A 288,358-nucleotide genomic window follows, 5' to 3' on the forward strand; every position below is an offset into this window, starting at 1 on the left:
CCTGGTTCTGGGTCAAAGAGAATGCTGCTATGAAGGTTTCCAAGATATTTCTCTTTGAGATCTGTAGTAAGGACTGAGGCAATAATGTCTATCTCAACATTGCACACTTAAGATCATACTTGAATCCATGTCTCTTCAGACACATCTCTGACACTGCACCCCATATTCTTCATGGAGATACATTATGATTGTCATAATCATATTCTATTTTATGCAAGATAAGTCATGTGGGGTGTCATTGGAAAAGTTATGATTATCCTATTTATATGCATGTATTGTTTTTGTATCTGAAATTAGGAATATTGACTATGTATCTGTATTATAAATGTGTTTACACCTGGGGAACACCCACTAGGCAAAAGACTCTCAGTCTAGATGGCTGTCTGGGAAGGGCCTATTCAGGTTAATGAGCCATTCGGAGAAAACAATAGGCCTTAGAAGAAGCTTATCTCCCACTGGGGAGCCTTCCTGAGGATGTTACGGGCAGCCTCTGAGTTATGGCTGCTGTAACACTACAAGGACATGTGAGCAGGTTACCTGGTGCTGGACTCCATCTTGGAATATCAGTATTTTTTTCCACTGACTGGCGTGGGAAACAAGCTTTGAAACAAAAGGTTCCCATCATATGCAAAAACTATTTAAGGCAGGGGTGTGACATTATTGTGATTCTTCACTGACTCCCCACCCAAGAGACTCCTTGAAACATCTGAGGAACAAAGATTGAACTGGTGGAAGTGCTGGACCCAGGCTAAAGGGATTTTTAGCCTGTGAATAGAACACCTGAGGTTTCTAAGATGTAAGCCAGTTCAGATTGCCCCTTAAACTGCAGCCTGCTTGTATCATCACTTACAGTGAGGATTTGCTATTAATAAGCAATCTCTGTTCTATATTAAGCTTAGTTTGCATCTTTTGTGTGCTTGGTAATCTGTTTTGATCTGTTTGCTATCCCTTAGATTAAGTGATTATATCTTTTGTAGTTAAAATAAACTTGCTTTTGCTTTGTCTAAAACCCATGTGTGTGGGAGTCATAACTCGGGGCAGAAGATTGTTGTATATTTCCTCTCCACATTGAGAGAGGGGGTGAACTTCACGAGCTTGCGCTGTATAGTTCCATTTTCAGTGCAAAATGGTATAATTTTGGGTTTACATTCTAGAGGGAGGTGCATGCCTGAGTAGCTGAGAAGTTCCTTAGCTGGAGCCTTCCCATGCAAAGATGATCACAGCATCTGCATGTAACTGCAGCTGGGTGTGTCCCTACCTGTATGTGTGCTGGTGAAAATATAGGCTGGTCACAGCAGTACAGTGTAAAGGCAGCCCCGGTTGGTGGGTCGGGGGGGGGGGGGTGCTCAATGGTATCCAATTGCAGGTGGCACCCCAGGGCAAATCCATCACAAAATCCCCCTGCTCCGCCCACCCCCCCCCCCTTTTTTTTTTAACTTTGTGTTCTTGAGACTAAAGGAGAGGACATGTGGGAACTGGAAATTAAATTTTATTCAGTGCAGGGTTAGGCCTAGTATTTTTCCACTTGTGGCACCCTTGTCCCCACCCCTTGCACTGTCTCTGCTGCCTATGATGCCAGGACATGAAAGATCAACAGCTCAGTGCTTAATCCCATTTGCTGCCTTTGTTCACAGTGGTAATGGAGTTGATTCATCATCTGGACCCATGGAAAAGAAGCCCTTGAGGAATTCCACCATGATTTCAACAATTTCCATCCCACCATCAACCTCAGCCTGGATCAGTCCACACAAGAATCCACTTCCTGGACACTACAGTGCTAATAAGCGATGGTCACATAAACACCACTCTATACCGGAAACCTACTGACTGCTATTCCTACCTACATGCCTCCAGCTTTCACCCTGACCACACCACACGATCCATTGTCTACAGCCAAGCTCTGCGATACAACCGCATTTGCTCCAACCCCTCAGACAGAGACAAACCCTACAAGATCTCTATCAAGCATTCTTACAACTACAATACTCACCTGCTGAAGTGAAGAAACAGATTGACAGAGCCAGAAGAGTACCCAGAAGTCACCTACTACAGGACAGGCTTAACAAAGAAAATAATAGAACGCCACTAGCCGTCCATCACCTTCAGCCCCCAACTAAAACCCCTCCAACGCATTATCAAGGATCTACAACCTATCCTGAAGGACGACCCATCACTCTCACAAATCTTGGGAGACAGGCCAGTCCTTGCCTCCAGACAGCCCCCCAACCTGAAGCAAATACTCACCAGCAACCACATACCACACAACAGAACCACTAACCCAGGAACCTATCCTTGCAACAAAGCCCGTTGCCAATTGTGCCCACATATCTATTCAGGGGACACCATCACAGGGCCTAATAACATCAGCCACACTATCAGAGGCTCGTTCACCTGCACATCTACCAATGTGATATATGCCATGATCTGCCAGCAATGCCCCTTTGCCATGTACATTGGTCAAACTGGACAGTCTCTACGTAAAAGAATAAATGGACACAAATCAGATGTCAAGAATTATAACATTCATAAACCAGTCGGAGAACACTTCAATCTCTCTGGTCACGCGATTACAGACATGAAAGTTGCGATATTACAACAGAAAAACTTCAGAAACAGACTCCAACGAGAGACTGCTGAATTGGAATTAATTTGCAAATTGGATACAATTAACGTAGGCTTGAATAGAGACTGGGAGTGGTTGAGTCATTATAAAAAGTAACCTATTTCTTCTTGTTTATTCCTCCTCTCCCCCCCCCCCCCACAAATGTTCCTCAGACGTTCTTGTTAAACCCTGGATTTGTGCTGGAAATGTCCCACCTTGATTATCATACACATTGTAAGGAGAGTGATCACTTTAGATAATCTATTACCAGCAGGAGAGCGGGGTGGGGGAAGAGAAAACCTTTTGTAGTGATAAACACACATTTTTTCATGTTCTGTGTGTATATAAATCTCCTCACTGTATTTTCCACTGAATGCATCGGATGAAGTGAGCTGTAGCTCACAAAAGCTTATGCTCAAATAAATTGGTTAGCCTCTAAGGTGCCACAAGTACTCTTTTTTTTTTTTAGTGGTAATGGAGTTCAACAAACTTGCACCCCTTCTGCCTGCAGTGCAAGAATTAGCAGATCAAGTCCATAATAACAGCCCTTTGATGTGCCAACTTGACACTTTACCCTATTAGTTTTTGCATGCGTTGTAACGATCAGATTACCACTGTGACAAATGGCAATTGGTTTGTGTAGACTGCATTCTGGAATGCTTTTGTATTCACATTTCTCCTAGTTCTGCATCAACATTCCCACACAATGTTCAACAAAGATTATCTTTTATGCAAAGCAAAACTATCCTATTTGCAAAGCTTGTTTCTGCAGTGATTGCTTTTGACATTATCTGGCTGACAGCTAAAGTTCAAATGAGAAACAAATTGTCTTGGGAAACAGGTGGAGGAGGAATAGAGTTCAGCGAGAGGACTGAAAAAAAATGTTGGTTATGGATGGGGGAGGAAACCACCATATTACAGTAAGGTTATGGCCTTGGTTGAAGTGTTTGGATTAAATGGCTATTTCATGTACAAATAACACTACTGCAGTTAAACTAATCCTGGCTCACCCAAGTTAAACACTTTCCAAGGATTTAATCCTCATCATTCATTTTGGTAAATGATTGTACCATATAAATATTATTATATCTGGCTCCAGACTGCAACTTACCCAGGGTTTCAGTAACTCCACGTGTACCCCCTGTTTACATTATTGTCAACACCAAGCATTCAAAACTCATGAAGCAAGCCCCAAAATGATGAGATTGGCTAAAATCCATGAGATTTGTTAAAATAATATTTGGGGTTCTTCTTACTTGCTTTCTTGTTTGGGAGCCTTTAGCTTTCACATTTGCTCTGCAGCCAGGGGCATTAGAAACTTTTTCAATAAAAGCTGAGATTGTCATGTAGTAACATGATTCCAGCAGCTAAGGCTTTAAGAAAAACCACAAATAGTGTGATTCACAATAAAACCACAAGAGTTGGCAAGGCTGTGTTTAAGGCTTGTTTCTAGCTTATTGTAGAATCAATGTGATGTGCCCAGTTTATAGCAGTTTTAAAAATATTCCAGCCAAGACCTAAATCAGATGTTTCCCTGACAGCTAAGTATAAACTCAACTCAGTGCTAATAATTATTCTAAATTTTTAATGAAGGTATCAGAAAAAAATAATTACCTACTACATAGGGGTGTTGTGAGTCTTAATAAATTAATGTCTCAGAGATCCCTGGAAGAGTTGTTATTGAAGTACAAAATATTACTTTAAGTGTTATCATTGCTACTATTACTCAGTTTGGAGTTACTTAAATACAGCCACAATCTACACTCCATTTTTCTGCTTGCTAATTTTGCAATAAAAGGTCTGTAAGGCTTTATTAGTTAGATTGCCTGAACCTCTTCTTCTGAGAGTTGCTCATTTACACAACAGGGATTGAATTCGGGCTTCAAAGCACATACTGTTCAAACAGAAACAGATATAACACATAAATACAGGCACAAAATTGCAGCTAAAATATGGCCTAGCGGCACGAGAATTATTGTATATGTAAAATCTGGTGCTTAGAAATCCACTTTCCCCTCCCCTCCCACTTTCTATGGATTAACTGAAGATATAATTTGAAGATAATATGGTTGTTCTGCAATCAGAACGCAGTTAACAATTCTGTGGATGACGCATGAGCCAGAAAATAATCTAGTTTGTGCTCTTTGAACTTTATTGGCTCTGTAGGGTTGCCAGTTGTCCCTAAAGTGAATAGATATGATTCTGACTAAACACATGTAAGAGTTTGCTAAAGGGCCACTTTTATATCATTACTTCTTAAGCCAGTTCTACACTATAAACTTACATCAGTATAACCACGTTGCTCAGGTGTGTGAATAATCTACATTGAATCGACAGCTGGTGCATCAATCACCGCATCATCGATCCTCGGTCAGTGTAGACATGCCCCTAGTATTAGAACATCTGTTCTCTTTCTTATACCCAGGCAGGCTTCTAACAGGAATTGAGTTGTTTTCAATGCTAAACAATAATTTTGGACTTACTTTATTTGGGACTCATGGCCTCAGGTCCTCACCCTCTCAATGTTTTCAGTGTTAGCATGCACACAGCATAACTATATATAACATATACACAAACTTTGGTAAGGACCTCTCCCCTGTCTTGGCCCCACTCACATAAGAAGGTTTTCCATACTTTCTAATGGCTGGCTGTTTTAAAGGGAGCTGTACTTATGCCAATAGAATATATCGTACAAATGGCATATAGCTGAAAAGCCAGAGATACATATGTCCAGTTGAATTATGGCCTTTGGCCTAAAAGATTTTGGGAGGGCACATCACAAAAAATTTCTTAAAAGAAATTCTCTGAATCAGAAAATCTACCTCCACGCTCCCATACTTCTTTGAGAAAGTCAAGTGAAAACCCCTGGAAAACTAGCTGGGCAAATACCACACAAATATGTCTATGGGTATTCATTCAAATGTAAATATGAACCAATCGGGAGGGTATCGCTTTTGTGCTTGCTTTCTGAAATCATTCAAAGGATAGTTTTCTCACATGGATGTTTCCAAAAGACAAATGTTAAGCTTGCATGCTTGAGTAATTGTAGGTAGTGAATGTTAAACTCACACATACGAGTATTTGCACCAGGAGTGGTATCTTTTATATGGGATGGAACATCTTTGTTGTTTTATATTGACGTTATGTCGGGTTCTTAGATGATAAAATCCTCTAAATTAGGAGCATGTCTCCTCGCTGTTCATGGACAGTTCTTAGCCCTGTTTTGCACAGGTGCATGGAGCCTTTTCCCTCCACCTACATTCAAACACAGTCAGAGAAGTACTGACTCAGAGTTTTGCTCTAATGAGGGAAAGTTTCTTCAAAGGAAAGGGTCAACTGAAAAAGAGAGCTCTCTGGCTTACAGATAAACCATACTTATTCCATTAAAAATAGCCTTGGCATTTTATCCAAACTGCTACTTGTGTAAGTTAAATCTACCTTCACAAACATAAGTTACATTTCAGCCCTTTATAAGATTCTCTCTCTTCTTTTGCTACTGAATATAAGTAAGAGTTTTTAAACCAGATATGGACATAATCCGTTTTTTAAAAAACTTTATCTGAAATTCTTTACTGTCAGCCCAACTGATATATTATGTGAAGTTGTGCAATTTTCCCATTGTTTGGGGGGGAAAAAAGCAAAAAAAAAAGCACCAAAAATTGGATCCAGTCCTGCAGTGATTGTACAACATGGGCTTCAGTGGGAGCTTTTGCCAAGAACTATGCAGGATCAGGCACATTTCCTGGCTCTATCTTTTATGCTGCTTAATCAATTTCGTTATTCAATGTGATCAGGTATTGAATATGCAAAGATTATTTTCATTATCTTCTAGAAGTGCACAAAGAAAAATTGCTGCAGAGGTCTGTATTTAGGGAAGGAATGGCAATTGCCAGAGATAACTGTTGTCTGGAGTGGACTCTGTATGGAGAATGAAACAAAATGACAACTCGGCAATGAATAATGCAATCAAATCTTGGATGTGGAAAAGTGATTTTCTAGCAACCCCCACTGCACAAAAAATAGGCAAGCTTGCCCTAGCCCACATACTAGCAGGGCCTGCAAACAGCTTCAGCGAATCAAATGTGTAATGGGAACTGCAAAGTCAGTGTGGAAATTCACATACAAATTCTATCTTGCTTATTACTAAGATACTTTTTATCGTTAATCTAGTCTTACAAATGCAGAGAAAATCCCTACTCAGGACAAGATCATGCTTAGTACCAGAGTATAGGTGCAACCGGCCCACCCTTCACATCCATTGCTTACATCCTTTAAGTACCTCACAGTGCTCTGATATAGGTGAGGAGGGCAGACTTCCCCCTGCCCTTGCTGGCTAATATGGAAGGGATTAGCCACGGGGTCGGCAACCTTTCAGAAGTGGTGTGCCGAGTCTTCATTTATTCACTTTAATTTAAGGTTTCGTGTGCCAGTAATACATTTTAACTTTTTTAGAAGGTCTCTCTCTATAAGTCTATATATTATATAACTAAACTACTGTCCTATGCAAAGTAAACAATGTTTAAGAAGCTTCAAAATGTTTAAGAAGCTTCATTTAAAATTAAATTAAAATGCTGAATTTACGCCACCGGCCCGCTCAGTCCGCTGCCAGCCTGGGGTTCCGTTCACCTAGGCCGGCTGCAGGCTGAGCGGGGCCTGCGGCCGGGACCCCGGCTGGCGAGGGGCCAGCAGCCAGAACCCCAGACCAGAGTGGGCTGAGCAGCTCAGCCTGCTGCCACTCAGCCCGCTGCCGGTCTGGGATTCCATCAGCCGGCTCCTGCCAGCCAGGGTCCCGGCTGCCGGCCCTGCTCAGCCTGCTGCCAGTCTGCGATCCCGGCCCAGCCCACATAGAGTGGGTACCTACCTTCTCCCTGGTTCTAGCCTATTCTCTTCCTCTCTCTCTGCACTGAGCTGAGGGTGGGAGTGCACTGAGCACAGGGCTGGGGGTGAAGGAGGAGGCTGGGGGTTGGGGTATAGGGTCTGGCCAGGAGCTAGAATGAGGGAGGGGGCTCAGGGTTGGGGCAGGAGGTTTGGGTGTGGAGTGCGTATCTGGGCAGCTCCCATTTGGTGCGAGGGTGTAGGTGGGAATGTGGGGGAGGGCGTGCAGGAGCTCCCGTTTGGTGCTCCGAGTGGGAGTGGAAATGTGGGGGGTGCAAGAGTCAGGGCATGGGGTGGGGGGGGCTGGGTATGTGTGGGGGTGGAGGAGCCAGGGCAGGGGGCTGAGGGTGTGTGAGGGGGTGCAGGGGTCAGGGCAAGGGGCTGGGAGTGTGGGCTAGGGTCGTGGGGGTGCTCCGAGCCCCCTGCCCAGAGCAGCTCACAGCAGGGGGGTAGAGGGGATATGCCCTGATTCCACTCCCCTTCCCCAAGGCCCCGTTCCCACCTCTTCTCCGCCTCCTCCCAGGAGCAGCAAGTGCGCTGTGGCTCTGCTTCCCCCACTCCCTCACAAGGGCCATCAGCTGATCGGTGGCAGGGAGGGAGAGGAGGAGGGGCAGGAACCCAGCGTGCTGGGGGAAGAGTCGGGGAGTGGGGAGCTTGCCTGCCCTGCAGCAGTAGCCGGCAGTTTGAGGAGCAGTGGGTGCTGTCCGGGGTTCTCTGCTCGGTGTCCCCGTCTGGTTCCCTTCATTTGACCCTTTGACCACACTCCTGTCCCTGGCATTTCATTAGTTGTCCCCCGTAATCATTTAGTTTCCAGGTCCTGTGGGTCCCCCTCTTAGGCTGGGGGAGGATCCTTTAGCAGTGGGCAGGCTTCGTGCCGTCTTTGGCATGCCTGCCATAGGTTGCCGGCCCCTGGATTAGACACTGTGCCCTGGAAATGGTGGTACTGTGTTCCCTTGCACTCTCAGAACTCTGGAAGGCACAGTTAGGGTTGCCAACCCTCCTGGATTGGCTGGGAGTCTCCCAGAATCAGCTTCAATCTCCCAGTTGCTATAAAAAATAATCCGGGAGATTTTAATAGCCAAAAGTCTTGTTGGTGGCGCAGGCTCCCTACCCGCCTGGAAGCAGCCAGCATAACCCTGCATCTCCTGGGCACAGAGGCAATCAGGGAGGCTCCGCATGCTGCCACTGCCCCAAACGCTGGCTCGGCAGTTCCCATTGACTGAGAACTGCGGCCAATGGGAGCTGTGGGGATGGTGCCTGCAGGCAGGGACAGTGCGTAGAGTCACCTGCCGCCCTTGAACCTAGGATCTGGGCATGCTGGTCACTTCTGGGAGCCGCCTGAGGTAAGTGCCACCCGGCCAGAGCCCACACCCTGCACCCCCTCCTGCAACCCAACCCCCCAGCCCTGAGCCCCCTCCCACACCCAAACTCCCTCCCAGAGCCTGCAGCCCTCACCTCCTCCTGCACCTGAACCCCCTGCCCCAGCCCTGAGCCCCCTCCCACATTCTGAACCCCTCGGCCCCACCCCACCCCCCAGCCCAGAGCTCGCACCCTCTTCCGCACCCCAATCCCCTGAGAGGGGGAGAGCCAGCGATAGAGTAAGAAGGGGCAGGGCAGGGGCGTGGCCTCAGGTTTCGGGTTTGTGTGATTAGACAGTTGGCAACCCTAGGCAACCCTGTTCCTGGGCCTGGTACAATGCCCTCCATGCTATTGTACTTTGAGCCCCTTCCTCCCAACCCTCCAGGCGGGGCTGTGATTCAAACACCTCAGTTAGTCAGCAGCAGGACTAGGGTTGCCAGAGTAAAATGTGATGAAAACCTTGTGGATTTGGGGCACAGAGAAAGCACTTTTAAAAGTAGAACATTTAATGCCAAAAATAATATCCGAAGCATGGAGTCCATATGGGGTTTTAACTCAGTCCTCATTCAAGCAAAACGCCCAGTCAGTACTTCTTTGACTGTGCTTCAATGTAGGTAGCGGGAAAAGGCTCCAAGCATCTGTGCAGATCAGGGCAAGGTATTTTCACTAAGTGGGCTGTCATTGATTTTCATATGTTCATAGATGTTGGAGATGGAAAAGACCTATTAAATTATCTAGTCCATGAAGCCAGTGCAAGACTATTCCCTACTGGATATTTACTGGTGGTTTGTCAAGTCTAGTTCAGGAAATTGAGGTGTAATGTCCAGTGTAATGGATCCTGAATTTCCATTTAATATAAATTTTCTTTGACTTCTGCTTTTATATTAATGCATTGATGTGCTCTGTATTGACTGGCTTTCCCTGGAGTAATGAGAACAAAATGCCACCTATTATTTAAGTAATTTATATCAGACAAGCTCCTACCAAGGTAATATCATAAGAGATACATTAGATAGATGTGTGGGTATATGTAGATTAGATAGATAATTCTGTAAATGTCTTTATTTATTTTAAAACAATGATACAAAAGACTAAACTCTACGCAAGCAATGAATAAATGCTTTACCAAGCCAAACTCCTAGGTAGTATCCCACTTCATTTCTACCACGCTTTCCTACAGATCTTGTGTATTTTGCATTCTCACAGCTGTCTCCAATTAAAGAGAGAAAATCACATGAAAGTCTTCAAATTTGTCATTAATCCTGATCTTCTTAGTCCTAACACTGGAAATATTCCTACTGAAAACAATGGGAGTTTGCCTGAGGAAGGACTCAGGGAAAACTAAAAGACTAATTCTGCTGCTCTTCCTCATATTTAGTAATACCTCATACGCCAGCAGCCCCATAGATTTCAGTGAAGTATGCAATGGAAGTACAGATGCCAGAATTAGGTCTTGAGTAAAGACTTCGGGGTTTTGGACTCTCATAAATAAAATGCTGATATGAAGCAATTGTTACCATCATGTGTACATCCGCCAATATCTACTTTAATACAAAAAATGCATTTATTACACTATAGCTGCCCAGTATCATGTTCCTATAACTTTAGAATTTTAATCCAGTCCAACTATTCTACAAATGTTGCCAAACTTTCAGTCACTGAAAAAGCTGTGTCTAAACACCTGTAGAGTGCAGATGTTGAACAGTGTAAAATATAATTGAAAGCTGCCAAAATGCAATTAAAATCATTGTTTTTCTTAGCAACACACTCCTGGAAACCTTAAACTAAAGCTAGATTCACTTGTAACAGTTTTTCAGACCTGTTTTGGAAAGGGAAATCAAGTTGAAATTATTGTGTTGTGATAAACTAGGATAATAGAAAGAATATAATAATAATAAAGGGTAATAAGACTTTCCCTCTCTCTGTATAGTATGCTGTATAGTATGGAACATACCATAGGAGATCATTATCAGCACAGTTCAGTTTGCCCTAAATTTCTCCATTGTGTTTCAACCCAAAAAAAGCTATAGAAAGGCAGTAAAAGGACTTTACTTTAACCCTACCAGTACCAGCACATTTGTTCATGCTCTGAGACAAATAAAGCTCATTGGAGATGGACATCTTCACAGGGAAGCTGAAATGTGCCATCCTAGTGAAAGTAGGAATGCCATCAATGTATCAGGTGACGAACAAAAAATGTTTCCCATACCTTCTGGCTGTTCTCCTGGAAACATGTCAAATACTGAACTAATGAAATTGTGGTTGTGAGCACAGTTAAGTCCAACTCACCACCTTCCAGAGCTAATTATAGTATTTACATATGGCTGCTTTCCAGATAAAACAAATCTAACGATGCTTCCTCCATCCATCTTGCCTCATTCCAGGTGTAGGTTTCAGAGTAGCAGCCGTGTTAGTCTATATTCGCAAAAGAAAAGGAGTACTTGTGGCACCTTAGAGACTAACACATTTATTTGAGCATAAGCTTTCGTGAGCTACAGCTCACTTCATCGGATGCATTCAGTGGAAAATACAGTGGGGAGATTTATATACATAGAGAACATGAAACAATGGGTGTTACCATACACACTGTAACAAGAGTGATCACTTAAGGTGAGCTATTAGTAGCAGGAGAGCGGGGGGGTAGGGAGGGAACCTTTTGTAGTGATAATCAAGGTGGGCCATTTCCAGCAGTTGACAAGAACGTCTGAGGAACAGTGGGGGGTGCCAGCAATGCCACTCTGCCATGTACATTGGTCAAACTGGACAGTTTCTACGTAAAAGAATAAATGGACACAAATCAGACGTCAAGAATTATAACGTTCAAAAACCAGTTGGAGAACACTTCAATCTCTTTGGTCGCTCGATTACAGACCTAAAAGTTGCAATTCTTTAACAAAAAATCTTCAAAAACAGACTCCAGCGAGAAACTGCTGAATTGGAATTAATTTGCAAACTGGATACAGTTAATTTAGGCTTGAATAAAGACTGGGAGTGGATGGGTCATTACACAAAGTAAAACTATTTCCCCTTGTTTATTCCCCCCCCCCCCACTGTTCCTCAGATGTTCTTGTCAACTGCTGGAAATGGCCCACCTTGATTATCACCACAAAAGGTTAACCACTACCACCCCCCCGCCGCCGCTCTCCTGCTGGTAATAGCTCACCTTAAGTGATCACTCTCGTTAGAGTGTGTATGGTAACACCCATTGTTTCATGTTCTCTATGTATATAAATCTCCCCACTGTATTTTCCACTGAATGAGTCCGATGAAGTGAGCTGTAGCTCACGAAAGCTTGTGCTTAAATAAATTTGTTAGTCTCTAAGGTGCCACAAGTACTCCTTTTCTATTCCAGATGTAGTTCCTAAATAACCCCCCAGCTACCTTATATTATCATAATAAAGCACCATCCCACTTTCACTTCCCTTGTCAGCACTTGTCAGGGATGGTCTACTCTAGATGACCTCTCAAAGTCCCTTCCAGTCCTATGATTCTATGATTTTCAGTACATAGGAAATGTTTTTTGTTCAAAGACTAACCTTTGAAGTTTTTTTTTTTTTTTCATTCTGAACACTTGTTGTTATAATTTACCTTTCAAGGGCAGAAAGTTCATTATTTAAAGTCGTTTGTGGCTTCTGCAGAGTATTTGGTTAAGTGGTTCTTATTATATTGCATCAAATGACTCCTATGAAACAATCTTTGATGTGTGAAAATTTAATCTGTGCCTTGCATAAATACTGGTGAGTTTTTTGAGGTATGAAAAATAACAGGAAAAATAAGTAGAGATGATTTTTCTGAATTAAAAAGGTTTAAATGCCTTTGAAAAATATAAACTGCCCATAATCCTTTCTTCTGAATAATTCTTAACTTCATACATTAAGTCCAAAAGCAAGCAATGGACATTTCTCTTTGAATTATAAATTAGCAATGGAGAACAAAATGTTAGGTTATCCAGTCTTCCTCTTTGCCAGTACCGGATGGTTCCCTATTATATATTAACTAGTGTTTTGTCTAGCCTAATATTATTCTGGAGCAAATGTCCTTGATTTTTTTATTAACAATGACAAACTGTGCATCAAAGAAGGTAGGAGTTGGAGGGGCATGTGGTGGCAGAGCATCAGCAAATCAGGGAGAGGCATAGCCAGAGGATTTGCTTCTATGATGATCCTCTATTTCCCATCCCCCACCATGTGGAAGAGGGGCCGTGTAAGGGACTGCAGAGGCTCCCTCAGCCATCAGGCCACAAGTTACCTTCACAAAGAGGCTCCAGAATGGCTCCATAGCTTGTGAAGGAGGATTTCTTTCTTCTCCCAGATACTGTTTTTAGTAACTTCCCCTTAATGCTTTGATTCTCTGTATTCTCTGCCATGACTTGCGTGATGCATAACTAAAATGTTTATATACCATTCCTTATACAAGTTAGGCAACTCTTCTATATTATTCAGGTGCCCCCTCTCCACAAGTTGATGAATATCTCAGATAGACTTTGTACTGTTGTCAAAGTGGTATCCAGCCTTAGGAAGAGCGTAAGAATCTGAGCTGTACAAATATAATCTTCTCTTCTAAAACCTAAGCATCAAGTGAAATGTCAGGTAGGTAAATTAAGCCTTTCCTTGGGCTGTGAGAGTTCCCTGATAATAGTCTGCACAAACTACTGGATCATTTTAGGCAGGCCTATTCATTACCTCATGGAATGAATATAAAATGGAAAATGTTTTCACAATATATAAAATAAGATGGAATACAAGTCAGTGGATGGTAGGGAATGGCGCTTAGTCATTAGGTTATTATGCAAGACTAGAAGCGAAACAAGATAAGCAAAGATTACTAATGCATTTGGGGATGCCATGTTAAGTAACCATTTGGCAAGCATGCACTTCATTGGAATAGGGGCCCTCTTATGAAATATGCAGGCACATTAATATTTTCCCATAGTACAACTGTAACTGGATTCAGACAGGCAATAAATGGCAGCTCCTCAAACTCACTGCTGCAAAATGCATCTCAGCATCACCTTGTTATTCACCTTGTTATCTCTGGAGCTCTGTAAGGGGTTCTCTGAACACACTGTTGGGAATACAACCAGATGTATTAGCAAATCCTGCACTTGTACATATACTCTATTGAATTAGACATATGGATTCTATTAAGTAAAAGTTAGTATTACCCACTTTTCCACAATTAGTGTGATTTTTAGGATGACTAGTCCTGGTACACTGGCTAAATTCAAACATAAGTATTTAAATACCCTCTGTACCATAATTGCAACTAGATACGTTATTATTCATGTTCCCTTCAAAAATACTATTGTGTAGTGTTACTGGAACAGAATGGCTGTGTGTTTCCACCTCTGAGATGACTGCAAAATAGTGGAAGTTGATGTGAACTTTCTACCAGTAGACTATGAAGTACTCCAGGATTTTTCTGTCTTAAAGCAGCTACATAAAAGCAAAGTATTATTTTACATTATTGTACGTAAACTCTAAAGTGCCTGTATGATTATATATATAGGGCCCTACCAAATTCACAACCATGTAAAACGTATCACGGACCGTGAAATCTGGTCTCACCCGCAAAATCTGGGCTTTTGAGCACTTTTGCCCTATACTATACAGATTTCACCAGTGTTTCTCCAACTGGGGGGGTCCTGACCCAAAAAGGGGTCACGGGGCGGGGGTCGCAAGGTTATTGTAGGAGGGTTGTGGTATTGCAACCCTTACATCTGCGATGCCTTCAGAGCTGGGTGGCCGGAGAGCGGCGGCTGCTGGCCGGGGTCCAGCTCTGAAGGCAGCGCCCCACCAGGCCACCCTTACTTCTGTGCTGCTGCTGGCAGTGGCGCTGCCTTCAGAGCTGGGCTCCTGGCCAGCAGCCGCCGCTCTCCGGCCACCCAGCTCTGACGGCAGCGCTGCCAGCAGCAGCAGCGCAGAAGTAAGGGTGGCAATACCGTGATACCCCCACCCCGCACAATAATCTTGCAACTCCCCCCCAAACTCCTTTTTGGGTCAGGAGCCCAACACTTACAGTACTGAAATTTCAGATTTAAATATCTGAAATCATTCAATTTACAATTTTTAAAACTCCTGTGACCACAAAATTGACCAAAATGGATGGTGAATTTTGTAAGGGCCTAATTAGATATGCATGAACTCCCCAGATCCAGACTATTGTGGGGGGGAGCAGGAAGTGTCTTTGAGTTTGAGTTTTGGTCAATGTCGCTCACTTGAGGTGCTGAAGCAGCACCAGGCTGTAGCCTGTGAGTGTAACCCTTGTCCTTCCTGGCTGGCAGGGGAGGACTGGTTCCCTTGTTGATAGGAATGGTTAGCATTTGTCTGTGGATGGACAAGATGCCAGTGGTTCTTTAAAAAGCTGTTGTGCAGCCTCTGATCAAGAAATCAACACCTGATGCGGGAAGTATTGTTAAATCTTTTGGGGGGAAGGTCACAGAGATGGTTGTTGTGAAGCAACTCTGGCATTTGCTTGAGTCCAGTTACTCGCTTGACCCCAGGATTTTTTTGACCCTGGAAAACTGGGTATTAGCCATGGTTATGGGATTGAAACTGCACTGGCTGCATTATCTGATAATCTCTTCTTAACAGTGGATGAAGAGAAAGTCACAGTGTTTCTTTAAGATCAGTAATCAGTCTTTTAATACAATTGACAATGAGGTTTTTAGAGGCATCTGTGGACTTCAGCTTGGGTGAATAATCATTCTTTAAAGGCTCCAGTCCTATCTTTCTGAAGATGAATATAGTTGTAGTATATAGACCACTGTGTGGGACAGATTGTAGTCAACTGAAATTAAGGGGACAGATCTCTGTAGCAAGCCCTGCACTCGGTAGTGTTTGTGGGATCAGACCTTAACTTATTATAGGCTAAGGTAAAAGCTACTATTTCCTGTGCGGCTCTTGAATTCCTTGTATGGATTTTTTTAGAATATCTATATGATGCTCACATAATTATTCTTTTAAGCTTCAGGCCTGGTCTATCCAAAAAAGTTTTGCTGGCATAGCTATGTTAGATAGGAGTGTGAAAAAAATCACACTCTGGACTGACATAGCTCTTCTGGCAAAAATCCTAATGTAGACACAATTATACAGGCTCAAAAGTCCTTTTGCTGGTATAGCTTATTTAGTTCAGGGAACTGGTATAAGCTGTATTGGCCAAAGAAGTCTTTTGTTGGTATTAGCTGTATTTTCACTAATTAGGTTAACTGGTATAGCTATACCTGAAAACCCTTTGTAGCGTAGAGGCCTAAATTATGAACAACCAAATTCCACATATTCTACTCTGACTTTCAAAGGGCATGTATATACCCCATGTATATCACAATGTCTTTCAACAGAAATAAAAAGAAAATATCACGATACTGTCAACCCACTTGCTTTAGCAATATTTTTAAAACCAGAGCATGCAAAATTGTTAATGAGAGATGACAGAAGAATAATCCTTATCATTTTATTGTTAATATTCTCTCCCTGCCAAAGCATTTAACATTCTGTCTGAATAAGAAATACTCCTCCTACTGAGCTTGCTCAACAGTGTCAGATCATCGTGCTCCTCTCATCTGTTGGTAGAAAACTGATCTCTCATTTTTGTCTGCTCTGTAGCCATGCAAACAGCACATTTTCCCTTAACTGGCTGCTATTCACTCTACTCATACCAGGCAATTTAATCCATCATCTTTTTGCCAATGTCACATATTTAATTTAATTTCTTTCACCATGGCTGTTTATCCATTTTGATTTAGTATCTTCAGTCTTCATTGTTCTGTTTGAACTCCCTCCTTTGAGTTCAGTTCTAAACATTGCCAGTGTTCGCTGGCGTGGCAGTGGTGGTTGGGGGTTGTCTGGTGTATCTGTTTAACCTGAAAACCCTTTAACCAGAAAGCACATGACACCCCCTGGGAATGTGTCCTTTGGCATTTGAATCTCCTCATGTAAGTGTGAATCAAAGCATGACTGCAGAAAGTCTGCATGACAGTATTCTCTAGATTTGCAGATGAAAACTTTTATCAGATTCCATCGTGGTTTGGAAGAACAGCAGTACAAAACTACATGCAAAAGTTTATAGACAGGGAAAAATTGAATTGGACAGCAACCCATTGGAAAGGGAATTACAGTGGAAGGAAAAAATGTAAACAGAGTGAATGCAGATAGGAAAGCCCTGGCAATCTCAGGAGAAAAGGCTGTAAGGGTAGGAACAGGAAGGCAATTTGCTAGAAGACCAGGGGCTACATTCTCCACCCTGCCCAAGCTCCATTTGGATGCAATGGAGAGTGGGGAACCACAAGGAAGTGATGGCTACTCCCTGATCCCATACTGCCAGCCTCAGAATAAATGAGAGCTGATGAGTAGCTTTAATTTATATCACTGGCATAAGGTCCTTCAGAGCTCCCCTAAGCAGGACAAATTCTCCACTGGCCATTTTGGGCCAGTTTAGGTCCACTTTGCACTGCTCAAGCAGCACAAAGAGTATATAGCAAACAAGAAAATCCAGTCCTTTGGTGCAAGGGGCATGCCCTGGTGCTGGAAGACAGGGAATTAATTGCCTACTAAACTCTCCTATTGCCTATCCCCTAACCAGTTGGACAGTGGCAAGGCAACAAAGCAGAGCACTGGAGAGATGGTTCAAGCAGTTGCTGAAATTTTATAACTAAGACCTCTCTTTGTGTATAAATTCCACTGGGCCTTTTTATTTTCTTTTTGTGGTTCACTGCAACAGCCTTCTCTGTTTCTTGGTGAAAAGAAATGTCAGGGTGAGTAGGAGAAGTGATAAGTTTGGACTCTTGAGAGTGGGAGCTGGCTGCACTGCTCTTGAATAGCCATAACCTGCTGGGAGTGTGGGAAGGAGAAGAATGCTGCTCAGGGCTCCTCAGCATGCAAGACATAATTATGGAGATAGCAGTATTTTTATCATATTTTTTTGTGGAGATAGGGTCCATAGCTTTGTCACAACAAAAGTCAAGCACTCTAGTAAAGCTCATGGAAAATCCCTGAATCTTGCCAGGGCCTCTTCACATAAAAATGTAAACATGTTGTGACAGAGTGCAGGGAGTTAATAGGTGAAATTGTACTCTGATCATTCTGCCACCAATTAGTTCCCCAGAAAAGGCTGATTGGGGTAATTGAAGTTAATTATGTAATCAGGTGAGGGGAAGGGCTGGGTGAGCTCAAAACTGATAAGGGCACAGGAAAGAAGTGAGAGAGAAAGAAAAAGAATGAATAAATAGGGTGTTTTTGAGCTCTGTCTTATAGTGCTCTTGGAAAAGAAAAATCTCTGCTCCTTTTAAGCTGACCTGAAAGGGCTGAAAGCACAGGGGATACTGTAGATAACACTGTTGCATGGGTCTGCTTCAAAAAAAAGTGTTGGTGGAGGGAACCTAAATAAACAGCATGGTGTGGATATCCTACCAGTGGTGGCTGAGCAGACTTCTGTGGTGCAAGAAGTAGGGACAGACTATGCCTTGCTATGGTATGAGTTTCCGTTATAAGGACCTTACTCTGAAGCTAATGCAAGGAGGACAAAAGGTATTCCTGAGAGAGGTTTTACTGGACTGTGGATCAAGCCCAATGGAAAGATTCTCATTGATCTAATGGCAACAAAACTACAGGGCCTGAACCTGAGATACTAGAACTCATGCAACTCAGTGGGAGTTGCAAATACTCAGCACTTCACTTGGACTGATAGCTCCCCCTATGACGCAACCACTTATGCCCCTAGTTAACTTTCTGAACCTGAATATAAAAATAAGCACTTGTATAAATGTTTACATGGCAGTAAATGTAAGTGTAAATGTTTACATGGCCGGATCGGCTACTTTAACAAAAGCAGCATTCAGCCTCTAGTACTGTCAGTTAGGCACCTTCAACGAGTACTAGAAGGGTTACCCCAAAATGCAGCATCCTTGGCCAGGGCTGCCTTTGAAAATAAACTTTTATACAATATTTATCTTTAAAATTCATTTTAAATTGGGCCTTTTTATAACTTTTAACCTATGTAGAACAATCAAAATAGAATGTGTGTGGATATAAAAGTATCAATTTTCCTTTTCTTGGTTGCTACATAGTTTACCAATGTTCAGAAAGTGGATTAATCCTATTGTGATGGGGGTATATACCCCACACAGATGACAAAGGAGTTAACTAGAGCTGCAGATCTCAGTTAAGCATCTTGCTACACCTGGAGGGTGGGCCAGCTCTAACTCATATTGAGTCTCCTCTGACAAAGAAGTTAGATGGTTATAGTTTAAAAAGAGGAAGTCTGGAGCTGTATGGGGCTGAAGGGTGAAAGGGAAGAACTCAGAAGCCACTGTCTTGGTAGTAGTGGGTGCAGCAGGAGGTGATGATGAAGGTTGTGATGGACTTGATCAAATCGAGGGAACCCTGATGGAAAGATCCTGTGAGATCCTCAGGTAACAGGGAAAGAGCGAGCTCAACCAGGAAGAGGCTGACCCCAAGAGCAGGAGGGTGGTCCTGGCGGAGCTACACAGAGGGTAGGACTTGCAGGCAGGGAGACCTCAGGGAACCTGCTCACAGGAGTCCTAATGTGAGGGTTGAAGTGGATTGGGAACACAGCTAAGGGCAGGAACTGGAACTAGGGAGAATCCCTAGGAGGCCTGGCTCATCACAAGAGCTTGGAAAGAGTCTGAGGAAAGGCTATGGTAGGAAGGAGTCCATAAAGGCAGCAGCAAGGAGTTGGGTGGAGTGTACCTTGGCTGTTAGTTATAGGATCCCTGAACTGGAAGCTGGCACAGTGGGAGCGTGGGGATAAAAAGTACTGGGCCCAGCATTGGATGCTGGAGACCTGATGAGGTCTTGGAATTATTTGGACTTTCTGTTACGATGGGAGAGAGGAATCCCAACCTCAATGGAAGGTAAAGTCACAAGAAAAGGCTGACTACCCTGGGAGCAGATCAACTGTCAACAGGGGGCTCTAGACAAGAGAGCTGCTATACCTAGCCACATGGAGGCACAGCAGCCATGAATCCATTCTTCTACAAATATATATTCTCATTAGCTCTGTTGTGCTTATGTGTATAATGTATCTACATATTTGACCAAATATTGGCCCAGTCTTACTCCCACTGAAATCAGTGGCAAAACTCCTGGTCACATGGAAGCAGAACTGAGCTCTCCATATTGCTGCTGTAGCTGTAATACTTTCTATGGGCCAGATACTCAGTTGGTGTGCATACTATATAGAAAGTGTGGCTCCACTGAAGTCAATGGAGCTATGTGGATTTACACCATTTTAAGATTGGGCCCTATATATTTCTAAAAGGGACTAATTTTCACACACTTAAAAATATTTAATGTTTCTTTTCTATATGTTGTAAAAAATGTAATCGGTTAAAAGCATTCTTTGGTCTTAACCTTCACCAAGATGGCTGAGGGCCCAATCAATATCTTTGAATTATCTTCATTATTAATAAAAAATAAGGATCTAGTTATGTCGATAGTCCCATGCAGGATCCCTGGAAGATGCTGACTTCAGTCTGGGCCTAAACAGTTTCATAGTGTCATTTTAATATTATATTCGCTGTTTGTATCCATTTTATAACAATAAGAGCTTTGAGAAATTGTATTTATACTTTATTTTTGGCCAGAAGCACTGAAATTATTTCTGAATGAAGCCAGAAATGTGTTACCCATATATAGTTAAGTCCATCTGTTCTTCAGTCCTGCACCCTGAAGATATATCTGAATTGTGATAGAGTTGCCTGACTTGCATGGGATTTGAGCTGGAACCATCTTGCTTAATTTGACTGGTCGTCTGGGGTCTGATCCAACTCCCACTGAAGTCAATGGGATTCCTTCAGTTACTTCTGCAGAGCTGGGTTGAAATCCTGTCGCGTATAGGACATAGTAATATACACAGTACCACTTTCAGATTCCATGAGCCAAACCACTGCTTTCTACAGACTTTTCTGATCCTGTAGAGATTTGTCTCAGATGGTTGCATTTGAATGTATATACAGGAATAGCCTGTGTCTGGAACACAATGTGTTGAATGTATATACAGGAATAGACTGTGCCTGATCCAAAGCCCCTTGAAGTCAATGGAAAGTCTCAAACTCAGCTTGAGAATGTCAATGTTCTGTTGTTGTTTTTCTCTGGGAAAAGTTCAGTGCAGAGGGAAGACAGCCAAAAGGTGGAATTAAATTCCAGTCCAAATAAACAGAAGATCCTGTACTGCACAGATACTAGTTCTTTATGATGGCCCGTGCTGATCATCATAACAGTTCATCTGCTCAGCATAGTTATTCTCAAAGGATGAGGAACAGCAAAATTCGTGTTGCATAATGATATACAATGCAATATTTTTTTAATTCTGAGCTATTTGGTTCCCTAACTTTTCCCAATAAAGAATATCTTAATCAAAATCCTAAGCATATGTAGTCTCTTCCAGGGGTGGCCAAAATGACCGACCCTCAGAGCTGCATACAACAATCTTCAGAAGTTCAAGAGCTGGGGCCTCAGCCCTGCAGGAAACGTCCACCGGGGTTGGGGCTTCAGCCCTGCTCCTGCTGAAGCCATGAGCCCTGGCAGGTGTGCCCTGTGGGGTGGAAGCCGTGAGACTCCCCTCCCCACTGGGCAGAGAAGCCCTTACCCCACCACCCCACTGCAAAGCAGAGGTCCCGAGCTCCCCACACACATACTCTGGTAGGTGGAGAATGGGGGTGGAAGGCTGAGCGTGCTGCGAGCTGCACTTTAACTGTAAAAGAGCCACAGGCAGCCTTTGAGCCACAGTTTGGCCACCCCTGATCTATTCTCTGGTGTGAGATCACATTTAACTCTAATAAATAATTAAAGATAGTTTTACCAGGATGGCTGTATTTTTTTTTATTTCAATTGCAATAAATTTTTTTTTTTTTTTTAAAATGTGAAAAGGAAGATTTTTTTTTCCCCTGAAGAGTTTTATACGTCGTATAGATAAAATAACATAACTCCACAGAATCCCATATGCATTCTTTAGATGTGTCTATTTGGGATTATTGTACTTCTTAGTTAAAAACCTTCTCCCCATATAGGGGAGTGTAAATTCCACAAGTGATGATTCCTGGAATTTCCTGGTAACTCTTATTTTGCTCCTGTGCACCATGAGCTGAAAGTTCCACACACGAAACTTGCAGATCCTCTAAGACTTGCACTCAGCGGGGTGTGGCTGGGGGTGGAAGAGGAGTTCAACTGGAGACAGGGCCTTGTCTGTGTAGAAGGTTCCTTACCTCTGCGCAGGCTCCCAGCCCCTCTGGCTTCCACCAGTCCCTAGAGAGCTTGACTCCCACAATTGCACCTGACCTCAGAACCTCTGTCTTGATGGTTCCAAACTGTGGTGGGGAAGCAATCACAGTTACCATAGCATGTCTGCTGTAACTTGCGCTGGCCTCCCCTTTTGCGGGGAGAATCCAGGAAAACATTTCACGCATTCTACTTTCTCCCAGCTGGGAGCCTAGGTCCCATAGAGACCTTGCAAAGTTAGGGGGGAAACAAGCAGCACTTCCTCCTTTGACACCTTCCCCATCCCCAGCAATGATCCTTGGGCAGCACTCATCCTCTGCACTCATGGAAGCATGGGGTGCTTTTAAAAATTGATACACTTCTACCAAAGGGATTAACTGACAAACCCTTGTGTGGGTGGAATGTTAAGAAATCCCCCAGGGCAATGAAGACTTGTGAATCTTTCCTATACTAATTCTTTTTTAAATTACACCTCCACATCTTGAGTGTCCAGCTAACATTTGCTAAAGTAAAATAAGATAGCATACAAAACTGTTAAAAGAACACTAAGAGATTGCCCAGTGAAGCACTCCAAAATCAGAAAATGCCAAAGATGCCTGTACAATATTAACTTTATGTATACATAATAGCATATCATTCTGGTCTTTTCCAAAGGACCCCTACATCCTTCAAGATAGATAGTAAACTGCTACCTCCTTCACTATCCTTTTAAAAAAAGAAAAGGAGAACTTGTGGCACCTTAGAGACTAACCAATTTATTTGAGCATAAGCTTTCGTGAGCTACAGCATGCAAAGAAGTGAGCTGTAGCTCATGAAAGCTTATGCTCAAATAAATTGGTTAGTCTCTAAGGTGCCACAAGTACTCCTTTTCTTTTTGCGAATACAGACTAACACGGCTGCTACTCTGAAACCTATCCTTTTAAACTCACTGTTCAGTTAATGCCTTGTTCACTGCATGTCTCCAAACAGTGTACTGAAGGCTACAGTAGTTCTGCATGAAAACAGAACATGATTAAAGTTTGGACCATCATCCATACACAAATGGGGACAGAGAATCAAGTGTGTGTTCTCTATTTTTAATGGAGTTAAAAATTAAGGTATTTTTTGTTTTGTTCCTCTGTTGTCTTTTTGTAGCAGTAGAATGTTGTCCTGTATACAATATAATGGGACAACAGTTGTCTCAATTAGTGCAGTTGTGTATGTGTGTGTGTGTGCGCTGAATGTGTACTTAAGATACCATACAACAAGGCTAGGCTCTGTCTCAATTCATACACACTTTCAAAATATATAGACCCCTTTTATATATGCCACCAGGGCTCTTACATACTTGTAATACACTATTGGGTGTGTTCCTTTTTTAAGATCAAGCAGGGACATACAAAGTGCTAAACAAATTGTTTTGGGGAGTTAACCGGAATTCTAGTTTTACTACTTATGTCAGCATTATCAAAAATGGCTTTTTCATCTGCACAAACAGGAAAAAAATCATAATTCTAAACAGCAGAAGAAGAACAAGGTCCTTCCATATGTCTGCTGCATGCTTCCATGCTTGCCAGAAGTGACTACAAAAACTTTCTGTGAACTTTTGCCAGCCAGACTCTGTAAAAAATTAATCAGGAGAAACATCGTGTGACACAGATGAAAATGGTGAATGACTCCTACAAGCAAATCAATCAGTGTGTAAGAAATTGATCATGATGCACATTGTCACGTGTAACAAAGCAAATCTCTGCTCTGTATCATGATGCCTGGCAATCTGTAAATGTGTCGATAACAAATCATGGAACACGTTGTGTGACATCATGTACAAAACTGTGGACTCTGACAGGAGACAACAGCAATCAGCATGTGGCAGTCTGTGAAACTCTTTCTGGACTCTGCCAATGGGTCAAGCTACAGCTAAAAATTCAGACACTAATGCAGCTGCCAAAGATTGTAAGGATTAAATTCAGCTGTATTTAAGCAATAGAACTTTACTATTATGGTTGTGCTGAGCCAAAACAGATATCTTAATGGTCCAAATCCAATTCTTAGACTCTCTTCGCTTACTGGAATCATAATTTAAAGTCCTACCATGGTTAATTTAGCCTTCCAAAGCAAACGTTAAGGTTATTTGCTCTATGCGGACAGTAAAGATTCCAGGGCACTTCTTTTTTGTAAGTGCTCTGGTATTCACTGTTGGCCATAATTTCCATATTGGTGTGTTATATGGTAGATGGCTGCCAGCCTCCGCCCTAGAGCTGGTGGGATGTGTGTGTGTATACATTAAGTCAACTGGTGTTTTTTTTAAGTTAGCATTGCAAGAATTGGCTAACAGTTTGAAAAGTGCTTCAGGATCCTTCAGATTTATATCAATGTAAATATGTGCGTGTGTTTTGGGCACATAGTAAATTCTACCAACACATCAGAGAACTACGTTAAGCAGCATTGCTGCAAGTTTGGAAAGGTCTTTGTGATTATAAAATCTTAGAACTGTACCTTAATGTGATTACTACAAGGTCTGAAGAGTCTTTTTGTACTTTCTTGTAATTACTTCATATTTTCAATTTAACCCACTACAGTTATAGCAGTAAAACAGTGCCCATACAGGGATTATTCTGGTATAAGAGTGGCTTTGTTGTTGTTTGTTTGGAACGGGGTTTATGCTAAACTGAAAAAAGTCACCCTAAGTGGATACACATTCCAATATGAGTATGTCTTCATTGCAGTTAGTTCATGTTTTTACCCTGGTGTTTCCCTAGCCTATCTCCCATCACTTCATCAAAACCTCTCATCCAAGTGTAGTTGTCTTTCAGCCCAGGCTAGCTGGCATAGCTAGAGATAAGGGTTAAAGCCAGGGTTCCATTTTCACTTGGGCTGTGACGCCGCAGGCTAAATCCCTTGATTGCTCATAGTTTTCCAATGCCTTCCCACAGTTCCCCAAAAGCACCCAGAAAGACAAGCAAGTTCTCCCACAATTCACTGGGGAAAAATTCAGAGAGCAGCTCATCTTACTGCAGCATGAAAGAACAATAAGATGTGTCTCCAAATGTCTTGGCAACACACATGATGGACACAGTACCAGTGAAGGCTTAGTAACTCGCATATGGGTTTGTGGTGTGGCTACTCATACATGACCTGGTCTAACCTGGGTGCTCGGACCTAGTTGCCAATTACCCAGGTTACCTCTGCAGAGAAGACATACCCAGATAGGCCCTCATCACAGACATCCACAATCTCGACTGATACAGATAGTGTCATCCAAACATCATTTCATACACACCTATAATATACATATATAGACTTTCTATGTTGTACATCTTCCATACTCCCAGCTACACCTTTGCAAGCATATTTTACCACTCCCACACAGGATACCCCCACAGTTTGGGAAACACTTTTTGGGACATGCAGTAGGAGATTGCAGAATAATGCTTTGAGTGTTGGAAGTTGGAATAGTTAGTCGCTATTTATATCTGGAGCAGAAGTGACAATGTATCTAAAACAGTTTGAAAGTGGTTTATGGGGCTGGAGGTTAACAAATGATTCTTGTTTATCCCTGCTAATTTTGGATTTGCTGCTCTTCACCAGCAACTGCTATCCTCTGACTCCAATTGGAAAATGCCCGCATTCAACATATGAGATCCTAGATGTACTACTTCCAAGAATTCAACCACTGTTGTTCAAATGAGACCCTTCTATGCTGTGGGGCAATAGGAAACATAGTGGTGATGGCATCTGTCACTTCAGCAACTATGAAGATAGCAGATGCTGTAGCTAGTTTTATATTAACAGCTAATGTGCTTTCTGAAATAAAGCACAAGGGCTACATTTTTAAAAGGGGAAGGTCTCATCATTCATGAAAAGAGATGTGGACTGTAATTTAGACTGTGTACCCTTTCAGGCAGAGAATATTTTTGTGTATGTGCGTAAAGCACCATGTTAACCTGCAGTACTATTAACTGATTAATGATAAAGCACATGAGTCTACCACAACTGTATGCACAGAGTGGGTGGTCAGAACACGGCACCTAATTAGCCACTTGTACAATCTGTCCTATTTACAAATGTAATCAAAGTAATAGCACATTCTCTTGTACATAGACTTTGTGCCTCCAATTTAAAAAAATGTGATCCAAGTACCTTTGTCTCAAGTGCACTTTCTGTTAATATAGTATGCTCTGATTTTTGTAGGTACTGAGCACCTGCAGCTCCTATTGACGTCGCTCAGCATCTCTGTAAATCAGGCCAAATAGCTTCTAACATGGTAGCTACATTTGCAAGTGCAGATAAAATATTCCAAACACATTTCTGTTCACAAAAATTCCTCACTTTTGGAAAATGCCTTCCCTTTCTCAAACATATAGCCTCAAGTGAGAGACTTGCTGCAACATAACTAACCCAAGCAATTACACAGATAGAAGCAGGGTGGATAAAAATCAATGATTTTTAAAAAAAATAAAAAAAATCGATTTTTTAATTTAAATCAGATTTTTTTTTGATAAAATGCTTTTTGAGGAAAAAACCTATCTAGTTTTAATTAAAATACATTATAGCTCAAAGATATCTCATCATGGAATAGGGATTATAAATTCTAATTCTATAGTATGAGATAATATATTCATGTAATGTTTAAGAAAAGTTTTGTAAATGAGTTCCAATAATTCATGGATTAGGGACCCAATCTTATGGGGTTCCAGGTAGGGTTACCATATCTGAACATTCAAAAAAGAGGACACTCCACAGGAGAGGAGGTATTTGCTTGTGCCCCCCCACCCCCTGCCCCAACTCCACCCCTTCCCCACCCCCATTCCAACCCCTTCCTTAAAATCCGTGCCCCAACTCTGCCCCCTCCCTGCCCCATTGGACCCCTTCCCCAAATCCCCAGCCCCACCTCCTCCCCTGAGCGTGCCGCGTACCCCCTCCCTCCCAGCCGTGCGAAACAGCTGTTTTGCGGCGCAAGTGCTGGGAGCTAGGGGGGAAAAGCGGGCACTCTCTCGAGTGATCAACATTCACTCTTTTTCTTGAATGATCAACTCTTCTTTGGGGAAAAATAATAATGGCAAAATCCCGGACGTTTTTAGATATTTAAAAATTCCTCCCAAACGGCGATTTAAGAACCAAAAAGCCGGACATGTCCATGAAAGTATGGACGTATAGTAACCCTAGTTCCACGGGCTTCTGTATAGATTATTTAGGTTAATCTTTCTATCTCCCCAATGGGACTCAGTGCTCAGTCTAGAAGATACCATCAGAGATTCTTAGTTTTGCAGTTCTCAAACTGTGCATTTGTGTCTCCAGAGTTAACATGCTTGTTAACAGCAAAAATGGTTTAAAATAAATAAATAATATATAGAGGTGAGAAATAACAGACCTCTATCCAATTGTCCCTCTGCAAATTTGTGTACACAGTCAATCCCTTACCTCTCTCTAAAAGTGCAAAGTTTCAAAAAGTTCAATGAATAGAAGATTGTTGGGGGTGGAATAGATCTGGACAAAGAGAAAAAGTCTGGCGATAAATGTGAGAAGGGAGGGACAGACAGTAGAAACAAAAGCGAAACTGTTTGAGCAGCATATTCCAGAAGTCTTGAGGTCTTTCTGACTGTAGCCTTCATTGATTTGATATCTACATACCATTCTCTCACTAGAAGGTAAAACCTATAATGGCAGCAGGCCATAAAAGAGAACCAGTGTGGGAATATTTTAATGAATATTACAATACCGGTGAGTAAGATAGGCATGCGTGCAAAATGCAAACAGTGCAACAAAGAAATGCAAGGCCTGGTTGCCCGAGTGAAACAACATCATGGGAAGTGTTCCTTTTCAGGAGGAAGCTGTGTTGAAGATGATGAAAGGAACATGTCTGAACATGCAGGATCTTCAGGTTGGTAACAACCAACAAGAATGCACTTTTATGTAAAAATCCATGATTAAATTGAGTCTTCCTGACTAATGATTTAAATCATGATTTAAATCAATTTGATTTAAATCAATCCACCCTGGATAGAAGTGAGGGGAAACTGGTGTATATTTGAATCTATACCTAAGGAAGCTTTTAACTACATTTTCAATAGCTGTATTTTTTTAAGTGCCCATATGTTAAGCAGAGGAACAGCACAGGATCTTACAAATCTAATCTTCACTTGCCCATGCCTGCAATCAACAATCCTACTAAATTGGATAGGTCTGGTATTTTTCACTTTATTTTATTACATTTTATTTCATTCATTGCCCCTTCCCTCCCTCCCCCCTTTCCAGGACAGTGCTTTATTTGCAGCCTCCTCAAGGTGGCAGGCAAAGTGGCATAGATATTCTGTCATCAAAATTCTGATCTCTTAGTGTCCACCTGTCATGTGTACACCCTGAACAAACTGCACCACCCCACAGACTCAATAGCTAAACTCCTTATAGTGGATGTGTCAGGATTATCAATTGTAAAAGAGGTTATTTTTGATACAAATACTTTTACTATTTTCTTGAAAAAGGAGAATGCATTAAAACATTTTCACCTTACAATTACTAACTCCATAACATTCAACATATTGTAAAAATGCTGGAAATCATTCAGAAATATAGCAACACGCTTAAAGTTTACTTGCTAAAGAAAAAGTGGATTTGGGCCTTATGGAGGGAGGCTTATACAGAAAGTAGAAGTTGTGGGGCAGGGGGAGGGGTTTCCCCTCCATGCTTCTTCTTTATAAATACCAGAAATTCAAGTCTGGGATTTCCTTGTTTTCCTGGAAAACCCCTTAAAGCTTTCAAATGTGTACCGTGAGCTGTCACAACTTTTTATTTTATTGAATTTTTACCAAAGATTTATATTCTCTCACATGTTTTTCAGGCTTTTGAGTTAAACAGGCATTAAGAAAACCAAATTTTAAAAAGTTTTAGGCAAGCTGATTAAGTTTCTCATTCCCTTCAATTCCTTGTCTTTCAGGCTCTTGTAATTTCATAATCCCACTAGTCTTCCCGTCATCCATGGAATTTCCTGTGTAATCAAGACCTGAATTTCTAAAGTAAATAATCAGATGGAAAAGAAAAAGCAAGCAAGTATACAAAGACTAGTAAACTTTTAAGACTGACCTCATACATCATTTAAAAAAAAAAAAATGATCCAGGGACACAAACCTTTTTTCTATATCACCTGTACAGAAGCTATAAATCACTGCACATCCCCAGAGGCAAAAAGTTCTACAGGATTATGCTGGTGGAAAGTCAACAGAATTATGCTTTTCAGATTTTATTAGTTTCATAATATGACATTAGGTTTGAATGTAGTCAAGCACGATAGTGGGACTATACGAAGGATGGTGTATCATGAGTGTGTGAATTGACAAAATATTTACTTTAAAGAGCTATTTAAAATATTCTCTTCATGCATTGGATATATATATCTTAAATTTTAGAAAGGTCTATGAAAACGTGCCATGGTCTATAAACATGGCTGTGCAAATGTCACCTGAAGGCTCCTAAACATTTTAGTTACTACTGAGGCAACAGAACAAACAGTTTCAAGTGACGTTATGAAATACAAACATCTGGATTTTATTTCAGAAATGTTCTATAACTTTTACAGTCCCAGCAGCTAAAACATTTTTTTTCTGACTCAAAACATGTCCACAAGCATTCACTTCGTTCACTTGCAAAACTCAAACCATTTCCATTCATGTTAAATGGCTCAGGGAACCACACATAGCAGCCTCCCTCAGTATAAGAGAAGTGAAAACCTCATAATGAATCCCAGAACTGAGAGCATGCCCTTGTGAAAAAGGTCCTTGAGTGAACAGAACTATTCTTTCAAAACAAAAATCAAACACAGAGAATAATGCACTTAGATTAACAACATAGAAACTACATGCCCTCTGGGCAGTCCCATGCGTACTTACACAAAAGGAAAGGCACGCACTGAGTTTGTCCTACTTGTACCCCTTGCTGAGACCATTTTAACAGCACACAAGCGCCACGCAAGGCTCTTGCCCCACACACAGATTAAATTGATGGCAGAGGAGCGGCGCACACACACACTACACCACGCACACTGCGCTGGGATTCATGGCACGCGGGGACGTGCCCTAGGGTTCCCCCAGGCCGCCGAGACACAGCGGTGGCACCGCAGCAGCAGGCACCGCCCGGGTGCCTCCCCCCGTCGCCGCCGCGGGCAGCCCAGCTGCGAAGCCTCCTGCCCGCCCCGGCGCTGGGACGGATTCCGCGGAGCGGAGCCCGCGCAGCCGCAGGGCCTGGAGCCAGACGCACCAGGATCGCGCTGCGGGACCAGCCCCGGGACCCCGCCCTGCAGGCAGGGGCTGGGCCCTGCCGCTCCCGCGCGCCGTGGCCTTCCGCGCGGCGCGCGTCACTTCCGGGTGCGAGCGGGGAGAAGATGGCGGCGCTGGGGGAGTCTGTGCGGCTGGAGCGAGGTGAGCGCGGCTCCGGCCCAGCCTCGCCGCCGTTTCCCCAGGGGAGAGCGGCCACCCTTGGGGAAACGGGAGCGGCGTGCGGGGCTCTGCCCGGCTCCCCGCGCCGGGTGACGCAGCGGCAGCGCTCGGTGCCGGCCCGCTGACTCCTGACGGGGAGCGGAGCCGGGCCGCGCTGTTGGGCGGGCGCGGTCCGAGGGGGCGGAGCCCTGGGTGGGCCCCTCTCCCCACCGTCCCCCTGGCTGCGGCAATTCCGTGACACGTCCCCACGGAGTGCCAGAGCAACGTCCCTCTGCGGCGGCCGGGCGGGGCGAGCCCCGAGGTGCCCGGCGGCCCCAGGGGTTGGGCGCATTGGGGTCTTCTAATGCGTGCCCAGCGGGGCCGTGTTCTCCTGGCTCTCGCTTCGCTGGCCCCCTTCCCTCTCCCGAGCCGGGTCCTCCCGGGGCCTTTGAATTTTCCTTGTACATCTTCGAGGCGAGAAGTACTGGTTGGAGCAGCAGAAACATTTTAACCATTAGTCTCTTCTTCTTTCTCTTCCCCACTCCCCCCCCCCACACACACGTCTGTGGGTTCCTCTAAGGCAGAGGTGTCTCTAAGGTGCCACAAGCACTCCTTTTCTTTTGGGGTTCCTCTATTTACCCCAAGGCAGGAAATTAATTCCTTCTTATCAGGCTCCCGCGGATGATAATCTTAGACACAGATTTTCCTTTTGGCTTTCATCACTTAAGTGAGTGTCTGCAAGGCTGAGTTTGGTTTTTCAATGGGAAAAAAAACTTTTTTAAAAATTTTTCCCTTTACAATTTTGTTAGAATTTCCCCATCCACTCCATCCTGGATTTGTGTCTTACTGGATAGTGTTTTGCACACACCTTGTGAGGGATAGCGATAGTAGGAATTTTACACATAGAAAACTTCTCAACTTTGAGTTAAACTTGATAGATTGTCAGAATGAGTGAAGGAGGCAATAAACAAGGAAATAGACATTTACATCATTTAATAAACCATCTATTCAACTTTAAGTAATTCTCTCCTGTTCTCTCCCACCCTCCCCAGTTCATATTATTTCCACTCATCCTGACCAACCAGGCTAGGATGCAACCTGAGCACTGCAGCACCTGATTTATAGGCACCCTGTTAAGTGGAATTAGGTGCCTAGGCCTATACAGTACATGGGGAGAGTTAAATACCTAAGGTTACGTCTACACTACCACTTTTGTTGGTATAATTTATGTTGCTCGGGTGTGAAAAAACCACACCCCTGAGTGATATAAGTTACGCTGCCAGAAGCACCAGTATAGACAGCGCTGGGGGGGGCTTCTCCCTCTCCCAACATAGCTATCGCCGCTTATTGGGGTGGTTTAATTATGTCAATGGAAGAGCGCTCTCCTGTTGACACAGAGTGGCTACAGGAGAGATCTTACAGCAGCGTAGCTGCACTGGTACAACAGCTGTAAGCTCTCTAGTGTAGACATAGTCTAAGTGTGGGATTCATAGAAAGCTGTAAGCTTATCGGGGGAAGGAGGTGGTGGTGCTTCTGCCTGTACTCCACCTTATACCTAATAGTCCAGTGCTTAGAGCACTCACTGGGATGTGGGTCCCCTGGTTCAAAGCCCCAAGTCAGAGCATAGGCTTGCCCCCATCTCTAACTCACGTGACTAGCCCAACCACTGGGATATGGTGGATTCTGGGATGAGGCTGTCTATCTCTTCTGTTGAAGCTGTTCCACTTTGTAGAAAATACTTAAATAGCCATTGGGTCAACAAGAGAGAGACACCGTTTGAGAGAGTTTGTAGCATAATGGTCAGGGTACTCACCTGAAATGAGAGACACTTAAGTTCAAGTTCCTTCTCTAATGACTATTTTCAGTCTAGCACCATGTCTGTCACATCAATACAAAACCCTGTACAGGTACAGTGCAGTTTTTGAAAGTCACATCAACCCCACACATTAGTATGTTCAGTTGAGTCTCTGAACATACTAATGCATAATCAGTGGTTGGCATTAGGCTGAATATTGATTGTTTGGGATGCAGTGGTATTTTGGTGATGGAAAGGAGGTAGTTAAAGGTAGAAAAGGAAATGAGCAGGAGTGTGGATAACTTAACAGCCTATTTCATTGCTTTTTACTAGTGTGCATTTATGAGATAAAAAGAAAAGGAGTACTTGTGGCACCTTAGAGACTAACCAATTTATTTGAGCATAAGCTTTCGTGAGCTACAGCTCACTTCATCGGATGCATCGGGTTATGAGATACACAGTCTTAACTCAAAGTTAATGTATTTGTGTGTGTGAGAGTAAATGCATATATTGTTAGTTCAGATATGTTGTCTACCTCAGAATGCAGCTCTTGAAACTTTCTGATTATTTTCTTTTCTTCTCCCTGTTCCACAAATAAATCACTTGTAGCGGTTCCCCTCCCCCAAAGCTTGCGAATTAGAGCAGCTGCTTTGGCAGTGGGATTAGCTGCTCTTGGTAAAACCTGGGGCAGCATCCTCCTCCACCTCATTACCCTGCCATTGTGCTTTATCCATGAAAATAAACAAATCTATGCAGAGTTGTCTAGTAGGAATCAGTGGAACAAAAGAACTGTTTTATGTTTTCTTGCATATTGGTCTTGCCTCTTAAGAAAGGAGGGGGGGAAAGAGTACTGTATAGTTGTGTGTGTATTTATGACATCTACTGACAGGCAGCACTATTTGCAGAAATAACCAACCTCTGTTAATTGTGGTAGTGTTGACTTTGGATAATTAAATGATATTATCAAGGTAAGGGAATAAACTGATTACAGAGAGTTGGTATGTAACCTAGGAAATGAGGGAAAATGTTTTAAAAAATTACCACACGTTTACTAGCAACAGGACTAAATCTGCTAACCAGAGGCACATATTAGAGAGACAGGGTGAGTGAGGTAATACCTTTTATTGGATCAACTTCTGTTGGTGAGAGAGACAAGCTTCAGGACCTGAAAAAGAGCTGAAAGCTCAAAAGCTTGTCTCTCTCTCAGCAAGAGAAGTTGGTCCAATAAAAGATAGTACCTCACCCACCTTGTCTCTCTAATATCCTGGGACCAACATGGCTACGATACTGCATACAGAGGCAAATATAGAAGAAATCTCTTCTCTCTTGCTTGAATCACAACCAACACCCTTTTTAGCAATTTCACTGGAGGCCAAGGATGAGCGAGTAACCTCTCACACCTTGAGGTTATCTTTTAGAGTGGTGGCACTAGTAGAATAGTGTAGAGAACCTTGCACTGCTAATGTCTTTAAGATACCTCTGTTCTAGTTAACTTTACCTCCAGGATTGTCAGTCTAGTTCCTACCTCAGTCACCAAAAATTCACTTTTAAAGTGCGTGTGATAATCAGTATATCTGCTTGCTGCAAATATAATCCATCCTTTAAATAGTGTGGTGTGGGTTTGGTTGCTTTTGTTAATTATTTTAATTTGCTGCCTTTAATGGCATTATCTCCAAGTGTGTGAGGTTTTTTCCTTAAAACCCCTCTTGAGTCAGTTCAGTATCCAGTTTAGTCTCTTGTTGTTTTGAATAATGGCCCAAATTGAGGCATACCTAGTGTAGCAGTGAAAGGGAGCACAAAGTGCCCAGTTAACCACATCATGGGTAGCAGTGCAGGAAGGCTCCATAGAACTGTTGTATCTCCCCCACCTCCTCAACCTCATGCTGGTGGGTGGGAGTGAATGGGGCAGAATAGGGCAGGATCGGAGTGGGGGAGACATAGCTACACTTGGGAAGGCATGTTGTTCCAGTTATAGACGTAGCTCAGTTTACTCCCTCTTCAGAGCACCAGGAGAACCTGGAGAGAGATTGGGACTGAGGCCTTGTCTATACACAAGTTGTACTGCATTAACTGTATTAGTATGAAAAAAGATATGCCAGCATAAAAGTGCTTATATTGGAATATCAGCATTCACCCTCTGGATACCAGTTACACCTGTATAACTGTTTTTGTTTTAAAAAATCACGCCCCCTAACTGGACGAAAGGGCCATTGCAATCTTTGGATGCGTAAACATGGGAATCTCAAGTAGGAATAGAGAGGTTGTTTTACTTCCTCTTTGGCATTGCTGTGACCCGTGCTGGAATATTGTGTCCAATTCTGGTGTCAACAAGTCTAGAATGATGTTAAACTGAAGGAGATTCAGGGAAGAGCCAGAAGAATGATTAAAGGATTAGAAAACATGCCTTTTAGTGATAGATGCAAGGAGCTCGATCTATTTAGCTTAACAAAAAGAAGTTAAGGGGTGCCTTGATTAATTTATAAGTAGCTTACTTTAAGTACCTACCTGGGAAGCTGGCATGTGATGATAGAGGACTCTTCAGTCTAGCCAAGAAAGGTATAACATGATCCAGTGTCTAGAAATTGAAGCTAGACAAATTCAAACCAGACATAAGGTGTGAATTGTTACGTGAGGGTAATTAACCATTAAAACGATTTACCAAGGGCTGTAGATTTTCCATCACCGGCAATTTTAAAATCAAGATTGGATGTTTTTCTAAAAGATAGGTTCTAGGATAAGGGTAGTCAATAGGCAGACTACAGGCTAAATCTGGACCTCCAGACGCTTTTGAATAGACCCCGAAATGTTTTTATTTACTCATCATAATTCTTATTTTTTATTATTTTTCTCTGGAGTTTGGAACTTGACTATATCTTGACCAAGAAATTTGAACCTTAACAAAAAATAATCAACTTACCCCTGCTCTGGGAATTATTTTGGGGTAGTTCTGTGGCCTGTGTTATACAGGAGATGCGTCTAGATGATCACAATGGTCCCTTCTGGCCTTAGAATCTGAGTGCATGAAATAATTATAATGGTACAAAATTTATGCATCAACCAGGCTTGAGCTGCTTTTGGGGCAATACAGTTATGTACTGCCCCTTACACTGTACTTGTGTAAAAGACACACTGGATCTCAAAATTAGTGTCTGAAGGTTCTGAGCATTCTACAGACATAAATTAAATCCTACTCCACCTTATATAACGCAATGTGTGGCCTCTCCACTCTTTTGGGGAACTTACAAGCAAAAGAACATTACATCAGTGCCCTGTACCTTCTGTTGGCTCCCTATTTGCATCCTTAGTTTAATCTTTGAAACACATTTTGGGCTGGGGCCAGGGTCCTTCAGAGATTGCCTTTTTTTGACTGACGAACACAGTTTCATTCAGAGGGATATGGAAATTGAGTTCCTAGGATGAAATTTCAGGGAGCTGGAGGCAAGGCATTCTCAGTTCCAGCTCCTAGACTGTGGAATACCTTACCAGAGAAGATCTAGTCTGTCTTCTGAGCTTTTTGCAAAAAAAAAACCACAACCCCCCACCCCTTTTAAAAAAAAAAAAATAAAAAACCTTTTATCAGGTTCCTGTCTTGAATAGTAGAAACTGGAGAATGAAGGGGAGGTAGTCAAACCCTAGCATGATATCCATTTGGCAAAAAAAAAAAAAAATTGTTTCAAAGTGGAGTATTAGGCATCCAGATATTAGTAATCTGATTATAAATGCTTTAGATGGGATGGACAGTTCAGTCTAGTTCAGCATGAGGTGCAAACAATGGAAGACTTGCTACAGAAAGGAATGTTAGACTCCACAGCACATGTAATAGTACTACTATTATGGTTATATAATGTAATTATTTATGCTCACGAAAGCTCATGCTCAAATAAATTGGTTAGTCTCTAAGGTGCCACAAGTACTCCTTTTCTATTTATGCAGTGTTTGATTCTGGTGGGAAATTTTTATTGCGTCAGAGGAACATGTTAACAGAGCCTGATTCGATATTGAAAAAAATTTTACTAAATCAACTTTGCATTTATTAAAATATATATGTATATATTTCCAGGCATTCTAAGACTTGTTCTGCAACCTTAAATGTTCACTAAAAGAGCATCACACTGTCAGGAGTGGTTCACGACTGAGAGTGCCAACCTCAGGGCAAATTGTCAAAAAGCAGGGCAGACCCCCCAAATTGGATGTGTGTTCTATAATTCAATAGCCCTGAGGGAATTCTGCGCTACTGCGCAATGCAGAATTTTGCAGAAATCCCCCCCACACCCCAAAATGGGCTACAGAGCTGCTACTAGGGGCCGCTGAACCTGGCATAGCCCAGCTTGCAAATAAAAGACAAAGCTGAGGGGAGGAGAAGGGAACTGGAGGGTTCCCAGTAGCTACAGTTCCCAGCACTGAAGGAAGGAGATGGCAGCACGCAGAAAACTCCGTGCAAGCCTGGGACCCAGCAAAGGACTGTTCCTTGCTCTGGATCCCTGGTCTCTGTGGGGTAGGGGATGTGAGTGTCTTGGCGGTGGGGGTGGCTGGGCTCTGGGGAGTAGAGGGTGTGAATGTCTGGGCCAGGATGGGGGGGGCTGCAGCTGGCCTCTGAGGCTCGGGGGTCTGAGTGTCGGGGGGGGAAGGGGGAATGTGCAGCTGGCCTCTGGAGGGTAGGGAGTGTGAGTGTCTGGGCTGGGGGCAGGGAGGAGGCAGAGAAATAGGAACTGGGTTGTCGTAGGGGTTTCTTTAACTTGTTACTCCTGAGGGAATTTTTGTGTATGTCTGTATTGTTACAGACATACTTGCTGATAGGTATTTTGAAATAAATTTCCAAAATAATTGAAACTGGTGAGATGATACAGTATTATTTTGACCAATAACATTTGCAGAATTTTAACTTGTGCACAGAATTTTTAATTTTTTGATGCACAATTCCCACAGCAGTAATTAGATTTCACCAACCCAGTAACAAATATGAATCCCTGAAGCTCTGTAAAGTCTTATAATAGAGTCGCAAACAGTCTCCTTGGGCACTCCAGTCTATCTTGTCACCCAGGCAAGTTGGATTCAGTGATAGTTGGTTGCCATACACCAAAGATCACAAAAGATTTCAGGTTGCTTCCACTCCCCAGAGATGAGTCACTTATCCCAGGTTAATAGGTAGTTTAGATATCACACCAAAGACAACTGCTTATAGCTAATCCTAAAGTAAACTAAGGATTTATTAACCAGGAAAAAGAAATGAATAGTTAATAAATCCTTTGTGTGTGTGTGTGTGTATAATATATATATACATATATATACACACACAAATTAGTTACAGTCTAGGGGTCCAAAAGGTGACAGAGTTGTACCAATTTGTTGGCACTGAATGTCTATTAGGGGTAACCCAGGTTGACCATGGGGGATCTCTGCATCTGTTTCCTAGCTCCAGCCCTGTCAGAATTCAAACAGCAAAGAGATGACAAATTTTCTTGTTTACTCTCCTTTTTTCCTTCTTCCAGAATTCAAGATGATGGGATGAGCCCTTTTGCACATAGCCTGTGCAGGAACAATTAGCAACATTTTGTATTGTGATGTTCCACAATGGCCCATTTAGTTTTGATAGTCCTTCCTGATGGGCAAGAGGAAATCATCTTTCATAGGGATTTAGTACTAAGTGAAGTTTTTTCTTGTTTGGTGGGTTATGTTCTGAACTATATAGCAAATACTTAAATATCATCTTCTAGCATGGGATACAGACATTATAAGAAGGATTAATATGTTTAGCAATTTACTAGTAATTCATAAAATCCAGACAGATAGTTTTAAGTCCAATACTCATCTTAACCATACTAACACGCAGGTGAGCTGGACTGGTTTCCAGCAATGACTTTGTCAGTGCTCAGCTGCAGCCTAAAGCATTGGCAAGAGCTGGCATCTGGTCTGCCAGTGTCACAAAGAGAATAATCTAACTTTTCAGGTATTCTTTCACACTATGCTGTTTAAGCTTTGTTTGGAAGAAGTGGAGCTATCAGCTGTCCTTAAAAATAAGTTTTATCATTCTCTGCCTAATTTCTTCCTATAATTAAATTCCTTTAAGCCTGTGCAAAAGTTATTGCATTTGTGGTTGAATGAACAGTTTATAAATAAAGCTGTAATGTATTGTGTGTATATGTAGATTTGCATGAGGGAAAACTTCTGATCTTTGCTCCCCTGTGGTACTTGTAAAACTGGAAGGGTGTATGCGTCCTGTGAAAGCAGGGTGGATTTGATTTAAATCAAATTGATTTAAATCATTAGTCAGGAAGACTCTATTTAATCATGGTTTTCTACATAAAAGTGCATTCTTGTTGGTTGTTCTAATCTTAATACATATTCTTCACAACTCACAGATAGATGTAGGTTTCATTTTTAGAAGGTCCACACTATATACATTTTTAAACAGTGATTTATTTTGAAAACTTTTCAGATTAGTTTTACAGCTATATCAGAAAATGAATGATTGTTTGGCTATTTCATTTACTAAAGGTAATTGAAGCAGATATTTATGAAGTCATTGCGAGGTGAACTATCTTCCATGTAAGAATTTCTTTGTGTAGCATCTTGCCCCCAGAAAGGAGAGAGAGCTATTTTTTCTGTCTCTGGCCCTAGTGAATGGTGCTGTATAGCAGTAGTAGTCCACAGAATTCATGATAAAACCATGATAAAACGTTCTGAAACCCTGAAGTAAAAGAAGGTTGCAGTCCATCAGCTCTTCAATCCCATTCGAAGGTCATGATTCCTAGGTCACCCATCTGAGAGTCAGTAACCACTTTATCATGGTTCATTCAGCTGCTATTCCAGGGCCCTCTTCTCCAGGTCTTCTGCCTGAGAGTTCCAAGGCCTGCTTCCCTCCCATAAGTCTCATCCCATAGCCCTGAGACAGGCTCCTGCAACAGAACTCCCCACACTGTTCTACTCAGCCAAACCTCCCTTTCTGTGAGTCATAACCCAGCTCAGGGAATGTTTCTGCATGACAAACCCCTTGTTTGGAGCTCAGCTTCCTGCAGCCCTCCACTCAAGCCTGCTGCAAGGAGTTCTTCCCACACATCCAGGCCTCTTTGCTTATGAGTCCTATTCCTGCTCTGAGATCCACTCTCCAGCATCAACTCTTGTTTTGGGCTCAGCTTCTCCTAACCAGGATGGTGGTGGTTCTTCCTAGGAACCTCTGACAAGCTCTCCTTTAATTTGGCAGGTTTTCCGCAGCTCTGGTCAGTCCTCACCATCAACTTTTCGCTCTTCTCAATGGCTTTCTACCAGCTCTCCTCTGCTGCTGCTTCTCTTTCCTGGGTCTCTGTTCCTCCTCAGACAGCTCTCACCTGCCCTTCTCTATCTCTTTGTCAGTGCTCTCAGGCTGCTCTGACTCACCAGCTTTCTTCTACTCCCCCTCTCCCCCCACTTAAGCCCAGTTGAAGTGAGCTGATGGCACAGCTTTGGCCCTGCTTCCTCTTAAAGGGCCAGTGTCGCCCAGTAACAGACCTTAGCTGTTTTCCCTTCTTCTGTCCATACCTGCTTCCTATGAAGTGTTTAAGCTTAGTCAGCTGTACTCCCAGTCAGTTGGACCAGAACTCTACTCAGAAAATCCATAGGTGATTCCACCACCTGAAATAAGCAGAGCAATGAACTTTGCTTTTTCAGACAATTTTCCTGTAAGATTCTCTGCCACCTCTGACCATGTTTCAGCCTTAACAATGTAGGCAAGTAGTGTGGGAGGCTTGTACAGAGTTGCCTGGCAGGTGAAACTTGTAGCTCTGCTATGCAAGTAATTCCTCCATATAGCAAAGCCCTGGTGGTTTGTCACAGTAGATCTCAGATCTGCCAGACAGGAGCACCCATTGCCAATATTTATCATGGATGAGGTGGGTGGGTGTGACATACCAGGGTACAGTCCAGACTAATGAGCAGTTGTGTTACCCCTGCCCTGCAACCTTTGGTGCCTTACAATGTCTTGGTGAAGTAGCTCTCACCTGGGCCACTCACAAATAGCCTTCTAGCTTGCAAGCCACAGCCTGAGCATCTACATGTAACTGCAGGCTGCCAACCACACTTGGGTTACACTTTTGCTCTCACCAGCCCTGCTTATACTGCAGGGTCACCCCCAACATACCCCCAGTCTCATATTTCTACCAGAAATCTATACTGTACTGCCTGGTCCTCTCTCAGAGAGTACACAATATTGTAAGTCCATTATTCCTTTAAGGGAATCATATGCACATAACTTGTCACCCCAAATGGCATTACCCAGGCACTTCAACTTGAGCACACTGGATTAGATAAAACAAGTTTATTAACTACAAAGAGAGAGAATACAAGTAATGAGACATAAAAGTCAGAAATGGTTACAAGACATGCCTTGTACAAAAATTATTACAATAGTATGTAGGGTGTGAACATGGGTAGATTCTGTAACAGTGGATAAATATGGATTGAAGGGAGGCATAGAGGCAACAAGACTCAGAGGTTTGTAGGGGCTGTAACTGGGAAGGCAAGTAGAGCCAGGAAGTCAAGGAAGTCAGAATATGCAGTGACCAGGAAGCTATGTGGGGCAGTGGGTCTCCCTATAGATGGAGAGTGGATAAATCATCAGGGTAACTGAAACAGTGTGCACTGTTACCCAGTATACCCATACCAGCTCTTCTGCTCAATTCTTTTTTTTTTCCTCCCTGTGTAGTTGCTTTCCTCATTCCATGTGTGAATGCTGATATTGATCAATGTTGATTTTAAACAAAGTAGAATAGAGAATGAGACAGGGATCATAAAAAGCACACATTGGTGGGGCATGGAAGGTGGTAAAGGCAGCTAGGAACGGGTTCAAAGGATCAGAGGCACAAGTAGATTTCAACATATGAGGATCTTGAAGATGAGATATGCAAGGAGTCATTGGAGGAGGGAGGGCCTGGATGTTGATGCATTAACTGGTGTCTTCTCAGTAGTATTTAGTGATTGTGTTAAAGGAAACACATTTAAGCATTTTGCGAATACTGACTAACACGGCTGCTACTCTGAAACCTGTCATTTAAGCATCCTTAATTCTGACTTACAAAGTGGTGTGTATGCGTGTGCATGAATGCACTAAAAGAACGTTATCTGAGTAAAAGTCAAGTGTTCATCGTTATCAAAATTCTATCTTTCTCAGACATCTGCAGAGCTATTGAGTTGCTGGAAAAATTGCAGAGGAGTGGAGAAGTACCACCACAAAAACTGCAGGCTTTGCAAAGGGTCCTTCAAAGTGAGTTCTGTAATGCTGTGAGGGAGGTAAGTTAACCTGGCATAAACAAATAGCTACCAAAAATACCAGATATATGCCGGCTTCTAACATATGTACTGTTGTACCTGCCAAGCAGGAACAAAGCTAGCTGCTGCAAGAGTTTGTTTTGAATTACTTTTTAATTTGACCTCAAATCTGTTATCTGCAAATTTTGGGGCTTAATTCTTTATTTAAAAAAAAAAGTAGGGAAGGATTTAAAACAAAATGAACAATTGTCTTAACATATTTAGATTTAAATTTTGCCCCAAAGTAACCTAGATAAGGATATATTAGCTTAGGTTACAGAAAGCCAATTAATAATTCATACCTTTCTTGAAGAGAGAACTTGAGAGTTTGACTTTCCTGTCAGCTACAAGCATCTGTACCCTACAGTGCAAGTGAGGGCTTGTCTTCACTACTAAAAAAAAAAAAAAAAAAGGCGGGGGGAGAGGGAGGGGGCTGTGTTTTTTACCTTAGGGTAACTAACACATGAGCTATCACAAGGCAAAGACACAGTGAAGACAAGACACTTCAGTTTTACCACGAGGTAAACTCACCAGAGTTTGACCTCAGTGAGTTTACTTTGCAGTAAAATGAAAGTGTCTTGTCTTCATGGTATTGTTATGGGATAGCTCATGTGCATTAGTTACTCTGAGGTAAAAAATGCATCTTTTTTTTTTAGTAGTGAAGACAAGCTCTTGAGTCAGTACAGATCTGCACGCCCTTCTATCTCCGCCTTCTGATTAACATTCTGTTCTAGTATTAATTATTATCTCCCCAAGGCTCTCACTCCCTTACACTGCACTCGGAATGGTTCTTCCAAGTGTGTGGGCATGGGTGGCAGTAGCTGCAGATCCAGCTATTGCTTTTGGTTTTGGTGATAGCAGTGCTATTTTGTTGTAATGGTAATATTCACTGTGCTTTAATGGCCCACTCAGTAGGCCCAGGGGAAGGTGTGACTTACTATCGCAGTCCTGTCTCAGGCTATGTCTACAAAACTTCTTGTTCAGGGGTGTGACTATTCCACCCCGAGTGACATAAGTTACACTGACATAAGTGCTCGTGTGTACAGCACTATATCTGCAGGAGAGCTTCTGCCGCTCGTGAAGGTGGGTTTTTTTATGCCAATGGGAGAGCTCTCCTGGCAGCGTAGTGCGTCTTCACCAGATGCGCTGCAGCAGTGCAGCTGTGTCGATACAGCTGTGCCATTACAGTGCTTTACGTATAGACGTGGCCTCAGCTAGAGGTGACTTTCCAGTAGGGCAGATTCATTGTCTTTCAGGCACATACCCTTTCTCTCTGTAAATTAGGAAATGCAATTTTGAGAGTAGCAAATCGATCTCTTGTCACACATCTAACACAGCATATTATTTGTCACACCATCTAAGCAGAAAACCTATATATTCATTTTTCCCATTAAATTATGTACCTACTAAATAACTTTGTCCTAAAGGTATATGAGCACGTGTATGAAACCGTGGACATCAGCAGTAGCCCAGAAGTCAGAGCTAATGCTACAGCAAAGGTAAAAGTCTTACTATAACTAGAATAGAATGTAATAGTTTGTCACAAAAAGTGTGATATAGATGTCTCCTCCTGATATGACCGGTTAATCTGTAAGTTGTATGAACAAGATATGAAAGACTTGTTATTTAAAATGACATTCATTTTTATTTTATTCAAAACGCCCCTTAGTTTTCGTATTCTGATGTTGGATACACATTATGTTTACTTAATTGTCTGTCTCAAAAACCTTGTCAAATGCTTACCACCTCTGACTATAAGAGATGGAGACTTTCTAAGATTCTGATTTTAAGAAAAATTAAATAGTTTTGTTTCTTATAGGCCACAGTTGCTGCATTTGCTGCCAGTGAGGGTCATTCACATCCCAGAGTTGTTGAACTGCCAAAAACAGAAGAAGGTCTTGGATTCAACATTATGGGAGGCAAAGAGCAAAACTCTCCAATCTATATCTCTCGAATTATACCAGGCGGTATAGCTGATAGACATGGGGGACTGAAACGTGGAGACCAGCTTCTTTCTGTAAACGGAGTGGTAGGAATTGGCTTTAACTTTCAGTTGTAGTAACTACGTGTGTCCACTTGAGGGTGTATAGAGACTGTAGTCTGCATAAGCCTGGTGCCTTTTTTCAGTGTTGGCAAAGTGATAGAAATTTCATCCTGCTGTTTGCAGTTGATTCATAATTAGCAAGACTAGAATATTGGACAAAAACTTGAGTACGACAAGAGTTCTTGGACTATGCTTTGCTATTGTACGTGAATTCACTAAATGGTAATACAAGTATACCATTACCTGAGGCAATATTTCAGAGCATGGGAGGATAAATAAGCTCAGATGTTAGGTACTCTATTTTGAAGCAAACTGTATTATTGCCTTATGAAATAGTTTTACAGTTACCGATGGGCATAATTTTTTCAACCAATAGTAAATTTGCTGAAAAATGCTGTTTTGGTGCAACCAAAACTATTTGCAAATTGGGGTCAAATCCAGTGAATAGTTTCAGCTGAATAAAAATTGAAGAAAAAATTTCAAAAGTCAAATGGTTTGTTTTGAAATTTTTGAAACAAACTATTTGGAATCAGCCTGTACTATTTCAAAATGCCATTTTGAACTGACCAAAGAGAGGTTTTTTTGCTTTTTTATTTCAGCAAGAAAAATGGGGTGGGGGAATCAGTTTTAGTTTGTAATTTTTTGGGGATTTCTTTGGCTTGGCCACCAAACCTAAAAAGCAATTATTCATTAAGCTCTAGTTACAATGGTGTTAAAGTGGTTCTGCTACATGTGTCCCTGATGTTGCAGACTTTTAATAATGTGAATTTTTGCAACTTGTAAGGTAAGTATCAAAACCATTCAATCTAAGGCAAGATAATGTGACGGTCCTTTAATGTTGTCATTGTCCTGATAAAAATGCTGCTGGAGACTGAAAACTATGACAGAGTGCAAGCTATGAAGTAGTTTTTGCAGGGACTGTGATTTTTTTCACTTAAGTGCTGAGATTTTAAAAACCATTCCTCCAGTTTCTTATAAAAAGGAGCATGTACTTTAAACTCAGTCACTGATTTTTTTAAATTCAGCCACAACACATAAAATACCAACCTGCGGCCTTCTGGGTGATGAGAAAAAGGTGACTGCTAAAGGGATTTTAAATTATTTTGGTGTATATTTTTATAGAACAATTCTTGCTCCTCAGATACTGTCAGACAGCTCTGAGTGAACTACACAAGTTTTGATTGTACTTTCAAAAACTCTTAATTTATATGTACTAGTTAAAATTCAGGCTCTAGTAACTACTTGTACATACCTAACCTTATTTTATGACTTAGGTTTTAATTCAGTCATGTAGTCTGTAACCATAGCCACGCTTGTGATGCAAAGGTAATTGGAGAGCTATTAGATGTCCCCAACAGGCATAGTCATCTCTTAAGCCACCTGGTTCTGCAGTCCCCAGCATATGGAATGGGAAGGGGTCATGGCCAAAGTGCTACAGTTGTTCTGTGTTGGTACCATGGTTCCTTGGGCTAGCCAGTGTATATAGAAATTCCCAAGTTGCTCTAAAATATACTGAGACTAGTATGGAACTGGCACCAGAATCCACAAGCCTCAACTGGCTTCTTCTGCCTTCTTCACACACAGACACTCCAAAAAAACAAAAAAAAAAACCAAACCCACCCTGCTTAACAGACAGTGGGCATAAATTTAAATATATATTTATAACAATAAATAAAACTGGGATGTGTGTGTATGCACATGCAAGGTATGTTGGTTGTATGTTACCAATTTTAAATGAAGAAATAGTCTTCTCATGCCTCTGAGCATGTTCCTAACATCTTAATATATATAATATGCAAAAGACTTGTTTTTAATAACTGTATTCAGAATTAACTTAGTGTCACAGTTTCAGGAGTAACTGCACCTGTATTCCCCCTCCGTGGTCCCTCAAGGGTGCCCACTTACCATTTCAGGCTCCTACTAGTCACCTTTCTTGGATGGAGATTCATGGCTCTCTCCTTTCTGATGAGGAGTTTTAGGCTGTACAGTTGCCTGCCTTACCCTGTGATACCTCCAGCAAGCTAATTTGTGTAAGGTTCTGCCCTGTGCATTGCTTTCTCTCTGATGACAATGGCAGTGTTGTTTTGCTTTGGTTTTTTGTTTTGTTTTTTTTGTTAACCAGTGACCATGCACTGTAACATGCAAAATACATTTATTCTTAGGTCAAAAGTATTGCAGAGAAAACATTAAAAAAGATCCCCAACAATAAATAGATTTAAACCCCACACTAAACATACCAGGAATTGCTCATCTGTCTTATGGAGCACCAGTAGACCAAAGTCTTTCCAACCTTTCAGACCAAGGATTGAAATTCCCCTGGATCCAAGTTCCTGCCTGTTTGTTGAATCAAAAAGAAGACCCCAAGTCAGTTCAAGCTCATCCGTTTATACCAAAAGGCCTTTCTTTGTTTCTGGAAAAATGCAGCCTGGACCAGTATATGCAAACTGTTTACAATCTCAGGAACTGTAGTAATCACACACACGCACACCCCATTGCTTTTAGTTCCTGAAGGACCTGTGGTAACCCTCTCCTCATAGAGTTGCATACAGTCTCTGGCTCACAATAATATATACAATATTAATAAATTTAATGCAATATGCTCACCAAAGATACTGCATGTGGCTGCAATATCTGTCACACTTAGCACTTACAAGGCTCAGTATATTGTTGCAAAGGCTTTAATGTTTATGCCTTTGCCAGAACCTAGCTAATAGAGAATATTTTGAAAACTAGATTCTTGTCCATTAAAATATTTTTAATGGACATTTCCAGAATTTTTATACTAGTAACATTTAGTGTATATTGTTCGTTTACAACAGAATTCAAATATATTTGTATAGACATAGTTTAGAAACTGTAAGCAATCTCACATTATTTTGCAATTGATTTTTTTTCAAATCTCTTACTGACACCATATATCCTTATAAGCTTCTCATGTGATTTTTAAAAAGAGAACGACTTGTGCATCCAACTGAATAACAAAAAATGAAAATATCCAAGCACATTTTCTAAATCTAATAGAAGAGAAATAACTTGGTGTTTTTTTTTTTTTTAACTGTTGTCTTTCTTTTTGTAAGTAACTTTATAGTAACGGGGAAACCCTCCAATCAACAGGTACACCACCTGCCTTCTAGCTTCTAATAGCAGCAGTGGGAGGTAGGCTTGGGATAGTAATGTCATTGTGTTTGATAACTATAATAAAGTTGAGAGAAATAACTTTTGCTGACTAATGATAAAAGATATGATGCCTGGATCTTATAATGGATGCAGTGGTGGGGAGAAGTTGCTAAATACTATTTGTCTGGAGGGAAAATTTCATAAATTCTATTAAATGTAGACTTTAAAACGTAAAGGACCATGTTTTAAAATGTTTCTCTTATTGTGCTTATTGTGTGTGTAAAACATAAAATCTAGGGACTCTCAGTATGTCTGCTTGTTCCCTGTCTCCCATGATAAATTAGTTGCTTGGCACCCATTTCCACATTACTTTTTTTTACACTAGTTAGAAAAGAAAACACAAAGTCTGCCATCACCATTTGTTCGGTGTCTTGTTGAAGCTTCAGGTCTTCAACTGGGTGATAGCGCCCCTTGCATTACAGTTTCAAAACTGTCATACTTCTAGTTTTTTATTATAATGGAAATATTTTGTGTAACAAAGGAGCTAAAGAATCTTCTGCAACACTTGTATTCTTTGCTAATGTAGTATTTAATGGTTTATGCTTTACAGAGCGTTGAAGGAGAACACCATGAAAAAGCAGTAGAACTGCTGAAAGCAGCTCAAGGAAAGGTTAAGTTAGTTGTACGTTACACACCAAAGGTCCTGGAAGAGATGGAGTCACGATTTGAAAAAATGAGATCAGCAAAACGCAGGCAACAGAACTAATACTGTACATTATAATTTATGGAGAAAATTATACTTGGTTTTACAATTAACAGTTTGATTTGTGACCTAACAACATGAACTGCCCTAAACTATAAAAGATGCTATCCTTTAAAAAAAAATCTGTTTGCAATTTTATAAATGCCTTCATTACTAACATCGCTTAGTTCTAAAACACCCAAATGCTTCTTGAAAAAATAGTTTACACAAGCATTTCTATCCAGTTGTTCTTACAGATCTTTTGCAAATAAATCTTTAACTGTGAGACAAATTTGTAGACTTTTTTAAATGCATTTTTAATAAGATGTACTTCTACATTTGTAACATTCTTTTTTCTAAAGATTTTCATTTGGCATTACTTTAAAATTGATGAAAGTCTTCTTAAAAAAATTTGTGCTTACTGATTAAAAATCAAAGACTTTTACCTATGAAGCTTTTGGCACTTTTCTTCTTAAAAGCATACTGTACATCAGCTACATAAAGCTAATCATGACTTATTGTGTAGTTGGCAATAAGTACTGGATTTTGTAATTTTTGATGAGTGCATTGTTTTTACATATGTGGTAGGTCATAACTCAGTATGATAAATACTAACTTGGAAATTTTGTTACCTCGTCTGTAAATAATTTACAATGAACATTCACTTAGTGATTTTTTTAATAATTGACATCTAAAAATCTGGAACAATCATTCCTATAATTTATATTATTTTATACTAATTTTTGAGCAGTTAGAGAAAAATTGTATATTGATTGCTGTTCATCTTGATTGTATCCATGTCTATTCGTATTCAGAAAAAAAGTACAATATATTTAATGCAATGCAGAAAGAATTTCATATGTATTTCCCTGACTTTTCCACTTCTTGTTTTAAAAGGTATTTGTCCTAACTGGAATTTGAATTTATCCAATTGCAATCCTATCATTTATAGAGATGAGTCACACAGGATTGGGGGCAGTTAATACTTAAATTAATAAAGATTTTCCCTTTTGCGAGACTAAACAGTGGCGTGGGATATCCTGGTTGACAGCTACAGTGACCTGCAAAAGTTAACAAACCTCACAAAATTATCTGTAAGATTCCAAAAGATTCCAAAATGATAACATTGTATTTTAACAAAACGTGATTTACTATTAGCTACTTCTAATCTAGAGAAATCTGATTCTTCTAGTTCCTAGTCCAGAATGAGTAGCATCATAATATACCATGAATAGAGAATGTGGTGTTACCTGCTTTGGGGTAGGAACGAGAAAATCTGCAGATCAGATGCCGCCAGATGCGAAGTGGCTAATGACTCTCTGTTGTGGTGCAGTGTTATTTTTAAGCACAGTTGAGATGATTACATTTTTGAACAGCTACATATTTCTTGGAATCTGCCAAGTTCTGGATTGTGCCCTTTCTTGTAATGACTTCACCTAGAGGTAGCTTGACAGTACACTGGGTGTCTGTTCAATTGAAAGGCAGCTTTAAGTGCATCCTACTGACTGTAAACAAGTAAGTTCTTAGAGGCTTAAACGGAAAAGTGCAGTTCTGAGTGTCTGGCTCATCTCTAATCTGTGTTCACATGGAACAATATGAAGTCAGTTGTAAACTTAATGCCACTGTATGAAAGATGGTAAAAGGTTAAAAATTTTAAAAATAATGGCATGAAGTTTATGCTTAGCTGGCCCAGTGTATAAGTAATAACACTTGTATGGTTGCTACAAGCAAGTTAGAAATGTGAACCCTTTCTGGATGTTTGTAAGCATTGTAAGACTTTAAAGATAATATTTTAAAGATTTTTGAGAGTAGAGTCTGAAATGCAATATGAATATTTATCAATTAGATGATATTGAGCACTGAATTGCATGGTTGAGTATCGTTAGCCTGTTTCAGAAGGCTGCGTCTTACTGGTGGGACCATGTTTTGAACTGTATATTTTTATGGAATGGTTAATGTTTAAAATATTTAGACCAAAATCAGTAGTTAGGCCAATCATGGAAATGTTTTAATTTAATTGTAAAATAGTAGAGAATTGTTTTTAGAGCTTTATATATTAAAGAGAAGTATGAGTACAAGTAAAGACAGTAATATGTATTATAAAACTTGTATACCTTGTGTTACTGGGTAAAGCAATGTGTTTTGTTACCCTAAAGAAATATTTACTTTAGTGTAGCTGGAGCTGCTATAGGTAAATGCATTAGCATTTCCATTATAAACTATGGCTTTTGAATTCACTATATCAACTGTTCCAAAACTCTTTGGGTTGAAGCCTGGCATACATGCTATTGTATGTGTGTGTTGGGGGATAGGTTAATTAAAAAAACAATTGAAATTACCTTTTTTTTGTTGTTGTTCTAAAATTGCAATTATTACATTAGCAGTTTGTCGTCTTGCATGGTCTGAAAACTCTCTGTAATTTTTAAAGTAAGGATGGGTTAAAAATCACCAAGAAACTTACATTCTTAACTACTACTGAGTAGGTGCAGGGGCTGCACTGTGTTAGTACACAGTCCCTACACGTGCAATACTTGGGCACACCATCATGAGGTAAGGACAGAAATAATTTCTGTGGATGATGTTATGCATCTGTTGCTGTTGAGAGTCCCTGGATTTTAGGAACACAGAAAATAAAGAGGTGGAATTACACATTTTTGTGTGTAGGTTTTTTTTGCTTCCTCATTTGCTACTCTACTTCCAGTGAGCCTTATGAAAGAGTGTGTTGTGACTGGCTATTCCAAAATTTCACTACCTGTGACTGGCAATTCAGAATCGCTCCTGGAGCTGAGAGTATTCATATCAGGAGAATACGGCTATGCAAATTAAAATGCATGTGTGGAAGTTAATCCTATCGAGTTTACATTTTGGTCGGCTCTCTTAACAGCTGATTGGGTTGGATTGGTGTGCTCTCTTAACAGCTGATTGGGTAGGATTTGAGGGTCTCACTTTTCCCCCTTATTTTGCCGTCTGTCTGGAGTTAATAGAAAGACTAGCAAAAAATTCTTGTGATTATAGAGGTACTACTGCCATCTGTCTCAGATGAGTATCTGAATTGTTATGACCACCTTGTAGGTTCATTATCTTCTTTGATAAAATATGCCTGGCTTGGGATATAATACTTCACTACTGAACAAAATGTTGATTTTTAGTGTTCAAACTTATTTATTAAAAGGATATTGTGTTTTACTAGACTGGATTGTGTATTCAAGTAAATACACAAGTCCTTAATTTTCACTTCTTGTATCGTTGACGTTCTGGCTGTTAATAGAGAAGATAATGTCTTCATCTGAACAGCAAAATAGCATGAATGGGACATAGATTAGCACAGTTGCAAGGAAAAAATGGGGGAAGATTGCTGAAAGATCAAACGTATTCTGTAGTCAATTGTACTTCCTGAATAAACATTTCCTTATCACTTTATTCCTGTTGAGTCATGTTTTAGTCATGCAGCCTGTAATCTGAAAAATAGACTTAATAGCTAAAATAGCTTCTCTGCTCACTGATCTATCTATCTATTCATTACTGTCACGGTGGTCCATAATAGAATGTGGACAGGAGATGCTGTTTTAGTTTCCTCTGACCTACCAAGACTGAAGGTAACTTTTCAGTTTAATGTAAGTTAGGTTACTATTAAAGTAACATTCTAATTCATAGCCAACATTTGGCTTAAGGCTGTTCTAGAATAAACTCTGAAAGCCTGCCTTTTATGAGACTGGAATAATTCATATGGAGCTAAATGGGTTCTGTAGTATGTCTTGAAAGCAGCATAAACAGCTTTGTATCTGCTTGAATTCTTGAGCTAATATGTAATTTCAGTTTTGTCATAATGGAAAATTACATTCCCAAATATGATCCATATTCATAAACCATGAGATTTCTAAATGTGACCATACCCCACCTTTAGCAAACAAAACAATTAGCTGTACAAAACACATAGCACCTGATTCAAGGCCCACTGACTTCAGGGGGGATTGGATTAGACCCGGAATAGATATATTTTCTCTGTCAAAACCTAAATTAATGCATATTAAATTTGAGAATATAACCACAAAATACAGTGAACCCCTTAAATTGCAATACCCTTATCCTGTTGTGTGGCTTTGCAGAATGCACCCTTATTAAGTAGAATTTTTGTTTAACTCCTAACTAAGCAGAATTCAATCGGTGTCATTCACCATCGCTAGGATAAATTGGTTCCCTGAGAGCCATCTTGGGTTGGCTGGCCTGATTGAGTATTAGTGTAATTCTCTCCCAATTCCAAGTTTTGTCAGATGCTCACACCCACACACTTACAGATTTGTAGATCTTTAAAATACTTAATGGACCAAAGCTGTATAGTTAATATTTATTTAAAATTAATTGAAAGGGACTTCTACAGTGTTTGCTGAAAATTATACTTATTTTTGCCTGAGCTTTGTTTAAGACTTGAATTCAAAAAAAAAAAAATCTTAATTCAGCCCATGCCATGAACACCTCATGGGCATGAAATGCCACAGTTTGAGGTTAAATGACGAGTGCTGAATTCAGGAAGCCTGGATGTTCGAATCATAGTCCCTGGGTCCCATCCATTGGATGGAGGAACATGGATTTCTGTACTATGTTCCGTGGGCATACTGATGCACGTATCGAAGGTAAGCAGTGTATTTTACAATAGAATTATCACTGGCACTTCTGAACCTGCTGTTAAATGACATCTGCTACTGTACACTCATGATAATCTAGCAGTCCAATGAAAGGCTGTCTGAATTGATCCTAAACATAGTTTAAAGTTATTTTGATTTATACTACCGTAAAACCACCCATCCTAGGGTCAGCATGCCCTTGACAATCTTGTAAATATACAGTTTAAATATTTGACTCCTCCACCCCTTCCTGCCCGCTGCTTCCTAAACAGAGTACTCTGATGAGCAGCAAAGTGTAAACAAAACCTAAGCCCTGCAACAGTCCTTTCCCCTCCCTACTGGCCAGATTCTCACAAATCTCGCCCCCGTGCTCCCCCCCCCCCCAAAAAAAAAAAAAAGTGGAAGGGGAATATATATATGGGCTTTGCAGTTTAGCCTGAAGGTCAGCAAACATGGGCTATGAATTCCAAAAATAAAGTGCTCCACTGAGCAGAAGCCCTTTATACATACACCTTTATATACCTGCATAACTATAACACTAGCTGTAAATGTTTGCCATGTAGACAAATCAGGGATATTAATATAAAAGCAGGAGCAAAGCTGATTTTTTTTCTCAATATTACTGGACTTTCATACTCATAGTATCACAAAATCTCACTTTGTAGTAAAATGATGGCAACCAGTAGAAGGCTGAAAAATTATTTTAACTTTTTTTGTGTGTGTGAATTCTCTCCTTTGTTTACACTAACTTTCCTAGAGTTTGCTTTCTCCTCAAACTAGCAAGTTCAGTTTGATAAAGTGGAAGACAAAGGCATCTGCCCGAAAGGTGTGGGGGCTGTAATTTTCTCTCTCTGTTAAATTACATGCTAACTCTGGATGTGTTTGTCCACTGTATGACTTACATGTAACCTTAGCTCTCTGCCATGGGTTCTTCCGTGTCTTGGTTCCAGCATCTTCCACTTGATGAAATAGACTGGGGAGAGGGGAATGAACTTGATGAACAATATAGAGCAGGGGTTCTCAGACTGTGGGTTGGACCCCAAAGTGGGTTGCGACTCCCTTTGAATGGGGTTGCCAAGGCTGGTGTTGGCCCTGGGCCCCAGCAAGTCTGAAGCCCAAGGCCCACCGCCCAGGACTCAAGCCCAAAAGCCCAAGCGCAAGCCCCATCGCCCACGGCTAAGGTTATATGCTTCCTGCCCAGGGCAGAAACCTTTGGGCTTCAGGTTTGTTCCCCGCCCCCCCCCCCCCCCCCGCCGCCTGGGGCAGCGGGACTTGGGTGGGCTCGGTCTTTGTTCCCCCCACTGCTGGGGTCATGTAGTAATTTTTGTTATCATAAGGGAGTCACGATGCAATGAAGTTTGAGAACCACTGGTATAGAGCCTTAACTTGTGTACTCTAAGTGGTAAGCAAAACCGCCTGTGTGTAGCTCTTATCTAATCACAGCTCAGGTTCTCCTCTGCATGAGCAGTACAGTAGTGTGGTCTGAATAGAATCTAATCTGTATAGGAAATGGGATGACTGGGGCTGGTAGTAAGTTACTGAGCTTTTCACCTAGTTTGAGTGGTGGATAAAAGGCTAAGGCTAGTGATATATTATTTGTATTGCGGTAACACCTAAGAGTCCTAGTCATGGACCTGGACCCCACTGTACTGTGCACTGTACAAACACAGCAAAGTCAGTTTCTCCACCTCTTCCCCCCCCCCCCCCCCCCGCAAAAAAGCTTAAATCTGTGACACGGGGATCACAGATACTAATATTTGTATTTTGTAGTAAGATGGGTGTTTCTGAGTGTCAAAAAATAAATTTAGTAAATGAACACTAGATTGTCCCCTTGTGGAGTTTTCCCTCAATCATTTAATCACAGGCCCAGTCACTTTCCATCTCACCTCCCCAAAATATGAATGGGTGTTTTGGGCCCCTCAGCATTCAGAGACTGCCTGAGATACAGGCACAAAACCAGTGCTTCTGTATTCTTTCCTGCAATTCTCCCTTCCTCGATAAAGTACAGATTTGGTAGAGCTTTACTAAGTGCTTCTCTGAACAGCCACTCCCTTCAGAGCCCCCTCTCAGGGGTGGTCTGGTGCAGAAGGGAGTCCACAGGAAAGGTAATACGCTTGGAAGCTGTATTGAGCAGCTCAGGGTTTTTGTTTGTTTGTTTTTGGGTTTTTAATGACCCATGTTAGATGTGTAAGGGCTGATTTTCAGAAATGCTGAATGCTAGAGTTTTCAGGGCCAGGGTTTTCAGTCATCCATGGCAGTTAGAAGCCCAAGTCCCACTGAGTTTGAATGGGAGTAGGACACCAAACTCCCTTACGTACTTTTGAAAATCCCACCTTAAGTGTCTAAAGTTGGCCATTCAGAAACCTCACATTAATAGCCAATTCAGAAAGTTTGAATTTTTATAACTGGTCAATATTGCTGTATTTACACTACTTCACTACAGCAGTTGAATGCAAAAGAGAGGAAAGATGGAGGGCTACACAGCAGATAATGAGGAGTTACATACCTATAATAGTGTGACATTTTAGTATATGAAAGTTCAGTAGCTCTCAATTCAACCTACAATAGGGAAATTAGCCCTTATGTAGCTACATCAATGTTGTTCCACTGTTGTAAACAGCTAATGTAGATATGCAAAGCAGGTCTTACATAAGTACAGCCTCTTTTGGTATGTTACTGGATTAAGTTATACCACTGTAAATTCCACATTGAATCTGGATGGCTTGTCTTTGTTAGGGATTTGCAATGGTGTGACAACATTGATGTAATTACAGCAGTGTGAATTTCATTACTGTACAGGGGCTTAAATAAGGGCAAGATTGTTTAACCTGCTCTCACCACAGAACCTATTTTAATTGAGGTCTTGCCTGTTCACTGAGTTATACACTCATTTTCTTCAAATCTCTGTTTTATGCTATGCTTCTCATCTCTGATACATAGACTGCACAAAAAATTATTCTATATTATATGAAACCTCTATCTCTAGGAATAAATTTATTCATAGTTTACTAGAATTCTTTAGGTCACATAGGCCATGAGTGATTTTAACCATGATGGTTTTGTTGTTGAGGTAAAATTCACCTCCGGGCACCACTTAGGTTCCATTTTAAATCTTCAAAAAAGGGCTTAATTTTGATTTGTGCTACATAATTCTGGTGTCAGCCCTATGTGCAGGGGAGAATTTCGCCCTTACAACATTTAGATTTTAAATTATCAGTGCAATTTCACTGTGTTGGCCCTTGACTTCTCAAAGTCAAACCCAAAGGCCTGGTGTCTCCTCCATGCCCTTGGTAAAGCAGTACCTATAGCTTACAAACTCCTGCAGGTGAGCCAAGATGCCGTAGTCAGTCAGACAACTAATTGACAACTCAAAAGTCCCAGCTGACAAAAGCACCGGCGTAAAGTCCATGAAGAACTTTATTGCCCTCAAACAATACCAACCATTTCCCCAATTTTCTGTGCCTACTAAGTGGAGAAGGTGGACAGTGACATCACCCAAATAAAACCTGGAAAAGCAGCAGGTGTCATGTTCCCTGAGTTCTTAAAGAATTTGGGCCCAAGAGCAAGGAAATGGCTAGCTGCTCTCTTTACAAACAGCCACCCCTCAGGGAGAATACTGAAAGAATGGAAAGGAGCAAAAATTATACCAATTCTTAAACCAGGAAAAGAGGTAGCCAACGTGAAAGGTTGTCAACCTCTAGCACTTCTTAGGGGCTGCTATAAGCTGATGGAGCAGCTTCTACTTTGCAGAAATGAAGCCATTGTTGGAGGAGTTGGTTCCCAAAGAACAAGCTAGCTCCAGAATAGGCAGAAACGGTTGTGACTAAGTCCTTGCTCTGGCCAGCTATACAGAAGCTAGCTACCAACACCAACTTAAAACAGCAACAGAACTTATCAATCTTAGTTCCGCATATGATACAGTCTGGTGAAAAGGACTTCTATAGAAACGTGCAATAGCCATGCCCTGTTGCCCTACAATTTGGCTCACCGTGGAAATGCTGAGCAACCACAGATTCATGGTGTACCTCGGTGAGGCTGTCAGCAGACCGCAAAGGCTGAATAACAGACTTTTCAACCTATGTAGCAGAGATATTCCACCAACATCTTCCCACAAGTTAATGTATGCAGATGACATCACACTGGTTACTCAGGCTTCCTCATTTGAAACCTCAGAAAAGGTTCTAGAACAGGACCTAAAAACACTAGAAACCTATTTAAAGGCATGGCAGTTAAAGCCAAATGCCTCAAAAACAGTAGTCTCAGCTTTCCATTTGAATAATAGCCAGGCCGAGATGACATTAAACATCAATTTCTGTAGGCCACCATTGACACATGATCATAATCCATGATACGCAGGGATAATTCTGGTCTGCGTGCTCAGCTTCCATTGCCACCTTGAACAAACCAAAAAGGAAAATGAAGGCCAGGGTCAACATCATACAGAAGCTTGCAGGAACATCTTGGGGAAGTGATGCCTGTAGATTCTGAATGTCGACACTAGCCATAGTCCATTCCACAGTGGAATGCTATGCCTCAATATGGAGCGGAAGCATACATACCATTTTAGTGGACACCAAAATAATTTCCTCTCTTCATATAATTAACGGCACCCTCACATCAATGCCACTTCCATGGCTATCAGTATTGGCTAACATTGTGCCAGCAAATATCCGATGAGATGCTGTGACAATTAGGGAGTACATAAAGATCTTGGTAAATATCACACTATTGCTCCACCGTGACCTAGAACATCCGCCTGGCCACAGACTAAAATCAGGAAAACCTTTCTGGTCTGGTGCCACAACCCTGCTTGTGGAAGTTAAGGATGTTTCAGAAGATGGTCTGAAGCTTGGACGGCTGCCAATTTACTGAACGAAAATCTCACCGAAGACCCAATTTTGCAAGTGTTGGGCTTCTCTTCCCCATGGTGCATATGGCCAGCTCTAAACTGTATCCGAACCCAATATGGAAGATGTGCATACTTACTCCATAGATCAAAAGTGAGGGAATTGCTGAACTGCAACTGTGACATAGTGTAACTGTCGGACGCTTCATGGACAATTACCCAATTTATGCTCATTCTGGAGGTGTTGCAGCCATTCGCATGACCTACCCCCTCTGCTCTTGCCTGGATAAGAGACCTTAAGATCCAGCTGTAGCCACACCACTGCTTTCACTGCTCTACTATTGCCATATGGAAGAATTGCAATTTCTTGTCTTCATTACTAGGCTGATCTACTTGACTGTGCCTCAACTGCTAGAAAGAACAAAGGATAAAACAAAGTTGGTTAATTTCATAAACAAGAAAAATCTTCTCTAATTAAAAACTAGAGCATAACTTTGAGGATCTTGCAAGAAGAGAATTGGCAGAGCAACAGTTCATTCAGAACAAAATATATCTCCAAAGCATATGCAATCTTTTGTTACCTTTTGCCACTAGGTGTTGCCAAAGTGCTACAGTGTGGATTTTTCAAAGGCTGCCAGTAATAATCTAGTTGTTAATAGTGAATGCTGACAATGTTTATAGAATTACTTATTATTTTGGCATTCTCCTTGATCTTTTACTCCTCTGCCTGCTGCTTTTTTCCCCTCAGAAGTCTATTCCAACCTTTTGAGAGTTGGTTCAATAAGTTTCAAATTGTATGGCTATACAAAGGTACATAAAATATATAAATTGCTCTAGAACATCGAGAAAGAAAAAGGATAGGCAGTTTTTGTGTCACCATACTCTACTGTTACAGGTGCTTGTTTTCCACTGGTCATAGCGATGATGAGCCCTCCAACCCCTTCCATCTCTCAGCATTGGTGGCTGTATGTCAGAACTAGATTAAAAGTACTTTTTTTCTTTTGCCACCCTGCTTTGTTTGATTATCTACTAACTTTCTGGTACCAGCTAAAGATTCTTTCCTTTTGGCTATCGTGTCATTTTTGTCTCCAGTGTCAATTGATTTCATACAGGAATAGGTATGTAAAATCTTTACAATTTATTGTTTGGAAGTAAGTTATCCTTTAAAAGAAAAGAAAGGGGGGATTCTTTAAGAACATAGCCAGTTAAGTGTACATTAGATATTTTCAGCATGGACCACCCCTATTTATTTTAAACCTCTGCAACACCATAAGAAAGATCAACAAAATCTTCTCAAGACAAATTGAGCATAATAGTTTGAACACCTTGTGCAGAGGAAGACAGGAATAAAGATGACTTAGTTCTACACAAAAATAAGACGTTACTGACTAAACATTATGCAAATTGTATATTTCTTTAAAGTTAAATTGTAATAGATGATGTAGCTGCTGATAGCAGATGTCTCTTCATCTGAAGTTTTAAACAAAAGTTGCAGAAGGGCCTCCTAAATGCATAGCATGAGCCAAAATTCTAAAAAGATGATGTGCATTAACTGTCCATCAGAAGGTATCAAATGAGTATGGGGGGAGGGATAGCTCAGTGGTTTGAGCATTGGCCTGCTAAACCCAGGATTGTGAGTTCAATCCTTGAGGGGGCTATTTAGGGATCTGACCAAAAACTGGGGATTGGTCCTGTTTGAGCAGTGGTTGGACTAGATGACCTCCTGGGGTCCCTTCTAACCCTGATATTCTATAGAAACTATTTGCCACATACATGAAGGAAATAATTTTCCATCAAAGTGGTATATGCAACAGGGGTATTACCCCATAAATACAAGCGATCTGAAGAACTACAGTCCAATCATTTTATTGTCAGTATTACTAGAGAGCTCCACTGTCACAAAAGCATCAGTGACTAGACAGTGGGGATTTCTGGACTTGTGATCAGAGAAATGCCTGAGAAATTAATCAGTTCTAAAAATCTGGAGTAGAAAAAAGGGACGGATTTCAATCTTGCTCTAGTGTAAATTTGAGCAACTCCACTGGAATCTAAGGATAGCTTTTGGGGGTCACTGATCAGAATCTGACTCAGTTAATCTATTTCTGAAAAATACAAGCCTTTGCACACAATTTAAGTGATAAAAAGCAACTGATACTATAGAAATAATGCTGGAAAATGGAGGCGGTAGGAATTGGAACTGTTCACAAGTATACTATATATGTATAGCGGAGTAACATTTAACTGCGATCAGGAGAGTGAAGAGATTAAGTTTATTACAAGGTGACAGTTGGTACTGATTGACAATTTTCTCACAAGCTGTTCTTCTGCCTGAAAAAGCTGATTAGTCAAAATCAAAAAGGTTAGGATGGAATATGTCTATTTCAAAGAAATTTCATTTTGAAAAAAAAACTGAAATGAGATATTTTAATAAGGTTGAAGCATTCCATTTGACCCTTATCAGAATGAAATATTTGTTTCAATTTATTGTGTGGAAATGATCCACACAAAAAACTGCAATATGTCATTCTGATAAGGTTGAAACAAAATATGTTTTGAAATGTTGGAATTTCATGCAGACCAGACACTGAGTTTCAAACTGTTGTAGTTAATCTTGCTCAGACCCTTCAGTTCTTTCCTGTAGAAGGTCTTCTGAAACTTTGAATAATAATGAATGCATTACTAGAGTTTGTGTCTCCTTTTAGACTGGCATTAATCATTTTTGTGAAACCTATACACCCTGAAGAAACCCTAAGATACCTGAATATAAACAGTAAAGAATTCAGAAACAATAGTCTGAAGACTAAAAATTGTGGTCATTGCAAGGATGAAAAAGAAAAGTTCACTGTGAGGAAAATAACTGAGACCTGATAAGGATTTATGCCTAGCATGGCTAATATTTTATCTGAATCTAGGGAAGCCAGCTGAAGTGAAGACTTAATGGTTCCATCACAAACTCTTTGCAGGAATGAAGAGCAAGCTATTCCTCAGAAGAATTTGGCATCTAATGTAGGGCCAGTAGCAATATACAGAATAAGGTGGAAAGAGGAATTAATGGGAAGATGGAGTAGAAGCTAAAACCTGGACAGTAAAATATAGATGCATACATGATTGATATTGTAAGGAGATAAAGTTGATTAAGTGGGTGAGGATGAAAGCAAACAGGATTATTGCAGTGGATACTGCTAAATGCATTTCTCATTCACATCCTACAAAAATGCTTCTGTCTTTTTTCTTTTTAAAATACATTGTCGGATACTTTCCCCAGTTTTGTCCAGTACTGAAGTCATATTTCCCCTTTTCTTCTGCTGCATACTGTCTTCAAGTTATTGTTCTTCTCACTGATTTTTTTTGAAAGGGTCAGTGTCCTTACTGATCTCTGACATCCTTTCCCTTATCATATCAAAAAGGTTTAAAAATATGCCTTGACATTGCTCTCGCGTTCTCTCTCTCTCTCTCTGAATTCTCCTTGTCTTAGACAGTTTTTCATTCTTCTAACAGAGCTCTCTGTATATGGAGTTTTTTCAGTTTAGCCATTTTATGCAAGACTACAAATGTGTCTTAATTTTGGCTTTGAATCACAGTTTAGATCTTCACACACCTTTGTGGCAGGGCAGGAGTAATCCCCTTTAAGGCCCTGCCAAAATGCTGGCTGCAGCCTGCCCTCTGGCCAGGAGGCCAGGGCGAGAGACACAGGTATTCAGCAGGGAGCCCAGCTGCAAGCCCTAATGAGGCCTGGCTCCGAGGAACATGCTGAGCTAAGTACTGACAGCTGGGCTGAGGCACAAGAGGACTATAAAAGTCCTGGGCAAACCTCAAGAGGGAGGCTAGCCTGAGAGGAGACAAGAGGGTGGTACTGCTGTCTCCTTACCAAAGAAGGATGCCTTAAAAGCCAGGAGACCCTGGGGAGGGTCTGTGGGGCACTAGCTGTTGGGGGATCTGGAAACTGCATGAACACTGTAAAGAAAGACACTTGGGTGATCCAGCAAAAGAAGGCATGGAAAATTCTTTATTATACCAGCCTAAACACAGGGCGCAGGCTCAAGAGGGAGGAAGCCTGCAATGACCTTGTGACAACCTTACAAAGTTTTGAACTAGTGTCAAGCTTCTCTCTCTCATTGGCTATTCATTTTTCTTTACACGATTTCCAGATCTAGTTCAGTTGTTTGTAAGTTGTAGCTTTTTTTCTGGGTGTTCAGGTTGGTGTATGTTTTTGTTATCCTCTGGTCACTTCCCATACTCACGTTCGAGAATATGGTTGTGTGATTGGAAAGAGCTATGCTAAAAGTGTCTATAATGTATACTTGCTTGACCATATTTCAGAGGGAATTTTTTTTTTTAAACTACAACTTCATCCCTTTCCTCCGCACTGAGGTTTAAAATGGTCTCCATTCAACTTAATGGTACAATTGTATCTCATCTTGAAAATGGAAATAAAGTGACTCAAATGGCCCTTCAGATTCTATACAGCAACTTTTGGACAAATTGCATTTCCTATTGTTGTTAGACTTCTATATAATCTAATTTAAAGCCCTGCTTAAAAAAAAAAATCAATCATTTTTAATGGCTCTCTAAGAAGAGTGGTCCAGTGTGAATTGGATTGGGAAGGAGATTATGGAACTTCATCTGTTAGATTACAGATCTAGGCTAGAATAGAGCCAGCAGAGACTAAAAGCCCAATCCTCGGTGCAAGTTTTAAGTTCCATTTGGGCTGCTCTAGTGCTGAAAAGGGGACTAAAATTGACTTACAGTCATCGTAGCCAGCTCTCCACCACCCAATCCCCTTGCTCCATTCTCTGGGGTATGAGTATGGGCCAGGCTATTCCGCAATTCCCCAGCCAGCTGAAAAATCTGAGATCAAAACAGTCCCCCATCAGCCTTAGGATAAAGGTGAACAATAGACGGCCTACAAATTCAATCACCTCTCCCACCTCCCTCCATACTGTGCTGAACAGGAGAAACTCCAGAAAGTTGTTCCTATATGATGTCTGTCTGTTGGTGAAATTGCTGTGTGTAATTGGCAATGGTTTTAGAGACAGGTGTTCACAACTCAAAACCATCATCTCTGTATAGAGGCTTTTTGGAGCTATCTAACACCTTTCATGAAGCTACAAAATTGAAGAACATTAAGAATTTGCATTATTCTGACAGCAGCTATTAAATCTATAGGTTTCAGAGTAACAGCTGTGTTAGTCTGTATTCGCAAAAAGAAAAGGAGTACTTGTGGCACCTTATAGACTAACCGATTTATTTGAGCATGAGCTTTTGTGAGCTACAGCTCACTTCATCGGATGCATCCGATGAAGTGAGCTGTAGCTCACAAAAGCTCATGCTCAAATAAATCGGTTAGTCTCTAAGGTGCCACAAGTTCTCCTTTTCTTTTTATTAAATCTATGCATCTTTCATTACACCAACCAGCAAAATCAATAGATGATGCAAAAGAAATCCGGAGCATTATATTGTTGGTGTGATGTAGGTACAACACATTGTCTTTGACATTTTGTCATTTTCTTTGACAAACAGTGAGAAAGAAACCTGCCATGCAGAGCAATTTTTGTGTAGTGTAGGCCTTACAGTATCCTGTCCTGCCTTTATGAGACAATTCTACTTTTGAGGAATGTTATGCTTATTATCTAAGTGTAGATTGCTTTATATTTTTACTCCTTTGCTTCATGTCTTTAATTTGTCTGTCATTTGACTACAGATGCCCACCAAATACAAATTAAATAGCTTTTTTCTAAGCTGAATTTTAGTTAAGTCCAGGAAGTGGGTTTGCGGTAGGGGAAGCAAAAAAAATCCCATATCAAGATTTTTGTCATTTTTTCCTTAATTTTCCATGGCTTCAAAACTCTCACTAATGCCTTCTCAGAGACCTCCTGGCAAATGCTTCACAGGTAGGATGACCATATGTCCTGATTTTATAGGGACAGTCCCAATTTTTGGGTCTTATGTGGCTCCTATTACCTCCCACTCCCTGTCCCAATTTTTCACACTTGCTGTCTGGTCACCCTTTTCACAGGCACATTCTTTACATATTGGACTCTAAAATCCTAGAGTTCTCATTCAGCTTTCTGATAGTTTCAGGAAAGTGATTGGGGTTCCCCGCGAGGATCTGTAACCTGTTCAGTGGGTCATCCCAAGTAATGCCAACCTCTTATTATTTCCCTCACCTGACTTATCAACTCATTGTCTCTGTCCCTCTTTCCTCCTTGTCTGTAGGCCCGTTGTTTGCTGCTTCATGATTTACTTCCAAAAATGCACCTCAGAATTCTTAGTCTGTTACAGCAAGACTTTGGTCTCAACCATTTTTGCAGCAGCTTTTCAAAGCCTATGGGTACAATTTTCAGCTACTTAACAAGGCAACTGCTAAACTGAATCTATACACTTTAATTGTTGAAAAAAACCCTTACCTTACTTACCCCTTAGCTCCACAAACCACCATTACAACCAACACAAAAGTTTCTGCTACTTACTTTGAGGGGAAAAGAAAAATAGTTGGTAGCTTAAAAACAACAAGGAGAGGTGGGAGCCTGAGTGGGTTGTTGATATGGGTGCAAGGGAAGAATGGGCACTGGATCTAGAACAATGCTATTGGAGGGGGGAGTGTTGATGAAATATGGTAGGAGGGAACTCATGCTATGTTGCTGAGATGAGTAGTAAGAATTTAGGGAATAGCATCAGAACCATTGTCAGGGTAGTCAGATTAGGAAATTACTGAGTTGGGTGGAAGGGACAAGATGAGCTGAGGTAGATTGCTGAGCTGAGGAGGAAAGGGGAGAGATGGCCCTGGAATAATGTTGGAAGAAGGAACTAAAATTGGTAAGATGGAGAGGAAAGAAGATGAAGAAAGTGGCAGAAGGAAGGAATGTGAAAGTGTAGAAAAGGAGAAATTAAAGTAGTTTCTAAAATAAAGAGTCAAAAGTTGGGTTCCTTTATTTTGCTTTTGCTAGAAATATTTTGTTGACATTTTTCAGATGAATAATTCTCTAGGTATTGCAAATGAAAAATTCACTGCAGTACAAAGAATATATTACAATACTGTTGAACTTCAGAACACCATGCAGATGTTAAGGGCCTTATTCTCTTATGCATGGAGAGTAAAGTGGGACTACTTGCAGAGTAAGCAACTGCTCAACATGAGTAGAGCTCATTGAAAAGTGGTAGAGTTTTCACACACAAAACTCAAAAATTGTGAAATATTTTTGTTCCACAGGTTTCACAAAGGAATGATTTTTCATTTATGTGATTCTTTTAAAAGGGTTTAGGATTTATTCTCCCCCTCCCCATGCACACTTTTTCCCTTTTTCCATTTTGCCACTGCGGGGGGAGGGGGAAATCTGACAGCCCATAAACCAAAAAAAGCAGAAAATTTTTTCAGAATTTTGTCATAAAATGGACAATTTAAAATGTTTCATGAACATTTTCTTTTAAAAAAAGGACATTTTGGGGCCAAAAAAATTTTTTTTGACCCTTTCTAAATGGATAAGAGTGACAGGATGGGAGATAAATGTTATTCTCATTTTACAGACAGGAAACAATCCTTAAGGGCTCAGAGTCTCGGGTGAGCTGAGCTTTCTGGTTGGTGTACCCCACAACAGCAAGAGAGGTGGTGTCAGGGAGCTAGTTACAACTGGGTGACTCAGCACTGCCTAGAGCCCTGGCAAAGGTTAGAGCATTCCTGTTGGATACACTCCCTCCCATCTCCTGCACCAAAGCTGAGGTGGCACAGGGCCTAGCTATGCTGGCTCGGTTCCACCTCAGAGCTCCTCACGCAGCACCAAATTCAGCTACTTTCCAGTCCCTTTGCATTCTTCTGGTAGCACAAATGGACCAGAATGCAAATGAGAATCTGGCCCCCAGAGGTTAAGTGACTTGGCCATGCTCACGCAGTGAGGCAGTAGTAGAACTGACGGTCTCCTACACAGCGAGTTAGTATGTGGCAAAGCATGGTGTGAATCTATGATGCACTGGCTTGCTGTGCACAAATGTCCCTAGGGTCACTGCTACAGTTCAATGAGAGTCCCAGAGTGTGGCTTACTTAGTGTACCGATGTTTCAAAGTCTCCTTGTTTTTTTTTCCATTTGTTTTAATCTTACCAAATATCTATTAATAATCTTCCCCCAAAAAGTCATTGCAGGGTTTAACCAAACCTCTGCCTCATACATGGTGTAAGCAAGTTCTATCTTTCAATCTTCCTGTGGGGATTATGGGGCATTGGAAGAAGGTGAGTATGGTCTAGCTAGTATTTAGAGAACAGAACTGAAATGCAGGATTCCAGTGTTTGGCCAGAGCCAAACCCATTGAAGTCAATGGGAATCTTCAGTGGGCTTTGGATCAGGCCCTAAGGCTTTGATCCAGCAGTGAGATATGTGGAAGCAGACCACTACACTCACAAATAGCCCCAATATAATCAATGGAGTTTTGTGCAGAGACAGCGGTTCACCTGTGTGTATCTTATTGGGCCTAAGAACTGGGGGCTACGTGACCATGGCAAGTCACTTAACTTTTGTGCCTCAGTTTCCTGGTTTGTAAGATGGATATAATGATATTTATCTACCGTAGAGAAGTCTTGTGAGGCAATGGACTCTGTGGGCAGATGGCTGTGTCTGCACAGAAGCCCAGTGATTTCAATGGGGCTCCACAAGGTTGTAGGGTCCACTTGTCCAGTGTCCATTACAGGATCAGGGCATTAGTGAGTGAAATACTTTGAGATTTTTGGATGAAAAGAGTAAAGTAGCATTACAGTGCTGTCACAATCTTTATTATTGTTTTAAATAATATAGTGAATATATATTGTGGTGTACAATAGGTGAATTGAGTTAAACGAGTAACAGATCCCCACTCAGCCTGAAGGCAAAAAGACAGTATGTAAAAAGTTAGTACAATGCAGAACACACACAGAGTGACATATGGCTATTACAGAAAGAATAAATGGGGTTTTAGAAGTTTTTGAAGGAAGTAAGAAATGAACAATACAGGACCCCAGCCAGTGCAAACTTGGCCAACATTTGTAGGTTTTATAAAAACAAGCTACCATGCTTTTTTTATGCCAAAGGACACATTTATTATTTTAAAATTCTTTACAATGTTTGTAACCCAGTCCTTGCAGTCTGGAAACTAGAAAGTGAAACTGACTAGAAATTGGCTATAAGCAAAAGTGAACAGGGTTTATTTATTTCCATGCTGCAAATAGAAAGTAAGAAAACAAACTGCATAAAAATAATGATTTATTTGTATTTGTTCAGGATGCCTAAGCAGAGTCAGGACTCTTTTGGACGAGGTGCTGTATATTGGAGGTAATCCCTGCCCCTCAGAATTTATGATCTAAGGCGCCAATCCTGCACATTGTTCAATGCAGGCTCAAGTCCCTGCATGTGGAGCTCATTGCAGAATGTGGCTTAATTCCGGGCCAGGGAAACCAACCAACCAAGGGAACAGAGAATGGAAGACAAGTGATAGACAGGTTTCAGAGTAACAGCAGTGTTAGTCTGTATTCTCAAAAAGAAAAGGAGTACTTGTGGCACCTTAGAGACTAACCAATTTATTTGAGCATGAGCTTTCGTGAGCATCCGATGAAGTGAGCTGTAGCTCACGAAAGCTCATGCTCAAATAAATTGGTTAGTCTCTAAGGTGCCACAAGTACTCCTTTTCTTTAAGTGATAGACACATGATTACACAGACTAGTAATGTGTTCAATTATATTACACATCCCAATGACACCAGTACCTTAACATTTAAAAGGACACCATAAACTTAAAATACAGTCAATTAAAAAAGAAGAGTTCAAAGTAATTTTGGGTATTAAACCTGCCCCTGAAACTCCCTGCCAATTTTTCTGTTTTATGATGACATTTCCATATTAAAGCAAATATTTTATCCTGTTGCCCTATGAAAGACCCACACAAATAATAAAATGAGTATTTATACAGGGGAAAATTCATGGGGATTGCTCATGGAAGTAAAGTTAGGCCTGGATCATACACAGGAGGGCTTAATGAGGTAAGTCAGTGTTTGGAGGAGTGGGCTTCAGGTAGTACAGGACTCATGCATGGTTTTTAAACAAAAATTGAAAAAATCAGATTTAAAAACAGTTTTTGGTTTTAATAGTTAAAGTGCCTTGTCATGCAGGAAATGGAAACCGATGTTTAAAATATTAATTTTAATGTTTCCCTTTACCATAATTAAGATGACTCGAGTTTCTATGAATTCACTTCTGTTTCAGCGCACTCCTCGCAGCTTGCATTTTCCAGTCACCCCCCCCCCCCCTTCACCTCTGCTGCCTTGTGTGCAACCTTGAATCACCAATTCAGCCAGCTCAGGGATTCCACTTGAACCACCACCTTGTCACTCATCTGTCGGGGTAACTCCCACCAAGTGCTCCACTTACCAAAGAGGCCAGGGCGCCCTTCGCCCGTTGGCTGCTGCTAGGCTCCTCTTTGCATATTAATCAGCCACAGATTTCTTCTGCACCAATGCGGGCGCCGGCTTCACTCTCCGCAACCCGCACCTAGTCGATTTGCATAGAGCAACCGCCGGAGCCCCGACACTGTGCAACCCTAGAAGGGAAAAGGAGGCTGCGGAGCTGGACTGGTGTGTCTGGCTCCTGGCAAGCAGGGGAGTGGAGCAGGAGAGGCAGGCAGGAGCTAGAATGGCTGCACGGTTCACTTCCTAGGCATTGCAACACGGCACGGCACGGCAAGGCACGGCAGCAGCAGCAGCAACAACAACAACAGGGAGAGCGCCACGGCGGAGGCAAAGCCCAGCGCACGTTACCTGCTAGCTTGAGATGAGCCCCGCAGAGGGAAGGGAGCTGCTGCCTTTCAATGGGGCGGGAGGGAGGAGGGAGAGACGCTGAAGTGCTGGCTCCGTGTGCACGGTGTTGAGGGGAAACCAGAGGGGGAGAGAGGGCGAGACACGCCGCTTGCGCTGGGCACAGAAGTGGGGAGGGAGCTGCGGGAACAAGGACTCAGCTCAGCTCCGCGCGGGGCCAGGGCAGCCGGAGAGGCGCCTTGCCGCGGGCGCGGGGAGGACTCGTTCTGCAAAGGGCCCGAGCCGAAGCGTCCAGCCCGGGCAGTCTCGCCGCTCCCTGGAGCGAGACTCCCGCACGCACCGGAGGGGGCTCGCAATGCGGTGCCTGGCTCTGCTCGGCTTCTTCGCCTGGGGCTTCGGGAGCTCGGCTGGGCCCAGCGGCGGAGCTTCCCCTCCTCCTTGCCCGGCTTCCTGCAGCTGCGATGGGGACGGAGGAGTCGATTGCTCCGGCAGGGGGCTGATCGCCCTGCCCGAGGGACTCAGCGCCTTCACTCACGCCCTGTAAGTCCGGGGGACAAGCAGGGGCTTCGCCGCGGTGCGGCGGGGGGGGGAGGGAAGAAGCTGGAGAGTGGTTGGGGAGCTAGAAGGGGTCCCTCTTTGCCTCTAGACTTTCCCAAACAGGTTTCCCAGGTGGGTGCGTTGGCAGCATGGCCTGGGCAGATGCCTGCCCTACCTGTTAGTGTGGCAGGGTACGGAGACCGTCTGGGCACTTGGGGTTGGGCTAGGTTAATGCCAAGGGCTTTCAAAAACAAACAAACAAACAAACTCGGGAATTTTTTTTTAAAAAGATTTTTTTTTTTTTTTAGAGCCCAGCCCGCCCTTCCGCCAGGCTTTTTGGTGATCTTAATTCCCCTGGCCTTGCATCCCATTTGACAAGTAGGTGGGAGAAGGGTGGGCTGTACCTTATTACTACCTTATTCCGCCCGATGGTGGAAGGGGAGAGGAGATATTGTCTCTGTTTTAATAGAGCCCCTTCCCCCGAGAAATAGACCCCTCGTTGTGTCCGTGTTTCCTTGTCCCCATCCTACAGGCTTTTAGTATCTTGAGGCCGGGTATCCGCAGATCTGGGTAAAAGTTGGACCTAGACACCTTTTTAGTGTGTGTCAAACAAACAGAACCCGAGACCGTGCTGGTTGGTGCATGCCCATTCCCAGTCAACAAGCAAAGACTATCAACTGAGCAAGGCAGAATCAATGAGACAATATTCTTGTGCTGCCAAATTTGGGCATGCTGGGTGAGGAAACACCTGGATTCAAGAATAATCAGTAAAAAAACAAAAACAAAAAACAAGAACAAACAAACAAAAAACCCCATTGATCCAGGCACTGTTACTAAGCAAATACTTTGATTTTGCTGGCTCTAAGGTCTCAGGACAGCAAACTCTGACCCTTCTGTCTGTCAAACCAGCCTTATGAAGTGGAGACCATATTATCTAAGAACAATAAAAAATGAGCAGTGCTATGTACATTTAATTTTTTTTTACTTGGGAACTCTCTATCTTCAGTGTTTCTAAAGTGTGTTTATCAACTTGGTATCTAACCACCTGGGGCGTTCCCTTTGAATGTTTGGGTTGTAAGCATTTGGGGTTACAGAAGGATTTCCTAAAAAATTGTTGAAGAAATCCATAAGTCTGTTTGTATCAATCAAGAGCAGGAGATGACTTTCCCCAGTTGGCATTTCCGAAGCAGGTTCATTTACTTACTTTGCCTCTGCAAGGTCCAAAGCTGAAAAAGGAAACAACAAGAGATGTATAGACTTCAGGCAGTGAAGTGCAGATTAGGTATCTAGAATGGCAGGAGACCGACTACCTGCAGAATATGCCAAGTGAGAAGGCTGGAGGTGAGGGAGAAAAACAATCAATTCTTACATTTGAAAATGGAATTATGTAGCAGTATCATATTGCTCAAAGGAGCAGAGAAGTTCAAGGGTTAATGTTAATTGTTGTTCAGGTATGCAAGGCCAAGGAGGATTAGATGGTTTGCATACAAATGAGGAAAAAGAATAGGATAATAGGTAAATGTTAAACATGAGGTAAATATAGCAGGTAACTACATTACCTGCCTTAATTCAGAATTCCACCTTAACATATGGAAAGAGGTCAAGTATTGGTATCCTTTGCAACATCCTCATATTAATTCAGAGTGTATTTAACTAGCTAGCAAGTGAATTAGATGTGCTGCTCCCAGCAAAAGTTTTAAGCTCTTTTTTCTGGAAGGTAAGTTAGGTAGTCCATCCATAAACAACACTAACCATTCCTCTGCCAAAATACCATTTCAAGTCTGTAGTGGAGGTAGATGTTGTTAATTAAGTACAGTAAATGTTAATTTGTTCAAACTATTGCGTCTATAAGGTGAAACGAGAAAACTTTTATCTCTGATACAGCTTTATTTACTTTGTTTTAATAGTCTCGTGAATTTGGCTAATCAGTTTCCTTTCATATTAAACCTTAGGTTGTCTCTTTGATCGTTTCTTTAAAGTCCTGCATGAAAGTTGGCACTTTAGGCAAGATTTGCTAGTTGGCATCTGTGTTAAATATTCAGTAATTTTATTATAAACTTTTAATTGTACATTTCCCTTGTGTAGTGAGATGACTGAAGAGGGATTAGGAGCTTTCACTATGGTAGACTTTTGCTAATCCACAAACCTGTTAAGTTTCACAGTAAAACATACCAGGCTTATCCCACTTCTCAGCAAAGATTTAATAGCAGAGGGCTGTAGTGAGATTTTATATTACTAAAGCTTCACTACTGTTGCAAAATGTATTACAGTGCACATTATAGGAAATTATGATGCATACTCATAAATCAATACTGAACTACACTTTGATGAAATTGTCTTTATTTTTCTGTGTGTTCATTTACTTTCTTATTCATGAAATTCATGACTATGTAAAGAGTCTCCTGGTTCTTAGCATGAATTATCAGGGTTTCCCAGTACTTGTTCATCAGTTTCTACCTTAGCAAAAGATGTCCCATTTCTCTCATGTACCAGGTATGCAGGTATTTTTATCATTTGGGTTGCGTAGAGCAGATTATTGAGCCTGAAATCTTATGAGTCTTTTACTTGTTAGCAGGAAGTTGCATATTTCAGTGAATAAATATTATTTAGCAATTACTTTGTATTGTACAGTAAGACCGCAAAGTAGTACCATGTAATAGTGGGAGCTGGCTTTTTCCTTGCGTTTCTCTTGCAAAGGCAGTGTTTCTCATGATTAAGAGCAGGGGACTGGAAGACAGGAGGACCAGGATCTCACTCTGCCACTGTTACTGTGCAGGCGTGGGGTATGTCTACATGGCCTCAGACTATGGCAGTGTGAATAGCGTTGTGCAGCAAAGTACTGTGCTGTAACTCCCCTAATTGCTGCAGGCCAAACTAAAAGGTTCCTACTTTGCGTTAACATTAGTGTAGTACTGTTTGAAGGAGGTCTACATGAATGTGAACTGTGAACATGTTAGTTCGCACTCGCAGTATCCACTTGGGGGAGTTATAGCGCAGCACTTTGATGCGCAGTGCTATTCACGCCCCAGTAGTGCGAACTGCAGGGCTATGTAGACATGCCCTGAGACTTGCTAGTAAGCTCCCGGTGCCCTAGTTTCTCCGTATGTAAAATGGGATCTTGCCAAACTTTGTAAAGTGCTTTAAGATTCTTGGGAGAAAGGTGGTCTGGGGTTACGATTATTAGGCTATCATCCCTGTATATCTGTGAGACTGCCTTTATTGTCCAGAAGTGGTTATAAGCCATTAAAACTAGAACCCACTATAGATATAGTTGCCAAACTCTTTCAGTTGTAACTCCCTGGTTTCATATGCTGATAAGATTCCGGAAATTCACCTCTGGGGCTGACTTATTCCGTACTTTGTTTCTGTTTGAAGGTGGGATGTGATACAGACTGCAATATGTGTTGGTGTTTGGGCAGTCTACATCTGAGCAAAATCCTTTTAGCTCTGTTGTTCTGCAAGAGTTAAAAATGCTCCCCACACGCATGCCAGTTATTGTCCTTGCTTTTGATTTTTTCAAACACAGAACTCAACAATGGCTGCTTTTTGAAACTTTGCATTTAAATACGTTTTGGAGCGTAGCTATTCCCAAGTTTTGGATATGGGGGGAAAGGCAGAATAATAGTTTTATAAGACATAGAAAATTCAGCACACTTGGTAAGCATCATCTTAGCCTGATATTCTATGAGTTCTAAACTTTCATTTAGAAACAAAATTAAGTTTGCATTTTTGTTTTGTCCAAGAAACTGTCATCGTGGTGTGCTGCTGCCTTATTGACCCAAGCTTGGAGAAAATGGTCTCTCTAGACAAACAATGGCCATATCCTTCGCCTGCCCTGTACCCTGCAAGAACGTAAAGTCTTCCATTTCTTGATGTTGGAGAGGCAAGGTGGGAGGGGTGGTCCAATATCTTTTATTGGACCAACTTCTGTAGGTCTCTCTCCTCACCTATCCTGGGACCAACATTGTTAGACCTACACTGCATTTCTTGATAACTTTTAACTGTGTAATCTTAATACTACATTCTATCTGTATAAAAATATACTGATGTATTCCCTGATCTTCCATATCAGGTTAGCTTGAATAGAATCACAAGTGGATGTCCATTTGTATTCCTGTCTCTTCCTATTTCTGCATGTACTGGTACCTTACAATGGTCAATTGAGTAACCTAGACTGGATACTCCTCTTGGTATGTTTTGTTCACAGTTCATCCATTATTTTACTATACTTAATTATTATTGTACGACTCATAAAACTGTATTATTTTTCACAGAGTCTAATGGATTTATTGAGTCCCTTGCCATGGAGTGTCTACAGTCTAATTTTACATCTGACAAAATCAGTGAATACCACACAGTGGTAGCAGTTGGGGATGAAGGAAGGAAGGACTGGGGTTTCAATAACAAGATCATCTAGTTACTTAGGCCTCGTCTACACTGCCGCTTTACAGCGCTGCAGCTTTCTTGCTCGGGGAGTGAAAAAACACCCTCCTGCGCACTGCAAGTTTCAGCACTGTAAAGTGGCAGTGTAGACAGTGCACCAGCTCTGGGAGCTACTCCCCTCGTCGGGTGGTGGTGGTTGGTTTGTTTTTTTTTAACAGCGCTGAGAGAGCTCTCTCCCAGCCCTGTGCCGTGACCACACAACCACGTTAAAGCACTGCCACGGCAGCGCTTTAACATTGCTAGCGAAGACGTACTCTCAGTTATGGTATGAGCAGAGCAGGATGTTTCCATTAAACATATAATGATAGGGTTTTGTTTTTTTTTAAAAGAGGATAACTCATGGCTTTTGGGTGACATGGAAGTTTATTATTATTCTTGTTCTTGTTGTTGATGATGCATTTGAATGAGGAAGGCTGGTATTTTGATGAACAGGGATTTTTTTTTTTTTGGATGATATTCCATGAACAAGGCAGCCTGGGGGGGAAAAATACAGAGAAGGGAGTGGAGTAGAAGTATATGAAGAGAGGGGATTAGAGTAGATGAGGTACGGGTGAATCCAGTGGGTATCAGGAGGAACAAGAGAGGAGAGAGACTGTTGATACAGTTACTGTAGGGAGCCATTTTTTGGGTAAAATATAGTTGGGTCCCGAAGTCAGAATTATACAATCGGCTACATGTTTTTTTCCTGATCATAGGCTTTGTGGCTTTGCTTTGTTGCAAAATAACTGTTATCTAGCAAGTTGATTATGCCAAAGCAGAAATGTTAAGATGAAAGCTAATGAGGAGGATCTGGATGACCTTGTAAACTGGAGTAATAGGATGAAATTTAACAGTGAGAAGTGCAAGGTCATGCATTTAGGGATTAATAACAAGAATTTTAGTTATAAGGTGGGGACGCATCAGTTAGAAGTAAGGGAGGAGGAGAAGGACCTTGGAGTATTGGTTGACCACAGGATGACTATGAGCCGCCAATGTGATATGGCAGTGAAAAAAGCTAATGCGGTCTTGGGATGCATCAGGCGAGGTATTTCCAGTAGAGATAAGGAGGTGTTAGTACCGTTATACAAGGCACTGGTGAGACCTCACCTGGAATACTGTGTGCAGTTCTGGTCTGTCATGTTTAAGAAGGATGAATTCAAACTGGAACAGGTACAGAGAAGGGCTACTAGGATGATCTGAGGAATGGAAAACTTGTCTTATGAAAGGAGACTCAAGGAGCTCGGCTTGTTTAGCCTAACCAAAAGAAGGTTGAGGGGAGATATGATTGCTCTCCATAAATATATCAGAGGGATAGATACCAGAGAGGGAGAGGAATTATTTAAGCTCAGTACCAATGTGGACACAAGAACAAATGGATATAAACTGGCCACCAGGAAGTTTAGACTTGAAATTAGACGAAGGTTTCTAACCATCAGAGGAGTGAAGTTTTGGAATAGCCTTCCAAGGGAAGCAGTGGGGGCAAAAGACCTATCTGGCTTCAAGATTAAACTCGATAGGTTTATGGAGGAGATGGTATGATGGAATAACATGATTTTGGCAATTAATTGATCTTTAATTATTCATGGTAAATAGGCCCGATGGAATGTTAGATGGAGTGGGATAGGAGTTACTACAGAGAATTCATTCCTGGTTATCTGGCTGGTGAATCTTGCTCAGGGTTCAGCTGATCGCCATATTTGGGGTTGGGAAGGAATTTTCCTCTAGGGCAGATTGGAAGAGGCCCTATGGGTGTTTCGTCCTTCCTGTATAGCATGGGGCACGAGTCACTTGCTGGATCATTCTCTGCACCTTGACGTCTTTAAAGCATGATTTGAGTACTTCAGTAGTTCAGACATAGGTGAGAGGTTTATTGCAGGAGTGGATGGGTGAGATTCTGTGGCCTGCATTGTGCAGGACGTCAGACTAGAGGATCATAATGGTCCCTTCTAACCTTAATATCTGTGAATCTATCTATGAGGTTTTGTTTTTTTTTAAATTGATGCAGTGTGTTCTTGTTCTTTGACATGATCTTACTCAGTGGTGTAGTGGTAACCAAAGAAGTGGATAAACTAACTTAAACTTAACTCCATATTTCCCAAATTAGAAATGGATAAACTGAGTTTACCCTGCACTACACTACTGATCTTTTGCATGTTGTCAATGACCTGGCAATATGTTATGTAAAAGAAAATATTCTCTCTGTGGTCAAAGCAAGTTATGCTGAGGGAATCTTTTATATTTCTGCTGGTATTCCTTAACCCCAAATACTATACTTTCAGGTCTAATCCTGGTGCAAGTCTAGGGTGGAGACACATTGACTGAGATTTTTGATTAGTGATTAGTGGTCTTTGGGAACTTGGATATGTGGATTCCCCACTTCAGACACTTTAAATAGGTCTGATATGTTCACAGGGTGGGTGTTTGATACCTCCTGAAAATCAGGCTCTTTTGCGGTGACTCAGTTGGGCTTCTGAAATCACTAGTTATTTTTTTAAAAAATCCTAGCCCATTTAAATAATAAAATATAGTATTTAATTAGTATCTTAAAAATGAAAAGTATATTACCTATCCATAAATATAATCCTTATTCTTGCCAATGATTGTTAGGATACATAGCATTATGTTTCAAGATTTGCCGAAAAATTTTGAAAGCTTAAAATTGCAAGTAATCCACTCCCTTTACTTCCCAAGAACTTCTTTCAAACAAAATTATTTCCTGACAGTGTTTGCAATTTTGGGGGGATTGGTTACTTTGCTTTAATTTTACTGTTTTTCAAATTTTTGTGTGTATGTTTTCAAGACCATAGGCATTCTAGTGTCCACATGATTCGGCACAATCTTCATGTAATCAATAGGCAGATCGTGGGCCAAATCCAGAACTCCAAACACCTTTGAATGGACTGTGAAATCTTTTTATTTACTTATTATTATCATTATTGTTGTTGCGATGTGAAAAATGTTTCTCTGGAGTCTGGACCTTGGGCATATCTTGACCAAGAAATTTGGACCTTGACAAAAAATAAATGACTAGCCCATTTCACATGTTTGTTTGCATTGGTTTTTATTCTCTACTCTCCTCCCTGCATGGCGAAAACACACAATTGCTGACTAATTTTGTTTTAAATGCACTCTATTCTTACTGTGCATATTTGGTTAGTCTTCCCTTTCTCCCAAATCTCCCATCACTTCACAAAAGAAAAAAAATGTCTTTTTTTTTCCTAGTAGACTTTCAAAAAGGAAATGTTAATTTTGCTATTTGCCAAAATCAGGTTAAATGACTTTTTAAAACAATCCGTTTCAATGCTGTATTTTCTACAGTTGTTCTGCAGCTTCACAAAATCAAAATTTTTTTTTTAAATGAGCAAGGTCTAGCTATTTGATAATTGGTGTCTCTGCATTTGTAATGTTACTGTACCCATCTCGAAGAAGGTGTTGCACCTGAATCTGTTCCAGCTGGGCTTTTTCGGCTAAGTTACTATAATCCTGCTGAATATATATAATCACTTGACTGGTCCTGCTGGATCCAACAAAACTTGTGTGTTTTTATAACTGAATGTCTTTTTTTTTTTTTTTTTTTTTTCCCCTCTCCCCTCCCATCTGGAATTTTTATGTAGCATTTTGCTTAAACCAATGGTAGGTAGCATGTACAAGGCATTGCCTTGTAACTGATCCATAACATTACTGTTGCATTAGAATGGTGAGGAGCCAGCTTAGGTGCAATGAACATTGTCTAACAGAGGGAATATGTTGAAAAGCAAGGATGGCCAGGCATGATCTTCAGTTTGGAAAATGTAGCATAATAATAATTTTCCTGAGATAGAAAAGCCTTATCTCATTATAGGTTTGAAGGCTTTGCAGTTTAATTTTTCACTTGCCTGTGCCACATACTGTGATAAGTGATAAAGTCCACTTTTATTCATATAGTAAAGACTCATTTTTTTCTTTAAAAGGGGTATGTCTGGAAGCTTTCTTTCTTTTTTTTTTTTAAGGCTTTTTTAAAGAAAAAGACAGACCACACACATATAACAAATAATTTTGACAACAATAAAAACACTGTTTTGCTTTAAAAAGAAATATTTTCATCTCCCCACCTTCAGGATTCTAGCATTGTTTTAATGGATGAGAACCAAGAGTGAAACTGAAATGAAACTGACTAATCTATTTTTCATTATTCATTAACAAAAATTAAAAACAGCATAAACAGCAAAGTGTTAAAAGGACTGTAAAAATAAAACGAAACAAAACCCTGTCAGAATACTTCTTGATCTGCTACCACGGAGCTCTGCACCCAAGCAGAGTATAAGACTCTTCGTGGGTCTGGGCTAACAACACTGGAGTGGATACATCAGCCCAGATCCTGCAACTGGATCCAGGTGAGCTGATCCTTGTAGCTGTGGAGAGTGACACTGAATTCAGTGAGGGGTCTCTCAAGCTGATCTGGTTGCAAGATTGGGGCATTTAAAGTATATAATTTTTCGTGTGTCTTCTTTCTTCGATAAGAAATATGAAGTCCTAGGTATTACAGGAGAAGGTAGAGATTTTTTTATGGTTCTTAGGTGTTAAGGAAAAAAGTGTAAATTGTGAAATTGACAATAAAACTCTTGTGTGCCTCTCCTTCTCCCCAAAAATCAATGCCCTACCACAGTGTCTAATTTGTCAGGCACTTGACACTTATTTTTGCACCTTGAGTTCATTATTGTCAGCCATATGTCATTTCTTGTTTGATGCTGACTAGCAGAGGCTCAGAACCCTGACTTCAGGGAGCATGGAAATCAGTTTGCTGTATGAAAAATTTCAGGACGTTAATTTAAAACAAGTGTGTACTGGTAAATCATTCCCTTTAACCCTTGATAGGCTTTTACTAGTAAATATGTGTTTAACATGAAAAATACTGGAGTATGCAATTCAGGCATTCACAAAAACATTCATGAGACACTTCCCCTGTTTTTTTTATGAACACAGAGAAAGTTACTGACCTAGATTACAGAAGGGCAAAGCATTCTTACCTTCTTGTAAGGTGAAGGAGAGCTACTGTGTTCTTGGTCCCTTGGGAAATCAGACTGAGCGTTTCTAGCCTTCATCAGTGAAGATTGCCTTCTTACTGGGAATCAAATGTAAGCTGGTGCAGTATTTGTATTGTGGAGGGCCTACAGACAGCTCCAGTGCCCCTGCTGCTGCTCATAGTTTTCCAAAGCCTCAACAGAGTGAAATTAGCAAGACTGAGCAGCTTTCACCTTGCCCTCTGAACTCTGTAGGCAGCGGTGAAACTGTCAAAAATCATGTCAATTCTATGCTGCTGCCACCTGGAAAAAGCTCGGATATTGGATTTGTTCATAGACAAGATAAAGAACCTGAAAGAGAAAGTAGGAGGGCTAGAATAGCAGAAACACTTTCTCCTTCATTACCCTCGCTGTGGGGGAGGTTAGAGAGAGGGAGGCTAAAGTATCCAGACAGTCTTTCTACACCCAGGAGGCTGGGCTGACAGAAGGAGGAGACAGAAAACTCCTTCTCTCTCCTGGAAGTTAGAGAAGAGATGAGCTCCAAACTTAAGACACCTATTAGCAGAAGGCTGGTATAAGAGAGAGACCCCAATTTGAGTTTAATGGGCAGCACTTTTCTAGAAATCCCAGCCACCTTCCCAGCATCTGGGCTGGGCACTTCATCTGCATCTGGACACTGTCCCTGAACCTTGCGGGTGAAGCCTACCTACCCTCATCTTTCATATCTGCCTCTTGGCATTCTTGGTCCTCTCTCCCTCCCCCCTCCTACAAAAAACCAACAACCCTGCTGCTATTTACTAATGAGAAGTTCTCAATCTGTGATCTGTAGAAGGGTATCTGGTCCCATGAAGTTGGCTCTTCATTATTTCCAGCTGCTAAATTGCATTACAAGTCAGCTAAAAATGGATTAAATGCTTTCCTAATCTCTCTCCTACTGGTATGTAAGCAATTGCTTTAGCTGCCACTGGATTTTATGTCACTGTGAATGAGAGAGGAAGGTTGTCCATACGATTTTGAATGGGAGGGAAGGTTGTCCCTGTCACGATCTAGTGTTGTCCTCACTCTGGAAATGTTTGAGAATGCATGTTACAGGACTTGATCCAGCTCCCATTGAAGTAAATGGCTAAACTCCTGTTGCTGGTGCGATATCAAGCCTGTGTAGAATGTCCTGTAGTTAACTGCATACGTTAGTGCCTGGTGAGACTAATGCTGAGATGGCTGGTGTGCTTGGCAAAAGAAGTGACCTGATTTTTCAGAGGTGCTGAGCTACTGTTACTCCTGTTGACTTTCATGTCAGACACCTCCAAACTTATAATGATTTTACATTGTATTGCTAATGCTTATTATTACAACTGAAAGATTGGAAAATAAAATGTTTCTGTATTTGTTTGTTTACTGTATGCATGTGACAATAATTTGTGTGTGTGTAGTCCATCAATATTCCCTATTGTATATAAGGGTCTTTTGTGCAGACTAATGACAACATTATATACTGGGGCATAGCAATATTATAACATATGCTTAAAAAAACAAAAAGGAGTTGTTTCTGAACAGCTTATGGTGTCGGCATATTTTCTGCAATTGGCTGGAGTATGACATCTGTGAAAGAACTTGCTTTTACTTTGACAAAAACAATATCAAGTGATTTTTTTTTTTTATCTCATGCCTCTGGTATTTTGTATTTGTCTACTTGAAATTATAGATAAGTCATATGTTTTCTTAGTTGTCATTGTCCTATACCTGCACACTGATATGGTGTCCTGGGGCTTAGTAAAACCACAAAAAGTCAGTTGAGCTTTAAAAATGAAACCAACCCATTAAAGGAGTGTTTTGTTCAATGCATTTTGGCTGTTGAGAAAACATTAGTTGAAACATAGACTGACATATTTGAAATATTGTGGACTCCATGTAATGACAGAGATAAAGTGAAACTGCTTTTTTTTTTTTTTTTTGGGGGACTTCTACTTGGGGAAACTTATGTTAATGAGGACATCTGAAAAGTAAGGTATATTATACTGAGAGCTTAGAGCAGTATATTATGCACAGTTAAAAATATGAACTTGTCGTTTCATTGCACTTAACTGATCAAATGCAGTTTTTGATACAACTAGATAGAAGTATTTTACTATAACATGGCATAACAATTGTGGAAGCTTGACGCTTTAATATGTAGCGAGATGAATTTTGTAATTCAGATCTTGTCTGTATTTTAATGGTGAGGGTGAAATGCTGTTGAAGTGCTGCACTGGAGTAGTCTTTCAGTCTTTGCCCTGTCCTAAATTACTGTGTACTGTTAATTGTCTGCTGTGTACACCCATCTCTGGAGTCGTATCTGTAAAGAGCTTTGGGATCCTTCAACATGGCATTCTGTCAATATAAATGTGGTATGGATTTACAAACAGTAAGACCGTCTATGTGGGATCATCATCAGGTTACATCAGTCTGTCAACTTGTGCCTCACCCTCTCCCTTCCAGACTCCAAGAAGGTCCTCAACACCTCAAAAATCCCCCACTTAAGTCTCTGACTTGCATCAACTCCTTCCTCCTATAAAATAGGAGCCAGTCAGTCCCACATTCTGAACTCTCCTGAGGAGAAAAATAGGTGTGATGTATTTTTTTGTTTTGAAGCTCTCCAAAGTTGGACAAATGACTGAGGAAGAACTAAGTTTCAGGAAGTGTTTGATAAGGACAGAAATCAGTGGTTATAACTACATTAATAATGACGTCTGTAGGATCTACTAGTTCTAAGCAGTCTCCAGTCATTTGTTGGTTTTGAGAATTGAGCCGTAAGATTTCTGCGTCGTGAAGGTTAATTTCCATTTTGAAACCACTATTTTGCATCATCTGATGTGCAGTTTAAAATACTTGGGACTCGATCCTATCTTCAGGTACTGCATGTAAGTAAAGTGCTACGAGTCTTGTGGAATTTCACCTTTTTAAATTAGTAATTGGTTCCTACGTGTTGTGTATATAAAAATGCAGGGGAAGGCTCACGCCATAAAGACCCAGCATAGGGCTGAGCACCGCCTGGGAGGCACAGGGCACTAGCAATAATAGGGTTGTGTCTTTGTGGTGTTTACAGCACTTGCTAGCTTGTACATTTTTGTTTGTTTGTTTTTAATTTTGTGCTTTTTCCCCATGAAGACAAGCCCAAAGGTGAGGCTGCAGTTGCTAAGCCCCTTCTGGGAGGGCTTATTGCCTTGAAGGATCAGGCCGTAAAGAACGAAATAGCTGTACACTGTGTTCCAATGGCTGTTCAGCTAAGCTTTCCCTTTTAAAACTTAAAACATCTTATTTTAAAAACTGAATAACCTAACAATAGAAAAACAATGAGCCTGCTGAATGTCTCCCCATAAAACTTCAAGAAATTGTGTTCTGACTTCTAAATAATACACAGTTGGTACTGAATCATAAAACATTGTGTGACCTCAGAGCTACTCAGCTTAATTTAGTTTAATTTAATAATACTGCCAAACCTGTTTAATTTAGCTTAATTGAATGATGCTGCAAATGGAGTTGTGCATTTTGTAACCTCGTTCTGTGAAAATGTTTTTTGTTGAAGAATTTTCCCATTACTTTCTTGACATCTGCATGGTTACACGTGAATAGCATGACCCAGTCCCTCAGCAGGGAGACTAATGTGGCCCTGCTTTCGATAGCCCTGTTACTGACAAAGAAAACATATGGAATATTTCATTCCTGTCTTTGCAAACGGGGCGTGGGGCTGTAAGGGCAAAGGGCTGCAAGCTTCAAACTTCATGGTAAATTGGTAAGTTAACCACAAGGTTTACTGTTAGTAATCAAAGTGCTTTTGCCAAAGTCCTATTATTTCACATCACACTGTGTTGCTGTGGGAATAGAATCCCAGATGTAGAACAAATCCATTTCAGCAATCCAATATTAATAATTTAGGTAAGCAGCAGACTCCTCCATGGTCTCATTTAATCTTTAATGACACATGATACCAAGTGACAATTTTCCTAAAATATTTGGACACTGTAGTTGTCAGTGTTTGATGTTTGGTATTTGCTTGGCAGATACACAAGATATGAACACAGATGCATGGTTCCCACTGGAACAAGTCATGGGGGCTGTCTCCCCTTACATTCATTATGTCCCCTTTCAAGCCACAAAATGGGACCAATTGTTTCCTATCATCCGAACCAAACACCGCACTGTGTTGACTCTAAAGTTTCTATTGTGTGGTAACAAAGTGAGAGTTTGCTGTTGCATTCCACTCTAGCCAGTGGGTTAGTGCTCAGTCGTCAGGAGCGTAGCAAGAAATCAAGGCACAACACTGCTGTTTCATCACCAAAGGGAAAGAAAAGCCATTGTAAGGCTGGGGGAGGAATGAAAAAAACGCTTGCCACTGGAATATATGAAATAGTTCAGCGGGGATTCAGGGAATTTACCCCTCTCGTCACTTCCAATAATTTCTTCCATGTTGTTTGTACTTGTGTACTATTTTGAATTGTTTAAATATGATTTTAAAGTAATTCCTACTATGGTGGTGGTTCTGCTGTTTTTCCAAATACAGGTTTAGCAGTGTAGAGGATGGACAGGTGAAGAGCCTATTTAATCTGCAGCTTTGGAGTGCAGACCCATGCTGGAACCCCAAAACTAATCCCACTTGGATTGCTGGTTCTAGTCCCCCTTCTAGACTCTTTTTAGATTAGGCAAGATTTAGACAGATCCAGTACTTATTCCCTTAGAATTCCTTTCCTGCACCCAGAAACAGGAAAGAAGCTGTCCTGTTTCCCAGGTTACATGATTGCAGGATCTAGAATTCATATTGGTTTCTAATTAGCAAAAGCCCAAAATCAGACCAGGAAAGGGCCTATAGTTCTATTAATCTGAGCTGATCCTTGAACTCACTGAGTTGAGTCTTGCCTTAGAAGTTGAATGAGCTGAGGTTCACACACACAAATTCTCTCAGGAAAGTTTGGGGAGTCTTGTCTGAGCTGCATCCTACAAAACCCCCTGCTAGTCTTCCTCTTCCCTCACCCCACCCAGATCACTGCCCCTTCCAGGCCAGGGACCCCACCCTCTAGAATGCTTCCCTTGGAGAGCTTGGAACTCTATTTCCAAGCATAACTGGAGGGGTTAATTCGTCAAGATGTCCTGTGAAGTGGCTTCTTTTCAAGTTTTGCGGTGGAGGTTTATTTTAATTTCAAACCTTTCAAGTCCATGTTAATTGTCTGAAAAGTTTAATTTTAAGGGCTTTTTAGCAGGTTGTTTTAATTATAAGCCTAGAAAGCCAGAGACCATTCAGTAACCAAAATATTGCAATATTTTATATGTCGAACTTCAGCTTCCTAAAAAAGTAAAATGGCTGACAGCTGGATGGGGCTGCCATTTTGTGCCAAGGACTCCCATTGAGGAGTTTACAAGGGAATGATCACCTGGTCTCATAGCTACAAAGGTAGTGGTGGGCTCTCTTCTGTTCATGTTCTGTAGGCAGTTCCTTTGGATAGCTGAACTTACATATACTTAATGGTATGAACAGAGAAAAATGAGGGCTGGATATTGGCAGAAAATGTCCCAGTTGTATGATCTTTTGGGTAGTGGGCCTAAAAGTTGTCAAGAGAAGTGATGGAAATCTGTTGCTAGAAGGATTTATTAAAATTACACAGGGTAAATCATTTGGAGAACAATTCTGTGACATTTTCCAGTGCTTGGATTAAATGATATTGGAGTCTCTTCTGTCTCTGATTTCTAAAATCAATACACATGAATGTCTGTGTCTACACAAGACTTGTCTTGCCGGCTCTCTGCGTGCACACTTCCCATTGAGCTCAAAATTTCAGGGTCAAGATCACTGTCTGTAATTTGCCTTAAAATTAAATTATTAGGAATTCTTGAAATTGTACAAAGCCCATTTCCCCCATAATGTCTATATTAGTGTTCATTTAATGGTGCTGCTCTTGCTGATTCCTCCAATAGATCATGGTTCTGTTGATTTCTTGGGGAAAATAAGTGAGAAAGGGGGGAAAAAAATCCATGTGTTTTTTTTTTTTTTTTTATAATTTGTTTTTACTCTGGAAGAGTAGTGCTTTGTAGTTTAAGAAATGATTAATGTATGGTTGGCTGTTTGAAAACTTTACCGGGGTCTTTATTTTTAAGAGTGGCTAAGTCCCATTTTCAGACAAGTCACACGAAAATGGGACTTAAACACTTTTTGGAACTTTTACTTTAAGATATTTTGAAAAGCAACTGTTTTAAAACTGGCATAACAACTACTCTTAATATAGGGCCAGCTCTTGCTGTCCTTACTTGGTCCCAAGTCCCACTGTCCTTTATGGAAGTTTTGAGTGAAAAGATCTGGTAGAGAGAGAAGGATCTGATGCAGATTTTTATGTTCCAGTACTGTGGGATTCTACTATTGACACGTGGCAGCTGGAGATTTGGAGTTGGACACAGTCCTACCTTTTGATACTTTCTTACTGCTGTTGATTTTAACACTTGTTTTTTTGTTTTTTTTTAAAGTGCTAATATTGACCAAACTGTTAATATTTTACAGAACTAGTGTGTTGAGTCTCGTAAGGTGTAGAAAAGTCATGTCTGTTCCAAGGGCAAATCTGCTGGCACGGTAACCGTGTTGAGTGTTTACTGGAGACACTAAATCCCTTAGATATCCAGGTCAATTAATCATTTATTTTGATTTGACATACTCTTGCTTGAAATATTTCATTTTAAGAACTTGAGCTAGTTTACGTATATACGTTTATACCCACTTCCTCCCAAAAATGTGGTAAAAGGGAGTCAATGTGCCTCTAACTTCCAGGCCAATAGTGTCTAGCGTCCTGATTTTCAGACATTTTATGTAGGGTGTGGATTCACTGAGAGGAAAATTAGTGGATGTAGTAGCCTCTGGACAGTTTTTAGAACTTCAGCTAAAGCATCCATGTTTACCATCAAGAGTCAGCTTCTCTCTCTTACAAACTGCCTCAGGACATTGGGCCATCAGAATAAATCCAGAGTGATGCCACAAGTTATTGCTGTGGCTTTGCATGTCAAGCACCCCAAATCCTGGGTAAGAACGTCTGCTTGGACAGTCACTATCTTCATCCACATGAGAAACTGCGGGACAGTAGCCATCAGCATGTTCTTCCAAGCACTTCTGTAACACAGTTCATGTTAACTCACGCACATACAAATATATGTGGATGTTTGTGTCACTACTTAACAGTGATGCTTGCTGCAAGCAATGCTAACCCCCATGGCAATCTCCACTAATGAAGTTCCAGTGTGCATGGGGACCAGTGGCATAATAGCACAAACAATGCAAACAGTCTTCCCAATACTACCTCACAATAAACTGGGTGCTGCCTAAATGGCTTGTCTCATTCGCTTTCTGAACGCTACACGGGGTCGTATTTCCCAGAGGCCACTTACCTGTGCAAATAATGCTGCATGCACTGTGGAGCTCAGTTTTGTGTTATTCTCACAGAGATCAATGTCGTTGATTTTGTTTTCCTTCTGTCACCTGCATGTCTCAGAGGAGGCCTTCCTCACAGCATGCTGCCAGCTGGCCCGAGGCTGATATGAAGGCACTGGTGTCCTGCTAGCTTGTTTGTATAGAAGGTACTTTCTGTGCAATTTGTTCATTGAACATACCGTTCAGTATCAATACAAAAGATCAACTTGTGTCCCCATAAATTCCCTTACCATAACTAATACAAATAACAAAGCAAGAGAAAAATAAATGGCTATCAAAAGCATCATAATAACTTTTAATCCCATTTAGTAGCACAAGTTGTCAGTGATTACTGCCGTATCAGTACCGCATGAAATCCCTCTTCCGTGAACTCCCTCATTGTACAAATGAAGAGATTGTTATAAATGACTCCTAATACAGGAAAAAAGGGGGTAATATTTAGTTCTGTTCCATCTCTGTTAATGGTTTGGAAAGGTGTGCACAGAATACTTCTAATTTGGGCATCATGCTGATCTTGGATGGATCAGCTTGCCTGTCCCAAATTACATCTGTTGCTGTAAACCCTGCTGTCTCCTCACTTGTATTCTTAGAAGACATTGCCTTTTCTTTCACATATGCGACCTGCAAAATGCAGCATACAGTGCTGTAATAGCTAAGTTAGTTAATGAGTTGTCATTGTGGATGAGTGGACCTCTCCACCTTGCTTTGTCTGCCAAAAACTATATCCCATACTTATTGAGCGTACCATTGGATCTGTATCTCTTTGCGTAATCTGGGAATGGTTTAATTAGACAAGGCAAAAGGTAGGTATACAGGGTCACCTGGAATCACAGTGGAGATGAAGACACCATTAGTATCAATGTTGTTTGGTTGAAAGCCCTTCTGAATTCTCAGAGAACAAACAGTCTTTGAAAATTCCTGCATTTGCCTGTCCACCCTTATGTAATCATCCAGGACTTGCATAATTATTGAGCAGTTATCCCCTCTCCTTTATTATATTCCCTGGGGATTCTTTGAGGGACACAGAATAGATACAGGGCTTCCAGCCGCAGTTCCTGCACAGGTGTTTAAATCTTTCAGGGATCTCTGGCACACTGCTGATCCTGTGTAGGCATTTTCTTGTGGTTTGGTCTTTCTGGGAAATTGCTTTAATAAAAGAAGAAAGGAAAATATGATTATGAAATTCAGTAAATTGGAGGGGAGGTGTAGCATTTGCAGGGTTTTTTTTTTTTTAAACCTTTTTTTACAGACCACATTTCAAATTGTGGTGTCCCTTAAACTACTGCATTTTGAGACCATAGAGGAGTCAATAATTCTGGAGATAGTCACCATAAATATGATCGTTTTCAGTGATAGGCCTCTTCCATCTTTGATCTCAAACAGTTGCTTAGGCCAGGGGTTCTCAACCTTTCTCTTTCTGAGTCTGCTCCCCCTTCCCCTCCCCCCCCCCCCCCCCCAATATGCCATAAAAACTTCACGGCCCATCTGTGTCACAAGTACTATTTTTCTGCATATAAAGCTAGGGCCGGCGTTAAGGGAGAAAGCAGGGCAATTGCCCAGGGGCCCATGTCAGAGCGGCCCACACGAAGCTACATTGCTTTGGCTTCAGTCCTGGGTGGCAGGGCTCAGAGCCCTGGGCTTCATCCCCATGCAGTGGGGCTTTGGCTTTCTATCCTGGGTCCCAGCTAGTTTAATGCTGACCCTGCTTGGAGGACCTCCTGACACCTGCTTGCGGCCCCCCAAGGTGTCCCGGATCCCTGCTTGAGAACCATTGACTTACAGTACATTCTAGTCCACTTGGGCTCTTTCTGAGTGCTCTCTCCTTAGTGCAGTTTTTGGAGGTGGGGTGGGGGAAATCTTCATCCTCAGCACAATGGTGAGCAGAGAATTTTTCTGCCTTTGTCTGCTGCTTGTCCAGGAGCATGTCTGAGATCCCATGGAATATGAACTCCATTGAGTACAAGACAATCCTCATGTCCTGGTTTATAGTTCTGTCTTTATATAGCAAGAGAGGCAGTCTTGAGCATTAATCTGTACCATTAGCAAATTCCTTAAAGCTGTTCCATTTCCTTACTCAGTCGCTGCACATATTCAGTTCCATAGTTTCTCTGCTAAGAGTTTTAAACCTTTCGGTTTCTGAATGATACACATCTGCAGAGTCTCTTTTCAATAAACACCTTGCATAACTTCTGAAGTTTGATCGAAAGCCATTGACTTTGGTAGGCTTTGGATCATAGTCCTTATGAACACTCTTATAGTCTGTTTGCTTGAAACTCTGATCAGATGCTTAGGACATTAGAAATATGGAGACGTGTTCCTTCTGCCTTGTACATTAGCAACATTTTGCACCTATTGCTTGTTTTTAAAAAGAATATTTACCGATTATCCCAAAGCTGGCATCTGGGACTATGAAAATAACCATGAACTACTTGCTATGGATAGTGTATTGCTAAATCTTTTAAAGATCTCTTTGCTCCAGAACTCTGACTCACTTAAAATGAGAGACTCCTATTCCAGCTATTCTTCAGGATCTCTCCAGTGTTGCGCAAATGCCTTTTGTTAAGTTTCCACACTGTAGCCCGAGGCATTGGAGGAAGGAGTGGACTAGAACTCAGTGTGTTTATTCTCATGTATTGTATTTAATTAAGCAAAATAACCCTCCAAATACAATTGTGGTCTGAAAGCATAACGTGCATTTTAAATGCTGGAAAGCTTTGGTCACATTTTATCCATTTTTAACTGGAAAAAGATATCTGTAGAGATTAATGAGCAATAAGTAAACTATGTTGGATCTAGAATTGCAGAATGCAGTTTAACCACTTATTCTTCAGCAATTTCGTTTCACAAAGAATAGTGAATGAAGTTTGGGGATCCTACTTTTGTGTTGCTTAGACAACCATAGTCTAGGTTACTCACTGCCTTAATTTCCTTTCAAGAGTTGTGTAGATAGGGTTTTGCCATCATTTACACCTGATTACTTCATTGTTAATGTCCATGATGTGATTTAGCATTCACAGGTTTAATTATTCCCTTTTGGCCTAGTGAAAAATTTCCTTCCAATAATTACCTTCACTGCCCTTTAGCCTCTTGCACATTAGTTTGTTTGGAGAAACATTGTTGCTCAGTTAGCAATTCCAAACAAGGCAGTGCCTGAAGCTGTCTTGGAAACATAATTTATACCTTTGACATAGTATGTTAGGCCTCAGTGCCTGAAACACTTCTGCTAGATGTGTTGAATTAATGCATTGTAGAATTTCTGTGTTCTCTAAAGAAATTAGAGATGGATGTGAACTATTAGCCTGTATCACACTTTGGTTTATTAATCTATAGCAAATATGCTGCAGTACTATGAGCAGGGGAGGATTAGGGTTTTGTGGGGCCCTGGGCCATAGCAAGTGGGGTACCGCCCCGGGAAGTGGGGTTGGGGCTCAAGGGCTTGCCCCTCTTCTGCCGGGGAAATGGGGTCAGGACGTGGGGGCTTTCCCCATTCTGCCCGCCCGGCTGGCTGGAATGCTGGGCGGGCGGAGCGGGGCAAGCCCCCGCACTCCGACCTCTCTCCCCATCAGGAGTGCTGGCTGGGCAGAGCAGGTTGGGGAACTGGGGTGCCCATTTTTCCAGGCCCCCCCCAATTGGGCAGAGTCCTTGGGCATGGGCCCTGTTGACCCAGTGGCTAATCCGCCACTGGCTATGAGCAAAAATGTTGGTGGCTGTGCTTAGCCAATAAAAATTCATTATTTTGCAAGCCTCTTCAGTATTGTAATTTCCAATGTTAACTTTTTTTAGTCCTGAATGTATTAAGACAGAATTACCTAGTTACAAGATGAAAAGGGCTGGCCTTACCATGAGGCGAACTGAGGTGGCCACCTTGGGTGCCAGACTGGGGATGAGGGGGTGCCACTAGGACCCAGAGTGTAGAAAATTGTCTGCTGCTGGTGCATGTGTATTCTCTCTGCTCTAGATGCACAGAGATGGTGAAGTGCTGTGCTGGAGGAAGGAGGGCACAAGAGACATAACAGGCAGGCAGGAGAAAAGGTGAGAGGGAATAACAGAAAGCAGCAGGAGCTGCAGGGAGAGAGAGGAGGAGGGGCCTCATTAGCACCCCCCAGGAGCCTGGACTGATTAACACCAGCTTCTCAGGGAGCTTCCTGTCTGTCTCCTGCTGCTTCCCTGAACCCACTTGAGGAGAACAGGCAGTCAACTGAAGTATTAGGAGCCAGTTAGGCCCTTAAGATGCTGATATCTTCCCTCAGTCAGGCCCTGCTACCAGCCTGCTTATTTGTCCCGTTCAGCTGAGTGTTGAGAGCTACGAGAGTTGTCACAAAACAGCAGTCACGAATGAAAGAAGAAAACGCCCCTCTGGGGCAGCATTCGGAAAAAGAAAGAAAGCAAAGGAAGCTTTTCTACCTAAGCAGGAAGGAGCTCTCCTGAGATACATAGATACAAATGTTCATGGTGCACCTTCCGGCCCCAGTGAAGATGTGAGTGATGAGGAGATGCCTGATCTTTCAGTTAGTCAGAGTGCAGGTGACCTGGCAGCTACTGCAGCATCCATATCTCCCTCTCAAATGGATTAACCATGCACATTCCTGAAAAAAAGTGGAGCTCAGAGAAGAGTGGTGGAGGCGCAAGAAACAGCTGCTGCTGAGTTTAGTTCCTTAAGTCTAGATGATCCAGGACTGTGGACCCACGTGAGCAGTAGCCTGAGGGACTTCCTTGTACTGCCTGGGCCACAGCAAGTGAAAAACTTCATGTTCCCCAAAGACAATGAAAATAGAAGTTTCCATCCAACACATTACTGGCGTGAAATCCCCAATGGTGACAAAGTGGGGAGGCCAGGGCTTATGTACTCAAAAACCCAGAATGCTGCATACGTTTTTGTTGCAAACTCTTCCAGTGTAAAGTTCCAGCCACATTGTGTTCTACAGGAACAAAGGACTGGAAACATCTGGCTAGAAACCTGGCATGGCATGAGAAGGCAGCAAATCATCAGAGGGCATTCCATAGGTGGAAAGAGCTTGAGATGAGACTAAAGTTAAAGGCCACCATGGATGATCTGCATCAAGAGAAGATTTCATCAGTCTCTTTACTGGCAAAATGTTCTCAAAAGCCTCATTGCCATTGCAAGAATGCTTGCTACCCAAAACCTAGCACTGCGTGGCACTTTAGATCAGCTGTATGTGCCAAACAATGGAAACTTCCTTAAAATTGTGGAGCTGATGGCTGAGTTTGATGCTGTACTCCAGGATCATCTAAGAAGAGTCACCACTCAAGAAATGTACACACACCACTACCTTGGAAAAACCATTCAAAATGAGATCAACAAGTTACTGGCAACAAAAGTCAAACAGATGATTGTGGCAGATCTGAAGTCAGCAAGATATTACTCTGTTATTCTGTACTGCACACCTGACATCAGCCATACAGAACAAATTACTTTAATGCTGCATTTTGTAACAACAACAACCACCTAGTGAAAATGTCCCTGCAATGGTGACTGTCAGCATTTTCTAGAATTTGACATTGATGATACTACAGGAACTGGTATGACAAATGTGCCTCTTAAAAAGCTGAAAGATACAGGAATTGCGATAGCTGACATGAGAGGTCAGGGCTACAATAACAGTGCCAACATGAGAGGAAAGAACAGAGGAGTGCAGACACAGATCCAAGAGTTAAACCCTCGAGCTTTTTTTTTTTTTTTCTTTTGTCCCATGCAGTTTTCATTAATTGAACTTGGTGGTCAGTGATGCAGCATCAACTTCTAGGGAGGCTGCTGAATTTTTTAATGTAATTCAAAGCATCTATGTATTTTTTTTTTTTTTCTGCATCAACTCATCGATGGCAAATTTTGAAGCAACATCTGGGACCATCTTCTCTGACACTGAAACCACTGAGTGCCACACAATGGGAAAGTTGAGTGGAGGTGATAAAGCCTATCAAACACCAACTTGGGAAGACAGATGATGCCATAGTTGCCATTATGAGGATAATGCTATGACAGGTACTGTTCGGGGCAGAACAGTGGCAGAGGGAAATGGAATCACCAGAAACATACATAACTTCAAATTTCTGTGTGGCTTAGTGTTGTGGCATGACATACTGTTTGAAATAAATGTTGTAAGCAAGAGACTCCAAGGTGTTGACCTTGACATATCTGAAGCAATGGAACAACTGGACAAAGCAAAGTCATACCTACAGTCTTACCGGTCAGATGAAGGATTTCAAAACCTTCTGAAGAGTGCACGGAAGTTGGCAGAGGAACTTCACAGTGAAGCTATTTTCCCACCCATTCAAGAATACAAGAGTCACCGAAGAAGAAGACATTTTGATTACGAGGCATGGGATAATCCCAGAAGAGACCCCAAACAACAATTCAAAGTTGAATTCTTTAACCAGGTGCTAGACTGTGCAATATAGTCAGTTGAAGAATGTTTCATGCAGCTCAGGGAACACAGCAGCATATTTGGGATGTTGTATGATATTCCAAAACTCCTCACTATACTTGAAGAAGACCTACACCAGCAATGCAGGGCACTAGAGACAGTGCTGACACATGATGACATGCGCGATATTAATGCGAGTGATTTAGGTGATGAACTGAAAGCCCTTTCAAGATACATTTCAGCAGGATCAACTCCAAAGGCTGTTCTGGAATATGTGTGCACAAGTAAGATGACCACCCTCTTTCCAAATGCTTTTGTTGCTCTGCACATACTTCTAACACTTCCTGTAACAGTTGCCAGTGGAAAAGGCAGCTTCTCCACGGCGAAGTTAATAAAAACACATCTGCGCTCCACAGTGACATAGGAGAGGCTGGTCAGCCTTGCAACCATCTCAGTAGAGCATGAGCTGGCCCAGACTGTGGACCTTCAGCAGGAAGCAGTTCAAATCTTTGCAACAATGAAGGTACGGAAAGCACCACTTTGATTATTCAAACAGATAAAAATGCCAATGTTTACTGTACAGACAAGAAAAGTTACATTTGCTGTTCAGGTGTTTGAAAGTTAAGTGTTACTTACAAATTTTGAACAAGGCATTTTAAGTTGTTAGTTCTCCTTTATTGGGGTAGGTAGCAAAGCAATACCATGAGAGGAGTAGAACAGGAAGAAGGCAGAATTAAGACCTTTCAAAGTTTTGGCCCAAGCGAGGGGGCATGGGGCCGTCATTTGAGCTCCCCACCTCAGGTGCCAAGATGTTGTGGGCCGGCCCTGAAGATGAATGTCATGCAGTACTGCCAAGTTGGTTGTTCATGAAACAGCAAAATTCTGTATCAGTTCAGTATCAGAGAAATCACTCACTGGGACTGTATTCTGCCCCTGTGAATATACTATGTGCTAAAATAACAAATCCAAGGCTTGCCCAATGTTAGGGGGCCTGCCTATTTTGTTTGTGTTTTTTAAATAATAAAGATGGTTACATTTGGTTCCCCAAAATATTTTTTTTAAATTTACACTATATAAAGGCGGTGTTCTCAACAAGGGGTACGTTTAGGTCTTCCAGGGGGCACATCAACTCATCTAGATAGTTGCCTAGCTTTACAACAGCTTACATAAAAAGCACGAGCAGAGTCAGTACAAACTAAAATTTCATACAGACAAAATGAGAAAGTAAGCAATTTTTTTCATAAATGTGCTGACACACTTTTTTTTCTATTTTTATGTCGGATTTTGTAAGCAAGTAGGTTTTTAACTGAGGTAAAACTTGGGGTACGCATGACAAATCAGACTCATGAAAGGGGGACAGTAGTATGGAAAAGTTGAGATCCACTGTTATAAGCTCTCCTTATGATGAAAAAGATTAATGTGCATCACTTACAGTTCATAAGTTTTTGGAATTTTATTATTAAAGTTCACGGTTGGGAGGCTGAGTCAGTAATGTCTAGCAAAATTTGCTTGACAGCACAACAAATATTGTGTGGCATTTGTACATCTAGACTACATTCAAACCAGTGGCTGATCCCTGGATATAATTAGCCCTGCGTAATCAATGTGTACCTCTTCCCTATACAGTTTTATGAATGGATGATCTAATCATGATATGTTAGCTGCATAATTCTGGACTTGCCAAATCTTGCAGTTTTTATCACTAATAGTGAGAGATTTGGTGCTTTTCTGCAAGCCCTATTTCTTGAAGGTATACAGTTGTGTGTGAATCGCCTTTTTATTTTAAATATATTTCTGTGTTTTATCTCAACTCACTGCACTGAGTTAAAAACTGCTGGTGCCCTGTCTCGACTAGGGTCTTATATTGCGAGAGTTAACTTGAATGAGCAATTCTGATGTAAAAAGAGAGCCAAAGAAACAAAAATTTGTTCACAAGGCCTTTTTCCTCACTCTTTGCAGTCAGGGGCATTACTTGCTATAGAGTATGGGGGGGCATTTGCCGCTCCTCAGACCTTGGTTCCTCTCCCCTGATTTTTCATAGGTTTGTAGGCTCCATTTTGTCTTCCACTCTTTGCCCCGCACCTGTCCTCCAAAACTTTGCAGGATAGAACGTAATCATATCTAGTGTTCTATATGGTGATACAATTTTGCCCCTCTGAAGAATTTTTCTGAAATGACATCCCTGTTTGCAGATCACCTTTCAAATACAGCATATTTGTAGTAAAAATAAAAATTTAATTTCAGTGACTATCTTTTGTGGGTTAGTTTGGGCTTTTTTTCCTCTCACACATATGCAATGGGTATGTACATATGAAGTACTGCTACTATATACCTGATTAAACTTGTCAAGCCTTAAAGTCCATCCCTAAGAGAACAGAGCTGAATAGTCACTGTATATCTTCTTCACATCAATACTTGTACGAAAGAAGTTGTTTTTTCGACTGTCTAGCCATGAAAATTCATTAGTTTTAAGGTGTCAGTTGTCTTACAGCCATCATATAAATTACAGCGGTGTTAAAATGAAGGGGCAGCCTTACCTTTGAAATAAAGGTAATAAAAAGTGCTTCTTTGACACTGCTTGATTTATAACCACAGGTGAAGGCTGTCCACTGTTGTGGCTGAGGGTTTGTGTTGAAGTTGTCAGACTTTACGTACTGTTCTTTTTTAAGAATCCAGTAAAGTGCACTAACTGTTCTTCATTGTTATGCTTCTCAAGTGCAGATCTGGTGGTTGGCTACTGGCACAAATTTTAAAGGTGTGGTAAATGTTGTTGCTTTCCAAAACACAATGATGGTAGCCTATTTGCCAAGTGTAGCCAAATCTTGCAGCAAGAAGCTGGGTCAAACTATGGCCTGGTCTACACTACAAAAGTTAGGTTGATATAAGTGTCCTTGTGTTGACCAATTAAATGCATGTGTCTATGCTCAGGTTGTCTCTGGCCAACATAAGCTTCCCAATACACCTCCCTGAATGGAGTAGAACCGTGGTCGACCTACTTTGGTCAATGCAGTGCAGGTGTATACACAGTGCAAGCTGTATTGACCTGAAGAGTCCTCCAGCAGCTGTGCTCCTGTCTCTGTGACAGTGACCTCTTTGCTCAAAATTTTAAGTTCCACTACGTAGGGGTCCCAGAGTCTGGAAGCTCCCACTCCATCCTGCCCCCCCCCCCCAACCAATTAAACCCTGCCTGTTTTGGAAATGCCATTTTTTGGTTGCCCTCCTGGGTGAGCACCCAGAGCTGCTCAACTGCTCACTGTGTTATCAACCATGCTGGCGCCATGAATACATTACAGGTATTAGACACACTCCTGCCTGGAGTAGATGGAAGGTATCTGATCTCCTTGGCTGATGCGGGAAAGACTGTGCAAGCACAGCAGAGGAACTGCCATATATCTATGGCATATATCTAGGCATATCTATGGCATATATCTAGGCATCTACGAGTAGATTGCACAAGGGGTGCATGTGAAAGGGTATGATAGGGATCAACAGCAGTGCCACGTGAAAGTGAAGGAACTTTGCAAAGGAGAAACACAAGGCAAGGGAGGGCAGCAAGAAGTCTGGTGCTGCCCTACAGGCTGCTGATTTTACAATGAACTGCATGTCATATTTGGTGGTGAATCCACCAGCATGCTGTGGGTCACTGTGTATACTTTGGAGGAGTGTGAGATGGAGACTCCTGCTGTAAACAGTGAGGAAGAGGAAGGAGACATGGTAGGGGACTCCAACCATGCCATTAGCCGTGACCTGTTTGAAACTCTGCAGGAGTGTAGCCACTCTTGCCAGGCAAGTGCAAGTGAGCCCGCTGATGAAAGGGAAAGCTCAGGTAAGTGTGTACACACAACTTTCCTTGCAATGTTTTATTTGCCTTTAATTCTTCCCTATCTTCTCCCCACCATTTCAAGATGGTGCTTGGCCCATCATCAAGTGTAGAAGACAAGGGGTTTGAGTGGTATTCTGTAGAAAATAAAAATGAGGAAGTAAATTCAAAACAAATTCCTGAACCAGTACTATGGCAGTCTGATTGCACAATCCACGTTGGTTCAGTGTCCCGTGCTCACATAGTCGTAGAGTCGGCATCTGCTGTTTCATTCCCTTGCTGGGTTGGGATGGGGGGTGGGGGAGCTTGTTTATGCGAATAGGGATGTTCCTTTTATCTCTCCTGAGAGATCTCAATGAAACGTTTATGGAGATATTCTGCAGTCCTCTCCTGAAGGTTTCTGGGGATGAGTGCCCTTTTTCCTCCATGAAAGGACACTTTCCTCTGCCACTCAGCAATGAGTTCAGCTGGCACCATCGCAGGAAATCAGCTAGTGACATGCGGGTGCAGATGGTTTCAGGGTGCCAGTAGCAACTGTGTTCTCTGTGCCTTTGTGACCTTCAGGAGTGAGACATCAGTCAAAATCACTACTGCCTGTGAAAAACAGTGCCAGTATTCACTGCCATTGCCCTGAATTCATGCCCTTGGAATAGGGGCTGGAATTTTGTAGCTTCATACAACAGAATATCCTCTCTCCCCACTTCCAGCTGTGATCACCATGGTTGGAACTGGAGATTGGTGCTGTGTCAAGGCACGCCAAAGCTGAAGTGCCAATAAGCATTTCTTCTTAAAAATATGTATAGGAATAAGGGAAGGGAATTTTTCAATGTATTTTTCTTTCTGATGGGACTGTAAATCTAATGGTCCATCTGTATCTTTTTTTTTTTTTTTATCAGCAGCTTCTGGTGTGGTGGCTTTGAGGGGCACTCCATACACACTTGCAGAATGCACTCCATAAAGGCAACTGCAGAATGCCTGCTCCCGATGAGGAGGAGAAGGAAGAGGTCTAGGGAGGATAGCCTCTGCAAGATCCTGCAAGCCGGTGCTGCATCAGACCATGAGCAAAGGGCTTGTAGGGCCAATATACAAGAGCATGGAGAAAGACAGAGTATAGGCAAAAGGCCCAGGTACCCCCAGCAGGACAAGGAGCAGGAAATGCACTAGGACATAATGGATCTTCTCAGGCAGCAAACCCAAATGCTGCAGACATTAGTTGACCTGGTCTAGAAATCCTGGACTTGTCAGCCTTTTCAGTCCGTGGAGAACTCCATGGTCACTGCTCCCTACACCTTTTACCATATACGTGGTATCTCAGACTCCTATCATTCCATGCCAGGGTTCAGCCAGGAAAACCACAGCTTCACATACACCAGTCTGTGGTTTTCACAGGTCACTGTGGTCTACATTGAAATATCTTTTTGTTTATGCAAATGGACATATGTGTTTACTTTTCAATAGGTATTTTATGTTTCACTTCAAGTTCTGTTGAAAGTTTGTATAACATAGTATGTGTGTGTGTTTGCACTTTGATTTGGTGTCCTGATTTCTTGCACTCAATAAAGTTGTATTTTTGGAGAGTCAAACTATCTTTCTTTTTTTTTTTTTAGTTCACAATAAATATTACAGAATGCAAAGCAGCAATCAAGAAATCAAACTACTTATAAATGGAAACCAAGCCCTGTAGAACTCCTTGAGGGAAAACACCTAGCCGTCTTTATAAACGTATATAAACGTACAGCAAGCACCACACTGTTCATAGTGTCAGGAAAAGCTGCAAGCCCAGCAGTATTTATAATTTGCAGCAGGCACAACAGAATTGAGACCAGTCGGCAAAAATCAAAAAAATACATGATTTAAATTACACAAGACAAACATCAGAGCTACTACTGTGGCTGACTGTGAAAATAAACCTTTAAAGCATCCCTCAAACACATAGCTTCACGTTGGGATCTTCTAATAGCACTGCAGTCTGGCTAGTCAAATTCAGCAGACAGCCGCTGCACCTCACCCCTCCACCTTGGTGGCAGCTTTTCTCTCTTCGCCTCACATGTAGTATGCAGGGCACAACATGCGGCCATAACCATTGGATGTTTTTCTCACTGAGATCTAATCTAGTGAGTGAACAATGCCAGTGACCCTTCAGTCTACTGAAATCACCCTCCAGTGTACCAAAGTAATTCTGCACCTGCTGAGCCTGCAGCAGATGTTTTTCCTTGGCACTGTCCGGATGGACAGTGTATGGCTTTATGAGCTAGGGAAGCAAGAGGTAGGGAGGGTCCTCCAGAATCACCATGGTCGTTTCCTCATCACCCATGTAAATCACCTCTCGGGAAAGAATGTCCCTGCTTTCTGAATAGTCCTGTGTCCTTAGAGATGCGAGCATCATGTACCTTCCTCAACTAACCCAGACTGATGTCAGTGAAGTATAACCAGTGATCCACTAGTGCTTGTCTAACTGTGGAAAAGTATCCCTACTGGGAACTTGACCCCTAGCTCCCAGAAATCCCTGTGCAAATTGTTACTATCCCACAAAACACTGTGAAAATGTTCCAAAAGGCATTGTGCTGGAGAGTGGTACATGGTATACTGGGATACTTACCTGTGGTGCACTGCACTTTACATTGATGCAAGCACCCCTGGTGAGTACATACAATGCTGAAACAAGCAGCCAAGTGTTGGCATGCATGAGCAATATGCAAACTTTTCTGGCTGTACGCTGTCATGAAATTGCATTCACCAAAGTTTGTAGTGTAGACAATGCCTATTTGTTGTTCTTATTTATTCATATTAAAGCAGCACCCAGAAATCCAAGGCCAGGTTTACACTACAAGTTCTTGCTGGCATAGCTAGGTTGTCAAGGTGTGAGGAGGACCGACACAGCTGTGCTGGCAAAAGCTCATAGTGGAGGTGCAGTTATACTAGCAAAGCTGTGCTTTTGCTGGCCTAGCTTATGTTGCTCAGGGGAGGGAATGAAATAAGTTATACCAGCCAAAGTCCGCAGCGTTGCCCACGTAAGCTGCTTGCACATTAGGAGTGCATATAGCGAGAGACAGCCCACTCTCTTAATCGTTATGTGTTATGATACTTCGAACTGCCATTTATTTATTTTTAATTGTATTGCAAGAGCACTTAGGATTCACAGTCAGAACTCAGGACCCCATCGTACTATGTATTGTACATGTACAGATACATATACATGTACTGTACACCCTTTGAACATTTCTAGTGGGGGTTGTGTTTTGAAGCATGTTATATCAAAGTTACTTAAGACATTTTATCGCTTAACACTATATAATATTTGACTTATCACTTATTTGTTAAATGCACTTTGTGTGGCAGTGGATTAACTTCATCCTGAACAGATAGTTAAATCTTGCTCTTCCCTGTTAACCATCTCCTCTTTTAGTCTTATGGCAGATATCTGCATTTCTGTAGTTAATGTAGTATAACTCGAGCAAACTTTTGCTTAGGCATTAGCAAGGTTAGTTATAGAATGGATTCTAATAAAAGCTTATGGAGAAGATTTTCAAAAATGTGTGCCTAAAGTTAGGCTTTAAATTCAAGTCCTACAAATATTCCTCTTCTTCCTTTAACACTTGGGACCGATAACTCATGTTGATTAATGCATTATTGAAAGGTGCTTGGTTACCATGATGACTGGTGCAGTATAAGAACCTGATTAGCATAGGCTCTGGTATTTAGGCACCCAAACAGGTGGTCTGATTTTTTCCAGAAGTCAGCGGGAGCTGCTGAAAGATTAGCACTTTTGAAAGTCAAGACCCTTCATTAAATGTCTAAATACGGTCTCAGGAGCCCAGCCTTTAGGCACTTATTTTTTAAAATTCTTGATTTGTACCTATGAAATGTATTTATACTTAGGCAAATTCAACCTTTATTTTTTTTTTTTTAATTAACTTAGATACAATGAAACTTTAAGGCACTGCTGCTGGGTACAGTTGTGAAATTCTGAGGAGAGAGAGGTTTAAAAGTATTACTTTTCTAGTTGCTTTAAATTGATGTTAATCAGGAAATTGTTTTTGTTTTCTTCCCCAACTTTTTGTGTGTGTCAATTTATAAAATATACTGTTGGTGTATTGCTGCTAGTGAGTAAGCATATAACCGATCACTAACACCTCGAACTAGCCTGCGATTCCTTGATGTGAAAAATGCCCTTTAATAATCATTTTGGTAGTTTTGACTGCATCTTCTATTGCTCAGCCAGTCCCCTGAAAGGAAGCTGCCCATGTGCTGGTTTACACAGAATAAGCACATTTACAAGAGAATAGAGACCACATTACATTTGAAGGTTTGGCAGTAACTCCCCAGGATGATGGCTTTGTTAGGTATTTGTTCTACCTGACCCCCTCTCATCCCCCTCACCTCCCCACACTTGGTGACCTACAGAAAGAAAGCTATCACATTAACCTGTCACTCAGAGGATTTTTAAGAATGGGAAGGAGGGTAGAGACTAATGTGGGTTTGCCAGACTAGTCTGGGACTGTGAGGATTATATTTCATTGTAATCTTCTAACTATTTTTATTTTCATCCAAATGCATTTTGTTTTTGGTTTCTTTCTCTGTTTTTTTATACTATGTAGCTTCCTATTTATAAAGTTGTGATAGTCTGTTCTAATGTTTTGTGTTTTCAACTGCAAATAATCTTCACATGAATCTCTGTTAAGCCAAAACATCCTTCCTACTGAAAATAGACACAGTCCTGAAATGTTTTGTTTATGTTAAAATATTGCTTTTATTACATTAGGTTAATGGTAATACATTTACAGATACAGTTTAGCTTCAAGCATATTCATTGTATAAGAATTCCCTTTAAAAATATCATTTCATACCCAGCATTCAAAACCACTGATTTTTAGACAATGCTGCAGTATTGCGTTCAGTCTCAACAAATTAGTTCCCTGGATTACCAAATACTTTCTCAGCTGTCTGCTTCAGGATGCCTCAGGATGTTTCATCAACATGCATTCCTGTTGCTTTCAGTTTGGGAGTGCTGGCCTTTGATGGAGTTGAGGGAACGATTCTGGTTATTTCCAGTTTATGGATACATGCATTTAAAAAAAATTGTATTGCAAAGAGGGGGAGAAAGTGAACTTGAACTTTGGTTAATGGCTATAATATTAAAAGCTAAAATGTTACAGTATTTCCGTTGTGAATACATGGAAATTGTGTATACTGCTTAATGTGTTTCAGAAATCCCTGTTACTTTTTTTTTTTTTTTAAATACAAGAAAACAGGCGTGTAATGTCCCATTGAAAAAAGCCTGTAGGGGTGCTTTGTGCAAGTCTTAATTAAGGGCTTTGAAAGACTAAACAAAAGGAAAAAGAAAATGCTACAGGGTTATTGTTATTCCACCCCATTGGCTCAGCTAGCTGACCATCTATTGGTGCATTTTGTCCGTTTTGAAACTGAATGACACTTTTGTTCGTGGTTAACAGAGGTGAAAGAAGCCAATTATTGGCTGTTTTTTCCACAGGGCAGCTGCAGACAGATTTAACTGCAGGCAAATATGAACTTTTCTGTCACAAGGATGGCTGTGATGACAGTTACTTTTGTGGAACTGTATGAAAGAAAACAGATTTCTACCCCCCCAACTACTTGTGTAGATGTTTATTGGAAGGTACTGTGAATGTACTGGTTTGGAATGGAGTCGGGTAAAATGGTTGGATTTCTCCACACTAGCAATGTACACTGGGGGTGTGTGTGTGTGATTTTTCCAATCATGGCTAATTTTAACTGTAGTTTTTAAATAAAATGTGCAGTCTTCATTAACCCTTTTGTGGCTGCAGGCTCAAACTGTGCCAGCTGCTTTTCTGTCTGTTGTCCATATATGTGAACAGTGCTGGGGTTAGTTATAGGTTTGAGCTGCAAAATAAATTTGCCTCTAGATTTCCATCTATTTCTCTTCTTCCTACTGAAAGTTCAGTGTATTTGTGTCTAACTTTTGTTTGGCTCTTCAAAGAGATAAGACCCAGTTCTGCATTTTGTTTTTGGATTCTGGAGTACAGTCCTCCTTTCCCCTACTTCCCACCGCTGAAGGTTTGTTTGAGTCAGGCTCCATCTCTAAAGATTATCTAACATAGCTGGGTGCACTAGACAAGCTCCTGAGTTGGCTGTGGCTGGCATATCAGGCAGCACAGTAGTTTGTTTTGGGGTCGTTAGTGCTTTGTATAGGCTTTTAAAGCATAGAAAAGGCCATGACCTGATCTTAGTACAGCTCTGTGACAAAAGCTCTTCCTCTGCTAGAGAAAGAGGGGTCTGCCCTAACATCCTGGGGAGTACTGAGTACTCATTGTTGTCGCAGAGGCAACATTTCAAGCCATACAGCAAAATGTGTGCGCTTTCAATTATATGGCATGTGGGAAAAATAACCTATATGAAGAAAATTTTAAATAGAAGGTTTGTTACTGCCCCACATCCCCAAATATGCAGGTCTGGCTGCTCTTGCCAGTTCCTGTTATGTTTCTCAGACAGATGGATGGATACCAGTTATAGAAGCTGCCTATGAATATTAAGTGCAAGAGGGCTGTCTTTCTTGTGGTGATAGGGAATGGAATGCAGAGCTGTACAGGCTTTGGTCAGTGGTAGCCAAAGTACCACTACTGTCTGTCTGAGGTAATGTGGCCTATATGAAATGAACTTGTGCTCTCAATCCAGTTTCTAATGGTTGTGACTACTTCAGTTGTCTGGCATCCTTCTTGGCAGCAGAGTGCACAGACTGACCTATCTATCATTGGAGATGGTCCCTCCAAAGCAGGGTTAAATCTGGCTGATCCTTCCAAATCTTGTTCATTCCACACCCCTGCTATTTCTACCCTTCCACTCCTCATCTGAGGTCTAGCTTCGACTCTCACAAAACTGGAGGTGGGCTCTGTGCCTAGTTGCTTGTCCCTTTCTTCCCTTGAAAATGCTGTTACGGGAGATGGAGTACATCTACTTATGGTGTGAAAAACTTGGAAGAGCTAGACCTGCCCATATCATGGGAGCAAAAGGGAAATTCTGTACAGATGACAAAAAGATCAAGGTGAGATTCCCCCACCCCGCCAAAACTGGGTGTCACATATTTAAAAACTGAAGGTGAACATGCAAATGGAATGTAAGGTAATTTAAGTATTGAGGACACATGTACTCAGTTAATTTCAAATAAGTTTAATTATACAGTTTAAGTACCATTTCAGTAGTGATTTTTAGATCGTGTGTGTGTGTTGTATATAGAAGCTTTGCACTTAATGTCTAGAAATAAATAGCATTTACTGTAGGGATAGGTAAACATAACTTGCCTTATTTCAAACTCTCGACATCCTCACGAAGTTTATGTTCTCTGAGGAACTTTGTTGTGCCGCTGCCTGTTGGCTGGTGTCAGCAGCAGTGCCAAGCTAGGGCCATGATTCTGCAAATACTTATACGCGTGACTAACTTTACACAGATGAACAGTCCTCTGAAGCTGTATGTGTCCATTTTGGTGGAGAAGTGTTGGGAGTAGAAGGGGAGACTATCTCTTCAGCATGAGAGGAAGTAGTACTTCCTTCATGCAACTGGCCTTTTTTTTTTTTTTTTAAAAGCCGTAGCCCAACAACATACTTACCAATCGGATGTCCTCCTAGGATTTAGCAAGCCAACCAATAATGTCCTTAGGAGTGGTATCACTGGCTGACTGCTGCTATCTGTTGAGAGGTAAGAGCGGGAGAGTGAGCAAGAATTGGTCATGTTGCCCCTAAACATGGCCATGACACCAGGGCTGCAGCCCATTGGGGTGGAAATGCTTGAATGAGAACAGGCTACAGCTGACAGGTCTGCAACCTGATTATCCTGAATAAAAACCCCTCCTGTTGAAATTAGAAGTTGCATTTGAAATGATATAGCTGGCGGCCTGATTCAGCTCTCGCTGTTGTCACTGGGCTGGTGCGTATCAACTCTCCATAAGGAACATAGCTAATGCAACATGAAAATAACTCTTCCACGTTAAATAACTTCAACCAGGAGGAAAGAGTTGTATTTGTTGATGACAAGGCAATAACGCCTGTAAAATTCAACTTCAGAGGAATGTTAGCGCAATCTTTAGGTATTTAGGCAGGAGCAAGATAGAGCACTTTCTTATGTTATAAAAGTATTCTATCAAGTTGAGGTCTATACAGAAATTTTAAGTAGTGATTGAGAATCTGTTGAGCCAAGTCTTGCCATCATGGAAATTAAAATGGCTTCATTACAGAACCATGAAATCCAAAGCTTTTAATGAAACAGCCAACATAGGACGTGTAAACAGATGGTCATAGAGTTCTAGCCTGTGATGTAAACTTGTAATACCAATGCTTCCAGAGCAATGCTGGATGGTGGGGACTATTGTAAATTGTTTCATCAGTTGCAGGCTGTTCATTTGAAATCCCTTGTTGTGCCCCGTCTATAAGCTCTTGTTGAGGTGGAAGTTGAAGGTCCCATGTGTCTACTCAAGAGTAGGAGGGAATTTAGGTGTCCTGGAAAATATTTTGCATGTCTTTCATTCTAATTCATGTCTGGGGTTAGGGGTTGTTTTTTTTTTCCCCCACGATTTTAGATATTATTTTTTATGTTCAGAAAAATGTAAGTCCAGAACATTTAGCCCAGCTTGGTGGCTAGTTCTTTAGTCTTGGCTTTCTCAAGCTTGGCAAGGTAAGCTGGAGGCTCAACCCAAATTTTCATGTATGCACAGGGTTTGGCCATAGCTCGCATAAGAGTCCAAGGAGAAAAATATAGTTAAAATCAATGCCACCCTGAAAATTATAGGCAGTTCATGAGAGAGCTGGGGACAGAATCCAGATTTCCTGATACCTTTTTATTTTTGTTGTGAATTAATCACTGACATCTTTCCTATCAATATACAGCCCCCTCTTCATCACTGCACTGAATTGCACCATTTCTAAGGTGAAACACAGAGCTATATAACTGCACGCAGCAACACGGTACAACAATTTAAGAAAGAAAATGAAATCTTCAAAAGACATGTCAGCAGGCAGACTTAACAATTCCAATGTCCTGGACAAAACTTTGCTCTTTAATAAAATTGCTATGGAATCATTGGTGATCAGATGTTTTCAAGATCTCTATTTTACATCTTATTAAAAAAATGTAGCTTATACTTAGTCAGCCACTGTGAGATGCCTTGGAAGCTGCTGTGTAAAACAATGTTCTGTTCTGTAGCGGCAATGCCGGGTGCTGCCATGAAATCTATTTTGACAGTAGAAAGCTGGAGTATGCTTTTTGTTTTCCCACAATATATAGATAATTATAATGCTGTATTGCAACAGCAGTTTCTTTTGCCAGAAATAATTCGTAGTTACTTCAAAATAAATAACTTAAATGCAAACAAGAAAACATTTAAACATAAAAGCTACTGTATGTATGGTTGGACTGATGGAAGTGTTTACATTGTGTGTTCTGGCTTAACTATATCAGTGGGTGTGTTTATATGCCAACTTTTTATTTATTTATTTATTTTGCATTGGCTTTGCAAAATTTAAGACTTACCCCAAAATTTCAGGCTCATGTTACTTTCTAAACATTGGGTGGGGCCAACAAGACCAAAATAAACTGGATGAAAATGGTCAAAATTGAAAATACTTACTTACTAAACTTGGCATTTGATGAGATTTGGGTTGTAGTTGTTTTTAATGTCCCTTTTTGCAACAGGGTGAAAATATAGCAGATGCTATTTATAACAAAAGCATACAGTAGCACACAATATTCTGCTAGTCTAATCATCTAGCACCTCATAGGCGCCAACTCCATGGGTGCTCCAGGGCTGGAGCGCACGGGAGGAGGGGGAAAGATGGGTGCTGAGCACCGTCTGGCAGCCCCCCATCAGCTCCTCCCCCCCCAGTGTGTCCTGCCTGCCAGCAGGTTCCGCATATCAGCGCCTCCACCTCCCACCCTGTGCCTCCTGCCTACTGTGATCAGCTGTTACGCAGCATTCAGGAGGCTCGGGGGCAGGGGAAGAGGGAGGAATGAGGATGCGGTACGTTCAGGAGAGGGAGTGGAGCTGGTCGGGAAGAGGCTGGGTGGGGGTGGAGCAGGTTTGGGAAGAGGTGGGGTGGGACCTTGGGGGAAGGAATGGAGTGGGGGTGGGGCCTGGGGCAGAGCCGGAGGTCGAGCACCCCCCAGCACTTTGGAAAGTTCGTGCCTGTGCAGCACCTGTCACCTTATTATGTAAGGCCTTCCAGACGTTAACGAGATCCTCGGTGGGATAGGGAAAGATTCATTTCTTTTTACAAGTAGGGGGAAATGGAGGCACAGAGAAAGAAAACTATTTGTCCAAGATGTCAGAGTGATCAAGGATCTGAACCCAGATGCCCGTAACCCTGTCCGGTGCTTTAACCTGGAGACCATTGCTCCTTTAAGAGGAGTGTTCAACTTTTGTGTATTTATGGTGGTAAATACTCCGACTACGTGGTGATATCCAAGGATTCAGAAATACCCAAAGGATAAACTCAGGGTCCACACACACACACACACACACACACACTCTTTTTTAGGCAACTTGTTATTTATAACTGCCCTTGGAACTGTTCAATATATGCTTTGTTTAATTATGTATTTAAAACAGGTACGGAATTAAGTACCTGAGTGAGTAGTTTTAAAAAAAAGAAAAGAAAAGTTCCTTATTCTTGTATAGCTAAGCATGGAGATGTTCTTGCCAATATTTTAACAATGAGCACCCACAAGGTTTTGATAGGCAGAAAATAATTGAGATTTTTTTAAGTAACCACAGTGTCAGCGTCTCGGTTGGATGACTTATTTGGTTTCGTGTCTCGTCTCGTTTAGTAGTAAAAATGTGCTTTGAATTAAAATTCTCCAAGATTTAACCTGGTTCCACTTTGCTGCCTCAGAAAAGGGAATATAGAGTAATTTAAGCAACATTTATTTCAAGGATGAGACTGAGACAAGGACGACCAACTCATAATATATAATTGTTTCCTACTTATTTTCATTTGGATAGAGACTTGGTTTTAACCTTACAGAGGAAGAAACTCAGGGTTTGATCCACAAAAATCCCTTATGAAGTTTTGCTGCTGAATTCATGGTGAGCATGACAAGGCCTTAAATATGTAAGCATTAAGTGTTATCCCATTCTCCCCCTCCCTGGTGATATGACTCGATTTCAGGGATTTATCTGAGCAAGACCTATGGAGTGAAAAACTTCCACTGATGTTCAGCTGCTGTTACAAATGACCTCTTGCACACAAATTAAAGGAACACAGAGAGCTTAGGCACACCTGTTGGCAGCCCTGGTTTGATTGGGACACTCCCACATTTTCAACACCTGTCCTAGGGAGCCGATATCCCAGACAATGAATTGGAATTTTTGTCAAGTAGGACTTCAAAAAAAAACCAAACAAACAAACATGCACGTGAGTGCACAAAGAGAGCCCAATATCAATAGAAATGTCTGACATTTTAAAAAATCAGCAGATTTTTTATATTTAGATCCAAACAGTCCCTTTACAGTGTTTGTAATCTAAACACTCTTCTCCTGTGCTCCTGCATGAGAGCCTGAACGTGAAACTGACTAGAAACAATAGAGACCAAGTGTAGTGTGTGTTCATTTGCAAGCTGAATGAAGTGCAAAAAGCAAACCTGTAGGATAAATGGTGGAATGAACGTTTTTAGAATTTTAATATTCCGTCTCTTTTAACAGACTTCAGGCTTGATTGATAACACAAGAAGGGGGATTTTCAAATTACACACACACACACACACACACAGACACACACACACACATTTTAACTTGATTCATATTCCATAATTGAGAAGATATTTAACACGACTGAATTTTTTTTTAACCTCCTTTTAACAGGAGGTAAAATGTGGAGCCTAGGCTCCAACTCTCACATTTGTGGCACCCTTCGTTCTTAGGCCTTGATTGTAGACGGTCTTAAACCTGCAGGGAGCCCCACTGACTACATAGGAGCTCTTCATACCATGAAATACGGGATCGGGTCCTTGGGTAGTAATGTTTCAAACTGACACTTCAGGGTCATAGAATATAACCCCCATTCTCTTTCCCACACCGATTTACAGAAGTAAGAACATTTTGCACAGTATAGGAGCTGTACTGTGATGTATTGGTACCTCTCATAATAGCATTGGTAACCATTTGAATGTAAAATAAGCTTATTCACACTGATTTTAGAAGTATTCCACTACACTCTTCTATTAATGAGATTGTATTACTCACATTTGACCCCTCAAAAGCCACCTTGCTAATTGCAGGATAAATTGAGTCTCTCGCTGAGCTACTTTGAAGTGACTCTTTTATAGACTTTGTTAGTAAATAACAATTTTTAACCATCAAAGGAATTATCTCTGATTAATAAGAGCAGCAAGTGTCCTCTAATGCAGCTGTGGGTCAAATAGGTTTTGTTTACAAATAGATTTTGTTTATAAATTGCTCCCTTGTTTTAAATCACGTGGGTTATCTAATGGTGTTACTCATTTTAGTTTGTAAAAAGCGTTAATTGTGGTTAAAACCAGAGAGTACCTTTGGTGCATTGCACTGAAAGCCAGCATACTAAGGATCTTTATTGAATTGAGGAAGGCAAGATTTGAGATGAAGTTTCATGGTAGGACTGGGACACAGGAGATCTGGGCTTGATTCTCATTTCTGCCATAGACTTCTTGTGTGACCTTGCACAAGTCATTTAACTGATGTAGGCGTAGCTCTCATATGGAGAATTCTTTTCTCCCAACCTTTGGCTGTCTAGTCTGACTGTAAGCTTTTCAGAACAGGATTACTACTTTCTTTGGGTGCCTAGCACAGAGAGGCCCTGATCTGGATTGGAGCCTCTAAGCACTACTGTAATAAAAATAATAATTAATTATAAAATCATGAACAATGCATCACGGTCCTTTCTATTGTAAATAATCTTTAACTATGTAAAGGAAATGCTTTCACACTGAAAGAGATGTTGTTTATTTCTGAAGTCTACCGTAAATTTGCCCTTCACCCTGTGATCTACTTCTAACAAGCAGCTTGGTATAATGCACAAAACTATGGTTCTTAAACTTACTGCTGAGAACATGCAATGTAGCCGTAGCCACGTCGGTCCCAGGATATTAGAGAGAGAAGGTGAGTGAGGTAATATTTTTTTATTTGATCAACTTCTGTTGGGGAGAGAGACAAGCTTTCAAGCCACATAAAGCTCCTCTTCTGGTCTCTTCAGAACTCTCACCAACAGAAGTTGGTCCAGTAAAAGATATTACCTCGCCCACCTTGACTACCTGGAGAGCATGTTGACTTACACTGGATTTCTCTTCCATGCTATGATCTGTACAATAATTCAGTTGATTTTTTTCTCAATTAATTCCACACCATTTGTTAATGTAGAACATTAACAGTATTTGTGATTGCTTAATGGCTGGCATGCAGTGACTCAAAAACTAATTCAAAATAAGTCTTTGGATACAAGTATTGTTCTCTAAGATCTTGGTGATGGCTTGATTGGCATATGAATAGGGTACATTAGAGCTAGTTACTGTGTCTGAAAGAAAGCTAAGACGACATGTTGGAAGAAAAACAGGATGGCGTGACATGGGAATGAGGAGAAGAAAAATAACTACTAACAAATAGTTACTGACTGCTGTTGCAGGAACAGACTTGTCTGCGGGGGAGGGGGGGGAACAAAACAAAAAACCCCATAGCCTTTGGGGCTATCCTAGTGGTAATGTTATGTACAGTGCTTTCCTGAATCAGGGCCTAATGTCCCATTGAAGTCAGTGGAATTTAAGCACTCACTTTAATGCTTTGCTGAATGTGATAGACTTCAGCATGTGCTTGAGGTGTTGCTGAATTGTAGCATATATTGCTATATAGGAAGCTTGTGTTCTATTTCTTAGAGCTTCTTGAGAAGAGTGTCACAATTCCCCTAAAAAATTAGGACTTGCTGCTGTTCTGAGAACTGGTGGGTTCTCTTTGAAAGCATGTAAAACACACAAGAGCGCTGACATGTGCCAAGTGAGTCATGGTCTACTGGGAAGGGGGTAGAAACGTGTTGCATGTTGAATAGCTATCCAAGTGTAACTTACTTCCGTTGGTACCAATATGGTGTTGCCACATCTGTGGGTTGTGTATTAATTATATTGAATAAAGAATTCTCAGTTAACACTCTGAGGCGTGGTAGGCAACAATGGGCTGTATTCAACCTGACAGTTGTCCAAGCGTTCCTCTGTTCTATCCCGCCCTTTTACTAAACCTTGCATTTCAGTCTTTTATAACTCAATCCTAGTTAACCGTCTACATTCATTGCTTGTGTTTCTGTAAAAGGAACATCCTGGGAGGTAGTTTGGTCTAGTGGATGGGATACGGAACAGGAGAGCTAGGTTGTACTCTTCACTCTGCCACTGACCTGCTGGGTGATGTAGGGCAAGTCACGTCATCTCTCTGTGCTTCTGTTTCCTCTGCCTCATTCATTTAGACTGCAAGTTCTTCTAGGTAGGGAATATCTCGTTTTGTGTGTCACGTGGTACTCCATATGATTTTATGAAAATATGCTAATGAGTTTGAAATATAATATAACTGGAACATGATTCATGTAAAAGGTCTTTTGTAAGGTATTGTTACAAAGCTTATAATCTACTGAGTTTGTTCATCCTATTTGTATGAATGTATCATTCTTGTATCTAAAACTAGAAATATGAAGTTAACTCTGAGGTCCTATTGTAATTATGCAAAGTGTGGTCTATTAATGGTAGTTTAGAATCTTGATGGAACCCATTGAGTAGGACAATTGGCTGTACATGGTTTATTTACCTTCAAGCCTTCTTGTGGACCTGGGGGCCATCCTGTGGGTAATGAAGAATGAGATCTTACAGTGACATGTGTCCATGTCACCTAATACTGAAATTCATCTTAAATCTGGTGCTTTTCCATTTAGAAGGACGGGTGGGAATTCAGAGAGACAAAGGATTCCCACCTTGGGCCAAAGCTGTAAAAGAGGGTGGAACAGAACAAAGGAGACTGCAGTCATGAGAAATCCTCTAGTTACCACGTGAGCCGGAGACTGCACCGGGGAAAGGATTGGGCCCAGACTAGGAAGGAGTCTAGTCTGTGAAAGAAGCTTATTGGAACATCTCTGAGGGTGAGATTTACCTGTGTTCAGTTTCTTAATGTATTAGGCTTAGCCTTGTGTGTTTTGTTTTATCCATTGTTACTTGGAACCACTTAAATCCAACTTTTTATATTTACTAAAATCACTTTTGCTTATTATTAAATCCAGACTAAGTGACTAATACCTGGGGGAGCAAACAGCTGTGTGTGTGTGTGTGTGTGTGTATATATATATATATCTATATCAGTGTTACAGAGGGTACACAGTTTATGAGTTTGCCCTGCATACGCTTTATACAGAGTAAAACAGATTCATTTGGGGTTTGGATCCCATTGGGAGCTGGGTATCTGGGTGCTGGAGACAGGAGCACTTCTTAAACTGTTTTCAGTTAAGTCTGCACTTTTGGGGCATGTGGTTCAGACCCTGGCGTGTCTGGCTCAACAAGGCAGGGTTCTGGAAGCCCAAACTGGCAGAGAAAACTGGCTCAGAGTTAATCTCGGCACATCAGGTGACAGTCCCAAGGGGGTTTCTGTGATCGGACCCATCACAATGTGTTTGCACCGTACTAGGCATCCAGAACTAATGTAATACGTAATAAGCCCCTGTGATTGCAAGAAAGATAGAAGTGCTTGAGAAGTGGCAAATGTATTTGCTGTTGTGGGACTGTATCAATGTAGTGGCCTAATATTTAATATGAAGCATTTAGAGCATCATGGCAGATTTGGACGAAAGTTTAAATGTTTGGTTATTTCCTATCTCACAAGTGCCTCACAGGTATTATGGAAAAGAAAACATGTCCCAAGCATTCCAAAATGTTCCCATGAATGAAAAATATGAATGAATCTCTGCATGTAAGGTGCTTATTGTCAACGTCAAGTGGAAAATGGATACAAAAAGGAATTTTTTTTTGTTTCTGTGCCGATGCTTAACCTAACAGCTGTTTAAGTTTGCAGTTGATGTTGAAAGAATTTTATGGAGAGGACGTAAGTAAACTAAACCAAAAAACGTGGAAATATTGTCCTTATGCCTGTTAGGGTCTCAATGAAAATTACACCTATATATTATACACCTATATAGACCACTTATGGTTAGAGATGCATTTCTTCTTTTTATATTTCTGCTCTCTTGTGCTTGGTTTAATAAACCCCCCTGGCAAAGGTGGTGTTGATTTTTGTTATACACAATTGTCAATCATTCATAAATTCATGAATGGACTATTTACTTAAAAACAATCTCCTTTACCCTTTCTACCCCACCTCCAAAAATGGAAGTATGGGGTAGGGTGGGAATTGTGTAATTTTAATAAAAAACCTGTCATTTTGACAAGCAGATATTATGTTCCTGTAGGTGGTCATGCACTATATTAATAAACTATTGATATAAAATTATTTTATATAGTGTCTTGAGTTTAAACTTGTTTAAAGAATCCCCCCTCCCAATTCACGTACGCCCCCACCCAGCCATAAAGAAAACGAGTGAAGCTGAAATCCCTAACCCTAAGTTGACTACCCATGCTTTAAAGCTTTTCAATAACTACCTGCCTTGCTTTTACCAAAAAGCTGAACATCATATTAACAAACCGAGGAAGGATGGTACAATGGTTAGGGTGCTAGCCTAGGACTTGGGATACCATGATTCATTTCCTGACTCTTACCACAGACTTCCTGTGTGACTGTCACTTAGGGCTTGTCTATACTTAAAATGCTGCAGCTGTTGCGCTTCAGTGAAGGCGCTACCTATGCTGACAGGAGGGCTTCTCCCGTTGACATAGGTACTCTACCTCCCCGAGAGGCAGTAGCTAAGTCTACAGGAGAATTCTCCTGTCAACATAGCGCTGTCTACACTGGAGGTTAGTTTAGTTTAATTGCATTACTCAAAGGATTTTTCACACCCCTAAGCACCGTGGTTATACTGTCCTAATTTCCTAGTGTAGGCCAAGTCTTAGTTTCTCTGTGCCTCAGTCTCCTATCTGTTAATAGCACTTCCCTACTTCAGAGATGGTGTGAGGATAAATACAGTAAACACTGAGGTGCTCAGGTACTGTGATAATGGGGTGCTGTATAATGGTACCTACAGTAGATTAACAAAGTGGCTTACCAGAAGGAGAAATGGACATAAGCAAGAATATCTGGAATGATTTAAAACATAGTTTTATATTTTAGTATACTAGTGATAAATTTTTCACTGATGTTTATCAGGGAAATTTAAGAGTATGAATTCAAATGGTTATCTTGCCAGAACATCTTTTTTTAATTTTTATTTGACTTTCTTGTTACAAAAGGGCAAGCAGTGTAATTATTTAATAAATGTATTGCAGAGCCCCCTACAATAGGGCCTCTCTCGTTGATCAGAGTAAAATACTATTTCAGTTTTTAAAATGCAAACCAACAAAAGCTTCTAAGTGCAAGCTTATGATGTAGAGTTCCCCCTGCCTGATATTTCCTTGCCTCCTGTTCATGATTTTACGCATTGGGATTGGCATCCTTCTGTAGAATATGTCCACAAGTTTGTTACACTACTGTAGTGTGTTGCTTCACAGCCCATACAATTACAGTATAAAATAGTAGCTTTAGAAGCGAAGTAATGTGACTCTCTAAGATAATTGTTGGTCTCTGTTATCTGGAAGATACCAAGTCTGCCTCCATTTTTTTCCAACTGAGTGAATTTAAGGTTTGCGAACATGGCTTTGTTGATGGTCCTAGAGGCTAACAGATCCTTTCTTTATGCAGAGAACATGAATAAAGCGCAACACCATGTCAGTGCAAGCTTTCCTGTGCTGTCCCTATGCCCTTCTGCTACACTCCAGGGATAGATAGATGGGAGGGTAGTTCTAGGATTGAGATCTAGTTTGTACAACACCAGCACAATGGGATCCTAGCCAATAACTAGGGATCCTCGTTGCTATGGTAATACAAATAATAAAAAAAAAGTTCACTTTGTCCACTGCTAAGACTGCAGTTGATTGAAAGTTGTGGGTTCAATAATGTGAACATTTCTTACTAGGAGTTGAACTGAGACCACAAGACCCATTTCAGCCACCGCAAAGCCTTTGTTCATCATTCTTTTGAACCTGCAGAGACTCAGTATATTAAAGATCTATAATGAGGTGTGCACACACAGATTTCATGCAAGAAACTTAAAATGTGGGAATGACTCTTTGTGTAATCTTAGTGGTCATTCTTTGTCTGCTGTGTAAAAAAGCCAAACAAACGGAAAACAATTAACCATAATAAAAGTGAGAGACCAGGTACTGTTCATGGAACATAGGTAATTTGGGGACCATGAGTGATATCCTCAAAGGGAGACGCATTTGAGAGTTATGTTGGTTACTGTTGTCCTGTCCTGGGCTGCATTCAAACCAGTGACCTAAAAGGGAAAGGTTTTGTATCCCCAGTACCAGCACAATGTAGTCCCATATCTTTCTGATTTTAGTTAACCTGTGAAGTAATATCAAAACATTGGCCAAGTCTACACTAGAAAAATTCTCCGATAATTTCCCACCATTGGCAACATGGGTTGATCTCAATCAGCATTTTCAACATTGGGAGTGCTAGTGTAGATGAGCTGCTAACTGTTCATAGAATTATAGGACTGGAGGGGACCTTGAGAAATCATCTGGTCCAGTCCTCTGCACTCATGGCAGGACTAAGTATTATTTAGAGTCCATCCCTGACAGGTGTTTGTCTAACCTGATCATAAAAATCTCCAACAACCTCCCTATTTATTCCAGTGTTTAATCACCCTGACAGTTAGGAAGTTTTTCCTCATGTCCAACCTAAATCACCCTTGTTGCAGTTTAAGCCCATTGCTGCTTGTCCTATCCTCAGAGGTTAAGAACAACAACATTTCTCCCTCCTCCTTGTAACAACTTTTATGTACTTGAAAACTGTTATCATGTCCCCTCTCAATCTTCTCCTCTCCAGACTAAACAAACCCAATTTTTTCAATCTTCCCTCATAGGTCATGTTTTCTAGATATTCTATCATTTTTGTTGCTCTCCTCTGGACTTTCTCCAGTTTGTCTACATCTTTCCTGAAATGTGACGTCCAGAATGGTACACAATACTCCTGTTGAGGCTTAATCAGTATGGAGTAGAGTGGAAGAATTATTTCTTGTGTCTTGCTTACAACTTTTCTGCTAATACATCCCAGAAAGATGTTTGCTTTTTTTGATTCACATTTAATTTGTAGTCCACTATGACCCCCAGACCCCTTTCTGCAGTACTCCTTCCTAGGCAGTCCTTCCCCATTTTGTGTGTGTGCAACTGATTGTTCCTTCCTAAGTGGAGTACTTTGCATTTGTCCTTATTAAATTTCATCCTGTTTACTTCAGACCATTTCTCCAGTTTGTCCTGATCATTTTGAATTTTAATCTTATCCTCCAAACACTTGCAACCCGTGCCAGTTTGGTCCTGTCCACAAACTTTATATGTGTACTTTCTATGTCATTATCTAAATCATTTGATGAAGATATTGAACAGAATCAGACCTAGAACAGATCCCTACAGGGCCCCATTCGATAGGCCCTTTCAGCATGACTGTGAACCACTGATAGCTACTCTCTGGGAACAGTTTTCCAACCAGTTATGCAGCTCCATCTAGGTTGTATTTCCCCAGTTTGTTTATGAGAAAGTCATGTGAGATAGTATCAAAAGCCTTATTAAAGTCAAGATATACCACGTCTACCTCTTCCTCCCCAGATTGATTTAGAGCTGCACTTGGCAAGGTTCTGTGACATGTTTAAACACATAGGCAACCTATCCATACTAGGGGTCCCATTATTGCTGAAATAGCAGCAGCAAATGTGGGGAATTTTTAGAGGCTGTTCCTTGTGTAAGTAGGCCTTTGCTAACAGAGATACTGCCTTATCTAATGGTTTTTGTACAATGAAGAGGACTTTATTCCAATGTAGATAACTCTGCCTAAGTTATTTTGTAAGTGTTATAATTAAATAATTCGGTGGCAGAGGGCCCAGATCTTGGAAAAGACTCAGTGGAGCCTACAGTATTACATGCTATTATCTTTCAGCAAACAGGTTAAGCTTGCTCAGAGGGAGCGTTTTACAGGGTTTTAAAGGTGCCTTGTTGAAACATGATGATCTTCTTTCCTTCAATAGCCACTTCCCCCTCCCCCACCTTTTTAAACTTCACAAAAGGTGGAGACAAGCTGGAGAGGTGAAAGGGAGAGGTTAGCCATTCATAAAGCATGAGGGGCTTTAAAGATTGAAGTCTTTCTGATTTCCTCTAGGCAATTGGTTAGTGCTGACTCTCTGGCTAGGATCCAGTTCTCCTTTGTCATAGCTGGACATTTCATGTCTTCAGACTCCTGCACATTCTTGCAAGCTGCAGTATTTGAAGTAAATCAGCATGTTTTTTAAACGCAGTGTAAAACTCTTGCAGTAAAGTATCTATGCCACCTAGCTCAGTGCAGTCAATAATAGGCTAGAATAAATCCTTGTGAAGGAAAACATTGGGAATAGAAAGCACTAGTGCAGGGTCCCTGTGTGAAATTACTCAGGCAGAACTCCCCACCGTACATCCACTCCCCCAGTGCTGAGTGAATGGGAAGATTCCTTCAGCTGGGATGTGGTAATTTTCACTGATAAGTTGCAGGGGGAGTGCCAGTCCATGTTCTGACATTTGAAATGTGAAACGTAATGATGACTCTGAGGCAATAGACAGGCAATTTAACAGCGGGGAGATTCTGTGAAGGTGCGGAGAGAAGGCTGATATTTGCTGAGCAATTTGATAGGCTATCGTAAGTCTGCACAGGGTTTTTAGAAATGGTCTGGATCCTGAATGGAATGGGAATCGTTTGTAGGACGGGCATGATGTGATTTTGCTTCCAGCTATATGTGAGGCATCAGGCTACTGTGTTTCTGCTCATCTTGGAGTCTGGGAAAGCTTGTCTTGGGTAGGCCATAGAGAAGAGAGCTGCAAGAGCCCTTGTCAGAGCACAGAGAGGCACAGATGCAGCTGTGTGGAAGGGCATGGACCCCTTATCCAAGGATTTTCTGATTACTTCCTGTCTATATTAACAGCCCAAATTTCTTTAACAATGTGTATTTTGCACAAGGGCACTGTTATAAAGTTCATCTAGTGCAATATGTTGTCTTGCAAATCAAGGCTTCTGTTTCACTGCTGCGAGTTGCGTAGGCGAAGCTTAATTCTCAAGTCTCTCTCTTCAGCACTGAGAGAGGAGATCCAATGTTGCAGGCTGCTAACTGCATACAGCAAGTGCATTTGTTCTTTTTCCTCCCCATGATGATTTAGCTGGTTGTATATCTATCTTAAATACAGGCAGATTTTCACAGCTGCTAATGTTCTAACTGATCAGTGTTTAGATTTTTTTTAAAGTATATTAAATATATTTACATTCTCATAGCAAGTGCAAGGGGAGGGATGGCTTCATTAAAATTAATATTAAACAAAACAACAAAGGCAATGTTCATATGCAGTGTCAGAATATCCTGAAGGGAACATGCTGAAGCTGACTAAAGACATAAAATGCTAAGTTGTGCTTAAACTCCATTCTCCTCATTTCACATTCCGATGTGGCTTGTAAAAATCAGGTATTAAGGAGACTGGACCCAACACAAAGGGTTCAGGTTAAAGGAACTCTGAGTTATACTGACAAATTCAAGGAATCTTAGGCCTGGTCTACACAGGGGGGCGAGGGTTGTGAGTTAAGTAGGTCTAAGTTACACAACTTCAGCTACGTGAATAACATAGCTGAAGTCGATGTACTTAGAGCTACTTACTGTGGTGTCTTCACTGCGGGAGGTCGACTGCTGACGCTTCCCAATCAACTCCACCTATGCTTCTCACTCCGGTAGAATATCAGAGTCGATGGGAAAGCGCTCGGTGGTTGATTTTTTGCGTCTTCACTAGACACAATAAATCGACCACCCGCTGGATCGATCACTCCAGAGGTAAGTGTAGGTGTGCTTTTAGTGTACTGGCTTTGTTTTAACATCTGCTTAAAAGACATTATGAAAGAACAAAAAGGGAGGGGAATAGGATGGGGTGATGGATTTATAAATGAAATAGGAATTGTTACTATAAATGATTTTGTCTTCAATCCCGTGCTAAGTATGTCTGGGAAAACTCTCACCAAACAAGTCTAGTTTCTGGGTGTGTCCCCAAAGGTTAGGCCTCTCCGTGACTTAGTGGATCACATTGCATCACAACTGTGAGGAGAACGATGGTTTCTGGTCATTTGTATTTTGTAGCTATAGCTCTCTCATGCCATCCAAGATGATGTGAATCAGGCCTGACTTGTTTCAGAGAAGTAGCCGTGTTAGTCTGTATCTGCAAAAAGAAAAGGAGTACTTGTGGCACCGTAGAGACTAACCAATTTATTTGAGCATAAGCTTTTGTGAGCTACAGCTCACTTCATCGGATGCATGAAGTGAGCTGTAGCTCATGAAAGCTTATGCTCAAATAAATTTGTTAGTCTCTAAGGTGCCACAAGTCCTCCTTTTCTTTTTACGATTGGAAAAGTTGATTAAAATTGAATTAATTCAAGGCTTTTCACTTGGTGATATAAATCATAATTTAAATTGCCTTGATTTAAATCCGTTCACCCTGCCTTTTGTAATCTCCGAAGTAAGTTGGTTTTAAAAACAGATTTACGTTAAACCACTACAACTGTGTGTGTAGACCAGGTCTAAAGCTCGCTGGGACAGCTGTCCTGTGGACTGGAATACGGCAGTAATGCTCAGCAGCAGCACCGATGTCAAGTGTAGGGAAGAGCAAGCGTGAGCAACCCTAGCTCTTCCCACACTCTTAAGGCCACCAGGCCTCCTAGGGAGGGAGGCCGTTTTACCATTTCCAGGATCCAGGTCACAACATCATCTTTTTTTTTACTTTCTCCCCTCATGGAAATGGTCCACTCCGGCAGGGGATTAAAGGGACTATTGCTTGCACGCGCGCACACTCTCTTATATGAACCCCCAGGGAAGCCCAACTTACGGGCTGGGTATGGATGAATTTTGACGTATTGTTCTGCCATATTGCTCTAAATGACTGATTATGCTGTTAATTGTTCTCAAGTTTAGTAAAAGAACAAGTAATTTAAGATAAACCTCTCCAGACATTTATTTCCCACTCTCAATTTTTAGTATACCATTTAAATTTAGCGCAATTGATTTTTTTTTCGATATAGAGATCAAAAGGTTTTCAATGATGCACCGTTCAGGGGAAGGGGGGTTTTATTTCTGCATGTAATAACTTAGTCCCAGAATGAATTAAAGCATATTGCTGTACTTGTGCTGAAATATGGCATGGGACAACTGGTGCTGACGTGATCAGTTTAGTGTATGGTAATAATCGTATTACCAAGTACTTATCTCACTAGACAGCAGAGTTACGCTTTCTAATATTACTTCTGGTATTACCAGAATTGTCTTTTTTGTTTTGTTTTTGGTCTAAAGTTGTTAATGTACCATTGACTAAGGCCCCGACCTTGCAAAAGAAACATGTAGGCTATGGGGTCATTCCATAAGGCTTTCTTTGTAGGATTCAGATGTTGACATTTAATCTTCATTAAACATGCAGCCTCCTAGATTCTCTTTGGATTGATTTGTTCCATGACATTTGAGGAGTACCATATTTTAATAATATCTGAATAACAAAAAAACCTCACTTGATTCAGTTTATTTTCCATTTTTTTATGCCTCCAATTGTCTGACATTACTTCAGCACTAATTTTTGTGGTGTTGATACAGCTTTCCCACAAGAGTAAGTAATTTTAAATGATGTCCTTGCTAATTAAAAGAGCATTAACAAATGTGATTGAATCTTCTGACTTCACACTTGAAGCATAGATATTGATGTTACAAATACTGCTTGTGAATTCTTGTTTTTAAACTCAGTGACTTATTATTTCCATATAAGCAGATAAGAACATCTGTTGCCTGCAATGTATACACAGAGTCCTTTTTTGTTGCAGAAAATTTTTCTTCTATAACTAAAATTCTGTTGACTTTGTATTCATTTGGGAGATAAAATTTAGTCCTGTTTTTTCTGTCGAAAACGTTCTTATTAATTGCTTTTTATGTTGATATCTGTGTTTCAGCTTGCTGTTAAGCATTGTTCTTCTGGAGGAAAGCATTTGGAGTACTCACCAGAAATCTAATCCTTTAAGAAACTGGTTATACCATGTTCATGAGCTAAGATGGCACATGTAACACAGAAGTAAATTCCAATATGAACATTGCCGTATTAGCAACTTGAAAACGCAGTGAAACTCTGTGTAGTAAAATCAGTTGTTTTTCCACGGAACAACTTTGCTCTGACTGGAGATTGACTCCATAATATAGGAGCAAAAGTTTCCATATTATAATGTGTCGAAACAATCTGAGTCTTTCTGCTTTGCTATGAATGGAGTTTCATTAAAAGTAGATTTCAGTATATAACATATTTTGGAGGTTTGGTGGAAAAAACTACGAGTGTTTAAATCTCAGTAGTTTTGACTCAGGTGGAGTCATGAGTTCTTGATATTTCTGAAAATCAGGCCCTTATAGCTGTAAAAATTTTCATTCTGTCCTCTACTTTGTTGAGACTATTGGTTTCAACTGGATACGGTGTCCTGTTCCTATCCTAAACTGTTTAGTGTTACCATGCACTGTTAAACAGCTGTCACATTTTACCTCAGAAGTGGCTGTATTCAAATCATGAATGAAATGACTTGTGTGTGTGTCTGTATGTATATAAAGGGCATTTTGGATAATATGCACTATCTAAACATTATTACTGCCATCCCAAATTATGAAACTATTAATAATAATTTCAAGAGCTATGTTGCATGGATATTGTTTTAGGAGACCCTACCAAAATAACATGAATTGTGGTGGTCTTGTATAATTTGTTATCCACTGGTGATTCCTCTGGGTCTCCTCTCCTTCCCCTTTTCTTTTGCCAAATTCATAAATGCTTATTTAGTTAAGCACTGGAAGGGGATGTGGAGTCATCTGGAAAAGGAATGGCCTAGCCTGGGTGTGTGAAATGCATGCATTCATGGCAATTTGAAAAATGCAGGGGAGGAGGAGAGTAAAAGTTGCAGCCTCCTGTGGAGCAGACAGCTGACAATTCATGTATCTGATACTTTTATTTACTTTTCTACACAAGACGAAAAATGTACACCCACAGCAACTGCAACATCCCATGGTACCCAAGCTGTTGCTGAGATACAAAGCACCTTTATAAACAGACTGCAGAGCTCGCCAATAAAGCACCTCTCATTTGACTCCATGAATTTAATGAGGGAGTCTGGACTGGGGTTCATGTTTTAGTCACTTTCACAGCTGGGTTTGTGTTACATCTTATTCTGGTCTCCTGTATTCTTGATTTACACTGGTGTAATTCTGTCAGTTGCAGTGGGGTAATTCTTGATTTGCCCAGGTGAAATCAGACCTGGGCAAACATCTTGGTGAAAGAGGCAATTGCCGGTAAATGCGATGTTGCACAGTGTATATGAGAATTCTTTGCTGTCATTCTGGTAGTGCTCTGTGCGCATGTGTGTGGAAGTTAAGGAGCAGGGGAGCAGCAAACCAGCAACTGGTTATTTATCCATTGGGTGAGCAAAGAAAGCCTGATATAAATTCCATCAAGTGCCAGTTTGATCTCTTCCTCTGTGGCAAAAAATAGGATAGTTTTTCAATAACCAATTTGTGATTTCAGCAGGCCTATTGGCCTTGTAACATACTTGGATGTTTAGTATAAATAGAGCTACTTTTTTCTTTATGAACTATGACTAGATGTTGTGGCCTGACAGTTGCACGAATAACATGGACATTACTTGTAGTGTTTTCAGGAAAAAGCTACTTGGTATATTGAGGGTATATTTTAATGTACATTATATGGAAGCTGACATGTTTTCATCTCCTATTCTGGCACAAGGCAGGGCGCAAGCATCTTGGAGGTATATTCCCTCATGAAATGACCTTTGTGCCTGCCAGCCCTCAGAGACTCTGGAGACTTCCTTTGCTCCTTAGGAGCCTGCACCTGTTAAAGTTAGTGCCAAGTCTCCTATTGAGAAAAACAGTGAAAGAGTTGGCTCTGGCCATGGAAACTGCTTTTGATTCTTCAGCAGAATACTTTTCTTTTGCTGCCACGAAATGGCTGATAAGGGATTTGTGCCACACTCTTCTGTAGGGTGGTATCTGAGTGAGCTCAGCTGTTTTATTTCCAGAAGTAGTGGCTCTGCTTTTCAGGTGGAGAGTTTCAAAAGTAACGATGGTGCAGGCTATAAACACATGCTTGTAGAATTCCGCAACTGCTCATGGCCTGTAGTTCTTGCTCCCCTGGCTGATGAGCCCTTCAACTTCTGGCTTTGTCAGTGTTTCTGGTTTTATTCCATCATAGGATTCTGCTTCAGAACAAATGCTCATCTGGACTGGCTGGACTTTTATGGAGCCAGGATCTCAAACTAAACAGGTCTAATATAGATATAGAAGATCCTGGCAATTTTTTTTTTCTGACTATAGCCCTTCGGTACCAAACAGATACCATTCCCAGTGGTTGAAATAACAGACTATCCTCTGGTCTGGTTTTAATTGCAAATAGGGTGTGTGGAATGACAAGAAAAAATAAATGACATCCATGTATTTATTGGCTAAAGGAGAGATGTACTTGTGTGTGTATTGCTGATATGAGACGCACCTCTGTCTGTACTCAGATGCAGGAACATCTGGTGGTTCTAGGCCGACTATGTCTTCCGCACATTTTGTGGAAATAAGAAGGCATGTAACTTGCATTGTTTAGGTGATAGGTGTTGCTGTGCATTACATAAGGAAAGAAAGTTTTCTCAAGCTTGATGCCAGAGTGAGGCTTTGCTCTGATTTGGAAGACCGATGATGCAAGGGAGAGTGGAAGAAAGTTGCAGCTGTGGTATTAAGTCGTCTTTACACTTTTTTTTAAAAAAAAAATTAAAATTGAAGGGCAGTAAAAGTGGGAAGTAAAAAATAAAAAGATTAAATAATAAAAATTAAATTTGGCAGCTGTTAGTTTAAACTAATACTTGTTAAATCAAATTCTTGATTCTGGCCATGTTCTCTCGCTTTTACTCAGGTTGAGTAGTACCTTACTTCATGAGTAGTCCCACTGATTTCATGATAGGCATGCAACTAATGTGTGGTGGCTTTTTTCCTATTCACTCCACTACTCATGGAGCAAAGTGCTACTCAGCGTGAGTTGAGGTTGGTAGAGTTTAGTTTGCCACTTACTGCCAATATAAAAACAAGAAAGAATTGGTCTGCATACCGATCATGTAAGCACTTGCTGCTTGCATGCATGTGCTTATGGGCTAAAAATGAATTATACTTAAAACTATTACCTCAAGGACTTTTATAGGTTTTGCAGAAAATATGACTGCGGTAGAGCTGGGGCATGTTTCTGCTATTCTTTTCAGCTGCTCCAAAAGCCACACTTGCCTGAAGGTCTTTATTTTATCAAGTCTCAGTGCATGTGTTTATTTATTTAAAAAAAACAACAGACATTACGGTATGAATATTTGAACACTGGGTGGTCACATTTTTTACAGGCAGTGGTTTCAGAGCGGTTTTAGTTACATGCATCAAGAGTGTGTGTGTGTGTAAGGAGTCAGTAAAATCAGGACTGGAGAAAATAGGTTTCTAATAGGCTTTCCCCTCCTCTCTTTTGTAACTTCAAGATATATTTTCCCCCTTCTGGTTGTCAGAAGAAAGCCTTTGGTATCAATCCTTCATGATGCGCTATATTTTTAGATCACCACACTGTGAAAGTTTAGCCTGCAAACTCCTACAGATACCACAACATTACACTGGAAAAAGCTTTTTCTATTATCTCAGCAGCTGATCTGTTTAAATTTACTTCATGTTCTAAATTGTAACATTGCTTATCTTTTGACCCATTTGTGTGTTCTTCTTTCCCAGGGATATCAGTATGAACAATATCACAAAGCTACCAGAGGATGCATTTAAGAACTTTCCTTATCTTGAAGAGCTGTAAGTATTTCGCATGTAAAGTCAGGGCTGTTTTTACAGTGCTGTGGGGTGGTTGTGCAGTTAACCTGAAAATGGGTGGGAAAGCAAATTGTGGTGTTAGGATGAGCTGTGAACAGAGAGAGCAATTATACCTTTAAAAAAAGACTTATATATGTTTGGAAGCCAGAGTGGTTAATGCTAGTAATGAGAGACTTTTTACAGTAATTATTTTAATCATGACTACAGTGGTGACACATACTAATTATAGTGTTATCCAAAGATAACATAGGAGAAGTGTAATTGCCATTGTTTCCAATGGAGTTACAGTATAGTTATTGCACAGCTTCCATAAATACATTGTTTCAGTTACTGTGCAGTTAACTCCCATTACTCCTATAGGTGACAGAGGCAGCATGGTGTAGGTCAGGATGTATTTGAAAAGAAATAGAGGCCTTGTGTTTACAACCTCTTTTTTATAATTCATTCTTAGTTTTAGCAGTGCATCTTCCCTTATCCTGTCTTCCCCCCTCCACACATCGCTCAGCTACCTCACATCCAGCCTCGTCATTAGGCCCCAGTTCAATAAGTCTCTCAAGCATGATCCTAACTTTATGCAGATTAGTATTCCTGCTGACTTGAATGGGCTATTCACTCACGGAAGTACTCTGCTGAATTGGGGCCTTAATTTAGAATTCTGAGCAGCAGCTGAAGCCCCCCGTAAAAATGAAGCAAAAAAGTTATGATGTAGATTCTATTTTCTATTCTAAATATTTCTAATAATTTTTGTGTTTCAACAGGAAGAGGGACAAGCCTTTATCTTAGTCAGAATTACCACTTCAATAACAGTAATAAATTGCACTTAGCCACTATTTGTCTTGGTTTCCCCATCTGTTAAAGGGGGATAATGCTACTCACCTTTTGCAAAGAGCTTTGAGGTGTTCTAATAAAAAGCAATATACAAGTGAAATTTCTATTGCCCCCTTGATTATGAATTGCTTAATAATTTCAGTCTTTAAAAGTGCTTTGAGATGATAAATGTTGTTAACCTTGTCAGCGATTTTGTCTAGACTGGGAAAGAAAATTGTATTTCAAAATGTGTTAACTAAAATCCCCTTGGTTAAAATGTTTTAAATACATTTTTCAAACACAACTCATTTTCCCCATTTAGAAAATGGCCTTGTGAGGTAAGGAAGCATTATCCTTACTTCACAGATGAGGAATGTAAGGCACACAGAGGAAAAGCCATTTGTACAAGAACATATAACACAGTGAGTCAGTAGCAGAGCTAGGAATAGATTGCAGATCCTTTGGCTCCCAGTGTCCTACTCCAACTGTTGCATCACACGTTTTCCCTGGTAGGGTTGAGGTATTGTGCAAAAATGTGGAGACGGTGCAGTGCATTTTGATTTCACTATAAAAGTACACGTGACCCCAAGATTTTCACTGTATCTTGTACATGATTCTGGTTCAGGTCAATAGTCCTGTAAAGCAAAGATGAGTTTCTTCATCCCAGGCTAACTGTAAATGAGATTCCTTATATTAATGTACTCAGAAGAACTGTCCTCTCCCATCAGGCTCTGGACACCCCTACGTCAATAAAATCTAGAACTGTTTCGTGAAGTAATATAATTGCTTTCAAGATTCCAGACAGTGTTCTCTCCCACACCGTAATTTTTAAGATGTAGCAGTGCTACACTGAAAACGGAACAGTTTAAGAAAAGTTTGTGCCATGGCAGGAGGTGCCGACAACATGCAAAATTACAGGGTTAGGAAGGCTCAGCTGGCTCAGGATTTAGATTGTCTGACCCCTCCCTAAGTGCTTTATAATAGATGTAAATGTGTTTCTGGGTTTTGTGTGTTTAAGTTTCCAATGTATCTTATTTGTTTTGTTTTCTGTCCAGGGTTCTTTCTCAAATTCCTCATCTGTTCATATTTCACACTAAATTTAAAAACCAAAAAACCCGCCTTCACACAGACTGTGGGATCCTTCAGTTTTTCCCTATAAGTAATGAAGCAATAAAACCTAACTGGGTGGGTGTGCACTTCATTATGTAATCTCCATAAACCTGGGGTGTGTCATGAAGTAAGGAGAAAAAAGGCAGAGCCTTCAGCCACCATATACTAGTGCTTTATTGCTCAAGAACCATACTCTACAAAGTATCTCATTGCAAACTGTAATGCTGGAATTTGGGAGGGGAAAAAACCAATCAGACCTGGCTTTAAACTAGGCTGTAGTTCTGAACATCTGGATGTTTTAAATCCTTGCTAGCGTGGTTATTTGATGTATCCAAATAAACAACTCAAAAATGAGAATAAAATTGGTATTTGTCAAACATTATTTCTGACACATTCATACCTTTGTTGCAAAAGAAACAATCCTAGAGTCCTTTTTATGTGCGAGTCACGTAGGCCCAGGAGCTGAGGTTGTTTTTTCTTTAAGGCTATTCCGTTCCTTGCTTTGCATGGCAATGGGGCGGGGGGAGATGCGCACCCCCACTCCACAAGCAGCAACCATTTTAGCTATATCACCACTCTATCCCTGTCCCAAAAAGCACCCATCACCATTACTGTACCATGAGAATCAAGAGTGCAGCATCTGCAATCCCCAGAAGCACTGAAACTAAAACCTGCCCAACCTATTCAGTCTAACCTATCACTGATACAAGAAGACTCCACCCAAGGAAAAAAGCCCAAGGTGATCAACACCGAACAGGCAACTGCTGCATATTCTGTACCTCTCAGATGCCACAGTGACTGGTAGAATTGCATCAGCTGACAACCAGTTACCTTAGACTTGTACAGGTGAATGCAAGGTTGTTCGTTAATGTGAGAATCGTCTATGAACTGATCACAAGGTTCCTGACCTGGCATGCATCATAAAAATTGGGTTTGATGATGAAGCCAAACCGGCAGAAGCCCCAGCCAGTCTCTGTGAGATACCTAATATATCGTGGGTTTAGAGTGGCCAAGAGTGGATGCTGTGTGATCATAATTTCATCCAGTTTACGATAACAAGCAAGAGTCTATCTCCAAAATAAAAGTATTTGAGTCTGTTCAGCTGGAATGTGACTGCAGTGGCAACAAATAATGAAGACTCTTCTGACTTATATATCAGACTTACTCATTTGACAAGAATTTAGCCACATTTCTAGAAGAATTAGTCAAGCTTCAGCTGAGATTCATTGTCCTGGGAGACTTCAAATTCCATGTAGAAAAATAATCTGACATAATAGCCCAAGATATGCTATGAGCCATGACTGACCAGGGTTTTGCCCAGGCCGTCTCAGACTGCATGTGCAGCTAGATGCATGCCTGACCCAGAACTTAGAAGCACTGACAGCATACCATACTCCTGGAAGGGCCACCACCAGCACTTCTCAAGAGGTACCCATTCTTTCCCCTTCAGTGAACTGATTCTTCCCTCAGAGCCACCTGGACATTTTCTGTGACCAGAAGATCTTGAAAGGGACAAGCTCCTCATCTAATAAATGTAGTTGTTGATGAATTACTGAAATATTACCGAACTGCTGACTGAAACCATCAATGAACTAGTCCCAAAATAACCACTTGTCTTGCAGGTCCCTGTGGTTCTCTGATGACCTATATAAAATGAAGCAAGAAAACAGCTTACAGGAGTACCAATGGCACAAAATATGTTCCACACCAGTCCATGTAGTGCTGAGGCCCACCTGTAGGCAAATGCTGTAAGCCATAAAAGATTCTTTATTTCATACGCAGTTGTGCTAGCTGATAACTGATAGCTGAACTGGTTTGTGGAGCAATCTAACTAATCCACTGGAAGGTCTAAACGTGCTTCTAGGACCAAGTGCAGCTTACTGTGGAAAAGAGGTCCACTTCAAAAACAAAACCAGCAAGATCTTAGAGGGCCTTGTTGAATGAAAACTGAACTGTTACCCTGTGGGACTCCTTGCCACAGGAGGAGCAGCAGAGGCAAAGCCTGATGATCTCTAGGTGTGAGATGCACCTTTTCTTTGCTAACTCAGTACTTAGGAATGACCTCCTTAAAACTGACCCAAAAACCCATCTTTGCACCTCCTCGCAGAGAGGAATGGTGAGGGACCTCTCCTTTTTGATATGGGCATTCATTCTTTTGATTTGAAAGGTGCTTCATAAATACTTAATGAGCAGGACCCCATTGTGCCAGATAAATCCAAACAAAAGGGCATTTTTTTTAGGTCCTCAGCTTGCCCCCCTGCCATTTTCGGATGTTTGGAGCAAGAGGACCAAGCGGCCAGCTTGGAGAGTGGAAAATTTCCATGGGCACTAGTGACAAAACCGGGCGCAGCACTGCCATAGAGGAAGTAGAGTGGAGGCGTGCAGGAGGCAACAACTGCACTTCTGCAGAAGTCGGGGTCCCCAGATGGCAGGTAATCCCCCATCTGTGCAGCTCCTAAGCCATGGAGGAATGGAGCTCTACTCTAATCGGTCTTAGGAGCTCTGGATGGCAGCTGCTGCCTCCTGCTGCACCGCTCCTAAATCATACAGGAATAGAGCACGACTGTTACAGGGCTTCAAAAGCTCTCCATGCAGGAGACTTCCCCTGCAAATATCCTCCTGCTGTTCCAAAAAGACAGTGCTTCAGCCCCACCTGCCGCTGCCTGCCTTCTGCTTCCTCGGTTTTGCAACACCTCGGTTTATCCCACCATCTCACAATCTAGTAAATTGCCAAATAACGTCACAGGATTTTATGATGCCTCAATGGAGGCGGATAGATGCATAATTTAGGACCCTGAGCCTTGCTGGGGGAATAACAAAAGGAGTAAGGTTCATTTGAAGCAACTATTTTCGTTGCGTTAGGGAAGTGGATAGTTTGAAGGCCTGTCAGATTTTAAACAGGATCCTTTTTTAAATGCTAAGATGACTATTAACAATATTAAAAGAAGACGCTTAGTGCTAGGTATGTAAAAGCTTATCTCCTAATTAAAGGTGCAGTCAACATCACTAAGTATCTGATCTGCAAGCCGAGTCCATTGGTATTTGATGATTAAATGACATCCTACATGCAAATAATCGCAGGTACGAATAGGGTAGGCCCAACTAATTCTCAGCTGAAAATCAGCCTCTGGGTATATGCGCTGTAGCTGCTGCTGTTCACCCCCCCGCCCCATACATTTACTGCAGAGAAGCTCACAGTGCACTTTATCATATGCCTTGAGGATTCTTGCAATATTTATAAATGTTGTTGTAAAACTTCTCTATCTCGCTGTAACTGATACTCATCTGGAAGTAATTTGCAAGTGACTGAAACTGCAGCGGTCAAAGTCGCTGAGGAGCAGACCACCAAGGCTTTTGCCACAGCAGTTAATGAGGTATATTCTCTACAAAATGTTAACATTAACATGCTACATCCCTGAACTTGATATGGAAACTTAAAATCCTGGAAGAATTTGGCCGCAGTTTCCTAACCAAACTTATAAAGTATTTATAGACGGCTACAAGAGCAATGCAGCTAGATACTACAGTGTTTTTGAAAAGCATGAACCGTTTGCTAATACGAATTCTTAACTGAAAAATCGGGCTTAATGATGTCCTGATGCATTTCTAAGTGATTTGTTAGTTCCTTCTGATATTTAACCCCTCTTTACAGTGGCATGCAGGGTTTTAGCCATGTGATTTCCACTGACTTTGTTTGTTGCATGACTTACCAAATTAACCCAAGTACTCTAACCCATCAGTTCTTCAAAAGGCTTTTCCTTTTCAGGATATGTAACTGCAGATAACTTTATAGTGTGAATGCGGAGGCTTAACTTATTCAAAACAGAATGTCTCCTTGACTTTATGACCTTTAGTTTGTTTTCATTTCCACTTTCAGCTTTTTAAACCTCTGGCTCCTTATTTACCCTGGGAGGGTGTGTAATTTTAAGTGATAAGATCCAACACACCAGTTCCTTGTCCGTACATGAGGGCTGGTAGGGGAGAAGTAAGTGCCCCTGGTAGGGAATAGTTCATTTAAGCCGCTTGTCCTGCTGCTTCTCTCCGGGGAGTTTCAGTGCCTCATGTCCATATTTGCCATAGTAATTTATTAATTTTTTGTTTTGCTGGGTCAAAATAGCATTTGGTCCTGTATACGAAACATGCTCTAAATCCACTCAACTGTAGCGTGGAGGTGTATATTCTAAACATTGCCTTAAGGTATTGGGAGAATGCTCTCTCTGCTGCAAAATTCATGAACTCTCCAAAGAGCAAGGGGCGGGGGGGGAACTATTTTGTCCAGCAAGGAGCACTGAGACTTCTTGAAGAGTTGAGAGATACCGGGGCTTTTGAGGTTATGGGTGGGGACAAAGTGAGAGATCCAGTAAGTGGTGGGAGATATTGCTCCTTAAAGGTTGAAATTTGTTAGACTTGAACCTCCAAGGCAGTCCTAAAGGGATTATTTTGCTTCTAGTCTCATCCTGACCAAATTGCAGGGGTGCTATTCCATAAAACCATTGTGAACCCAACACAGCCAGGCTGTGAGCTGCTCTGGCCATATAATATATATTTTGTAGATATATATATATATACTAAGGCAGAAACAACTTAAATGTCTTCACCAAGGACACGTGTTGTATATCTACACTGCAGTGTAAGCCCCGGATTAGTGGGACTTGTGTCAGCTGATCCATGTTGGGAAACCCTGGCTTTGAGAGTCTAGATTGTACTTTAACCCTTTTTCTAATCTGTGCTCAAACCTAGGCCTCTGGTGTCCACACTGTAGTGTGCAAACCCGAGTCAAAGTAACCACAGCCGAGTCCCTAGCATTCCCCCCCACTCCCAAAATGTGGCTGCTCTAGCCCTAGGACCATGGTGCACTGGGAACACTTTACTGTTGGCTCTGCATGTTACGGGAAGTTTGAAGCAGCTCACTTTGCAACTTGCTCGGTTTGCTCTCCATTGCAAGCCCAGGATTCTCTCCGATAGTGTGCTTGCAGATTGGAGATCAGAAGAGAATGGGTTAATACTGACCTGAGCTGCTGCCATTTGCAAAGGGAGGATGGCAGCTTCTGTTTTCCATAGAATGTTTTGCAGATTGTTGGGATAGAGAGGACTAAGGAAGTTGTCCCATGGAACTGTAGGATATTTCCGGCAGACTCCTGGGACCCAAGTCAAGCGGAGCTGCGTCTACACTGCAAAATAATAGGGCTCAAGCCCTGGGTCCCAGCTTAACTTGAGCTCAGCCCCTCCAGCCCTGCAAGGTTCTGGGAGTCTCGGTCCGAGTCCTGGGTTAGTGCAGTTGGAGTGTAGATGCAGCGGGGGGGGCGGGGGGGGGTTAGGCTTGAGCCTGGGCTAAAGCATGTTCTCACATTGCAATGAAGACATACCCATGGTGAGTTGGTGCAGAGCTGAGAATATAACCTGGGATCTCTGTCTCCAGGTTGCATGTGGTAACCATTAGATCACTGACCTGTGAATGTGAAAATATTGAGAAGTATATCATGTTCAATAATACAACTATTGGGGAAAACAATGGACAGTGACATTACACTTGTGCATAGGTGCTGACTTCCCCTCTACCCGGTGGGTGCTTGACCCCTCCTGCCCCTGCACTGCTCTCGCCCCACCCCCATTCCACCCCTTCCCCAAAGTCCCCACCTCCATTCCACACCCCTCCCCCAAGTCCCTGAACCTGCCCTGCCTCTTCTCCTCCCCCTCCCTCCTGGAAAGTCCTAAGGTCTGCCAAACAGCTGTTAGGCGGCAGGGGGTGGGAAGTGCTGGGAGGGAAGGGGAGGAGGAGCGGGGACGCGGCGCGCTCGGAGGGAGGGGAGGAGGGGGGGAGCTTGGCTGCCGGTGGGTGCGGAGCACCCGCTAATATTTCCCCATGCACTTGTGTACATATGCTCCTCGACAAATAATATTCATGGCCAGTCCATATACTGTGAAATATAACCAGCTTCATCACCAGTACCAACTTAGCTAAGGAATACAAAATCTTTTATGGAGCAACTCTTAAATTTGTATCCATAAAGGCCAAATTATACTAAAACTTCTCCAGTTATAAAATATGTAGGGGTTAAGGGAATTGGTTGATGCATTGAAGCTGTTGGTGAATTATTAGAATAGGACAAGTGAGGCCTTTCTCCTTTTTGTAAGAGTAGGGGGGAAGGCTGACCTCTTGTTTTGAGATGGGCAAATGGAGCAAGAGATATAAAAGTAACGGTAATTTACCAGGGAAGGGAGAATGAAGAACTACTTGAATGTTTAATTGCCTCTGTGCAATTTACTGCACTAAATGCTCTTGGTCGGAATTAACCATCTTGTTTCTGCTTTAGAATTTTCTGAGCATTGCATTTAATAGACGGTGTTTGTTTTGGGAACAAAAGAACTAATTAAAATGCACGCTGACAGTAGAAAATGAGGTGTGTGGTGTTTCGCCTTGGGGTTGCAGTCAGGGAGTATCTGCAAAGGAAAAGACTAGAGTTACTTTTTCCTCTTGGCTGTAGCTGAAGATGACCACCTGGCTGAAATTTCACAGCTGTTTTGCATTCATAGTATCGATTTCAGTGTGTAATTTAGATGCCCCTTTTGTTCCTATTTCTTCATCAGCACTAAGCTGCAGTCTCCTCCCTTTTTGGTTATCAGTTTGGTTTTACAAATAATAGTGTGTGGCTTTTATATCAAGGCCACCAGGGCTGAGCTCTGCTAGTATGAGAAGAAGCCTGGGCTGGAAGAGGCATCTTTCTGGGCCCCTGGTGGAAGATGTGTTTCATCTGAAAGTAAGCAAATGTGACTTTTAAATGGGGTGGTTTAGAATAGCATTAGCACACCCTTTTTAAAGTGGTATTGTTTAAAGTGGGTGTTTAAAGTGGTGATAATAAAAAGATGAATAATTCTTCCCTCACTAACATAAAGATAGAGGATCCCAGAATTCAGAATGGGAAACCAGAGACAAAGAGCCTGTCAAGTCTGCAAAAATAAGGCCTTGTCTTCACTAGGAAAAAAGATGTGTGTGTTAGCTAACTTGTAGTCACGTCCTAGTGAAGACAAGGAAGTTTGTAGTATTGGCAAGTCTAGAGACACACCTGGGGATATAGCCCAGGCTTCAGCTTAACCAGCTAGCACATGGTAAATGTATACATTGCCTTGTCTAGCGTAGAGTCTTGGAATGTGTCTCACACATACCTTTAAATTCTAGTCAAGGCAAACCCTTGGGCAAAGATTTCCCAGTAGGATTAACCACGACCAGTTAACTAAGTTTCTAAACATCACTGGCTTTGTCCACCCTAGGTGGTGGTGAAAAACATATTGGCCGACCCATGTTAATTAATCACTTCCTGTCTAAATGAGCCTTAAATGAATGTGTTCTAGCTGAACTCCAATCCTGCCAATGTAAGAAGAGGATTTTTGTATTCTAGAAACCTCTAACAAAGCTCATAACTCCTATGTTTTCCTTTTTTCAAGAGAAAATGCTAGTGAGCTCAGTAAACTGTATTATTTTGGGAGGGTGGGAAAGTCTTTTTAAAATTCCCTTATGGTTCTTGTTTTGACAAGTTAATTTCAACCTCCAAGTGACTGTGTATGAGGCCCCTAGTATTACCTAAACTAGTTACTCTGCAGCATGGTCTTTTTGAATTCCCTCTTTCAAGATCCTTTCTTATGCTCATCTCTTTTGTATGACTAACTGAGTCTTCAGCACACAAATACCTCTTTGGCATTATTTGAAAACTATCTGGCTCAGCTCAGTGTCCTGGAGGTAGCACTATGTGTTGTTAAGCTGAAGACCCCCTTATGATACTGGATTTAGTTGTTTTCCTGAGCCAACAGGATGGGGCTGCCCTGAAGCATAAGATAGATAAGAAATTTCTTGAGGCTTTGTGGTAGCCTCAGCAGCTCCTAGTCTAATTCTCTACAGCTGTGGGTCCCAAAAAACCAACGTGTGGTGCAGTCTGCCCCCATTTTGTTACTGGGGATGGAGTAGGAGACCACTTGACTTGTGAGCGCACACGCACAAAAATAGTTAGCTTCTTATAAACCCATGAGCAGTCAGACCCAGCTCTACAAAAGCCACTGATAAGTCAGAGTAGAATTGGCACTCTCTGTATATGGGCAGTAGCCACATAGTCCCTGTGCACACCCTCTTTAAGAAAGATTGCCTAGGTCTGAATGCAGCTTTTTAGCCTTTGACAGTAAGCTTGCACACAAAGAAATGATATGGAGCTAAATTCAGTTCACCTCCCTCTCCACCCACTTGCCATACTATATGTGAAATTAAGACCAATATAACAGTTAGAGAGAGGGTACATTTATTTTAAGTACTAAATCAGTTTCTCTGAGGTATTCTTTATTGGCACATTTTGTCCTCCTAAATGTTTCCCTTACTCTCACCCAAAGATAATGATGTAATCCAGGGATCGGCAACTTTTGGCACACGGCCTGCCAGGGAAAGCCCCTGGCTGGCTGGGCCGGTTTGTTTACCTGCAGCATCTTCAGGTTCAGCCAATCGCAGCTCCCACTGGCCGCTGATCGCTGCTCCAGGCCCATCGGGGCTGTGGGAACCGGCGCGAGCCGAGGGATGGGCTGGCCACCCTTCCCTGATGGGCTGCATGCCAAATGTTGCCAATCCCTGATGTAATTGGAGAGGATCCTGATTCAAAATCTTGGATTTGCACCTGGGAGAAGTCTACAGGTCACCTAGTTCAGACCCTTCCTGGAGAACTATGATATGCAACTATGCCCTCACCTATGAAGTTCCATAAGATTCATTCTCAATCCCATTCAGTCTCTATCTGAAATTGTTTTGGTGGATTTGCAAAAGAGGGTCAGGTGCCACAAGTACACACATCGTACCCACCTCTATATTTTGTCATCACTATCAGCACCGTTTCCCAACTAACGGAGTGCTTGGAAACCGTCAGCACACAAATGAAGAGTAGTTGGCTGAAACCAAACCCAGGGAGGACCGAGGACATGGCAGTGGGGAGAATGAGACATTTCAAAGAACTTGCCATCTCCACCCTAATCATCCTTCATCAAGGGCATTTTTAATGCTTTAAGGTCCCCCTCCCCCTCATCAAGGATAGTCTTCAGCCAGACTGGGGCAGAGCTAAGGAAAGTTCATATTTAGACTGCAATGCAAAAATAGAAAGTGGAAAGAAAATCGGAAAATGAGGCACTTATTAAAATATGCTCTTTTTCTTCTTGCTTCAAAATCAATGATGCTTGGGAAGTCCAAAGTGTTTACAGTGCTGTAACTTACCACTGTAGACTACTAGTCACCTATTTTTAAAGGACATAACGCACTGTTTTCTTACATGGGTGCAGCATGGGTGCTGGAGGATAAATGACTGAATTGCTATGACAACTTGCTCTGACAGTTCAGATTGCGTAATCTTTGCTGATGGTTGTGTACTTTGCCATTTAAAAAGGTAGTAGTTTACATATTTTCTGTGGGCTATCCTCTTAAGGAAGTCTGGCTAAAATATAGATGTCACTTGTAAGTAGAATTTGAATGCACCTTTTTGTAGACTGAAACGTTTGCCTTCTTCAAAAGCAACGTTCCTTTATTTTAAAACCAAACCAAAGATAATGGGCCAAAATCTGCCCTTGGATAAGTTTTCCACTGGGAGATTGTGGAATCTCCATCCTTTTTAAGAACAAGTTAGACAAACACCTGTCAGGAATGTCTAGGTAATACTTTGTCCTGTCTTAGTGCAAGGGATTGTACTAGGTCCCTTCCAGTCCTACATTTCTATGATTCTATGATATGAGGACAGAATTTAGCACATTAATTCTCAAGCTTTTCATTGTGTAGTCCATTGAAAAGCCATTTTAAATGTCTAAGAACAAGAACGATGAAAGACTCTTTATCTCAGGGATCATTTATTTATAGAAAAATATTAATACCAAAAAAAGGGGTTCAGAATGAAAAGTGGCCCCCTCAAAACTTGATGGTTTATACTGTTGTGATTGTGGTACTGGTTCTAACTGCATACCCTTTATATAACTTCTTTCTGTGCCTTGGTGTACACACACACTCCATGAGGGGGCCATCAGGGAGTTGGCAATGGTTCCTTGATTATCCACAGATCCCTAGTGTGGGTTAGAACAGATTAGGAACTGCTTTATTCTGCTCCAGATGACTCCGGTCCCTAAGGGACCGTTCACCAGCTGGAGGAAAGCAGAGGGCAGCACTCTCTAGGCACATCTTCATTTGACAGGAAAATCTAATTCCACTCAAGGCAGATGCTGTGCTGGGGTTGAGGGACATCTGGGGCAGTCTTATTAGGGCTGAATGGGGCTGATGCCTAGTTCGCTAGTAGGACTGCTGCACAGCGTTTCTGTGCCCCAGGTCCAGCTGGGGACTGCTGTTATGGGGGCAAGAAGCACAACTCAAGCAACATGAGGAGGCCTGAGGAGCTGGACCTGAGGGACAGTGGTGGGGAGACAGTAGTAGCAATAATTACATGGTGCCAGAAGTATGTCCGAAAGGGGGTAGAGGGTGTCAGCAAAAATGCAAGCACAAGATGGGAGTTGGGTGAGGGAACAAAGAAAAGGAGTCCATAGAGAAGATGTCAAGGCTGATTCCCCACTCTGGCACTTGGAATGCAGAAGGTGGGGGCCCGCAAGGATTCTGAAAATTAATACTGACCACTCCAGGCTTGTCTTAAACTCCCAAGGTTACAGCTCCTCTCTGACCTTGGATGGGTAGATACTGCCACCACCCAAATGCAATACCTCTTGGAACCCAGGAAGGTGCCTTTGGGAATTCCTTCCTGTGGGGTACCCTCAAGCCCTTTCACCCCCACTCCGGGGAAGAGCTGAGAAAGAAAACAAAGGAAATTAGCTGTTGCCCCCAGCTAATTAAACAACGTGTACAAACCTCTTAGGACACCAAAATTCCAATCCTGTTCTTAAAAAATGTAAATTTTATTAAAAACAAAAAGAAAGAAAATACATCTGGATCTTAGGCTTTTGCTAGATTTAAAAAACCCACTTACAAAAATTATTCATCAAGAATAACCTTCCTGAGGTCCAGTTTAAAGGTTACAAGCAAAACAAAAAGCATTTGGGGTTAGCACAGAGAAGTCCACAAGCCAATAAGAAATAAACAGAAATAAACCTAACATTTCTAGACATTTTCTGATTTATGAGTAGAGTTTAGGTATGATCTGATGATTTCCATCCTGACAAAAAGCTTTTTACAGCATAGTCCCAGCCCTGTCTCTGTTCTGTCCCTTCTCTCCAGAGAACAGGAACAGAACAAAGTGAATTTTTTTCCCAATTTTAAAAAGTTCTAGCCTTCCCATTGCCTCTTTTGGCTGGGTGCCCACTCCTTTCCTTTTACCTGTGGACTTTTTAACCCTTTACAGGTAAAGCAAGTAGAGAACAGCTACTAAGAGGAATTTTATAGCTAACTGGCTGGCTGGGTGTCCACAAAAGGGAGCCCCCCCCCCCAATTTATCACACAAGGTGTAGAGGACCTGTGATAAATTAAGATGCAAAAGATCAGGAAGGTTGCTTTGGATCTTGCTTGCAAAGCTGCTTCACAATCAGAGCTAATACACCAACATACATCTTATGGTATCTGTCTGTAGAGCATGTAGTACAGTAGGGCCCTGATTCCTGACTGGGATCCCTAGGCGTGCTGCCAAAATACAATAATTAAATTTAAGAAAAGGACACATTACTTATTAATCTTACAACAAATGGGTGTTGCATTCCTCACCAATATTCTAACTTGGAGCAAGGAATACCAGTTTCCAGTGGGTGATGGCAGGCAATGCACACTACCTCATATGCATTTATATAGCAAACCCGTGACAGACATACAAAAGCCAACAAGCTATTACAGAGACAAGAGACACAGCTAGGGTGGGAATTATCCCAGAAAACTGCAGAAAGAAAATTACAGCAAACATTTGTGCATGAAGCTTTTCACAGAGAGAGGAGGGGACCTAATTCCCTGCTCAAATATCTTGAGGCTCACCACCATCTGGGTTGAAAAACAAGAACAGAAGGCTTCCTAGGGGTTCATGTTGCATCCGGTCAAGAATAAGAGAGAAGACTGAGTGATGTTTTTAATCAATTTTTAATTGAATGATGGGTCAAATGCTATCCCTGAGTCCATTCTGTTGACTTTGGTAGAATTACACCGGTGGTTAACGTGTCCCAACAGTTCGGTAGCAGGGTTGTCAGACTGTCTCATAATTGTACCATTTAACTTACCAAAAGAGAGAGGACTCAGGAATTTGCAGCCTCCAGAAGTGCTTTGGTTCAGTGTGCTATGTCTGGCATCAAACTCTCAGAAGATGATGTCGTGGAGGGTATTCCCCAGCCATTCTGAATCCTCTTTTCATAATACAAATAAGGTGCATTTGGACTTGAGGTCACTGGCTATGCCATGTAAAATAATCGATGGTACTGGACCCCTACCAAGGATGCATGTTGTGACTAACAAAAAATGCTGTGCCATCCTATGAGACACACATTCATTTATCTTACCTACTACTGCCCAAAAATCCAACCCTTTTGGGCAATGGGCCACTTCCTGAATTTGTTCAACTTTACAACAATGGGATGCTATGAATGACTGAATTATTCTGAGCGCACTAGTCAACCAGCAAGCTTAGATAATCATAACAGAGTGGTTCTTGATAGTCATATAAATGCAAAGGTTTTCTCTCCCTCAATATTTTATTCCTTGGAAGCACTGCCCTATTTGTGGCTCCTAGGCACTATGGTAATACAGATAATAATAGGAATGAAAGAGAACCTAACATCATTAAGTAGTTAAATGTAATTTGTCTTACTCTTACAACTCTGAGCTGTACAGTCTAATGCAGCAGTTCCTTTAGTGCAGGTTATAAGTAGCAGTTCCATCGATGTAGCAATAGGATGCCTGTGATGAACACAGAGGAAGTACACTTTCGTCAGTTGATACATAGGTGTCTTTCAACCAGTCGCTTGCATGCCATATACCTGCAGGAGCTAGTGGCATTAGGGCCATGTCTACACTACAGCAGCACAACTATGGTACTGCAGCTATAGTGCCGTCATGTGGGTGCTTCCCACGTCAACAGAAGGGGTTTTTCCATCAATGTAGTTTATCTGTCTGAGAGGCAATAGCTAGGTTGATGGAAGAATTTTTCCGTCAGCCTATCCATGTCTACACCAGGAGTTAGGTCAACCTAGCAATGGCACTCAAGATGCAACATCTTTCACAACCCTGAGCGCATAGCTAGGTCAATCTAATTTTTAAGTGTAGACCAAGCCTTTGTAATCTGTATAGCAGTGTTACTTCCCAAATAGCATGTCTTGAATTGATGGTGCAGTACCAGCACATCAGCATTTCTGTGCTCTCAATGTCATTCTTTGAAGTGTTGACCTCTTGAGTCAGTACTCTCGGAAGTGACTTTGATAGTAAGAGATGAGGTTATCAAAATGCCTGGTGTAACCCTGCCACATTCCTTCATCTTCAAAAGTATATTTAAGGCAATTGGGAGCAGCCCTTGTTGCTAATTAGCTGCATTAAACACTAGCCATTATCAACTGAATTCTCTGTAGCAAGCAGTCTGCTTGACTTATTAACAGCTTGACTCACAGGAACTGTCCTTGTCTGTCTATGCCCTTCTCCTAGTGGCTGGCCTGGGGACTCTCCCATCCATTTTCTTTTTAATCTTTTTCCCAGGCTTTGGGGGCAGATACTTCCCTGCTGGAGCCTCCAAGTTATTCAGGCACACAATTTTACTTAAAGTTCCACTTACTTCCAGCCAAGGAGTTATTGGCTGTAGTGATTTTTCTGAACAATGCAAGACACTACTTAGTTCTCACCTCAGGTTGGGTCCTTGCAATACTCCTTCCCCTTCCTGCCTGAGAAGTAAGAGACAATGAATTAACTTTGTGTATTATGACACTGGCAAACACTTAAGACGAGACCATTGGGCTAACTCCATATATCTGTGTTCTTAGCAGAACCACTAAGTGTGATATTCTGGAGAGTTTGGAAGTGTCTAATTCACTGTATTTTGATGTCAGGAGAACAGACCATGGGACAGTGTGTTGAAGGGGAAATTCTTAGTGATTCTTTCATAGCGATGTTTCTCAGTAAGTGCATGATTACAAACCTTCCTCCATACGTCAGGATGCTTAATTTTTCAGCTCAGAGTGGCACATGAAATAGCCAAACTCAATTTTTAAAAAATTTCAGAAAATGAAAGGTGAAAGCGTATTTAGAGCCAGAAGTGATGACAGCCAGAATAATCTGCAAAATATTTGCAAGGTTGTACGGGAAAGTAATGTTACTGAGATTTTTAGCAGCTGTACCATTCCCTGCACTGTCGTTTATGGTATAAATATTTGCATTTAATCAAGATCTTTTGATAGCTGATTTCCTTCTGCTTCATCACTCAGCAGAATAACTGTATTCTTCATTAGTCTTTTGCCAAAGAAATTAAGGGGATACCAAAAAAACAACTCTAGGCTAGATTGTGCATTTTAGTGCAGCCCTTTGGAACGGGCATAAGCTGTGCTGCTTCAGGAAGAGCCTCATGAACCACTGGACCTCTGAGAGGCCTGATTCTTCCCAGGGTCCTCTGTTGTTATCAGGGTGGAGGAATTTGCTACAGTCCATTTGAAGGAATAGGACTGCCTCCCCCTGGCCCCACCATGGAGCCGGCCCGTGTTGTTGCCAAGCCTGGCAGGAGGACAATGGAATAATAGCTCTGCCTAGTGCCCATCCAGTCTGTTTCCTGGGAAGGGACATCTGATGCACAACCCCTGCATTCCCCCCAGCACTCACGGCAAGAGCTAAGTAGCCTTAATGTAATTATCCTAGGAAGGGACTCTTTACTCCCTTGGTTGGCTGTTTTGGGGCTGGTCAAAATCTAGCCCATGAAGACTATTCTTGACGAACTGGAGAAAAGAGTTTGATTTCTGTGTTAAACTATAGTTATTTAGGGACCAGTCCTTCAAGGTAAGGAGAACTCCTTTGAGGTGTGGAGTTGTCATCCGCTTCCATTGCAGGGAGGAGGCACTCAACACCTCTCTGGACTGGGTAAATATTGTACATTTTTTTTTACAGCAAAATTTAGCTCCCACCCTTTTTCTTTTAAAGAATTTTCAGGGGTAGTAAGCAATGATGTATTTTTTTATAGTGCAGGAGCCCTGCAGACGTGACCTGAAGTAGGTAATTCTGTCATGTGTGAAGAAATTTTTGGAGACTTTCTTGTATGATGACGTCACACACAATAAAGCACTCATATTCATCACCTAACCGTCTTCCAGTAAATTTTATTTCACTGAAAATCTGTGCAATAGCAATTATGCGACTGTATCTGTTGGTGATAAGTACGCATACTATATCAAGATAAAACAGTCATAACCCAGCTTTTATGTGCCAGACTTTGTAGCAAGGCCAGGGCCGGTTCCAGGCACCAGCTTTGCAAGCAGGTTTTCTGGGCGGAATTTAGAATGGGGTGGCAGTCCGTGTGCCGCAGCGGCAATTCGGTGGCTACTGCTTGGGGCGGCAGAATTGGTAGAGCCGCCCCTGAGCAAGGCACATCTGAAGTACACATATAGTTAGTCAAAAAGCCCATTAACGGTGCATGTAAAATATTGTTTTTGCAACGTAAATAGTCTCCACAAACTTCAAATAAGGGCAGGATTAACTGGTATGCTTCAGCTATTTTTGAGCCACTCCATAAAGCTAATTTAACTAGCTGATCAGAGCAGGTTTATAGTGGTTTTCTACCAACTCCCACTTATGCTGAAGATTCCTGCCCCCTCCCCATCCCAGCAGTCCTGACATACATCCCACCGACCACAGCCCCCAACATCACCCACTTAGAATCATAGAATATCAGGGTTGGAAGGGACCTCAGGAGGTCATCTAGTCCAACCCCCTGCTCAAAAGCAGGACCCATACCCAATTAAATCATCCCAGCCAGGGCTTTGTCAAGCCTGACCTTAAAAACTTCTAAGGAAGGAGATTCCACCACCTCCCTAGGCAACGCATTCCAGTGTTTCACCACCCTCCTAGTGACAAAGTTTTTCCTAATATCCAACCTAAACCTCCCCCACTGCAACTTGAGACCATTACTCCTTGTCCTGTCCTCTTCCACCACTGAGAATAGTCTAGAACCATCCTCTCTGGAACTACCTCTCAGGTAGTTGAAAACAGCTATCAAAACCCCCTCATTCTTCTCTTCTGCAGACTAAACAATCCCAATTCCTTCAGCCTCTCCTCATAACTCATGTGTTCCAGACCCCTAATCATTTTTGTTGCCCTTCGCTGGACTCTCTCCAATTTATCCACATCCTTCTTGTAGTGTGGGGCCCAAAACTGGACACAGTACTCCAGATGAGGCCTCACCAATGTCGAATAGAGGGGGACGATCACGTCCCTCGATCTGCTCGCTATGCCCCTACTTATACATCCCAAAATGCCATTGGCCTTCTTGGCAACAAGGGCACACTGCTGGCTCATATCCAGCTTCTCGTCCACTGTCACCCCTAGGTCCTTTTCCTTTTCCACTTGCTTCCAACATCCAGGAGCAATGCTCTGGACTGGTCTGGCAACACTACCTCCCTAGTTTTGAGACATCTCTCGCTTGGTAAAGCTCTGATTTTTCCTTCCAGAGACAAACTGACACGCAAATAGATGGTAGATAGGCCATGACTACGCTACAGAGCCTGAGCTGACACAGCTATGCTAGCATAGCCCTCTAGTGTAGATGCAGCATAAACCAACAAAAACTGTTTTTCTGCCTGCTTAGGAATACCACCTCTACGAACAATGTTACCTATGCCACTCTTCTGTCGGCGTAGCTGAGTCTACACTGGGGTTTTTGTTGCTATAGCTACGTCCACTGTTCATGTGGTTTTTTTCATACCCACTGTCGGGGGGAAATTTCTGTTTTGGCATTAATACCCACATGCCCATCTTGAATTTCTGGCAACAACAACTAGGAATCCATCTTGGCTGCCCTTCTTCCCCCACTTCAGGTATAGTTTCCCACCCTTTCTACCGAAAAGGTGGGAAACCAAGTAGCCATGTGACATGTCATCTGCCCGGGAACAGCAGGGCATATAGGGGCTAGCACGCCAGAAGGACGGGGCTGCCCATCTGAGTGGCTGAGTGCTGGACCACAGCAGTGTGGACTACTTGGGTGCGTAAGCCAGAGCACGGCGCCTTAGGGTGGTGAGAGGGTTTAACACACTTGCACGCAAGGGTGAGCTGCTAGGGGCCACTCTCTCATCGGGATCTTACTTGCACCTGCGATGACGCAGGGAGGGAGAAAGAAGAATCACCAGCATCAAGCAGAGTTATCGCCTGCCTCTTGCCTGAGGTCCACTCTTCACCATATTGAGCGACCTGATTGGTTCCAGACCTGATTTGTGTCATGAGGCTCCAGACGCAAATTGCGAGAAATGGTAGGGTCCTTTTAAGTCTTCCATACCCCTCACCTGGGACCTGTCTTAGGGAGGGAGAAAACCCTTTTTGGTCACAGTCAGTATAGTTGTAGTGTCACCTTTACCTATTTACCTTACTAACCTGTGTTGGGAGCCCTTTAAAGTATTTTACTTGTTTAAATTTACCCCGTTTACTTGTTTAACTGTTGTTGGTCTAATAAACGTACCTGTGTTTTACTCCTGCACTGCCTTGTTGGTTTTTATTTTGTGCGATCTTAAACCCCGATGATAGATACGGGTAGGGAGATGAATCTCTTGACTGGTCTCCGGCCTTCCTACAACCAGTCAACGCTCTGACACAACATAGCTATGCCAATAGAAGTTAAAAGTGTAAATTGAGCCTGTTTGTGTGTGTTTTTAATTTAGTTTGTAACCTGCCACCAAAAATCCTGGGCATGGCTCAAACAATCTGTTGATCTTCCATTCATTCCTTCTCTAACATGTGTTAAGAATAATGTTGAGAATCTGACTTCGGGCTTTTCAGTTACAGCACATATGCAAAACAAGTGAAGATGTGGGATCCCCCCCCCCCCCATTTCTCTTTGGCTGGTTTTGAACGAAACCTTATTCTATGAAGAAAAATATCCCCATCCTGATCGCTTCAGCAGAAGAAAGTTTGTTAAAATGGTGCATAATATTTTAGTCTTAGCCAACTGGGTAACCATAGTTGGAACCTCCTGATGAGAAGCCATGGTCCCCAAGGCTAGTACACGCATGATAAATGTATATTTGGAAAACTGATTAGTACAGCCTTTGCACACTTGGCCAGTTGCATCCTGTTTCCTGGAAAGTTGCCAGACTTAAGCTAAACGGAAATGTAATGGATTGCAGTTTTTCTGTTGGTTGGTTGCAACAGGCTGAATAAACAGGAGTTGCCTTAAGGTAGACTAAGTATTCCTATTTAAAGTCACGCAAGCCTTGCTTTTGCTTCGTTGCATCTTGTTTCTAGTGCACAATATGTTGCTTCCGTGACAGTGGATGGTATTGGTGTTCAACTTATTTTTTTTTTTTTTTAATAAAAAATATTGTAGCAGATGTTTGACCAAATCCCAAAGCAACTGCTGCTGTTCATAAATTTGTGGGGAATGGTGGTTTTTTTTTTAATAAATGCTAGATTATCAATATCAATAACTGTCAGCTGATATAACTTGGGGCTATATGTTCAGTTTGTTTCTGTTTGTGTAAGAGTTTCTGTTTTGATTTTTAAAAATCAGTTTGCATTTTCTTTTAATAAATAGCTGTGTTTTGGAGCTAACTGGCAAAATGCAGGTTCATAAGTGCTCATACACTTTGCAGGGAGCCAACACATTTTATACATATTAGTTCTCAGTGCATTTTTTAGGAAATCATTAAAAAGAAAGACCTGCATGCCTTTTCAAGAAAAAAAAATGTAAAATCTAAATTTAATACAAACCATTTACAGCAACTGGCTGGGAAACATAGCATTGAACTTATTTGTTTTTCATTGCCATGCAAGTTTTTCAGTTGTTTGAATTCTAAAAAATAAAAAATCATGAGATTTAAAAAAATATATTGATCAATATTAGATCTTTTTAGGTTGTTTGGCCTTCTGGTGTCAAAGCCTTTAGACTGCACTTGGGGCACGTCCTCAGTTTTTCTCTGTACCCTCTGTAACCGGAGGGCTAGAAACTGATTTTAACAAAAACAAACAAACAAAAAAAGCTGAGTGTCTTGTGTATTTACCTGTCTCCAGGAAACAGGGCTTTAAGAACAACACACGGTGACAATGTGACTTGCCATAAAATTACAAGAGTTTTCTCTTGTCTTATACTTGCATTGTAAGCAGTTTGGGGGCAGGGACCATCTTTTTGTTTCATGTTTGCACAGTAAAAAGAAAAGGAGTACTTGTGGCACCTTAGAGACTAACCAATTTATTTGAGCCTGAGCTTTCGTGAGCTACAGCTCACTTCATCGGATGCATACCGTGGCAGTTTCCACGGTATGCATCCGATGAAGTGAGCTGTAGCTCACGAAAGCTCAGGCTCAAATAAATTGGTTAGTCTCTAAGGTGCCACAAGTACTCCTTTTCTTTTTGCGAATACAGACTAACACGGCTGTTACTCTGAAACCTGTTTGCACAGTGCCTGACACAATGGGGTCCTGGTCCATGACTAGGGTTTCTAGGTGCTAGAGTAATGCTACCAATAATACAGAGTTGGCAACACTGCATACTTGTACCTCTGCAGTTTGTTGTATTTGAGAGTGTGGGAAAGAGTAAGGTTTTTTTGAATCTGGAAAACATGTACAGCAATTAGCACAATGGGGCCATGGCCTTGATTGGGGCTTTTAGGAGCTACTGTAATTTTTAAAAAAAGTAGTGTGCCTGAACTATGCATATTAAAATTCCAATCCTGCTAAGTCTTTGTGACTTGAATAGTTCCATTTATTTCAGTAAGACTTCTTTTCTTGCATGCTTTTTACACTCTTGCTTCAATCTTTGGAGTATCAGGGTCTACAGCTGCAATTCTTCTGATGGATTCTGACCATGACTACGTAAACCATGTTGTCAAACCTTAGACCTGGGGGGTTTATTCATGCCACCGGAGTCCCAAGTGACATTAGTGGAACAAATTCACAAAAATTATAAACTCCCTTTTTCTTTGGCTTGCTAGTACATGGACACGGATAACACTTGTTACACCATCGCCTTCCTGTTCACGAAGGACAGTCACTCCTCCATTTGTTTATATACAAAAATATTATTGTTGTCAGGTGGACTGGAAGCTAATTAATATGCAGCAGTTTATTATGGCATGCATTCAATCATAGGCAGATTTCCATAGCAGACAGAATTAATGTCTAGGATGATCTGTTACACACAGTGAGAGATTACAAAGATGAGATGAACAAAATAGTAATTTTGCTACCTTTTTACCACTCTAAGACTGGAGTGAAGAAACATAAGAACGGCCACATTGGATCAGACCAGTAGTCCACCTAGCCCACTATACAGTCTCTGACAATGCCAGATGCTTCAGAAAGAGTGAACAGAACACGGCAATTTCAAGTGATCCATCCCCTGTTGTCCAGTCCCAGCTTCTGGCAGTTGGAGAGTTAGGGATAGCCAGAGTATGGGATTGCATTCCTGACCATCTTGATGAGCAGCTATGGATGGACCTATCCTCCATGAATTTATCTAATTCTTTTTGAAACTCAGTTATACTTTTGGCCTTCACCACATCCCATGACAATGAGTTCTATAGGTTTTACTGAGCATTATGTGAAGAAGTACTTCCTTTTGTTATTTTTAAACCTGCTACCTATTAATCAGGTTGATGGGTTTGTTGCTATTACTGTAATCTCCCCTTTAGAAACAATATGCTAGTGTTTTCCCCTTGATGCTGGATCAATTTACAATTCTCTGGAACAGAGATGATCATTTGTAATCTGCTCTTAACTTTTTTTTTTTTTTTTACAAAGAAAAAGTCAGAAACAATTATTGTTTTGTATAAATGATCCCATTGTATGTTTCCATTGTATAATCTACACTGATGTCTTCAGATCTCAATTTAGATAATAAAGCAAATAAGGAAGCTAATATTTTGGCTGACATGATCCTTTGTTGTAATGTTCTCATTCTTTGGCAGCTAGGGATTACCAGGTGGCCTGCATTTTATCTTTTACCTTAATAAAATATCTAGTGTCGCAAATATTAGGAGCTCAGCAAAGTTAGACCAAGCAGCAAGTACCCATCTGGAAGCTGGCAAAAGGTTTGAAGAAAATACAAGGGGAAAAATAAGTAGCTGAAATTCTGTTGCTTGAGTGTTTTTTTCACCTTGTGTTCTGAAGAAACTTCTATACTTATTATAGTGATTATTAATGTTAGTTTGTTAAGGTGGATTGCATTAGTATCTAGGAGAGACTTGGCCCCATTGAAATCAATGAGAGCTTTGTGATTGACTTCAGTGGACCCAGGCTGTCGCCCCAAATCTAGTAGTGAACATCATCTGAATTTTAAGATGTTCAGCACACACCTTTTTCCACATCCTTCTGTCTAGCAACTAACTCTTGCTGCTTGACTGCATAGTTTCTTTAGAAGCTGGTGGCTAGATTAAAAACGTGGATAACTGAGTATTCTTTTCACCTAAACTATGCTGGAAGCCTCAGGAACATATTGATAGCAGTTAACTCATTTTTCAAACCCAGGTTCATAAGAAGAATCTTAACTCATCCATTGGTGTGTTAGTTTTACATTTTCAGTCTCTCCTTTAATTGCTATAAATAAGGGGCTGAAGAATGAGGAAGCCTTCTGATTTTTTTTACAGGATTATGTTCTTGGGGTGATACCAGACTTTATTGATTTTTTGAGCAAGGGTGGCTGGGTGGGAATATAAACATATTCTTAAATTATCATAAAGGAAAACCTCAAGTTGGAAAGAGTCTGTGTGAGCGCTCTCTACTTTCTGAGAGCTGCTTCTTCATGTATTGCATTAATCCGATAACTATAGTAAAAGTAAGAGGAAAGTATATGATTACATGGGTTGATCACAAATTTGGCTCCAGATAAGTGATTTTAATGCATTATGCTTTACTGAAAATGTGTAATTGTGAGTGAATGGTGGTAAATGTGAGGTTCGCAGATATGGTATAATCTGATGCAAGTTTTGATGCATTGATGGTTTCATCTATTAGACAGTGGTAAATATAGTGTATTTTCAGAGTCTGAATTATTATTACAATTTTTTTCCAGACGACTGGCTGGCAATGACCTTTCTTTTATCCATACGAAGGCCTTGTCTGGGTTGAAAGAACTCAAAGTGCTGTAAGTAATCAAATTTTAGAGCTTCACAGCTTGCTGTGTACTTTCTTCTTGCACAGTCAGCATGTTTACTGATAGGCTGGACAGAAACAGAATTTTTTGTTCAGACAGTACACTAACATGAAAATCTTTGCTGCTTTGTTATTTTTTCCATAATCCCTTGGGAGTGCTAACCTTGAAGACGATGTGCATTCAATAATAAAAACAGTTGTCACCTGGATTAAACTGTAATTATTACATTTTATTGGAGTAATAATGTTTGACTCCCAGATAGGTCTTGTGGTAGAAAAATACTAACTGTTAGACCACAGGGTGTCTCTCTTTTTCTCCTTCCTCTCTGGCTATCCAAAAGAGAGAGAAACAATGGACCCAAGAGGGTTCAGAGGAAGCCACCTAGGCTTTTCTCCTTCTATCCCGTTAGGAGTTCAGATGCTACTGTAATGTATGTAGTATGAGAGCCTAAATAGTTTTGGGGTGCCATTCCAACTCCCTTAGAAAATATATAACACTGCCAGTAACTCCTGTAACTGAAATTGACCAGTAGAGGGATTTCTAAGCGAGGCAGTGCCACTATTTGTCCCCAGCAAATGAGAATATTCACTACAGCTGCTGCTCTACAGTTAAGGCTGAAACTAGCTTCCTGTTACAAACCAGATTTTAAAAATGAAACCAATCTCTGACCTGAAGTTTTAGCGCTTGGGTAACGGGGGTGCGTTTACACAAAGACTGGCCCAATAGAGCAGGGATACAAAGAGGATGAGAGAAAGGCCCCTGAGGGGAAGAAAGGGAAATCTTCAGTGAGGAAAGAAGCGTAGGCCCAGGAGTAAGAGGGGAGGACTGAGAAACTCCTCATCTGCAACAGTGCTGCAGGCGGTTTTGTAAGGTAAATGCAGGGAAGGTACTCAAAATCAGCCCCTATAAGGTATCTCAAGTACAGGTGCCAGCACTTTCCAATGTGCCAGGGGGTGCTTGATCCCTGGCTCTGTCCCAGGCCCCGCCCCCACTCCACCCCTTTCCACAAGGCCTTGCCCCTCCTCTTCCTGCTCTGTTCCACCCCGTCCCCTGAGTGTGTCATGCCCCTCCCACCCAGCACCTCCTGCATGCTGTGAAAGAGCTAATCGTGGGAGGCGTGGAGAGGGAGGGAGGGGGAGGCGCTGATTGGTGGAGGAGCAGGGGAGCCTACTGGGGGTGCTCTGCATCCTCCATTTTTTCCCTGTGGGTGCTCTAGCCCCAGAGCACCCACTGAGTCAGTGCCTATGATCTGAAGCTGGGCATCCAACATTTTTGTCAATTCTTACAAAATTTAAACCTAAGTATATTAGTTGACTGTTAATGTACTTGCATAGTTACACTTACACAAACCATCTATTGACCCATTTCATAACAGCAAACAGATCAACCATTAGAATGCTGTTGATAAAAAATATTCTTCACCGTGACCAAAACATTGTCTTATAAGGTAACTTATAGAATTGATATAACTTAATGTAGCCTGTCACTACCTTTCTTTAGAAATCTCTCTATAAAATCAACAATGTACATCCCACAGTATGGTTCCATTATAGAACAAAATGGAGGGGCAAAGGTAAGTGTGGGTGAGGCTATAGAGAATGGTGAAGAGAACAGGCTGGATTCCTGAATAGTTCGTTGCAGACTCTCTACCATTTTGTATTTTTTTGCTGACATTATTCACTAACATTTCTGTGTGCCCAGAAATGCTTTATAATCAGCACACTATGCAAATGCAATTATTAAAATAAATTATACTTTGGTGCCATTTTTCTAGAAATAAAGGAATCAGTAGAAACAACCATGAAAATGCAAGCACTGGTAAATAATAAAATGCCATTTATTGGAGCAAATTGAGCTCCAATGTAAATTGTTGCAGCTCCCAATGAAGTCAAGGGGAATTGCAACAGTTTATATCAGAGATGATTTTGGCCCATTATATTCAAGAAATCTGGCCCATTGACGTAGATTGTTTAATTAATGGAGTGATTGTGTAAGTAGCTGAAGCAAGACATTTTCACGATTATTTTAAAATTGTCGTTGAGTATTTTGTCTTGAGAATTCCAAAATGCGTTTTCTTGTGCAAAAAGTCCACTAACGAGGAATATGATCTCTTATATCAAATAGAAGATACTTTAAAGATTATTGTGAAAATCTTTCACTAACAAAGATTTTTCTACAGAACCCTACAAAACAATCAGCTGAAGACTGTACCTAATGAGGCCATTAGAGGACTAAGTGGTTTACAATCCCTGTAAGTTTTTTTTTTTTTTTTTTTTATTCCTCTTCCCTCTCTCTGTTTATCTCTCTTCTACTTCTGCCCCTGCCTCCACAACCCTATATACATATTTGCTGCATTCTAGAATACATTGAAATGCAATGATTTATGTAAAATAATGCTTGTGGGCTTAATATGTTAATTTTGAAGTGGAGCAGAAATTTCAATCAAACATAGAAAGGAATTTCGCAATGTTATCTCTGAAAAGAATAATTTCATAAATCCGTCCATAAGAAAGAATGTAAATACAGTGCAGATATGGAAGGTCCACATTGGATGGTCCAGCATGTCCTAAGGTATTAAGCAACTTAAAGAATTGTGCAGAAGTTTGCGAGTCTTTCATGGTTGGGAGGACGCGTTTGCTGATTGGTTGAGATTTTCATAGCATTCATTTTAATGGAATTCATTTAAATCCTGTTGGCTGCTAAGGAAATCACCACCATTATTTCCAGCCACCCACAAAGTATCGTACAGGGGCTTTTATTATCTTGTGGCTTTTGGTGGTTTGGCTCCTCTTGCAGGGCATTTTGATCAGATCTTGATGGTCAGTTGCACCTCTGAACAAGGTGAATGTTTTTCTGCCCTCTCCCTATCTACTTTCTGTTCTTCGCATGCCAAAATCCTGGTTTCTGCGCAAAGGTCCTCTCCCCTCCAACTCTCAACCAGTTACAAGTTTTGCACAGCTGCTTCCCCACTCCATAAGCAGGGATCTTGGGCACTGCAGTCTCATAGTTGTGATCCTGTGGGCTGTGCTCTGCTGCGCCCCTACCTTTTCTCCCCTTCTCTGGAAACCAAAAGAAACTGCCCCAGACAGTCTAAGGATTGGCTACAGCATGCGCTGCTGTGGAGCAGTGGGTTACAGCGTGCAAGTGTGTGGCATTGACTTATGCAGCCTCCCCCTGCTGTTCTGCTGCTTCTTGGATGCTACACACACGAAAGGTGGTTGGGGTTGTGGGCAGAGCTTGAGCACAGCAGAATACAAAATAGGCATTTCTCAACAGCTGGTGGTGAGTCAGTCTATAGACCATCCAGCCTTTGTGGATCCAAGAGTAGGGCTGATAAGTGCTATCCCCCATCCCCATCAGTTATGCAGCCTTTTCTTGATGCATGCAAGTGAACCACTTTAATTTTCATGGGGAACTACTGTACATATCTCTGGAGAGATTATACTCCAGTGTATGTTATCTGCCTGAATTTAAAAGGACTACACGCTGGTGTCTAGGGATGTCTCATGCTAAGAAGAAAACACTTCAAATAATGCTTCATTGTTGTGATGTGCTCCTTATCGAGTAGAAAGTTCTTTTTTCTTGTTATCAATATTCTGCTGGTGTTGCAGAAAAGATTATATCCATTAATAGTCTCACGGTCTGGAATCTATACTTTTGATCTGTACTGAATATGCTTTTGTTTTCAAGTACATACAGCACTTCTGATTAAACAGTCCTCTGATTAAGCCTTAGATTATTTAACCCAGCAGTTGATGGTTTTGATAACAATTTGTGATTAAAAGGAAAGAAGAAAAACCCAAGGCAACAGCAGTGAATGAACAAATTAATGCAGAGCCATTCTTTATAATGTGTTTATTAAAATTAAATGAATGAAGTGAAAGTCACCCTAGCAGCTGTATTGGGGACGGATGAGTTATAGGTGATGTGAATGTTGAAGAGTTTGAAGAAGAGGACACTAACAAAAAAAAACAACCCTATTTTTCCCCCTTTTCAGATCCCAAGTTGAGTTTACAGGACTATCAGTTAGAAAATGTATTAAGCATCTGGATGTCATTGAGCATAAATGTTGGAACCCCACAATGACATGTTAGCAGTTGCTTTTCAGACTATCTTTTTCTCTAGAGAGATGGATTCAAATTAGATTTCTCTTTCACTCCATACAAACATCACAATACAAACACCACAACTTGTTACAGTTGGCAGCCACTTGATATCAACACTGTGGTGATGTTTTAGTTTGAGACAGGTGCATTGGTAGATGTGTATGTGGAAAATACATGTAAGGCAAATTGTGCTGGGCCTTAGAATATACTATCTCTTTCGTGGATACTAAATTTTCCATTTATAATAGAACAATAATAAATTAGGGATTGATCCTGCAAACCCTCAAGTCACAGAGTTCACAGTGGGCAGGATTGGGCACATAATTTCCATGTCAGAAAATATAAAGACATTGATATGAGTGTGCTTCTGTATTAATAAGATGACCTTTGACATAGGAATTTGCCCTAAAAAAAATCTCTGGCCACTCAGCTGGGATGATCTTTGTATAAAACAGCTAGCTGTTTGCATGATGCATGCTAGAAAATTGCTGCTGACTTTTATTTATTTATATAATCTCCATTCAAAAACTACACGTTTAAACATCAATTAATGGGTTGTCTCTTGGCAGGCCCACAACTTGCTGTGAAGGAAGCTTTAAGGGAGATTTTTTTCTTGGTGAAGACACAACTTATTCTTTCCTTAACATTTCAGAATATCCTGATAACCATTTGGTTTGCGGTTCCTGCATAACTGTATAGCTTTTGTTTTATTGCATGAAGATGCAGGCTGCATAGATAGTTGCCACGTTGTATGTGTTCATGATTCCCGTAATGTACCTGGTTGAAAATAAATAAAATAATTACAGAAGCTTTACAATTCTTAATGTTTGCGTGATAGCTGGACAGTAGCCAGTGTGGTTCTGAATACACAGTGGCAACTCTATATTTTCTGTTGATATTGGCTATTTTCCCAAGTGTCTCTTCCTGAAGAAAGCTAGAATATAGTCATTATTTATGAAGAGTGCAGTTTACCAAAATGAAGGGTTACAGTGAATGGAAACACCTCAGAATGCTTTATCTGCAATGATGTGTTTTCACATTGCAAGATGCAATGATGTCTTTGAGCAAAAACATGGCTCTCAAGTAAATTACCAAGACAAAATGTACCAATTTGTTTTTTCTTATCGAAATTATACCTGGTGTTGCTAGAACAGGAACCTGTCAAATGTGGAGCCCAATTAATGAATTGCTTTTTGACTTACTGCCAAATATTAACAGTATATGCTTGTCACTTACAATGTTTGACATCCATAGCTTACACAGGTAGAAAAATGACCTTGTTCCCATCTGAGATTAGAAATGGATGCGGAGAAGTTAGACTTGCTCAAGGTCACAAAAGGAGTCAGTGGAGGTGCCAAAGATGGAAACCGAAGGAGAGTCTCTCTTCCACTCTGACCCATATACACAGCTCCAGCAGCTTACAGTGGCTATTGGGAACCAATGGAGAATTGCCTGGTATGGGGCCTGCACAGAGCCACCGTAGGCAGCCCTACATGCCCACCTCACAAACCACAGCATCAGAGGCATGTTGGGACAGGAGAGTGGGTATCTCTATAGCACTTGCTGATTTTTGGGCTGTAATACAAATTGTAGGGAGTCCTTGGGAGGCTGCTGTAAATTAGAGCAACCCCGTACTACTCTGATTTATGCCAAAGGCCATGCCAGCCCCCAGCCAGTCCAAAATTTAAAGCAACTTTTACCAACTCTCTTCCAAGGTTGGAGTCATAGCAGAGGATTTCTCCTCAGGTCCCCTAACTGTGTTGAAACCCTGACATGCTAAAATTATATAATGAACCTTGATATGCCTCATTTAGGTATGCAAAATAGAATAATCTTTTTATCCAAGGACTTTATAATGTTTTATAAAGTTGTATTACCCCATTATTCCACATAGGAGTGAAGTGAAGGGCTTGGCTCAGTAGGCCAGCAGGGAATAGAGACCCAGATTTTGCTTAACAGATTTTGCTGTTCTAAAAAACCTAGACAGCATTGACCGATATCATTTTCCTGAAAGGAAAATTAAACTGGCCATCTTTAACATTTTGAACAGAACATTAAAGTTCTTCTCAAATATTTGAATATTTTTAAAGTAGCATTAAGTAGAAGCTCCTGCTTCACTGTTTTGCATGGAGTTATTTGTAGTGGAAGAGTTCAGGTGTGCTAAGTGGAGGGCCAAGAGGCATGTTCAAGTTGGGTTAACAGAACTACTCTATCAATTGTCCTTCAGTTACAGGAAAAGAGCTGTCTGCATATGGAGGTCAGTCCCTGCAACCTCACTCCTGCTTGTTTCTGGTTCTACCATATTTCCATTTTTCCCTCAAGATCCTAACTTTCAACTCTATAAACACTGTGGCTGAGATTCTCAAAGCTGCCTAAAGGATTTGGACATTTAGTTCCCATTCATTTTAATGGGATTTGGGGGTCTAAATCCATGAGTCGGCTTTAAAAATCTTAGCCAGTAGCAATCAGAGTATCAGAGAAGGAAGTTCATTATACTGATGACTTTGCATAACTGCAGTACAGGAAATCCCGTTATTCTTCCAGCAGTGATAGACTCCTTCTGTGGCCTTCCCCTATATATATGTGAATAATTATTGTATTTTATAGTAGCTGAAAGCATTGCAATGTGCTGTAGCTAATAAAGGATTTTTGCTTATCGTCTTTATAACATTTTTACATATTAAGTTAGTGAGAAGTGTGAAAAAATATTCAAATGTGTGTGTGTGTGTGTGTTAAAACTTAAATCACTTTTAAAATGCCATTATTTCCTGGCTTACTTCCTCTTAAAGGTTTCATAGTAGCAGCCGTGTAAGTCTTTATCTGCAAAAAGAAAAGCAGTACTTGTGGCACCTTAGAGACTAACACATTTATTTGAGCATGAGCTTTCGTGAGCTACAGCTCACTTCATCGGATGCATGCAGTGGAAAATACAGTGGGGAGATTTTATATACACAGAGAACATGAAACAATGGGTGTTACCATACACACTGTAGCAAGAGTGATCAGGTAGGTGAGCTATTACCAGCAGGAGAGCAGGGGGTGGGGGGTGGAAACCTTTTGTAGTGATAATCAAGGTGGGCCATTTCCAGCAGTTGACAAGAACGTGTGAGGAACAGTGAGGGGGAATAAACATGGGGAAATAGTTTTATTTTGTGTAATGAAACATCCATTCCCAGTCTTTATTCAAGCTTAAATTAATTGTATCCAGTTTGCAAATTAATTCCAATTCAGCAGTCTCTCGTTGGAGTCTGTTTTTGAAGTTTTTTTGTTGAAGAATTGCCACTTTTAGGTCTGTAATCGAGTGACCAAAGAGACTGAAGTGTTCTCAGACTGGGTTTTGAATGTTACAATTCTTGACATCTGCTGGTAATAGCTCACCTTACCTGATCACTCTTGTTACAGTGTGTATGGTAACACCCATTGTTTCATGTTATTTGTGTATATAAATCTCCCCACTGTATTTTCCACTGCATGCATCCGATGAAATGAGCTGTAGCTCACGAAAGCTTATGCTCAAATAAATGTATTAGTCTCTAAGGTGCCACAAGTACTCCTTTTCCTTTTGCGAATACAGACTAACACGGCTGCTACTCTGAAACCTTTCATCAGAGCTGTAGCTGTAGCTCACGAAAGCTTATGCTCAAATAAATTTGTTAGTTTCTAAGGTGCCACAAGTGCTCCTTTTCTTCCTGTTAAAGTGACACATTCCACTACCATTACTCATGTTGGATAGTACCTTATTCCAGGTTGTCCCAATGACTCATGGACATAAGATGACAGAATCTGTCCCCAAAAATCTGCTTTAAAAGACCTCTGTTTCTCTTCTCTTGTTTGTTCCTGTAGTGATAATGCTGAATTTTGACATGGCCGTCATTCCTCCAGCAATGTAACAATGTTGCATCATAAACAGAATTATGACTTGTCAGGTACAAGCAGCAGGAAGATTGGGTAGGGAAAGGTGTGGTGGGGGTGTTTTATGTTTAAATATCTAGCATAATAGAGGAAGCCCAATAAATTGCTTTCGGAAGTAAATGAATTCCCATCTCCTCTTGGCTCCTTCATCTGACTTGAAATGAAAATACATCTTTTAAATCAAAAACTTCAATTCCAAAATATCAGTGGTAGGAAACAACCTCTCATGTAGTGACTACAATGTCAGTACTCATAATTCACTGCGTTGGTGATCTAAGCAAGCCAAAGATGAAATGTTCCCTGTATTACTATGTAATCATAGTGTAGTCTTTCCTGCCATGCCAAGTTGTCAATTTCACTGGCTTTTTAATTAAGAAGGGTAGATTTGTTTGCATTGAAACATTTTTAAGAGGTGATATTTAATGCAGTCTTAGTTATTAAAGTTTGCTTTTCTCACTATACATATAATTTACACACATGTACATACGGATACACACACATGCACACAAAATATTTTCACTGGCTTGGGTCTATACAACAAACGTCTCTGGCAAAGGTAGTGATGAAGTATGCTTCCTAACCAATATAGCTGTGCCAGCAAAAGCCCTCAGTGTAGATTCAGTTGCACCATCAAAACTACAATTTTACCGGTAGCTTATTTTGCTCTGGACTGGAATAAGCTATACTTACACAAGTGTAGTAGGAACACTGTGCCATTCATTATAGTAAGGCTATACTCGCACAGCAGTCCTAGTGGAGACCTGGCTCAAGTTGCTGTGACCCAAGACTACACTAATGCATTATTTTGTAAGTTATCTTTATGAATTAATATTTTGATTAGGTTGGGGGGAATAAAATCCTCATGCATCCATATGGGAGGGTGAACTGCAGAGATACAAAATCAGTGTAACCTAAACTGCTAGCAGTTTGGAACTGCTTGTGAGGGGATGGCTAACCTGGTAAAATGGGATAACCTATGTTTGCAGTGAATCATTCTAGCTTAATGGATACTCTGGATAAAAAAGGCTGATAGTGTTCTTGTTGTGGGTAATAGAGCTAGGTTCTGGTTAATTTGTCTACTCTAACAAAACGCATGCTGCTACACACAACTGTATTTTAGTAGACTTCACTAGACGTGATAGTTTGAAGAGGGAACATCTTAAAAATGAATGAATACTGAAAATGCATGAGTAAAACTGGAGTTTTACTAATTGTATCATTACTATAATGATTCTGGATCAAAGATCTTTGAATGCAAAATTATAGCATTATCTCGGATGGATTTAAAGAACGATGGATTTAAGGGATATATCAGTGAGCACCACTAACTATTTTAAGGTAATCAGCATCACTGTGCTTGATGCAGTCCTTTTTTCTTTTTTTTTTTTTAACTAACTAATCTGGGGGGATTTTTTCCCCTTGAAGTTTTCAATCCTATTTTGTTGTTTCTCCACTATTACTGAAGGGTTAAAGATTATCTGCTTATAAATGTAAATGTATATTAAACTAGAATTGTGCTGACAGGCTAGAAGGAAGGTGGTGGGGAACAGAGAATATTCAGCATGTTTATCCTTCTTGACAAGCAAAAGAAATACAAGTTCAGATACACTGAATTTGCTTCTCCATCCCTACATTTGTTAAGAATAGTAAATGTTTGAGTGCTATTTTGAGCTGTGTGCTAAAGGAAATAAATGATCGTTTAATATGCGGCTGTTTAAATGTATTCCTTTATGGACTTTACAGAATTGTTGAGTGAGGTTTCCATACAGTGTGTGTACCTTCAGGAGCTGGTTTCACTTTAATCTGAATTGTGGGGCGTTTTTTAGCTTCAGGAATCCCTTCAAATTTTGTACCTTATCTACTAATTGGGTTTACTTACATTCTAAATGTTTGAGTGAAGAATCAGGGAGTGAGTGATTTAGAAACTGAATGCATGAGCATCTTTTTTTTTTTTTTTTTTTTTTTAAGCTATGACTGCAGAAGACAGTTGACTGTTCACCTCAGTAGTAGTCATTCCAATTGGCCTATCAGTTGTTTTATGGTTCTATTTACAAGACATGTGGGTGAAAGATTAACACCCAACACAACTCCAACTTGTCGAGATAACTTGCAGCAAATTTTAAATGTGTCAGATGGTGGTATTCCGAGATCATACATATGGAAAAACGTACCTGACAAACCAAACTTGTTTTTTGAATAAATTAGTTTATGAAATACTTGGATATTTGCTGAAATCTCCATACTTTGAGTGGAGCAAATCCATGTATTTGTGTCCCTTAGTACTTGAGATATAGTGAGCAACTGCTGGATGTAATGAGCAAATGGTACTTGTGAAGTCATTTTGTTAGAATATTTTTTAAAGTGCTTTTTCTTGACACAGTGGATTTTGTTGTCCTACATTCTAACAGAATTTCCATTGTATCCAGGCTTAACAGTACTTCACTTTGAAAATCTAAAATCTACTCCAGAGTTGTTTGAGTGATTTTCCTTGTGGTTTTTGAAGTAGCACTTGAAAGGAGCAAAGTTCATTACTGATTGCAATTGACCAAAAGTAGTTTAACACAAGTGTACACTCAGTAGTGATTGCCTTCTATTAATATCAACATTTAACTTTCTCTGTTAGTATAATACTGTTACATTTCCAGAACCATGTAAACTGAAGAATGGGGAGGGAGTAGTGTGATTGAAAACACTACCTGGAAAGGAAAACAGCAGCTCCTTGTGTTTTTTGAGAGCTTAGTTCTAAACAAATTTCTTCCATCTTAAAGAAAACAACACAAACAAAATGTGTGTAAGGGAGGGGTTTGGCCAATTGCTGGGAATACATTTATCATTAACGTTACCAAAATCATGCTTATGAGATTTTTGATCTGTTGGCCACTTTGGCCTGATGGATTTTGCTGGGGTTCTGTGGCCCGGGTCTGTTAAGGGAGATCTGAAGCCAACCGGGGTGATGGGCCATCTGATTGATTGATTGATTGATTGTTCTTTAAGAGATAAAATAGAGCTGCCAAATACCAGTTACAGGCTGGATGGAGAGTTGCTCAGTGCTGGAAGGGAGACTACAGAACTGGAGGAAGACTTGGATTTTGTTTTTTTCCCCCTCATGCTATGCTTTTTGCCCTCCCGTCCTGTCTTGCTTTACATTTGTCCCTCAGTTTTTCACCTCCTTCCAATCCTGCTGGCATCATGCACACCTGCAAAGTGCCATCCTGTGCCTCTCAATCATTCACTCACTCTAATTGTTAGTGCTCCCTGCTCTGACAATCATGCAGGCTTGCAGCTATGAACTGAGCATCAGTCGGGGGTGGGGGGAGGAATACAAATTAAACTGAGCATGAAACTCTCCTTTTGTGAGTGCATGACTCCTCCTTCTTGTCATGTTTCAGAAGTTAATGAAGGAAAGGAACAAGCTGGGGAAACAACGCAGAATGGACTAGGCAGGCAGTGGAAGGCTCACAGGCTGTCACAGGAGAAGTCCCAAATATGGGATATTCCTGCTACAGGAAGAAATAGGCCTATCCCAGGGCATCACCGTTTGGACAGATGACCAAGGGGCTTTAACCTATTGAGCTCCTCCCCTGGCTCTGATACGAAGTGCTCCCCAGAACCCTCAGCTGGAGAGCATTTCTGTTGTGTGACCTTTCATTATGTGCTTAATGTATGTTACAGTAATCTGCTGTTGTTACAGCGTTATTGGGGAACTGCTAATTCTTATGTGGTTGTATTTAGTTAGGGCTTAGTTTATACTACCTACCTACTTCGGTATAACTACATTGCTCAGGAATATGAAAAATCCACACCCCTGATCAACATGGTTATACCGACCTTAGCCCCCCTATGTCAGTAGGAGAGCTCTGTCCTGTCGGCTTAAAGCATCTTCACCAGATGGGCAGCAGCAGCGCAGCTGTATCGATGAAGCTGTGCCGATGTAAACTTGTAGTGTAGACCTGCCCTTGATGGTTTACACTCTACCATTGTATGTCTCAAAAAGCCACTGTCTTATCAAGCTGTCAGTACTGATTGTGAGGAGCCTTTTACTGTAGGGTTGGTTTCTAAGGCTGCAATTGAGGAAGGTTGGCTTGTTCCAAAGGGACCGTACAGGCAACCTCATGGTGCTTTGTTTTACATTTTGTTGGGCTCCCTGTGCAACAGAAAGCCACTGCATTTGCCTCTTTATTTAGGGGTTATCTGTGTTTGTACTAAAGATTGTTTCCTGTTGAGTTCAGGAAAGTTGTGGTCCATGTGTCATGTTTATCCCAGAATTGCGTTGCACCCTCCATGATTGATGCATCCTCAGCAGATTGTGTTAAAGAGTTTTTATAAGCAATTTAAATGTGTTTGATTCAAAACCATAACTTGGCAGGCAATAGTTGCAATAAAAAGATAATTCAAAACCACCAGCTTGGTCTCCACTTCTGAGAGAGTAAGAAATATCTGGAAAGGATAAAACAGCAGCTCCTTGTGTTTTTTGACAGCTTAGTTCTAAACAAAGCTAGTATGGTAGTTGAAAGCTGTTAAGCTTACAGGTTTGGTTTATCTTTTAAATCTAATTTTAATGTTGTGCTCTTATGAGAACTACAGGACACCTGGGCTTCTCTGCTACTCTCCCTCTCTCTTTCCCTCCCTCCCTCCCCATTTGTGCAGTTTGAGCTTATGTGAGTATGGAACCTGACAAGTAATAATAGTAAAGATGACAGCTCAGCAAATAAACGCTGAATTTATAAACTAGAATTTAAAGTAGGCCTCTTGCAAGCCAATGCCTATAGGGAAGCTGGAATTGGAGTGGCTTCTAAAAGATTAAGGAATTTAAGTGTATGCTGCAAGCTGTAATTTAAACAACATGAAGTTTTATCTTTAATGTTTTAATGGACAAAAAAGACAATTTTTGTAAACCTATAGTCCATTGACTATAGGCCTCTTTCTGCTATTTAGTGTGAGTAAACATTTCCCTATCCCACCTTCCAAAAAGCAAGAATATTGACTGTTCTCTTTAGGAAGAATATTATATAGTAGTTACCAAATATTTAGGGGTTTGTTTTTTTAATTTTTCTTTTCAGTTTGATCCTAAAGATATATCAACATTTATAGCACAGGTTAATAAAAAAAAATGCAAGTTCAGATTCAATAGCTGCATTGTAGCCCTGTTTGAGAGTACTTTTGGTAAGAATTCGTCATTTGAAGGGGGAAAAAATAGATTGACTAAATTGGCATACAAGATCCGAGTCTGGGAAACAAAAAGTAGCACAACTATTAAAATATAGTTAAGTTCTGAGTGCCATAAAACAAAAACAGAAATGTAACACTTTGGGGCCTGGGCTACACTAGGAACTTACATCGGTATAACTACATCTCTCAGCGGTGTGAAAAATCCGCATCTCTGAGAGACGTAGCTATGCTGACCTGACCACTGGCAAAGACAGTGCTAGGTTGAAGAATTCTTCGGTCCACCTAGCTAGCACCTCTCGGGGAGGTGGATTACCTATGCCAATGGGAGAAGCTCTCCAGTTGGCGTAGGGCAGGTAATGTCTACGCTATGTGCTACAGTGGCACAGCTGCAGCTTGATCCATCCATTTTGTGTAACCATAAAAATATCCAGATTGGTTCTTTAATATCATTTTACAAAGTATTATGGCATAGGTTTATCCCTAATACCATAAAAATGAATTTCTATGAAAAGTCTAGGCGTAATACTTATATTTCCAAAGTGTTTTGTCAGTCAGCCCCTGGGACCTCTGAAAAACCTAGGGTAATGACACTCAGTGTTAAAGAAATGGAAAGTCACTTTGTAACTGGAGAGTTGCTGAGAGGCGCAAAATAATCATAGAAAAATGTTCTAACACTGCTTTGCGGTGCTGACTTTATGACCTTGCATCAATACTTAATGCTCACCCGTGATGTTGATATGGTGTTAACAGCATGACACAATGATTATTTTTCTTACTCCCTATGACTCCATAACACATTTCCCATGTCACCTTTCACATCTTTCTATCAGAGAGAATTGAGGGAGGTTTTTTCCCCTCTGCTTGCCCTCTTCCAAATTTTTGGATGCAAGGGACTAGTCAAAACCATTTTTTCTTCCTTGGGGCCTAGAACAGTCATTGGTGGCTTGAGTGGCAGGGGTTGAACATCACTGATATGGGAATAGTAAAATACTCAAACCAGTGGCTGATGCCATTTGAAGCTCAGGTTCTAAGCCTTGCAGAATCTCAGAACAGTGTCTGAGCATAGATCTGTAGAAGTGTAGGGGTGGAAGGGGCCTCGAAAGGTCACCTCATCCAGTCCCTTTCTCCCCCTCCGTCCCCTTCCTCTAAACTGGGGATTCCCCAACTTCCCTTGGAAACTTGTTCCAGAACTTAACTACTTCACAATTAGAAACATTTTCCTAATATCTGACCTACATCTTCCTTGCTGCAGATTAAGCCCAATTCCATCCATGTTGTGATAGAATTTAGCAGAGATAATTAGGGATGAAGTATCGGTCATCTTTTACTCTGAATTTCAGCGCTGTAGTTGGCTTACATCATAACCGTAACATTGCGTGGCTCCGTCCTTTTTCAGCCCTTTAGCTGTAGAGTTGACAGCTCACTGAGACATTTTACAGTCGAATATGCCTGAGCAAATGTAACTTGGTGAACATATTTAGAAAAGAGACTCTGAAAATACACAACTCCCTGCAGCAGAAACAGGAAAGCTGTCTATGAGTAATCACAAGGACCGAGAGGCATGTGTCTCAAAAGTATGTTGATTTGTGAAAAAAGAACAAGGGCATTTGTTGAAGAAATGAGCTGGAGATGTTTATTCCATTGGAAAATAATTCTTTTGATCTTCAGGGAGGTGTGTGACTTTCGGAGGTGGAGAAAGAGACACAGGTAATTTCTAGTTGATTTTTTTTCCCCTAAGGGAGCTGTAGGCTTTTTTATCACCAGTCATTTAATTTCTCTGAAATGTTCAAGTCTCAGCGCAGGCTAAAAGTATTCACAAATAAGGGCGTACACACCTGCCAGCTCATAGGGCTGGCCAATGATATGCAGTTGCCAGTGTATGAACTATAGGAATTAACTCTTTGATGTATAGCTTTAGAGGTAATGGCACCTTGCTCATCTTAAAACCAAAACCAAACCAAACAAAACAAAACGTGGGCTTCAGAACATTTAAATTTTCCACTTCCTATGCCCGGTGTACTTGTGGCTTACTTTGCTGCATTTCATAGCTTTTATTATTAAACAGGAATTCAACTTCTGCTGTTTTTCCCAAAAAGTCTTAAAGATTTGAACTGGTTGAACACCAAACTTTCTTTGAATAAGCAAACTAGGGAAATGTGGTCTAGATTAAATTACTATAAGGTGGGTGCACAACTGATTGTTAGACCATTTCCAAAGGATAGTTATCAATGTTTTGCTGGCAGATTGGAAGGCCTGTCAAACTAGTGTGGCCATGCAGGGGTCAGTCCTGGGGCTGGTACTATTCAATATTTTCATTAATAACTTCAATAATGGATTGGAGAGTAGGCTTATAAAATTTGCAGATGGCACCATGGGAGGGATTGCAAGCACTTTGGAAGTCAGGATTAGAATTCAAAAGGACCCTGACAAATTGAGAGTTGCTCTGAATTCAACAAGATGAAATTCAATAAAGATAAGTGCAAAGTACTTCACTTAGGAAGGAAAAGTTGAATGCACAACTACAAAATGGGGAATAACCGACTAGGCAATAGTACTGCTGAAAAGGATCTGGGAGTTATAGTGGATCACAAATTGAATACAAGTCAGCAATGTGATGCAATTGCGAAAAGGCTAATATTCTGGGATGCATTTAACAGTAGTGTTGTATTTAAAGCAAGGGAGGTAATTGTCCCTGTTCTGCTTGACATAGGTAAGCCTCAGCTGGAGTACTATGTCCAATGGGTTCCGCACTTTAGGAAAGATGTGGACGAAAGTGGAGAGAGTCCAGCAGAGAACCATCAAAATGATAAAAGGTTTAGAAAACCTGACCTGTGAGGAAAGGTTAAAATAACTGGGCATGATGAATTGTTCTCCATGTCCACTGAAGGTAGGACAAGAAGTAATGGGGTCAATCTGCAGCAAGGGAGATTTAGGTTAGATATTAGGAAAAACTTTCTAACTAGAAAGGTAGTTAAACTCTGAAATAAGCTTGCAAGGGAGGTTGTGGAATCACCTTCATTGGAGGTTTTTAAGAACAAGTTGGACCAACACCTATCAGGGATGGTCTAGGATTACTTAGTCCTCCTTGAGTGCTGGAGGCTGGACTTGATGAGTTCTTGTGGTCCCTTCGAGCCCTACATTTGTATGATTCACAACTCAAGATAAGAATTTGTTGCTGATTTGTTGCATAGATCTGTGGTTCCCAACCAAGGACACACAACACACAAAGGTCTTCCAGGGGGTACGTCAACTCATCTAGATATTTGTCTAGTTTTACAACAGGCTACATAAAAAGCACTAGCGAAGTCAGTACAAACTAAAATTTCATATGACTTGTTTGTACTGCTCTATATACCATACACTGAAATGTAAGTACAATATTTATTTCCAGTTGATTTATTTTATAATTATATGGTAAAAATGAGAACATAAGCAATTTTTCAGTGCTGTGACACTTTTGTATTTTTATGTCTGATTTTGTAAGCAAGTAGCATGGGCGGTGGGTATTGAAGGCAGGGGGAGGCTGTGCCTCCCCATACAGCCTTGCGTGGCCCCACCCACACTCTGCCCCCATGCCCTTTCCTGTTTCCTGGGCTGTGCTCTTGTGCTTCCTGTTTCCTGGGCTGCGTGTTTCCTGGGAGGCTCTTCCCACCCTCTCCGTGTCGTCCCCAGCTGCCCGGGGCCAGCTGGGGCTAGGAGCGTAATGGGAGCTCTGGGTTGGGGGGGCGGGCATGTGCTGCCCACCCGTCCGGCGTCCAGGAATGAGGGGGACTCTTGGCTCCAGTGGGGAGGGGGCCTCGGGCAGAAGGGGTGGTCCGGGCCAGGGGTTAGCCTCCCTGAGCCCAGGGTTCACCTACTGCCCATTAAGTAGTTTTTAAGTGACGTGAAACTTGGGATATGCGCAAGACAAATCAGACTCCTGCAAGGGGTACAGTACTCTGGAAAGGTTGAGAACCACTGGAATAGAGAGCATGCTAAATACTGAAACAGTATTAAAATATAACTCTCAAAGTGAATGTAGCCATTGGATAGAAAATGGGAAAGTAAGTTGGTAGAGAGTGTAGTTTTGTGCAGGAAAAGAATACGAAGTCTGTTTGCAAGCAAAGTCTATCAGGCTCAAGGTATCAGGCAAGGAGTAGTACCATTTTGTTAACTTTTAGATCTTTCAGTTGGATTCTGCTAGTAAAAACTACACCTTCTGTCGTGAGTACTTTCAGATCTGGAGCCTGAAACTGATGGCAGACATTCAGCCACCTAGGTTTTCCAGGTGTGAAGTCCTCATTTTAAATTCCCTGAAACCTAAAGAAATGTTGTGGAACTCGATAGCTTAGCTGGGTTAGTAATTTAAAGCAAAAACTAATTGCTACAAGTCCTTTGCTACTCTTTTTGAAAGAGATGAGTCATTTTCCACATGAGGATGCATTATTGCTGCTAATATCCATGATCAGAATTAATTTGGGAAAAATATGATGGCAAAGCTAATCCTGTACAGATAACACTGATAGTGTTACCGTCTGCTGCTGTTTTTTTTCCCCAGAGTATGTTGGAAAGGATGCTCTGACAGAAAGAGGGAAATCTTTGAGTTTAGTTGGTGATACAATCCTTTATTTGTTAATGTGATTCATTGTTCTGACAGGAGGTTCAATAATATATTTTTAATAATTCTCTGACATCAGTCACGTGAGTAGTACAGTAATAACAGAAAGCAACACACTAATAGTATCTAATACTATTTACAGTGTACCTACAGAGAGAATTTCAGTCAAGATAATGTGGTTTAATGCATTAAAACCATCTCTTTGTAAATTTGTTCCAGTAATGTGTACTGCTGTGCATAGTGGAGTCTTCTGTAAAATAGTTATCCATTCAGATTTTTATAAAGATGATTGTAATTTTAAGAATTGTTTTACTTTGTTAAATATGGACAGGAAAAGAATAATTTTGCTATTTGAATGATCTGAGCTGTTTATTTAGACAAAAAAAAGTTCAGGCCCCTTTCAGCAGCTTCTCAAAACTTTCAGATGATGAATTCTTCCAGTAAAACTATTTGAGTTTTTAAATATGTTTGTGTGTTTTAATCCATACTTGTACTTAACAAAGGCTTGTGAACTTCACTAATTTCAATTATTTTTGTTTCCATTTAGGCGTTTAGATGCTAACCATATTACTGCAGTCCCAGAAGACAGTTTTGAGGGTCTTGTCCAGCTACGTCACCTGTGGCTGGATGACAACAGCTTGACAGAAGTTCCCATTCATCCACTCAGCAATCTTCCTTCTCTGCAGGCCTTGACTCTGGCTCTCAACAAAATAACACACATTCCTGACTTTGCGTTTACAAACCTTTCAAGTCTCGTCGTTCTGTGAGTATTAGCAGCATTTCACTTTAAAACTCAGTTTGATCCTCCAAGTGTGGACCTGATTCAGCTAGGGTTAGAATGAGAAGTGTGTGCTGTTCTGTTTCACTTCAGGTGGCTAATAGTTTGTAACCCAGAAACACCACAAACTGGTACAATTATCATCTGTATTAGACAGGTCTGCCACCAGAAAATCAAAAATGCCATGACTGAGATTGCTCCATGATTTTTGATTGCATTTCTTTTTGGTAGCATACTCATTCTTGAAAACTGACAACTGAAAAATGTTGGCAAAAGAAGGCATTGTAGTTTTTAGAGATGGAAATATCCTCTTCATCAGGTTTGTTCCTTATGGGATATATTTCTAATGCTTTATGTAGTCTTAAATGTGCCTGGGACTGGTGTTAACAGTAGAGCTGGTCCAAACGTTTTGAATTTATTTGTTTAATTCAAATTTTCATCACACTTTTGGGGGTTTCTCAACTAACTGTAAAGCTCTTTGGAAGTTTTCCGTTTTCAAAAAGCTCTGTCAGTTTCAAAAAGCCAGCAAAAAATAATAATTAAACTTTCATGACTTTTTTTTGTGGAGGTGGTTTTTGTTTTTGTTTTGGAACTGCTCTAATTGTTTGCACCATTTTGCTTGAAGACTGTTTAAAAGCCTTAGCTATAATCTGAAGGCCCCACTTCAACACTTGGAAATTAATTGCAGTTTTGTCAGAATCAGGAGTGCTGAACGGGGTCTCAGGTAGGTAATTGTGATTATATCCAATATCTTGCTCTCATCCTAGATTGTGACATCTCTTGTCTGGTAATAGGGGCATTCTTTTGTAAAGTATCACTTCCCCTCACCCTTTAACGGTTTTTCTAAAACATCCTGCTATTGTAATATCAAATAGTCAAATGTATGTTAATTTTATAACTTATCCATGAGAAACTGATTATTTTGAAACTGATTTTGTTGTCTCTTTAGGCATCTTCATAACAATAAAATAAAAACAATAGGAAAACATTGTTTTGATGGATTAGACAACCTAGAAACTTTGTAAGTACATTTTCAGTGTTAATGTATTGGTCTGTGTTTGTAGAAATCTCTGTACCCAGACTAGTTATGGAAACTAGCACTTCTGACAAAAGACTTGGAAAAAATGTTCAGATATCCCTATGTTTATAATTAGTGTTATAGTTAATAAATACTTGTTACCTCAACTTACTTTTAGCAATAAACTCATTTAAAACATATTGCAAAAATATGTTGCCAATTGTCTTTGACAATACTAATTACTTCTGTCTTTGTGTAATAGTGAGATATGCTTGAATGTCAATGGATAAAATAATCTTGAGTTTAAAATAGAGGGCTCAGAAGCAAAATTTATAGCCATTTAAGTGTTTTGTATGATATTGCATGGACTGCAGATTTCCTTTCAGCTTGCTTCGTGAATGTCTAGTAAGCAATATTTCACTAACACAAAAATTTGTTACATTTAAAAAATGCAAAAAATATCTATCATGAAATCCTGGCCCCACTGAACCAGTGACAGCTCCCACTAGTTAAAAGGAGGTGGTGGAATTTTACTCCTACTTTGTGAGGGTTTGGAGGAGTATTGGAACTTTACTTGCTCCAGAAACCCTGTAAATCTTTATTTAATATTTAGAACAGTCAGTTATCAGGGTAAATTTGTAATTTGATAATCTTTTAAAGTTAGAAACCAGTTCTAGGGTTTTTGTTTTTTTTAAATAAATCTTTTACTTCTCAGCTGGAAGAAAAGTACACTCTTTGAGCCCAGTCCTTCTCAGAAAAAAAATCAATAAGAATGTAGTCTGAGGAAGAGCTGCACGATTTTGCCCGTTGACATTTCCTTGTGCATTTTTGTGAAACAAACAGCCAGCATAAAACTGAGAGCTTGACTGGCTCTTGAGCTGGAATGGTGACAGAGCAACTGTGATTATTTTATTGTGTAGCTCAGGGGTGGGCGAACTTTTTGGCCTGAGGGCCACATCGGCGTTGTGAAACTGTATGGAGGGCCGGGTAGGGAAGGCTGTGCCTCCCCAAACAGCCTGGCCCCTGCCCCCTATCTGCCTCCTCCCACTTCCCACCCCCCTCAGAATCCCCAACCCATCCGACCCCCCCTGCTTCTTGTCCCCTGATCGCTCCCTACCAGGACCCCCGTCCCCTGACTGCCCCGACCCTTATCCACACCCCCACCCCCAGACAGGCCCCCGGGGACTCCCATGCCTATCCATCCCCCCCGCCGCTCCCCATCCCTTGACGCCGTTCCCCATCCCTTGACACACCCCCCCCAGAACCTCCGCCCCATCCAACCTCCCCTGCTCCCTGTCCCCTGACTGCCCCGCCCCCTATCCACACCCGTGCCCCTCCCCGGGATCCCACCCCCTCTCCAACCCCCCTGTCCCCTGACTGCCCCAACCTCTGTCCACACCCCTGCCCCTGACCCCCCGCCCCGGGACTCGCACACCTATCCAACCCCCCGGTCAGAGTAGTAGGAGCTCGCAGCCACACCACCCGTGCCTCCTGACGGGAGTGGCGGGCCAGAGTGCTGGTGACGCAGTGCACTGAGCCTGCGGGGGTGGGGGGACCACTGGGTGAGGGGCCGCAGGCTAGCCTCCCCAGCCGGGAGCTCAGGGGCCAGGCAGGACGGTCCCGCAGGCCAAATGTGGCCCGCGGGCCATAGTTTGCCCACCTCTGGTGTAGCTGAACAGTAAACGTTTCCAACAAATCCACTTTGCTAATGTAACAAGTATTTGTATATTAGGATTTATTTGACTGTACCTTTTCTTTTGTTCAATTATAATAGTTGTCTTCACTACAAGGTCTGTAGCTCCTGCTAGTCTCTCGTGGCTGATATTGGTGTATATTTTATAAAACCGAAGAGATTTTCTGAATAGGCTATGCAAAATTATCATTCAGATCTGCACTTTTCTGGGTGTTTTAAAAGACTATATTTTCGTTTTAAAGGCTTCTGAAGGATAAAATCATCATCAAGATAAATCATTGTCTAAAGAAGTATATAGCTTCACTATATGGAGCGAGAGAGAGATCAAGCAATTTAACATGAGGTGTCCAGTGTAAAAACCTGTAGCTAGCACTGAGTGTTTGCTGATGCTGCTGTTTCTTCTAGGGATTTAAATTATAACAACATGGTAGAATTCCCTGAAGCCATTAAAGCACTTCCAAGCCTAAAGGAGCTGTGAGTATTACTACATCTTATTCTACCCATTTTCTTTATCCTTTTCTTAAATAAAAAAGTAATCCTAACTCCAAGGTTAGGAATGCCTCTCTTGTCTCATTACCCAGTAGTCTGAAATGGATGAGGTTATGCTAAGCAATGCTCTAATTACAAGAGAGCGTAATCAGCAGTTAGTGAGAGAGCCTATTATTTTTGGAGTGATTAAAAATAAGCAAATTATTCAGGATAGCCATTAACATAGATCTTAACCATCAGCTATTCTGACACTGTTTTGCGGTCTCCAGTAGCAAAATTATGTAATTACTGATCATTATGCTTTTTAAAAAAAACATTTATCACAGATTTATGCAGAGTGTAGCTTTCTCCCCAAAACGTTTCCATTTTAACTACTGCTATATCGTAGACAAAGGTCTGATCCTTCAGAATTACTCCTGCAATTGTGCATAGTCCCATTTGACTTTGGTGCAACTGTTTGCAGGATTGAGCCCTGAGTTTGTGTATTATTTGAACACAAGCAAAATGACTGTTGATCAACTCTAATGATGCTATATTTTAAGATTTATTTCTCTTTTGTCAATATATTTTTAGGGGATTTCACAGTAATTACATTTCCATAATCCCCAATGGTGCATTTGGGGGAAATCCCCTTCTAAGAACTATGTAAGTATTATTATGTGTGTATTTGTGATCTAATTACCAGACAATGATGGTATGAACTGATGGGAGACTGAAATCTGTTTTTAATTCCTCAGACATTTGTATGATAATCCTCTCTCTTTTGTGGGGAACTCAGCATTTCAGAATTTATCAGATCTGCACTCCTTGTAAGTACTGTCTCAATTTATAAAAGAATATCTGAAGTGAAATAGCATGTCTGTGCCCCTAGAATAACTGATTTTGCTGGTCAGACGTTACTTCATGCACAATTTTTATTTGCACTTAGTTTTAGTAAACTTTGCTCTTTGTTCTTGAAATGTCCAGTAGTTTGAGAATCTGTTGGATAGTCTTAAAATCTTTTGTTCTCCTGGCTAACTCGCATAAAAAAAGTAACCTAAAGCCAAATGCTCAGGTCCTTGCCCAGACAAATTCCCACTGAAGCCAGTGGAGCCTATGTATATTTCTGAATATGAATGGACATTGGGAATGTGTTTGCAGGCAAGTACATGCACATTTCAAAAAAGATTTCTAGTCTGGGAGTTCTGAGTAATGAATAAGTAAAAACTGACTTAAAAACTTCAAGATTTGAGCCCCAATCAAAAGATTTTATAGTATACTGCATACTTTATACTATATTCAGAATGTATATCTAAGTGGCACGTTCAAGTGGATGGATCCTGCTTAGGTACAAATGCGGGATCCCACTTGGGTGCCAATCCCAGACTCTCCTAATCAAAGACTAATACGTTTTAGTATGTTAAATGGGGGCTGATATTTGCAGAACTGCTGTGATGCCTCCTTCATGCTGATCCTTCAAATGGCACGTATTTAAAAATCAGCACTGATCTTATTTGTTGGAATGGAGCAGCCCTGGAAGTTGGATCACAGCACCATCTGCAGAAAATTAGCACGTTAGCAGTGTTCTGAATTCCAAGCATGATTCTGGCAGAACGTTAAACCCACTGAGCAATATCACATGCTTTCATAGCATTTGATTAAACATATTTTTACTTTAGGTGTATTCAACAAGTGTCTTTAGACCTATGGTGTAAACAAAATTCATTGAGGCAATCAATTTATTAATATGTAACTTTCTCATGAAAGCTCTCATAACAGTATAAAAGAATTGTCCCCTTCCTCTCACAATTTCCATAATATAATTTACAGAAGATCTTGTTTATTTAGGGTCATTCGGGGTGCCAGCATGGTGCAGTGGTTTCCTAATTTGACAGGAACCAGTAATCTGGAGAGCCTGTAAGTATCTTCTACCAAACACTGCCAATAAATTAATTTCTTGTTCTGTCTCTTCTTGGAACAATTAGTATTACAAATTAACTTCCAATGGTAGAAGTGTGGGTTAGTGAACGGGGCTGGAAGCCAGGAGATCTGGATTCTATTCCTGCCTATCTATTTTAGGTAATTATATGACTGCTATTACCAAAGTAATGGAGTGCCTCACAATTTTGAATATATTTACTTGTGAGGCCTCAGCTGGAGTACAGTGCCTCATGTTGTAAAGATGTGGATATGTTGGAGAGAGTCCAGAGAAGCACAACAAAAATGATAAAAGGTTTAGAAAACGTGACTTCTGAGGAAAGATTAAAATAACTGAGCATATTTAGTTTTGAGAAAAGAAGACTGAGGAGGAGGGACCTGATAAATCTTCAAATATGTTAAGGGCTGTTATAAATAAGATGGTGATCAATTGTTTTCCACAATTCACTGAAGGTTGGACAAGAAGTAATGTAACCCCATCTGCAGCAAGGGAGATTTAGGTTAGATATTAGGAAAAACTTTCTGACTATAAGGGTAGTTAAGTATTGGAATAGGTTACCAAAGGAGGTTGTGGAATCCCCATCATTGAAGGTTTTGAAAAACAGGTTAGATAAACACCTGTCAGAGGGGGTCGAAGTTTACTTGGTCCTGTCCCAGTGCATGGTCTTGGACTAGAAGACCTCTGATGGTCCCTTACAGTCCTACATTTCTGAGACCTACTTTGTACTGTTTGAGCATTTAAACATGCATGTGTGTTTTTATTTGTTTTTAACACAGGACTTTTACAGGCACCAAGATAAGCAGCATTCCCATTAACCTATGCCAAGAACAAAAGATGCTTCGGACTTTGTAAGTGAATATTTCCTGCTCCTGTTTTACCAATAGTAAAAATAATTTGATAGAGAACTATTGCACTATATTTAAAGAAAGTATCATTGCTCAAAGTCACTCTGTCAACGTTGGTAGCCCCCAAAATTGTTCAAATGTCTGATCCCTCTTTGAGTCCTCTGGAGTCCTGGTGCTGCAGAGTAGTATGTTGATGTACCAGATCAAATCCTTGAAACAGCAGTGCATTTATTGAAGTACCTGGTGTTTCTTCACCTGTGGTGGTGTACCGCTGTAAGGATTTCAGTGTAACAGCATTTGCATGGGAATGTCTTCACATTTCATTGTGCCACCCACTCACTCTCCAGACCACACTCATCATCCACATTTGGAGAGTGTGAGAAAACAAACAAAATTAGCTGTGGCTGCCAGCTAATCAAACAACATACACAAACCTCTTAGGACACCAAAAATCCAATCCTGTTCTTAAAAAAGGTAAATTTTATTAAAAACAAAAAGAAAGAAAATACATTTTGGAACTGAGGTTTTTTCTAGATTTTAAAAGAGCAATTCCAAAAACGAAGCACCCAAAATAGCTTTCTTTGGGGTTCAGCTTAAAGGTTACAAGCAAACAAAGCATCTGGGGTTAGCACAGAGGAGTTCACAAGCCAATAAGAAATAAAAGAAATAACCATAATTGCGTCTAACTAAACATTCTGATCTACTTACATATTTGTAGTTCAGATAAGTAGTTCTAGGCATGATCTGATAATTTATGATCATAGCTGGTTTAAGCTGTTTATAGCATGGCTGCTCTGCTTTTTGCTTTTTTCTTTACCTGGGAGACTTGTTAACCTTTTACATGTAAAGCAAGCAGAAAACAGCTACCAAGAGGGATTTTACAGCTAACTGGCTGGCTGGGTATCCATCAAAGGGAGCTACTCCTCCTCCTCCTCCCCTTCCCCCCCCCCCCCCCCCCGCACCCCATGTATCACAGAGAATAAAGAGTGGTAATTATGTAATTACTGTGGTGGAGGAGAGGAGACCAATCGAGAATAGAAAGTGGGGGTGGAGAGAAAGAATGATAAAGTGCATGAGAGAGAGGGGAAGCATGTACTCAGAAGGTAAAAGTAAATGATGGGTAGAGGGCAAATTAGAAAATAAAAATGTATTTAAGAAAGAGGATAGGTTTTGGAGGAGTAGGGAAAAGATGATCGCAAAAGATAAATTCTTTTCACTGAAAAAGACGCGGGGGGGGGGGAATGTGTCTTCTGTTTTATAGAAGGGAAAGACAGCAGAGCTTTGTGCTTTTTCTGTCAACCATTGGCTTTTTGAATCTGTAGTTTAATGGTAGTTTGGCTGTTTCCAGCCCCCTCTCTTGCCCCTTTCTGTCCCATTCCCCCAACCCCCAAAAAATCTGAAAACTTTCCCAGCTTTGGATGGGGAGTGAGCTGCATCCTTTCAACAGATCTGAATTACATCCACATCCCTTCAGTTTCTTGTGGAAAATATGCACCTTTAATTTTGAACTATCAAAATTGAGGGGATTTATACAGTAGTTATTTTTCCACTGCATGGGTTAGTTGGCCATGTTTTGCGCACTATTTTATATGTGGACTGATAGCAACACCTACATTTAATACTCGCCTGACGCTTTCCATTATATAGTTTCAGTTTTTTATAATTTTGCCAAACTTTAGCCATTTGGGCTGAATTTCTTTTTAATGCTTGCTGTCTGTCTCGGGCTGAATATTTCTGAAAACTCTTAAGTAAAAATGGTTTAGCCATTTAAGAGCGTGAGAGTGAAAAATAGATGGTTTTGCCAATGTTACAACAGCAGAGAGAATGTTCTCTTGTGTTTAAAACACGGAGCTAGGATTCAGGGATGCTTTATGAGCAACCTTGATTCTGGCTTTTCCTCACTTTTGAAGCTTGACTTTGCAACCTTTACGTTGTTTTTCATAGCTTTTTGTCTGTAATATGTAGAGCCAGTATACGTAATGGGGGCCGGTTGCTGAGGAGAGCATAGCTGTAAATCCCCTGACTTTTGTGTGTCTTTAAAATGTCTTCAGTTTTTCTCTAGAACTGTGGTAGCAGGGTGGTTTGTATTCAGGATGATTTTTATTGAATTTATGGTTGGAGTAAAGTAACTTTTCAAATAGAGAAGAGTTAAACTAACCACATTCTTCCCATTGTCTATTTCAAGGGACTTGTCTTATAATAACATAAAAGAGCTTTCGAGTTTTAAGGGCTGCAGTTCCTTAGAAGAAATGTAAGTAGAAATGTATGTTAATTATCCTTAATAACCCTTAGTGTACTGAGTCTACAGCTTCCAATAATGAGTTCTTGTACTTAACGTTTGACAGTAAGAAAATGTCATAGATTTTTAGGGCCAGAAGAGAATCTTACAATGAGTCTGACTCCCTGTATAACATAGGCCAGAGAATTTCACCCGTTGAGTTCACTCACATAGTCAGAGTTTAACATTTCTTCCTATTTAGACACAAAAAGAATGAAAGACTCAGTAATTCTGCTTTTCATAGCAAGCTTGTCATATTTATAAATAGGCACTCCTCATCCTTGGTATCCCTACTTCTTAATCCCTGGGTTACTGTAACCTTCTCTTCCCTACATCTCACCACTCCCCACCCAAGTTTTCTCAGTCCTCTCTATCTATCCAACATGGCACTGTTAAAAGTCCTCTTCCTGTCCAAGAAACACTTTTCCTTCTCAAATCTCTTCATTGTTTTTCCGGTGTTTTACCATACCAGATAAAGCTCCTCATCCTCTCCTTCCAGGCCCAATATTATAATTTCCCCTGCTTATATCTCTGCTCCCATTTCTACCCCGGGTGCTCTCCCAGTCTTCTTGTGCCATTCGTCTTTCTTTCACTCTCAGCTTTGCACCTTCCAATGTGTAACCCTCTAGTCTTGGATCTGTCTCCAAATCCTAGCCTGTCAAGACCCCATTATCTCCCCCATAAAACCTACTTTTTACAAGTAGCCAGCCTGCCTTCCTTCTTGCCTCATTCTCTTGTCATGTGCTCTCTTGTCAGAGTCCAATCGTGGAACATGCTGGGTGTTTCAGCTTCCACTGAAATAACTGAGAGTTGAGGGTAGTAGGCACCTTGCAGGTTTAGGCCCTCAGATTGTGAGTTCTTCAGGGCAGGGAATATGTTGTACATTGTAAAGTGCCTGCTCAATTTATGAGACCACATAATTTGATTTTTAATAAGGATAAATTTACCTGATTCAAAAATAGATCTTTTTTTTAAATAACAACCCTCCAATCTCCACCACTTTCTTCCACTGCCAGAAACAGTCCTGTGGTTGAAGGCAGCATAAAAATGCACCATCCCCTGCTGCCCTTAGAGAAAAGTGTTAATATTTCATCCACTGGCAAGCAGGTGGAATAAACAGATTAATCTTGTCCTGTGCCCTGACTGTCAGTGCAAAAGAGATCAAGTTTTCTACCAAGGGCAGCAAATTCTGGGGCCAGCTGCGCTCTGCTAAAGCTACCTTGCTTTCAAAATGTTCCTTAGAGTTCAGATCTATTGCCTAGAATGCAGGAGCCCCTCAATGAATGTTGACTATCAGGTGGGCACATAGGAAGAGAATGAATTGGAAAGATAACCTGCCCCTTAGCTGTTGCATAATGAAGGGTCTCTCAGTGTTTTCTTTTTATAAATCCATATTTTAAGAAGTAGTAGTTTACTCTGGGTTGGAGCTTGGCCTAAATCATCTCAACCTGGAAGTGAGTAGGTTTGTTTTAAATGCCAAGGTGCATCTGTGTCACAAAGTGACACTTATGGCTTGGAGGTAGTTCAAACCTCACTTTGTCAGTGTTCACCTCTGCCAAATGGGTTGTGAATAAAATGGGCTAGAAACTCCATAAGGGGGCTCCAAATATTGAATTAACCTTTCAAGAGAAAATAGCCATGCCTATTATGGTGAAGTGGAGAACAGTTATTTAAACAGTGGGCTCAAAATAGAGGGATGATCAGAAAAATAATTTCATCAGTCAATGGTATTGATTAGTATCTTATCTTATTCCCATTGTTCTGATTTGCTTAGTTCTGTAGCGCAACAGACTGGGGAAAGCAGTAAAGGATAATGTACAAATAGATGAGGGAAAAAACAAAAGCCAAATATCCCTCATTTTGGCGGAAATTAGCTTCCAAATAACGTGTTTTTTTTTCCCCCCGCATTCCAGTTCCTTACAACATAATCAAATCCAGGAAATCAAAGAAGACACCTTTCAGGGACTAACTTCCCTACGCATCCTGTAAGTATATATATTTTTATTTACTTATTTTTACTTTCTGAATACTATGGGACATAAATTATGATTCATAATTAAATATGGGGGTTTGAAGGTAATAATCTGTCTTGTATTAATAGGCTAGATGTTCTATATCCCAAGACAAAGCTAACCATGATCTATATGATAATTACTGTTTTTATTAGGCACCAGTTTTACTCTTTTTCTGTACTTAATATTTATATATTCATATAAATACATTGCAAGAAAATATGTATTTTACATGCCAAGTTTGGTAAAAAGTGGTTCTTGTTATTTTTATAATTAAGTTAACTATTTTTACCTGAAGTAAATTGCAAAAAGCAGCGTAAGTAAAGTAGGGCAAATGTTATTCTCTCAGACCTAAAGTAGTAAACATGAACACAGTTGCCAACTTTCATGCAATAAATAAGCACCTGACTTTCACAGCCAAAAATCAAGCGAATCCCATTTCAAAATGAGGCCAAAACAAGCCAGTCTCTAAGAACCTCAACACTCTGTGACTAGATCCCTTCAGTGTGCAGTCAGGGACTGTGGTGGGCCCACTGTGCACCCCGACTCTCTTCCCCCCACGCCTGCTTGCCCCTGGCCCCTACTTGTCGGGAGCCGATCAAAAAAATGAAGCAATAAGCTGCTACAAGCCAAACAAGCTACAAGCCAAAAACTAGCCAAAAACTAGATCATGGTTAGCTTTGTCTTGGGATATAGAACATCTAGCCTATTAATACAAGACAGATTATTACCTTCAAACCCTCACGAGCCAATTAAGCCAAAAACAAGCCCAATTTCTGCGTTTTTTTTCCCATGGGTTTGGCATGCCTGCTTTTGAGTGGACAAATAGTAAGGTGTTTGAGAACTATCAAGGTTAAATTTCTTGGGAGATTTTTTTGACTGTTCTCTGTCATGTTAATGTTTTTACTGGAGCATTACTGTCTGTGTTTTACTTGATGTTGGCAGATTTATAATATGAAACAATTTATTGGTAAACATTAGGACTTAAAATGTGGTGGATAATACGAAAGTGTACATTGCTTATTGAGGGGCTAATAAAAGGGAGATATGAGATCCCAGAAATTCACAGCTGCTATTAAGTAAATAATAGCAGCAGTTAGTCCCTACAGTGTAAGGCCTCCAGCCTTGATCCTGCATGTGAAAACTCACTGCTCTTTCCATCTTATTTACATTACAGTAACACTCCAAAGCTCCAGTCAGAGTCCCATTGTGTTGTACAGATATAAAATAAGACGCATTCTTGTCCCAAAGAGCTTATGTTCTCACCTCTCTCCAGATGCTCAGCACCTAGCAGGATTAAGCCCATATATACATGATTCTATATGGAAAATGTCGTGGAGATACCAAAATGTTGTTAAACCATACAGATTACTTGGCTTTCCTGTGAGAGGTATAATGTGACTGCCACTTGCCGAGCTCCCAAACAATGGTTATTCTGAAATTTCAGTGAAATTGCTAACTAAATGGCATTTTTTATTAATTGCAGTGATCTCAGTAGAAACTTGATCCAGCAGGTTCACAAGGAGGCATTTACTACACTTGGTGCTATAACTAATCTGTAAGTAGGCCATTTTGTGCAATAAACCAGCCCTAAATTTCTGAAATGGTAAAAATTTTCTCACTCCAACCTGATGTGTGTTTGCATTTCATATCACTTTTCATCCCTATAGATCCCCAAACTACACGCACACAGCAATGAAATGAGGCACTCCTCTCTCTTGTGTGGAGACCGTTAGCCTGTTGACCGTTAGCCAAAAAACACTAGAGCAGATCCATACTCATATGAAACACGCCATGGGATCTTCAGACTTATTGTGTGTAACAATTTTAATACTCACCTTTCAGAGACTTAAGTTTCAACGAGCTGACTTCATTTCCAACTGAGGGACTAAATGGACTAAACCAGCTTAAACTTGCAGGCAACTCTGAGCTGAAAGACGCATTGGCAGCAAAGGACTTTGTGAAGCTCCGGTATGTTGGTAGATAAAACTACAGACTGTTCAGGTGAACGTTTAAAATAGCATTCAGATGAACAAACAATGTGACACAAGTCAAGTCAACTCAGTTAAGGCCACTGTGTTCCTGTTAAGTAAGCTCAGTTGTGCCGGAGTTTTGTAGTAAGTCGGGGGGATCTTGACCATTCTTATTCCATAAGGCTCCTCTCACCTGTTGTTCTTGGAATCCTTGACACACTTCCACCCCACCCCTTATTTCTGAATTGGAGTCGTTGTATGGATGGAGTTCTGGACACCTGTGAAGACCCATTTGCTAGTGACTGAGCATGTCAACTTCCTAGAATCTGGAAGATGGGAGCTGGCTTTATGATTCCACCACCCCAACCCTTTATACAAATGCTGGTTATTCTGTGAGGCCCAGCACAATAACGACAGTAGGCATTTAGGGCTTGATCCAAAAGCTTGTTGAAATCAATGGAAACACGCTCATTGACTTTGGTGGGCTTTGGATCAGACCATTATGTAGATTTTTTCATTTTCAAAGATCTATAGAAACATAATTCTTATGACCCCTCTGAGGCAGGTAAGAATTGTTACAGATGGGACAATTTGAGGCAAAGACACTTACTTGCCCAAGACCAGAGGAAAGAGTCAGAGACGTCTAGGATTCAATCCCAGAAGCTCGTGATATTCAGTCATGTGTTAACAAGAGACTCAGCTTTTTTGATCCACAAGCTGGAAACTACCGTAGCATGGCATTCTCTATTCTGACACTCCTCCAAGATGAGCATATAAGTAGTGTCCAGGCACAATTCAGTTCTTGTAGGATTTCTATTATAGCCTTGACTCAGAATGACGTTGGTTTTGTGAGATTTTGTTGTAAGGGTAATTAGAAGTATGCCCATCTCAAAATACTGTATACCTATGTACATTGCTTAATATTGATTAGCACAGGGGCATTCTAGACTGGTAAGAGTTACCATATTTTGACATGAACCTTGTAAAATTCCACTTTCCATATGTAGGAATTACCAGAGTGGTGAGGAAGCACCACTGTTTTAGAGTACAGAGACCATGCTTCAGAAATCAAAGTGCAACCTACCTGACTAATCTTGTGGTGGTTCTTTGAATATGCACCCCTTTTCTAAATCTCTTCAGTGCCCCATTTCCTATAAGTGTGGTTTATTGTACTATTCCCCCCACCCCTCCACCTTAATTTTCTTTTATCTTGAGAGAAAAATAACCTTCAATGTTAGCAATATAATCTGTTCCATTGATTGAGAAGAAGCAGAACAGTTGCGTACATCGTTAGCAATCAGGTTGGCTACATCATCTTACCTGAAAAATTCAGATAAAGCTCCATGAGGCCACTGCTTTTGCATAGATTTTCACGGCAACCGATTAGTGCTGAACTTCATATGTGGCCAGCCCCTCCCGTCCTTTTTTGCACTGATTTTTTAGCATGTCCCATTACTGGCAGAAAGGAAGGTGCATACCAGGAAATCCTGACTTATACTGTGAAGGATTTCATTTAAACAAAATGAACAATAAGGATGACAGATGCATGCTGAATAACGTGGTCACCTGGGAATTAACTTACTTGCGCAACAAAGTTACTCTTCAGCCAGCTTGATTAGTTTTCATTTCTATGTATACAAGTGATAACATGAATACTAGTAACAACTTGCTTTGCATAAGATAGAGTTGAGCCAAACCAAGAGGAATGTTTCTTTACCTTCACCACAGACTGAGGGCTTGGATGAAATGGAATCCTGATCCAAACCACCTCTGCTTTAGTGTTTCTTTTGCAAAATTAAGAACACCCTTTCTAGTCAGTTTTAGTATCCTAAAGTAAAAACTCTTCAGAAACTGTCATAACTGATTCCAGTTTGAAGTTGGTCTTTATTAATGAATGTGTCAAAAAGAAGCTGCTCTTGAACAGTTTTAGCTTTGAAGCATCCCACTTTTAAAAAGAATATAGATGCTGCCAGCTAATATTGTTCATTGTTTTGCCTGTATTTCAGGTCTCTGTCTGTTCCATATGCCTACCAGTGCTGTGCATTTTGGGGTTGTGACTCTTATTTGAATTCTAACATGGAAGATTCCAGCCACCATGATCAGAGTGTGTTGATAGATCATGATAGAGGTGAGTGCTCCATTGTACTAGGTGTTCCGCTGCATTGCGTAAGTTAGGCCTGACCAGGGAAATAATTATGTTCTCCAACAAACAGATGTAGAAACTCATTTAAAAACTTTTTATTATATGAGAACCCACTACAAAAGAGTTGGTTCTATATGATCCAATTCCTGTTTCCAAACAGGTGGGATGTGTCTTGTTGGATAACATAGGCTTTTCCCTGTTTCAGTTAGAAAATAAATGTTTCTTCTTCCATTGTTCTAAATTGGCAGGGTCAGTTATCTTGTCATTCACTTGCTCCTCAGAGCTCTCTCTAAGAAATATTCCGCTGGTCTTAGCATCTCCATCTCCCTTTAGAGACAGGGTCTTAACTGTGAGCTTTCAATCCCTAGTTTCAGGTTTCCACGATCTCCTCTCAATATGGAGGCTGGGGCTGCCTTGGCTTAAAGCAGTAGTTCTCAACCTTTCTTACTCCTGGGACCCAAAGTCCATCTGTATTTCTTTTCCAGGAGCCAGCCAGATCCCACAAGTCATTGTGGGCACTAAGGATTGCTGGCAAGAACCCTTGCCTGTAGGTTGTAGTAGGGAGTGCTGAATGTGGAGGGAAAAGAGAGGAGAGGGATTGCTGGTGGGAGTGCATCTCCCAACTCTTTCTCCCACATAGCATTCATCTTAGGGGCCCAGTAGTACTGTACAGGGAAGGGGATAAAAGAGGGGAGAAACAAGATGTAATGGGATTACTGTAGGGGTGGAGCAACAACAGGAGGAAGGGAGTAAGTGGCCTGCTCCTTCCCTTCCTTTCTTGAACTCCTAGCATCCATGGGATTTGTCTTGGGGATTTTCGCAGAGTTCCTCAAGTCCCTCAGAACAAAATAGAATCTAAATAGTCTGAGTGTTTGGAGGGCGGGGAGTGGAATATAGATAGATAATTAAAATAGCATTGAGCATATATAATCCCCAGAGAAAGGAGTTAATTGCTTTGTGATTTAAAAATACTTTCATGCTCATTTGGGTGGTTTCAAAAAAAGTAGTATCTGGTTAAAAATATTAGAAAAAATCAAACTCATGCTACTTCAGGACTAAAATTCCTGCTTTTACTCAGCTACAGCAGATGCAGATGTTCCAAACACTGATGAGAATGAAGAACTGGGTCAGACAATTATTCATTGTACACCCACAACAGGTAATTAAAACAACCACTTTAGTTATACTCTAAACTTCTAGCCTTTTATTGTGCTTTTGCTGTCTATTGAATTATGTCTGTAATGCGTCATGGTCCCTGTGTGTACACAGTCCTGCAGTGCTTGGGTGAAACTCCCACTGATGTCAGTGGTATCTTTGGGTAAGTAAATACCACAGGATTTGGCCCAATTTAGCACTGTAGTAGAGAGCCATGTTGGGAAAAGTCCATGTGCGGTTCCCAAGCTCAGTGCACACAGAGTCTTAACCTTTATATTTAGAGTTGACAGTATTTATTGTCCTTTAATGCTTTGGACCAACTCTCCACATTAGTAGTGCATCCGAACTGCTCCAAATATAAAAGATTACAGTGTTTGTGGAGTTGCTGAAATTCTCTGATATTACAAAGAAACACCACAGACAGCTTCCATTGCTACTCTTCCTGCCCACCTATCTTCCTTCTCCATAGCTGCTACTCCTTCCTTGCCAGGTCACCCAGAAGGCTCAGACATACTACCGAGTAAGCCCCTGCCCACTGCAGACCTGCTAAGAACCATTGCACATTGTTCCAGCCAGCTAATATGGCTCCTGCCATGTACCTGCCAACTTCGTGTTCCCCTCCCATCCCCCTGCTTCCCTGCACAGAGGCGTACTGTCAAGGCAATTGCCACAAGATGGAGAGGGGCCTACACCTATTTTATCTCTGCCTCTCATGGCAATATTTTGAATCCATTATTCGGATTCACCAGACTGGCTTTTGCCTTTTGTGCCAGCTTCTGTTTTCATATGTGGAGTGTTAGAGAGATTTCCTGGGTCACAGGAAAGCAGTTTATGATTATAGGGAAAAATTCATCATTGGTGTAGCTGCACTGAACTCATCAGTTACATTAGGAATGAATTTAACCTGTGCTGCTTTCTGCTTGTTTGCTTTTAGATTATTAGGTTGCTCAAAGGAATTCTAATTCATGTGCTCTGGTAAAAGCTTTACAGCCTTTAGCTCTCTCATTTTGCACATGCTGGTGATGCTTCGGCTCTTTAAGGAGCTAAGCACAGCTACTTGTTTTTTAAGCTTACTGCATACCTCCAGCCCCCCCAGCTCATAATCTCTTCCCAGTTCAAGATGTTGCTCTGATCTCAAGGACACCTGCCCTCTGTGTAAATTCAGAATCACTGTTCATACGCCAGGTCCACTCCTCACTTTGCCTAGCTGCAGAGAATAGATTGCCAGTCACTTAACTAATGGAGCCAGCAATAAGAAGCATCAACAAAACGTCCCTCCCCACATTACCCATGTGCTTGCACTGAGACTGGGAAAAGGAAGACTTTTCCTGGGGGAATGAGAAGCATGAGGTGGCAGAGAAGGCAGCGGATGAAGGTGGTTGAAGGCTGAAGGGGATTTTTTCTGTCTAAGTGGTAGAGATAGCCGCTAGCATATCCTACAGCTGTTAGAAAGTGATTTGCAATTTGGTTTTGGAAATATTGAATTCCCTTTCCGTAAACACTGTTTGTTCCCTGTTTATTTTCCTAAATAGTATGCAGTTTTTGCTTTAAAGTAGTATTCTGATTAACATTAGTATGTTCATATGATATGAAAAAAATATGGTTTGAAAATAATTATTCAGTGAGGAATCTACTACTTGGGAATGCCTGCAAGAAAGTGAAATTTGTCATCTGTTTTGGTTGGTCTATTATCTAATGATCCAATTGTACCATTATGTAAACTGATTTTCCTTAATGCAGAAGAACATTTATCTTGGCTATAAACTAGAGGCAAGATTAAATTCTACTGGGTTCTGAAACAGAGTTCAAAAAGGCAGTTAAGACCTTGAGGGATTTTAGCACTGACCTTTTGATGGTTTTCCACAATAACTCTTTCACTCAGAGTTTGGAGTAGACTGTATCTACTGTGTGGTCCTGGGGCCATTTGTGGCCCTTGACGCTCTAAATTGGGGTTATCTTGTGCTGGCTGGATCAGCCTCCAGCAGCTTTTCACCAGCTCAAGATGGTAGCACCTTCTGCCCAGGCTCCCCCTTGCCCTAAAAGAGTCACTGCACCCAATGGCCACTGGCACGTGGCATAGAGCTGGGGCCGTCTGAGATTCCTCATATGCAAGAGGGATTGCCACTTACGACATTTAGTATAGCTTTCAGTGCTTGGGACACAGCAAGGGCCAAGGCCTATCACAACGTTTTTGAGGACTCTCAAGAGTATTACTTTGCATATGTAGATATATAGGTAAATAAATAAATAGAGAGAGAGAGCGTGCACATCTTATCATTGACTTTCAAAATGCACTAGATAGATTCATTAAATAACCTTCATGACATCCATGTGATCTCCTATAGGAGTTCATCTGGAGGGGATTTAAGGGAGTGTGGGAGCAATGGTGCTGCTTAAGATCAATCCCTTTCTTGTGACAGATTTATGGTTTAAGTTGATTTATCTCTCATTTCTTCATCTCCATGGCAAAAAATGTAGAGTATAATTTTCTTCTGTGACTTCCCCCAAGGTAACACAGTGTGTTACTGGCAGGGCTGAGAACAGAAAACTGGTGGTGAAATCCTGCTCCTGTTTAAGTAAATAAATTGAGTTTGCAGGCTTTTTAGAAAAGTGTTTCCTTGTAACTTTTTTTTTTTAAAAGAAGAAACATTGACAACTTAAAATAACCCAGAGCTACTCCAAAGGGACTGTTTGTGAACCGCATATTATGGGAACTTGGTTTTTGGTTTTTTTTTTAAAAAAAAGGAGTGGGGCAAATTTTTCAGGATTAATTTGAACAGTAAAGTGTTTCTATTTCTTTGTACCAATGTGTTTATAAAAAGTATGGAGGTAAAAATAAAAGTTATTTAGGTGACCCTAATAAAAGCTCTGTTGAGTAGCAGAAAGACAATTAGGGTTTAATTAATTATTTTGTTTACACAAACTATTCCTGAATGACCATTCTTCCTAGTAATTATCTCTTTAGGCTTAATTAATTTGTAAATAGCTTCAGCAGCACAGTTTACTTTCAACTGACCTATTTAGGATTTCAGATGAGTGCTGTTATGCTAGAAATAATGAGTTCTGTGCTTGTAATAGTGCTTAATTATGCAAGATTTTCAATGCTATTTTATTTTTCTTATTCCCTTGTCCTTTTTGTTGTGTTTCTTCTAGGTGCTTTTAAGCCCTGTGAATATTTACTGGGAAGTTGGATGATTCGACTTACTGTCTGGTTTATTTTTTTGGTTGCCTTGTTCTTCAACCTGCTTGTCATGTTAACGATATTTGCATCTTGTACTCCATTGTCTTCCTCCAAACTGTTTATAGGCCTGATTTCTGTCTCTAATTTATTTATGGGCATCTATACCGGTATATTAACTTTCCTGGATGCGATCTCTTGGGGAAGATTTGCTGAATTTGGCATATGGTGGGAGACTGGCCGTGGTTGTAAAGTTGCTGGGTTTCTTGCAATCTTTTCATCAGAGAGTGCCATTTTTTTCCTGATGTTGGCAGCTGTTGAACGAAGCTTCTCTGCAAAAGAGATAATTAAAAATGGGAAAAGCAATCACCTAAAACAATTCCAAATTGCTGCAATTTTTGCTTTCGTGTGTGCTATGGTAGCTGGATGCTTACCACTTTTCCATAAAGGGGAGTATTCAGCCTCACCCCTCTGCTTGCCCTTCCCCACTGGAGAAACACCTTCACTAGGGTTTACAGTAACTTTAGTGCTCCTAAACTCATTAGCATTTTTGCTAATGGCTATTATTTATACTAAACTTTACTGCAACTTGGAAAAAGAGGACCTCTCAGAAAACACACAATCCAGCATGATTAAGCATGTCGCTTGGCTAATCTTCACCAACTGCATCTTTTTCTGTCCTGTTGCATTTTTCTCATTTGCACCATTGATAACTGCAATCTCTATCAGCCCTGAAATAATGAAGTCTGTTACTCTAATATTTTTCCCATTACCTGCTTGTCTGAATCCAGTCCTGTACGTTTTTTTCAACCCAATGTTCAAGGAAGACTGGAAATTACTCAGACGGCGTATCACCAAAAAAAATGGAGCAGTGGCAATTGCTGTCAATACACAAGGTGGCTGTGTGACACAGGATTTCTACTATGACTGTGGCATGTATTCACATTTGCAGGGTAACCTTACCATGTGTGAATGTTGTGAATCACTTCTTTTATCCAAACCTGTACCATGCAAACACTTAATAAAATCACATAGTTGTCCTACACTGGCAGTGGTGCCTTGCCAACGGCCAGATGGGTATTGGTCAGACTGTGGCACGCAGTCTGCCCATTCTGATTATGCGGATGAGGACGACTCTTTTGTGTCGGACAGTTCAGACCAAGTGCAGGCCTGTGGTCGCGCATGTTTCTATCAAAGCAGAGGATTCCCTTTGGTTCGTTATGCCTACAATATACCAAGAATTAAAGACTGAGAGGCTTTGCTGTAAGCTGTTCTCATAAGGAAGAAGTACAATGTTTCATAGACCATACCTGTTCTGACCTTTCAACCAGGAAGCACTTTTGTAATCATTGTGTGGTGTCACTTGTAAAGAAGGGAAGTGGGCAGTAAATTTCTTGAGCCATACATTTGAGGGGGGGGGAAGTTGCCAACTGTAAATAATTGGTAAACTAAAACTTGTAACCAATATTTTTATTCTTTCCAAGCAATAGTGGTTTCTTTTATACAGTTTTTATGTGCTAAAGGTCTGTTTCCATGTTGAACTCCCATTGTATTTTGCTTCTACTGTTGTGTGAGGCAAGTTCTGTCAATTTTTCTGGTTAAGCACAATATAAGGGACAGCTGTTAATATTAAGAAATAATTTTTAAATGTGATTTTCTATAATTAAGAAAAAATTGTTGCTAGCTTTGTATAGTATTTTCAGCATTAATCTCAGGATGACTTACTGCAGGGCCAAAAGAAGGGACTAAGTCTCCCATACAGAACTGTGAGAGCAATATAGGTATAACGTTTTTGTTTTTTATATTTCAAACTAAGATTTGATCTTAATAAGATAACTATTTTTATTTAAAAAAATCTTTTGTCATCCGTCAAGATCTGCAGACTGTATGAAATAAGAATATTAACAGTTGTCGGTAGAACTGAACATGGTTTTCAGTGGAGACACACTGCTTCAGGTGAAAACCATAGTACCATTCTTCAGTATTATGTAAGATCATACTACCAGAAGGAATTTCCATGGGCTAGACAGTGTATATCATCAGTGCTGTCTGTGTGTGAGGTTAGCATGCTTATTTAGAAAGAGAGAGAGAGAGAGAGAGAAGCTAAAATATTTTCCAGCCCTATTCACTGTTTGCAACAGTGCTTATACACACAATGATGTCTCTGATCATCTTGAGACTTTACCAGAAGGGGTGGCAATGAAAAGCAGTTTTCAATATAGAAACTTCTTCATCTCTGCCAATTATTTTTCTCCGAGTAAAGTACAGTGTGGTGAGACGGACTAATTTTCATGTGAATTGGTAAATTACCGGTAATTTAAATTTTTTCTTAAGCATCTAAGCCCATGTATCGCTTAATTACCATCAATTATCCTTTTTATCTGTACTTAGTTTGAAGTTTGATCAACATGAAGTTATGAATGCATGATCAAAGTAATTATAGAAGTTTCTTGAACAATATGCTGAATCAATAGCAAATCCACTGCCGTACCAGTTACTCTGGAAATGTTCTTGTTAAGATTTAAGCTAGATTGCTGTTTTGAGAATTAAACTGTACATACTGTGCATATAATGAATTTTTATCTTTGTATTGTAAATTATTTGATAGAACACATGATGGGAAATATGGCTTCAGTTCATTTTGTTAATTAAAGCTACCTCCTAAACTATAGTGGCTGCCAGTAATTGTGGTTTATATACTTTTTTGCATTGTAAATAGACATGGTTGTACATTGTCACTGTAATAAAACAGAATCCTTGTATATCAAATCATGTAGTTTGTACAAAATATTGGGAGGGTTTCATTTACTGTATGCTGTAATTTTTGTAAGCCAAACTAATCAAGTAAAAACAAACAAAAGCAGAGAGAAGTAAACCATCCCAGAGTTTTAGCTTTCTTATAGTTATACTCATAAATATTTCATCTTAAGTTGGCATGGAGTGTCTCAGTAAAAGCAGATAAAGTGTACATGGATATTTCTAGAAATGACACTTCTTCAAAAATGCTTAAGATCTTGGAAATGTTCCAGATGCACAAAATCAGCATGGGAAATTATGCTCATAAATACGGTGTCAGATACAGTGCATTACATATGGTTGGAGTTTTGGAAAGAGATGTGCCAACAGAACAACAGAGTTGCCGGTTTAAATGTGAATTTATGAACTAAACTTAATGCTGTAGACTTGCAGTAAGTTAAAAAAGCCAAACACTTCTCTGGATGTTTACAAAGCACTCCTCATTGTGAAGTACAGAATTTAAGCCCAAAGGTACCTGTACATTTTTAGTATGACTTGGAAGGTCATCCAGATGCTAAATATTTATTTTTTTAAAACCCATCATTTCATTGCCAAGATGCACTTTTTTTGAGCCACTATTATGTGAGAGATGCACAATCTGTTTAACATTCCTTCTGTTGGCAATGTAGCAGCAGTTAAATAACTGTTTGACGTATATGTAGCTACTTTCAGCTCTATTTGAAAAGAGGAAAATGGAAAAATACAGTCAGTAGGGAAGGAAAAACTATCAAGCTTCCAATAGGGCAGTGGTTCTCAAATTTTTGTACTAGTGACCCCTTTCACATAACATGCCTCTGAGTGTGACCCCCCTTATACATTAAAAACACTTTTTTATAAATTTAACACCATGATAAATGCTGGAGACAAAGCGGGGTTTGGGATGGAGGCTGACAGCTCTCGACCCCCCATGTAATAACCTCGCGACCCCCTGAGGGTTCCAGACACCCAGTTTGAGAACCTCTGAAATAGGGTATAGAGCAACAAAGTGTTTTTTATTTAAAAAAATCAGTCTTTATTAAATATTGATAGCTTTCTTTATAGTGTTAGTAAAATTGTCAGATACTGTTCAGTTGATACGTTAAGGTTTCCATTTTCAACCCTGGAAAATATTGGTTTGTAATGTGCTTGTTATTTGTGACTGTGACTTAATGGGTGCATGTTAATTGTATTCCTCCCAGTTTCTTCCAAAGCTAGCCAACATGAATTAGGTTCTTTCTACCATCAGGTAGAAGGGGGGGTGGGTGGGAAATACAAGCAATAGTCCCCTGAAGCCACTCCCTTGAGAAAGAGGGCTGCAAAACTGAGCTGGGGCCCAACTCCACCAACACAAGATAAAGGTGGCAGGTGTGGGCTTGCACAGGAGAACTTGGAGAAATTCAGTTAAATGCTAGGACAGGTCTGCCAACAATGTCCTATGCCTCACAAGTTAGTTGAAGTAGTAATCCTCAATGCTAGAACAACCACAGGGTAGGTACAGGAAAAATCACCAACAAAGCATACAGCTGTCAGCATCTACCCTTCAAAAGTGTCATCTTGTGGCTCCCCTATCCCCCATAATGATATGAAGAGGTGAATATAATAAGGACACACAGGTGTCTTACATAGTTTTAGCGCGTAACCTTTTTTCAGTCAAGTAAAACTTTATTTACAGAATTAATGTTCACTGAAGGCTGAACCTCTTTTCTTCTGATAACAATAGTTTCCTGACTGCAGTTTTGAACTTAAAGTAATTGAAATCCTACGAAATTAAACTCTTCTTGGTTTCTGCAGGAAACAGAACAAACAGATCACCTGATTTTCTAACCCTTCCCGTTACTTTAGGACAGACTTAAAACCATCCACACAGCAAGGATAAGGATGAGCTTTTTTCTAAATCCTGCCAAATACAAGCGCTGGAGAGAAGTCCCACAAAGAAAAAGGAACCTAGCCTGTCAGAAAGAACTTACCCAATATGCGAGATGCAGGAAAACAATTGAGCGGGGTCATCTATCCATCACATTCTATAGGTGTAGTGACACTACGAGAACTTTGGCTATTTTTCTTGTCTCCTGCTGGTGGGGGGTACCTTTGTTTAGATTGTCATAGGATACTGAAGACAGAAACTGCTAAACCTTTTATGTAATAAGGTCTCCACTTAGAAATAACCTTTTATGTTCACTTTTTAGTTAGTTTTATTTGTTTTAAAAAGAAATGTATTATAAGGCACAAAAAATAGGCATTCCCATCTTGGATGCTTACTGAAATCAGCTACTTCAAATATTTCGGCAGTTTGCTGTTGTGCCTGAGTGATCACCTGGAGTTTAAAATCTGTAATTGGGAGTCCATTCCTGCAGACTTCATGCAGTTATTCCTTCAATGGAAGTTTTACACAAGTAACGTCTGCAAGCCCATGCTTTTATAAGAACATTTAAAATATTAACATAGATCAAAGACAAAAATGGGGTTTTGTATTATGCTTTTAAAAAAAATTAAACTCAAACACTAGTTTAACCTGCAGAATTAAATCTATCATGTACAAATGTTGTTTTCTTAATCTGATGTAGGGCCATTTTTGCAGTTTAAGTGATGTACATTTTTCTACATAAAAGTCTCAAGTTGTCAATTACATCCCTTAAGTTTTCAGTTCAAGCTGCACCGTTCCAGCTGAATCTCCTGTGTTCAATTTTGTAATTATAAATAGGTTTTTCAAAATTGCACACAAATCCTTTTATGTCTAACTTCTCTCACTTTCTTTTGACTTTTATTGAACAGTTTTTTACCAGCCTTCTGTTCTAATTTGCAGGCTAGTACTTTTTAATTAATCAAAACATGTCTAGTTTCCTTCAGAAGCTTATCCATATCTCAAATATCAGACTCTCAATTTAATTATATATTGTTAATTATCTAGGTGCTTTTGATCTCTTACTGCTAGCTTCCAAGTTTCGATTTCTTTTTTGGCTGGAGGTTTTTTTAGTCACTGTTATATACGGTAGAATCTTATTAATTTCCACTAAAGACTGGGACACCTGTTGCTAATGACCGAATTTTATACAATTAATTGAGTAAATGAAAAAAATTGAAAAGAGAAGATATTGTATCATATAGTTTTTTGTAAATTGTAGAGGCATTCACATACCATAACAACTTAGATATGGACGAGTTTGTTTTAATGTATTAAAGGTATTTTATAATATGAAATGAGAGGTAATAGATTTTGTAAATGAAGTATACTGCTGCATTTACTATAAAATCTTTCTTTTTGAGTTGGGGATAGAGTAGACTATCTTGTTTCTAGGTAGATAAGCAGAGTTCTACTATATCAAAATATGGTGTGTCATTGGGTTGCAAAGCCACAAGGCACTACCTGCATTTTCCTCTGAAATGCTCAATCTAACCATATGATCAGTTCTAAAAGAAGGAATCGTATTGTTAATTGGAGTTTTTACTCCAATTAGATGATCATTCAAGTGAAGACTTGTTGCAAAGGGAAAAAAGGTCCACAAGGTTGACTGATTGATAGTGACCTGTAAATAATGCTAAAAAAAATGAGACTAATTTGGCATGAGCATATAGACTGAGGGTACATCTACATTGTAATAAAAGACCTGGGGCATGGCGACAACTGGGGGTCAGCCAACTTGGACTTAGACTGTGCAGCTAAAAATTTCAGCATAGACATTGAGGCTCAGGCTGGAGCCCACAAAGGGGGTGGCTCTCAGAGCCAGGATCCAGCCTGAGCCTGAATGTCTACACTGCAATTTTTAGCCCCGCAACCCAAGTACAAGTCAATTGACCTGGGCTCTTAGACTTGGTGCCATGGATTTTTTTTACTGCAGTGTAGAGGTACCCTCGGGGTGAAATCCTGACCCACTGAAGTCAATGGGAGTCTTGCCATGGATTTCACTCTGAATAATCCATACAGATTCCTTCAGAATTTTCCCACAGAAGAAAGAAATTGTCCCCATCTTTTGGCTACTCCCATTGCAGTGGAAAGAAGTTTTAAATATACCAGATATGAGGAGATGCTAAAACACGCTATAATTAAGGTCCCCAAAACTCCACAGCCTCTGAAAAAATATGACCAAAAAGAACTAAAAGCAGCCAATATATCTTCACAAAGGTAGACACTTGCAGGGTGGGCCCATCAGAGCCTGGTCTGCTGGGGTAATGGGTATGAGGCCAAGTGGCTTTCTCCCTAGCTCAAAGGACTGCTGTTCCTCCCTTTGCTGGAAACTCTGCAGATTTAAAGACCAAATACTAAATCTGTGGATTTGTCTGAGGGTGGTGAAAATGAACAGATTAGACAGCATAATTTTACACCAAAATATATGGACAGTCAAAAAACTGGAATATATAGAATCTAAAATTTTTAGATGTGGTATTAAAAGAAGATTTTCAAGATTTAGACCTACTTCCTAGTATTGAGAATCTATGAAAAAAATATAAAATATTAATTTAATGTTTCCTTTTATTAGATACAGTTACGAATAAGTTGTCTACATTATTTTAATTTGATGCTGCTTCTGGTGAAATATGATGAACTATGATGATATCTTTCCCTCCATTTTTGTTAACTTGCATGAGAATTCAGAAACAAGATTTTGGTGAATTGGGAAGTCTTTATATTTCTAGATTCTTCACATCAGACAGATCCACAGAAAGAAAATATGAATGCTATAACGTCTGAGCCTTGAAGTGGTATACAGAGAACATGTTTTTTTAATCTGCAAAATTGCACATTTAAATAAGGATTAATACATCTGAAACTCCGCCGAAAGAAATTTTTAGTCTAAATTGACTACTTCTGCTGTGTGTAAATCATCATGATCTTCTAGGAATGAGATTAATGCCTACTTATCCTATTTTTAAATTTTTATGCTATTAAGAGAATAAGAATGTAATGAAAGGGTTTATTTTTTATAACAATCTAAATATCTTTATTATCATTCCAAATGTCAACATGGTAATAAATGCTGTTGTTCATAAATATTTTAGTTGCCTTTTTTCCCCCTTTCTTCCCTTATTTGTAGGAGGGTTTTTTTCTTAATTGTTATTTTGTGTACGATTATTTAGTAGCATATATTTTCTAGTATCTAATAAGGACTTTTTCAGTTTTTCTATGGGTAACTTTGAGTAGTTGTAATTAAAAATTTGTAAATAGTTTTAAAAAATAAGCAATAGAAAAGATATGTAACTAATAAGTAGCCTGATCTTAGAGGGTTTGAGCCAAAGCCCACTAGTCAACAGAAAGACATAGCATAATCAAATCACCAAAAGAGATGTCTCCTTAGTGAATGCCTCCTGGAACAGGGATTTAGGGTATGTCTACATCACAGATGCAACAGCGCTGTAGTGCCTGAGTGTAGATACTTGATACAGTACAGAGAAGGGTTTTTCCATCACTGTAGTTAAACTATGCCCTCGGCAGGCAGTAGCTAGGTCGACAGAAGAATTCTAGCAGTGTCTGTACTGGGACTTGGGTCGACCTATCTGTCTCTCTCCCAGGGTGTGAATTTTTCACACACCCAAGTGACGTACCTAGGTTGGACACGAGTTTTAGATGAAGACCAGGCCTTAAATTATCATTACAGCTACATTTCAATGATGATTTCATACATTTCATAGAACTGCAGGCCAGAAGGAACCATTAGATGGTGACCTAAACCCAGAGGTAAGTGGGGAGTGGGATACCGGGAGGAAACACAAGGACAAAGAGGAGGGTACAAGACGGGAAGCCTCCTCATTCATACTGAGAAAGTAGGGCAATTGGCTAGTTATCTTAGGTGCATGAACATGAATGCAAGAAGCCTGGGAAACAAGCAGGAAGAATTGGAAGTCCTGGCACAGTCAAGGAACTATAAAGTGATTGGAATAACAGAAGCTTGGTGGGGCAGTTCACATGACTGGAGTGCTGTCATGGCTGAGTATAAACTGTTCAGGAAGGGCAGGTACGGGAGGAAAGGTGAAGGTGTTGCATTGTATGTAAAAGAGCAGTATGATTGCTCAGAGCGCCAGTTTGAAACTGGAGAAAAGCCTGTTGAGAGTCTTTGGGTTAAGTTTAGAGGTGAGAGCTACAAGGTTGATGTTGTGGTGGGCGTGCTATAGACCACTGGATCAGAAGGATGAGGTAGACAAGGCTTTCTTCGGACAACTGAAGTTTCCAGATCACAGACCCTGGTACTAATGGGGGATTTCAATCACCCTGACATCTGCGGGGAGAGCAATACAGCAATGCACAGACAATCCAGGAAGTTTTTGAAGAGAGTTGTGGACAACTTCCTGGTGCAAGTGCTGGAGCAACCGACTAGGGATCATGCTCCTCTTGACCTGTTGCTTACAAACAGGGAAGAAGTGGTAGGGGAAATAGAAGTGGGTGGCAACCTAGGCAGCAGTGACCATGAGATGGTTGAGTTCAGATTCCTCACAAAAGGAAGAAAGGAGAGTAGCAAAATACGGACCCTGGATTAAAGAAAAGCAGACTTAGACTCCGTTAGGGAACTGATGGGCAGGATCCCTTGGAAAGCTAATATGAGGGGGCAAGGAGTCCAGGAGAGCTGGCTGTATTTTAAAGAAGACTTACTGAGGGCACAGGAACAAACCATTCCAAAGTGCAGAAAGAATAGCAAATATGGCAGGCGACCAGCTTGGCTTAACAGTGAAATCTTCAGTGAGCTTAAACTCAAAAAGGAAGCTTACGAGAAGTGAAAATTTGAACAGATGACTAGGGAGGAGTATAAAAATATTGCTAGAGCATGCAGGGGTCCAATCAGGAAGGCCAAGGCACAGTTGGAGTTGAAGCAAGCAAGGGATGTGAAGAGTAACAAGAAGGGTTTCTACAGGTATGTTAGCAACAAGGTGGTCAGGGAAAGTGTGGGACCCTTACAGAATTGATGAGGCAACATAGTGACAGAGGATGTAGAAAAAGCTGAAGTACTCAATGCTTTTTTTGCCTGGGTCTTCACAGACAAGGTCAGCTCCCAGACTGCTGCACTGGACAACACATTATGGGGAGGAGGTGAGCAGCCCCCAGTGGTGAAAGAACAGGTTAGGGAAAGGTTAAGGACTATTTAGAAAAGCTGGACGTGCACAAGTCCATGGGTCCAGATCTAGTGCATCCAAGGGTGTTGAGGGAGTTGGCTGATGTGATTGTAGAGCCATTGGCCATTATCTCTGAAAATTCGTGGCAGTTGCGGGAGGTCCCGGACAATTGGAAAAAGGCAAATATAGTGCCCATATTTTAAAAAGGGAAGAAAGAGAACCCGGGGAACTATAGACCGGTCAGCCTCATTTCAGTCCCCAGCAAGATCATGGAGCAGGTCCTCAAGGAATCCATTTTGAAGCACTTGGAGGAGAGCAAGGTGATCAGGAACAGTCAACATGGATTCACCAAGGTCAAGTCATGCCTGACCAACCTGATTGCCTTCTATGATGAGATAACTGGCTCTGTGGATATGGGGAAAGCAATGGATGTGATATATCTTGACTTTAGCAAACCTTTTGATATGGTCTCCCACAGTATTCTTGCCAGCAAGTTAAAAAAGTATGGATTGGAAGAATGGACAATAAGGTGGCTAGAAAGCTGACGAGATTGTCGGGCTCAACGGGTAGTGATTGGCAGCTGGTATCAAGCGGAGTGCCCCAGGGGTCAGTCCTGGGGCCCGTTTTGTTCAACATCTTTATAAATTATCTGGATGATGGGATTAATTGCACCCTCAGCAAGTTCACAGATGACACTAAACTGGGGGGAGAGGTAGATATGCTGGAGGGTAGGGATAGGGTCCAGAGTGACCTAGACAAATTGGAGGATTGGGCCAAAAGAAATCTGTTGAGGTTCAGTAAGGACAAATGCAGAGTCCTGCATTTAGGAAGGAAGAATCCCATGCACTGCTGCGGACTGATTGGCTGAGCAGCAGTTCTGCAGAAAAGGACTTGGGGATTACAGTGGACCAGAAGCTGGATATGATTCAGCAGTGTGCCCTCGTTGCCAAGAAGGCCAATGGCATATTGGGCTGTATTAGTAGGAGCATTGCCAGCAGATCAAGGGAAATGATTAGTCCCCTCTAATCGGCATTGGTGAGGCCACACGCGGAGTATTGTGTCCAGTTTTGGTCCCCCTACTACAGAAGGGATGTGGACAAAGTGGAGAGAGTCCAGCAGAGGGCAACGAAAATGATTAGGGGGCTGGGGCACATGACTTACGAGGGGAGGCTCAGGGAACTGGGGTTATTTAGTCTGCAGAAGAGAAGAGTTAGGGGGTTATTTGAAGAGTTATTTGATAGCAGCCTTCAACTACCTGAAGGGGGGGTTCTAAAGAGGATGGAGCTGGGCTGTTCTCAGTGGTGGTAGAAAATAGAACAAGAAGCAATGGTGTCAAGTTGCAGTGTGGGAGGTCTAGGTTGGATATTAGGAAATACTATTTCACTAGGAGGGTGGCGAAGCACTGGAGTGGGTTATCTAGAGAGATGGTGGAATCGCCATCCTTAGAGGTTTTTAAGGCATGGCTTGACAAAGCCTTGGCTGGGATGATTTAGTTGGTGTTCGTCCTTCTTTGAGCAGGGGGTTGGACTAAATGACCTCCTGAGGTCTGTTTCAACCCTATCTTCTATTGGCCTAGTCTGGCCACCTTTTATATCACAGGCCATTAAATTTCACCAAATATCTCAATATTGAGCCCAATGACTTTAGGTAGACTAAAGCATTTCAGTCCTCAGGAGTCTAAACTGCTGTGTGCCATAGGCAGAGAACAGGAGAGACCAAGGTGCCACCAATACCCAAGTCCCCTGCAATGGCAGAGAATAGACAAGGTAAAATGTCTGGATGATCCTAGCATGCGATTCTCACCGCATGCTACAGAAGATGGTGAAAAACCCTCCAAGGTCCTAGCCAATCTGACTTGGAGGAAAATTCCTTCACAATCCCAAATTGGGCAACCAGTTTGATCCTGAACTTGTGAGCAAGATATATCAGCCAAGCTTCTAAAAAAGAGAATTCTCTCCACCATTTCAGACAAGTGGCCCACCCTGTCCAATGTCCCATCTCCAGCTGTGGCAAATCTCTGATGCTTCAGAGGAAGGTGAAAAAACACCAAAGCACAATCCACAATACATCTGGTCAATTGTTCTTTGGGGGAAAAAGATTCCTTCCTGATCCCTGCAGAATGCTGGCTGTAGCCCTGAAGCATGAGATTTAATTGCAGCTCTGCATTAAGACAATGGAGGTAAGTTTTATGAGCAAATTGAGGGAAAAGCACCCAAGACCCACCTAGCAGGATCAACAACCTACAACGGGTGCCAGGACCAGGTAACAGAGTAACAGCCATGTTAGTCTGTATTCGCAAAAAGAAATCGGGGGATGCATCCGATGAAGTGAGCTGTAGCTCACGAAAGCTCATGCTCAAATAAATTGGTTGCGGGAGGTCCCGGACACAAAGTGCCACAAGTACTCCTTTTCTTTTTGCGAGGACCAGGTAAGAGTGCAGTATCACACCCTGCCCACTGGAGACACTCACAAGAGGTGAAGTGTCCCCTGTCACAAGGACACTTCAAAGGGGCTTGGGGAATGGGATGTAACTATATTGTTAACCTGCAAAGAAAACTAAGGGCTGGCAGAGTCCAGAGGAGATGTTTTTGGTGGGTGAAAGGCTGGTGGTGTTAGGTTGCTGACACCCAGTTAAATCTCCCTCTTACTGCAGGCAGGTACCTAACAAGGTGACTCTCAGTCCTAGGTACCCTTGGAACCATCACTATTAGGCCATTCAAATGCTTGTTTCCTACCACTTCCTTCAATTATAGGCCTGTTAAATTCATACTCTGAAATTTGCTAAACAACAAAGTGACAATGAGATTAGAAACACAGACACAATGACAGAAAATTCACCTTGTTAGTAAATTTGGGGGGAAATAGCTGAAACAGATTCAGTTGGAGGTGGACATGTGGAAAGCAGTAATGTTGAAAAAACTACGTCTGATGGTTGGCAGCAGAAAGGGCCATTGGAGTATTTTCCTGCATATATAGAGGAATATATCTCATGGAGTAGAGAGATAACAATTTTATCTAAAAATATTACACTTAATTTTTGACACATGAATACAGTAAATATATTGACAAACTGAAGAATCCACAGAAAAGCAACAAGGAAGGACTGATTGATGAGGAAAGATTAAAGTGCTATATATGTATAGTGTGACTAAGAGACAATTATGCTGAAATTGTAAGTGCCCAATGTAAGTGTAAGTGGCCAATCCTGTATGTATGTAAGTGCCCAGTCCTGTCTCAGTGGAGTACCTGGGAATACAACTGGACCCTAATTGTATAATGGGTAAAAACATCATGAGAAGAGAGGAATTATTTAAGGTAGTCCAAAGGATGTATAGCTGGAAGTAAAGGGATGTAATTAAGAAAGGGAAAATAAAATCTGCATATTAGGAAAAATTATTCTTGAGAATTAGATCTGCTAGAGTGTAAAATAGTCTCCCAAGGGAAGCGGTGGAAGTGTGTGACATATTTAAAACTAAATTGCATAAATCACTAGAAAATACATTGTCTGGAACAATCTTGCATTGACAGAGGGACAGGGGGACCAAAAATTGCATAAACTCTGTTTCTATGAAAAATATATTTTAACAATAAAGAAGAAATGGAGGGCAACCCTAGTTTAATATCCCACTTGTGATGTTTTGAATGTTGTGGTACCCTACCAATGCCAAGAAGTCCTATTTATTGACATTCTGTTATCGTCGAGTTCAAGTTAAAATACGTTGGGGCCCACTCCTACAGTCCTTGTGCAGGAAAAATGTCTCAGTGTATTGCAGGATCAAACCAGATCGTGAAACTCTGTCCCGCCCGTAATGAATATCTTGGACCAGATCATCACTGACTTCAGTAGAGCTGTGCTGATTTACACCAGCTGAAGATTCTGGCTCTTTTGTATTACCCGTGGACTAAACAGACTGCGAAGAATACCATTATCCTGCAACTAGAAAAGGAGTACTTGTGGCACCTTAGAGACTAACCAATTTATTCGAGCATAAGCTTTCGTGAGCTACAGCTCACTTCATTGGATGCATACTGTGGAAACTACAGAAGACATTATATACACAAAGACCATGAAACAATACCTCCTCCCACCCCACTCTCCTGCTGGTTATAGCTTATCTAAAGTGATCACTCTCCTTACAATGTGTATGAAAATCAAGGTGGGCCATTTCCAGCACAAATCCAGGTTTTCTCACCCCCCACCCCCATACACACACAAACTCACTCTCCTGCTGGTAATAGTTCATCCAAAGTGACCACTCTCCCTACAATGTGCATGATAATCAAGGTGGGCCATTTCCAGCACAAATCCAGGTTTTCTCACCCCCCCGCCCCCACACACAAACTCACTCTCCTGCTGGTAATAGCTCATCCAAACTGACCACTCTCCTTACAATGTGTATGATAATCAAGGTGGGCCATTTCCAGCATAAATCCAAGTTTAACCAGAACGTCTGGGGGGGGGGTAGGAAAAAACAAGGGTGTGTGTGAGAAAACCTGGATTTGTGCTGGAAATGGCACAACTTGATTATCATACACATTGTAAGGAGAGTGATCACTTTAGATAAGCTATTACCAGCAGGAGAGTAGGGTGGGAGGAGGTATTGTTTCATGGTCTCTGTGTATATAATGTCTTCTGCTGTTTCACAGTATGCATCCGATGAAGTGAGCTGTAGCTCACGAAAGCTTATGCTCAAATAAATTGGTTAGTCTCTAAGGTGCCACAAGTACTCCTTTTCTTTTTGCAAATACAGACTAACACGGCTGTTACTCTGAAACCTGTCATTATCCTGCAACTGTTACTCAGTTTCCAATTCTCTGGTAAGCACATGGCAGAGCAGTACTAATGCAGAAATATGTCTAAAGAAATTGGTAAGGAATTACTTCATTTTTTCCTGCACCTTCTCTTTCATTTTGAGATCAAATGACACTAGAAAGGGGTATAAACATTTAAAAGAGAGAGAAAACAGTTCAGGTTCCACAGATCCATACATAGAGGGAGTGCTCTGTGCCCAGATCTGCCCATGCCAATGTGGAAGGGAGATGAGTTGCCTTTGAGGTAATCTGGGCCCCCTTGGAGAGTTCTGTACCGGGAAATGATGGGAATCTTCAGGCAGGAAGGGCTTTTGGTTTAAGAATTGGGCTTCTAAGGGATTTCACAACTACCCCAAAATCTCAGAATTTTTAATGGTGATGTGGCTGGAAGTGGTATGAGTTGAAAGTCCAAATGCATTGCAACCTGGAATTTTCACTGAAATAGACTAAAGCAGCGAGAGAGAGGGGTCCTGTCCAGATAGGCCCAAAGGGGACAGTTTTCATTATAGTCTAGATTCCTTTTGAGAAAGCAGTGGTTTTATTTTCCTGATATAAAAATGTATTTGACATGCCAACTATTTTTCAAAAGGCAAAGGGAAAGCTAAGCATAATGATGGGGTGGCTCAAGAGGAAAATCTCAGGCTTTACAATTGCCAATTGTAGGTAGTCATGAGACGGGGTCAGGTCATGCCGAATATACAAAATCGCACCACCAACTCCTGTGGGATTCTTCAGAGAAATTGATATACAAGGGGAGCATCTACTAGAACACATTCCAGGACTATGTAGAAGTAGAGGGAGTAAATCCTGGCAGTATAACTCCCATATCTTTGTCAAACTCTTAATTTTGAAAATTACTTTTTCTAAATTCCCCCTATTTCAGATTAATACTATCTTTAGCCCCATTCCTGCAAACATTTATGCACATGTGAAGTAAGCTTTTTCAAGATCAGGGCATTTGTCATTAAAAGCTGTTTGCTGTTAAGTGGATGTAGCATTCCAGTCCAGATTTGGCTGCATTTCAGTGGTGGATAAAGTGATTTGTACATACTTAATACCTACCCTTCTACTTAGAGGATGGGATTCACAAAAGGACTTACGCATTGCAATATTGAGTGTCAAAGTACCTAGCTTTTAAGTGCCTAGAAAATCACAGGAAGCCCTGCCCCCTAGGTGCCTAGCTCTGCCAGCGGTCCATGAAGATGTGTTCAGCTGCATCAGTCTCATGTAGGGCCTGAAAGAAAGCAGCTCCCTTATAACTTTCAGCCTGGTGGATACAGTTCTCACACAGCATGTAAGAGGTGAAGGAATTTGAAGAGGGACCTGCCACTTCTAAGGTGAAGGGCCTGATGTGGTAGATATGCTCAGAGGGCAGCTACTGGATTAGGGCCCCACATGTGGGCAATTTGTGAATTGCTCCAGGACTTGGGTGGCGGGCAGCTGCATATGAGGAGGCAGTAGAATGTCTGATCGAGCAGGAGCCGGTGCCCAGGCACTTAGAGCCCAGAAGCAAAAAATTTAGGTGCCAAGGCAGTTTAGGTGCCTGCCTGGTTGGGTGGCTGCTGAGCTGAGTTTTGTGGTGTACCCTGGTGCCTAAAAACAGGACTTTGGTCTCTAGGTACCTTTGTGGATTCCACCCAAGGTGACTGCAGTACTTGAGGACCGAGTTACATCTCAGGCATCACATACGTGTCAGATCACTGCTGGGTATAATATCATGGATTTTAAGGCTTGACGAGATCATTATGGTCATTTAATTGGACCTCCCGCATAACACAGGCAAGCGAGTTTCATCAAGCCTCAGCAGCTGTTCCAAGGGCTAATTCCTGTCGCAGTGGGGAAAAACTTTCCACGGGGTTTCCGGTCTGGTTCCAGCCCCTGGTTCTAGTTCTGTCTGGGCTCGGGTAATGAGCCCCCTGCACCCTCGCCGCCCAGCGGGGCTGGCAACGATGCTGAGCCCTTCTCGTGTCTGGTCCCGCTCAGTCACGCCCCAGCCTCCGTCCCCACTAACCCAGCCCCGCCGTGACAGAGCGACCTGCCCCTGCGCGCATGGGGACGGGGGGGCTGCCGCTGGCACGGGTCAGTGCCCACCCGGGAGGCACCACGGCTGCAAGGAGGCAGCGCGGGGGAGGGGGGGCGGAAGAGAGGGGAGCTGCGGAAGAAGGGGATTGGCTGGCGGGAGGTAGGGCGGCAGGAGACGTTGCGCAGGGTCAAAGCGTCCCCGTTGCCATGGAACCCACTGCAGGCGGTGATTGGCGGAGCGGGCGGTGCCCCGGGGGCCCATGGGAGCGCGGAGCCGACGCTGCGAGTTTCAAAGCGGCAACTAGGTAGAGCGGCCCTGTCCTCGCCTCGCGACTATGGCGGGGCTCGGGGAGGGCGCTGATGGGACTGGAGGCAGGAATATGGGCTGGGGGGTGGTTTGAGAGGCCGGGGATGGCGAAGGCCTGTGGGTTGGAAGCTGGGGGCGGGGCAGAGGGGTTGGAAGCTGGGGGCGGGCCTAGAAGTGGGGGGGCTGGGTATGGGGACTAGGGGGTGGTGGCCTGGGGTTGGAAGCTGGGGGCGGGCCTAGAAGGGGGGGGGGCTTGGTATGGGGACTAGGGGGTGGTGGCCTTGGGTTGGAAGCTGGGGGCGGGGCAGAGGGGTTGGAAGCTGGGGGCGGGCCTAGAAGGGGGGGCTGGGTATGGGGACTAGGGGGTGGTGGCTTGGGTTGGAAGCTGGGGGCGGGGGCCTGTGGCTTGGCAGAGTAGGAGATGAGGATGGCAGGGCTGAGGATTTTGGCTAATGGTGGGGGCGTAGCTTGAGTGTAAGATGCATTGGTGAGAAACCTATGAAAGGGTACTGCCCTTATCCTATTAATTTCTCCTGACAGGTACTTACTGCCTCCATGCTCAGTGCTCGGCCCAGGAGTAGGGTGGCCTGCTCCACCCCTTCGTCCCCAACCACCTCTGAGGATGAGCAGCCTTTGAGCTCCTCCACTTATTCCTTGCTCTCCCCCATTTACCATCAGAGCTTCCAGAGCTGCAATGAGGAGGAGGAGGAGGGTAGGGAGGAAGCTGCACCATCAGCTAGGGGGAAAAGAACCTTCAAGAGGAATAAACACAATAGGTAATCTTCATGCACTCCCATTCCCTGGCTGTCTTTGCTAAAATAGAAGGGCCCAGTAGGTAGTTAGACAGCTAAATACTTATGTGGTCACCTAATGAAGGCAATCTAACTTTGAGGTAGTGAGAAGTTATAATTTCCATTTTGTTCAGATCAGTGGGAGTCTCGGGTCCTCGGTTTTTCATCTCTGAATATTAGATCACTACTGTAGGTGCCTAGACAATGGATTTGGGACTGTAAACATCCAAGATTTGAAAATGTTATTAATGTCTATGTGCCTCAGTTTCCTTCTCTGTTAAAAGGGAACGATAATACTTGCCTACTTTTCAAATGTGCGTTGAGGGTTAGAAGTTTATTTTCTCTCAAATACATAAAATTACTTCCAACACAGGGATTTGAGGTGTATTAATTGTACCAGCGTTGGCTTCTAGGGTTTTGGACTTCCCATTTCTCATTCTTTAATTGCTCCCTTTCTTCAAATAATTCTTCCCTCCCCATCTGTTTTTCTTTCTGCTCCCCACTCCAATGGTTGGGAACAGGGTTGTGTTGAATAATCTGATGCATTCCTCAAAAGGTGGCTGACAAGACCTAGCAGCCAGGACACTTTCCAATGAAAAGCATACCATATCTACACCTTGGCTAAGAATAGGCACAGTTAGCGAGACACTAGTCAAAATGTGTGTGCTAGACAGCATGGTTCTGTAAAATTTGGGACTCTCCTTCAAATAAATGAGTCTCTTCAGCTCTTATGCATGGGTCTCAAAAGCTTGCTTGGATTCCAATAAGCATTTCCGCTTGAGAGATGAAAATATAAAGTACTTGGCAAGGAAGCATTAAACATCTCATTATTATGAATTTCTGCATAGAACTTTCATCCTGCTTTATCTATAAGATGATGACTCCAGGAAAACTTCTCCAGGTTCGAGAGGACTGAGCCAAAAAGAATGGTAAACGTAGCACTTTACTTGATAAAGCTTGGCCCAGTCCCCCTTCCAGGCATCTTTAGAGCCCTGAGGGAAATTGTCAGGTCCCTGTTTCACTTTACTCCTGTCCTTGTTCCTCTTTTCACTACCCACCCACCAGCTTGTCCAAGCACTCTGTTCCTCAGCCTTCATGTCAAGCTACTGTCTCTTCCTCCATGCTGCCTGAACACCAGCTGGGGGAATACTGAGAGCGCAAAAGAAACCGTTCTATAGGTCTCAGTTCTGATGCTCCATTACTACAGCAATCCCTGGTAGCTGTGAATGTCGATGCAGAAAAAGTCCTTGTAACCATGTTGTCTGAGCAGCACCCTTTTGTGGCTGGTCAGAGCATGACTCACCCGACTGTGGGTCCCTGTGTGTCACCCCTTGCAGATTATGGAGATTGGTGCCCCTTAAATCTCTGGCTGTGGCATGCTCTTGCCCCTTCTAGGGTGTCAGAGTCCAAAAACTTAAGAACCCCTAAGCTTCAGAATCAGTGTCATCTGTAGGTTTCTTGAAAGGACTCTTGCTTGTCTGCTTCAGACCTTGTTTCTGGGCATCTGTCAAGGTTCCTTCCCCACTCTGAACTCTAAGGTACAAATGTGGGGACCTGCATGAAAAACCCCCTAGGTTTATTTTTACCAGCTTAGGTTAAAACTTCCCCAAGGTACAAACTATTTTACCTTTTGTCCCTGGACCTTATTGCTGCCACCACCAAGTGTCTAACAAAAATAACAGGGAAAAAGCCTACTTGGAAACGTCTTTCCCCCCAAAATCCCCCCAAGCCCTACACCCCCTTTCCTGGGGAAGGCTTGATAAAAATCCTCACCAATTTGTACAGGTGAACACAGACCCAAACCCTTGGATCTTAAGAACAATGAAAAAGCAATCAGGTTCTTAAAAGAAGAATTTTAATCAAAGAAAAAGTAAAAGAATCACCTCTGTAAGATCAGGATGGTAAATACCTTACAGGGTAATCAGATTCAAAACACAGAGAATCCCTGTAGGCAAAACCTTAAGTTACAAAAAGACACAAAAACAGGAATATACATTCCATTCAGCACAATTTATTTTATCAGCCATTTAAACAAAACAGAATCTAACGCATATCTAACTAGATTGCTTATTAACGCTTTACAGGAGTTCTGACTTGCATTCCTGCTCTATTCCCGGCAAAAGCAACACACAGACAGAGAGAACTCTTTGTTCCCTCCCCCCCCTCCAGCTTTGAAGATATCTTGTCTCCTCATTGGTCATTTTGGTCAGGTGCCAGTGAGGTTATCTTAGCTTCTTAACCCTTTACAGGTGAAAGGGTTTTTCCTCTGGCCAGGAGGGATTTAAAGGTGTTTACCCTTCCCTTTATATTTATGACAGCATCTAATCCCTTTTGATTGGTCTTCCTGATCTTAGTCATCCTATCCACCAAATGGTTCACCCAGGAAGCAAGCTGCCTTAGGCTCTTGGCTGGACCCAGGCTTCCCTTGTCAAAGAAGTAGCATAGTTCTTCTCTCCTTCCTGGTCAGCCCTGGAGTGGCCTAGCTCTCCCTCTTTTAGTTCCCCTTTCCATGCCTGATAGCTGCAAATATAGCAGGGTGGGGTGAGCTGGATCCACAAACTTCTTCAACCCTCTTATTGCCACAAAGGGTCTGTCTGTGTCCTCAACCTCTGCTTGTTAGTGTGGGGCAGAGACGTCCCATCACAGTCCCTGCTCAGTCCCATTCTGGAATATGCTTGGTTAGCTCCCTGGGGATAGAGTATACTCGCTACTGACAGAACTTTTGGATAATTTTGCTGTCAAACTCTAACATACCTCTACTGAGCATGTATATATGACAATTTTCAGACACTTACAACTCCACGAAATTTGGGTGTATTATTACAGGAACTGCAAAAGGCACCTCTTTAGCCTCCTGCCAACTTGGCCAAATTTCAAATCTCTGCTCCAAAGCATGGTGGTTCTGGAACTTCTGAATGAAACGTTTAAGAATCTTTAAACATTGGTAAAACAATGTATTTTTCTCTAATCTCAATTTCTTTAACAGGTGAATCTTTGTTTTGAATTTTTTTTTTTTAAAAAAGGGGGGGAGACATTCATCATTGGATATTTCAGCTGAAACAATTAAAGCTTGGCAAAGTTTTATAAACAACTGAAAATGGTCTTATAATGGAAAATGTTAGGCAACCTTAGTTATAGGTTTTACTGCTAGCTCCACCTATGATCCTGGGCCACTTACACTCTGCATGCATCTTGATAGGTTTACTCTGATATACTGACTTAGCGAATGTACTGTTATAGAAAGCTTAGTGACTTTTATTTAATCAAATTTCAGTTCTTCTGACTCAATATATATAACTTGAGTTAGGGAATTAATCTAATACAAATTTTGGAAATTCAGTCTATGGTCCATGGACCACAACCATAGAATTCTTACACTGAAAACTGGCTGAATAGAATTCAACTATAAAAGTTGCACATGCTCAGCATGGCATTTGATGCAGTGTGAGAAAAGGCGCTAAACTATGGACTTTTATAGTAACGACAACATTTCCAGGTTTTGACCTATAGGTGGGGATATTCACATACTTTTGATCAGAGAAAATGGAATGCCTTTTCTGGGATCTGAGACTTAATTCATAATCACCGTTCGCATACCCCTTTCACATAATTCTGCCGACCCCCATAGGCCTGCAGACCACAAGTTGAAAACCACTGTTCTGTTACTTCAGAAAGTGGGCCTATGACTTTCTACCAAACGTTTACGTTATTCAGACATCGGCAAGCAGTATTCAGCTCATCCGTATCACAAAATCATTAGCTGATAATAAATCGCAACTGGTAGACAGTACAGAATACAGCATGTTTAGGTGGCAATATAAAATAAAAATAATTGAATTTTAAGATTACCGCATCCCTGTTTCAGATTCCATTACAACAATTTGTTTTGTTACAAAGGGTGTTTTTGTAAGATGAGCCTGATGTTTTCAAGCGAAAGCTCTGTGATTTAACAAAATACACTACCCAAAATTGCTCTGGATTTGTTACATTAGTGGCTGAAGTTTTGGGAATTCTTTGTTGTGAATCTAAAAGATGGAAAAGACTGTCCTTGCCAGTGCAAAAGTGCTTGCCAAACTATTCTTGCTTATGATCAAAATTAACTTATAAAATTCCAGTGGGTTCATCTGTGAATTTTCTACGTATTTTTCTAGGCTATAGAGAAACTTCCCTTCTTTCAGCCAATATGTTTTATCCGGTCTATAATAGTCTTAAGATCCCAGATATGGCTTCCACCCCATCTCCTATGGAGAGTTGAAGTCAATAGGAGTAGATTTAGGCTAATGCCTTTGAGATCTTTTGAAAGTCCTATCCTACCAGTATAATGGCTCATGATCATATTCAGCCTATATTTTCCTGTGCTTAACTTGATCTGATTTACTCATAGTTACTCTCTTTTACCACCCTAAATAATTTTTGTTTTGGTTTTTACACCCTTTAAATACTTATATCTATTTCCTTAATTCACCAAGCTATATCTTTCCTTCATGTTACTTTTCCTGTAACATAAGAACGGCCATACTGGGTCAGCCCAAAGGTCCATCTAGCTCAGTATCCTTTCTTCCGACAGTGGCCAATGCCACGTGCCCCACAGGGAATGAACAGAACAGGTAATCCCAGCTTCTGTCAAACAGAGGCTAGGTACACTCTCCTTGCCCATCCTGGCTAATAGCCATTGATGGACCATGAACTTATCTAGTTCTTTTTTGAATCCTGTTATAGTCTTGGCCTTCACAACATCCTCTGGCAAGGAGTTCCACAGGTTGACACTGTGTTGTGTGAAAAAATACTTCTTTTTGTTTGGTTTTTAAACCTGCTGCCTATTAATTTTATTTGGTGACCCTCCTAGTTTTTGTGTTATGAGAATGAGTAAATAACACTTCCTTATTTACTTTCTCTACATCAGTCATGATTTTCTAGACCACTATCATATCCCCCCCTTAGTCGTCTCTTTTCCAAGCTGAAAAGTCCCAGTCTTATTTATCTCTCCTGTTACGGCAGCTGTTCCATAGCCTTGATCATTTTTGTTGCCCTTTTCTGAATCTCTTACAATTTCAATATATCGTTTTTGAGATGAGGCGACCACATCTGCACTCAGTATTCAAGATGTAGGTGTACCATGGATTTATATAGAGGCAATATGATATTTTCTGACTTATTATCTTTATCTATCTATCCCTTTCTTAATGATTCCCAACATTCTGTTAGCTTTTTTGATTGCTGTTGCATATTGAGTGGGTGTTTTCAGAGAACTATCCACAATGACTCTAAGGTTTTTCTTGAGCGGTAACAGCTAATTTAGACCCCATCATTTTATATGTATAGTTGGGATTATGTTTTCCAATGCATTACTTTGCGTTTATCAACATTGAATTTCATTTGCCATTTTGTTGGCCAGTCACCCAGTTTTGTGAGATTCCTTTGTAGCTCTTCGGAGTCTGCTTGGGACTTAATTATCTTGAGTAGTTTTGTATCATCTGCAAATTTTGCCACTTCATTGTTTACTCCTTTTTCCAGATCATTTATGAATATGTTGAATAGGACTGGGCCCGGTACAGACCCTTTGGGGACACCACTATTTACCTCTTTCCATTCTGAAAACTGACCATTTATTCCTACCCTTTGTTTTCTGTCTTTCAACCAGTTACCAATCCATGAGAGCACCTTCCCTCTTATCCCATAGCAGCTTACTTTACTTAAGACCCTTTGGTGAGGGATCTTGTCAAAGGCTTTCTGAAAATCTAAGTACACTATATCCACTGGATCCCCCTTGTCCACATGCTTGTTGATCCCCTCAAAGAATTCTAGTAGATTGATGAGGCATGATTTCCCTTTTACAAAAAACATGTTGACTCTTCCGCCAACAATTTATGTCCATCTATGTGTCTGACAATTTTGTTCTTTACTATAGTTTCAACCAGTTTGCCTGGTACTGAAGTCAGGCTTACCACCTGTAATTGCTGGGATCACCTCTGGAGCCCCTTTCAAAAATTGGTGATACATAAGCTATTCTCCAGTCATTTGGTACAGAAGCTGATTTAAATGATAGGTTACAAACTACAGTTAGTAGTTCTGCAATTTCACATTTGAGTTCATTCAGAACTCTTGGGTGAATAGCATCTGGTCTTGGTGACTTATTACTGTTCAGTTTATTAATTTGTTCTAAAACCTCCTTTAATGACACCTCAGTTTTGTAGCTCCTCTCTAAACTTCCTCTAATTTTTCAGTCTTTTTCTGATATTGAGTGCAATAATGCAGGTGCAGTCTGACCAGAGTCCTATATTGAAGAATTGTCCCTGCCACCTTCCACAGAATGTCTGCACAGAATTTTGTTGGACTCTCTTCCTGCTGTATCAAATGACAGCCACTATTATCCTGGTCTCTTTCACTATGACTCCTCAGGTTGCCCCCCTCAACTGAATAGTTAAATTTTAGATTTTCTTCCAATTGTATTAGCTTGCATTTTTCAAGTTAAATCTCACATTATTTTCTACCCGTATGTTTAATCACTCTGTTCCCTTTATAATATTTCTCTGCTTTCACTAATGTTTACAACAATTCTCAGTTTAGTATTGTCTGTGAATGATACTTATGTTTACCATTTGATTATTAATGATGATAAATGAGGCAGGATTCTGTTAGATATGAAGAACAAGTACTGAAGTAGCTGAACCTTCAGTGCGTTTTATATTGGGGGGGGGGGAATGCTCTGTTTATACTTTATTTAAATAGAGTAAATTTATTTTATAACGTTACTATAGCATGCGTTTCTGGATGTCCATTCTAATAAATCAGTGGGACTGCTCACAGTAGTAATGTTAAGAATATAGGTAAGTGTCTGCAAGACACCGAAGAAATCTGGCATAAATTGCTGGGGGGAGGGGTATTTTCCCTTTTTATTAGCTGAAAGAAGAGAAGTTTCTGTATAATTGGGAGACAGTTACATATTTTCTATTTTATAAAAAAACACAAAGCTCTTTATAAACTTATTGTGCTACTGTAAGTTTTCAAATGTGTGGAAGAGACTTGTATGTATGAATGGAAGAGACTTTTTGAGAAGTATTCAGTTGGTTTAAAGCACCGGTACTATTGAACTAACATTCTATGATTATATGATCACTTTTTTGCATTCTTGTACTATTCAATATTTATACATCCTAGTTTATGTAATTCTGCCTTTATTCTCCCATGTTTCATGCTAGAAACAAAGTAAATGTGAATCCAAAGAGAGGGCTAGATCATCAGCTGTTGTAAATAAACATGCTCCACTGACTTCAACAGAGCTAGACTGATTGACACCAGCGGAGGATCAGTCACATTAATTAGAAAAATACATAGAAAACTCACAGATGAGCCCACTGGTATTTTATAAGTTAGGTTCCGTTCTGATCAAAACTAACATACATATATTTTCACACATGAGCTAGAGTGTGTATATGGTGGTATTATCATAAAGGTTTTATTGGCATGAGGTTGGGATGGCTACCTTACTCATGAGTGGGGATGAGTTATATGAGGCATCCCAAATACGTTCTAATAAACTATCAAAGGTTTTAGAAAGGATTTTTTTTCAAAAAAAATCCTATTAGGACTGTTTGTGTGTCTCCTCAAAGTTCAGGTGCCTTGGTACTATGAAACCAGGATTTGAAGGGACATGAAAATCTGTTACTAGCTGTGAAGAGATGTGAGATACTGGACTTGTTACTGATGGAATATACCAAATGTAATTTTAACTCTCTGCTTTTCCCTACTTCAGGAGAAGGAAGGAAACACTTGAACAGGTTTTTTGTTTTATTGTTAAATGGTAGCTGTTTGAATCTGCACCATAGTTTGGAACATTAAAATTAGTCCTTAAGAAGATGGGCTAATAGGCAGAGTAAAGTGAGATAATCAAAAGTGCCAAAAAATACAATTTATCACTTGGGTCTACAGGTTATCACAAAGTTGCAGAAGTAAAGGAGTTTATTTCATGGTTGTCATGAATACCCACGGTATAAATTCATGTCATTATTTAATGTCAGTTGCACTGGTTAATTTTGAAATAAATTTGATTTGAAAAGAGTATCCACCAAACATTCTTCCCTTTATATTTCTCATTTGTAATTCTGTAGTGCTGAAAGCTGTAATGTAACAGAAAAGAAAAAGCAGTCACCTCCGACAGATAATCTCTCACCATGGGAAGAATGGTTCATTTGCAAAGAGAAAGAGCTACGTGTCCGCTTACAAGCCAGAGCTTTAGAGGTGAATATTTCTGACTATTTTCCCTTAGATTTGACAGCAGATTAACAGACACTGAATTGCAGGGTTTTTTTCTATTTATTGTGAAAACAAGATATATTTGTTCTTTATCTTTAATGTCTTTAGACATGCTTAGCTTTTGTGTTTGGGTAAACCAGTGTGATTCATGTCCCATGCATTTCTCTTTTGCTAAATGTTATGCTTAATTGGAAATGTGGTGTATATATTTTGCTTATCCAACTGGTAATGGTTCAGGTTTAAAGGATTAAAACATATGTGTGTAATTGGTACCTTGATTTTCCTCATGGTTACATATGCCTGCATTTAAGCAATAAAACACGACAGGGCGTGTGTTGTGTATAGGAACGCCAAGGTACATGGTTAGACATGAGGCATGTTGTTGACAGCCACCTAGGTATGTTGTTATACAACTGTTTGATACCTCTTCCCAGAGTATTCATAATAAGTGCTTCCCACCCCAGAATTTCTTTTCCTTTATCCATCTGTTGTTTTCTTATAAATAACCTACTCCTGAATAGTAGGACTGTGGCAGAATTAAGTGAGCCACTTTTTCCTAATTGGTGTGTGTGCAGTCCTGTTGGTTAAGCTTTATTAGCATTTACAATCACGTTGGGGAAGCATATCATAATGGTTAAAGCAATAGAATCAAAGCTGGATCACTGGGTTCATTTCTAACCTGTGCCACTGGCTAGTCACGTACCTTGAGCAAATGTCAACCTCTCTGTGTTACATTTTCTCCATCTGTAAAATGAGTATAACATTCACCACAGATGGTTTTTTTTGTGGCTTAACTCATTGGTGTTTGTGAAGTACTTGCAGTCTTCAGCTGGAAAGCTCTAGAGAAGTGTTCTATGTTGTGTTAAAGGTCAATGGAAACCTAAAATCACTTGGTAAACTCCAGGAATGTGTTCTAACTTCCCTAACTTTCAGCGCGTATTTTGGACTTCCTTTTAGATTTTAAGTTGGCACTCCTCTCTTCTCCCCACTCCATTTCCCCCCCCCCCGCCCCTCCAAACAAAAATTTTGATCCAAGCTAATTTCTCGTAGTATGTAGGAAAAATGTGATTCATATATAACCTTTACTCATCAAGACTGGATCAGAACCAAAGTAGTTTACTTCTATATGCTTGAAACAATGGAATGTTTATATAGTACACAACTTGGAATGTCTCACTGTGTTTTAAATGGATTTTAAAAATTAGTGACCTGGTAAAAATAGTACATAGCAACAAAGAAAACAATAGCATGGGAAAAAACAAAATTCTGAATTTAATTAATTTAAAATAGTTCTATAAATATTAGACATTAGGAACCTTCACTTTCCTAACACTTGCAATGATTTTGATTAAAAACTTAAAAACTTCTTTGTAAGAAGAGAAAAGCACATCTGTTTTTAAAATCTCACATTAGATTTTTTTAATAGTGTTAGACTAAGATCCTGAGAAGCGTCCGTGTTTTTTTTTTTTTCCTAGAATGAGTGACATTAAAACTATCCTAAACAAAGGGAATATGTAGAAAGTGATTTGGAATGGATGTTTCTTTCAGCATATATCTTCTAGGACAGAGGTTCTCAGCCTTTTTCTTTCGGAGGCCCGCCCAGCATGATATAAAAACTCCACGAGCCCCTGGGGGGCACCAGGGTTCAGGGCTTTAGTCCCGCAGGGAGCTGGGCTTCAGCCGAGTGGCCTTATGGCTCCCCCAGGGGCTGTGTGGACCCCCTGGTTGATAACCGCTGTCCTAAGACTCTTTTGGGTATCACTCTAACAGAGGAACATGCCTGCAGCGCAGATTCCTCAGGTCCTTAATGAGGTGGTAATTGCCTGGCTCTTGTTAAAATACATCGCTAATTAATTTTTTAAACAATGACTATATTGTGTTTTTTCTTTGGGGCTCTTACAAAAGTTAAGGGCAAATTATTTTTTATCTGTATTAACTTCAAACCCAAGAATTGCCACTGGAAATTGAAATTCTCACTTGAAAATTGATTGTAATATATGGACCATAAAAATTTGTGTTGGGGAAATAACTATATAGAAAGAATAATACAGACTCTGTAATATTTTCCATAATATAAACAATTCATTTAAAAACATGAAGTTTCATTCTAGCCTTTCTGGCGATGACAATAGACTTGACAAATTTACACTGAAATCTTGTTCACACCTCCTGATCTGACTTGTTGCAATCTGACTGCAGAATAAACTCTTTGGACTTGATTATAAACCTCCTTTTCCACCCCCAACCTGTCCCCACACTACTCCTACTCAGTCCTCCTGGCAGGATATGAGTAACTCCCACCAACTTGTGTCCTGAGGAGAGAGACTCAGAACACCTACTTCCACATGAGTATGGGCTTGATCCAAAGTGTATTGAAATCAACAAATCCTTCCAGTAACTTCAGTGGGCTTTGGGCTTCCACGAGGCCCTTACATTCCTGTAATGCTATCACTGATAGAAACGCACAACTGCTGAGCGACATGCCATCTACCTCTGAATCGCCTTGGTTTTTGCAGTTAGGTTTACCATGTATGTTCCTTTTTATGTAGGAAAGTCCTGCCACAATGTGTGCAGATGAATGAAGAGGCAGTTAAATAAGCTGAGATAGCAGAGTTCATTTTGCTGTTTGACTCTAAATTAATGGAAACATTTTCAGCTCATAGAAACTGAAATATTCCTCAAGGATTTTTCCTTCTTTGCTTGCTCTCCCTCCTCCCTGACTTTTAACCCTCTCTGAACTATGGAAAACTTTCAGGAATTTCCTACCATATTTAACACCACCAACATTAGCAGCTTTGAAAGTGCTAGTGTAAATGGGCTGTCACGGCTGTTTTAAATTCTAGCCCACCTAATTCTGCTCAGAACAGCTGTAACTGAAATGATGTTTAAAATGTTAGCATCAACCAGCACCCTGTCTGCGTTAGGCCATCCACTGCTGGTGCATTTTTGTGCAGATTTACATTGGCCCTATGTCTTCTGTAAACATTACGGAATTGGTCATGTAGAAATTATATATTTGACAGCCTTTGTAACTGCAAGAAATTTGAAGCAGTTTCTACTGGGGAAAAAATCACTAGAACTCTTGAACTGGTACCAGTGACTTTCAGTGGTGCCAAGGCATACATATGAAAGAATTGATTTCAGAAAGTGGTGCTTAGCAGTGACTAGTGTCTTATTGTCAACCAGTAATGTGCATATCTGAAAAACTATTTTCTGCACCTCCTTAAAAAAAAATAATTTTTTTTTTTAAAGAATTGCTTGTCACTTTAAATTTATATATTATATAAAAGGAACTGAGATTCTTTATGATAAGCTAGTTCTGGGAATCACTGCAGCTTAATGATTTTGTTAAATCTGAATTTTATACATTTCAAATGACTTTGGCTTATATTTGAAAATAACTTATGTATGTAAATTTGTTTTAATTAGGAAATGAATTTACAACTGGAGAAAAGAAAAGAAAAGCAGGAGCTTGAAAGGAAAAAAAAAATTGCTGAAGAGAAACACAAGGAATGGGTGCAGCAAAAGAATGAAGAGGTAAATACTGCATTAATTCAAAATACTCAAATATCCAGTAATTTAATTAAATCGGTCCTTTTTTCTCAGACTCTTCAAGCATCCATATTTCTTTCACTAATTGAGCACACATTTTAATAGGAAACTTAAAAAAAGCCCCACCCCCCTGAAGTTCAAGACTGTATCCCAAAATGTTCTGTGGCTCACTCTTGCTGTAATTGATAAGGGAAATTTGTATTTGAAAACTCAGAAGATTAATGGCTAACCTGACTGTTCTGGCACATTACCCTGCTCTGTCCCTGTGTTTTGTTTTTTTGATGAAGTGTCTCACTTGCTGAGTGTCTAGGACCCCATTACAAAAGAACTTCGGGAGAGCATATGCGTTAATTATATGCAATATATGGTGCAGTTAGTAGAGCAGAGCCAAGAAAGATTTAGATAAGTATCAGGGCAACCAGGCAAATCATATGTTTGTTCTGCCTTGTGGAATTTATAGGAGGCCACTTACACCTGACCTGAATCTTGAAGTGAATCAACAGTAAGTCAATTTGTGATGGAGTCATTAGCTTGTCCAGTGACCAGTAATTAAACTTTATTTTTCTGGACTTCTGGGCATCCACAGGTATGGCCAGTGCTGAGTTTAAAAATGTATTTTTGTCTTTGTCCATTAAATTGTCTTCAGCATCCATTGTGGATGTGCTTATGTCCAGAGGCCCCGTACAGAAGGTATAAAGGACAGATTGGGCCCATCCATCCCACAGTCCCTTCTCGCTGCCCATGGCTGCAAGATGGCGCCACTGCAATGTCCATGTTTCAACATGTTTCCAAAACTTTTGTGTATACGTTTGTTAGGTAAATAATGTTAGGATTAGTAATGTGTAGTATAGTGTGCCTGTTGGCAATTTTAAGTGTAATTTTTTTTTTTCTCTGACTCCGGGAGTAAATTTTCCGCAGTACCAGGATTTATGGCTTGTCTACACTACTACAGCGGCATAGCCGTTTAACGCGCATAGCATGGACACGGACTACAGCAACAGAGGGGTTTTTCTATTGCTGTCAGAACTTCACCTCCCTAAGCAACAATAGGTAGGCTGCCAGAAGCATTCTTCCCCCAGCCTGCTCCTACATGGGGACCTTTAATGTAGTCCCGGTGCTTTTAATGAGGGACACACTCTTAAGTTCTTGGCAACTCGCTCCTTTCATCACTTATCCATGAAAATGGCTTTTTTGGTGGCAGTCACATCATCCTGGAGAATAGGGGAAATATAAGCACTTGTGGCCATATTACCTAAGGATATAAAGTCACCCTTAAGCCCCCACCCAGATTTTTACAAAAGTAGTCTGATTTTCATTCAGATGAATCATTTGTCAAATTTTTTTTCCTATATTACACTCCAGTCAAGGAGAGACTAGACTACATTCTCTAGATGTCCTTTCTACTTAGAGACTCTTCAAGATTGTGGCATTTACAAACAGGTTAAAGTGTCATTGTTGGTTTTTTGGTTTTTTTTTTTTTTTTTAACCCAGAGACTAAGTTGATGTCTAACTGCATCAAGTTCTGTTATAAGCAGGCCAGTTTAGATTCCCCAGCACAGATTAGGGTTTACTCCACAAGGGCTCAGGCAGCTTCTGTGACATGCATGAGAAAGCTCTGTGTGGGGCTTGGTCTATATCAGGGGTCGGCAACCTTTCAGAAGTGGTGTGCCGAGTCTTCATTTATTCACTCTAATTTAAGGTTTTGTGTGCCAGTAATACATTTTAACGTTTTTAGAAGGTCTCTTTCTATAAGTCTATAATATATAACTAAACTATTGTATGTAAGTTAAATAAGGTTTTTAAAATGTTTAAGAAGCTTCATTTAAAATTTAAATTAAAATGTAGAGCCCCCGGGATCGATGGCCAGGACCCGGGCAGTGTGAGTGCCACTGAAAATCAGCTCATGTGCTGCCTTTGGCACGCATGCCATCAGTTGCCTACCCCTGGTCTATATCTTTGTGAGGCACTGAGGTCTGATGCCTCTGTCCTGAAATCTTTTAAATAGACTTCAAACACCCACCTACTTCACATCCGGTTAGTGCTTGTGAGTCACCAGAAGTAGAATACATGTTGACAATGACTAGAAGAAAACTTACTTACCTTACTGTAACTGTGGCTCTCTAATATGTGTTGTCAACATACATTCCAATACCTGTCCTCCTTTCCTGCTACCATGGAATCCTAGAACATCTGAATTTTGTGTTGGTGAAGGATTTAGTTGGGCCTGGTCTCCCGCTTTGTGCCCTCAGTACTGGGCATGAAGGACTTGTGGCATATGCGTCGCCCCAATGGACACTGCTGGACAAAAGATTCTGATCTCAGGGACATGGAGCACATACACTCCAGAAGTGGAATACATGTATATAACACATCTCGAAGAACCACAGTTTGTTTGTTTTTCTTGCATTTTAATATACAATACATATATATTAAATATCAGTTATGATGTCCCAGGTGTGAAATGTAGCACTCTGGTGAAATGGCTAGAAGGTGAAATTTGGAGACTTTTGCTAGCTGGCAGTGAGGGATTTTTTTTTCCTGTTTTAAAATGATATATAATACCTTACTCAATGGAGACTTCTAGACATTCTTAGTCATCTTGTTTAAATTACTATAGGAAAATAAATAAAGTTAACTTCACCAGTTGGCATGCTTCTGTGTAAACATAATTTGCAATTTTTAGAGGTAGTTTGTGGGTTTAAAAATAACGCTTTATGGCACTGAGCTGTCAAAAAGCACTGTGTTCAGTTGTGAAAGATATTTATATTGACATGAAATTTTGTATTTTAGTAGGAACAAATGCTTAGTATACAGTACTCGTAGGATACTGTGATAAAAGACCTGTGACTTGGCCATGGCTGGTGTCAGTCAGGTGACTTGGGCTTTCTGGGCTATAAAATTGCAGTATAAACGCTTGGGCTGGAGCCTGGGCTTTGAGATCCCCTCTGGGCTTGGCCAGTGGGTGCGTCTAAAACTCTCCATCGAGCTAAAATGGAGACTTGTTTTTCTGTCAAGTTAGTACTGAGTCATTTGTGGGCAGACAGATTATCTATTTAACTTGTGTTGGTTAAGCTGTAGTATGTCTCTACTGCTTACAAAGTCAAAAGAACACAGATCAAAACACACTAGCCTCAAAAACCAACAGAATACTATTTTGAATCCAGTGGAAACGTTTGATTGAAATGGAGAATAGCATGATCTCTGTGTGTGTAACAGACACACTTTTCCTCTTGTTTTACTTTCTGATTTATGTATAAAAATACCATAAGGTATTGTGGATTTCCATGTATAAGCAGATTAGTTATGATTGTACACACTCAACAAGCCATTTCAGTGTTAAAATAGCCTTTACTTTAGGGGGAACTGAATGGCACAGGAATTGGAAATAGGTTAACAGAGCCATTAAAATCTGATGCAGGTAATTAGAGAGCACTTTTTGCTACAGTTTCTTTCTGGTTTATGTTAGGTATGCGTTTGTCAAGTCCAGTACTGTATATAACCCCCAGTCTCAAATAGAGCTCTCTGAAGGCAGTACTTAGTGGACATGTGCATTTTTTAAAGACATTCTTGTTTGCCATCTCATTAGAGAGGCCTAAGACTTGACAGGGTGTGGAAAACAAACTACTGTCTTATCTTTCCTGGTCAGAGTTAATTTGTGGGGAAACTTGCCTTGCTGTACAGTTATTTGTGTTTTATCTAATTTGTTTTTGTAAATAGAGAACTTGAGTTGGGCCCTTTTCATGGGTCTTAAATTCCCTTTTATTAAAAAGTTTTTCCTTAATCTTAAAGGTTATGAATCTGTTAACTTTATTCTTTCTGATAGTTCTAACAACTTTTAAAAGGGTAAAGTTTGCTGGCATAGAGAATAATTTATTTTGGCTTGAAACCAATGTAGCTCAGACCACTGTTTGTTCAGAACGTATTGCACCATCCATATAAGGAAATTATTAAAACTTGCGGAAGTAAGGCATGTTTTATGAAGTGAATTTAGGACTCAATTTAGTTTCAAGCAAGGATATGGTAAACTTATATAAAGTGTGTGTGTGTAAATTGTATTGGCTTCTAAATTGCTATAATAATTGTCAGCTTTTTTCATTCAAGTTTATGCCACTGTTCTTAAATCAACCCTCACTTAAATTGTAACAGTCGATATAATGTATTAAGAAGTCACTGTCCAACGTCCAACTTTTAGATTCTTTAAATAGCTTGTAGTGATCTAACAACTATTTATTTCCATTGTTGTTCTACCTGTCAGGACTATTTGGAGGATTAATGAACCCACTTTAGTGATTTGTGTGTTGAAGATGAAAAGCACTCCATAAATGCAGAGACTCCATTCTTCTTTGTGACTTGCATAGAAGATGGCATTTTGCGTTTGTGACTTACCAGGCGCAGACTTGATTAACTAACAGTTATGAGAGGGGTATCCTGCAAATAGGGTTGGCACTGCTTCAGGAAATTCAAGAACACCTCCTTTGGTGGATAGTTCCTTCCAGAGATCTTGTTCTGTCAACAGAGATGAGAGTACCAGCCTGTGTTGGGGAGTTCATGTGCATCAACAAAGACGTAGCGAGTAAGTTCTCATTCATAGCTAACCATCTTTTTATAATATGAGGAGAAAACTATGTTCAGAAATTGTCCAAAAGGATTAGATTCTCAGATCAATTCTGCTATGACCAAGCATAAATTAGCACCTGAGAGCATGATCTCTGTGTGTGTAACACACACTTTTCCTCTTCATTTTACTTTCTGATTTATGTACAAGAAGTGATATTTTAAATAGTTTTTAACTTTTTTGAGGTGGCCTCTGCATATTCCCACTGGGATCAATGTTGTGTTTTTAGAAACATTTTACAAAGCAGTATCTCTTGCGGGGGCAGCATTATTGTTTTGTAATACTGAACTTTCCAGTCCTTATTGTTACATAAGAGAGGTGCAGCCCTAACCACTTCAGTTCCTTTCTTACTTTCATAGACAGTGTAATAACTGCAGACTGTACTCAGGTCTGAATTGGTCAGACTTTATCTCTAGATAGATTTTAATTAATTTCTAATGGTGTTCATTTTTAGTGTTAGGATAGTTTTTAGTTAGTTTTTGATATTCATCATTTTTGGGTGGAGGAAGGGTTTAAGGTGTGTGTGTGTGTGATGCTAGGTTTTATGGGGACTCTGTTGTGATGGTGCTCATCCAGGAGCAGAGGAAGGGATTTAAGAAATGCACCTACCCCCCTGGGATTTTATGAGTCTGACACCCACACCAAATACCTTTCATGCCCCTTTCCCCCCCCCCCCCCCCCCCCCAGCAGTTTGAACAGACACAATCTGATCACGAACCTGAATCCAAGGAAACTGTGACAGGAATCTGACTACACCAAGTATGAACAAGTTATATATTCTCTCTGTTTCCCACCATACTCTGTATTTAACTTAGAAACTTTTCATTTACATTTAAATACATTGGACCTAGACTTTGTTGATGAATATTGACTCACAGCAGCTCACTTTTAATCAGATGTTTAATCAGATACTTATGCAACATAAAGTGTTCAGTAATTGATATGCTTTCATTAGTTAACTTCATGCCATCTTGCGCAGTACTCCTTTCGGATGAGTGAGCGTCAATGTTTACGGCAATAAGATAGGGAAAGTAGATGGCTTATCCTTGGGCCTAGTGCTTCATGTGTAAAGCTGATTATATGAAGTCAGCCAGTGAAGAGTTTGGAGGCTGGTACTGCCTTTGTGGCACTTTGCATTCATTTTCAATGGGGAAACCTGTTAAATCTTGTTCAATGGCTCATGACCTCTTTAGCATGCAGTTTCCTAATTATTTCTTTGTCACTGTTAAGGTTCCTTCCCCACTCTGAACTCTAGGGTACAGATGTGGGGACCTGCATGCAAGAACCCCTAAGCTTATTCTTACCAGCTTAGGTTAAAAACTTCCCCAATGTACAAATTTTGTCTTATCCTTGACCCCTATGCTGCCTCCACCAAGCGTGTTAAACAAAGATCAGGGAAAGAGCCCACTTGGAGAAGTCTTCCCCCAATATACCCTCCCAAGCACTACACCCCCTTTCCTGTGGAAGGTTTGATAAAAATCCTCACCAATTTGTACAGGTAAACACAGACCCAAACCCTTGGATCTTAAGAACAATGAAAAAGCAATCAGGTTCTTAAAAGAAGAATTTTAATGAAAGAAAAGGTAAAAGAATCACCTCTGTAAAATCAGGATGGTAAATACCTTACAGGGTAATCGGATTCAAAACATACAGAATCCCTCTAGGCAAAACCTTAAGTTACAAAAAGACACAAAAACAGGAATATACATTCCATTCAGCACAGCCTATTTTACCAGCCATTAAACAAAAGGAAATCTAATGCATTTCTAGCTAGATTACTTACTAACTTTTTACAGGAGTTCTGACCTGCATTCCTGCTCTGTTCCCGGCAAAAGCATCACACAGACAGACGGACCCTTTGTTCCCCCCGGCTCCAGCTTTGAAAGTATCTGGTCTCCCCATTGGTCATTTTGGTCAGGTGCCAGTGAGGTTATCTTAGCTTCTTAAACCTTTAAAGGTGAAAGGGTTTTTCCTCTGGCCAGGAGGGATTTAAAGGTGGTTACCCTTCCCTTTTATATTTCTGACAATCACCCATCAGTGTTAACCTCCCAAATCTGCAAACTTTAAGGGGAGGTGGGAAGGGAGTAAGAATCCAGTTAAAGTCTCTCCAGAGAAGGAGCATTACAAGGGAAGTAAATTTCCCTTCACTATTTCATACATGGATACTTTTAACATTGATCAATCTGATCTTCAGTTTACAGACCAAAGAATGCCTCTCTCTCTCTCTTTAAACTCATGATCCCTTAGAAGGAATATAGATTTCTTATCAATTGTCAGTCTGGTTCACAAGTAAATTTTGCATATGAAAAATCATGAAGTGTCATGAAATATCAGTCTGTTCTCATTAGAGCCATGTTCTTTAAAAAAGAAATTAGATTTCCACATCAGTTCACACTCTGGCATTCAGACAAACCACAAATCTCTGTGGCTCCAAGTCAAAATGGTAAAGATTTGGGTCTAGGAGATTCACTGATAAAATTGCTACTTCATTAATAACTATTATACAGTTTTAAATGTGCCATTTATTCTTTATTTATTATTCAGTGTAATGTTATGTTTGGAATGTGTGTCTTATTTGTTTAGTTTTCTTCTATAGTAAACATAAAATATTACAGTGAGTGTTGAAGTTGGATTTCACTTATATTTTATGCCAACCTTATGCTTTATCTCTATCTCCTTTATCTTTATCTCACTATTTTATCTCCAAAAGGTGATGTCTAGCTGCTTTTCTCAAACCAAAATTCTAAACTGTTGCAACAGTGATTTCTCCAGGTTGTACCAATTCTACTTGGAGTTAATTCCTACACAGTTAGCTAACCCCTTTTCATTATAATGAGGAGCCAATAATGACCTTTTGAAAATACTGAAAAGACTGTTTCTTTGACCTGTTTCATGTAGGAAAGAAGGGAAAAGGAACGAAAGCTCATCAAAAAGATGGCAGAAAAAGCAGTGAGAGATCTAGAGAGAATCCAATTGCAGGAAAAAGCTAAAGGAAAGTATAAAGAATGGCTAAAGAAGAAAAGAGCTGAAGAGTCTGAGAAGAAGAAGAAGGAGGAGGTAGAAAACATTCATCTTTGATACCAGCTTGTTAGGCCTGTTACACATGGAGTGGCCTTGTTTTGATTAAATTAACATTAGTAAAAAAATTTATACACACAGTATGGAAGCCCTTCTTGTGGTTCCATACTTAAGACTGAGATGAGTTTCAGTTTAAAGCAGGAATTTAACTACTTTAATACAACATATTCTTGAAATTACAACACTTAGTCTTTGCCACTGAATGAATTTTCTGAGAATTTATAAATAAAGCTGTTAATTAGTTGACTTAATTTAAAAAATTCGTTCTTTAAGAAATTTATAGCCTGTGTCAGAGCACTTTTATGACCTGAATGATCTGAATAATGCAGCCCCATCCAACTTCTCACATAATTAAAATTCATTGAAATCTTGTGCATTGGCAAAGTTTCAAGCCTTTTTTGTTTTTTTAAGGATAAATGGTCATTTTCTTGCCACTCTTTGTAACTGAAAATTTCTCCTTCAGCAGGGCCTGATAAATGTCCTACTACAGAAAATTCCACAAAGAAATGCCCTCTTTCAAAATGTCAGCAATTTCCTATTATTTTCACTGGGAACAATGCAACTGAGCTGTCACTATCTTTTTATTAGAAATCAGCAACAACAAAAAACAAACAAAAAAAGGGCCCTCTTTGAAATGGCCACCATCTCCAGTTGTTCCCAGTAGGAATGAAGTCAAGCTACCTTCAAGGAAGGTAGTGTCACCCTTACTTTCAGGGACAACCGTCTCCTTGAGTACACCTTAAGGCTGGCAGAGCTTTGTGGTTCTGTCATTTTTAATAAGGTGCAAAGCTACAGACTGCAAATACCAGCAAATAGCTATCTAGTGTGATCCACTGATATGCTTTGTTTTTTGGGGGGAGATTTTTACAACTATTTCAGAGCCAAGTACTTTTGAAAACTTGTAATATTCCAGTTAATCTTTTAGTGATTTGCAGGATTGATGTCAGAGATACTTGAGAAAACTGAGAGCTCATAGCAAGAAGGAGAAAAATAATTTGTTTATAAAAATTTGATTTATACTTAAACAAAAGGCACTTGACTTAATGAGTGCGGTGGGTTTTTTATTATAACAAACTTGTAAACCGTCTGCCTACCAAGTAATTTCTTCTAGACTTATTTATGGCAGCAACCTATGCAGCTGTGCGTGAGATTCTTAGCGGCTTAGCACAGAGGCACAGCACGGAACTTGTAGGAAACCATCTTTGCACTGTCCTAATCCTGGACTTCTCCAGGTGTTAGAGAATATCTTGGAGTAACTTAAATATTGCTGGGGACTGATCTAAGTTTGGGAGCCTCTCTGGGCTGCAGTACTATCCAGAATATCTGTGGTGCTGTGAGTTATGCCCCTCTACACTAGGGTTTGTAAAAAGGTCCTGAGAAGATAGTTTATGGCTTTCTTCTACAATACTTACGTTGGGGGAAATCCTCCCCCAGCTGCTTATGGGCTTTTAAGATCTCTTTACACTGCTGAACCCTTTTACCCAGTGTAAAGGAGTTGAAGGAAGGTAAGGATCTCACCCTGGCTCACTTGATGGTAAATGTTTCCATTCTTTAACGTGTTAGAGTAAAGACTTGCTCATTGTCTTTGGGGTGGACAAATATAGTCAATCCATTTGCAGTACTGCTATGTTTACTGTTGTATCTTGGTCATCGGTGAACCCAGACTGAATAGTAATTTGATACTAAATCATTTTAAATATTAGAGACTTCTAATTGGATGGGAGTACAAGGCCTAGGTCTCATGTTAAATTATTTTATGCAGCTGGATGATGGAGCAAATTAGTCTTTCTACCACAGTGAGCCTTGTTGGATGGCATATTTTCCCCCTTTGCACTTGCCTACCCCAAATGATATCCATGGGACAATGATTTATTAGCAGCTGCATAGAAATAGTAGTGTTTGTGTGTATGTGCATATTCATTCAATGATCAAGTTTATTTTTGGACAACAGTCATAAAGCAGACATGTTCTATAGGTTTCACTTGCACAAGTATTTAACTTGCACAAAAGCTACTTAACATTGGCCATATCATTTGGGAAATTATCATTTTTTCAGTCTCTGAACCTTAGGGTATTTGCTTGTTGACTGTGCTACGGCAAATGAATACACAACAGATATCTTTCTACATGACGACGACAGTTTTATCCCGAATGTGACTAAGTAGCAAACACTGATGCTGTAGCAAATCATGACAAAATACACATAACTTCATTAGCCAAAAAACTTGAAACCTTTTAAAAGTGAAGTGATCTGTTACGAGTAGCTGCCGAACATTATGATAGAAGTTTGGTTGTAGGGAAATGACTTGTAGTAGTAAAGAACTTTTGCATATTTTCTACAGAATTCTGTCTCTGGACATTTTATTTTTCTTCACTTTTAGGAAAAGGAACAAAAAAGGGTAGCTGAATTACAGGAGAAAAAAGAGAAATCAGAGAAGATCTTTAGAGAGTGGCTACAGCGTGCCAGAAGTAAACCCCGCCCAGTTTTACACAGTTATGGCTATACCAATGGGAAACTTTCAGGTTTGTACTTGGTACTAGACACATACCATGGTGTCTATGTAAATATTGTGGCAATGTCAGGCTTCATAGTGTCTTTTTTCCAGTTTATTTAAATGGAAGTTTAATTTGACATTCTCATCCTGAATCTAATATTGTCACATTAGTGAGTAGATAACAGATACAGTATATTACAGATATATTGCAAATGTAATACCTTTTTGCACTATGAGGGCTGTATTGAAATATGCATTTTATACTCATTCAGAATTATTAGACAACAAGGATCTTGTGGGGTTTTTTGTTTACTGTGCATTTTCATCCACTTTGGATAGTGGAATTCAGTGATGTCATGAGAGATGGAGAAAGGAGAAGAGAGTGGGACACAATTAAGGGTAATGGAATGAAAATCAGAAAAGGAAAAGTTTGAGGCTTCTTATTTAGAGAACCTTCCTGATGGTACCCCTTTGTGCCCACTTCATGGTTCCTAGATGGACTGTGAGGCATAGAGTGGCATCACCACAGTCCAGCATGCTCTGCTGGGCAGATATCCTATGTGGACAACCTCCCAAAGTTAATGGTGCAAAAAGCAGCTTAATGTTCTCACTGCATATGCAGTCTTCTCAGAGAAGGGTGTTTTGTGGAGGTGGTGGAGCCAGTGGGAGTATAACTCCTAAAGGAGGTCTGGCAGAAACCTGGCAGGTCATCCCCATGCAGAGCCAGCCCTTCTTTACAAGTCCGGAGATCCACATGGAGCCCATGCTCTTGTCTACCTCCACAGCCCTATTCTTCATTGTCTTCCTGCTCTGAGGGAAGTATAAGAGGAATGTCCATGATAATCACAACATGGAGTTTCCTGGGCTTCTGTCTTCAGTTTCTGTGGGGTTGTGGGGGCAGGAGGAAGGACAAAATGGAAAACTGTTACAAATGGGGATGTTGTATTATAAATGTGAGGCCTTAATGGATATTGAATATATACTTCCTTTTTCTTAATTGTGTGCATTTTTCCTTAAATTATAAATCACTGACGATATATTATAAAACTTAAAATATTTTTTGACAGGGAGACTACCGGTCTCTAAGATCTGAACACAAAACAGCTCACACACCAGACACACAACCAGTTGCTCTTTGGCTAAGTCTGATTTTTAGATGGTAATACATACTGCTTTCAAGCTTTGTGTTGGAATCTCATAACTTGCTGACAGCTGCCATCCCTTGTCTAAGTGATTTATTAAAAATAATTCTATACCCAGTTTAGTTCACACAATAGAACATGTTCCAGACTTTGTTTTGACCACCCTGGTGATGTATGTGTTGAAATTTCATTACAGACAAAGTGGCTTGCCATTGCAAGGGTAATACATTCCTGTTGTCATGGTTCAGGCTTCATGGTTTGGCACATAGATCATTAATTGCAGATAGTGAATGTTTTTTCACTTGTTTGAAGAAGGGTAACAATTAAGCAAAGATTGAAATAGAAAGGTGAATTCCAGAGACAAGGCTGTGGGAAACACTTATAAATTAAGTTTGAAAATAATACCAAATGGTAACTTCCTAACCGTGTACATGCTCCTTTAATGTTTGCCTTGACAAGCATTGTTCTCGTTATACAGTATTTGACATATTTATGTTGCTGTTCTTTAAAAATACAAACAGGGGATGTACTGACTGGGTGAATTCAGGAGTGGATGACTGATAGCCATCAGTAGAGACTGATAAATTGTGCTAAACTGTTACATGCCATGTTCCATTAAAGATCTTAAAGCTATTCTAAATGATACTGTTTATAATCAAGTTATTTAATTTAGCCCAAGGAAGAATTGCTAGTCAGGAAATGCCTCTGGTTAATCCAAAAGTTATCCAATACACTTCAATTTTTTATTGTGTTTTCAGTATAAATATTTCTTCTTTTTCTAATTGTTTGTGTTTTCTAAATATTTTAGGATACCCTGATGGAAATTCATATCCAGCTCCAGCCTATTGTAACCCTATTCCCTGGAAACCAATTCATGTGCCACCTCCTAAGGAAGACAAGAATGTTACATTGAAAAAATATAAGAGACCTATATCGAGTCAGTCATATAGATCCTCATCTATGGTAATCCATAAGCCCAAGAACAATCTTTGTATTGGATCATTGCACAGAAAACAAAGATAGTGTAGGAAGCAAAATAACTTTGTTTATTAGCTTGATTTAACTAGGTTTTAAAGTACAAAAGTTATTTCTTGGTTAAGTGTTTCTTTAAATGTTAAAAATACAGTGTTGAAAGACAAAATTTTATCATCTTTTAATAGTTATCATTTAATGTTAGCTAAGGAATATCTTTTCCAAAGACTTTTAAACTCAGTTATTTTAACACTTAGAAAACTATCTTCAAAAAATTTGTGAACCAGTTTTTTTAGTTTATTTTTAAAAAATATATATGTAGCCAGTTATATTGAAACCACTCTTTGATATCAATAAAACATTAGTGATTAGTTTTTGAGAGTCTTCATAGAGGGTGTGGTGTGGTGTTTTTTTTGTTTGTTTTTTTAAAATGTGTTTTCAGTGGTTAGTTGGGCTATTATGCTCATTGTTTTAAACATGCCAGGTGCAGCAAATTTTGACAGGTGGTTTATTGGGGGAGGAGTAGGCGGGGGGGGCGGGGGAGAGATAAGGGGGAATGGAACGAAACTTCATTTCCCAGACTCAAACTTTATGCTACAGTAGGAAATATACCAGTACTTATTTACAAACTAAACAGTAAGTATTACAGAACCAACATGGGACCCATTACACATATTACAAATTCAGTGTTGTGTTAACCAGTAAATGTATTATATGAGTTATACTTCCCTAGACTCTTTGATTGATTGCCAAAAAAAAAAAAAAGATTGCGCTACCCCCACATAATAATTCTGCTTCTTTTAAAGTAAAATTATTCTTTGTGGATCGTAATTGTAAGAATAGTAGTCAACTTCAGCTCCTTTCTAGCTGATGGAGGGAAAGAAAGCTTTTTAAACTTTTATTTGGAGAACACACAAGTTGTAGTTTACAATGAACTGAGAGGTTTTGGGTTTTTTTGCCTTTTAAAGAAGTTAGTTTATACAGTATACTTGTAAGATAATATTTTCTAGATAATGCCAACAGCCTAAGATGCTGCATTCCACTGTCGGCAATGTCTACACTGCCACTTATATCGGTATAGCTTACGGTGCTCAGGGGTGTGAATAGTGCCCTGCCCCCCAGTGACATAAGTTACATCAACTAAGCGCTGGTGTGGACAGCACTATGTCGGCAGGAGAGCCCTGCCACTCATTGGGAGTGGATTAATTAAGTTGACAGGAGAGCTCTCTCCTGTTGGCTTTGAGTGGCTGCACTACAGGGCTTACAGCAGTGCAGCTGCACCACTGTAAGCTTTCTGGTGTTGCCATAGCCTTAAAGAGTGGTGTCTGATGGCTTTGTGAAAGATACATGCTTTAGGACAGTAAGCTGTTGTTAGAGCAAATAGATATTTTGTTACAGTTTGTCAAATGATTTAACATGTGTAAACTTGTTTCTTTGTATGATGTCTAAAACAAATGTTCACAAACTACTTCTTGTTCATTTGTTTTTTAAACAGTGTGGAAAGTTTTCCTGAAAACCCATTTAATTTGTCTGTGAAACTTAAATAGAATTGTGGACATAAGTTTTTCTTTACAAAAAATCAAAATTTTAAAAATGAATTGCTATAGAGTGCAATGACTTTTATTTTAGGGAATAAATGCTGTTTTTTGTAAAATGGGTAAGGGTAATACCTTTTATTGAAACAGTTTCTGTTTGTGGAAGGGATAATATTTTGAGCTTCACAGAGTTCTTCAAGTCTGGGGAAAGAAATCAGAGTATCTGAGCTAAATACATGTTGGGATGGATCGTTAAGGATTATGGGTAATGCATGTTGTAGGCGGTCATTGGAAATGAAATGGGCAACTGAGGATTAGATTGTGTCCAATAAAAGATATTACCTTGTCTCTCTAGTATCCTGGGACCAACATGGCTACAACAACACTGGAAACATATATTTGTATTACCGTGGCATCTGGAGGATTGGGGGGCCCCCTTAGGCTAGGCACTGTACACATGGTACGAGCCTATCCTTGCCCTGAGGATTTATCATCTAAATTGACAAACCAGATAAAAGGTAGGAAAGGAAACAAAGGCTCAGAGAAGGTGAAGTGATTTATCCAAAGTCAGACAGAGTCTGAGGCAGGACTGACTCCCAGCCCAGACCTCTGTCCACTAGACCAGGGGCTCCCAAACTGTGGTACGTGTACCTCTGAGGGGTATGTGGGAGAAAGTGTAAAATGGTGGATTTTATTTATTATTTATTGCATTTTCATAATAGGCTACTCAGACAAAGCTTTAAAACTGTTATATAAAATATGGCGGTTAATTTACTTTAAGATGTACCAATGAGAACACAGATGCTGACTAGAGCCCTCGCGTACAATCACCATATAGAGCAGGTTCAGTTGCCCACCAGCTGTCCAGTGTAACTGAGTTCAGAACTTATGTGGTTTTTTCGCTTGTATACATCACACTATAACTACATCTGTATGTAACTCTGAAATATGAACAGATGGTGTTAAGAAGGTAATGTTAAGAAGAACACACAAAGTATCTGTGATGAGAAGGGTAATGTTACCCAGGCAGCTGATAGATCCAGAAGGGGATACACAATAAGAAAAGTTTGGAAACCTCTGCACTAGACTATCCTGCCTCCCAATAATTTTTCTAAAAATAAAATATTTCCTTCTGATAAATCAGCAGTGGTTTATTTTACCAACTCCATTTTTAACCAGGCAGCTAAAAAGAACATGCCTCTAAGATTTTAAAAATTCTGTTTCCCTTGTGCAACAGCATTATTAATAATATCAATACAGATCTATGACTAAACTTAGTATTCTTCTTCGAGAGATGTCCCTGTGGGTGCTCCACTTCAGGTCAAGGTGCGTCCCAGTGCCTTCGACTGGAGATTTCTACAGCAGGACCCCTACGGGCTGTGCGTGCACTTTGCCTGCCTCTCGAGCTGTCAGCGTTCTAATAGCGCGTGCACAGCCCACGCTCCTCAGTTCCTTCTCTACCATCCCTGGCTAGAGATGGAGTTCAGCAGTGCTCTCTGAGATTAGCTAGTTAGTTTGTTTCTCAGTTTAGTTAGATAGTTTGTCATTCGAGTTACTACTTAGATAAGTTACATTAACTGTTACATTTATTTATTTGTGAGGGTGGGGGACGACCCTCTGTGGTTTCGGACATGCCTGGTTCCCCAGGCTTCAAGAGAAGCATCTCCTGTAAGGATGCCACCCCCATCTTGGATGGGCATTCACAGTGTGTATGCTGTTTGGGGGAGTCTCATGTACCCCCAAAATGTGTCCACTGTAACAAATTGAAAGCGCGAACTCTCAAGGACAGGGAGCTCAGAGTTAAAATGTTGCTTCTGGAAAACTCCCTCAGACCTGCGTCTGACCTTGGCCAGCAAACCTCTGTGACACCCTCCAGAGGCAAAGAGAAAGCAAAAAAACAGCTAGCTTCCTCTCCCCTCAGCAGCCGTTCCTCAGGGAAAATATTAAAACTGGCTGTCTGGTCTCTGCTAACTCTGGCTGAGCACCTTCAATGTGGCAGGCACCTCGGGTACCGACCGTGAGTCGGCTGCCCCACTACACAGTGCCGAGGCTCAGGGCTTCCAGTTGCCCGCCTCTTCAGCTCTCCTTCGGCCACCTCTGTTACTACGGTGCCGACAGTACAAGTGGCGGCTGCTGCACCATCCTTTGATCTTGTGGCTCCACTTTTCCAGCAGCCGCTCTCAGCACCAACCGCCCTGAGCTCTCCAGCCTCCCTTGCAGTCCCTATCTCAGGGGCTCCTACACCGGCACTGACTCCTGGTCAGTCAACTCCACCACAGTTTTTACAGCCAGAGGAATTAAGGGTGACTCATGCTCCTGACTCTCCTGGGCGCCAGTCTCTCACCGAGACCTTTAGCATCCTACCTTCAATACTCCTCTACTACTTCAAGCCCCTCCAGTGAAGTGTGGGAGGAAGAGGAATATGATGAACAGATGCTTTCCTCTCAATACTCTCCCCAGATTCAGTTACCCGCAACTGGGAGATGCGCTACAGCATGATCTCCATATCCTCATGGCTATCCACACTGGTATGGCAATCCCTGGATGGGACCACCTATGCCCCCCACCACCACCCCGCCAGGGCAATGGCCACACTGGGGCTCATGGACCTACAACACACCATACTCGGGTGTTCTGCGGGCTCCCGGGAGGAAAGCTGTCAGACCCTCCACACTGCCGGTTTACACTGAAACCCAGATAAGACCTGAAGTGGTCGCCACCCCTGCAGAGGATACTGCACCGCACACCTCTACTGCCATAACAGCACAAGACCATGGTACCCCCACCACCACCGCCACTATTGATGAGCTCACTCACTTTCAAGAGTTGTTTGAGAGTAGTAGAGGAGCTCAAGATTACCCTGGAGGAGGTACCTGAAATACACCACGAGCTTAAGGACATCCTGCAAGCTACGATCTCCTCCAAAATAGCCCTACCAATTAATGGGGCCATTATGGAACCTGCTAAAACTATTTGGCAGACCCCACACACAATAACCCCCACTAACAAGAGACTGGACCTCAAATATTTTGTCCCATCTAAGGATTCTGAGTTTCTATTTATGCACCCCTCACCTAATTCGCTAGTGGTCGACGTGGCCAATCAGAAAAACAAATATTAGCACTTCCAGTCCACTCCATCGGACAAAGATAACAAGAGACTGGACTTCTTGGGCCGCGAAGTGTATTCTTCTTCCACTTTGCAATTTAGAGTAGCGAACTATGCGGCGCTCTTAGCAAAATATGACCACAAAAATTATGCTAAGGTAATGCAATTTATTGATGATGTGTCGGACAATAAACGACAACAGTTTAAAGCAGTAGTGTTCGAGGGCCAATTGATCTCCAGGACAGCTCTTCAAGCCACCCTTGATGCTGCGGACGCAGTGGCCAGATCCACGGCCATCGTCATGCGGTGGGGCTCATGGTTTACTACTTCCTCCTTTCCAAAGGAGATACAGAATACGGTCGAAGATCTTCCCTTCGATGGAGACAAGCTCTTTGCCTCTATGACCAATGAGGTCCTTCACTCCATAAAGGACTCCCAGGCCACACTCCAATCCTTAGGCATTCAAACACTTGCCTCAAAGAAAAGACAATATAGATATCAGCCATGCCAATGACCGTGTTACCATACCTTTGCGCAACATCTACCTTTAAGACCATATGAGACGCAACAACAACAGCGACATAGGCCCAGGAACCGATGACTTCGCCCTCTGCAAGCAATGGTGACCCACCCTCCTAACCCAAATAAACCATTTGAAGTCTTGGTCCAGGGTATAGAAAACCTTGCACCCTCTCCAACGCCAACTCCAGCCAACCATTTCTTTGGACACCGTTTGCATCCGTTCCCAGCCAACTGGAAGACCATCACCCTGGACAGATGGGTCCTGGAAATTATCAGATCGGCTTATGCCATCCCCTTCCTCTCCTTACGTCCCTCCCACACCGTCCCTCTTCAGGGACCCCCCTCACGAACAACTGCTCTGTCAGGAGGTACAACATCTCCTACATCTTGGAGTAATAGAGGAGGTACCCCCTCAACGCAGAGGGAAAGGGTTTTACTCCCACTACTTCTTGATGGAAAAGAAAAATGGCGGTTGGTGCCCTATCCTCGATCTTCGATGTTTGAACAAGTTCATCAAGAAACAGAAATTCTGGATGGTTACTCTCCCAATAATAATTCCGATGCTGGAGCAAGGTGGGTGGTTTTTCAACCCTTGATCTCCAAGATGCATATTTTCATGTCTCTATCCATCCTGCCCATCGACATTTCCTAATGTTTGCTGTTGGAGCGCACCACTACCAATACAGAGTAGTCCCATTTGGCCTTTCCACCATACCACGTGTCTTCTCCAAGGTGCTAGCAGTTGTAATAGCACGTCTCAGGAAAAAAAGGGATCCTCATATTTCCTTACTGGATGATTGTCTCTTCAAGTCTCCCACTCAGTTAGAAGTGAACCACGCAACTCTTGCAACCCTTCACTGCTTCCACACCTTGCGCCTGCAAATAAACAAAAACAAATCTACCTTACAACCTACCCAACAAATCGACTTCATCGGCGCCCACCTCGATTCCACCACTGGTCTTGCATCTCTTCCCCAGGACAGATTCCACACAATGGGCCACCTTATTACCCCGTTATGTGCCAGCCCACAGACTATAGTCAGAGACTCCCTGCAGCTCTTAGGACATATGGCCACTTGCACATTTGTGGTCGCAAATGCTCGCCTGTACATTCAATGCCTTTAGGGTTGGCTAGCCACGGTATACAAACCAAACAAGCACAGGCTAAACAAGTTACTAACTATGCCCCAGAAAGTCAAGGACTCACTTCTGTGGTGGACCTCTCCCATCAACCTCTGCACAGGGATTCCCTTCTGACAAGATCCCCCTTCAATTACCATCACCACAGATGCATCCCTCGCAGGATGGGGAGCACACATGGGCCACCTCACCACTCAGGACTGCTTCAGAAACACTCTGGTCTGCTTCAGCAACCAAGCTTGACATAAATTTGCTAGAGCTCAGGGCCGTATGCAATGCCTGCCTCCATTTCCTTCCCATCATCCAAAACCGTTGAATTCAAATCATGACCGACAACATCGCGTGCATGTTTTATGTCAATAGACATGGGGGAGCCCGGTCCCACTCCCTCCGCACAGAGGCGGTAAAACTTTGGAACAGGTGCCTTCAACACAATATACATATCTCTGCCTCATACCTGCCAGGTTCTCAGAATACCACCGCAGACAAGCTCAGCCGATCCTTCCCCATACAGTACAAGTGGGAACTTAATGACACCATTCTTTCCAACATTTTCCAGACCTGGGGTTATCCCCAACTGGATATATTTGCCCCAGCAACAAACAAAAAAAGCCCGACATTCTGCTCCAGAGCAAGCCTGGGAAAACACTCAGGGGGAGACGCCTTTATGCTCCCTTGGACTGAAACTCTTACGTATGTCTTCCCACCAATGCCTCTATTACACAGTCATTCAGAAGATACAAACAGACAGAGCCAACATCATTCTCATAGCCCCAGCATGGCCAAGACAACCGTGGTACCCTTCCTCCTGCGCCTGTCAGTCAAGCCACCCATTCCCCTTCCCCCACTCAGCAACCTCCTATCAATGCCAGGGACAACTATTTCACCCCGACGTACAACGTCTCCACCTGAGGGCCTGGCTGATTAATGGCTCTGTAATGAGGCGTTAACATGTTCGGACTGAGTGCGCACTGTCTTCCTACACAGGAGAATGCTCAACACGTGCACCACCTACCTGCATAAATGGAAATAGTTCACATCTTGGTGCGCTGGCAAACAGACCTCTCCAGTTTCTGCTTCACTCCCACTGATACTGGATTACCTGTTACACCTTAAAACATCTGGCCTCTCTGTGAGCTCACTCAAGGTCCACCTCGCGGCAATCACCGCCTTCCACCATAAGATTGACAACGTTACAGTCTTTGCCCATCCAATCACCAAAAGGTTCCTGAAGGGTATCCAGACATTATACCCAGATGTGACACTGCCTGCTGCACTTGCGATTTACACCTAGTCCTCAAAGCCCTGATGGATAAACCCTTTGAACCAATGGCTACTTGCTCCCTTCTTCACTTATCCATGAAGGCCGCCTTCCTCATAGCAATCATGTCTGCCAGACAAGTAGGAGAAATGGGGGCGCTTATGGTGGACCCTCCATATACCACGTTCTTCTGCAACAAGGTCACACTCCACACTCATCAAAAATTCTTACCTAAGATACACTTTCATCTCAATGAGCCTATACAGCTCCCAACATTTTTCCCAAACCTCATGCTAACGCCTTTGAAACAGCAGTGCACACTCTTGATGTTCACAGAGCATTATCCTTTTACCTGGATAGAACAAAACCATTTAGAAAAAAACCCAGACTTTGTTTCTACTACTCAGCATTTCCTTGTGAGCGCTATCTCTACACAGAGACTTTCCAAATAGATTGCTGACTGCATACGCCTTTGTTACCAACTCAGGCAAATACACCCTCCTACATCAATTAGAACACACTCTACCAGAGCTGTCTCCACCTCCACGGCCTTTCTCCACAGTGTCCCACTGTCTGACATATGCAAAGCAGCTACCTGGGCATCGAACCTTACCTTTGCCAATCACACTGCAGCGTCTGACAGCAGATTGGGTAGAGCTGTCTTGTCAACAGCCTTCTTGCCTCATCCGAAGTCCCTACCACCCTAAGGGATACAGCTTTTCAGTCACCTGAAGTGGAGCACCCACAAGGATATCTCTCTCAAAGAAGAGGAGGTTACTCACCCTGTGCAGTAACTGACATTCTTCGAGATGAGTGTCCCTGTGGATGCTCCACTGCCTGCCCTCCTCCCCTCTACTTCAGAATTTGTAACACTCCATTGTAGAGAAGGAACTGAGGAGCGCGGGCTGTGCACGCGCTATTAGAACGCTGACTGCTTGAGAGGCAGGCAAAGCGCATGCACAGCCCGTAGGGGTCCTGCTGTAGAAATCTCCAGTCGAAGGCACTGGGACGCACCTTGACCTGAAGTGGAGCACCCACAGGGACACCCCTCTCGAAGAACGTCAGGTACGGCACAGGGTGAGTAACCTCCTCTTTCTCAACAGGCCGGCTTGTGAGCACATTGGGCCTGATTTTCCAGTTATAAGTGTGTAAGTCCACAGAAGTCAATGGTGTTAGACTAGTGCAAAACTAGTGTGAGAGGTGAATCAGGGATAATATATGGGAGCTCTGTAAAACTGAGTTTCAGATGATTTCATATGCAGTTTATTTCTTTATATGCCATGTTAAAATGTGCTTATGTAGTGTCTTATGCTCATATGATTTGATGTGTTCATATGCACAAAGAAATATTAAAAAATCCCAAGCAAACAAAATGAACCCCTTCATGAAGAATAAAATTAGACCAGGGAAGTCAAGAAACATGATTGTTTTGCTTTCAATTTTAACTGAAGGATGGAGTTTTTCAAAAGCACTCAGTCAGCACTGGCCTAACTTTGTTCCCAAAACTCCCATTGATTTTAATAGGTGCAGATTTAGGACCAATCTGAGTGCTTTAAAAAAAAAAACTCCAAAGTTTTTGAATTTATAGTTATGCACTGCTAATTCTGCTTGAATATAAGGAATGTTGTATAAGTGGAACTGCATTTTATGGATTTCGTGTGAGCTTGAAACTTGGCTCAACTATCAGTTTGGTCTGTATGGCTTTTAAAAAAAAATCATGTGAATAGAAATGCTCTTGACTTATTGTTCAGACTGAAAAATGCAAGTTTATATGTTGTAGCTAATTAATGCTTATTAATTTGTGCTATAAAAAGTGTGTCAATGGAGAGTTCAGCTCCCAAGGCAGCCAGGAGGTGCTGGACCTAACATTGATGAAGATAATCAGTGCTATGGACAGGCAGTCTGCTTCTCTTACAAAAACACTGGAGTAGCCTATTGTGCTGTGTCTTATCTTCTGTGGTTACAATTAATGAAAAGTTGAGGTGAGACGAGTCTCATGGTATCTACATTTCTAAGACTTCTTGTCCCTTGGGTAAGATACATGTGCTAGTTGCGTTAGTTGATCTCCTACTCAAGGCTCAGATCTGCCCAGGTGAGAAACACTTCTTGTAAGTAAAGAGCTGTCTAAGGCTACGTCTACATTATGAAATTAGGTAGAATTTATAGAAGTCGGTTTTGTAGAAAGCATTTTTATACGGTCGATTGTATGAGTCCCCACACAGATGCTCTAAGTGCATTTAGTCGGCGGAGTGCGTCCACAGTACCGAGGCAACCGTCGACTTCCGGAGCGTTGCACTGTGGGTAGCTATCCTGCAGTCTCCGCCACCCTTTGAATTCTGGGTAGAAATCCCAATGCCTGATGGGGCAAAAACATTGTCGCCCGTGGTTCTGGGTACATATCGTCAGGCACCCCCTTTCCTCCCTCCCTCCCTCCTTGAAAGCAATGGCAGACAATCATTTCATGCCTTTTTTCCTGGGTTACCCATGCAGACACCGTACCACAGCAAGCATGGAGCCTGCTCAGCTCACAGTCACCATATGTCTCCTGGGTGCTGGCCAGATGCAGTACTGCATTGCTACACAGCAGAAGCTCATTGCCTTTTGGCAGCTGACAGTGTGGTATGACTGGTAGCCATCATTGCCGTACTCCAGGGTGCTCTTTTAGCCGACCTCGGTGAGGTCGGTCAGGGGCGCTTGGGCAAACCTGGGAGTAACTCAGCCAGGTCATTTCCCTTTTAAGTTTCATCTCATGGCGATTCAGTCCTGCTGGCAGTCCTACTGCACTGTCTTCTAATGAGCAGCCAGGAGACAACGATGGCCAGCAGTCATACTGCACCATCTTCTGCCAAGCACCCAGGAGATGACGATGGCCAGCAGTCGTACTGTACCGTCTGCTGCAAGCAAGGTGTATAAAGATAGATGAAGTGGATCAAAACAAGAAATAGACTAGATTTGTTTTGTATTCATTTTCTCCTCCTTCCCTCCCTCCATGAAATCAACGGCCTGCTAAACCCAGGGTTTTGAGTTCTATCCTTGAGGGGGCCATTCTGTTTCTCCTTGATTCAAAGCTACCCCCTTTGTTGACTTTAATTCCCTGTAAGCCATGTTGTCAGTCGCCCCTCCCTCTGTCAGAGCAACGGCAGACAATCGTTTCGCGCCTTTTTTCAGCGCAGACGCCATAGTACTGGGAACATGGAGCCTGCTCAGATCACCGCAGCAATTATGACCACTATAAACCCCCACGCATGTTATCCAGCAGGATATGCAGAACCATAACCTGCAAGAAAAGCGAAACCAAGCGAGGAGGAGGTGACTGTAGCGTGGTGACGAGAGTGATGAGGACATGGACATAGACTTCTCACAAAGTACAGGCCCCTGCAATGTGCACATCATGGTGTCAATTGGGCAGGTTCATGGAGTGGAATGCCGATTCTGGGCCCGGGAAACAAGCACAGAGTGGTGGGACCATAGTGTTGCAGGTCTGGGATGATTCCCAGTAGCTGCGAAACTTTCGCATACGTAAGGGCACTTTCATGGAACTTTGTGACTTGCTTTCCCCTGTCCTGAAGCGCAAGAATACCAAGATGAGAGCAGCCCTCACAGTTGAGAAGCGAGTGGCAATAGCCCTGTGGAAGCTTGAAACGCCAGACAGCTACCGGTAAGTCGGGAATCAATTTGGAGTGGGCAAATCTACTGTGGGGCTGCTGTGATGCAAGTAGCCAATGCTATCACTGAGCTGCTGATAGCAAGGGTAGTGACTCTGGGAAATGTGCAGGTCATAGTGGATGGCTTTGCTGCAATGAGATTCCCTAACTGTGGTGGGGCGATAGACGGAACCCATATCCCTATCTTGGCACCGGAGCACCAAGGCAGCAAATACATAAACCGAAAGGGGTACTTTTCAATGGTGCTGCAAGCACTGGTGGATCACCAGTTTCACCAACATCAACATGAAATGGCCAGGAAAGGTACATGACGCTTGCATCTTCAGGAACTTGGTCTGTTTCAACAGCTGCAGCAAGGGACTTACTTTCCAGACCAGAAAATAACCTTTGGGGATGTTGAAATGCCTATAGTTATCCTTGGGGACGCAGCCTACCCCTTTATGCCATGGTGACCAGCCCTCTGTGGAGAAAGAAGTGGTTTGGGACTATTTAGAAAAGCTGGACGAGCACAAGTCCATGGGGCCGGAGAGGAAAGTGATCAGGAACAGTCAGCGTGGATTCACCAAGGGCAAGTCATGCCTGACTAATCTAATTGCCTTCTATGACAAGATAACTGGCTCTGTGGATGAGGGGAAGGCAATGGACGTGTTGTTCCTTGACTTAAGCAAAACTTTTGACACAGTCTCCCACAGTATTCTTGCCAGCAAGTTAAAGAAATATGAACTGGATGAATGGACTATAAGATGGATAGAAAGTTGGCTAGATTGTCAGGCTCAATGGGTAGTGATCAAGGCTCTATGTCTAGTTGGCAGTCGGTATCAAGTGGAGTGCCCCATGGGTCGGTCCTGGGGCCGGTTTTGTTCAATATCTTCATAAATGATCTGGAGGATGGTGTGGATTGCACCCTCAGCAAGTTTGCAGATGACACTAAACTGGGAGGAGTGGTAGATATGTTGGAGGGTAGTGATAGGAGACAGAGGGCACTAGACAAATTAGAGGATTGGGCCAAAAGAAATCTGAGGTTCAACAAGGACAAGTGCAGAGTCCTGCACTTAGGATGGAAGAATCCCATGCACAGCTACGGACTAGGGACCAAATGGCTCGGCAGCAGTTCAAAAGATAATTTGTGGTTATAAGTAACAAATGTAGAGATCAAAGTTGGTTACTTTACAAATTTACTTTTATTTCTTGTCTGAGTTCTACAAACTAAACAGGATTTGAATCCTGCAATATCTTTCCCTGACAGATGGTATAGGTCCTCAGTACACAGACTGGGACTCTTTTCCAGTTGAGAACACCCTCCCCAGTTCAAAGTCTTTATCCTCCAAATGCGTTTTCAGGTGTTGAGGTTTGGGGGGAGAGGCCAAGTCATGATGTCACTTCCTCTATTGTATAGTTTCTTCCAGCTTGCTGGAAAGATCTTTTGATTTGGGGATCAGGCAGTCCCCACTGGTTAAGTAGTCTCTATCGTCAATGTGTTCTCTCCAAGAAGTCTTCTGGGATGGCTGTTGCACATACAATGATAGCACATACAATCCAACAGGATATTCGTGTTCAACAGGTTAAGACTTTTAAAATGATATCTTACAAGGCATACTTTGTATAAAACGTATCATGTTCATGTAACAGTGGTGAATATGGGAATTCCAGGGTGCCATTCTGAGGTACAGAGTGTCACACTTAATCTATAATGGAAAGAAAGACGAGAATCAAAAGGAAGGTAGTCACTAATAATCTAACGCCTCTGCCTCCCATAAAGCACCTTATATGAAATAAAAAAGCCACACTAAATATTGCAATTAGTGATATTAATGGGATATTGATACATGGCACTATACTTATGCTCAAGATATAATTTAAACCTATTAGTCTGGGGGAGAATGAAGTAAAAACCCCTTATGTGGTCTTTGTATTCAGTCAAATATGATCTGTTCTTAAACTTGTGTAATCCTCAAGCAACGATCCTAGTTGCTAATCGCTTTCTTCCTCTTACTATTTGTAAAATATAATTCCTTTACTATTTTAAATCTCACCTAATTTTAATTGGGATATGGTACAAAGTATATCACTGTTACAAATGTCAACTCTAATAGTATGCACCCTAAATACAACTGTGAAACTTTTTTTTAAATGCTGACATCTACCTGCAGTTGGGTGCACACACTCACTACCTCACAGGTTGTTATAGGGACAGATCAACTACTTATCTACACATGCATTTACAAACATGGAGCTCTCACTGCAGGCATGTGTGCTCACTTCTGATTCTTCTTCTCTCTGAATTTGGTCCTGTGCATTTATAAAGGCTAACAATTACAACTTTCTAACGTTAGGAAGTAGAATAACCATTTCACTGCCTGGCTACTGTGGGCTGCATTTGCCAGTTCACTGAGGTGTGGTGCAAAGTGGCCTCAGAGACAGCCAGTGGAGAATGTCTCCCCGACAGGGGAGCTCTCCCCAGGTGTAAAGCTGGCAGAGGCTGCTCTAATACCTCCTCTGCATTTTTCCCATCTTCATCTCCAGCAAAAGGGGAGGAAAGGGCATTGTGTCGGCGTTCCGGGGGAAAAGTGACATAAATTAGGGATACTCCTGCGGGGCCAAGTAGCCCTGAATCTGGGAAGTGCAATCATCTCCCTCTGAGCTCCTCTCTGTTTTGTATGAGCAAAATATATATGTACGTACACTAGCTGATGATATAGTCTGTGCACATAGGTTGCTCTGATACGTTTCATGTTTACTGTAATTGGGTTATATGGGCCATACTCTCACCAGAAGGCACTGTTCCCTGTTGGCCCATAGACACCACTGTAATAGAACAAATTGGCTATAATTAATTAACGTGTGTGTGTGGGTGTGTATTTAATCCATGTGTTAATGAATGTTTGTCTGTTGAGCAAATACAACCCTCTGCCTTTTTAATGTATGTTATAGAACCCATAGGGTGAGAATTGCTAGGCTTTTTACATAATGCTGATTAAGACTTTCCTTTGCAACCCACACTAACATTTAAAAATAAATAAATAAATTGAGGGGTCTAACCCAGGTCTCCTGCAAGGGAGTAAGGAGCCCTAACAATGTCACTGACCTGACCTGTTAGAATGTTCTCTTAATGTTTTGTGTAGGTTTTCATATTTTTAGGTGTGAGAAACTTCTGGTTCATTGCGAGTGAGTTTTATAAAGCCAGATTCTTCTCTCGTGTCTTGAAAAATTCCCTGCTGTGTATCTGACGTTAGTTTGGCTATAAAGAGTTAGGAGAAATCTGCATTCCACACATACGCATTAAGGGTCAGTGCTTGTTCTTTTTAACAAGCATGAGTAGGTGAGCTTGGCAGAAGGAAACTCTGCATGAAGTTTCAGGGCTGCACTAGACTGCACCCATATGAGGGATAGCTGGTGGATCAGTGTACTCATTGATATATGGTGTCTCCTCACCCCTAAGATACCTTGTGGAAGAACTGTCTCTGTGCTGCATTCTTTGCCATCTGTATGGCCTAGCAGAATTCTGCCCCTGTTCATATTAAGGGAAGAGGTTGTATTTACACTGAAGTCGATGTTGAAACTGTATTAATAGATAGATCTTGATTAGGACATTGATGTAACTCTGTGGGATACACCCCAAATGGCAGCTTTTTCTCCATGCAATTTTATGGAAATAGCACCTGGATGTTAGTAAAACAATCTGTTCCAATCTGTTTGAATTCTTGTGTAACATTGTAAGAAATATCTTGCATTCATTATACTGTTTACTCTTCTGTAGCAGTACATCATCGCTCATATACTGAAGCAGGAATATGGGTTGATAGGAAATATGTTAGCAGTTCCCTAAACAGATTCAGGGTTCAATCCTGCTCTCATTTAAGTCAATGGCAAAATTCCTATTGACATAACATGGAACAAATTGCTCCTTTGGGTTCTTCCACTAATATAAATGGAGTTGTATCCTGGATCCAGGCAATTCTAGAGTGTACATGAGTGGAAGAGATGTATGAAATTTGAATGTGTATGGGTAGGAGATTTTGGTACAGGCCGATCTCATTCAATACACCAGAGATTGTTGAAGTGTACAGTAGCACCCTTTGGAAAAAAGAAAAGGAGTACTTGTGGCACCCTAGCTGTAGCTCACGAAAGCTTATGCTCAAATAAATTGGTCAGTCTTTAAGGTGCCACAAGTACTCCTTTTCTTTTTGCAGATACAGACTAACAGGGCTGCTACTCTGAACCTTTTGGAAACAAATTCCTCAGCTGAAATAATTGAGCTGAAACGTAGGCATTAAAAGACCTGGCAGCTTTCTGGTTTTATCAATAAGCAAAAAAATCAAAAAGCCATTACATTTATTCTCTCTTCTCTCCCACCACAAGGGTTTGACTTAATATAACTTTTCCTCCCCCAAATTTTCTGAGTGAAAATTTATCATTTTTTAAGAATCCGCACAACATATTTAGTCTAGAAAGAGACAACTTTAAATGGGTTTATAAATCCCTGAAAATAGAAGTTTTACAAGTAAAGCCCTTGCACTAGTTTATCAATATTGTTATAAACTCAGTTCTGTTCCAACTAAATTATGAATAAGGTTATGGCAAGATAGGTCATGAGTGTGCATATTGGCTTCAATTCAATCAACATAATGGTTTTGCTGAGCAGAGAAGAAAAGTATTGCTTGGATTGATTCCAACAGGATACAAACCACAGAGAAAAACGCTTTGGCCTTGTAGCATAATTTAAGATTGTACACTGAAGAAAGCTATAATTTCATGCTGCTGTGAAAAATAATTTTTTTACACTACATTTTTCTCAAGTTTTAAAAAGATAAAATCAGAAAACTCTGGTATAATTTAAAGAATGTTGTGTGTTTTCTCATTAACAGCCCTCCAAAGTTCTCTGCTCCTGGAATCTCATAGCAAGATATTGTGCAGAACCCTTAGAAGCACTCACTCAACCTGGGAGTGTGCATCTTCATTTACATGCTACTAAAATAACCATATGTGAGTGAGGCCTCTTCTTCCTTTACTCTTTCCCACCTACTTGTTTGTCTAGAATTGCTGACGTTAAGTTTGTTAAGGTCATATATAATTTTCAAGATATTGGACACTGACTCTTTGTGTCCTTGGCCAAGTCCTGTTACTTCTCTCTTTTTTTTTTTTTTTCCCGTATCTGTGAAATGGGGATACCTAATTACGGGGCTCACATTCAATCCTGCTGTAAGTGGGTACAAACGCCACTGAAGCCAATGCATTACTCTGTCTTTTATTTGGTTACTCTTGAAAATTGCTCATTAGCTGCAGAATATGATAGCATGACTGCACAAGGGTCTTTAATAATGGAGTTTCATCCGGTTGCCTGAAGGCTGAATAAGTCCAACTATTGTAAAGTACTTTGAAAAATGCTATAGAAGAACAAAGTATTATTCATAAGCCAAACTTGCAAGCAGGCTACGACATCCTAATCCTGGGAGTAGTCCCACAAAAGGCAGAGAAAGGCAATACACGATATTTGACATGCTGGCCTTGTTGAAATCAATGGGAGTTTTGCTCTTGACTTCAGTGGAGCCACAATTTCATTCAGTGTGTATAAGATTGTCAGAATCTGGCCCTTAACAAGTAATGTTTAATAATTGCATATGAATTTCTGTATGTAATCAGTCAACTTATTAAAGCAAATTTGGTCCTGAATACACTTGAAGGAAGAGATTCTTCTTTGTAAATATGGATGATTCCATGCTTTATATAATTACAGGAGGCTGGACAAAATATAAGTGAGAATCCAAGGCTGAGTTCCCTTGAGCAAAATAATGAGTGTTATGCCAATTAAAGAAAATGGAAACTAAGGCCCTGATCTAGTAAATCACTTAAGCACATGAATAGTCTCATTGACTTCAATAGGACTATGGGTACGCTCCTGCTTTGCTGGCTTTGGGACAGATTTGCTGGTAGAATGGCCTCTGTTTTGTACGTATAAATTGTGCCCACATTTTTTGCGATTGTAATTAATTCTGCTTTGAAATAGGAGTTAGACATCTACCATCCTATGTAATTGTAAACGTTTGCATTTGCAAAATTTCCCCTATGTATATAATTTTTTTTTCATATTTGGACTTAAATGTTCACTTGAAGATATAACAAAGCAGCAAGTCAAGCAAAAGTTTGCACATTGGATTGTAAGCAAATACATGAATATGTTAAATTTACAAGATGGATGACTCAAAAAGGTGGGAGGCTTACAGATTTTAAATTTCAGAATTTATACACTGTGGTGTCAAATCAGTGGAAGACTGAATTAAGTTAATGATGGGGATATAATTACATGAACTGATACCTTGATTTTTCTCTCGGATTGAAGTCACAGCCAGAATGACTGCAGCATCATTAGTGCCAAATTATGATTAGTGGTTACTACAGCTGGAAAGTTATAGTACTAGTTGCTATTGTGTGTGCATTCAATAGAAGGTGATGTTTGGCTTTCATAAGTAATGAATTTAAACAATGTAAGTTTGTGTGTCCTAGGATTAATGTAAACACTGCATTAATGAGTAACTCAGCAATGTCAGAGTGTTAACAGTTGCTAGAGCGATCATACAATTATCTAAATTAAATCTGACTGATTTACAAAGAAACAATATGGTGCAGTTGTAAGAATGCAATAGCACAATGGAGAACCTTCCACTGTAGCTACTAGCCTTACTGTAGACCTTAGTTCATTGGGTGCTTTGCTGCACATTGGGCTACTAGCAGGAGGAGAAAAAGTTATTTATGTCTTTAAAAGAGCATGACCAGGGTCCATCATGTCTGGTGCCCTTTCTGCAAGGTGGTTGGAATGATCAGTTTCAGATTTTGTGCATGCTGATGGTGAGGTGTGGAATTTGAATTGACTGCTAATTGTGTGTAATCTAATGATTGTACAAATACAAAGTGGGTGGGTTTTGAGGGATTGGGATTCTGGTTGGCTGCATTGCAGGATAGGTGGCTAGGGTAAAGGAAGGACTACAGGCAGTCACTGGTGAGTCCTGCATTAATGCAGTTTTGAACAGAAACAAATCTCAAAACCTCAACATTTTTCACTAAACACAAACATACATTTCTGGGCAGCCCTAATTGACAATGGTCAGTTAAAATATTGAACTGCTAAACCTTCAAAAACTCCCTAACCAAACCATAGAGAAAAGACTCTTCTAACAGCTGGGCCTACAACAAAGTTTATTAAAGTTTCTCTCCCCTGCCCCTAGTACCAGGACACACTTGGTTTTGGTTTATTTAATGACCTTTTTGAAGGGTGCATATGACTCTGAATTTTTATTGTGTAAACACTAGGAACATTACTTTTCCAGGAGTTTTAAAAAATGTCTAAAAATATATTTTAATAAAACAGTTGGCAATGCTTTAATGTTGCTTCTGTTTCTCAAACAGAACAAATGGGGAGGAAAATAAAGAAGCATGAGCACTGCATGTGGTTATGAAACTTGTTTGCGTGACCATCTCAAGAAATAACTCTTGTGTCTGGGCTTTGTGCTTGTGAAGCTAAATCTGCCGCACTACAGAATGTACTTTTTAATTAACTTCCAGAGAATAATGTAATTGGTAAAGAATGTTGTCTTGTGATTAAATCATGGACCTTGGCTCTAGAATTCCTGGCTTGTATTTTCAGCTCTGCCACTGGACAGGTCACCTAAACTCCCTGTGCCAAAGCTGACCCATTTTTTAAGTGAGAAGAATAATAACGCCTATTACAGAGATATTCTAAGACTTAAGCAGAGGTTTCCAGAAGGATTTCCAGCTTCATCTGAGGTTTTGCACCCACCTATAATTGGTATGCAAACAGTCCACAGATCTACTATGCACAACTTGGCTTCCTATGAGCTACAAACCTATTTTTTAAAAACCAATTTCACACAATTTGGTAGTTTAAATAGTTAAACATTGTAAAATGTGCCAATAGAAACTTGTGCCCACAAAACAGAAGAAACAAATTGGATTTGCTTCCAGATATTAAGGCTGAATATTTGTCAGGTGCTTTGTTATCATGAAAGGGACTATTTTAGTTCAGAGTATTCTAATGGCATTAATATTTTCTTTTCTCATAATAAATAGAATGGCTTTAATGCAAAATCCAATATCAATACAAATACAGAACTGAATAAAATAACCATAGCTCTAGAATTTTACTCTTCATTGATTGGAAGTGTGTGTTTGGAATAATGAATTAAAAACATAACTTTCATAAGAGAAAATTATGAACTACGAGCGCAAGATAGAATGTGAAAGTTCCTGCTAATTCAGGAACGACACACTGTCAGCCGATTAGGAATTCAACCAGTGAAATACAAGACAGAAGCATTGAATCAACAAAACAAGCTCTCATTGGCTGATGACACTGGAACCTAGTTATTTCTGAAAGACGGTGGCTTTTATAAATCTACACTTTTTTGGTTACCACATAAGCCACACAAGCCACACAGGGGATAGAGCAGATAATGGGTTCAGAATGTTAAACAGTAGAGTGATGAGGGAGAATTTCAAATATAAAGGCCAATTTGTTAGGTTTCCTGTAACCTAGAGAGTTCCCTTACCTGCTTCAACTCCAGTGATGTTACTGTGAGAAGTACACTCTCACATTTACACAGATGCCATTACAGATTATTAATAGTAACCAGATGTCAGGGTTCCTTCCCCACTCTGAACTCTAGGGTACAGATGTGGGGACCTGCATAAAAGACCCCCTAAGCTTATTCTTACCAGCTTAGGTTAAAAACTTCCCAAAGGTACAAACTTTGCCTTGTCCTTGAACAGTATGCTGCCACCACCAAGCGTTTTAAACAAAGAACAGGGAAAGAGACCATTTGGAGATATCTTCCCCCAAAATATCCCTTCCCCTTTCCTGGGGAGGCTTGAGAATAATATCCTAACCAATTTGTTACAAAATCATCAAAGACCCAAACCCCTGGATCTTGGAACAATGGAAAAATCAGTCAGGTTCTTAAAAGAAGGATTTTATTTTTTTTTATTTTTTTTAAAAAGAAAGGTAAAAATCATCTCTGTAAAATCAGGATGGAAAATACTTTACAGGGTGTTCAGATTCAAAACACAGAGGATCCCCCTCTGGGCAAAATCTTAAAGTTACAGAAAACAAGAATAAACCTCCCTCTTAACACAGGGAAAATTCACATAAAACAAAAGATAAACTAATCCACCTTGCCTGGCTTACCTATGCTGGTTGCAATATTGGAGACTTGGATTAGGATGGGTTGGAGAAGATGGATTTCTGTCTGGCCTCTCTCAGTTCCAAGAGAGATCAACCACCTAAACAAAGAGCACAAACAAAAACCTCCCCCCCCCAACCAAGATTTGAAAGTATCTTGTCTCCTTATTGGTCCTTGGGGTCAGGTGCCAGCCAGGTTAGCTGAGCTTCTTAACCCTTTACAGGTAACAGGATGTTGCCTCTGGCCAGGAGGGATTTTATAGCACTGTATACAGAAAGGTGGTTACCCTTCCCTTTATATTTCTGACACCAGATCATTGAATGCTTCTCCACGGTTGAACTTTAATTGTGTTTCTAACTTTTCCTGTGAAATCTGTATTCATAATTCCAAGAAAAATGAGTTTTAAGAGACGTATTGCTAGGTAGCTAGTTTGTCTTTGGCAATCAAGGCTTTTAAAAGACTGAAACAACATATAGGGAAAGATATTTCTGATTCATTGTTGAGCATAAACAGGCCAAGGAATGTTTGGAACTGGTGCTCTAAGCCAAAAGGGCTTGTCTCCTCTTTTTTTTTTTTTTTTAAAGAAAGAATCTTTGGCATTATAAGGCAAACCATAACCAATTGTAAAGTATAATTTCTGCACAAACATGTAGTATGTATGAAGGTATTATTTATTCAAGCTTCCTACCCACACTCTCTCCCCACCCCAGAGAAAATCGTGATAACTTGTCTGTTTTAAATTCCAAAAAAAAATCCCATAAGGAAATCAAAAAGAAAAGAAACCACAAGACAGGGAAAGAGAAAAAAACAAAAAACAAACAAAACCTAACATCACCAACACAGTATGAAAACCTGACTCACTGCAACCTGAGGCGTAGTCTAAAATCCAGCTTTTTTGGAAAGGCAAGTTCTTCCTGCTACTGACAGAGGGAGGGGAAGGATGAAAAACTAATATAAAGTGAAGTCCATGTCCTGGATTTCAAGGCACTTGCTTTGTTCAACATCTAGCATTGGCCATACCAATCAGTGTTTTCAAACATAGCTAGGGGTTGTGAGTGCCTCCATTTCTGGGTGCCCAGCTTGACACATCTTAAAGGGGCCTGGTTTTCAGAAAGTGCTGAGCACCAGTTCACTAGCAAAGCTGTGTAAAAAGCATCCCAGAGTAGTAAGCTAAGGGGACACAGCCCAGGTTGCATCCTGGGGAATGTCACAAACCCCTATTGCTGAACCGAGGCTCAGGCCATTGCTGTGAGGGGGCAGGCTTCACCTTAGCTGAGCACTGCTAGACCTTTTTGCCTGTTGTGCAGGAATGAGCAGGGAAGGGTTCTCCCATCAGGGAGTCCTGATAAGGCAGAGATCCCCACAAAGTCCTTCCTGGGATTGCTTGTTCTGAACATTAACCAGGGTTTGGTATCCAGTGGAGTGGAAAGATTTAAAGATGTTGCTTCAAGTTTTTTTGTTCTTGGGGAAAAATATTTTCGAAACAGTTTTGTGGCCAAAGGATATGCTTTCTACATGGAAGCCATCTACAGAAAAATTCCTATGTACCTGAACAGGAAGGTGGATGTGGAATTTACTGGGATAAATAGATAAAAGAGGAGCTTGTCTGTGCAAATAATGTAAATCAGAGAATATAACCCAATTTTCAATAATGGAGAGCTTGGATGATTCTCAGTGGTTGCCAGTGTTGTGATTTTATTGTGAACTTTGCAATATCTGGTGTTTTTCATAAAGCCCCATCTCCTGGAGTCAAGCGGTTACATGAGAATCTCAGCTTTCATTTTTTTAAAAAGGTAAGTTTCTAGCCCTCATAGTTACAGAGAAAAGCTTGGAAACGTACCTGAGTGCACCTCAAAAGCTCAGAAACAAAAAGAAAGAACCCAAAAATTATCATTTAAAAAATCCTCATGATTTCTGAACATGTGGGGTTGGCAATATTAGGTTATATTTAATTGTTGCAGATTTAACATGAATCCTTCCTGTTCCTCTAGTCTTGCTTGTAGTGCACAGAGGATGCTGTTTCTATGACCTGTGGATTAATTATCCTGTTGCATGTTGAATATTTTATTGGCACCTTGATGTGGCTGATGGTTTGGTGTATCTGTGGCTGAAGTGTGTAGCCTGCGTGAACTGTGTGTGACAGACCCAACATGAAACTAGTGAATTTGATCTTTTCATCATAATGAAGCCCAAAGTCTGGATTTTTGCTATGTCTCTTTATGACCATTGAGCCTGGGAAAACACTTCTTTCCTGTGAGGAATGGAGGCTTTAGGTGCCCTGTGTCGGGTATATTGCCACCCTGTCTGAACGTTAATTTTTGTGTTCAGTTTAAACAAATCTGGGCTATGAGGATGGGGCCACTAATCATCTATTTAATACTCGTGTACTGACTTAAACATAAATGAACACCATTGCTCTGAATCCTTGAGCAGCAGAGGCTTGAAGGAAGCCAGGTTCAGCTAAACAACAAGAAGAATATATAAACAGAAAGCCAAGTGAAAGAACATTCCTGACCGAGGCATGCAACAAAATTCAGAGACACTGAAGAATGGAGTAGCCATTTCAGACAAGCTGTAGGAGAAGACTATTCTGCAGAAGCATGTCATTAGTGCCCAGTTAATGGTTATCTTCTGTAGCAGAATTTGGGCTTTACATCTAGCACTGAGCCTGAAATACAGTGCTAGCATGAATTACAGGGTTAGAGATCCAGCCGTGGTCCCTTTCAGCACAAGTCCTTGTTGCCTATTTCTTGTCCACATGAAAGCTAAGGATTGCATGGTGCAATTTGAAAAGAATATTGTGTAACCATAGTATTCTAGACCCCAATGCTCAGCTACAATCATACTTAGGTTTATTTACATATTGCAATGATCTGTGTACTTGCAATATATTATTCTGCAACTAGATAACTCTGTGGTATGTTCCATTCCAGACAATGGGCAGTTCCTGGTAGACTGTGTGTGGCTCTTGGTAAAAAGGGAAGACAAAACTGAAACACAAGTTGTGTGGAAGCCTATTTGTTTATTACAATAAATAATGCAAACCCCAAGCATTCAGGAATCAGGCTTCAAAAAAACATTGGCTTAAAAATCATGATTTTTTTTTTTTTTTTGCCTTCTGGTTTTTGAGTCCTTATGAGGGCTAGCTTTTCTCTATAACTATTTCTCTATAAATAATAATAATAATGAAAAAAGAGAGTGAGAGAATAGGTGCTGAGATTCTCACCTAGTCAAATGCTTCCAGAAGCTAGGGCTTTAAGAAAAACATCAAATGTCTCAAGATGCACAATAAAATCATGACAGTAGGCAACATGGTTGTTATGTATAGTTTCATTGTTTCCTCCTAATAAATGCCTCCTGTTTAAGGATGACTGGAATTCCACCTGGCACCCACCACCTCTGCTAATGTTGCATTTCTAACAGGGTTTTGGAATACTTTGAATCTGAAAATTGCTATAAGAAATTGCACTGTTTTTGGTGAAAATATGAAGCAGTAGTTGCTAGTTATTGATGAAGATTTTGCAAAATGTATCCCATTTGTCATACAAAGTGGAAGCAAAAGTCGAATATTGTCTAATATTTAGATTGGGTTATTGTGCTACATATTTCTCGTCTTTTCAATCTGAGAAAACATGGCTAGAAATATGATTAAGAAAATGGCTTTAGATTTGTTCCTCTTAAAAACATACTGTAGTTGGCACCAAGTGTTCATGAACGAGTGATAAAATGCCTGGGAATAGGCTCCCAATGATCTCTGATGGTTATTGCTTTCTTGCTTTGGTTTAACTCTTCTCATGTCGGTAGATATTTAGTTGTTTGCAGTGTTGTTTTAGCTGTGTTGGTCCCAGGATATGAAAGAGACAAGGTAGACGAGGTAACACGTTTATTGGACCAACTTCTGTTGGTGGAAGGGACAAGTTTTCCAACTAGATGGAGCTCTGCTCCAGGTCTGGAGAAGGTAACGTGAGTGTTTTGTTTGATCCTTTTCAAAGATCTGTCAGTGCATGATCTGAAAAGAGGTGATGTTCTGTGGATAAAATGGATAGCTTTTTGCTCATGAGTGTGAAGAAGTGAATATATTGTACATTTTGGAGCTGATTTATATCAATATTGTCTTGTAAAGTGTTTCCAAAACACATGAGTCAATTGAAAATAAAAATGAAAACATGTAATAGGAAAATGAAGGCTCCAAACTTATTTATTCCTCATACAATTGGCTTGGACTTAAGGTGATGATGGGAATGAGTGGGATTTCCCTGTATGTGGGGAAGCTTATTCCTCTCTAAAATTTTCTGTCAGTGGTGATATTTATCTCTGCTTCCTGACTATACTTTGAAGAGCAAATGTTTTGCCTTTAAAATGCACCAGTTTGCATGCCTTCCAGCACTTATCCTGGGGAGCTCATTCTAACCCCCTCCCAACTCCACTGATCCTAGTGACTAAGGCTCAGAGAGTGACCCCAGCTGTGTTAGCACACAGCAGAGCAGGGCGCAGTTGGGTATAAGGAACACACTTAGCCCACACAGAGGAGTATCTGTGAATTAACCTCACTGTGTGGTATCTAGCCCTGGACTCATGAATTTGCAGTAGTTGTGTTTCAACAGGTCTAAATATCTTATTTATACATTGTTTGAGGTGAGTCATCAGCGTCCTAAGCAAGGTACAAAACTGAGTGGCCCTGGCCAAAAGAATTCATAGTCTAGATTTATCCAGACAGTTCAAACAAACAATTTAATACATATCTATAACATATGAAAACCATACATGAGATTGGACAGTCATGCAGTATTTTTTAAGCTATGTTCAATATTGGAGGGTGGTATCACTGACATATGTAAAATATCTGAACACTCTGAACCTACCAGAGCAATAAGGCAAACACTGCAATTTTGCATTTGTGTTTCTTTTCATCACTAGCACAAAGATGGATCTCGTTGATTTAACCTAGCTCTACGTGAACAGCAGGGGACCAAAAGGCTTGCTGCCCAATTAGAGTCCCAGACGTTAGATTTTCAGTGGTAAAAATATTTTATTGAATGCTGAAAGAACTTGAACTGTTGCTGAAAGGAAAAAAAGAAAGAAAGAGGAGTTGATCTCAATGTCCTTTGTTTCCATTACAGTTCTGAATATTGGTGCTAGGATACAGTACTGTACAAAACAGTTCATCTGCACATTTTAAAGAGGTATCACAAATTAAAAGCAGATGAGTTCAGTAGCTGGCAAGGAAGCCTGCTTTGTTTTCCAAATTTAAATAAGACAAAATGTTATATAATCTGTATAATGCCTATGAAAATGTCTAATCTCATATCTGAACATTTTACTTTTATAGCCAAAGACCAAGTATACAGATTCAAACTTGGGCATATGCGTGCAGGTTCTTAAATCCATACTTTGGGACTTGACCTGTTTTTTAAAGATGTTGAAAACTGGCAGCTCCCATCAACTTGAGTTGTAGGGACTTATTACTTTTATTCAGGAGCCTAGATATGGAGATAGGTGTCTAACTTTAGGTTCCCAACTATCTCAGGTTGGGGACCCAAAATTAATGGAAACTTTTGAAAATTTGCACTGGCCCACGGTCAAACAGCAACTAAATGGAAGAATCAGAAATAGAACCCAGGACAGGAGTCCCGACTCCTGATACTCAGACACCAGACAATAGCTCCTCCACTACTGAACATATATAAAGAGCGATAGGAAGCAGTGCCTCTTTCTCACCATTTAATGTATCAAACTTGGGGGGATGTTTTAACTTCTACAGAGTGATTAAAAAAATCTCCAATCACTGAGCTGTCAATAATTTCTCCGACTCAATCTCTTCACAAGGAACAAAGACAGACTAGTTGAGAATAAATTATGTTAGTGAGGCAGTAGGATGCAGGTAAGGGAGGGCCAGGAGACTTTTGCTCCTTCTCTGCATTTTATGAGAACCAGATGCTCTGCAGCAGCCTCTCTTAGTGGGGCTATTTGTTGTAGGTTTCCCGCTTGGGCTCCATTCTTGAGAAGTTTAATAACAAACTACAGAAAAAAACCCAGCTGATTTTGGTCAGAATAGACAGCCAACTCTGCCAACCCACATGAAATATGGACATGTCAACCAGGCAGGTAGAGCTTGCTTTAAAAAGGAGCTTACTAAAAATTGCTAATCCCACGGGCATACCCATGAGCTATTATGATCCCAGACTATTTTTAATAGTCTCTTAAGGTACCTGTTTATTTCTTGAAGCATAGAAAAGGTGGACATGATGCTGCAAGGGTATTCAGCAGGATCAGGTAGCAAGTATAAATAATTTTTTAATACTAATTTCCATCCTGGTAGGTACAGTATGTGATGGGAAAGAGCTTGATGAGCTATTTTAAACATAGAGGGTCACATTCTGGTCCTTGCTAAGGCTGCTTTGAACCACTCTGGTGTACATTATATCTTAAAGTATAGGACACTGCTGTAGCCAAAGATACCATGGGTGCTCTAAAGTGGAAAATCTGTAATGATGTACCATGCTGGGGGCATAAAGAGGAATTTCACCATTGTCTGAGCGCTATTCCAGCACCAGAAAGGACTGAGAGTGCGGTGAGGTCAGGAGGTGAAACATTTTCAGAACCACCCCTGTTTCTGTGACTGACCTCTGAGGCACTGAGTTGAAGCTGTTCCTAGAGACAAGAGGGATACGGGATACAGGTACACTAAAAGATTTGGTTGAAATTAGAAATAAGGAAATCTTTAAATCTTGTGCACGTGACAATGAGAAGTTCTGAAATCAGAGGCCTTAGTCACTCTAGTTATTTTGAATGAAGCTATAGACTACATATAATTGGTAAGAATTAAGTAGCTATTTTATTACATATATTTATAAAAATATATGACAGGATATAGGGGGATTACTTGGTACACAGTGAACAAGAGGTTAATATCACCTCAACTTACTTTTCTGTTTCTATTGTACAAGTACTTAGGGGAAGGGCTCGAACAGATTGGGGCTGGGAGAGAATATGCTTTTGTGAAGATCAAGCTCCACACACAGCTTCATAGGATTGGGCAGACCCCCAAAGCTGGAGGATTTCTCCTTTGTCTTTTGGTCATATTAAATAATTTCACTTTATTGTTATAATCACAGACCCTAAAGGAAGAGACCTTTCACCTGTCTCTGTTTTTTTTTTTTTTTTTTGCTGCTGAGTCATTCCTCTCTTTTACAGAGTCATACTGAATGCATTAGGATCACTGTGAATAGGAGAGTTTGGCATAAGGTACAGAGAATGCCTGAAAGCCTAGAAAAGAGAAATCATCCCGTTAATATTTTTCTGTCATACAGCTTATTTGTACTAGGAGGTAGAAAAGCACTCTACTTTTCAGACTGAACCAGGCTGTTGGCTGTGAGTTTTGACCATAATTCTTAAGGGGTTTTGCCCAAAAGACAGAGGAAAAGAATGAAAATTACTGAATGGTGATGCCAGAAAGTAAAAATGAAACAAAGCAAAAGTATATTTATAATGAAAACTTGATCAGTACAGCCCTGATCCAAAGCCCATTCAAGTCAATGGGAATCCTGTCCTTGACTTCAGTGAGTTTTGGATCAGGCCCTCTAAGCATGATTATCTGACAAAACCATAGTAACATGTGAGATTTCTTTCACTTCCACACAGGAGACCTATGGAGCCTGTAATCAAACTTGAGGCCTGCAGTTCAATTTGAAAGGTTTCTTGTGCTAGGCTATTCTGGTCAGGTGGTTGCTCTGACTCTCATCTAGTAATTTGACTTAAGGCTGGCGGTGACCCTCAACACCCAGGCGCTGAAGGAAATAGTACGTTGAAGTAAAATCTCAACCAAAGAAAGCTGTTATATTCTGTAGAGAAGAATTGTATAAATTCCTGTCGCCCTTTAGCTGCACTGACCTGTACACCGTGCTTCCATTTTTTACTCCTGCACCTATTCAGGGGTTTTTTTTTACCCTTCTTCCTTTCTTTTTGCTCCCTTTGAACTTTGATGTTCTTTCTTGGGTTGATTTTCATTTACACTAAGGCCCCTTTATACAGCCCTGGCAGTGTAAAGGGGCCTCCACTTTAAAGCCCCTTTATACTGTCTGAGTGATGTAAAGGACCTTAGTGTAAAAGGGAATCAGGCTCTCTGTGTATAATTTACAAGTGACCCATTACCTACAGAGCAAAAGGGTGTGGATGGAATGTGGGAAATGTTTGGGGCCAGACTAATATGTGCTGGTACAGTGGGGTTTCAGCTGCACTTTCCTGAGTCAGTGTGGCCTGCAGTGCTGCACAGGGGACTTGCCCTCTCACTTTCTCGGGAATGGCAGATGGGTTTCTACAGGTGGCATTTTAGGACTGAGAGCCTTGCCAACAGAGGCTGCAGGGAAGATGCACTTAGTTTGCCCCTTGGCTGCCCTAGTCATATCTTCTCTCCTGTCAACACCACTCACTTCTGAGACCCATGCTCAGCTGCAGACTGGCTGGTAACAGAGATGTGAGCACCTTTGGAAGTCTTTCAGCTATTGACTTTTCGAGTCTGCCAGCTTCTGCTGGTTCAAATCTGCCCAAGTGTGTGTGTGTGTGTGCTGGGTGAAGAGAATACTTTCCATAGTTTGATTTTTGTATCAAACTCTTAAGCAATTAATATATAATGATGCAAATCCTATATAAGGAGTGAAATCATAACCCCGGTAAAGAAAATAGCAAAACTCTTATTGACTTCAGTTGGGTCAAAATTTCACCCTAAGTGCTTAGTGTAAAGGAAAACTGTTGGTTGTGTTCATACCCAGTATTGTTAGTCTATAGTAACATTTATCGAGCCTTATTATTGATCTAATTCATAGCCTGATTCCCTGTTTCCAAAAAAATAGCCATGATCATTGTTTTGACACATTGTCATTCTTTTGTTGGCTAAAATTGTTGATTTTTGTCAACAACATTGATTCTTACTGTATCCTCATTGTTTCACGTCAGTAAGCTTTCTAATTGCTTTATCATTTGCATTCTGTAATGAAGGCTACTGTGATCTTTGCCAATAACAATAATATCATTTTCCTGCTTAAGCCACTGGAAGCAAATTGACACATCTGGCCTGATATAGTCACCTGCCAACCATCTGGAGGATCAGACCCTTAAAAATAGGAGTTTTCCCTAGTAAGGATTAGGTCCACAGCATTGAGCACAGTTGAGGGCATACCTGCAGAAGACATTTCTTGCTGGAACTGGGTTGCTTATGTGGGTTTAAATGGAAGCCTAGAACAGGTAGTCAGGCTGGCCAAAATGGCTCCATTTTTCAAAGATGGTCAGAGTTGCAAGTCAGTCAATACACCTTCCTTTCTGAAGCAAAAATGTGAGAGAAGAAAGAGGGGATGAGTGGAACCATTAAACATGCCTGTCATACTGCTGAAGAGGTTTGCTTTCTGACCATATAAGTTAATAAAGTTCAACTGTGACCCTGTTTAAGTTTATTCCAAAAGGTGATGTCATTTCTGGCACCTAAAGCAAGTCCCTGCAGTTTTAAAATCATGACTCTGTAAACTGGGTTCTTCTGCATTACAAATAAACTATTAGTATGCCCCATTTAAGAAATGAATATAGGCTGTTCTGCTTCAACCCATATGTACAGTTCAGAAGGTCAGGCATTACCGCAGTATCTCTCCTGTTGTTTTAGGGCTCCCATGTGTTATGGTTGGCCCCGATGACATGGCATTTGGTTTCAGTTATTTTTCATGGCTTTGGCTTTTAAGAATAGAAAGACACATTTCAAGAAAAATCCAGCAAGTTGTAAAGTTCACAAAGATGGAGGACTGTGATCAGTTTTAGACAAAGCATGTAGAAGGAGACAAGCGTCTTATTTTATTTTAAGGACTGTGGCTGTTTAACCTAAATATAATAAATCTAAGTTATGCGGGGGTGGGGAGGGGGGAAGAAACAGAAAACACAGCCCAGCTAGTGTTGCAGTAACCCTGCATTTTCTTAAGTGGAGCCAGTTGTTTCTGTATGACATCAAATTTCATAGTGGCCAGGATTCAAAACACAGGCAGGAGTGGGGGAACACAGTGCCCTTTGTTGAAGCAAAGTCCAGTAATTAGTTTGATAAATAAATACAAGGAGTGTGAAAGGGAGTCCTTGTTGGTGAAAATGCTGACCCTTCAAGCCCCAATTAAAGCTCATCATTCAAAATGGTGTTTCTCTTGTTGCTGGGGTGGTTGTTATGAAGTAGTTTCTGACCCCTAGGTAAAATCTATACAGCAAATCTAGAATAACTGTGTAAAAGGTGATTAAGATCGTGGCTCCAGGGGGATACAGTAAACATACCAAGCAGGACTAAATTTCAGCAACATATATGGTGGTTTAAATTCACAAGTCCTATTAAAGGGAGCTCTGTGTCTGTTGTCCATACATAGAAAATTTGCCTGAGGGCTTAGGCAGAGCAGCCAAATTTTCAGAAGAGCTGACCTGACATTTAGGCACCTAAACAAAGTGGTCAGATTTTCAAAACTAAGCTGCTGGGCACTTCTGAAAATCTGGCCACTTCATTTAGATGCCTATGTGGAAGCTGAATTCTTTTGAAAATGGGGCCAAATATATGCATTTTAGAATAAAGGAAGTATGTTTTATGTAGCTGTGAATTGGTACATAATCTACCTGCTAATCTTTCCTTGAAACCCAGGAGATGAGTGGGGGGCCACATGGCATGACTGGTCAGCGTACAATGCAATTTATTACTTTAAACCCCATAATTCTACAGCCTCCTGTAAGCAACTGGGTGTGATGCCCTGGAAGAAAGACCACACTAATGAGTAGAAAAGGAGTGATTTAATTTCTTCATACTTCACTGACAGACTAGTATCTACAGAAGTTCTAAAGTCCAATCTTGCAAATCCACCCCCCTCACGTGAATATGTCTAATAACTGGTGAAAGGCTGAAGAATTTTCATAGAAGCTACAGAAGATGATGAGGGGAAGGAGAGCTTTTCACCAATGTACTACACACCCCACAGTCACAGGAAGCTGATTGTGAAAGATAGACCTCATGATCCTAATAATGCTACAGATTTCTGAAGAGGATTTATCTATCCCACATATATTCATCCCACAGCTTGGCCTCAAACTTACTAGATCAGCAATACGGTTGAGCAGGATTTAGCTCAGTTGCCCAGGGAAAATGGAGTTTAGACAAAACAATAAATTAATCTACTATAATATCTCTGGTTTGTCTCAGCAAAACATCAGGCTGAAAGAAGAGATTAAATAAAAGATGCTGGGACTTCTGTGCAGAAAGAGAGAGAACTTCTACTTTCCACTGGTATTAAGAACAACTTGGACATGCTTGTTATCATCATATGGACAAAATACACTGGATTTGAGTCTAAGTAAGGGGTGAGGAACTGGTTAAGGCTCTCTTGTGTTTTCAGGAAAAGAGATTTTCTCCTTTAACTATCTGTGGAGGGTCACAAGGGTCCTGGATAGAACATGAAGCTCACAGTAACCTGTGGAAAATTGGTGATGGTTCCCTGCGCATTAGAGAATACAGTTAAATGTTGACCTTCCTGTTTTTAAAAATCCTCATGGATGTCCTCCAACTGACCTCATGGAACTTGTCTTTCTCCTCCTTTCACTGTCTCTTCACTCAGAAAAGCTGTATCAATATAGCTATGTCATTAGAGGGTAATTTTTTTTATCAGTACAGATATCATAGAATATCAGGGTTAGAAGGGACCTCAGGAGGTCATCTAGTCCAACCCCCTGCTCAAAGCAGGACCAATCCCCAATTTTTGCCCCGTATCCTGAAATGGCCCCCTCTAGGATTGAACTCACAACCCTGGGTTTAGCAGGCCAATGCTCAAACCACTGAGCTATTCATCCCCCCCCGATATACTGACATAAGCCCTATTGTAGAGGATGTTGATCAGGTGATTCCGCAGTTTCTTTGAGAGCGTGTGGCACAAACTGTCAGCATAGTCTGTGTGGTATGTAGATTGTAATAGATTTTTTACCTTCAGTCCTTTTGGTACGATGTCCATCTGTTTGCATTTGGAAAGGAAGATGATGTCTGTCTGTATCTGTATGAGTTTTTTCATGAAGTTGATAAATTTCCACTCCATACGGCTAAATTCAGTGCCTTGCATAATGACAGGTTTCAGAGTAGCAGCCGTGTTAGCCTATATCCGCAAAAAGAAAAGGAGGACTTGTGGCACCTTAGAGACTAACAAATTTATTTGAGCATAAGCTTTCGTGAGCTACAGCTCACTTCATCGGATGCATGCAGTGGAAAATACAGTGGGGAAATTTATATACACAGGGAACATGAAACAATGGGTGTTACCATACACACTGTAACAAGAGTGATCAGGTAAGGTGAGCTATTACCAGCAGGAGAGCAGGGGGTGGGGGGGGGGGAAACCTTTTGTAGTGATAATCAAGGTGGGCCATTTCCAGCAGTTGACAAGAACCTCTGAGGAACAGTGTGTGTGTGTGTGTGGGGGGGAAATAGTTTTACTTTGTGTAATGACACATCCACTCCCAGTCTTTATTCAAGCCTAAGTTAATTGTATCCAGTTTGCAAATTAATTCCAATTCAGCAGTCTCTCGTTGGAGTCTGTTTTTGAAGGTTTTTTGTTGAAGAATTGCCACTTTTAGGTCTGTAATCAAGTGACCAAAGAGACTGAAGTGTTCTCCGACTGTTTTTTGAATGTTATAATTCTTGACGTCTGATTTGTGTCCATTTATTCTTTTACGTAGAGAGTGTCCAGTTTGACCAATGTACATGGCAGAGGGGCATTGCTGGCACATGATGGCATATATCACATTGGTAGATGTGTATTTTTCACTGTAAGCATCCGATGAAGTGGGCTGTAGCTCACAAAAGCTTATGATCAAATAAATGTGTTAGTCTCTAAGGTGCCACAAGTCCTTCTTTTCTTTTTGTGAATACAGGCTAACACGGCTGCTACTCTGAAACCTGTCATTATGCAAGGCACTGAATTTAGCCGTATGGAGTGGAAATTTATCAACTTCATGGAAAAACTCGTACAGATACAGACAGACATCATCTTCCTTTCCAAATGCAAACAGTTGGACATCATACCAAAAGGACTGAAGGTAAAAAATCCATTACAATCTACATACCACACAGACTATGCTGACAGTTTGTGCCACACGCTCTCAAAGAAACTGCGGAATCACCTGATCAACATCCTCTACACCAAACAGGGAAAGATTAAGAATGAGCTCTCAAAACTGGATACTCTCATAAAAAAACAACCTTCCACACAAACTTCCTCATGGCTGGACTTTACAAAAACTAGACAAGCCATTTACAACACACACTTTGCTTCTCTACAAAAGAAAAATGACACTAAACTATCTAAACCACTACGTGCCACAAGGGGCCACAACAGTGGTTCCCTTAACCCACCCAGCAATATTGTTAATCTATCCAACTATACTCTTAGCCCAGCAGAAGAATCTGTCCTATCTTGGGGCCTCTCCTTCTGCCCCCCACCCCCACGAACATGAAACAGTCCTGTGGTGACCTAGAAGCCTATTTTCGACGTCTCCGACTCAAGGAATATTTCCAACATACCTCTGAACAACATACTAACCCACAGAGACCTTCCTACCAAGACTACAAAAAGAAGGATTCTGGGTGGACTCCTCCTGAAGGTCGAAACAACAGAGTGGACCTCTACATAGAGTGCTTCTGCTGACGTGCACGGGCTGAAATTGTGGAAAAGCAGCATCACTTGACCCATAACCTCAGCCGTGCAGAACACAATGCCATCACCACACACACACACACTGTTCCTCAGAGGTTCTTGTCAACTACTGGAAATGGCCCACCTTGATTATCACTACAAAAGGTTCCCCCCCACCATCCCCAGCTCTCCTGCTGGTAATAGCTCACCTTACCTGATCACTCTTGTTACAGTGTGTATGGTAACACCCATTGTTTCATGTTCCCTGTGTATATAAATCTCCCCTCTGTATTTTCCACTGCATGCATCCGATGAAGTGAGCTGTAGCTCATGAAAGCTTATGGTCAAATAAATTTGCTAGTCTCTAGGGTGCCACAAGTACTCCTTTTCTTTTTACTGGTATAACTGTGCCTTAGATTGAAATAGTTTGTTGTTTTTCAGGCCATCATAAGCTAGACTGCTATAAGCACTTTTATAGCAATGTAACAGAATATGCATTAGGATAATTTTATTTAACTACACCAGCGTAGTTAAAGCTTGAAAACTTTCTAGTGTAGACAAGGCCTCAGCCTCACCAGCAGTGTGACTTCCCCTTGGCTCCTGCTCTCTGGAACAACCACCCAGATTCCTCATTGATTCTAAACTGCATCTCAGTTTAAAACATCTCTTTCCCCCTTGCTTGTACTTCTGAATTTCTCTCTCCCTCTGATATTCTTTAACTTTGTGACTGAATCATTCACCTCTGTGACGCATGTTGGGATACGGCTTGCATGAAAGCCATTGTAATAAAACAACATTAAAATATGCTACGATTGGTGTTCAAACGAGAGTGAAGAGAGGGTTTAATAATCTCTCAACTCCAGTTGCTGCCACCTGGATTTGGTTCAATATCAGAATAAATTATTCATTAAATAAATTATTCAGCCAATATCACAGGAATTTGTTGAATAATTTAGTCAGTTGACTAACAGGATCTGACCAGCTATGACACAGGCTGAATACTGAATATGAGACAAGCTGACAACTAACCATTATTTAATGGCAATACTATTTAATGAATAACGGCATTATTATTTGAATAATCTTTGGGCAGCTCTATTATGAAGCGAGGATTAGAAGTGATAAAATTATTTCCTCTTTCCTAGCTGTCTAAGGAAGGTAAAGTTAAGAATCCAGACTCTAAGGAGAAAACAAAGATGTGTGCTTTTAATTTCTGCATGATGTTGCCCAGTTCAACAAGGACTCAGTTGAGTAGTTTAACTGAGGCCCCATTAAAATGGATTTTACTCTGGGTCACCTAGAGTTTAAGAAGTCCGGGAAGAGAGCAGAAGAAATATTTTGCTACGTGCTTTCAGCAGGCCACTGCCTGGGCTCGGCAGTAAATGAGCTATTGTACACTAAGGGCCGGACTTGTTGGACAGAATCAGTTACATGGGGGGAGACAGTGTAGCTAATGGGAGGAAAGGTATTATTTAGTATATCTTCAACAAAACTGAAAAGAATGTACAAGGCTCCAGGGGGAACTGGGATGCAAAAGTAGCACTGTCCTCGTTTTATAACATTTGCACCATGATCCTGAGCTGCTTGACTATATGAAAGATCTGAGAACTCAACCTAGTTTTTCTTCAGCATTTGTTGCAAAATGACATCACTTCCTATTGACTGCAAAAGAAATGATATGGCTCTTCTTAACCTTCAAAAGAAAAAAAAAAGGGGGGGGGAGGAATTCCATTCTTTCTTCTCAGTTTCTAGAAAGAAGCACAGATATCTAATTATTTTGCTTAAACTCTAAAATGAAGGGAGTGTAGATTTGCTTTAGATTACATACCATAGGAGTTGTGATTAATGGGACCCTGTGGCTGTTAGGTCCTCTGATTTAATATGGGCTAGGAAGAGAGTTGTGTGAGTTCTCTAGAGAAGGCACCGACCGTAGGAATGAACTCTTGAGAGGGACCTGTTTAGAGTGCCAGTATTGTCTTGTTTAGGGAGTGGTAAAAAAATAAATGTCTTTGTTGGAGCTTTCTCTTAACTTTGCGCTGAGCACCCATATTGAAATCAATAGGTGCTGCAAGTACTCACCGCCTCTCAGAATTTGGCCCAGTGTGTGTTATAGTTGAGCCTATTGGTGGGTTTTCCCTGGGACTGGTATTCTGGTAAGGTGGTACTGGGTATTCTGATGGGGAATTGGCTCAGAAAATGGCATGATGTTTTTAGCTGTTACCTTCTATCCTGCCTAGGGATCTTGTATAGACATAGAGGACCTGATTCATGACTGCACCTGAGCTCTGCTGGCTCTGTATTTTTTGGCTGGGCCCCAGTGCAGTTTCAGTCTTTGCTGAAACTTCCAATAAGAGTGCCAGGTGTGATGTGGATATCGCTACCTTAGGAATTGAACTAACCCAAATCACTCAGCTGAAGCACCAATGAAGCATATGCCTTGTGCTATGGCTAGTCTGCACAGAGGATAAGAGTCCACTACTGCTGCAAGCTAATGAAGTCACTTCTTCAGTGTAAGTGTTTGAGGCCTATGTTTTCGTGCTGAAGTTCTTGGGTTCAAACCCTACTGGACACCTGTGGTAGAGGTCATAATACAAAGGTTTGAAAGGAAGGAGGGGCTTGTGATGAACGCATGGGACTGGGATGCAGGAGATACAGATTCAAATCCTGGCTTTTCCACAGACTCCTTGTCTGATGTTGGGCAAGTTTCTTATTTCCCATAATAGGAAATTATCTCTATTTTTAATCTCACCATCAGTCTTCTCTATTTAGATGATAAGTTTTTGGTGGCAGAGGCTGTCTCTTAGTATGTCTTAAAACTGTGACCACCACAATTGGGTCCTAGTTTTGGCTGGGGCTTCTAGATGTTACTACATTACAAGCAAATAATAATAAAGCAGCCAGCCTTGTTCTGCAATTATTGCAGCCCTGGACTGATGTCAAGGGAAGTGGGAAGCTCAGTTAGAAGCACGTAGAAAAGTGATTTTGAGACAGCGTTTTACATCCTATTACCATTTCCCCGAGTCCTCTAGCCTTCCAGACTTTCCTCTTGTAAAAGAGGCAGACAGCGCCGAAACACCAGCAGTGGCTATTACAACATTCTTCCTGCACTGCTGGGATTGGGTGTGTGGAGAATCAACAGCTGCACCATGTGTTTTGGAGTCATATTTATGCCTGGGTCAGCCTAGTGATTGTGGTTTCTGTGGAGAGGAAATAGAAGAAGTGGGAGTGGCAGCCAGGCCTAAGCTTAAAGCCAAAGTCTCTGCCATAAAAAGTAGGGTAACAAGCACAGTAATAGGTTCCTTCAAACCTAAGCCTGCTGTGGAGTGCATACAGAAGCAGATACACATGTGTCTGTGGTGGTCTCCAGGGCTCAGGTTAGCAACAGCATCATCTCTTACAATATCATTCTGAACACTGCCTTAGGTTTCAGCTGTGCATGCATTTCCCGTGAGCTAGGTGTCAGAATTTGTAATGTTTTGGTTTCAGGCTTGCTTTCCTTGAGAGTTTAATAATTAATGATCCCATCTTCTATTTATTCCAGAGAGCTTTACAACCAACATGTGATATATGAATACTTTCACCAGGGGTGAAAGTAAGTCGAGTGACTTACTGGTACTCTGGGGCCAACTCTGGCCCCTGGAAGGGGCGGGGCCTAGGGTGGAAGGGGTGGAGTTGAGGGGGTCAGAGCCAGCCACAGCCCACCCTGGAAGGGCACCCCTGGAAGGGGCGGGGCCTAGGGTGGAAGGGGTGGAGTTGAGGGGGTCAGAGTCAGCCACAGCCCACCCTGTAAGGTAAGTGCCCTCCCCCCCCGGTAGCAGCAGCAGCCCAGGGCTCCAGGGGCTATTTAAAGGGCCCGGGAGGTAGAAGCAGGGGAGCCCCAGGCCCTTTAAATAGCTGCCGGAGCCCTGCACCCCAAGGCTGCAGCAGCGGGGCTCTGGAGGCAATTTAAAGGGCCTGGGGCTCCAGCCGGCTTACTTTCACCTATCTATGGAACGAATGTGGCCCCTCTGGGGTAGAATATGCCAGTGCACAACAGCAGCTTAATACAAGGAACTGAAAGTAGGAAGGATTTAATTATACAAATTTGGAGGTGGCTAGGACACCACAGTTAAAATCTTACACTAGTAAAAGGTGCTATGGGATCTCTGAAACCAGCATAAGCCTGTACTAGTGCGGGTCATTTCACTCTGGTGCAGTGCAACCATGCTAGGGGCTTGCAGTGGTGTAGCTATGTTAGGATAGCTACACCCATGCAACTAAGCCCCAAGGCAATCACATTTAGCATCCCCGTGTCCCCCAAGGGAGCAAGGCGACAATCTTTACGTGTTGCTTCTGTTAAGTGCTGATTTTTTTTGTGCTTTGTTTTGTGCAAATCCACCAACATACCAGTGTTGTCAATTGACCACTGGATGTCATTTTACCAACCTCCCAGTGAACGTAGCAATGATTATACTTCCTCAAATCGCCCTTTCCAGGACCAAAAGAGAACAGTTGGGCCAGTCCTCTGAATATACCAACTTAATGTAGAAGGGATGTCCAGGGAAAAAGCGGATGATCTCTCGAGGACCCTCAAAGACCATCACATTGACATTATGGCCCACCAAGAAACACACATGAAAGAAGAAGATAAAGCTGTCAGACATAAAATCTATGGCTATACCAAAATTGCTGCTGTCAACCATCCAAAACATGGGCTAGCAGAGTACATGCAAAATGGATTAGAGGATGTGGAAGTTTTGGAAGAATTCTTGACCAGTAGAAGAGAGATCAACATGGTTAGATTTAGAGACATCATTATAGTAAACATATACAAGCCACCTAACATCGTGTGGCCTGATCCCATCTTCCCTTCCGTTCCTCAACTGGCCATCTACATAGGTGACTTTAACAGTCATCATGAAGACTGGGGATACTGCTCAAATGAGACAGCCGGGAGGCAGATCACAGAATGGGCCTCCCTTGAAGACCTCCACCTGCTCTATGATCTGAAGCAATCTGGATCTTTTTGGTCTGGGAGGTGGACAATGGATCGCAACTCTGACCTGTGTTTTGTGACCCGTAATAGTGCAGGTGTCCCACTGGCCACAACCAGAACCATCCTAAGCCACTTCCTGCATAGCCAACATTGCCCAGTCATCCTCCAGATTGCCCTGGAAGTGCCTCTTCTGCAGTCTGTGCCAAAGCCGCGTTGGAGTTTCCATAAGGCTGACTGGCCCGCCTACACTTCAGAAACAGAATCTCTGATCCCATGGCTCGAACCAATACCTAGAAACTTCGGTCATTTTACAAACATACTAAAATCGTCCGCTAAGAAGTACATCCCACGTGGTCACCACAAGACTTTCACCCCCTGCTGGACAAAAGAATCCGAGCCTCTCCTGAGGGAATATGAAAAGAACGGCAACCCAGATAAAGCCACTGCGCTGCTTGAGTCCTTGAAATCAGTGCACCTGGAAAGATGGAAAGAGACCGTTGAAAGCCTTGATTTCACCCATTCGAGCCGTAAGGCATGGGCCCTTTTGTGGCAACTTGGAGTTATCCCAACCAGTAACACAATGCTAAGCAAAGGTGACAGCAAATGCTGTTGCCTCTCATCTTCTTTCCAACAGCAAGACGCCAACAGACAAGATTACATGCCAAGAGGTCCAGCGGGAACTCCGCAGAAACCTTCAACAATGCCCAGAGGAATCCCCACTCTCTTCCCCATTTTCTGTTGAGGAGATCAATGTTGCACTGTTAGAAACCAAAAGTCGGAAAGCTGCAGGGGTTGATGACATTCCTCCAGAGTTTCTCAAGAATCTGGGGAGATGGGGACGGGAATGGCTGGCAGTGCTTTTTACTGCCGTGCATAGAACCGGAAAAGTGCCAACAAGCTGGCGACAGGCAACAGTGGTTGCCCTACTGAAGCCTGGGAACCCCCCAGAGGACACAACCAGCTACCGCCCCATCTCTCTCTTCTCAACCACTAGCTAGCTTATGGAATGGGCGCTGCTCCACCATCTGTCTGATATTATTGAAGACATCCTTCCAGTGGAGCAGGCAGGATTCGCCTGAAGAGGAACTACTGTGACCAAGTAGCTTCACTTACCAGCCACATTGAGGCAGGATTCCAATGTAAGTTGAAGACAGGAATCACCCTTGTTGATCTGTCCTCGGCATACGACACTGTCTGGAGACAGGGCCTCCACTTCAAGGTCTTCCGCATCATTCAGTGCCGGCAAAGATCCGCCTCTTGGTGGAGATGACTGGGGACTACCACTTTAAGGTATATCTTCATGGCCAGATCAGTAGACCAAGAACTCTTAACTCAGGCATCCCTCAGGGGTCTGTCCTGGCCCCAATACTTTTTAATTTATACACCACGGATATACCAGCGACAGAGTCAAGGAAATTCATCTATGCGGATGATATTGCCCTAGCTGTTCAGCTTACAAACCTCCATACCATCAGCTGCACCCGAACCTGAGATCCTAGCACAATGGCTGATTATTTCCAATGCTGGAAACTTAGGCTTAGTAAAAAAACCAAACAAACGTGGTAACTGCTTTGCATCTGAACAATAAAATGGCTAATACCAAACTTGATGAGCAGTTCTGTGGTGAGAACTTCAGCCATGAAGCTACTCCAAAGTATCTTGGTGTTACACTGGACTGGAGTTTGACCTTTAGACAACACCTCGAGAACACCTGTCATAAGGTCAGGTCTTGTGTCGCACTTATCAGAAAATCGGAACATCTTGGGGCTCCAGTCTACCGACCTTACGAACCACAACAATTGCCTTGGTATATTCCTCAACTGAATATTTTGCACCAATGTGGTCTTATAGCAGTCACGCTGAACTCCTTGACATTCAACTCAATAATGCTATGTGCATAGTGTCGGGAATGCTCAAATCTACTCCAGATGACTGGCTCCTGGTCCTACCACACATCCGACCTCCACAGATAAGAAATGCTGCTCAGACATCTCGCTTTCTTAAACATGTCAATGCAAATATGAGGATCCCACTGAACCATGACCTGTAGAACCTGCCAAAGACGAGATTAAAATCCCGCAACCCTCTATGGAACCGTATGAAGATCCTTACACCCAACTTTGACGCTGAGGCTCAATGGAGAGTCGCATGGAGCACTTTGACTGCTCAAAACAAGCAGCTCGTCGTTGATCCCGTTGAGGAACTACCGGGTTTTGATTTATGTTGGAAAGACTGGTGCAGATTGAATCACATCAGGACATCTCATGGGAGATGTGTACAAACCCTCTATGATGTTATTGGCATGAACTGTGACCGTATAGATCATTGTTGCAATGAAGGTTCTATAGTTGCACCAAATCTTGTACAAAGGAGGTCAAGTAAGGTGTATATGGAAAGGTTGTAATTTGCTGGTTATGATTATGCTGTCTGTATGTGTGTATCATTTTTGTATTTTAAGTTATGAATATTGGCTATGTACTTGTATCTCAGTGTGTTTGATTCTAAGTAGCATCAGTGAAGCATTTGGTCAGCTTCTTGAGAAAGGACTATTCTGAGTAAGTGCCCAATCAAGAAAACAGCTGACAATGGACTTTGGGAGATGCCAATCCACATCTGAGCTTTCCTGGGAACATTCAAACTAACATGTAAACAATCGTGTCGGCCTGCAAAAAGCTGAATCATTCACGGACATGTGACTTGCCCAGGTGGCGACAAACTCCATCCTGTTGCTGTGATTTTTCACAGAAGAACAAAGGGGTTTCCTCCCACAAGAGAGAGAATTAAAAGGCCCTGGAAGCGTCTCCTTTTTGTCTTCAGCTGGCTCAAGAGATGGCCTCTCCACCCCAAAGAGATGCCTGAAAGGAACTGGAACAAAGGACAGTAACTATGGAGGTGTGAATGATTGCTGGACCCAGGCCATAAACTATAACTTTGGTCTGAAAAGGATTGGGTCCACACTAGGAAGGAGTCCAGTCTGTGAAATAAGCTTATTGGAACATCTCAGAGTGTGTGATTTACCTGTATTCAGTTTCTTAATGTATTCGGCTTAGACTTGCGTGTTTTGTTTGATTATCTTAATAATCTAAATAACTTACTTTGTTCTGTCTGTTATTACTTGGAACCACTTCAATCCTACTTTTTATACTTATTAAAATCACTTTTCGTATTAATTATCCCAGAGTAAGTAATTAATACCAGGGGGAACAAACAGTTGCGCATAACTCTCTATCAGTGTTATAAAGGGCGGACAATTTATGAGTTTCCCTTGTATAAGCTTTATACAGACTGAAAAGGATTTATCTGGGGTTTGGATCCCATTGGGAGCTGGGTGTCTGGATGCTGGAGACAGGAGTACCTGCTAAGCTGTTTTCAGTTAAAGCCTGAAGCTTTGGGGACATGGTTTAGACCTTGGGTCTGTGTTGCAGCAGGCTTGTGTGTCTGGCTCAATAAGACAGGGTTCTGGAGTGCCAAGCAGATAAGGAAAACAGGCTCAGAGGTAGTTTCAGCACGTCAGGTGACAGTCCCAAGGGGATCTCTGTGATGAATCTGTCACAACCTCTTTAAATGGAAAATGAGGAAAACACCTGTATGCAACTGTGGTCACCAGTCACAAACGATAGAGCACATCATATCTGAATGTTCCCTTTGTTCTTTTGCCGGGGGCCTGAAGGACATTCACCAGCTCACCGCTGCGGCAATGTGCTGGCTATCAAACTTAGATATAAATTTGTAGTTATTGCTACCTACCCAAGCCATACGGAAGAAGAAGAAGAAGTGTCCCCCAACTGCTTGAAGGAGCATTAACTCAGTACCAACTCACAGGGAGGAGTGCCAACTACAGAAACACCCATCTCTCTCCCTGCAGCCCCTGGGGTATTCTTGGAGGTTTCCATCCATCTATATACCAGGCAAGGCACTGCTTAATTCATGACAGCTAATAAGATCCCAACCTAACATAAGTCTGCAGGCCATTAGAATTATTTCAAGACCAAGAGTGAGCCTTCTAGGTAATAGCTTTTGAGCTTTAAGGATATGTCCATTCAGTGAGTGGCAGTGAATCTCAGAGCCTGGGTGGACAGAGTTGGGCTCACACTACTGAATTAAAAAAATAGCTGTGTAGACATTGCAGCTTGGGCTCTGACACCTAGGGAGGGAAGTGTTCAAAACAATGTCTTCAAAGCTATTTTTAGGACAGTAGCGTGAACCTGAGTCTGCTGCCCTGGGCACTGAGAGTCACTGTCCTGGGCTGTGTAGATGTACACATGTGAGGCTTGTTTTGACCAGTCATGTTGATGAAGCTCCAAGGAATGCAAATAAGATCAGATTTGATTCAACAGAATAGATCAGTATATTCAGTGAAGGTGAAAACAAAATTGAAATAATTATTGCTTGCCAAGGTCATCTCTCATACCCACACCCTCTTTCTTAAGAGGAGCATAAGAACAGCCATACTTGGTCAGACCAATAGTCCATCTGGCCCGCATCCTGTCTTCTGACAGTGACCAGTGCCAGATGCTTCAAAGGGAGTGAGAAGACATTACTTCATCTCCTGTCTAGCTCCCTTTGTCCTCCAACTCCCTTGCTACCTCTGAACTCACCACTTTACCCCCTCCATCCTCAACTTAATCCCCACCCGGGTTCTTCTAAACTATTGTCCGGTCTTGTTTTTTTCTGCCTTGTCTTAGTTTGATTCTACCTTCTTTACAGCAGAGAGGGGATGTTCTATTCAGTTTGGGAATTTCAAACATAAGCTATTTGAATGGGCTAAGTATTCCAGATACAACTGGATACTGGAGTCTTCTTCACGTGATGTCCTAAACTCTTAGTTCTATCTTAGTGATGCCTGGACCTCAGCAGTGTATACATTTATCTGACCTATATACACTTTCAAATTGGTAGAATGTGGAGAGCTGTTTTGGGATCCATCTGAATAAAAGATGCTATGATTACTCACTATCTTGAATCCCTGCTAAAAATGTGTACATGTAATAGTCACATGCTGCAGTCCTCATGACTGGGTTCTTCAAAAGAGCCTAAAAGACACTGAAATTCTATTGAAATTTAATGGGTTTCGGATGCCTATGGCTCCTTTGAAAATCCCAGCCTTTGTGTGTGTGTGTGTGCCCACACACGCACTGCAGGATCAAAGCTTTGTCTTGTGTACCAGTGAAAAGCTCAGAATTTATAAGAAAAAACAAAACAAAACCCTTGCGTGGTGGTCAGTAAAGTGTAGCAATCATTTCCATTATCAAAAGCATAATGACTGGCCTTTATGCTTAGCTAGCAGCATAGGCTGGCAGGGGACATTCTGTTCAGCACACATGGATAAAGAGTGCTAATCTATCTATGTTTGTGTTTGTATCTTGAATAAATTACTTCAGGAAAGTGTTCGCATTTATCTTACTAGACATGCACTGCCTGGCTAGGAGTTGGATTTCTATAAAGTGGACATGATTCCCAAAGAGCATGATAAGCAGCAGCTTTCCTTACTTTCCCGAAGGAGAGGAGTTAAGCAGCGAATCAATAATTAGAAGATGGAAATTAGAAGAATTGAATTCTCTTCCCATTCATGCTACATTGCCTTTCAACCTTGTATATGTTTTGCCTTAAAAAGAAATGCATGGCTTTTTTATGTGGGACTCAAGTCAGTTAACACTAGATTAGTGGTAATTTTATTAACTGCAAAACCATCCAGTTTTATTTGGATGAATCTGCCCCATTTTTCATCCACACATCTGTGTAGCAGCTGCAGGCACACATTTCCCCGGGGCTCAGCCTAATTTGTAGAATTACAGGGGTTGTGCCTGGCACTAGAAAAGGTCTATTAGTGCTGCTCATGTTGAAAATTGTAAGCTTGATGCCTTCCACATGCTTCTATTTTATTTTGTTAGTCCTATACCGGATCTGCAATTAACCCTTTGGAGATTTGATTTTAAAAGGGAGATAGTTGCATTGTTTGATTTCTTATTCACTGTTTTCCAAAGGCCATGTTTTAATATGACGTCCTCTTAGGGTTTCTAACAATGATTCACTGAAACACTTTGAGGTTTATTCTCCCTGTGTTGCTTATGTATAATTTTCACCCATGTCAATGAGTGTTATGCACTTACAGGGTCTCCTTCATTGCCAGTAGAAAGATTGTCATTGATTTCAGTAGGTGTTGGATCAGGCCTGCAGTAAGACAAAGAGGCAAATAAATTTACTTACTCTAGAAGTATCAGGTAGCTTTGTACATTTAGGCCAAGATTGCCCAATGTGGGTGGCTAAAGTTAGGCTCCTAAGTTCCTATAAAGGCATCTAAATAAGTGACCTCATTTTCAATGTTGTTGGGCACCTGCCACTCCCACTGATGTCAGAGGGGTTTGTAGGTTCTCAGCACTTCTGAAAATCAGACCACTTATTTTTAGCCACTTAAATATAGACTTAAGAGTCTAAATGTAGGCACCCAAATTTGAAAATTTTGGCTTAAATGTACAGTGTATGCTTCACTTCTCCAGGCAGAGGAAATGTTTAATTACTTAGTTTTTCTCAGTTGTGTTACTAAATATCACATTGTAGAGAAATAATCCAGTACCAACTATCCTTCAACTAGTATAAAATGTTAAATTCCGAACTGCCTCAAAGCAACGTATTTGCCTCCCAAACTCTCTTTTTTTGGGTAAATATTAGATACCATTCTAGTTCACCCATACTGAAAATTAAGTGGAAGCCTTCAAAATAAAGCTTTAGGCACTATGATACCTTAGCCATGAGTGCATTATGAATATAGAGCTAAATACAGTAGAAGCTAGTTTTGTGTTAATTTTTTTTTAAAGGGCACATTTAAGACAAGTTTCTGTTTCCATTAAAGTCTATGGGAATTTTGCCATTGACTTCAGAGGGAGCAGGATCATAGAATCATAGAATATCAGGGTTGGAAGGGACCACAGGAGGTCATCTAGTCCAACCCTCTGCTCAAAGCAGGACCAATCCCCAACTAAATCATCCCAGCGAGGGCTTTGTCAAGCCTGACCTTAAAAACTTCTAAGGAAGGAGATTCCACCACCTCCCTAGGTAACGGATTCCAGTGTTTCACCACTCTCCTAGTGAAAAAGTTTTTCCTAATATCCAACCTAAACCTCCCCCACCACAACTTGAGACCATTACTCCTTGTTCTGTCATCTGCTACCACTGAGAATGGTCTAGATCCATCCTCTTTGGAACCCCCTTTCAGGTAGTTGAAAGCAGCTATCAAATCCCCCCTCATTCTTCTCTTCCGCAGATTAAACAATCCCAGTTCCCTCAGCCTCTCTTCATAAGTCATGTGTTCCAGTCCCCTAATCATTTTTGTTGCCCTCCGCTGGACGTTTTCCAGTTTTTCCACATCCTTCTTGTAGTGTGGGGCTCAAAACTGGACATAGTACTTCAGATGAGGCCTCACCAATGTCGAATAGAGGGGAACGATCATGTCCCTCGATCTGCTGGCATTGCCCCTACTTATACATCCCAAAATGCCATTGGCCTTCTTGGCAACAAGGGCACACTAACTCATATCCAGCTTCTCGTCCACTGTAACCCCTAGGTCCTTTTCTGCAGAACTGCTGTCTAGCCATTCGCTCCCTAGTCTGTAGCTGTGCATGGGATTCTTCTATCCTAAGTGCAGGACTCTGCACTTGTCCTTGTTGATCCTCATCAGATTTCTTTTGGCCCAATCCTCTAATTTGTCTCAGGCCATCTGTATCCTATCCCTACCCTCCAGTATATCTACCTCTCCTTCCAGTTTAGTGTCATCTGCAAACTTGCTGAGGGTACAATCCACACCATCCTCCAGATCATTAATGAAGATATTGAACAAAACCGGCCCCAGGACCAACCCTTGAGGCACTCCACTTAATACCAGCTGCCAACTAGACATGGAGCCATTGATCACTACCCGTTGAGCCTGACAATCTAGCCAGCTTTCTATCCACCTTATAGTCCATTCATCCAGCCCATAGTTCTTTAACTTGCTGGCAAGAGTACTGTGGGAGACCATGTCAAAAGCTTTGCTAAAGTCAAGGAACAACACGTCCACTGCTTTCCCCTCAACCACAGAGCCAGTTATCTCATCACAGAAGGCAATTAGATTAGTCAGGCATGACTTGCCCTTGGTGAATCCATGCTGACTGTTCCTGATCACTTTCCTCTCCTCTAAGTGCTTCAGAATTGATTCCTTGAGGACCTGCTCCATGATTTTTTCAGGGACTGAGGTGAGGCTGACTGGCCTGTAGTTCCCAGGATCCTCCTCCTTCCCTTTTTTAGAGATGGGCACTACATTAGCCGTTTTCCAGTCATCCAGGACCTCCCCCGATCGCCATGAGTTTTCAAAGATAATGGGCAATGGCTCTGCAATCACATCCGCCAACTCCTTTAGCACTCTTGGATGCAGCGCATCTGGCCCCATGGACTTGTGCTCATCCAGCTTTTCTAAATAGTCCCGAACCACTTCTTTCTTCACAGAGGGCTGGTCACCTCCTCCCCATGCTGTGCTGCGCATCTGGCCCCATGGACTTGTGCTCATCCAGCTTTTCTAAATAGTCCCGAACCACTTCTTTCTTCACAGAGGGCTGGTCACCTCCTCCCCATGCTGTGCTGGCCAGTGCAGTAGTCTGGGAGCTGACCTTGTTCGTGAAGACAGAGGCAAAAAAAGCATTGAGTACATTTCCACATCCTCTGTCACTAGGTTGCCTCCCTCATTCAGTAAGGGGCCCACACTTTCCCTGACTTTCTTCTTATTGCTAACATACCTGAAGAAACCCTTCTTGTTACTCTTAACATCTCTTGCTAGCTGCAACTCCAGGTGTGATTTGGCCTTCCTGATTTCACTCCTGCATGCCTGAGCAATATTTTTATACTCTTCCCTGATCATTTGTCCAGTCTTCCACTTCTTGTAAGCTTCTTTTTTGTGTTTAAGATCAGCAAGGATTTCACTGTTAAGCCAAGCTGGTCACCTGCCATATTTACTATTCTTTCTACAGATCGGGATGGTTTGTCCCTGTAACCTCAATAAGGATTCTTTAAAATACAGCCAGCTCTTCTGGACTCCTTTCCCCCTCATGTTATACTCCCAGGGGATCCTGCCCATCAGTTCCCTCAGGTTGTAAAAGTCTGCTTTTGTGAAGTCCAGGGTCCGTATTCTGCTGCTCTCCTTTCTTTCCTTGTGTCAGGATCCTGAACTCTACCATCTCATGGTCACTGCCTCCCAGGTTCCCATCCACTTTTGCTTCCCCTACTAATTCTTCCCAGTTTGTGAGCAGCAGGTCAAGAAGAGCTCTGCCCCTAGTTGGTTCCTCCAGCACTTGCACCAGGAAATTGTCCCCTACACTTTCCAAAAACTTCCTGGATTGTCTGTGCACTGCTGTATTGCTTTCCCAGCAGATATCAGGGTGATTGAAGTCTCCCATAAGAACCAGGGCCTGCGATCTAGTAAATTCCGTTAGTTGCCGGAAGAAAGCCTCGTCCACCTCATCCCCCGATCCAGTGGTCTATAGCAGACTCCCACCACGACATCAACCTTGTTGCTCACGCTTCTAAACTTAATCCAGAGACACTCAGGTTTTTCTGCAGTTTTCTGCAGGGATCGGAGCTCTGAGCAGTCATACTGCTCTCTTGCATACAATGCAACTCCCCCACCTTTTCTGCCCTGCCTGACCTTCCTGAATAGTTTATATCCATCCATGACAGTACTCCAGTCATGTGAGTTATCCCACCAAGTCTCTGTTATTCCAAGCACATCATAATTCCTTGACTGTGCCAGGTTTTCCAGTTCTCCCTGCTTGTTTCCCAGGCTTCTTGCATTTGTGTATAGGCACTTGAGATAACTCGCTGATCGTCCCTCTTTCTCAGTATGAGGCAGGAGCCCTCCCCTCTTGCACTCTCCTGCTCGTGCTTCCTCCCGGTATCCCACTTCCCCCAGGGCTTTGGTCTCCTTCCCCCGGTGAACCTAGTTTAAAGCCCTCCTCACTAGGTTAGCCAGCCTGCTTGCGAAGATGCTCTTCCCTCTCTTCGTTAGGTGGAGCCTGTCTCTGCCTAGCACTCCTCCTTCTTGGAACACCGTCCCATGGTCAAAGAATCCAAAGCCTTCTCTCTGACACCACCTGTGTAGCCATTCGTTGACTTCCACGATTTGACGGTCTCTACCCAGGCCTTTTCCTTCTACGGGGAGGATTGACGAGAACACCACTTGTGTCTCACACTCCTTTATCCTTCTTCCCAGAGCCACGTAGTCCACAGTGATCTGCTCAAGGTCATTGTTGGCAGAATCATTGGTGCCCACCTGGAGAAGCAGGAAGGGGTAGCGATCCGAGAGCTTGATGAGTCTCGGCAATCTCTCCGTCACATCGTGAATCCTAGCTCCTGGCAAGCAGCAGACTTCTTGGTTTTCCCGATCAGGGCGGCAGATAGATGACTCAGTCCCCCTGAGAAGAGAGTCCCCAACCACCACCACCTCCTCTTGGGAGCGGTGGTCGTGGAACCCCCATCCCTAGGACAGTGCATCTCATGCCTTCCAATCGGCAGAGTCTCCTTCTGTTCCCTTCCCTCAGATGTATCATCTAGTCCACTCTCCGCATTAGTACCTGTGGAGAGAATATGAAAACGGTTGCTTACCTGTATCTGTGCTGCTGGTACATGGACGCTCCCCTTTCTTCTTCTGGAGGTCACATGCTGCCAAATTTCTTCACCGTCCTCCTGTCCCCGCTGTGCAGCCTGCTCTGAATCTTCAGAACATTGTGCCTGTAGAAGCATATCCTGACATCAGTCCAAGAAATCTTCAGTTTCTCTTATGCAACGCAGGGTCGATACTTGTTTCTCCAGACTTTGAACCTTCTCTTCCAATATGGAGACCAGCTTGCACTTTGTACAGACAAAGTTGCTTCTGTCCTGTAGAAGAAAGACAAACATGGCACATCCAGTGCAGGTCACAACAGCTGAACGCTCCCCATCCATATTACCTTCCTTCTACAAGCTTCCTCAGGAGTTGTAGTAACTACTCAGAGAAGCCGGCAAGATGTAAGCCTCGGTGGGCTCTCCCTGGGCAAACTCCCAGGCAAACTCCCTCTGTTAGCCTCTCTGCTGTTTGCCGCTCAGCTGTTCGCAGCTGACTGGCTTTTTATAACAGTCAGGCCCCCTCAAGGCTCACCTGGAACAAAGCACTCCCAATTCACACTTTTTAAACTACAAATCAAGCACTTGGTCAAACTGTCAGACTGTACTGATCAAGCCCTTGTACTGTAAACTAACCCATGATGAACTTCAGTTCTAAAGTGCTTTTGAAGAAAGTGCTCTTCATTTACAACACCTTACATTCATGTGGGAAATTTGTAACATAATTTTTTATTGCAAAGGTTTCACTTTAGAAACCTAGAGTGAAATCCTGATCCCTTTGAGGTCAATGGCAAAACTCCATAGACAGCAATAAAGCCAGGATTTCCTTCCTTCCTTCCTTCCACTTACAAGAATCACTTTATCCACCACTGAAATGCAGCCACCTCCTGATGGACTGCAGCAGCTGTTTAACAGCTCACAGCAATCCAACCCAACATTTTACCAAAGCAAGTGAAGAAGATTTTATCCAACTCCAGGGATGAGTTAGGTTGGAAGAAAGTAGTTACCAAAGCTTGAATTTGGCCTGAACATCTAACCTAAGATTTTCTTTCAAAATGGACTATGGACTCATATCTTCTCCAGCAGCACAGTGACTCCAAACACCACACTGAGTCATCAGTGATCTCCTGATGGCATTATAATCAATACTGATTTGCTCCCTGACTACACCAGGGACTACATGCAGATGCTGCATGCTTCAGTAAAGTCAAAGCAATGATATTTTCATGATCTGCAAGTGAAAAGCATCATAAAAAGATGCTTGTGTAGTATTTTTCCATTTCTGAATATTTGGATTCATTTTGTAGCCAGAGATCTAACTGGACAGAGCTCCTTGCAGGATTGGGACCTTAGAAAATCACCACCTACTGATGAACACCACCACTGAAGTGATTCTTGGATGTCTCCCATTCAAATACTAGCTTAGCCCACCTCCAGCTGTCACTTAAAAGTTGACAAGTTTATCGCATAAAACACTTTATGGTTGAGAAGATGCTGGATCAGAATATTGCCTCTTACATTATTTTAAATGGTTGGTCAGGAATTTTCTGTCACTCTTTTTTTCTTTCTTTTTTTTTTTTAACTGAAAGTGCAGTTTACACAAAATCAAAGTTTTCATGTGGAAATATGACCTTAAAAACTTCATAAAAACTTTGAAAACTTTCAAATTTTGATTTTGTTGAAAATATTCACCAATGTGCCTTTTTGGGGTGGGTCATCTTGAATCAAATAAAAATGTTTCATTCCAGCTCAGTTAGACATTAACAGCTCAGGTGTACACAGATTATAGTGCCCTAAAGGAGTTTTACGTTTGGGTGCCTCAGTGGGCTGGGCTTCCTGGTCAGACTACATCTCTCATGATGCAATACAGTTACCCCACTTTTTGGACCACTATGATGCATTCTGATGGATCATGGGAGATGTAGTCTGGCCAAGGAGCCCTGCCCTAGAGGATAATGGTCCTGAGGCACTCAGACTACAACTCCAGTGAGGCACTGTAGCAGCTCAAGTGGACACATCCAGTGTCAAACTGACACAAAATTAAACATTTCAACATTTCAAAATCTAAATTTTGAAATCTAAAACTTTCTGTTGGATGAAAAATCTCAATATTTTGACATTCCAATTCAATTTAGGATAAAAACAAATGTCAAAACATCTGTGTTTGCCACAACACAACAATTTCAGTTCTCAACCAGCTCTGCTGGTCAGTTTGTTTTTGACTTAAGTGCCGCAGAGTACAAAGCCCATTAAAGGGAATGCATATTGTCCACATTTACTATGCAGCTGAGGAGTGCTATGTTAAGAAATTCCCTGTACACACCGGCTGATCTTCATAAATATAGTTAAACTCCAAGGGCTCAGTATTATTTCCTGGCACTTCTTGACCCCTGAACATATGGGTCCACTTAATATACGGAAAATAAGGATTTTATTATAGTTTTGTGTTAAAAAGGAGCTCCATATTCTTTTACACCTGGTCAGCCTGTCCCTAACCCCATATGTTTAGCTTTCATATATTGCTCTCTCCACCATAAGTTCTTGAACCAGATATATTTTTAGTTTGCCAGGAATCTAAATTGACTGATCCTGTGGTAACCATCAGCTTTCCCCAGGAGGTGGTGTGTAAGCTTGAAAGCTTGTCTCTCTCATTAACAGAAGTTGGTCCAGTAAATGATATTACCTCATCTGCATTGTCTCTCCAACTTTCCAAGGAGTTAACTATCCCAAAACAAAACAATTCCTTTAAGGAATACTATGTTAACTATATTCTTAAAGCTTGAAATGGGAGGAAGCCACTCTGCTTTAAAATTATTTGGACTTGTTTTCATCACACTCCTACATCTGGTCAACTTTCCGGGTCCTGCTACAGTATGGATGTGACTCTTGATCGGGATAGTGTGTCCTGCAAGAGATCATAATAAAACAACATGGTTTATTGGCAATTAACGAAAGCAGGATCAAGCCCTTGTACTTTAAATCAAGCCAAGATGAACTTCAGTTATAAAGACAGGTTTCAGAGTAACAGCCGTGTTAGTCTGTATTCGCAGAAAGAAAAGGAGTACTTGTGGCACCTTAGAGACTAACGAATTTATTTGAGCATGAGCTTTCGTGAGCTACAGCTCACTTCATCAGATGCATACCGTGGAAACTGCAGCAGACTCTATATATACACAGAGAATATGAAACAATACCTCCTCCCACCCCACTGTCCTGCTGGTAATAGCTTATCTAAAAGCCATTTCCAGCACAAATCCAGGTTTTCTCACCCTCCACCCCCCCACACAAATTCACTCTCCTGCTGGTGATAGCCCATCCAAAGTGACAACTCTTTACACAATGTGCATGATAATGAAGTTAGGCCATTTCCTGCACAAATCCAGGTTCTCTCACTCCCTCACCCCCCTCCAAAAACCCACCCCCATACACACACAAACTCACTCTCCTGCTGGTAATAGCTTGGTGACCTAGAATCCTATTTTCGACGTCTCCGACTCAAGGAATATTTCCAAAATACCTCTGAACAACATACTAATCCACAGAGGTCTCCCTACCAACACTACAGAAAGAAGGATTCTAGGTGGACTCCTCCTGAAGGTCGAAACAGCAGACTGGACTTCTACATAGAGTGCTTCCGCCGACGTGCACGGGCTGAAATTGTGGAAAAGCAGCATCACTTGCCCCATAATCTCAGCCATGCGGAACGCAATGCCATCCACAGCCTCAGAAACAACTCTGACATCATAATCAAAAAGGCTGACAAAGGAGGTGCTGTTGTCATCATGAATAGGTCGGAATATGAACAAGAGGCTGCTCGGCAGCTCTCCAACACGAGTTTCTACAAGCCATTACCCTCTGATCCCACTGAGAGTTACCACAAGCAACTACAGCATTTGCTCAAGAAACTTCCTGAAAAAGCACAGGATCAAATCCGCACAGACACACCCCTGGAACCCCGACCTGGGATATTCTATCTACTACCCAAGATCCATAAACCTGGAACTCCTGGGCGCCCCATCATCTCAGGCATTGGCACCCTGACAGCAGGATTGTCTGGCTATGTAGACTCCCTCCTCAGGCCCTATGCTACCAGCACTCCCAGCTACCTTCGAGACACCACTGACTTCCTGAGGAAACTTCAATCCATCGGTGATCTTCCTGATAACACCATCCTGGCCACTATGGATGTAGAAGCCCTCTACACCAACATTCCACACAAAGATGGACTACAAGCCGTCAGGAACACTATCCCCGATAATGTCACGGCTAACCTGGTGGCTGAACTTTGTGACTTTGTCCTTACCCATAACTATTTCACATTTGGGGACAATGTATACCTTCAGATCAGCGGCACTGCTATGGGTACCCGCATGGCCCCACAGTATGCCAACATTTTTATGGCTGATTTAGAACAACGCTTCCTCAGCTCTCGTCCCCTAAAGCCCCTACTCTACTTGCGCTATATTGATGACATCTTCATCATCTGGACCCATGGAAAAGAAGCCCTTGAGGAATTCCACCATGATTTCAACAATTTCCATCCCACCACCAACCTCAGCCTGGTCCAGTCCACACAAGAGATACACTTCCTGGACACTACAGTGCTAATAAACAATGGTCACATAAACACCACCCTATACCGGAAACCTACTGACCGCTATTCCTACCTGCATGCCTCCAGCTTTCACCCTGACCACACCACACGATCCATCGTCTACAGCCAAGCTCTGCGATACAACCGCATTTGCTCCAACCCCTCAGACAGAGACAAACACCTACAAGATCTCTGTCAAGCTTTCTTACAACTACAATACCCACCTGCGGAAGTAAAGAAACAGATTGATAGAGCCAGAAGAGTTCCCAGAAGTTACCTACTACAGGACAGGCCTAACAAAGAAAATAACAGAACGCCACTAGCCGTCACCTTCAGCCCCCAACTAAAACCCCTCCAACGCATTATTAAGGATCTACAACCTATCCTAAAGGATGACCCAACACTCTCACAAATCTTGGGAGACAGGCCAGTCCTTGCCTACAGACAGCCCCGCAACCTGAAGCAAATACTCACCAACAACCACATACCACACAACAGAACCACTAACCCAGGAACTTATCCTTGCAACAAAGCCCGTTGCCAATTGTGCCCACATATCTATTCAGGGGACACCATCACCGGGCCTAATAACATCAGCCACACTATCAGAGGCTCGTTCACCTGCACATCCACCAATGTGATTTATGCCATCATGTGCCAGCAATGCCCCTCTGCCATGTACATTGGTCAAACTGGACAGTCTCTACGTAAAAGAATAAATGGACACAAATCAGATGTCAAGAATTATAACATTCATAAACCAGTCGGAGAACACTTCAATCTCTCTGGTCACGCAATCACAGACATGAAGGTCGCTATCTTAAAACAAAAAAACTTCAAATCCAGACTCCAGCGAGAAACTGCTGAATTGGAATTCATTTGCAAATTGGATACTATTAATTTAGGCTTAAATAGAGACTGGGAGTGGCTAAGTCATTATGCAAGGTAGCCTATTTCCTCTTGTTTTTTCCTACCCCCCCCCCCCCCCGATGTTCTGGTTTAACTTGGATTTAAACTTGGAGAGTGGCCAGTTTGGATGAGCTATTACCAGCAGGAGAGTGAGTTTGTGTGTGTATGGGGGTGGGTTTTTGGAGGGGGGTGAGGGAGTGAGAGAACCTGGATTTGTGCAGGAAATGGCCTAACTTCATTATCATGCACATTGTGTAAAGAGTTGTCACTTTGGATGGGCTATCACCAGCAGGAGAGTGAATTTGTGTGGGGGGGTGGAGGGTGAGAAAACCTGGATTTGTGCTGGAAATGGCTTTTAGATAAGCTATTACCAGCAGGACAGTGGGGTGGGAGGAGGTATTGTTTCATATTCTCTGTGTATATATAGAGTCTGCTGCAGTTTCCACGGTATGCATCTGATGAAGTGAGCTGTAGCTCACGAAAGCTCATGCTCAAATAAATTCGTTAGTCTCTAAGGTGCCACAAGTACTCCTTTTCTTTCAGTTATAAAGTGCATTTGAAGAAAATGCTCTTCGTGAACAATACCTTGCATTCATGTGGTAATTTTGTAACATAATTCATTGCAAAGGATGCCAATGCACTTTACAAACCTGGGGTAAAATTCTGGTCCCTTTTAAGTCAGTGGCAAAACTTGCATAGAATTCAGAGTAGCCAAGATTTCACCGTAGATTCTCTTTTGAAAAAATAGATACAGGAATCACTTTATCCATCACTGAAATACAGACACCTCCTGATGGAATGCAGCAGCTATTTGACAGCTCACAACAACATACACAACATTTTATCAAAGCAAATGAAGAAGAACATGGGATTTGTGCATTTAAACACCTAGGTGGTGTTGAAACTCACTTATTTTTTTTAATAACAGGTTTTTTAATTTGCAACATCTCATCTCTATCTCTTTGTAGTTTTGTTTCACACTCATTACTTCTTCCTGACACTGTTCTAGAAACAAAAAGGAGTAAGTGTTTGAGAGCTTCCATTGTTAGGTACTGCTAGAAGCTAATGGTAGGATAAGCAAATGCAAAAAGAGGGTCCAATCTTTCTCTCCTTGGAGTTAATGGAGTTTTGTCATTGACTTCAGTGGAAGCAGGATCAGGCCCACAGAGATAAAGATGTAAAAATTAAAGATGGGTTATAAAGCAGAGCATTTAAGTAGTAGCCTAAAAAACTCTTTTCTGAAATTGTGACTTGGGGCCTGAGCTTGCAGTCGTCCCTCATGAATATAAGGACTGTGGAATTGGACCCATAATATTATTAATAGCTGGATGTGTAATTAATCATGGTGAAGTCTGTACATACCTAGCATTAAGGATCAGATTCTCAGCTTCCCTTGGAGTCAATGGGACTGCACTGATTCACACCAGGGAGAATCTGGTCCTTAGAGTATAAAGCATCTTTGTTTCTCTGTAGTGTGTATTTTTATATTCCTAGGTTGGAAAGATCATCCTCATTTATAGGATCATCCTCAGTCCTTAAGGTCAGTGGACTGACATACATTTTCTCTATAGTGGTCTTCTTATCCGATCACCTAGCCCAGAGGTCTGTCTATCTGTCCACTCTTTAACACCGCTCCTTCGCCTGTAATCCTTCTCTGTGTACGTTTCCGTTCTATTATTTGGCTTTCTTTCATTGTCTATCCATTAAATATAAGACAAAGGAATATAAAATAATTAGGTTACCCTAATATATATATTCCAGCAGGCTATGTAGGGCTGCCACTGGCATTATGTGAATATCTTTCTGATGGGCCAGTGTCACACTCTCTTGATTATCACTCTAGTCTTTCTCTTCATTGTAGCTCTCACATCCATATCTGTAACTGGCTATTGCTCAGGCTGAAGCCAGCAGGAGAGATATTTATGGAGCTTACAAAAAGTAAGGAAATGATTAATGGCCATTTAATAACCTGCAAGCAAGCCTCTTAGCCTTGGATGTCTTCATTGTTTAACATAGTTGATATATTATATGTGCAAAAGAAAATGAAGTAATGGGAACAAGCCCAAACTAGACAGCTGATGGTTGGAAAGTCAAATGCATTTTGGTTTAGATGGAAGTCTGAAAAAGTAGCAGAATCGTGGGAAATATCCAAATATATTTATTAAATAAAGAGGGGGTCTCCACTGGTTGTAGTTGTTCCAACTGTTCCATATCATATGCTAAAATATACTCCTACATCATGCAGCACTATTTTTATGGTTTGAAGCTAAACATTTTAAACACCCTCCTTTTCCCCCACCTTCCCAGCCAAGAACAATGGGCTAGATTCTCAGCTGGTGTAAATTCGCACAGCTCCATTAAGTCAATGGAGCTATGCAGATTTACATTAGCTAAAGATATGGCCCCGAAAAAAAGTATCTGACTAAAACACAAACAATATTAGATAAGTACCTTACCAAATAAAAATCATCCTTCAAAAAGAAAAGAACAGTGATGTAACTTGTAAACATCTGTTCCAGTTAAACGAGATGAATAAAATGATATAGGGATCAGAAATGTTTGTGTCCTATGGATATTGTCTTTTAAAATGGTATTTTGGTGGTTCCTTTGCTTGGCTTTTTCCTTTCCATCTCTATTTTCAGTGATCAGCAGAAAACGGAGAGTTCTTTGTTGAACTTGTACTTATGTAAAGTACAGATCATGAACTGGAATTTTCCAAACAATGAAGACAAGGTCTTGTGTTGGGTGCAGTAACTGAAAAGGCGCTTTGCTCCAGCACCCCAGTGATGGATGGCTGAAAAATTGTTTGGTAGAGACGGTAACTCCACCCTGAGGGATATAAGGTGGAACAATAGGAGGAAAGTTTGCTGTTTGGCTCCATGCCAAACCAGCAATAACCACTGTAGCTAAAAAAAGAAAGGCCTGTTTACCAGGATAACTGATTTTGAAAACAGAAGCTTTAAGAAAGGAGTTTAAGGAATTTTGGATCAGATACTGATGTCAGAGTCTTGTGTAAATCAGGAATAACTGTCAAAGGCAAAGTATGACATCAGAATTGGGTCCTCAGTGGTTTGGTTTTTTTTAATATGGTCTTTGCTAGTAGAATACTGTGACCCTAGGTACCCTGTATTCACACCCTACACATTACTGCAATAATATCTGTACATAATATGCCCTGTGAGCTACCATGTGAAAGCTAATAACATGCTGGTTATTAATATAATTGCAAAATGCAAATGTTTACCTTATATATGAAGTTATGAATTCCCTCTGTATGATGTTACTAGAACATGTTTAAGACCAGACAGCCTAGCCTACGTAAAGGTAATAAATAGGTCTGTCCTAGACAGAGGAATGTGGGTTTACCTCAAATTATATATTAGCAGAAAACAAAGCCATTAAGCTAAACCAGTGGGGGTTATCCTAAACCTGAACTTGAGAGACAGAGAATTAACATGGCTCCAGAGAGATACAGGAGACTGAATCCCCAGGAGGACTTCCTGACTGGTAAGGCAAAGACAATTCCTTTGGGAATATAAGAGACACAGAGAGACACTCCATCTTTATCCTTTACATTAAGGAGATAAAGAAACCAAGTGATCTGATCTCTGTGATGGGTCCCGGCCAGTGGACAGCTGGAGAGGAGACTGTGGGTGAGAGAAACCATCTTGAACAAAGATTGCATATTGCTAGATTAAGTTTTACTCTTCTTAAATGTGTATTTTCACTTTTATTTGCATGTACCCATTTCTATCTTTATCCTTTTTACTTGGTTTTACTTAACCTACGTCTTTTGTTAAATAAGTCTGTTTTACTTTTACTATAAACCAATTCAGTGCTGTGTTTGAAGGGAAGGATGTGTGAATGAATAGTAATGTAACACATAATATCTTCTGTAAACAAACAGTGAGAGGTGCAGTGCATTGCAGAGAAACATCCCAGAAGAGCTCAGGGGCTGGAGATCAGTGACTGTTACCTTCAGGGAGACCCCTGAAGAATTTGCTGGTGGAGAAGAGAGACTGGTGTGGTAGGGAGCTGGCACACAGTCTAATCACTAGCAAAGCTAACTCTCACTGAGGCAGAGAGGTAACACAGTGGCTCATGGCTCTGGTGTCCTCAGAAGCATGTGGCAAATACTTATTCTTAAAAATCAGATGTACTTTTCCCTTAATACTCATTCTAAAACACTGGAGACTGAATTTTTCCAATTCTCTAACTTTGAATAGATGCTGCTTTGCTCAGGCCCAATCTATTAGAACTGTCCAGAGAGCTAAAGCATCAGGAAATTCCAGTAGCCCATACTGGATGGTATTATCAGTGGACTACAGGAAGGTGGTAGAAGTCATACAGAATATCTGCATTTTAGTTAAGCATTTGATATATGACCTCATGAAATGCGCCTTGAAAACCTAAATCAAATTGGCTTAGGACTGTGGTCACATGGATTGGAGTACTTGAAGAAAAGTGAAATAAGGCTAATGCTATATAGCAATATATAGAGCTGTGTGAAGGTGTGTATAGAGCTATAGAGATTTGTATTAGGCCCTCTCTTGTATTTGTTACTCATCTGGAAAAAGAGGGTAAACGGTACGTTAATTAAATTCTCAGTTAATACCAAACCGGGAAGTTGTGAAAACAAAGGAATGATATAAAGTTACCTAACAGGTTAAAAATTATGGGCAAGAAGCAAGAAAGCATGATTAAATATGGAAGAATGAAAGCTTAATACATCTGAGGAAGGGGAGAAAATGGCCTGAAGCAGAAATATTCACTAGGTAGGGGAGAGATTTGAAAAGCAGTAATGCTGAAAGTCACCAACATGTCATGGCTATCAACACATTAGATACAAGCTTGCAGTGCACAACTGGGCTGCTAATCCAGAAGCATGCCATGCCACTGAGCTATTCCCTTTGTTTTTGACTGGTGAGTCCACACCCTTTATGCTGCCTTTACTTCTGTGCAGCTCAGAAAAATGTTGGCAAATGTGGAGGGAATTCAGAGATGGGCAATAAATATGACTAAGAGGACTGGTATCATAGGACTAATTATGAAAAAAGAATTCAGTGTGAATAGCTTGGCTAAAGGACTACTGAGAACACTCCCCAAGTATCTGAGGAACTTGGAAGTCAAGTCAAAAAGGGAGAGTGATTGTTTGAGAGAGTCTACTGAGATACAGCTATAAACAATGGGACAAAACTAAAGCACAGGAAAACTTTAGGCTAGGGTCATCACCCTACTCTAGAAGAGGGATGGACAATATTATCTGAAAGACCTTTCAATCTTTATTTAATATGGTCCAGATCACTCCCTTCCTATACTCCACTCCATGAAAGTACCTGTAGGAGGGGGCTCTGGACAGAGGAATAATATTCAGGGATTTCTTCACAGAGTTTTGTTGTAAGAGTTAGCCCTGGCCATTCAGAACACAGAAAGCAGCTATTCCCCTAAAACTCATGAATGCTGCAGAACCCACTGAAGGCTCAGGTTATTTGTGCAGAAGCCCTTGGCTCCATCCCAATGACTTCTGGGCTACGCTAAGAGACAAGACAGAGAGATGTGGGTTGAGTGGTGTTTGTTCAATGGGTTTCCAGTGGTGTATTTGAAAAAAGAGAAACCTCACTTCATGAAATGCTACGGTGGGAAAGTAAAGCCCAGGTGGATTATATTTTGGTAAGAAGAGAACATATGAAAATGGTGAAAGATGTAAAGGTTGTACCGAGTGAATATGAGAGAGCTACATAAGGTATTAATAGCTAAAATCTGACTGCAACCTGAGAAAACAGGAAAGAACATGAAATTGAGGAAGAAATTGCAGTGGTGGCTATGAAAGGGGGAAAATAAGGAAGAGTTCGGCCAAAAAGTAAAGGAAGGCTTTCATGCTTTGCCAACAACAGTGAAGGCAATAGAGGAAGAATGGTGGAAGTTTAAAGAATGTTTTATTAAGGCAGTGGAGAAAATGTGGCAGACAGAATGGTAAGATGGGATGCTTTTGGAGAACAAGCTGCTGGTGGTAAAAGTCTGATGTACAAGAGAAGTTAAAAAGAAATAGAGAATTATTCAAAGAGTTTTAGAAAGTATGTCATAATAATGAGACAATCAAAAATTCATACAAAGAGGGAAAAAAAAAAAAAAAAAAAGGCCCAGAAGACAGTTGCTAAGGCAAGACTATAGGGTGAAGAGGAATTATACAGAAGACTGAAGGAAGAGGATGGTAGGAAATTGGTTTTTGGGTTGGCAAAAGAGAGGAGCAATGAAACACAAGTTATGAAGAAAATCTTTGTGTGAAGGATGAGAACAGTGTGGTGACTAACCCTTAAGAGGTGGTGGAAGTATGGAAAAAATATTTTCCAGTGCTGTTAAATGAGAAGAGAGTTGTGGGTATAAGCACTGCCAGCAATTATGGGGAAGCCTCAAAAGGTATCAATCTCAGTAGAGGAGGCAGAATAAGCACCAAATAAGATGAAGAATAGTAAAGTAGCTGGTGAAGATGAGATAACTGTTGGTATGATCAAG

The 288,358-nt window shown here is 41.2% G+C and overlaps 3 protein-coding genes across 5 annotated transcripts; all 3 read left to right on the forward strand.

Moving 5' to 3' along the window:
• Positions 1-30,419: 30,419 nt before the first annotated feature.
• LIN7C (lin-7 cell polarity scaffold C) lies at positions 30,420-50,858 on the forward strand. The gene is made up of 5 exons (XM_077818485.1): positions 30,420-30,464; positions 41,399-41,517; positions 42,963-43,034; positions 43,355-43,564; positions 47,307-50,858. The coding sequence occupies exons 1-5, from the start codon at positions 30,428-30,430 to the stop codon at positions 47,460-47,462; spliced, it is 594 nt and encodes a 197-aa protein (XP_077674611.1). The 5' UTR covers positions 30,420-30,427; the 3' UTR covers positions 47,463-50,858.
• A 16,862-nt stretch (positions 50,859-67,720) lies between these two features.
• On the forward strand, positions 67,721-187,651 carry LGR4 (leucine rich repeat containing G protein-coupled receptor 4). 2 transcript variants are annotated; one of them, XM_077818486.1, is made up of 18 exons: positions 67,721-68,213; positions 123,278-123,349; positions 147,447-147,518; positions 149,707-149,778; positions 165,859-166,074; positions 167,039-167,110; positions 169,206-169,274; positions 169,863-169,934; positions 170,027-170,098; positions 171,117-171,185; positions 171,984-172,055; positions 174,238-174,303; positions 176,244-176,315; positions 177,829-177,900; positions 178,188-178,313; positions 180,322-180,443; positions 181,537-181,617; positions 184,767-187,651. In XM_077818486.1, the coding sequence occupies exons 1-18, from the start codon at positions 68,029-68,031 to the stop codon at positions 186,041-186,043; spliced, it is 2,859 nt and encodes a 952-aa protein (XP_077674612.1). In that variant the 5' UTR covers positions 67,721-68,028; the 3' UTR covers positions 186,044-187,651. The 2 variants fall into 2 exon arrangements, with proteins under 2 accessions (XP_077674612.1, XP_077674613.1); XM_077818487.1 differs by lacking the exon at positions 67,721-68,213 and adding an exon at positions 79,466-79,632.
• Positions 187,652-201,689: 14,038 nt separating this feature from the next.
• On the forward strand, positions 201,690-228,294 carry CCDC34 (coiled-coil domain containing 34). Of its 2 annotated transcripts, none has more exons than XM_077818489.1 (7): positions 201,690-201,743; positions 202,286-202,521; positions 210,645-210,774; positions 214,219-214,326; positions 221,855-222,013; positions 224,416-224,557; positions 226,480-228,294. In XM_077818489.1, exons 2-7 carry the CDS (start codon positions 202,301-202,303, stop codon positions 226,692-226,694), a joined length of 975 nt encoding a protein of 324 aa, XP_077674615.1. In that variant the 5' UTR covers positions 201,690-201,743; positions 202,286-202,300; the 3' UTR covers positions 226,695-228,294. The 2 variants fall into 2 exon arrangements, with proteins under 2 accessions (XP_077674615.1, XP_077674614.1); XM_077818488.1 differs by having other exon boundaries at positions 201,740-201,810.
• The last annotated feature ends 60,064 nt before the right edge of the window (positions 228,295-288,358 follow it).

The sequence above is a fragment of the Eretmochelys imbricata genome, chromosome 6, assembly GCF_965152235.1.
Source record: "Eretmochelys imbricata isolate rEreImb1 chromosome 6, rEreImb1.hap1, whole genome shotgun sequence".
Classification (NCBI taxonomy): domain Eukaryota; kingdom Metazoa; phylum Chordata; order Testudines; family Cheloniidae; genus Eretmochelys; species Eretmochelys imbricata.

Excerpts from the sequence above, each read along its gene's own strand:
- LIN7C (XM_077818485.1), top strand. The coding sequence starts at position 30,428 with ATGGCGGCGCTGGGGGAGTCTGTGCGGCTGGAGCGAG. Across the intron at positions 30,465-41,398 it reads GTCTGTGCGGCTGGAGCGAG|ACATCTGCAGAGCTATTGAG; the intron begins GTGAGCGCGGCT and ends TATCTTTCTCAG. Across the intron at positions 43,565-47,306 it reads TTCTTTCTGTAAACGGAGTG|AGCGTTGAAGGAGAACACCA; the intron begins GTAGGAATTGGC and ends TATGCTTTACAG.
- LGR4 (XM_077818486.1), top strand. The coding sequence starts at position 68,029 with ATGCGGTGCCTGGCTCTGCTCGGCTTCTTCGCCTGGGGCTTCGGGAGC. Across the intron at positions 123,350-147,446 it reads TTTCCTTATCTTGAAGAGCT|ACGACTGGCTGGCAATGACC; the intron begins GTAAGTATTTCG and ends ATTTTTTTCCAG. Across the intron at positions 174,304-176,243 it reads TGCAGTTCCTTAGAAGAAAT|TTCCTTACAACATAATCAAA; the intron begins GTAAGTAGAAAT and ends CCCGCATTCCAG.
- CCDC34 (XM_077818488.1), top strand. Across the intron at positions 202,522-210,644 it reads AAGAGGAATAAACACAATAG|TGCTGAAAGCTGTAATGTAA; the intron begins GTAATCTTCATG and ends GTAATTCTGTAG. Across the intron at positions 224,558-226,479 it reads TACCAATGGGAAACTTTCAG|GATACCCTGATGGAAATTCA; the intron begins GTTTGTACTTGG and ends TAAATATTTTAG.